This window comes from Cryptomeria japonica, chromosome 7, assembly GCF_030272615.1.
Source record: "Cryptomeria japonica chromosome 7, Sugi_1.0, whole genome shotgun sequence".
In the NCBI taxonomy this organism is placed as follows: domain Eukaryota; kingdom Viridiplantae; phylum Streptophyta; class Pinopsida; order Cupressales; family Cupressaceae; genus Cryptomeria; species Cryptomeria japonica.
Genome location: NC_081411.1, coordinates 62,492,032 through 62,780,389, shown reverse-complemented (window position 1 = coordinate 62,780,389; position 288,358 = coordinate 62,492,032). Strand labels below are relative to the sequence as shown.

The following is a 288,358-nucleotide window of genomic DNA, read 5'->3' as shown; positions in this document are numbered from 1 at the left end:
ATACCAGTGAATCTACTTGGAAACTTGGCTTAGTGAGAGGTGACTTTGTTTTACTTGTTGTCTATGGATTGATGGATTAGAACCTTCAGCAAAGTGGTAAATGGGTAGCATAGAAAACAATAAATGCAATTAAATTGCAATGTCTTCCCTCCAATGGCAACATAGAAGTTGAAAGAGGGCATCATGAAATTTCTGGCAAATGAATATTGTCATTCCTTCCTCTCACGTACAATAGCAGTATATTAAAATTTTAGGCAAATGCCATTCTAAACTTTCAAGAAAATATATGGCAAAGAATGAGAAACTATTAATCTTGGTGCAACGATAAGGCTCTCCTCCATATACTACCAAAGTATAAATTCCAATGCCAACCAGCCTATGAATGATAATAGAGATGAAGTTACACCTCATATTATTAATATAGCATCCTGTGCAATAGAAAATTTATATGAATTAGGAATATTGGCACCACAACCATTTTCCCCTTCTGCATGGTTTTTGAGCAACATTCAAAAATTTTATTCAAATGCAAAGTGTAGTAGGCAAGACTTCAAACTCTAAGCATCCTCCTCCCTACATGATGGTTGATGGGACAGCAAATCTTAAAAAAGAAATAGTTTAATGCCAGCAATCTTTCCCCAACGTGGCAGTTTGGGGAGGCTATAGAAACTTAAAATCAAAATCCATGGCAAGTTTAATGCTAATTTTCTCCTCCACATGATTTTGCCAGCATCCCCTGCAATGTGGTGTTGAAGAGGGTTAAGAAACTTTCAAGCCAATGCTATTCATAAGTGCAAGACCAGAGTCCTCCCTCTATGGTGTGGAAGTTATGGGGCAAAGATAGTGTGATTTTGGGGAGCATATAAAACCTCAAGCTAATGCAATCAATAGTTTGACTCCTGCGTGGGGTTTTTCAGATTGCAACAAGTGCACATTGGCATAAATCTTTGCGTGGGCATGTATGAAATCTGCAGAATCTCCAAGAAAATGTAAAACTTGCCAATACCTCCCCTCTTACGTGGCACATGAGGTGATAGCATCCCATAGAAATAGAGCAATGTAATTGACTGGGCCTATGCATTGGCTAGTAAAACCATGAAAACCTCCAGGCAAGTTTAAGGAGCTACGTGGAGGGCAGTGTTTTTGAAAAGAATAAAGAATTTTTCAACCAAATTCATGGTGTGAAGTGTGGCGTGCTGGTTGGAGGAGAGGCAAATAGAAATTTTAAAGCAAATGTAAAAGGCCGCCATTAAAGCTCAAGGAAAAATCTTCAGAAATGCATTCTCAAGCAAAACACTATATCCCACATTGGCTCGGCGGGAGTATTTTATGCTATTTATAAGTAAATCTCCACCAATGTATAATGTCAAATCCATAAAAGGCTTTTGACAGATGGTGCCTGATGGGAACCCAAGGTGGACCCCATGTGCATGGGTGTGGATCCCAAGGCAACCGAGGAGGCTGACTAAGCAACGACCACATGGACCCCATGCAGGCACAAATCCCGAGGCAAGCAGGCAAAATTTTTTAGAGAAGGAGTGACTTAATGAGCAAGTAGGTTCCAAGCAGATCAACGGTCGACATGACTTCATGAAGGAGAGATACACACCAATTAAGGGCTGTAAAATGGTGAAAGACCAGGTGCACAGAAACCAAGGTAAAGATCAAGCAGGTTCAAAAAATCCAATGGCTCGCGTGATTTTGAAGCCTGAAGATGCATGAAACTTACCCATCACGAAATGGCAAAAGCCAGGTGGCAGGTCCAGTTAGCAGTCCAGCAAGCGGGTCCCATCCCAGTGGTGCATAGGTGGCAGACACAATGGCGATGACGTGGTGACGAGCAAGCAGCTTGGTGGCAGACACATGGCAGAGTGATAAGGTGTCATCCCAATGGTGCCTAGTGGATCCCATCAACCAATCAGGGGCTACCACGTGGAAAGGCGTCAGGGCAAAAAAGGAGCCAAAAATCAAAGTTAGATCAAAGTTAAATATATAGTGCAGACTATAGAGTAAATTCAAAAAATTTAAATGATGGATCCATATTCAAGATTAATTTGCCTAGGGGTTTTTTTTTGGCCAAAATACCAAGTATTATATGTTGCTGGAAAGTTCTCGAGATGAGGAATCCAGTTATGGAGTTAGTTGCAACAGATATGGGATATTTCAAGACCAGTCTCCATGGGAATGAAGAAGATATTTTTGCAGTTAGGGACAAAGGAGACACTTGGCATGTTCTAATGGATTCTGATCTTTTTCCCTCTTCCTTCTTATTCCCAATTCTTCTCAATTGTAGGGGTTCCAATTTTTGAGAGATTTTCTCCAAGGGAGAAATCCGAAATTGCAGGTTCCAGTGATGACATCTTTTTATTTTTGCAAATGAAAGTGTGTTCTTCAAAGTTTTTAGTGTTGTCTTTGTTGTAGGTCTTGTTTCAGTTTGCAGGTTCACACATATGCAAGGCATGTGTGATTTTCCATGAAATTGTCTCCAAAATGTATTCAGATTCATACAATTTCATATTGTCAAGGATAATTTGGATTTGTCTCTTTTAGCCTTCTCTAAGAGTGTAATGTTTGTCTTTTGGGTATTCTTCAAGGAAGAATTTAAATCCTGAAACCCAACATTAATGATATTGAATATGTATATTAGATGTGTAAGCATGATTTTATGACAAAGCAGAAAATTGTATTAATGTAAGACATTGGTACATGAAAATTTAATGTTGAAAGGAACTTGCATCTGAGATTTCTCTTCCAGTTTTATGCATGACTTTGTGGCCTGGATAAGGCACTGGTCTTTTGTAACATTGAAGGATTGTCAAAACATCATTTAAAAATCCAAAATCAAAATATGTTTCTTTGTTTTATGTTCTGTGGGAATGTTTCATCCATCTCATGCTTCAACTTAGTTGAGATGTCAATGTGGATCTAGCCCATCTATAGTAACCTCCTAGTTGTTAAGCCCTTGTGAGATCTATCTACTTTATTGATGCTATCATAGGTGTGTAATAGGTTTAATTTTAAGCATCAAAGGTATACTCACCTAGGTTTTATAGAGCCTAAAGAGTAGAAGGATTCATATCCTTGTCATGTTGTCCAAGCCCTAAGGTTCTTCATAGATTGAATTGGTTATTTCATAGATCAATTGTAGGTGTACTTGGGTTAATCAGTTTTGATGAACAACAAAAATGGCAACTCTGCTAGGGAAGTAACAGTGTTTTGTAATTGCATTATTCCGTAAGGTTGAGAAAAGTTCTAGTCACCTTGTTGATTGCAGTCAAACCCATGAGTCTAGCCAAAATTCATTTGGGGAAGAGTCTTAGAAGTTTAGAAATCTGAAGGTCATTTTCAGATTTGAAAGTGTGTCCTAGAAAATTTGTTGCTAAGAAATTTGAAAATATTATATGACTCTGTTGTGTGTGGTGAGACCCAAAATTTGAAAGTGTTTTAGAGTGAAGATCAGTGGTTAAGTTTTATTCCTCTTCAGGGAGGTGGCAACTCTGTAAGAATGAACCTAAGATTTGGAGGATTTCTTCAAATTTTCAGTCAGAGGTGAATTGAATAGTAGCAGCAATTTTTCTCTAGGTATTCATGAAATAATTTTGTTCCTTATGAGGTGAAATATTCACCATAGAAAGGAAAAGAAATTTGCAGTATGTATGCTTCATGTTTTGAAAAAAATTTCAGTTAAGTTATGGGAGAAGTGTGTATGTTTCTAAAAATTTATGAGTGCACATGTTTTGAAAAGAGTTTATTCAAACAATAAGATGCATGGTTATAGTAATGGTTCAATAAATGTTGTAAAATTGATGGATCTAGATGTGGTTCCTAGATCTCCAAATCCTTTGTCAAATCTGAAAGAGATTGATAAAGAGATTGTAGTATGTCTTCAAAAGATCCGAGAGAAATTCATCTGGTTTTTAAGAAAGAAAGTAGGGAAAAGAAAAGAGGAAGAGTCATCATATATTTTTTATGAAAGATTCATAGCTACATTAAATGAGTTTCCAGCTGATGCTAGACTCCATAAGTCTGTTTTGATTGAGTTATTTTTAGAGCTTGATGAGCCTGACTCAATTAATTTGTCTACTACCTTGAGAGAAGAAAGTGTTGTATGTATTAAAGAATGGATATATGAGATTGAAAGAATGAAATCTTAAAATATACACAAGATTGAGGATAGTGAGGGAGATGAATCCGTGAGTGGATATGCCTCCTATGATGTTGAAGGTGATTATTATTCTCAGCATGACAATTTAGATGTGTATTCAGAGCAAGAAGAAATTTGTGAGAACATAAGTAATTGTTTGGGTAATCATGAGCCCATTGAGGTTTTAGATTTTAATGATATGGATCACCTTGTTGTTAAGTTCAATCCACAAAATGTTTGCAACCCCAGTTATGAAACTATGTTGCAACATATAGCAACACTTTATGAGCAGTATGATAAAGGTTATGATGTGGATGAAAGTTGTTGTAATGATGAAATGAATGTGCATAAAGACATGAGCACTGCTAATTTAATACCTTTATTAGATTGGGACAATGTTTACAGCTCAGAGGATGAAGCCAACGAAAATGGAAATGAAGAAGGTTCACTAAGTAGTGAACAAATTTCAGAGCTCCTAGCTGCTGATTTTCAAAGGTATGCTATTGGCATTTTCAGTAGAAAGAGAGATTGTTGATATTCATTAAGGATATTGAGAAGGTTGTTGGAGATTATTGATATAACTGAAAAAGGATGATAACTATCTTTATAACATCATTTTGTCATTGATGTCAACAAATTGATTTTCTGATTCAGTATGATGTTGCCATATCTTAAGAAGCATGTTTTGATGAGCATTAAGTGGTCGGTAAGTGACACAGAAAGAATGTGGTGAATAAGGGGAGAAATAAGTTATTCAATGGGCAACTATTACCGAGTTAGACAAATATGAGATCATGATGTTTAGATTGTTTTGATATCCTACAAATGTTGTTGATTGTAAGGTTAATACTATACTATGTCACCAAGAAAAGAACCTAGTCAGTAAACCCCAAGGAACCTAGTCAGTAAACCCTAAGGTAATCGATATCGGTTAATGAAGGTAGAATGTCTACTGAGTAAAGTTTAGTATTTACCAAGTTGCAACTGAGTTATGACAGAATGCATTGGATGAATAAAAGCATTATTTAATGAAGGACAATGATTAACTAGAGTTGATTAAATGATTGGTATGATGCACATGAAGTTTGTTAAGGATCTATGACAATGAAAAATCAGCAGGAAGATCTACAGCGCAGATTGAACTGCAATAACCTTGCACAAGTTCCAAGAAAGGACTGCAAGTCCCTAGGCAAGGTAAAACATTTTCAGATCAAAGGATGCATTGAACCTAGTCAAGTTTAAATATCTGATGGATATGATTGATCATGGGAAATGTGATCAAGGAGATTAAGCAGTTAGAATTGTTTATAAATAAGAAATCATTGATGAACAATGTATGAGGGCAAGTGTAAGCACAACGATGCTACATAGTGATTACCGAGCACATAAGATTGGATACCTATTTGAATAATAGAGTAAGGAGCCCAGTAGAAGACTAGATAAGTCTTATTACTAGATTGTTTTGAGCAAATAAGAATCTGCTTTAGCATTTTAGATGTGAAGTTGCAGATATATTTTATTATTGTTATTTTGTAAGTGACAGAAAATCTCTTAACCGAGTGGACTTAATAGTCTTATTTGTAAACCCTCTAGCAAGGTAACATTCTAAATGAGTGTTTGAAATCCTTTAACAAGGTCACTTCTAACAAAGTGAAGATCCTAACAGATCTAAGGGAAATATCTTAACCGGGTCACATCTAGAAATGTGTTTGTAATCTTTAACAGGATTTGCTTTTAACCGAGCATACTCTAGAAGAGTATATTTCTTAGTGGGTCCAGAATACCACAGTGGTTTTTCCCTATTTGGGTTTCTACGTTAAATCTTGTGTTATATGTGTTATGATGATTATGTGTTTATGAGTTTGCATGTTTAGTAGTTTTTGGTTATATTGTTGAAGTATATGTTACTAAGGTTGAATCTATTGATTTTATGGAAGATTAAGTTTGTATGATTCACCCCCCCCCCTCTCATCTTGTTAGCTATTGGCATCAGTACTTTACATTTAGTATCATAACTTAACAATTGGTATCAGAAATTTGGACTTTGGAAGAAAAGTTTAAAGGTACTTGAGGAAAAGATCCGAAGATGTATAAAAGGGATGCACCAAAGCTGAACAAGTCAAGTTTCTCCACATGGCAAAAAGGATGAAGCTGCATTTATCAGGAATTGGAGAATATGCAACATATTATTTGGAGAATGATTATATTGCACCGAGAACCAATCCGATGACCTTAGAAGAGATAAAGGCAAAGCAAGAACATATTCAAGCTATGATTGAAATAACATCAGCATTAACTGACTCAGAGTTTAATGATCTAGAAGGTTGTAATGATGCAAAGGAAATGTGGACTAAGCTGATATCTGTATATGGCAGCAATGAAAATGTTCAAAGAGCAAAAGTAGATAGTCTAAGAGGACAAGTTGAATCCATGAGAATGAATAAAGGTGGGAACATAACCCAATACAGTACAAGATTAAAGGAGATTGTCAATGAAATTAAAGGAGCAGGAGGAACTATTGAAGAAAAGGATGTAACAAGTAAGTTGTTGAGAACCCTTCTACTAGCTTATGCTATTAGAGTCTCTACAATCAATGAATTAACGTCTGTACCTAACATGTCAGTTTCTTTGGATGCTACTATTGGTAAGCTACATGCATTTGAGTTAAGTAATTTTGATAATAGTGGGTCTTCGATAAATAAAGTAGAATCTGCATTCAGTTCTTTTCATCTTGGTGAATCTAATGATTACAATGATAGAATGAGTAAGTACTCTGAAGGGGATCACAGTGGAGCAAGTGAAAGATTTCACAAGAACATGGAAAAAGTGCACAAACTATATGAGAAAATCAAGAAGAAAGAAGAGTTTGAAGCATTATTAGCCAGAAGGTTACCGAGAGGCAAAGGTAAGTATAAAGGAAAGCTACCTTTAAAATGTTTCAATTGTGATAAAATAGGGCATATGGCTTCCAACTATCCTGATAGAGAATCTAGTGAAAATAGAGAATACCGAGAAGACAGATAGAAAGACAACCAATACAGAGGACACAGAGACTTTAGAAGGAGAGAAAGAAAGACATGCTTAATAGCTGATGAGGAATCCAATGATGACAAATCTGATGAAACTTATACTGAGGAAGTTGTTTATGTGGCTATTAAAGATGGATCTGCTGAAGAAAGGTATGAAGAGAAAGCCCTAGTATCTCACATAAATAATAATGATTCTTGGATCATAGACAGTGGATGCTCACATCACATGACAGGTGATAAACACAAGTTTGTTAAATTAGAAGACTATGATGGAGGCTATGTAAGATTTGGTAATGATGCACCATGTCCGGCGAAAGGTAAAGGATCTATAACACTTCTTGACAATGCTAAATGTGATGATGTATACTGGGTTGAAGGTTTGAAATACAATTTTTTGAGTGTAGCACAGCTAAACAATATAGGATACCAAATAGAATTTCAGAAAGGAATTGTCAAAGTTAATGACAAGCATGGAAAGTTAGCTACTACAGGGACACAAACAAAAGGTAATACATTTCATTTTGACTCAACTCGGAACAAGTGTCTTTATGAAAAGATAGATGATACCTGGTTATGGCATAAAAGGTTTTGTCATGTAAATTTTGATAATCTGATCAAAATAAGTAAGAAGCACCGAGTAAGAGGTCTATCGAGTCTAGAAAAACCTAAGAATGCTATGTGCCGAGGATTCCAGATGGGTAAGATATCAAGATCAAGCTTTACAAGTAAGTCCTAAACTTTTAAAGGAATTTAATATCTAGTACAAACTGATATGTGTGGCCCTATGAAAGTTCAAAGTTATTATGGTGATAAATATTTCATATTATTTGTGGATGATTACTCAAGGATGATGTCAGTTATGTTTGTAAAACAAAAATCAGAAGCTTTTCAAATGTTCAAATGGTACAAGGCAAAAGTTGAAAATGAAACAGGGAGACAACTAAAATGTCTTAGATCTGATAGAGGAGGAGAGTTCACTTCTAATGAATTTAACTTGTTCTGCAATGAGCATGGTATAAAAAGGCAAGTGTTTGCACTGAGAACATCTCAGCAAAATGGGATAGCCGAGAGAAGAAACAGATCAATTGTAGATTGTACCAGAACCCTGATGATAGAAAAGAGGGTACCTTAAACATTTTGGAGAGAAGCAATCAGCACTGCAGTTTACACCCTGAACCGAGTTCAACTGAAGAAAGGAACTATGAAGACACCATATGAGATCTGGTATGACAAGAAACCTAATGTAAGTTATTTTAAAATCTTTGGAAGTAGATGCTATGTTCACAAAGATGACAGAAATGGAAAGTTTGATCAGAAAAGTGAGGAAGGAACATTTCTAGGTTATTCTTCTAGAAGTAAAGAATTTAAATGTCTGATCAAATCATCTAACAAAATAGTAGAAAGTGCAAATGTGAAAATTGATGAATTTGTAGAAAGAAGTGATGAAGGAAATTCCAAAGATTCAGAAGATTATGAAGAATTTGTTTATGTTCAACCAAGAAGTCCTACTGAGAAAGCTGCTGAAGAAAATAAAGAGAATGTCTAGTTACCGAGTGATGAAGAAGATCATACAAAACCTACCGAGCCTATATTAGCCAAATATGTTAGAAGACATCATGCATCAAGTTAGATTATAGGAGATAAGGATGATCCAATGATGACAAGGAACAAACTAAGACAGAACACATGTCTGATATTTGAATTCGAACCGAGAATAGTAAAAGAGGCATTTAACAGTGAAGATTGGGTAAATGCTCTGACAGAAGAGTTTAATCAAATCAAGAAGAATGACACATAGACACTGATTCCAAGACCGAAGGACAAAAATGTAATCGGTACAAAGTGGATTTTCAGAAACAAGCTAAATGAAAAAGGTGAGGTCATTTGCAACAAAGAAAGACTAGTTTGCAAAGGTTATGCTCAAGAAGAAGGAATAGATTATGGTGAAACCTTTGCACCTGTGGCTAGACTTGAGGGAGTAAGAACATTGTTGGCATATGCTGCTTTAAAAAATTTCAAGGTATATCAAATGGATGTTAAATCTGCATTTTTGAATGGTATACTAGAAGAAGTTTGCATTGAACAACCTGGAGGATTTGTTGAAGACAAGAATAAAGATCAGGTATGTAAACTAAACAAAGCTTTATATGGTATGAAACAAGCACCTAGAGCATGGTATCAGAGACTGCACTCTTATTTGATCAAGATTGGTTTTATAAGGACTAGTGAAAACAACAACATGTACATGAAGAGTGATGAGGATAATGGAATACTGATCTCAGCCATATTTTTTGATGACATTATATTTTGTGGAAATGACTCTCTATGCAAGAACTTTGGAAATGAAATGTGCAAAGAATTTGAGATGGCACTAATCGGTGAGATAAAATATTTTATAGGTTTATAGATACTAAAAATGAAAGATGAGATTTTCATTACTCAATCCAAGAACATAAAGGAAATCTTGAAGAAATTTGGAATGGAGGATTCTAAATCAATAAGTACTCCTATGACTACTAACTGTAAACTATCAAAGAATGATGAATTTGCATCTGTTGATGAGACACTTTACCAATCTATGATTGGAAAGTTGCAATAAATTGTGCATAGTAGACTGGATATAGCACATGCAGTAGGTATTGTTGCAAGATTTTATGTAGATCCCAAGGAAACCCATATGACAGCAATCAAGAGAATTTTCAGATACCTGAGAGGCACTGAAGATTATGGCTTAGTATATGAAAAGAGAAATGATTTTGATTTAAAAGTTTATACTGATGCTGATTAGGAAGGCAACATAGATGACAGGAAAAGCACAAGTGGTGGAGCTTTCTTTTGAGGAGTGTTAGTGAACAGATTTTACGTTTCTTACAAATGATCAATTTCAGACTCTGTCGCCTTCTTTAAAAGACAAGTGTTCAACTAAACAGTTGGGCAAGTGTTATATAAACCACTTCTCTCTGAATTTTCTATAGATACAGCTCCCTATCTTAGTTATTCAGGGAATAATATAATTAATTTTATTTAAGTAGTATGCTTTTAAACTAAAAGTATGTAAGGCTGCCTACCTCATTCTTGGATGAGAGGCCAATATTTCGCACATATTGCAGAGAAAAATTAACATACAAACTGCTTCAACACAAGAGATGGAAGTAACTAAAGCAAAATTCAAAACACCATTCCAACAATTCAGATAAGAAAAGAATAGATAAGAGAAACCAAATCTATTCTCAAACACAAAACTTTTCCTAAAAACAAAACACTCATAGGAAGGAGTCCCAGAAAAATAATAATTTTCTGGAGTAGAAAGGTAATTACTGTTGTTTGATCAGATAAACATATGCAAAGATATGTGTCTACACAAATTCAAAACCCACAGATTTTCCTTCTCCCAAAAACAGTATGATCTTTAGTATATATATATATATATATATATATATATTATGCGACAAAGGCACGACAATACATCTATAAATCCTTTCCAATTCCAGATTTGAAAATCTAATCTTTCCTTCCACTCATAGGACCTTTACAAAACAGAGGAATATCAAACCAAAAACAAAACAAAAAACTAAAATTCTTTACATAATCTAACCCCTATTCCATCTATCTTCCTTTAATTTATAGTTTTTAGAACAAGGGAGGTCTCCCTGAAAACTCGACCTCCCCCAAAAGAGTTATGAAACTAACAAGATATAATTGGGACAGATGTCTCGAAGTCTTTGCATAAACATGAAAATCACATAAACAAAAAATAGGGCCTGGATCAATGCATTATGTCACTTTCCCATCATCATCTTCTTCTCCACTTTCCTGGGCGTCATGGCGGTTGTGTGTTCCTGGATTATAGATTGTTTCACAACTTTCATTGCATTGAGCTTTGCCTTTTCCGCTTCCTTGTTCCACTGGTGCTTCACCATCTTTTTGGCATGTTTTGGTAACTGATCATTACCAATAAAGGTCATGGACTCGATCTAAGCAACCCGTGTTATATCCTCTAGAGTGAAATTGCCCTTGGCTTTGATTTTCTCCATGTATATTCTGAAAACTTTAATTGCATCCTACATGTTCAGCCTGAAAATCCCCAACTGCCAATCATGGTCAGGGTTAACCACCTTGTTGTCATTAACTATACTACATTGGAGGTCTTGGAGTTCATACACAAAAGTCTTAGCATCAGAGATCACAGACTTGAAGGTAAGCACCCGCCACATTATAGTCATTTTCAACATGAAGAGCTGACATTCATCTATCACCAATTTGATTGGATGCTCTATCAGAAATCGGGTAACTCCATACTCTTCTATTTTCGTGAACATTGACAAGACGTTCTCCCATTTGTGTTCCTCTTTCACCCATGACAAAATCTGATTTTGAACTTCTACGATAAGACTTTGTATTTCATCACATAACTTCCGGGAGTCAATGATATACTTCTCTCTGTCCTTGACTATTCCTTCAATCCATCTCTCCATGGCCTCTGCAATACTTTTGGCCCATTGAACCTGGCTCATTAAGTTTTTATTTTTTGGTGAAGTCGGGTCAAAGTTCTCCGTAGCATGAGATATAGGGAGTGCCCCAAAACAACCAATGTTATCAATGAACTGGGCAAGAATATTTATGTGTCACTTTAGCTCTCTCTTTTCCCACCCATATTTCTCCGATCTGGTGAGCATTTTCTTGGTTGATACCTGGAATAAATGATTGTATGAGTCCCTACTCATATTTCCCAGCTCTACCTTGGTGATCTCAAAATCATTTGCACTGGCCTCCTTGTTTTCATCCTTGGGCTTGTATGAGGCAATTTCAGCAACCCATTTTCTGGTTCTTTCATCATTATCTAGATGAGCAGCTATTTAAAATTTTTTGGCTTGGGTCCCTTCTCAGTATACTTCACAACCATCTCCTGAATTGGAATAGTCACAGGACGGAAATTTTGCTTTTTGTTTACCGAAGTGGTTAACCACTTGGGGGTTGCACTGGAACTGGTTGTTCCTTCCATCGCTTTGGAAGGTGGTGTCATAGAAATAGTTACCGCATGGAACTCCAGGGCATTAGCAACATCACTATCCAGGTCTTCAACTTCAAATATTTGGGCATGAAGAATCAAATCCTTCACCTCTGCATTCTTAGCTTGATCCATCCTTCTCTAAGCAGCACTTCATGATAGGGTATGTCGAGGAGTATAGAAATCCAAAGCTGAATTAGGCTTGTGTCTAACCTAAGGCAACTTTTTATCTTTACGTTCACAATTGAGCAACCAGATGACTACCGGTGATTAAAACTTCTATCCAGGAAAAATAACACCGTAGTAGCGAGGAACAAATTTTCGGAGAGTTAATCCTTCATACTTCAAAAAGCCAACAATTGACATCACTTAAGACATGGTTCACCCTCCTCATATTTGGCAATCAATGCACCATCAAATCATTTAACCTGTAGGACCCACCAACTTTAAACACATAGGAACATCCTGAACAAACTTCATTGGGGTTCAAGTAGTTCAAGGCGTACACTGTGCTCAGGAGAAATCCTATCTGAGAGTATGAATTATGTCAAGCTACTGACCATTTGTGTTGTGTTGAACATGTTGAACACGTTTAAATATTTTGAACTCGGTTCAATGAGTTCAATGCCTAGAGAGAGATGACATAACATGTTACCGAACAAGAAACCTTAAAGAACCGCTGCAAAATACCTAAAGAAAATGTTAGTATGAAAAATCTCCTGAACACCTAGGAACCTATGGAACCTAAATGAACCTATTGAACCCGGTTCAAGATGGTTCAAAGTGTTCACAGAGTTCAACCAATTACTAAAACTTGGCATTTTTTATTGAAAGATGATTTACAAATGGACTAAAGGCTTGAAGCAAGGTATTACAAGAAAGACTAGGACTCTGAAAGGAATTTCTTTTAAAAAGGAATTTGTTCTTATTATGAAGGAAGAATGATGCGGTAACATTGGCTCTCACTGGGGATTGCAATTTGTGAAGAAGAATGCAAAGAACTTTAAATCTCTGGTTTTGCATGACAAAAAGTAAATAGGGAAATAAAGGGGACTCGCACCTAAACAGACACTTAAAACAAAACACCTAAGCTACTATATACATAAATTCTTGACCATAGGACTCATAGTTTGTAAAGCTTGAGATCTTGCCTATTATAGGTGTAGGGCATAAGCATTCCATCAGAATAGCTTAGTCTAAAAGCATTTTGTCCCACCACTTCACAGATCCTGAATGGGCCTTTCCACAATGAGTCAAATTTACCATGCACACCCTTTGGTTCCTTCCATTTATTCCATAATAGTACCTTATCTCCTTCAAGGAAACCTCTTAGATGATCTCTCATGTCAAAAATCTTCTTCACCCTACTCTGATGCTATGTAATTCTGTCCACCAACACCTCTCTTTCTTCTTCCAGCTTCATTAGGTACATAACCCTCTTCTCTAGAGCACTCTGAAAGAAAGAATCCTCCACTACTCTCTATAGCTTGGCTACTGACAATTCCAAGGGTACATAAAGTTTTGTGTTGATCTCATACACAAGCTCAAAAGGTGCCATTCCAATGGCTCTTTTAGGCATGATTCTATCTGCCAACAAAGCTTCATATACCTTCTTATGCCAGTTTCGAGCATTTTCATCCACCAGCTTTTTCATAATCCCAACCAGGTTCTTGTTGCTTGATTCTGCCAATCCATTACCCTATGGAAAGTAATCAGAAGAATGTGAGAGAGTAATCTGATGTTCATAGAAAAACATGGTTAGTTCTTCAGAGGAGAAATATGATGTGTTATCTGCAACAATCTTTTGAGGGACCCCGAAATGGACCAGGATGCAATCTTTGAGAAAGTTACACATGACCTCTGAGTTTGCCTTTTTAATGGGAATGGCCTCCACCCACTTGGTAAAATAGTCAGTTGCTGTCAAAATGTACATATGACCAGCACTAGAATGAGGGTTTATCAGCCCAATGAAATCAATTCCCCACTGTCTGAAAGGTTCATCAATTACCACAGGCCTTAAAGGCAGAGCCGCTAAATGTGGCTTCCCGGAAAATAGTTGGCATTTCTCACATTCTTTTACATAAATATACACATCTCGAAACATGCCAGGCCAATAAAAGCAATTCCTTAAAATTTTGAAAGTAGCGACAAAAGATGAGAAGTGTATGCCACAGGCTTCATTATGATAGACTTCCAGAAGTTTTTGCTATTGAGGCTTATCCAAACACCTCAAGTATGTTCCATCCAAACCTTTTTTGTACAAGACATCCTACCAAATAACATACTTAGTGGCATTTAACTTAACATTCCATTGTTCCTTTGCTAAAAAATGACTCGGGCAACTACCATAAGTCAAATAATAGGCCACATAAGAAAACCAGACATCTTGCAATCCAATGAATAGAGTCAATGGTAATTATGTTTCTCTTTCTATCTCATTTTCTACTATCAACCTGCATAAGCCTTGTCCTTTGACTGTCTTTGTAGGGCGAATGTCTAGATCATATTCCTGGATTTTTTTTACCCAAGTTGCTCTTTTATTGAGTCCTACCTCTTGTTGAGTTAAAATGCTTTTCACTGCAGAGTTAGGAACAAAAACCAAAGAGTGAGAGTGCAGAATGTAATATCAAAATTGTTACATAGCCTTGACCATAGCAAAGGCATGTTTCTCCAAAAGTGAATAATTAAGCTCATGCTTCTTGAGTGGAACACTCATGAATGCTATAGGTGCTTCAGCCCCAGATTCATCCATTTGCAACAATATTCTAGACATCGTATGTTCGGAGGCATAGCAATATGTAATGAAATTATTTTTGAAATCTGGGTTGATGAGAGTTGGTGCATTAGCAACTGAACCCTTGATTCTTTCGAAAGCTTCTTTGGCCTCCTCAGTCCATTTGAAAGGATTCTTTTCGCTCAACAAGGTGATAATGTGTTTGGTAGTTTCTGCAAACTCCAGAATGAACCTCCTTAAGAAATTCACTTGACCAAAGAAAGACCTTACTCTAGTCTTATTTGAAGGTAAACTAAGATGTTGAATTGCATTAACTCTCTTGGGATCAATCTTGACTCCTTTTGAAATAATGTGTCCCAGTAATTTGCCCTTTGTTACATAGAAAAATGACTTCTTCAGGTTCAAGGAGATTCCATGCTCTCGACAATGATGCAGAACTACCCTTGGATCCTTAAGATGATTCCTCCTCTCTTTAGAAAATACTGTCAGGTCTTCCAAGTAAACAACAATAATTTTGTCTCAAAAATCCTTAAAAGAGGAATCCATAGCCCTTTGAAAGGTGGCTTCGACATTTATTAAACTGAAAGGCATACGGTTATATGCGAATGTTCCCCATGGAGTGATGAATGTCATCTTGTGTTGTTCATGTTTTGTAACACTAATCTGATTGTAACCAGAAAAACCATCCAACATCGACATCATTTCTGACCCAAATACCAACTGCAGAATATGATCCATATTAGGTAAGGCGTAGTTGTCCTTAAGAATTGCCTAATTCAAATTGCGGAAATCCACACAAATATGAATCTCCCCATTCTTCTTCCTCACAGGCATAATGTTGGCTACCCAGGTAGAATGATGAATTGGATATATGATTCTTGCTTTAAGCATTTTATCAACCTCTTTAAAGATGGCGTATGCCATTATAGGGTTGAAATTTCTCAATTTTTGTTTGAAGGGAGAGACGCCTAGCTTCAACGGATTCTGATGCTGAAAATGCCCACCCCTAAACTCCTTCAGATCATCATAGGACCAAGCAAATACATCTGTAGCTTGGAAATGTGGAAATCATCACAAGCAAGTTAATACTAATAGTAGTCTAGCTCAATCACAAAAACTAAAATGCAATGATCAATCCTAAACACACTCAATAAAGACATGAAAAGAAAGACATTCAAAATTAAAAACTAAGCAAACCAAATGTAGATCTGAATGCTTCCTTCATGCGGCTCCATTTTCCTTCTTTCTTCTTCAAATAGCCTTTGTTTGTGGATCTCACCTTCAAGTGCATACACATGAGATGAAAGCAAGTAGACAAGATAGTGGCACAAGAGTACTCGAAGCGTGATTGATTTGACAAAGTGATTTGAAAAAAAGTGATTATTAGCTGGGATTGGAGAAATTCATCCAATTTATAGACAAATTGGAGAAATGATCAAATTAGCATGATTCAATTCAAATGGAAATTGTAAATCAAAAATGTCAATTATGACAAATTATGACAAATTTTGCACTTACTATGCAATTTTGATTGATTGATAATTCATGACAAAATTATGACACATTTCTATGTCAAAATTGATTGATTGTCAATTATGACAAATTATGACAAATTGAAATGTCATTCCCATGAAATTAGGAGAAAAATAGGAGGGAATTGAAATTAGGAATTAGAAAATTAGAAAATTAGAAAAAAGAGGAAAATTAGGAATTAGAAATTGATGGAAAATTAGGTAAATTAATCAACAATTTGTCATTTATTAATTAATTCACAAAAAGAGGAATAATTAGCCAATTAAATGAATATTTAATTGCAATGAGAAGACTTAGGATAAATAAATAATTTATTAATCCTAGAGGAAGAAATGACAAACAAGGTTAAATGATTAAATCACGAAACCCTAAAAGATGAATTAGCAATGCGAGAATGACAGTTAGGTCTTGATTGAAGATAATTAATGTCGATTCGATTTGATCATGATTCTGACTTGATAAATGAACAATGCTAATGAATGATTTGATTGATAAATGCGCCAATTGACAAGGAACGATGACTAATTGATCCAAATTGACATAATTGAGAAGGCGACGACAATCGATGACAAATCGATCACAAAATGACAAAATTGACAAGAGGACAAGGATCGATGACAAAATAGATTGCAAAATGACAAGATCAAAAATGACCACAATCGATGACAAATCGATCGCAAAATGACAAGATCAAACATGACAATGATTGATGACAAATCGATCACAAAATGACAAGATTGAAAATGATAAGGGTTGATGACAAATCGATCACCAGATGATAAGATTGATAAGATGACAAAACCCTAATTAGGATTGATGATGTTCAAAATGATGACAAATGAGCACACACATTGATGCGACAAGATAAGATTGATCAAAGTCATGACTAAAGAATGTTGTTGATAAGACCAAATTCGAAAGCAAGACAAATGAAGAATATAGAAGAATGACTCAATGCTCGCAAATGATAAAAACCAAGTGTGAATCATCGGAGAAATGTTAATGCGATGCAAAAACCTAAAATGAGGCAATGTGCAAATGTTAAAGTATGACTTCACAAGCATTGACCATTTTTAAATGTCTACAACATCAATGTATTGTTTCAGTAGTGTGTCGAGTATTCATTTTTCCTCTGGAGAACAACACTTGCCAATTGTTACCACTTTAGGGTTGGATTCATCTCCCAGGTTAATCTTTTCACAACTTCCTTTCTCATCATCCTTGGGGGCTTTCTTGCCTATGAACGCATCATCTTGGGTGAAAAACCTCTCCAGAGTCACTAGCCCTTTCAGAATTTCGTTGCCTTTAAGCTGAATAAAACTATTTGTAGGATCAACATCTGGGTCTAGACTAAACTCCTTACAGTTATTTTCAGAACCTTCAAAATATGACTGGGAAAATGACTGAACACATTCCAAAAATTTTTTGATCTGAGCATCTATATCAAATACTTGCCAATGGTTAACATTATCAGGGACACTAGGCCTATAAATCATTTCAATCCTATATGAATCATCCTTAAAATCTGGATGTAGTAACAAAAGGGAAGCTGAAACGGCCAATGAATCTGCCCTACTATTTTGATCCCTTGGTATGGCTTCAATCGAGAAGGCATCAAAGAATTCTATCTCATCCCAAACTCTATTTCTATAGTGTCTCAATCTGTCATTCTTATCTGTATAGACATTTCTCACCTATCTGACAATCAACTCTGCATCACCTTTAAGTTTGAGAAATTTAATACCTTTACATTTGGCCTCATTTAATCGTAATAATAAAGCCTCATACTCCGCAATATTATTAGTATTCTTAAAATCCAACTTGAAAGAGAAAGGAAAAATGTTACCATTAGGCGATAGTAAAACTACCCCTGCTCCAGAGCCAGAGTTGGCGCAACTTCTATCAAATTCCATCTACCACAACCTGCCACATTTGTCAACTGCTTCTTCAGGTTCTTTTTTGCCAGGTGCAAGGATGAGATAGTTTCCAAACTCGCATTCTTGAAACAGAATCTGGGCTTTAGGGTTATCAGAAGGAAATATAGTGTACTTATTTTTCGGCTCGGATTCAATCTTAATTTTCTATCTTCTAAGGGGGATAATAGCTTTTGACCAGTCCATCCTGATTTCACCTCCAAGGTCCTTACAAAAAGTTCTACTCAAGAGCATCCTGTAACTTGTGGGAATGTCAGCAACCAAGATAGTCAATTTTACTCTTTTATTAGAGCATGCTGCTAGCACTGCCTAAACATCCTTTACCTGCCCAATAAGAGGAACCTGTTTCCCATCCATTGAATAGCATTTCCCAAATGTTTTTGTGAGGGTTAAACCTAAAGACCTAGCAACGGATGAAGGCATTATGTTGTTTGATGCCCCTGAATCTATTATGCAATTGCTAAGCTTTTAACCATTTAGGAGGAGGGATATATAGAAAGGCTTAGGTTTTAGAAACTCAACATCAATCCTATCTTCAACATTATGGAAAGCACAAGGATTAACCAAATCATTTGATGGATATAGAACAAATGAAGGTTTTTTAGCAGCAAATAAATCACTACTCCCCACACATTCATGTAGTGAGGACTCCAAAGAAGAGTCTCCTTTTACATACTTGACCAACTTATCTAGTTCTTTTGGGTTTAGTTTCAAATATTTAGTAGTGGAAAGTTGAACAGTAGAAGCTTTACAAAATTCAATGATGTCAAAGGAGGAGGAAGAAGAAGAGCTATTTTTATCTTCATGATTCCTTGGCAAAATCCTAACTTCAGGATTCTTTGAATGAGAGGAAAAGCTATTATTTGGGAGATCTTTACCTTTGAAATTACCTCTAGGAGGGTTCAAAAAAGGAGAAGACTGGAAAGTTTGTTGATTCCTTGTAAGAATCGCACATGCAGGATCTTCAAGGGTTGCCAAAATATTACTACCTCTTTCTGAATCTGACTCATATTCAAGGTAGAATGATCTAGAGTCGCTAGGTACCTCTTTAATTTTCTCTACTTCACTGAACTCATCTAATTCATCCTTTGTGTTTTGCATTTGAACATGTCTTATCATATCAAGACAAGAACCCCCATCATGGTCTGTGGTAAGATGAAATGAACACATAGCACCCTTTTCAGGAGGAGCCTCTATTTGCAATCTTTGTGGAGCAGCAGGCAATTACAATGATCGTCCATAGTTATATTGATTTTGAGTTTTTCTGCTTATACCTTGATATGGTTGTGGATAGGAACTTCTGGGCTTTGGTATCTGCCTCTTCAAAGCAATCATATCATTGACAAGCCATTGAACAACTAGGTCAGTAGAAGAGGTGGATGCCTAGGGTTGACCTTGAGGGGTTTGTACATCCTTTCTCGATTTCCCGACTATTATTAGGTCATCTTCAAGTTGTATAGCTTCATTTTGTGCAGACTCAAGATCAGCCGACCTATTTCTTCTAAGGTGGAATCCTACATCAGGAGGCATGGAAATTATAAAAAAACATTGTTGACTATCAATGGTTGGTCTTTTAGCCAGAGGAATTTTATGGATAATCTTATTGTACCTAGCTACATAGTCCCTCATTGGCTCATGAATTTCTTTTCTCATTTGTGTGAGTTGAGCTAGTAAAGAGTGTTCATCATCAGTGCTCTTGAACCTTTTCTCAAAATTAGTTTTCATTGTTTGCCAGTCGGTTATGGATCCCACTCGCAGATGACTGAACCAATCTCCTGCCCCCTCAGTAAGAGTTTGAGAAAAATGCCTAACAGCCACATCTTCATATTGTACTGCCAGTATCCCAGTGGCTACATTGAAAGAATTCAAGTGCTCTTCAACTGAGACTTTTTCGTCTCCATTATACTTAGGTAGGACATCCCTCGCCCCTTTTGGAAGTGGGTTATGAGCTCCAAGGGCAAGAGGTCTGACGAAAACACCCCATGGTTTGGCCATAATGAACATAGGATAAATAGTTACTAGAGGAGGGGCTTGAACTCTAGTAAGCATTAGTGCTTGCCAAGGGTTTGAAGAGGAAGGTATAGAAGTAGTTCTGATAAGAGAGGAAGGTCTACTTTTAGCATTTCTTTTGGGAGTGAAATTTGTGGCAAATGATAACCCTTGCAATTCTTCAAAACAATTATCAGTTATTCCCTCTCTCCTCTGTGATCTGGTATAAGGATGAGAATCTAGTGTTGTTACTCTTAGTGTTCTCAGATCTTTAATCAATCCTTTGAAGCCCAGCAATATTCCTATACTTTGGGAATCTATCTCAAAGAAAGAAAACCTGTGGTTATTGTTGATTTCAAGTTCAACTCTTACATGCTCATTGCATGCTGGTCTATTGAATGCTCTACTTGTTTTGTTGTATTCCCCAGCAGAGTCGCCAAAAATCTGTTAGTGAATGGATTTTGCCTTTCTTACAAATGATCGATTTCAGACTCTATCACCTTCTTTAAAAGACAAGTGTTCAACTAAACAGTTGGGCAAGTGTTATATAAACCACTTCCCTCTGAATTTTCCATAGGTACAACTCCCTATCTTAGTTATTCGGGGAATAATCTAATTAATTTTATTTAAGTAGTATTCTTTTAACCTGAAAGAATGTAAGGTTGCCTACCTCATTCTTGGATGAGAGGCCAATATTTCGCACATATTGCAGAGAAAAATTAACTTACAAACCACTTCAACACAAGAGATGGAAGTAATTGAAGCAAAATTTAGAACACTATTCCAACAATTCAGATAAGAAAAGAATAGATAAGAGAAACCAAATCTACTCTCAAACAAATTTTTTTCCTAAAAACAAAACACTCATAGGAAGGAGTCCCAGAAAAATAATAATTTTTTGGAGTAGAAAGGTAATTACTATTGTTTGATTAGATAAACATATGCAAAGATATGTGTCTACACAGATTCAAAACCCACAGATTTTCCTTCTCCCAAAAATAGTATGATCTTTAATATATATATATTATGCGACAAAGGCATGACAATACATCTATAAAACCTTTCCAATTCCAGATTTGAAAATCTGATCCTTCCTTCAACTCATAGGACCTTTACAAAATAGAGGAATATCAAACCAAAAACAACCAAAAAAAACTAAAATTCTTTACATAATCTAACCCCTATTCCATCTATCTTCCTTTAATTTATAGTTTTTAGAACAAGGGAGGTCTCCTTAAAAACTTGACCTCCCCCAAAATAGTTATGAAACTAACAAGATATAATTGGGATAGATGTCCCAAAGTCTTTGCATAAACATGAAAATCACATAAACAAAAAATAGGGCCTGGATCAACGCATTATGTCACTTTCCCATCATCATCTTCTTCTCCGCTTTCCTGGGCGTCATGGGCAGTTGTGAGTTCCTGGATTATAGATTGGTTTGGAACCTTCATTGTATTGAGCTTTTCTTTCACCACTTCCGTGTTCCGCTGGTGCTTCACCATCTTTTCAGCATGTTTTGGTAACTGATCGTTACCAATAAAGGTCATGGACTCGATCCGAGCAACCCGTGTTATATCCTCTGGAGTGAAATTGCCCTTGGCTTTGATTTTCTCCATGTATATTCAGAAAACTTTAATCGCATCCTGCATGTTCAGCCCACAAATCCCCAACTGCCAATCATGGTCAGGGTTAACCACCTTGTTGTCATTAACTATACTGCATTGGAGGTCTTGGAGCTCATACACAGAAGTCTTAGCATCGGAGATCACAAACTTGAAGGTAAGCGCCCGCCACATTATAGTCCTTTTCAACATGATGAGCTAACATTCATCTGTCACCAATTTGATTGAATGCTTTGTCAAAAATCGGGTAACTCCATACTCTTCTATTTTTGTGAACATCGACAAGACGTTTTCCCATTTGTGTTCCTCTTTCACCCATGACAAAATCTGATTTTGAACTTCTGCAATGAGACTCTGTATTTCCTTACATAACTTCCAGGAGTCAGTGATATACTTCTCTTTGTCCTTGACTATTCCTTCAACCCATCTCTCCACGGCCTCTGCAATACTTTTGGCCCATTGAACCTGGATCATTAAGTTTTTATTTTCTGGTGAAGTCAGGTGAAAGTTCTCCGTAGCATGAGATATAAGGAGTGCCCCAAAACAACCAATGTTGTCAATGAACTAGGCAAGAATATTTATGTGTCGCTTTAGCTCTCTCTTTTCCTACCCATTTTTCTCTGATCTGGTGAGCATTTTCTTTGCCGATACCTAGAAGAAATGTTTGTCTAAGTCCCTACTCATATTTCCCAGCTCTACCTTGGTGATCTCAAAACCATCTGCACTAGCCTCTTTGTTTTCATCCTTGGGCTTGTATGAGGCAATTTCAGTGACCCATTTTCTAGTTCTTTCATCATTATCTAGACAAGCAGTTGTTTTGAACTTTTTCGGCTTGGTTCCCTTCTCAGTATACTTCACGACCATCTCCTGAATTGGAATAGTCACAGGAAGGATATTCCTCTTTTTTTTAACCGAAGTGGTTAACCACTTGGGGGTTGCACTGGAACTGGTTGGTCCTTCGATCACTTTGGAAGGTGGTTTCATAGCAATGATTACCACATGGGACTCCAGGGCATTAGCAACATCGCTATCCAGGTCTTCAACTTCAAATATTTGGGCATCAAGAATCGAATCCTTCACCTCTGCATCCTTAGCTTGATCCATCCTTCTCTGAGTAGCTCTTCGTGACCGGGTATGTTGAGGAGTATAGAAATCCAAAGCTGAATAAGGCTTGTGTCTAACCTGAGGTGACTTGTTATCTTTACCTTCACAATTGAGCAACCAGATGACTACTGATGATTAAAACTTCTATCCAAGAAAAATAACACCGCAGCAGCGAGGAACAAATTTTCAGAGAGTTAATCCTTCATACTTCAAAAAGCCAACAATTGACATCACTCAAGACATGGTTCACCCTCCTCATATTTGGAAATCAATGCACCATCAAATCATTTAACCTGTAGGACCCACCAACTTTGAACACATAGGAACATCCTAAACAAACTTCATTGGGGTTCAAGTAGTTCAAGGTGTACACTGTGCTTAGGAGAAATCCTTTCTGAGAGTATGAATTATGTCAAGTTGTTGACCATTTGTGTTGTGTTGAACATGTTGAACATGTTTGAACCTTTTGAACTTGGTTCAATGAGTTCAACACCTAGAGAGAGATGACGTAACACGTTACCGAACAAGAAACCTTAAAGAACCGCTGCAAAATACCTAAAGAAAATGTTAGTATGAAAAATCCCTTGAACACCTAGGAACCTCTAGAACCTAAATGAACTTGTTGAACTCGGTTCAAGATGGTTCAAAGTGTTCACAGAGTTCAACCAATTACTAAAACTCAACATTTTTTATTGAAAGACGATTTACAAATGGACTAAAGGCTTGAACCAATGTATTACAAGAAAGACTAGGACTCAGAAAGGAATTTCTTTTAAAAAGGAATTTGTTCTTATTACGAAGGAAGAATGATGTGGTAACAAGGAGAAAGACTAGTAAGTTGGCTTAGCAAGAAACAAGGATGTATTTCACAGTCAATAGCAAAAGCTGAATATGTTGCTGTAGCATTGAATTGCACAAATATAGCATGGATAAAACAACTGTTGGAAGGTATAAATGAAAAAGTTACCAAGCTAGTAACTATATTCTGTGATAATACTAGTGCCATTAACATTTCAAAGAACCCGGTAATGCACTCTAAGACAAAGCATATATCTATAAAGTATCATTATCTCAGAGAAGAAGTTAAAAAGAAGAAAGTTGTACTAGAATATATCAATTCAAAGAAGCAATTAGCAGACATCTTCACAAAGCCACTACCAAGGGACACTTTTGAGTATCTTAGAAGCAAGTTAGGGGTCCTACCCCTATCTTCTACTCACTGATTTTGTTTGGTGAAAGAATCAATTCGATGAATCTACAAAATATTATGTGTGGATTGATGCTGATTTACGCACTTTAGAAGGTTTTCTAAAGTTATGTAGGAAATAGGAATTAGAGACAAGTTACTCTGACCGAGACTAAGATGATACACATCAAGGCAAATCACTTCACAAAGGAATAAATCATGATTTAGTTCTTTTACTTTTTGGCATTGTTGTCAAAGGGGGAGAAGACTAAATGGTTGACTGAATGATAAAGCCCTAAATGAAGAAGAACAGAAGACTAATGACAGTGGGAGAAGATTACAAAAGGGAGAAGATTTCAGAAGAAGTCTATAGCTCAAGGATAATAGGAGAAGTCTTACAACAATCTAAATTTGAATCAATTTGAATATCTAGTTGGTATTACTATTTAAAAAGTTGGTTTTTCCATCAATGCCAAAGGGGGAGATTGTTGGTATTTTCAGTGGAAAGAGAGATTGTTGATATTCATTAAGGATATTGAGAAGGTTGTTGGAGATTATTGATATAATTGAAAAAGGATGATAACTATCTTTATAACATCATTTTGTCATTGATGTCAAGAAATTGATTTTCTAATTCAGTATGATGTTGCCATATCTTAAGAAGCATGTTTTGATGAGTATTAAGTGGTCAATAAGTGACATAGAAAGAATGTGATGAATAAGGGGAGAAATAAGTTATTCAGTGGGCAACTATTACCAAGTTAGACAATGATGAGATCATGATGTTTAGATTGTTTTGATATCCTACAAATGTTGTTGATTGTAAGGTTAATACTATACTATGTCACCAAGCAAAGAACTTAGTCAGTAAACCCCAAGGAACCTAGTCGGTAAACCCTAAGGTTATCGATAATGGTTAATGAAGGTGGAATGTCTATCGAGTAAAGTTTAGTATTTACCGAGTTCCAACTGAGTTATGATAGAACGCATTGGATGAATAAAAGAATTATTTAATGAAGGACAATGATTAGCTGGAGTTGATTAAATGATTGGTATGCCACGCATGAAGTTTGTTAAGGATTTATGGCAATGAAAAGTTGGTAGGAAGATCTACAGCACAGATTGAACCGCAATAACCTTGCACAAGTTCCAAGAAAGGACTGCAAGTCCCTAGGCAAGGTAAAACATTTTCAGATCAAAGGATGCATTGAACCTAGTCAAGTTTAAATATCTAATGGATATGATTGATCATGGGAAATGTGATCAAGGAGATTAAGCAGTTAGAATTGTTTATAAATAAGAAATCATTGATGAACAATGTATGCGGGCAAGTGTAAGCACAACGATGCTACATAGTGATTACCGAGCACATAAGATTGGATACCTATTTGAATAATAGAGTAAGGAGCCCAGCAGAAGACTAGATAAGTCTTATGACTAGATTGTTTTGAGCAAATAAGAATCTGCTTTAGCATTTTAGATGTGAAGTTGCAGATATATTTTATTATTGTTATTTTGTAAGTGACAGAAAATCTCTTAACCGAGTGGACTTAATAGTCCTATTTGTAAACCCTCTAGCAAGGTAACATTCTAAATGAGTGTTTGAAATCCTTTAACAAGGTCACTTCTAACAAAGTGAAGATCCTAATAGATCTGAGGGAAATCCCTTAACCGGGTCACATCTAGCAATGTGTTTGTAATCTTTAACAGGATTTTCTTTTAACCGAGCATACTCTAGAAGAGTATATTTCTTAGTGGGTCCGAAATCCCACAGTGATTTTTCCCTATTTGGGTTTCCATGTTAAATCTAGTGTTATATGTGTTACGATGATTATGTGTTTATGAGTTTGCATGTTTAGCAGTTTCTGGTTATATTGCTGAAGTATATGTTGCCGAGGTTGAATCTGTTGATTTTATGGAAGATTAAGTTTGTATGATTCAACCCCCCCCTCACATTGTTAGCTATTGGCATCAGTACTTTACATTTAGTATTAGAACTTAACATATGCATCCAAAAATGTGCCCAATCTCTCACACCCAACCAGTACCTGTTTAGATATTGATGATGTTTTTGAGGGTGTGAAGTATGATACTTGTGGTGTTGATTCTTTCCCTATTTTTGATTTGAGTAATGGACAAGATGAAGATGCATATATTCTTGATAGGTGTGATAATGTAGATTCATATGTTGATATGAACTCAGATTTTGGTATGCATTGTATGGATCTTGTTGTTAAAAAGAATGACAGATTTGGAGAAGTTTTCTCAAATTTGCTAGTAAGAAATGAACCATTGACAAGTGACAATCATGTATTTTCATCTGTGCAAAGTGCTGATAGAAATTGTGATCAACAAGATGAGGTGTAGTCATGTTATGAAGAAGTTTTCCTCTCTAGTTTGCAAGCCATCATTTTGGAAGAGTGTTCATCATTTGAGAAAAATAGCAGTAGAGATGTGCCTGATGTTCTCAACTTTTAGAATAAGTTAGACTACTTTTCATTTTAGCTAGGAAAGAATGGTAAAGAGTATGGCACTCTTATGTCACCTAGTGATCAGCCCTTTTAGCATTTGTTTGGTTTTCAAAGATTTTATGATTACGAACATGTTGCTGATTATGTTTTATGTGATCAGCTGATTAGAAATGGAAGTGTGATTGATGAGGTAGATGTGAATGAAATTTCCAGTTTACCTCCAGTTTGTGGAAATGAAAGTCATGTGTTTGACAGAGGTAAGAATTGATTTCAGTTTTGATGGTCTGGGGCCATTTATAAGTTGTATATTTTGTACATTTGCTTTGCTTCAGTTGTGTGGTTTTCAATAAAGTGCCCTACTGTTTGGGTACAATAAGGAAGCCCTATTTTTTAGAAGAGAAGAGAATGATCCATTTTTTGGATGGTTTGCTTAACCATAGATATCTGGATTCTTGTGTTGATCTTGCAATCAACCATCCCCAATTAGAGCCACTATTGGGACTCATTAAATTTGAGTCAAGTTTTGAGGCCCAATTCAAATTTTTGCTTTGCATTTCCAAATGAGTAAGTCTTAATGGCCTAGTTAGAGAGAGGGCAAAATGGAGCTAGTTGATTTTCAATGGGTAAGGCTCCGAAAATGTGTCCTAAACCTTTCATTTGGCCTATTCAGTGATGTGCAACTTTCAGAATTCAATTTGGATAAGTTTATCAGGTACCCATTTCGAGGGGTGAGCTGAAAGTGCATTTTAGGCACAAATGCAGATTTTACCAAGTAGCCTACTTTGAGAATTTATATCTTTTGCCCTGTTGATCGTCATGAAGAATTTAAAAATGGATTGGATTCTATGCATAAATGTGAGTTAGCTTGCAAAATTTCAAGTTCTTGTGAATCCATTTGCTCAGTTTTCAAAGCCAAATCAGTTTGCAGTTTTTGTGGTTTAACTAGTCCCTGTTTTAGCTGCTAGTTAGAGCCCTGTTTCGCATAAGTGTAAAAGTTGCCTCAGTAAGTGTTATGACATTATGTTTGTTTTGAGATATTTTTGGTATGAATAACAAGCTATGTTTCAAGTTTCAAGCCTCTGCCAATCCGTTTGATCAGTTTTCAAAAGGGTTCATTGAGTCATCGTTTTCAGTGATCCGTACTTTCAGTGCTATATTAGTTAAAGTAGCCATTTTCATGAGCATGCCATTCGCACCCAGTCAGTCTTTTGATCGAACAAATAATTCAAAGATTTAATATGTAGTTCAAGGTACCTATGTTTCAAATTTGAGGGTCTATGGAGGTCGTTTGATATTTTTGAGAAAGGTATCATGTGTTGCCAAACCATTGACTTCATCAGGTCCGCAGTGTCGACAAAGCCAGTTGGGCATTTTTGAAAATTAATATCTCTTCACTTGGGAATCATCTTGAAAAACTATTTGGTAGAGTTCATCCTTGTATATCAGAGTACACGCTTGTCAGATGGCAAGGTCTAGAAAGGTGTTTTGACCACTTTGAAAATTATGTCTTCGTGATTAAATGCGAAAATGTGGCGCAATTGCCTGAAGGTTGCAAAATTCAGTTTGATGATCTGAAAATGATGTCGATCAATTCCAAAGGTGTGTTTGAGGTCCATGAGTCATTTCAGAGGTCAGTTTCATGAAAACAAAAAAAAATTTAGTCGGACCCACTTTGGGGCCCAACCTGGCTCATGCCTGTGCATTAATTTTATGGTAAAATGGTCTTAATTCATGGTGATGCATGTCAATACTAGTGAATGTACTTGGAAACTTGGCTTAGTGAGAGGCGACTTCGTTTTACTTGTTGTCTATGGATTGATGGATTAGAACCTTCAGCAAAGTGGTAAATGGGTAGCATAGCAAATAGTAAATGCAATTAAATTGCAATGGCTTCCCTCCAATGACAACATAGAAGTTGAAAGAGGGCATCATGAACTTTCTAGAAAATGAAAATTGTCATTCCTTCCTATCATGTACAACAACACTATATTAAAATTCCAGGCAAATGCCATTCCAAACTTTCAAGCAAATACATGGCAAAGAATGAGAAATTGGTAATCTTGGTGCAATGATAAGGCTCTCCTCCATATACTACCAAAGTATAAATTCCAATGCCAACCAACCTATGAATGATAATAGAGATGAAGTTACACCTCATATTATTAATATAGCATCCTGTGCAATAGAAAATTTATATAAATTAGGAATATTGGCAGCCAAAACCATTTTCCCCTTCTGCATGGTTTTTGAGCAGCATTCAAAATTTTTATTCAAATGCAAAGTGCAACAGGAAAGACTTCAAACTCCAAGCATCCTCCTCCCTACATGATGGTTGAGGGGATAGTAAATTTTTTTAAAAAAAGAGTTTAATGCTAGCAATCTTTTCCCAGCATGGCAGTTTGGAGAGGCTACAGAAACTTAAAATCAAAATCCATGGCAAGTTTAATGCTAATTTCCTCCTCCACATGATTTTGCCAGCATCCCCTGCGATGTGGTGTTGAAGAGGGCTAAGAAACTTTCAAGCCAATGGTATTCACAGGTGCAAGACCAGAGTTCTCCCTTTGTGGTGTGGAAGTTATGGGGCAAAGATAGCGTGGTTTTGGGGAGCATATAAAACCTCAAGCTAATGCAAACAATAGTTTGATTCCTGCGTGGGGTTTTTCAGATTGCAACAAGTGCACATTGGCATAAATCTCTGCTTGGGCATGTATGAAATCTACAGAAATCTCCAACAAAATATAAAACTTGCCAATACCTCCCCTCTTACGTGGCACATGAGGTGATAGCATCCCATAGAAATAGAGCAATGTAATTGACTGGGCCTATGCATTGGCTGGTAAAACCATGGAAACCTCCAGGCAAGTGCAAGGGGCTACGTGGAGGGCAGTGTTTTTGAAAAGAATAAAGAATTTTTCAACCAAATTCATGGTGTGAAGTGTGGTGTGCTAGTTGGAGGAGAGGCAAATAGAAATTTTAAAGCAAATGTAAAAGGCTGCCATTAAAGCTCAAGGAAAAACCTTCAAAAATGCATTCTCAGGCAAAACACTATATCCCACAGTGGCTGGGTGGGAGTATTTTATGTTATTTATAAGTAAATCTCCACCAATGTATAATGTTAAAGCCATAAAAGGCTTTTGACAGACAGTGCCTGATGGGCACCCTATTAGGCCCAATATGGAAAGATAATGTACTGAGAGGGGAGGGGTGAATCAGTACTTCAAAACTTTTCTTCAATAATAACTTTACTGTTATGCATAAACTGAATAGGGAAGTAACATAATATAAAGATAAAACAAATAGATAACAATCATACATGATTCACTCCATAACACATATATTTTGGTTAAGCAAAAACTCTTGGTTAGAGAGAAAAATTACGGTGGGGATGGCACCCACAACTTCACTACTGCAATAATAAAGGTTGCTCGGTTAGAGCTACATGTTTAGCTATTTCTAATAGCTTACCTCATTAGGAGTATCAAGATCTGTTAGATCTACCTTGCTAAAAGATTTTACAACACTTAAACTAAATGCTGCACCTGGTTAAATGCTTTACAATTTATAGACTTGATTAGAGTCTTTTACCCTGTTAAAGGTTTCTCTTACAACTTCACAATATTACAATAAAATCATTACAAATATCTGCAACTTTACATCTAGAATGTTATAGCAGATTCTATGTGCTCAGAATAAGATTACCTTGCTTATAGCATACCTCGGTAACCCATATAGTAACTAGGTAAACCCTTCTATTTACTTTGTTCTTTGACTATCCTCTGAAATCCTTCTCGGTGACCTCTGTGTCTCTGTAAGAGTCATAACACTTAGTGTTTCACATGTCTTGCTTTATATATCTCTATATCTTCCTTTCTGTCATGCTACATGTATGTTTATGATCTTAATCCATGTTGTATAAATAGATCTCTTATGAAAGTGATCCTTTCATTACTTCGATCTTACAAACATGTTTTATCGAATGAATAACTATGCAAAATACTTTATTGGTTAGATGACCTCAAAATCATACACAATCTTTAAGTGAAATTTCCAATGTGATAACGGTTAGATGTTCCTCGATCTTGTAACACATTTTCATATGTATGTCCAGGTTCAATGAATCTGGTAACACATTTCACTCAGTGTATAACAACTCGGTGTGTCATCTTTGCTGCTCGGTAGACATGGAATGATACTCGGTAGATAGCTCGGTGAATACTACGCTCTGAGACAACTTTCTTCTATAACCAACTAGACTGTGCATACCAACTGAATATTTTGATAGAGATAACCAACTAGAGTATATAGAATAATTTTGAACAAAAAACTAATGGCAACTTGCTAAGTAGTAACAATCTCCCCTTTTAACATTAGTTGAGATGTTTGACAAAAACTACTTTCAAAGTTATAACTCAATAATCTATATACTTGCAAAATTTGACTATATTGATAGTATATACAATAGTCAATGAAATAATATATCTAGATATACTCCCCTTATCGATATACTATACAAAACTCTGATTTTTCATGCTCAGTGATCAATGTTCTGTGTGTTGCACTTTTTCTTTGCTTACTATTTTGTTCACTGCTTGGTTCACTACTCTTGGATACTCTGCTTGCTCTTCTCGATATACTCCCCCTATATACTAGACTCCTGTTGTTTTATACTTTGAAGACTATATCATTCCTATAATAATGACTCCCCCTTTTTGACAAACATAAAAACTTAGTTACCATTTGGAGGTGGCAATTGGTCAAAAATGGATTTATACTTTGTCCGGGCATCGGTGAGAGTGACAAAGAGGGCATCCTTTTCGCTATCCATTAAAGAATTTTGTGCTTCAATATTAGCCAATAATGATACTAAGCCATCTAGAGTGCTTCCCTCTTGTGTAGTAGATAAGTATGTGGCTCGGTTGATCTGTTCTTGGACAGATGAAAGATGAGGAAGGAATAATGTCTGAAGTGTCATTATATCCATCTGGATCATGTGCTCTTCATTTCTTAAGTCCAATTGTTGAGCCATGAACTGTTGTAGCTTTGTATAGAAATTTTGAACTGAATTTGGCTCTGTGGTCAACTTATTTGAGAGATCAGTGATCTCTTTCTCAATTGCTTCTGTTTTATTCTTAATGTCTTTAATGAATAAAGAAAATGTGCAAAGTTTCTGAAATAAATAAAGAATGTGCTTGAGTTGAGGAGTCAACTCAGCAATAAATTTGACAAGTTTAACTTTGCCAATAGCCATAGCTTTCTATACCTCTTCTATCATTTTTGCAGTGAGCTCCTTGTCTTTTAGCTTGTTCAAATATTTTGATGCATCTACTCCAGATGTCTCTATCTTTGTTAGGAGTTCATCCAGTTGAATGTGGATGGCTACATCTGTTGACACTGTAGCTTCAGGTAGCATGTCTATTAAAAGTGCTTTCACCTTCTGAAGTACCTTATTTTTCTTTTGAATCGCCATTTGATTCTCTTGTTTGGCCTTTGCTTTGCATAGTTCACCGAAATCAATGAGTGCTTTCCCCTTTAATTTTGATATATCTACATTGGGCAACACTATTGATTTTGACAAATCAACTTTAAAACTATGCTTTTTCATCTTCTTTTCTTTACCTTTCACCGATGGAACTAATACAATGGCTTGTGAAGCTTGATGACCCTCGATAGGTTGCTCAGTAGAGGCAACACTTTGGTTGGTTTCTTTAGCCTCTATAGAGTCCTTTGGTGTCTTAGTACTCGGTGTCTCAGTTGCAACATTCTCAGTGCTAGAAGGTGCTTGAGATGTCTATTCTTGAGTAGTACCTTCTCTTGTTGTAGACTTGTGACCTTCGGTGCCCTGATCCGTATCCTGAGGGGTTTCGATTGAGACAGGTTGCTTGACCGGTGGATAAGGATGAACTTGTTTGAAGACTGATTCATTGGATACACATTTTTCATATGCATTGCCTTCTATCATTTCCTATTCTGGTGCCTCTGTATCCATGACATCTTTATCTATTTGAATGGTGTCAGCAGGGTCTTGTTCGGTGACATCAAGATCTTGCTCGGTGACATCAACAATTTCAACTTTAGCTTGCTCACCGACATCCTTGACTTTAAAGATTTCCTGCCACTTTGCTTTTGTCTCATTTTCTACTTCAATATACAGACCATTCATCAGTTTTAAGGCTCTTTGTTTGACAAGAAACTTTGAGTTGTAGGTTGTCAGATGTTCTTTTATTTCAGCTACTAACATGTCAGGAAAGAGATGTACCAGACTTCTTTCTCTGATTTGTTTCTCTGAGTCCATTGCATACTTCCACCTATTATCAATATGCAAATAAAGTTAATTTGGAAGTGACTTAGATAGTTCCAATGGAGCCAACTAGAATTTTAGAAGTGTGTAGATGACAGCTTCTTCAATTTGTCTCTTTTCATCATTATTTCTGGTTTCATACTTGACATATCTGAATGATCCAAATCCACTGTATTCTTTCAGATTAGCATAGAAGTTTTCAACACTATGTACATTTACCTTCTTGCTCTTGACAATCTGAAATTTGCTTGCATCCTTAGATTCGGTATCACTAGACTCTTTTGCCAAAATGAGTCTCTGAGTAGATTTCTTGTAGGTTTTTGTTACCTTGGAAATAGTAACACTCTTTATTTTCTTACTCAGTGAAGCTACAAATGCTCTTGTGTTAGGTCTCTTTACTAGAGGAATCGGTGAGGCCTTTGATGAATCCAGTTTCTTTCTTTTCAACACTTTACCCTTAGGCAATTTAGTGCTCAGTGTTATAGCTGGCTCTTGGGCTTCAGATTCTTCTTCGGTGATGGTTATAGTTCCTTTGATAGGTGTGGAGGAAGAATCTTCTCTGAATTTCTTCGATAATGCCTTTATCATCTTTGTTGCCTTTCTTGTAGCTTTGGGTACTACAACACTCATCTTTATCTTTTCCTTCACTTCCTCATAAGTTTCATACCTCAGCTCAGTAGCATGCCTTGGTAATGAGAGAAATGCATCAATTTTCTGTTGTGTGATATCAAGATAAATTTCGTATCCCATAGGTGACAAAGATTGAGCTCTTGGTTCCACAGCATTCACATAACAATAATCAGTGTCAACTTCAAAACATATGTCATTTTTTTATTTCTCCACTAGCAGGGGTGGAATTTTTCTCTTGAAATTTACTGAAGTAATCATACATAATATCATTAAAATTATCACCTAACTTCTTGATGAAGTCATTAATCTGATGGGTGATTGGTCGGTGTAATTCCCAAATGACTTTGCTGACTGATGGAAAGAATTTTTCAAAATAGAAAAACATGCATACAAGTAATGATCCAAACTTTAGTGTATTAGCTGAGTTGTTCTTCTTTGACTTCCTGATGGTGTTCAGATTCTCAAACAAGTTCTTCACCAACACCTCACATAGATCAATTTTCATTCCCTTTTTCACAATTTTGTATGCTAGGTCTACTGCTGCACAGGGTACATTGTTTTCCCTTGCTGATTGGAAGAAACAGTAACCTATTACTCTAATGGAAAATTTTAGTTATTCATTAGTGACATTATTTAGTTTCAATCCTCTGCAATCTGATTCCACTCCAGTTAAACTGATCGATTCCTTCTGTGATATCATCTTTTGGACACGGGCATGATCATAAATGGGGTCATCGGTAATCAGATGAATGATTTCCTTGGTAATCTTAAATGGTTTCTCTTCTAGCCACATGAAATCATCATGAACTTTGCTCAAAACAAACTTAACCCATTGGGGTTTGAACACACGGGGATAGGTTAGGGCTTCAGTTAATCCCTTGATCTTAATGTGCTCATACTTGCTATTTAATTTACCATCTGTTCACAGCTCATCATAGGTGTCTTTGATTTCAACATGACCGAGTTATTCAACATAAAATTTGGTGAAGAATCTCACATCCTCGACTAACAACACTCTATCCGGGATGAGTGAAAATGCGATTTTGTCATCTAGTTCAAATGCAACTTTGGGAGTCAAAGAGTATTTTAGTGAGGGCTTCTCAACATTCTTAACAATGATGGGATCTTGGATTTTAGATGCCATTGTAGATTTCAGATAAAAGCTAACAAAAGATCCTTAGCATTTCAGGATTTTCAAACAACTGACGCTTCACACTTAGCAGATAATGGCAACTAGATAAGATGGGTAAACCAGCTTAACAATGTGTTGAGATTGATGTAAATACCTTGAATTTTCTTTGTAAGAGGTTTGATCACCTTAGATTCGCTTTTCTCTGCTCTCTTGAAAACTTGGTAAGTAAAAATGACCGCGAAAATGCTTTTAAGTACACAATATACCTAATCGGGCTTCGTACAGGTTAGGTAAAAAACATTAAATGCACTCGGTTCCACTAAACTTTCTTTCCTCTTTCCACTTTAACCAAGTAACCAAACTTCCTTCATTTACCGGCTAGACAGGTTTCCTGTATTCACCGACTTGATAGGTTTCCTATATAGTGCTTCAAAGGACTTGATAGAATTTCAAACTTACTATTACATCTTAATTATGCAGATTTTGAATTAAGTACATAATAAAATAGGAATTGTTAAGATTTAACCTTGAGAGAATGCAGTCCCTTGATACTTTTATCGATTAATTTGGAATAGGTGTGTAGACGTATAAAAATGACCATATCCCTAAATGAATATTTTATGTTCATTTCTCTATTTAATTAAGTAAATTACTCAATTAAATTCATTATACCATTTAATGAATAAATCATTTTATTCAATTAAATCCCTTCTATCCACTTTTAATTAAATTCAAATTTAATTAAATAGTTATCCTAAATTGAATAAATCTAATTTATTTAATTTCCCCAAATTGCAACCAAATTGAATGAAATTCATTTAATTCAATTAAATCCTATTATCCCTCCATCCACTTGCAAAATCCTACATCTCCCACTTGCCTTCCTAACCCCTTCTTAAATCCCTTCTAGACTCTTCTAATTGCTTCTAATTATCCTAACCCATCTTCTAAACTTTGTCACATCCCTAAGCAAAGGGAGGTCACTTCTCAAAACCTCAAAGTCTTTGATAACCATTAAAGGCTTCAAGTCTTCAACCACTTAATTCCCCAAAGTCTTCATAACCATTAATGGTTAACTCAAACCCTCTTATATGGTTAAAGAATTTATTTAAACTCAACCTTCATCCAACCCAAGGGTCTCATCAAGCCTTTAATGCTTTGACCATGATTATCTTTTAATCATTTGCACAAAGGTTTATCCTTGGATTAACTTTTAATCCAATGGGTAAGCCTAACTTAAGCTTAACCCTTATGTCTAGATAACCATAAGGTCTTCTCAAGCATTTAATGCCTCCAACCCCTTCTCTCAACCCAACCCTATGTTGACACTTGTCGCCATTTCATTGGTGCAAATTGCAAACATGGATCCCCAACTTTCAAACTCAACCCTTGATCAACTCTTTCAACCTTGACCATCCATTGCCCTATTTTTGCTATAAATAGAGCTCTCATTCCTCCATTTTGGGAGATCAATCCAAGTTTGTAGTATCATACTTATGCTCAAATACATTCAAGCTTTCATATCATTTTTATGCTCATCATTTTAGCATTTTTTATTTAGAAATTAGTCTAAATATGCATGTTTAGAATACTTTCTTTATCATTTAGCTCAATCACAGACTAAATATATCATGTTAGGATAGCATTTATACTAACCTTGTCATCTTATAATCTAGTTTATTGCATTTCTAGAATCATGCATAGCTTAGGATGCATTTCATTCTAAAATTTATCAAAGCATCCCTCGTTCTTACATTTTCCATCCCTAAACCATTTTGCTTAGTGATCTGAGAGAAAAAATATTGGTTTGAGGGACATTGTAGGATAGAGAACCATGGGACCCACCTTGGGAAGCTAAGTTATACTTCATAACTCCATAGCTTACACCAAGAAGTCCTGTGTGTGTGTGTGGATAGGTCTTTTGGCAATATTTTCACATATTGAGTTCTATCAACCTGCTTTTCCTGCATACATTTCTAGCGCCCACCATGGGGCCCGACCCCATATATCTAATCGGTTTTTAAATTTAACCACTTTCGCAGGCACGCGGGAAAAATGAATTAGCGCGTTAAGTTCACTGTTTAGCGCATCCGGTAAACAGAATAGTGCATCCGGTCCACTATTCAGCGTGTGGAGTCCATCATCTACCGTGTGAAGTCTATACATTAGCACATCAAATCACCAATTTCCTGTAGGTCTCGGCGCGAGAGAAAACCAGAGCAGTGATTTCAGCCCATAGAGTAGCACATCTAGAAAACAGTGTAGCGCGTTGAGACTTTCTTTTAGTGCATCGAGGGTATATTGTAGTGCGTACAGTCTATTTTGTAGCACGTCACAGACATAATATAATTTGTAACCGAAAGATACAAAAATTAGGCTTGTAAAGCCCACCATGATGATTTGATTTTTTTCTGCTAACTGACTTTGTGCAAGTTCTGACATTTTATGTAGGAACAAAGGGGACTAGTCTAGTTTTCTTTGCTTTCTTTCAGAGTTAGTAAAAGAATTCATCTTTCTTTATTGCATGTTAAAAATAACAACAAAGCAAACCTTTCATTCCTGCAAGTTAGGAAAAACACTTCATTTGGAAGCTCTAAAAAGAACAAACAAATTTACTTTTTGCAAAAGCTTAAAACGAACCTCACTTTCCTTTGGTTTCTAAAAGGATTCACTTCATTTTTGCAAAGTAAAAGAACCTCATTTTCATTTTGTGCAAAGCAAAGAGGGAAAGTTTTCCCCCATCGATTTTCATTTTGCTGACCAAACATCACGATTTACTTTGTTGACCAGGCTTAGTTTTCAAAGGTTTTTGGAAATACACACTTTGCTATGAAGGGTTAAAAAGAACACCATGCTTGTTGGAGCAACATCTCCAAATAGAATTTAGAAAATCATTGTCTTGAAGGCTAAAAAGAACAACTTGATTGCTTTGTCTCGAAAGTGAAAGGAATATGCTCTCCCCTTAACTGGGTGATCAAAAATCCAAACCACTCTTACAGCTTTCTGTATTTCAAGCATTTACATCCTTTAGCAACCCTGCCTTCCCAAGGAGTTGGAATCAAATCTTAAATCCGTTTATGGCCGGTGTGAAGGGAATGACCTAAGTGGGGAATGACTTTGACACCAAGAATTCCAACCCACTATAATCAAACATGGAAAGTGATGAAAGTCCTTTTCAATGGTTGCGCGCAGTGATTAGCCTTCCCCCAGTATCCTCAAGATATGTAAAGCCTTTGTTCTAAAGGTTGGGAAGCCTCCTAAGGGAGTTTATCACTGATGGCCAAATGGGAAGCCTGATTATGAACCATAGAAATAGAAGCTTTGAACTGAGTCAGTAACTAGACCTTTATAACATCATAGTGCAAGGGTGGGGAAGAATCCACCCCCAAGATAACTACTCAACTGTGAAGCGATTCACTTTGAGTTAATTTCTGGCAAAAGGAAAAAAAAGGGCACCCTCTAGGGGGTGACAAGGTTGTTTGAGCTGACGGAGTATCGAGACTAGTGGGCTATGATGTTATTTATGACCCTTGACTAAAGAGTCTTTCTAAAATGTATTATTCATATCCAAACCTGTTAAAACATTGGGGATTTGAACACATCCTCGTAGAACATACACTTTTTGTTAGATTAGGCAAAATGGTTGTGCTTTCTGTGTCGTGCTTGCATTTACTACTTCAGAAAATCATCCATCAAACTTGAAAAGTTCACAACAAAAATTCAAAATTCACAAACAAAACAACCGAAGGAAAAATCAGGGCAGTTTAGCGCATAAGAGAAACTTCTTAGCGCGCAGAGGTATTTTTGTTAGTGCATCCAACCATCAAGCAAGCGTGTTGGTTCTAAACAGTAGCATTTTATCTTAAAATCAAAATAGTGTCAAAACATTTAGTGCATCAGAAAAATAGTCTAGCGTGTGGAAACAATAGCTTAGCGCGTGGAAACCAAACATTAGCACATAAAGTTCAACAGTTAGTGCATGATAGGCCCAGGGTAGCGCATGACCTTTAAACAGCTAGAGAACAATTTTTTTGAATAGTCAAAAATTTAGCACATGTTTGGGGGTAGCCTAGCACGTGTGGTCATCATTTTAGCACGTGGAGTCATTTCCGTAGTGCATGTGGTCTCTGTTCTAGCGCGCGATAAAAAACATAAAAACAGAGGGCAAAACCGCGAGGAATTAAAAATTTGTTGAAAACATTTTCAACAGCCTCTCATTACCAACATCATTTTTCATCAAAGCAGAGTGACAAAAACAAACCGTTAAAGCTATTTCTTGAGCTAAATTTGTGTCAAAACAAATGTTGTCAAAATCCTAAACGAATTGCGTGATAAAACATGTCTCTCTTATCATAATCTAGAAACCTTATCATCCGTATCAACTGAATCCTTTACCATCTTACAGATTTTATCTCAAAAACACTTGTTTAAAATTTTCAAGTTGTCAAATCAAGTTTCCATATCGGGAGGCTTTTAGCCATATCATTTGACATGCTTTGTCGTGAAGGGGCATCTAAACCTTCATTTTGATAAAAGTAAGATTTGAAATTTTCCAAACAAGATCAACTAAATCCAAACAAATCAAAGGAAACCATTGATCACTCATGCATGACTAATCCCCATATTCTGAGAAGGAAGAACCTTTATCGTAACATCACGTTGAAGAAACAACAACCTAGTTTTTCCAAGTTCATCAAGAGAAATAAGTTTTTATACATCAATCATCAACTCTTCAAATCTCATCGGGTATTCCTTCATCACGTCAAACGTTATATCCAAAACAAATCCAACGAATTTGACAAAGAACCCTTAAAGACAAGAGCCTACTGTCAAAAGTCCGCTTTTAATCAAATCATAAACTGCGGAGGAAAAATCAATCCAGCATTCTTGCCTGATGAGTGCATCACTTATAACACATCTCGACTAGAACCACCCACCCCCGAGAAACACATCAAAGAGAATTTTGTCCCCTTCATCACTGAAAGTTTCTACTAAAATGCCTGTTACTTGCTCTCAAAGAAACCAACAAAGCGAGACACATGCAGAGTCTAGTATGAATCGAAGATTGTCAAATCCTTTTGAAGTTCCACACTTGGAAGAGACTGAAATTTATGAAGCACTTCTTCAGGAATGTTAGGAAAACCCTTCATTCCAAAAACTTGTAGAAAGGCTTATGGAAAAAGACAAAGAAAAGTATTTGCTCATGCTCACAAGTAAAGGCGTTAAACTTCCTGAAGATTTAGACATAAACATCTTTGGAACTGGATCTCAACAATATGCATATCAAGAACAACAAAGAGAAGAAGAAACTCATAACTTTGAACAACACATACCTGAGCAACATATTCCAGAACAACGTATACCAGAAATGCGTATACCTGAGCTAGAAACTCCAGAGCAAAATATACCATTTACCACACCTTTTCAGCTGAGAACTAATACAAGGGAAGAACTTTTCCCTCGACAAGATAATGCGCCTTTGGTTGCTCTTACTCAACAAATGCAAATGTTACAAAGGCAAATACAAGATATGCAACAAGGGACAACAGTGCGGTACTCTTTAAATGAAATCTGTCCTTATCCATTTGACAGGAGATTGAACATGGTGCCTTTTCCTCCAAACTCAGATGTTCCCAAATTTGATAAATATGATGGAAAAAGTGATCCCCGAGATCATGTTCAAGAATTTTGCACAATGAGTCTTGAATTTGCTCATGATGACACCTATCTGATGAGGTTATTTCCAAGAAGCCTGGGAGGGCAAACAATGGAATGGTTATCTAAAATTACACCACCTATCAGATCATTTGATGAATTGGTTAACTAATTCATAACCCAATATTCCTATAACATCCAACACGCCATAACCATGCTAGATGTCTGTAATACCAAACAAAAGAACAATGAAACATTCATGATGTTCCTTCAATGTTGGCGACATATGGTATCACGATATCCTCGAGATATTCCCAAAATGGAGAAAATGGAAATCTTCATCGATAACTTGAATGGTGAAATGAGTTATAGACTAAAACTTCAATGCATACCATCTTTCGCTAAATTGATTGAAAATGACATTCAAGTAGAGGAAGCATGTGTCAAAAAGGGAACACTCAAATTCTACAAGGAAGGAATGAACTCATCAAACTACAATAACCAAAACAACACCAACCTTGACAAATCTCGATTTTGCACTCGAAACAAAAATGAAGGCAACAATGAATTAGATGATCCCAAATCTAAGCAACCAGTGCTTGCATTATCCAGAAATCCTCAAAATATGAAAAATCCTAAAAATGCTAATCCAAATGCTAACACATATGCACCAAACAACGATCAAGGACAACTCAACACAAACAACACCAACGATACTCAGAGAAAAAACATGAATCCAGGACCGAACAACAATTCACGCAACAACATGAACAATTTCCAAAAGCATATCTTCACACCACTCGAGCAATCATTAGAATCAACATTCAGAGAACTTTTAGCAAACAAGATTCTTTCTTTGCCTCCAATCAGCAACTATGAACCCCAAATCCAACCACCTTGGTGGAATGATTCACATTATTGTGATTTCCATCATAACAAGGGTCATCGGATGAACGATTGCATGAGATTAAAACACATGGTATAGGACATGATTGATCAAGGTGACTTAATGGTAGATGGTCTCAAAACAAAAGGTGATCACGGAGCCTTTAAAAATCCTCTCCCAAATTACAACAAAGATGGCGCCTCAACCTCAGATGATACACGCAGAGCTCGTATCAACCATATCTACAACAACACCATAAATCACATATCAGCCGAAGATCATCAAGTAAATGTCATCACCATTCGAGATCGATGTGATCATGAATCTGTCAATGTAACAACCCAAACTCATAAATATGTCTTGAAAGGACATACTGCACCTACAACTACTATGCCAAAAATCCAATATGACTCGGTTAGCCAACTATGCAAAACTCTAGCTCAGATATCTATACTAGAATTGTTGAAACTATCACCAAATCACAAAGACATATTGGAAAAAGCGCTATTGGAAACCAATGTACCTCAAAATCTGGATACAAATAGATTTCAAGCCATGGTCGCCCATATGACAGGACCTCATAACCTCACCTTCCTAGAGCATGACAATACTTCCTTAAGTCATCCACATAATACTCCTCTCCATATTGAAGTCATTGTTTGCAAACACCAAGTAAAAGGAGTCTTAATAGATGGAGGAGCCGGACTTAATATATGTACTTTAAAGCTTATCCGTGCATTAGGCTTCTCAAAAGAGTCTATTAATCCTTGCAAGAAGATTACCATAAAAGCATATGATGATGAGGAAAGGTCCTCTAAAGGAACTGTGATATTACCTATTCAAGTGGGACCAGTGCAAAAAGATACTATATGTCAAGTCTTAGACATAGATTTCACCTACAATATTTTGTTAGGGCGACCCTGGATACATGAAATACAAGCAATACCTTCTACGTATCACTAGTGTGTCAAATTTCTTTATGATGGACAAGAAATCTCCATATCTGCTGATCACAATCTATTTCAACATTGCAATGCAATGGGGGTAGCCCAAGACAGTTTGGTTCCTCATAATAGAGAAAAGCAGCAATCTTTAACATCAGGTCTACAAACAACAATGCCCAACTCCTTATCTCGAGATTTCAAATAGAAAATGCAAGTCAAAGACCAAGGTATGGGAGAATACTCTTTGGAGCCTTTATGTTTGGCCAAATTACCAACATCACCTAGATCTCATGGATTGCCTACTACATCAACACATCTGGCCACTCAGCCCATCACCAAATTTGATGGTACCTTCATCCAATTGGGTACTCTAGCACATGAATCAGAAGACAAGGATGTTCTTAGCTGGTTATACAAAGATGAGGAAAAAGATAATAGAGCAGCCACTCTGGATATTGTTCTACCAACACACCTGTATGGAAAAGGATACTTAATCATGCAACAAATGGGATATGACGGTAAAGGACCTATTGGGAAACATAAAGAAGGAGTCACTGAACCTATAGGTCTTCCTTCACAACCTACTAGAAACAAAGCAGGATTGGGTTGTAAGCTCACTTTCCTATTGAAAAAGCCGCCCAGCATAACTATAAAACCTCAATGGAAAGTAAATAAGAAGTACAAAGAAGAATCCTAGCAGGAAGCACTCTTTGAATCAGCACAAACAATCCACAAGGCATGGGAACATCAAGATCAGAAGTTACATCAGTGAAAGCTTCTAAGTCATAAGAAGGCCATATCTATAGTAGTAGCTCATATTCCAACACCAATATCTCAAGAACAAATCATATCATCTCCATATACCATTATTCCTCCCCGAGGAAGCACAGTCTATGAACAAATACAGAAAGTAGAAGACGGATCTGACACAGAATCAACAAAAACTATCAAAATGGTATCCATCATCAAAGATTTGTTTTCACCATACAACATACCTGTTTACAGCACTGATAGAATCTGGGATGAGGCCTCTAAGATAGATTCCAATGAATATGAATGGGGTACCTGCTCCAATACTATTACAGATATCCTTGATGATACTGATTCCATATCCCTTTCTCAAGAAGAACATAACGCAGAAGATAGACCTCTTGAATTTGGACCACAAAATATCTATGACGCCAAGGAAAGAAAATAGATACATTATGAACAAGTCTATACAGAAGATAATACCATCGAAGACCTCGATGAAATCCTGCACTTCTTTAAAACCAAGAACAATCATGCTGAAAACTCTGTCCTAACACTTACAGTTGTAGAGCTTGATCCACCCAACGATTCCTTACCACTTGTCTTTCCTGATCTCATCGACTAGGATGAACTTGAAATCCATGATATACCAATTTTCCCAGATGATGAATCTATTATCCATTACATATGTACTATAAATCCAGAAACAGGCTCTACCAGTGAACAAAGTAACAATGTCTACCAATCAGGGAGTGCCAAGTCTCTCAGTCGCAAAAAAAAACCAAATAAAGGATCTGATGCTGAAAACCAGTCAATGGCAGCTCTAGATCACAAAAAAGTAAAAATAAAGGATGCATCTAAGGGTAAAAACCTTTTCAAGGAACCTAACGATGGGAGACTTGACACTCTTCCTAAACACTTTCATGAGCAATCACCCATATTGATTGAGCCCACTCAATCAATCAACATTGGTACCACGGAACCAGCCAGAAACATACACCTTACAGAATCTCTGACAGAGGAAGAAAGATCAGCATTCATCATTTTCTTTAAAGAACAACAAATTAACTTTGCTTGGTCATATGCTGATATGCCCAGAGTAGATCCACACTTAATTGTGCATCACTTGTCCATTTCTACAGGAGTTAAACCAGTCAAGCAAAAGCTATGAAAGATGAATCCGCAAGTGGCACTCATGGTCAAAACTGAACTAAAGAAACTATTAGATGTCAGATTCATCTGACCCATTGACTATGCAGAATGGATTTCCAACATCATTCCAGTCTCAAAACTAGATGGTAGTATTAGAATATGCACTAACTTCAGAGACATCAACAAAGCTTGTCCAAAGGATGACTTTCCTCTGCCCAGTATCAACATAATTATAGATCTCATAGCAGGCCATGCAATGCTCTCACTAATGGATGATTTCTCAAGATATAATCAAATCAAAATAGCTCTAGAAAATCAAGATAAAACCGCGTTCACTTGTCCTTGGGGAGCGTACTATTGGAATGTTATGACTTTTGGCTTAAAGAATGTAGGGGCCACTTATCAGAGAGCAATGACAACAATATTCCGTGACATGATGCACACATTTATGGAAGACTATGTGGATGATTTACTAGCTAAATCCTTCACCAGAGCCGAACATCTCGGCATCCTGACAAAGATCTTTGATCGATTGGAGAAATTCCTAGTCAGGCTCAACCCTAAGAAATGTGTCTTCAGGGTTACATCAAGCAAGTTACTAGGCTATATAGTCTCAGCTAAAGGTATTGAAGTAGATCCAGCAAAGGTACAAGCCATTATGGACATGCCACCACCAAAGAATATCAGTCAACTCAAATCTCTACAAGGATGACTTCAATCAATCAAGCGATTCATCACTCAACTAGCCGATAAAAGTCTACCATTTAACCATTTACTACACAAAAATGTACCATTCAGATGGGAGACCAAGTGTGCAGAATCTTTTTACCAAATCAAACAGAACCTGATGAATCCACCAATTCTAGTACCACCAGTCGTAGGAAAGCCTCTTATCCTATATATCTCAACAACCAATATATCGCTAGGGGCACTATTGGCACAAGATGATCAACAAGGAAAGGAACGAGCCATATATTACATTAGTAGGACATTGAATGGCTATGAACTCAACTATACATTCATTGAAAAGGCTTGCCTAACAGTGGTCTTTGCATCTCAGAAGTTCTGACATTATATGCTAGCACACACCATTAAGCTAGTGGCAAAAATTGATCCTCTCAAATATCTACTCAACAAGGCAGCTCTTACAGGCCGATTGGCTAAATGGGTAATGATTCTCAGTGAATTTGACATTCAATACATAGAAAGATGAGCCATTAAAGGACAAGCAATTGCAGATCAACTGGCTAAAGCACCGCTACCAGGAAAACAAACCATGGAGATTGAATTTCCAGACAGGGATGTTCTTTCTCTTTCTAGCAAACAATGGACCCTATACTTTGACGGATCCTACACACAACATGGTTCAGGTGCTGGCATTCTATTCATCACTCCTGAAGGACACACTATACCAGGATCATATAGGCTTATGTTTCCATGCACAAATAATGTGGCTGAATATGAGGCATTGGTTATAGGCATCAAAATGGTCGTAAAATGGAAAATAACAGAGTTAAAAGTCTACGGAGACTCACAACTCGTCGTCCATCAAATCAACAACGACTATCAGACAAAGGATGACAAGCTACTACCCTACAAGTGAATGGTGGATGACTTCAAACAGTATTTTGTGCACATCACCTTCAAGCAAATACCAAGATTGAACAACAAAGTAGCCAATGCAATGACTACTATCTCTTCATTACTTTAAATTCCAGAGCAACAGAGTCGTTATGAGTTCCTGGTAGAGCAACTATTCTCCCTAGGCTATGACCACTCTGAATTACATGTTATCTATGCCTTGACTGGTTCTAATTCTCTGTTATATGGACCAATATATGACTACCTCAAGAACAATATCTTACCAATTGACCAATCCTGTAACCAAAAACGTAAGTTTATCTGACAAGCTGCCTGTTACACCCTTACCGCTGATACTTTGTATCATCGAGGTCTAGATGGTACTCTTCTTCGTTGCCTTGATCGTAATGATTCTGATTCTGCTTTACATGAGCTTCACAAAGGTATTTGTGGAACACATTCAAGTGGTACTACTCTTGCTAAAAAGCTTCTACGGATGGGATACTACTGGCCTACAATGGAAAACGACTCATATCACTTCGCTAAGAAATGTCCTAAATGCTAGATCCATGGCAATTTGATACATAAACCAGCACAGGAATTGCAGTCATTTACAACATCCTGGCCCTTTTGTCAGTGGGGACTGGACTTGGTTGGAAAAATTCATCCTTCATCTTCAAATGGACACAAGTTTATTATAACAGCAACAGAATACTTTACCAAATGGATAGAAGCAGTTCCCATGACCACAGTGACTGGGAAACAAATTCTCTTTTATCCTAAATTATCTGATTTGCAGATATGGTATTCCAAGTTCAATCATCACAGATAATAAAAGACCTTTCAAAAATGAAGATGTACAAGAACTATGTGAAAAATTCAAAATCCAACATCGGTTCTTTACACCATACTACCCACAAGGAAATGGTCAAGCAGAAGCATCTAACAAGACAATACTGAAAATCCTAAAGAAAATAGTAAATGATGCAGGCAAAGATTGGCACGTCCAACTCAATCCAGCACTTTGGGTATACAGAACTAGCATCCGCACACCTACCGGAGCAACACCATACTCAATGGTATATGGATCTGAAGCCATTTTACCACTGGAAGTAGAAATCCCATCTCTGAGAGTCTCTTTGAAAGGTTTAATCCCAGATGAAGAGTATCGAGTTAACTGACTGCAAGAACTTGAACTATTAGATGAAAGATGTCAGCATGCTTACACTCATCTCAAAGTATATTAGCAACGCATGTGCAGGAGCTACAATCACAAGGTCATCCCTCGCAACTTCAAAGTTGGTGACCTAGTCCTCAAAGAAAATCCAAGAAATCAGTAGGATCAAGAAAAGAAAGGGAAATTTGAACCTAATTGGTTGGGTCCCTATGTCATCATATCAGTCTATGGATCAGGTGCCTATCAGCTAACAACTTTAGAAGGAGATGTGCTTGATGAACCAACTAACAACATCCATCTGAAGAAGTACTACACTTAAGTAGCCTAGTGCATGGAAAAAGCCAAAAAAGCAAAAAAATCAAAAAATCCAGAAAAAGCAAAAACACAAAGTACAATAAAAACAAATGGTGAAAACCTGGTAAACATGCATTCTTGTGAAAGCACGGCTCCTCTATCTATCTCCATACCATTTTATCCATAAAAAACACTATCGGCCATCGCCCGACACTTAGCACATATCCATTCAAGACACACTTAGCGTAGTCACTATCTTGGGTTATCCATATCTATCCTCTTACCACATTCCACCATGGCTTGGACATCACTGTACATGATCATATCAAGAGGCACACTCAGTTAGGGGCATTAAATCATTCACAACTTGCAAACATTCAAGACGTCAAAGCTATATCAGAATTCAGAAACATGGCATCCAACAACCAACACTACACTTCATCGAAAAACAAAACAAAACAATCTTCAGACATACCAAGGATGGATGATTTTCTGAAGTACTAAATGTTACATTATTGCATTAAAATCTTGACTATTTTTGCATTTTTGAACTTTTTAAATTATTGGATTCTCTTCCTTTTCTCACTAAATGCTTCAAAGCTAGAGATCATGGGGAACTTCCAATATTTTCTTAGTCTTCCATCTAGGAAGCGATCACTTATAATGTGTGAATACTTGCCTTGAGACATGATACATCGAATATCACTGAAGGCCTGATTCCACTTCACGCATACAAATGATTTAATCTTATCTGTTTACGCAATACGCACTCAGGTTGTCCTAGTTCAATTATACCTTGACACTTGTGCTATCTTGCAAAATCAAACATCATGTAAATTTTTCTCAGGACATCATGGTTCAATTATACCATTATGCTTGTATAAATTTTTAACATATCCTAAACAAATCAATGCTCAATGATGATACCTACAAAGAAAGCAAACAACATATGGCTATATCGGATGGCAAATACAGAATAAAGATGCTACCAAAAACATAATTGCATATCATTTTAAAAATAGCTGCATATCATTTTACGATTAATTGCATATCATTTTCAAAAATACATCTTATCAAATCATACATCTCATTTTCAAGATACATCTCACAGCATATCAAATCATCCATCTCATTTTCAAGATACATCTCATAGCATAGAAAAGCATACATCCTGCATCATACATTATATCATATATATCATCATATATTAAAGAAATAACCCACATCCATATAAAAACACCACATGATCAATGAAAATGGTACCATATATATATATATATCTCAAAAATGATCAAAATGTACAAAATGTATCAACACTGTGTCCAGTACAAAGAATCCAAATGATCAAAAATACAAGAGAGACCATGTCTCTCAAGTATGACTATCCCCTGATGGAGATGGTCTAGCTCCAGATGTCCCCACCCCTAGATCTCTAGGAGGGTCCTATCTCAGTGGCCCTGTGACACCTCGGCTCTCAGACCATGACCCAGTATCCCGAAATCGACTAGATCTCAACTATGCAAAGCTCTATACTTGACGATCCCTGGGTACCACCGCCTCATAGTGCTGCTGGTAGTACTCCACCTCCTGAGCTCTCAATGCCAGCTCTCTTAGGGTGTCTCTCATCGGACCACCCGCTGCTGCTCTTTGCATACTGGATACTAGCTCCTCCACTCACCCCCTCCACTCTATCTCTGTATCCCGCTCAGTAGTCAACTGCGCAATCTGTCGTTGATATGTCAACACCTGTGCCTACAGCTACTGCACAGTCACCTATAGGGTTCGAATCTGGGCATCCTCAATATGACTAGGGACCCAAACCCGTAGCGGCACCTGTGCTGGGGCAACCCCTCCCACTCTACCTATCCTCGGTGCTGGAGGTGGGAGCACATCCATCCTCCTCCTCTGTGTTGGTCGCCTAGCCTCATCCGTGCCACCCACTGTAGTTAAAACCTCCCCCGCTCTCCCCTCTCCACCGGCTCCAATAGCCAATCCACCTCTCCCCTTGTCTATCGTCGTCTGTCTCACCGCTCTCTCCACACCTCTATCCCCTCTCCTCCCTCTATCTCCTGACCTCCCTCTGGCTCCTCTCCCTTGTCCTCCATCTCCTCCATCATCTCCATCATCATCATCAAAAGCTAGCTGCATCTCCTCAGGATCCGATATCTTGGCCACCACCCATGCAGCAAACAACCTGGAAAACTCATCAGTCATGCCCATGTCCAGAATCTCCAGGGCATAATCCCATATCTGCCCTGCCAACCCGACAAACTACTCCACTGCCACTGCACTATCAATGGTCAGGCCCCAATCAGCTATATCCTGCCTCCGTCGTGCATATAGGCAAGCTCCCTGAGGAATACCCTGCTGGCACCCAAACTGCCTCAAAACTTGGGTCACCACAAACCTCTCTATAACAAACGGGGTCCTCCCGATCAGGTTTCTCATCATAAAAACAAAGGGCATCTCCAGCCCATCCTCCACCCACACCTCACAACCTGTATATAGTTGCCATGTGACCATATCAATATCATCTAGTACTCTCCTCCAATGCTCTAGTTTGCCTAGCTTGCGCTGGACAAATAGACCCCTATATCCATAAGCATATGCCGCTCCAACGAGCCTATCTCTATCTGCTAATGGCCTCACAGCTGGAATGTGCTCCCAGCACCATACCTATAACAATGTCACGCCAGCTGACAAACTGCTGTAACCAAGGTATACCACCTCATGTAGGCCCCTATATAGATGGGCCAGCATAGCTGATCCCCATGAAAACCTCTAGCCCTATGTGACCATCTCCTCTAATACCAGCCCCCATCCCTTTAGAGAATCCCTTTGACCTATGATCAGGACAAAGGAATCCACCAATAAACCCTGCTAGTACGAATGGCAACAGTGCATTATCCAAGTCTAAAAACTTCTATCATGAGATCTCATAACCACAGACTGTCTCATCATGGAAGATGTGGTGCAGTGCCTCTATACCACCCTCCTCTGACTGCTCATATGGTAGTAGTGCATCTACTATGGGAATGCGCAGGATCCTGTAACAGTCCTCTGGTGTGACTGTCATCTCTCTAGTAGCAAAATGAAAGGTGTTCGTGTCACTATGCCACCTCTCTGCAAGTGCTGTCAATAGCCCCCATTTCACAGTGAACCAAGGCATATCCAAAAGGGAATTCAAACCGCATCTCTCAATGATATCAAGGTCAGCCTGTGACAACTGCGGTATCAATGTCCACAGCCTCAAAAATCTCTCCCACGACTGTACCACACCCAATCGCTCCTGTCAACAAGCAAAATGAATCCAATATCAGTTTCCACATCAAAACAAAGATATCAAAATTAAACTCACATCAACAACATGAAATAATTTGCTCATCTACATCAAGTTCAAAATCCTATCATTTCATATCAACTTGTAAAACAACTCAAGTTCTCAAAAACTATATCAAAACTTGTAACACAACTCAAATCTCCACAATCACATAAACTTGTAACACAAATCAAGTTTCCCACCCATATTAGCTTGTAAAACAACTCAAGTTTCCAACCCATATGAGCTTGTAACACAAATCAGGCTTCACACATTAAACTTGAAACAATGTGCACAAATAAATCATATTTTGATCAACACAACACCTTGATATCTATACATAACTTGAAATATCGCAAATCAACACAAGTTATACTGACACTCATATTAGACAAATCCATAAATTCAAGACAACATGACACAACAGATTCACAAATCCCTTCATCTTGCAAAATTTTTCCCAATGCACTAAAATAGACTCTCGTTGCGCTAAAATCCCCCATGCGCTAGGCTGTTTATCCTACATGCTAATCTATTTCCCTTATGCGCTAGACTGACTCTATGCACTAATCTTTTCCCCCCATGCGCCACCTAACCTGCCCTATGCGCTAAAAACTATCCATGCACTAACCTACACCTTGCTGGGGCTACTTTTGAGACCCTATGCGCTAGGTCTACCCTATGCGCTAAAACCCCTTACCCATGCGAACCCCTGCGGCCCTTGTGCGCTAGGTCTACCCTACGCGCTATCCTGCTGACCTGACGTGCTCCCCTATGCTCGGCATGCGCTATTTTAACTCGATGCACTAACCTAAATTTCCTATGTGCTACCCTATTTTTTTTGGATGCAGCCCCAAAAAAATTAGCTTGATGCTCTACTTAAAACTTCGTATGCGCTAATCTATGACTTGGATGCACTAAAACGCTAAAACCAAATTTTAAAAATCAAAAAATGACCAAAAATGACCAAATCAAAAATCAAAAGAGGGTCAAAAGTGATGACTTACTGGTGGTCCATATGCTGCAGGTCTTCGGTACCTCCGAACGCACTCAAAATGGTGTCTATGATACGGAATAGGCATTTTGACTTCAGACCAAATTCTCTTTCTCCAAAGCCAACAATGCACAAATGAATCAAATCAAAGACCTTTTCCCCTTTTATATGAGAAAAATGAAATTAGGGTTAGCCAAACAAACCTGTAATGTGGTCGTGGTCTCCCCTATACCCTAACAATGTACATTATCGGGAGATGAATCAATTTACACATATTTCACATAGACAAAATCATACACATCACACACAACTCATCAAATTAAATCAAAATTTTTAAAATATTGATTCATCTCCCAAGGGGGCATCATCCATCAAATATCGAATCTGGGGCATCACACATCAAATCAAATTAGGGGCACGACTTGTAAATCAGAAAAGCGACACAAAAAAATATTGCATTTGATCATAAATCATGATAAAACATCATTTTCTTTGAAATAACATGTGCACACACGTCACTTCAAAGAGGGGCAAAATGTAAACGTATAAAAATGACCATATCCCTAAATGAATATTTTATGTTCATTTCTCTATTTAATTAAGTAAATTACTCAATTAAATTCATTATACCATTTAATGAATAAATCATTTTATTCAATTAAATCCCTTCTATCCACTTTTAATTAAATTCAAATTTAATTAAATAGTTATCCTAAATTGAATAAATCTAATTTATTTAATTTCCCCAAATTGCAACCAAATTGAATGAAATTCATTTAATTCAATTAAATCCTATTATCCCTCCATCCACTTGCAAAATCCTACATCTCCCACTTGCCTTCCAAACCCCTTCCTAAATCCCTTCTAGACTCTTCTAATCGCTTCTAATTAGCCTAACCCATCTTCTAAACTTTGTCACATCCCTAAGCAAAGGGAGGTCACTTCTCAAAACCTCAAAGTCTTTGATAACCATTAAAGGCTTCAAGTCTTCAACCACTTAATTCCCCAAAGTCTTCATAACCATTAATGGTTAACTCAAACCCTCTTATATGGTTAAAGAATTTATTTAAACTCAACCTTCATCCAACCCAAGGGTCTCATCAAGCCTTTAATGCTTTGACCATGATTATCTCTTAATCATTTGCACAAAGGTTTATACTTGGATTAACTCTTAATCCAATGGGTAAGCCTAACTTAAGCTTAACCCTTATCTCTAGATAACCATAAGGTCTTCTTAGGCATTTAATGCCTCCAACCCCTTCTCTCAACCCAACCCTATGTTGATACTTGTCACCATTTCATTGGTGCAAATTGCAAACATGGATCCCCAACTTTCAAACTCAACCCTTGATCAACTCTTTCAATCCTGACCATCCATTGCCCTGTTTTTGCTATAAATAGAGCTCTCATTCCTCCATTTTGGGAGATCAATCCAAGTTTGTAGTATCATACTTATGCTCAAATACATTCAAGCTTTCATATCATTTTTATGCTCATCATTTTAGCCTCTTTTAATTAGAAATTAGTCTAAATATGCATGTTTAGAATACTTTCTTTATCATTTAGCTCAATCATAGACTAAATATATCATGTTAGGATAGTATTTATACTAACCTTGTCATCTTATAATCTAGTTTATTGCATTTCTAGAATCATGCATAGCTTAGGATGCATTTCATTCTAAAATCTATCAAAGAATCCCTCATTCTTACATTTGCCATCCCTAAACCATTTTGCTTAGTGATCTGAGAGCAAAAATATTGGTTTGAGGGACATTGTAGGATAAAGAACCATGGGACCCACCTTGGGAAGCTGAGTTATACTTCATAACTCCATAGCTTGCACCAAGAAGTCTTGTGTGTGTGTGTGGACAAATCTTTTGGCAATATTTTCACATATTGAGTTCTATCGACCCGCTTTTCCCACATACAAGGTGCACCTAACTCGGTAGGTAAGGTGCTTTCTTCATTTGACACAATTTCCTTCTTTTTCCAAATCATCTGTAATTTTTCTTTTATTTCTTCAATGTCTTTTCTAGGTTGATCTCTGCAATGTCCAACGAAGTGTCCAACTTTGTGACAATGAAAACATGCCATACCAGGATTTCTCCATGATCTTCGGTTGTTCTTTCCAAACCTTATAAAATAGTTAGCACTTATATCTCCATATCTTCCACAACATTCACACCATATCCTTGTATTGTAATCCCATGGTACTATAGAATACTATCGGTAAGGATTTGTATGAGTTCGATAACCTCTAGCATTTGCTCGGTGTGCATACCACATATAGTTCTTTTGCTTAAGCTAGCACTTTTCGATACTATGTCCATATCTATTGCAGTTTTTACAAAACCCTTTGAATTTTGCCTTCTGATAATTGTTAACAGACTTTGTCCTACATTGTTTATATGTGTGACCATATTTATTACAATTGTAACAATAACCTTTGGACTTAGTGACATTCTGTTGTTTACCTTTTTTGAATTGGCACATGTTGGTAGTGTGACCTTGATTTCCACAGTAGTTGCAAAAAGGCTTCTTTCTTTTGATGTTATTCTTGTGTCCAGCTTGCTTTTATGATTCTCCTCTCTCGATAGTATGAATTCCCCTTTCGGTAGAGTCTTTTCCTTTGTAACCGAGTCTTGCATCTTTGTTGGGTCTTCTTGTATTCAGTTGCTCATCCAACATCTTTGATGTTGTTGGCATTATGTGAACTGGTATGTGGACATAATGACATTGTATGTTGTCATTGATGTCAATATGTTGAAGAGGTATGAACCGGTATATGTGAGAACCAATATAACACTATGAACCGACATTTGCGCCAAAGTGAAGTGGTGTGCTTGTTCAAGATGAACCAAAATATGGTTATGGGAACTGGCACATGGAAACATTGTATGACTACTGGTTGGTAGTCTCAACTTTAGGGTTTCCGATTGAAGTGCTTCAAGCCTGTATGGCTCAACCAGTGATCTTTGTGTAATGACTAAGTAGTATAACAAAGAACAGATCATGTTGCCATGTCAGCCTTGCATGTGTGAAGGATCTTGCATGAAGAAGACTATCCCTATCTACCTCAGGAATGTGCAAAGTTTGTAAACGGTGAAAACGTATGATGGATTATCAACCGCCATGAAATCGGTGGATAATGAATGATGGAGAATGTCTTGAGATTTATTCAAGATCTGCTACATTTAATACAGTATGATCAATGATCAGGATTGAACTATTTAAATTCCTTAACCTAATAGGTCTAGGGTTTAGGGTTTATGCTACCGACCTGTCTGTTGTCCTATAAGGTCGATGTTGTGATTCTTTTAGAGTTTGTTGGCAAAAGCTGTGTGTGAGTATCCAAGAGAAGGGATACGAGATCCTTGCCAGACCAGAAGAGAGAAGTGATACCTGCAGAGTGTAAGTGCACAAGGTGAAGAGGAGCTTAAGTAGATCTGCATTGGCATTGAGTGTTGTTACTAGATCATTGTAATACCTATTGATCTCTAACCACCTCAATAGTTGGAAAATCCCCTAACAGGGTAGCCTTAATCGACTTGTTGTAAATACCTTAACAGGGTAACTCAAAGTTATTGAGATCTGGAAAGCTAGTGAGCTCTGGAAATCATTTAGCTATTGAGTTCTTGAAATCCTCTAACAAGGTACCCTTAATAGGGTTTAACCCTTAACCGAGTATTGTAGCCATCCCTTAACCGGGTGATCTCTAACAGGATCGGTTCCTAGCAAAACTTTTTGTAATGTCTTTAACCGGACAAGGCTTCTAACAGAGCGGACTTCCAAAGAGTTCAATAACAAGCTTGTGGGTATTCATCCCCACCATGGTTTTTCCCAGTTGGGTTTCCATGTGAAAAATATGTGTGTCATGTGTGATGCTTTGTTATTACTTGTTAAACATATGATGGTTCTGTGTTTTATGCCTATCAATAAAACATGTTGAACTTGCTGTGAAGATATGATGATAGATTATCTATTCATACATGAGGGTGAAATGGTAGTGGAGTTTTGAGTTGAGTGGAAAGCTTAGTGAGTAACCGGTTTATGATTGTTTTAGTTGTTTTGAGTTTTACTGGTTGCACTCTGTTTCAAACCGGTGTCACTGTTTGCCAGTCATTTGGAGTGATTGCTGCTGAACCGGTTTAGGTCTATATTTTATCTGTACTAATTAACCCCCCCTCTCAGTATTGGTTTGGTACTATTCATTCATCATTGAGTTATCAATTGGTATCAGAGCTCTCTAAGTCTTCTGTGTTGTAAACTTAACCGCTTGAGGTAAAGATACCAGTCAAATGATGAAGAGAGAAGGTCCAAAGTTTAACAAGGAAAAGTTTGGTATATGGAAAGATAGGATGAAGATATTCATCAGAAGCATGGGTGCTCAACACTGGAGTTATGTTGAGAATGTCTATGTTGTCCCTATCAGTACTCTCACCGATGACCAAAAGAGAGAGATACAAGAAAATGGGCAAGTCATGGAAGCCCTTATTAGTAGTCTATCTAACATTGAGTTTATTGATGTTCAGGACAAGGTAAATCCCAAAGAGGTATGGGATGCTCTTGAAAATATCTATGGTGGTGATGAACATGTAAAATAGGCAAAGGAAGAAAGCCTAAGAGGGAAGTTTGAATATATGCGGATGGTTGAAGGTGAGACCATTCAGCAGTATGGAATAAGAATCAAAACAGTTGTTGGAGAAATCAAGATTGCAGGTGGTAAAATAGAAGATTCCACTATTGTAAGCAAAGTCCTGAGATCCCTATTGCCGGTCTATGCAATAAGGGTTGCTGCTATTCAAGAGTTGAGATCAATAAACAACACTAAGGTATCCTTAGACTCCATCATAGCCAAGTTGACAACCTATGAGCTAAATAGTTTTGATGGCAGTATTCAAAAGACTAAATTAGCTTTTAAAGCCTTCGCTATACCATTCAAAAAAGGAAAAGAAGCTAGCACTAGTGGTGAACCTAGATAGAGCAGAGAAATGGATGATGAGGAGATTCTAAAGGCATTTGAAGCTCTCCTTGCCAAAAAGCTTCCTAAAGGAACCGGTAAATACAAAGGTAAGCTACCTTTGAAATTCTTTTCTTGTAACCGGATAGGACATATTGCTATACACTGTCCTAATGGTGATAACAAGGACAAAACAGAAAGGTTCAGGAAATTCAAAGGAGGAAACTAGCGAAACTATTTTGTGGTAGTCAATGAAGGTGTCACAGATGAAGAATCAGAGGATGAAGAAAATGAAGATATTGTGTTTGTTGCTATCAAAGAAGATGTGTCAGACAAGAAGGCTCTTGTCTCCTAGTTTGATAATTCCAATGAGTGGTGGCCGGAGCAAGTTTCTATCCTTGGAGGAGTATGATGGACGTGTGGTTCACTTCCAAAATGATTCACCATGCATGGTCAAAGGTAGAGGGTCCATCTCTCTGAATGGAAAGAGCAATACTGACAGAGTGTACTGGGTTGATGGTCTTAGACACAACCTTCTGAGTGTTGCCCAGCTGAATGACAGTGACCTCACTCTGGAATTCAAGAATGGAGTTTGCAAAATCAAAGGAAAAGATGGTGAATTGGTGGCCACCGACATGTAGACCAAAGGTAACCTATTTCATCTGAATGCAAATATAAGTACATGTCTTATGGCTAAGTTTGATGATAGCTGGATATAGCATAGGAGACTCTGCCATGTAAACTTTGATAACATTATGAAGGCTAGTAAGATCAAGGTAGTTAGAGGGTTGTCAGTGCTAAGAAAACTGGATAATACCTTGTGTAGAGAGTGTCAATTGAGAAAAATGTCTTCCTCAACCTTTAAAGGTAAATCTTTCACTGCTGACAACTTGCTTGATCTTGTGCATACTGATTTGTGTGGTCCTATGAAAACTAGAAGTGTGCAGGGTGATAGGTACTTCATGATTCTCACTGATGACTACTCAAGAATGATGTCGGTCACATTCTTGAAAGACAAGTCTGAAGCCTTTGTGAAGTTCAAAGCTTTCAGAGCATTAGTAGAGAAGGAAAGTGGTAAAAGGATCAAGTGTCTCAGAACTGATCAAGAAGGGGAATTCACTTCTGGTGAATTCAACAAGTATTGTGAAGAATTTGGCATCAAGAGGCAACTGTCTGCCCCTTGGACTCTACAACAGAATGGCCAACCAAAGAGGAATAACTGGACTATGGTTTAAGTAGCTAGAACCATGTTGATTCAAGGAAAGGTATCTCACACCTTTTGTAGAGAAGCGGTGAGCACTGTAATCTACACAATGAACCAGGTACTCATCAAGAAAGGTCAGGACAAAACTCCTTATGAGTATTGGACTGGTAAGACACCTGTGGTTAGCTACTTTAGGATATTTGGTAGCAAATGTTACATCAAGAGGAGTGAACATCAGAGCAAATTTGAAGCTAAATGGGATGAGGGAATATTCCTAGGATATTCCACCAAGAGTAAAGCTCTCAAGTGTTATAACAATAGGACTCTGAGAATTATGGAAAGTATCAATGTAAGAGTTGATGAATCCCCCAAGAAAACTGAGGAAACTAGCAATGAGCAAGCTATAAATGAACCGGTTGCAACCTTTTGGGAACCAGTTGTCAGTCAACCAAGTACCAGTAATAGTGTTCCTAAACCGGTGAATGCTGATATTGATGAAGATGAGGATGAAGAGGAAAAGCCAGAAGAACCAGTCAAGACCATTCCTTAGTATGTCAAGTTGAATCATGGTCCTAAGTAGATCATAGGAGATAACAATACAAGAATCCTTACAAGAAGAAAGATCAGAGAAAACTCATGTATGATCTCTAAATTTGAGCTTAAATCATTCAAAGAGGCTCATAAAGATGAAGACTAGATCAAGGCAATGGAAGAGGAACTTGACCAGATAGAGAAAAATGGTACATAGTCCTTGGTACCTAGACCAGAGCATAAAAATGTCATTGGCACCAAATGGGTGTTCAGAAACAAGCTGAATGAGGATGGCACAATGATTAGGAATAAACCCAGATTGGTGTGCAAAGGATATGCTCAAGAAGAAGGAGAAGACTATGGAGAAACCTTTTCTCCTGTAGCCAGATTGGAAGGAGTTCGTATGCTTCTTGCATATGCAGCTTTTAAAGGCTTCAAAGTATATCAAATGGATGTAAAATCTACATTCCTAAATGGTGTACTTGAAGAGGAGGTGTATATTGAGCAACCAGATGGGTTTGCCCTATCTGAAGATAGTGACATGGTATGTAGGCTACATAAAGCCTTATATGGTCTAAAGCAAGCACCTAGGGCATGGTATGAGTGCCTACATTCCCATCTTGTGAAGATTGGATTTGAGAGAACAAGTGAAGATAGCAATATCTACTTGAAGCCTGAAGGAGATCAGATCCTGATTTGTGAGGTATTTATTGATGACATTAGCTTTGTTGGTGATGACAAGATGAGTCATGAGTTTGCTAATGAGATGATGGAAGAGTTTGAGATGTCACTCACAGGGGAGATTAAGTTCTTGATTGGACTACAGATTCAATAGATGAAGGATGGAATCTTTATCACTTAGTTCAAATATATCAAAGCGGTGTTGAAGACCTTTGGCATGGAAGATAGCAAACCGGTTGGTACATCGATGGTGACCGGTTGTAAACTATCCAAAGAGGATGACTCTACATTGGTTGATGAGAAGGAATACTAATCAATGATTGGTAAGTTGCATTATGTAATACATAACAGACTAGATATTGTACATGCAGTTGGCATTACTGCAAGGTTCCAGAAAAGTCCAAGAGAATCCCACTTGGTTGCAGTAAAGCAGATTCTTAGGTATATGAAGGGAACTGTTGACTATGGATTGTGGTAACCATATAGCAAGGACTTCAACTTGAAAGTATTCACAGATGCTAATTGAGCTGGTAATGTAGATGATCAGAAGAGCACAACTGGTGGTGCATTCTTCCTTGGTGGTAGACTGGTCTCATGGATGAGTAAAAAGCAAAGTTGTATCTCTCAGTATACAGTGAAAGCGGATTATGTTGCAACTTTCATGAACTGCACTTAGACAATTTGGATGAAGCATGTATTGAAAGGATTCAAAACCCCTATACTTGAACTGGTAAGTATATTCTATGATAACACAAGTGCTATCAATATTTCAATAAATCCGGTTTTACATTCTAGAACCAAGCACTTTCAGCTTAAGTATCATTTCTTAAGGGAAAAGGTTCAGAACAAAGAGATTGAACTCGAGCATGTGTCTAGTAAGGAGCAATTAGCAGACATATTCACCAAGCCTCTTCCAAAGACTACATTTACACACTTAAGAGGTGAATTAGGGGTATTGCCCCTTCAAGAGGTGAACTAAAGGTATATTCTCCACATCAGTCATGTAGTGCATAGTCAAATCTTTCTTCAGGATTGATGTGTTGAAGGATGCTACTCCTTAGGGGGAGCAGCATAATGGAATTGAGAAGCTTGTGCCTCCACTTTGGCATTGTTGTCAAAGGGGGAGAAGATGTCAAGCAAAGAAGATATCTACTGAAATTAGGGGAGAAAATGTGAAATGGAGAGATATCTTTGTATATTGCCATCAATGCCAATGGGGGAGATTGTTGACATTATGTGAACTGGTATGTGGACATAATGACATTGTATGTTGTCATTGATGTCAATATGTTGAAGAGGTATGAACCGGCATATGTGAGAACCGGTATAACACTGTGAACTAGCATTTGTGCCAAAGTGAAGTGGTGTGCTTGTTCAAGATGAACCGGCATATGGTTATGGGAACCAGCACATGGAAGCGTTGTATGACTACCGGTTGGTAGTCTCAACTTCAGGGTTTCCAGTTGAAGTGCTTCAAGCTTGTATGGCTCAACTGGTGATCTTTGTGTAATGAGTAAGCAGTATAACAAAGAATAGATTGTGTTGCCACATCAGCCTTGCGTGCGTGAAGGATCTTGCATGAAGAAGACTATCCCTATCTACCTCGGGAATGTGCAAAGTTTGTAAATAGTGAAAACACGTGATGGATTATCAGCCGCCATGAAATTGGTGGATAATGAACGATGGAGAATGTCTTGAAATTTATTCAAGATCCACTACATTTAATATAGTATGATCAACAATCAGGATTGAACTGTTTGAATTCCTTAACCTAATAGGTCTAGGGTTTAGGGTTTATGCTACTAACCTATCTATTGTTCTATAAGGTTGATGTTGTGATTCTTTCAGAGTTTGTTGGCAAAAGCTATGTGTGAGTATCCAAGAGAAGGGATACGAGAACCTTGCCAGACCAGAGGAGAGAAGTGATACGTGTAGAGTGTAAGTGTAGAAGGTAAAGAGGAGCTTAAGTGGATCTGCATTGGCATTGAGTGATGTTATCAGATCATTATAATACCTATTGATCTCTAACCACCTCAATAGTTGGAAAATCCTCTAACAGGGTAGCCTTAACCGGCTTGCTATAAATCCCTTAACAGGGTAACTCAAAGTTATTGAGATCTGGAAAGCTAGTGAGCTCTGGAAATCCTTTAGCTATTGAGTTCTTTAAATCCTCTAACAAGGTACCCTTAACAGGGTTTAACCCTTAACTGGGTATTGTAGCCATCCCTTAACTAGGTGATCTCTAATAGGATCAATTCCTAGCAGAACCTTTTGTAATGTCTTTAACCGGACAAGGCTTCTAATAGAGCGGACTTCCAAAGAGTTCAACAACAAGCTTGTGGGTATTCATCCCCACCGTGGTTTTACCCAGTTGGGTTTCCATGTGAAAAATATGTGTGTCATGTGTGATGCTTTTATCTTATGATGCTTTGTTATTACCTGTTAAGCATATGATGGTTCTGTGTTTTATGCCTGTCAGTAAAACATGTTGAACTAGTTGTTGTGAAGATATGATGATAGATTATCTATTCATACATGAGGATGAAATGGTAGTGTAGTTCTGAGTTGAGTGGAAAGCTCAGTAAGTAATTGGTTTATGATTGTTTTAGTTGTTCTGAGTTTTACTGGTTGCACTCTGTTTCAAACTGGTGTTACTATTTGCCAATCATTTGGAGTGATTGCTACTGAACCGATTTAGGTCTATATTTTGTCTGTACTGATTCACCCCCCACTCTTAGTACTTGATTAGAGTCTTTTACCCTATTAAAGGTTTCTCTTACAACTTCACAATATTACAATAAAATCATTACAAATATCTGCAACTTTACATCTGGAATGTTATAACAGGTTCTATGTGCTCAGAATAAGATTACCTTGCTTATAGCATATCTCGGTAACCCATATAGTAACTCGGTAAACCCTTCTATTTACTTTGTTCTTTGACTGTCCTCTAAAATCCTTCTCGGTGACCTTTGTGTCTCTGTAAAATTCATAACACTTAGTGCTTTCACATGTCTTGCTTCGTATATCTCTATATCTTCCTTTCTGTCATGCTACATGTATGTTTCTGAACTTAATCCATGTTGTATAAATAGACCTCTTATGATAGTGATCCTTTCATTGCTTCAATCTTACAAACATGTTTTATTGAATGAATAACCATGCAAAATATTTCATTGGTTAGATGACCTCAAAATCATACACAATCTTTAAGTGCAATTTCCAATGTGATAACGGTTAGATGTTCCTCGATCTTGTAACACATTTTTAGATGTATGTCCAGGTTCAATGAATCTGGTAACACATTTCACTCAGTGTATAACAAATTAGTGTGTCATCTTTGCTGCTCGGTAGACATGGAATCATACTTGGTAGACAGCTCGGTGAATACTACGCTTTGAGACAACTTTCCTCTATAACCGACTAGACAGTGCATACCGACTGAATATTTTGGTAGAGATAACCGACTAGAGTATATAGAATAATTTTGAACAAAAAACTAATGGCAACTTGCTAAGTAGTAACATGTCCAAGGTGGACCCCACACGTGTGGGTGCAGATCCCAAGGCGATCGAGGAGGTTGACTGAGCGAGGACCAGGTGGACCCCACGTAGGCACGGATCCTGAGGCAGGCAGGCAAAATTTTGCAGACAAGGAGTGACTTAATGAGTGAGAAGGTTTCGAGTAGATCGATGGTTGGTGTGACTTCATGAAGGAGAGATGCACACCAGTTAAGGGATGGGAAATGGTGAAAGACCACGTGCACAGAAACTGAGGTAAAGATCGAGCAGGTTTAGAAGATCCAACGACTCACGTGATTTCGGAGCCTGAAGATGCATGTAACTTACCCATCACGAAATGGTGAAAGCCAGGTGGCAGGTCCAATTGGCAAGTCCCGTTTCAGTGGTGCATAGGTGGCACACACAATGGTGATGACATGGCGACAAGCAAGCAGCTTGCTGGCAGACATGTGGTGGAGTGATGAGGTGTCATCCCAGGTGGTGCCTAGTGGATCCCATCAAGCAATTAGGGGTTGCCACATGGCAAGGCGTCAGGGCAAAAAAGGAGCCAAAAATCAAAGTTAAATTAAAGTTAAATATATAGTGCAGACTATAGAGTAAATTCAAAAAATTTAAATGATGGATCCATATTCAAGATTAATTTGCCCAGGGGCTTATTTTTGGCCATTATACCAAGTATTATATGTTGTCGAAAAGCTCTCGAGATGAGAAATGTAGTTATGGAATTAGTTGTAACAGATATGAGATATTTCGAGAGCAGTCTCCATGAGAATGAAGAAGATATTTTTGCAGTTAGGGATGAAGGAGACACTTGCAATGTTCTGATGGATTCTGATCTTTTTCCCTCTTCCTTCTTATTCCTAATTCTTCTCAATTGTAGGGGTTCCAGTTTTTGAGAGATTTTATCCAAGGGAGAAATCCAAAATTGCAGGTTCCAGTGATGACATCTTTTTATTTTTGCAAATGACAGTGTGTTCTTCAAGGTTTTTAGTGTTGTCTTTATTGTAGTTCTTGTTTCAGTTTGCAGGTTCACACATATGCAAGGCATGTGTGATTTTCCATGAAATTGTCTCCAAAATGTATTCAGATTCATACAATTTCATATTGTCAAGGATAATTTGGATTTGTCTCTTTTAGCCTTCTCTAAGAGTGTAATGTTTGTCTTTTGGGTATTCTTCAAGGAATAATTTAAATCTTGAAACCCAACATTAATGATGTTAAATATGTATATTAGATGTGTAAGCATGATTTTATGACAAAGCAAAAAATTGTATTAATGTAAGGAATTGGTACATGAAAATTTAATGTTGAAAGGAACTTGCATCTGAGATTTCTCTTCCAGTTTTATGCATAACTCTTTGGCCTGGATAAGGCACTGGTCTTTTGTAACATTGAAGGGTTGTTAGAATATCATTTAAAAATCCAAAATCAGAATATCTTTCTTTGTTTTATGTTCTGTGGGAATGTTTCATCCATCTCATGATTCAACTTAGTTGAGATGTCAATGTGGATCTAGCCCATCTACAGTAACCTCCTAGTTGTTAAGCGCTTGTGAGATCTATCTACTTTATTGTGCTGTCATAGATGTGTAATAGGTTTAATTTTAAGCATCAAAGGTATACCCATCTAGGTTTTGTAGAGCCTGAAGAGTAGAAGGATTCATATCCTTGTCATGTTGTCCAAGCCCTGAGGTTCTTCATAGATTGAATTGGCTATTTCATAGATCAATTGCAGGTGTACTTGGGTTAATCAATTTTGATGAACAACAAAAATGGCAACTCTGCTGAGGAAGTAATAGTGTTTTGTAATTGCATTATTCAGTAAGGTTGAGAAAAGTTCTAGTCACGTTGTTGATTGCAGTCAAACCCATGAGTCTAGCCAAAATTCATTTGGGGAAGAGTCTTAGAAATTTAGAAATCTGATAGTCATTTTCAGATTTGAAAGTGTGTCCTGGAAAATTTGTTGCTAAAAAATTTGTAAATATTATGTGACTCTGCTGTGTGTGGTGAGACCCTAAAATCTGAAAGTGTTTTAGAGTGAAGATCAGTGGTTAAGTTTTATTCCTCTTCAGGGAGGTGGCAACTCTGTAAGAACAAACCTGAGATTTGGAGGATTTCTTCAAATTTTCAATTAGAGGTGAAGTGAACAGTAGCAGTAATTTTTGTCCAAGTATTCCTCAAGGTATTCATGAAATAATTTTGTTCCTTATGAGGTGAAACAGTCACCATAGAAAGGAAAAGAAATTTGCAGTATGCATGCTTCATGTTTTGAAATAAATTTCAGTTAAGTGATGGGAGAAGTGTGTATGATTCTGAAAATTTATGACTACATATGTTTTGAAAAGAGTTTATTGATACTGTAGTCACACAAATCTGTCCATTTTAATTAAATGAATGTTTTCTATTTATTTGATTAAAAATCCACTAGCCATCAGTTAATTAAATTAATGTTTAGTTAATTCATCTCCAAACATTCTCCTATTAATTAAATAAATTATTGAATTTATTTTAATTAATTCATTAAAATCAAATTCCATTCAATTAAATAAATAAAATCAATTTATTTAATTAAATCCCCTTTTCCTCTTTTAAATAAATTAACATTTATTTAAATCATTTAAAAAACCCCCCCCACTTGCATTTTCCTACAAATGCAAGTTGCACAACTATTTTAAATAAATTATTTATTTAAAATCCTATTTATCCTCACCCACTTGAAACCTTTAATGGTTTCCCTTAAAGTCTTCAAACTTGATGGCTTTAAAGTCTTCAAACTTGATGGCTTCCTTCTATAGTCTTCTTAAGCCTTTAATGGTTTCCCTTAAAGTTTTCAAACTTGATGGCTTCCTTCTATAGTCTTCTTAAGCCTTTAATGGTTTCCCTTAAAGTCTTCAAACTTAATGGCTTCCCTTAAAGTCTTCTGAAGACTTTAATGGTTTTCCTTAAAGTCTTCAGGCCTTTAATGGTTTCCCTCAAAGTCTTCAAGCATTTTAATGCTTTATCTTCCTTTTTCTCATTTAAATAAATTAATATTTATTTGAATATTTATCCAAATGCAACTTACACCGTTTAATTGAAATAAATGATTTTATTTTAATTGAAAATACCAAAATTCCTCCCACTTGCATTTTCCTACAAAATCCACTTGCATGCCTAAACCCCTTCTAGATTCTTCTAAACCCTTCCTAATTAAACTAATCCATCCCCTAAATATTGTCACATTCCTAAGCAAATTGGAGTCACTTCTCAAAGACTCCAAAGTCTTTGAAAAGCATTTAATGCTTTGTGTGTTCAACAAATTAACCCCAGAGTCTTCCAAGACCACTAATGGCTCTTACATGACCATTTATGGCTCTTACATAACCATTTATGGTTATTTCAAACTTGTCTCCCCAAACATTTATTGTTTTGACCATATTCATCCATTTCACATTTGCACAAGAGTTTATCCATTGGATAAAAGCTTTATTCTTAATAAAGAGTTTATTCATTCAACCAACCTTGACTTTAAATTCCCAAGGTCATTTCAAGCATTAAATGCTTATTCCCTCCCCTCTCAACCTATCTCACATTGACACTTGTCATCCTAGGATTGGCTTGAAAGCCCTCACATGAATTTGAAATCATTCAATCCTGACCCTTATTGAGATTGTTCAATCTCAACCATCCATTGCTCCATTTTCCCTATAAATAGAGCCCATTTCTTCATAATCCAAATCTTGAAAAATTGTATGCATTTAAGCTATAGGCATTTTAAGAGAGCATTTTAGCATAATCAACTAATATCTTGTCATTTTGGATAAAATAAATCATTTTTAGTATCAATAGTTTAGTATTAGCTTTTCATTTCTCATTTGGAGCACAATACTACAATCTCAATCCTCCATAAGCATCCATAGTGCAAAAAGCTGCTGAGAGCTACACTATTTTGGAGCTTGGAGAGGAGAGGAACAAGGGAGAAAGGAGCCAAGACCATGCTAAGAGGCATTTGGAGATGTCTCATTATCTTTGTTTCTTTAGTTAGATATATTAGCATGTTTTTAGTGTCTCTCTTGGTATGCCTTTTTAGATTAGTTTTTGATTGACTAACACTAATGAGTTTTGGTTTTTTTTGTGTGTTATTCATCTTAGACTAACCTTGTCCATTTAGGAGGGCATCATTTGGTGAACCCGATGTGAATCAAATACCAAAAACATCATTTTTTTTTAGCAAACTAACATGTCTGACTATTGAAAGTGTCACACAGGTTGCACTTTGGCGCTATTGAACACATTCTAGCGCTACCAACACCCATGTTTTCAGCGCTATTGTTTTTACAATAGCGCTATTGTCCAAATTTCAATGCTTTTGAAGCTGTTTTAGCACGTTTCTCGTTATTTTGGCGCTATTGATAAACTTTTAGCGCTTTTGCCTTTTTTTTCGTCCCGTTCTTTCAGCGCTTTTGTGTTAAATAGCGCTTTTGTCCAAACACAGACTAGCGCTATTGTAATAGAGAGTTGTAAGAAAATTCCTTGTAACCAAAAAAAAAAATTTAGGCTTGTAGAAGCCCACCAAATAGGCAGATTTTACTAACTATTTTTTGTCTTTTGTGCAGATTTAAATTAGATTAAAAAGTAGATTTATATTTTTTACTAACTTGTTTTTTAAGTTTGTTTTAAAAATGAATTCACTTTTTATTTTGGTTTAAAATTAACTTCACATTTCAAATTTGGGCTTTTAAAAAAAGAATCACACATTTGTTTGTGGCTCTTAAAAAGAATTTCAGTGTTCCAAGGTAAAAAGAACCACAAACTTATACAAAACAACTTTATTTCTTGCAAGTTAGGAACAAATTTTTTTGGTGCTTAAAATCAACAAGGCAAATTTTATTTCTTGCATTAGGATAAAACTCACAATCCACACTTCCATTTTTGGTGCAAATAAAATTTACAATCAACTTGTCTCATTTTTTAAAGCAATTTTACTTCATGCAAACGTGTTTTTCATTAAGTTGACCAGGATTTTCAAATTCTAGTTTACTCAAACAATTGCCTTTGAAAATTAAAAAGAACACCATGATTGTTGGAGCAACATCTCCAAATAGATAGAAAATCATTGCGATGACAAGTTAAAAAGAACAAGTGAATTTTGTGTTTGGCACACTTGTGCAAAAGAGTTGGTCGAGTGGTCCTACCTCTAACACACACTATCCTCTCCCTTGGCTTTCATGGTCCTAGGTACAAGAGAAAAGTGTTAGTAACACTCAAATTTTATCTTTTTAAAAAGAGGCTTGCCAAGGGATCGATACTCTTGGGAACGACCTCACGCGGTAAATCCTTCAAGCCGTTATAGAAATCAGGTGAGAGCAAAACCTGTAGCCTTGGGTATACCTGTTCCTATAGTGTAACTAGCCAAAAGGACAAATGGGCCCCACCACCAGTTACAAGGCTCTTAAGTGAGTCACTGTAGAATGAACTTATGTCCGAAAACATCAAACATGACTAAACACCTTTACATAGTAGCCCACCTGTTCTATTGATTGAGGATATTTGTGATATAATTTAGTGCAAGAGCATAGATGGTTTTGCTCCCAAGATACTCACCATACATATTTCCTTGAGTAGAAACATAGATTTTTGAAAAGTCACTTGTGGCTTGATAAAAGTGGTGACTCCCCCATCATAGGGATCATCTATTTGTTATGCTCGTGCAAGACTTAGTATATCACATCCTTACCTGCCAAGGCGGGATTCATAAGGTATGTAGTACCAAAGTCAAAGAAATATCAAGATGTGGGCTAAATTTATCACAACTGGCCATTTGACCTTAGGGATAAAAAGTGTTTGAAGTGTGTTCATTTTAAAGACCTCGTGCAAATTGAGCCGACTTCAGGCTTTGGAAATACACCTTAAAATACATCTAAAGGAAGGGTCATATACAAGTCCAAGGATTGGGTTGATTTAGACCCATACTCATTTGTGCCTTTGGGGGCAACATTCTTGTGTTTGTGTGCTTGCTTTGTTTTCTTGTCAAAGAAGAATCAAAAATCAATCCCAAAAACAAGGTATTCATCCAACATCTTTCAAAAGCAACCAAAAGATCAAAAACAAAGTGCAAACAACAAAGAGTCAAATTTTATGACCATTCTTCACATCTTGCGAAAGAAGAAGCGTCATCAAAATATCAACTTGAAAAGAAGACCATTAAGCTCAAAGGCTTTGATCAAAAGGAGGAAATTCTTCTATATAAATAGACAAATCTTTGTCTCACATAGAGTCTTTTTGTGTCACACGCATCTCTACCTTCAAGGCAAAACAAATGAATTTGATTTAGAATCATTGAACCACAAAGCTTTTATGCAATATAGAGCTCTAAGTTATCACAAAAACCAAGGAGGAAAGATTAATCCCAACTTTTTCCCAACCGTCTATATCACATACAACATAGCTCAAGAAATACCACCAACACTTGAAAGGGAAGAGGTAGAGTTTGTCCCATTTGTAACACAAAGTTTTTATTGAAAACATTTTTTTCATCCATCATCTTATTCATCCATCATCACTTCATCATCAATCCGTTCCAACTCTCAAAACATTCAAAGGTTCTTGTCCCAAGTTCTCTTTTAGATATTGCTTGAATCAAAAACATCACATCACTTTTTAGATTGTTTCTACATCTAGGATAAGTTCATCCTAAGAGACACATCTACGCAGGTTAAAACTAGTTCATGAGTGAATCCTCTCATTACTAGGTAGTTAAATCTGTAACACATCTCAGATTTCTCTACACCTTATCACATCCCAACTTATCAAACAAGCAAGCAATTCAAAGAAGAAATTTCGGTTACATCTACCTTAAAAGTGCTAGAGATCCACATACAACACAAATCACCAACCATCAATCTTTCATTTCATCAACAAACTCATCATCATCTTCAATCAACTTCAAACAAAAACTTGCAAGCAAAATGGCTCAAACCCGATCACAGTCACGGCAACTAGAAATAGAAATTGAGGAAGAAGAAGAGGAAAATCTCAATGAATTTCAAGAAGCACTTGGAGGAAATGCGAATGACGAAAACCCAAGTACTCCTACTCCTGCAACAATAGAAAGGGCCCAGCATAACCCTCTCTTTAACTAACTTTTTGATGAAATACTTAGAAGCAATGTAGATGCTCACTTCTTAAGACTCGCTCAAGAAGGAGCAAAACTCCCCTCTAACTTTGATCTTGCCCAATTAAGACAAGCATCAAAAATACAAAGTCACCATGAAGAGGAAAGAGGAAGAGATCCCATCAAATATAACATTCCTCGAGGTAACCCACCACCTCGTCCTCCAAATGAAATGGAGATGTTACGGCAACAAGTCAAGAATCTTACCCAATAGCTTCATAGTAGTGTCAAAACTAATCAATTCTCACTCAATGACATTTGTCCCTATCCTTTTGATAGGAATCTTTATATGCCACCCTTTCCACGAGGATTCGAAACACCCAAATTCAAAAAATATAGAGGAAAGGGAGATCCCCACAATCATGTCAGAGAATTTCATTCCGCTTGCCTCGAAGTAGCATATGAAGACACATACCTCATGCGCCTTTTCCCCAAAAGCTTGGGAGGAACAACCACATCATGGTTTTCTCGACTATCAGGTGGCATTAGAACATTTGAGGAACTTATCCAAAAATTCCTCGCTCATTACTCTCATAACATTGAACGCGACATCACCATGGTTGATCTGTGCAACACCAAACAAAAACCAGGTGAACTATTCTTAGTATTCCTGCAACGATGGTGCCAAATGTCTAGCAAACGTTCTCTTCAGTTACCTAAATGAGAAGTAGTGGAAATATTCATTTCCAACTTAAACGAAGAAATGGAATTTCACCTGGATGTCAAAGACACAGACTCTTTTAATGATATGATCACCAAGGGTTTAAAATGTGAACGGGCACTCATCAAGAAAGGACTCATCAAAATCTTTAATGAACCAAAAGATAGTCCTCGCCCGCGCTTCAATAGTGATAAACCAAGCTTTTGGAATAAAAACAAGAATATTGTCAATGATGGGGTTGTGGATGCCCGGACTATCCAAAACGCACAACCTATGGTTCGGTTTGCAGGACAAAATCCTCCACCTCAAAATAACACAAATGTTCCTTCCAATCAAGGTCGCATCATATCTCACGATGAACCAAGACCTCGTTAGAAAAAATAGAAATGCACATACACTCCCTTAGGGGAACCCATTGAAATAGTATTACGACAACTCATTTCTCAAAATTTGGTCACTCTACCTAAACTATCAAACTATGAGCCTCAGGTCAAACTGGCATGGTGGAGAGATACTGAACACTATGAATTCCATCAAGGAAAAGGACACAAGACAGTAATTGTCACCGATTGAAAGATCTCATTCAAGATCTTATTGACCGAGGAGAAATTGAAATTGAAGGACATGACCCAAAAACAACAAATAATGATCATCTGATGTTCAAAAATCCACTTCCATCACAAGATCAAAGGGGTCCTTCCACTTCCAGGCAAGGCACTAATACCACTAATTATACACAAGTTGTGTATAATTACACTGTAAATCATCTGTATGATGCCAATGAACAAGTTGCAACTATAACCTTCAAAAATACCAACTCAAATTGCAATGTTGTTACGCGTCACGACAAAGTTACCATAAAGGCACTTCCACAAGGCACCACTTCCATCCCAAAGCAGTACAATCTTGTGGAACAATTAGATAAAACACCTGTGCTTATATCCATTTTAGAGCTTTTGTGTCTATCGCCATCTCATAAAACAATCTTGGATCAAGCACTCCAAGAGGTGTCAATCCCTGCAAATCTGAATACAGACCAATTTCAAGCCATGGTTGGAAGTCTAAAGTCATCACATTATCTCACTTTTTCCGAAAGTGACAACTCTTCCTTCCAGCAACCTCATAACGCTTCGCTACACATTGAAGGCTTTATTAACCAACATAGAATCAAGCGAGTCTTGATCGATAATGGAGCAGGCCTGAATATTTGTACACTATAGTTGGTCACTGCATTGGGATATGCGGTAGAATCAGTGGATCCTTGTAAGAAGATCACAATCAAAGCCTATGACGATGCAAAGCGTTCATCCAAAGGAGCTGTGGTACTACCAATCTGAGTGAGCCCTGTGGTAAAGCACATCATCTGTCAGGTTCTGGACCTTCCTCTGCCATATAATCTATTGTTAGGAAGACCTTGGATACATGCCATGCAAGCCTTTCCATCTACCTACCATCAATGTATCAAGTTCCCACATAATGGTGTAGAGATCACAATCTTGGGCGATGCAAATCCCTTTGCATTTTGCCATAATATCAGCCATCAACTAGAGATTACTGTTCCTAATAATAGAGAAGCCATTTCCTCCACATCATATATAAGTCTAGCCTCTCTTGCCAGTTCAAACACCACTATACCCAAGCAAGAAAAGCTTAAGATGAAGATAGCAGAGGAAGGTCTTGGGGAATACAACTTGAGTCAACTCTTTTGTGTGGGACAGATGCCCACTTCTCCTAGAACACATGGTAAACCACAACAGGTACTCCAGCAACCACTAATCACACCAGCATGTGCTTTGATGCCTTTCATCCTTGGAAAGAGTCAAGAGGAAGAAACACAAGATGAGGACCTAGTGGAATGGATCTACAAAGATCCCATCACCACTGATATGCCGCTAGTTAAACTTCCTACGGATCAATATGGCAAAGGTCTCCTCATTATGCAAAGAATGGGGTATGATGGTCAGAGTTCTTTGGGATATTGCAAACAAGGACGACATGAACCTTTACTACCAGAATTCAAGCCCAAAGGTAATACAGGCCTAGGCTTTGAAAAAAAGATCTTTCCTAAACTCAAATTCAAAGGAAAACCCAGCAAACCATTATGTCAGCCTACTACAAAAAGGACACCTTTCATTATCAAAGCAGCATCAAGCACCATCCCAACTGCCCCACCGAAGCTCAAAATCCCAACACCACCATCTACAATACAAATCATCCCACCAATCAAACCAGTAATCCCATTCGCAACAGCCATTACATCCATAGTACCATTAGCAGCAACAACTGTATTAGAACCCGCAGTAGCATCTATAGCACCAACAGTTCCAGCAGAAGCCACTGAGTCAACACTGCCGGTACTCTCTGTATTGGATTCCTTGATCCCCATCATCCTTCCTGCAGTGCCGATCACTACAAAGGTACATCAACCAATCACACCTGCAGTATTTAACTCAAAAGACATCCTAGTATGGTATAGTAATCGGATGCTAGAAAGTGACTCAGAGACCGACTCACATGAGTGGGAATTTGATTCTGTACAGCTTAACACTTCAGATGAGGAAGATGCATCACTACCTCCACCACACAAAGACATCCCTATTTATGGAGAAGCACAGATAAAGACCACATGGGTTCCTAAACTGAAAACATCTTCCACAGACCCTACATCTCATCCTACACCTGATTCTGACAGGGAGAGTACCATCAATGACCTTCACCATAACATCTAACGCACTTAACCTAATCGATGAAGTAATGCCCATTATCCACCCTGAACTCATCGAATGGAACCAACCAAATCCCCCATGTCTTAACTTCTTCCAAAATGATGAGGTCATCATTGACTTTTTGGAATTAAGGGATAACCTACCAAGCGGGGATCACAAAGCTGGATTCGCCATTGAACTTAATAGCGCAACATACTTTGGGGCGGATGCCAAACCTTTCAGCTGCAAAAATATAATAATAAAACATGGATCTTCCAGTGAAAACCACACTGTGGCACTGTTTGATCTGACAAAAGTAAAAAGAAAGAGCGTATCCAATGGTGAAAACCTCTCTGAGGCACCTGAGGATGAAGGGTTTGACATTGTCCTTGCTAATGCACAACAAGAACGATCAACGATTCTCATTGAGGAAACCAAAGAATACAATGTGGGGACTCCTGAAAATCCTCATATCATACATCTGGCATCTCTTCTCACTCCAGAGGAATAGCCTAAGTTTTTAGGGTTCTTCCAGAAGCGTCAGATCAATTTTGCATGGTCATATGCAGACATGCTTGGGCTTGATCCCGATTTAGTCATGCATCACCTCACCATAGCAAAAGGAGCCAAACCTATCAAGCAGAAGCTTCATAAGATGCATCCTCAAATTGCAGTACTAGTCAAAATAGAACTCAAGAAACTCCTAGATGTTGGTTTCATTAGGCCAATTGATTATGCAGAATGGATCTCCAACATTGTGCCTATCGGTAAACCAAAAGGGGGCATCTGCATTTGTACTGACTTCAGAGATCTAAATAAGGCCTGTCCTAAGGATGACTTCCCCCTACCAAATATCAACATCATAGTGGATCTGACAATGGGACATGCCATGCTTTCACTCATGGATGGCTTTTCAGGATACAATCAAATAAAGATCGCACCAGAGGACCAACATAAGACAGCCTTCACCTATCCATGGGGCACATATTGCTGGAATGTAATGCCTTTTGGTCTAAAGAATGTAGGAGTGACCTATCAACGAGAAATGACCACCATCTTCCATGACATGATGCATACTATGATGGAAGATTATGTTGATGACTTACTAGCAAAATCAATCACCAGAGAAGGGCATCTCCACATCTTAGATAAAATCTTTGATAGATTGGAACAATACCATGTTCGACTCAACCCAAAGAAATGTGTCCTTGGAGTGACCTCCGGGAAGCTTCTAGGATACATTGTCTCAAGCAAAGGTATTGAGGTCGACCCAGCAAAGGTAAAAGAAATCATGGACATGCCGCCTCCAAAGAATATCAGTTAGTGAAGGACCCTACAAGGATGACTTCAATCCATCCAAAGATTCATTGCACAATTGGCTGATAAGTGTCACCCATTCACACACCTACTACACAAGAATATCTACTTTCAGTGGGATGCCTGATGCTAACAAGCATTTCAGACACTTAAAGACTATCTCATGAATCCACCATTGTTGATGCCACCAGATCCAAGTAGACCGTTGTTACTCTATATATCAGCAACAAGTACAGCATTGGGTGTACTACTGGCACAACATAATGCAGAAGGAAAAGAGTGTGCTGTTTACTATATCTCTCGCACACTGGTGGGCTATGAACTCAATTACACACCTATTGAGCGAGCTTGCCTAGTAGTAATCTTAGCAGCTACTAAACTGAGGCACTATTTGTTAACACACATGGTACAACTCATTGCAAAGATTGATCCACTCAAGTACTTACTCAACAAAGTAGCATTGACAGGCCGCTTGGCCAAATGGGTGATGATTCTAAGTGAATTTGACATCGAGTATGTGGACCGTAAAGCTATCAAAGGGCAAGTTATTGCAGATCAGTTGGCCGATGCACCACTCATAGGCAATCATCCCCTCATTTCCAATTTTCCAGATGAAGAGATATTCATGATCACGACAGCACAACCATGGAAACTATATTTTGATGGTTCATACACTAGGCACGGCTCGGGGGCAAGCATTCTGTTTATCACACCTCAAGGTGATAGCATCCTGAAGTCTTACAGGCTCACATTTCCATGCACAAACAACATAGCGGAGTATGAGGCCTTGATCACAAGACTCAGGCTAGCCATACAATGGAAATTACAAGAACTACAAGTACATGGTGACTCACAACTGGTCATTCGATAAGCAATAGATGAGTATCAGACCAAGGATGATAAACTCATGCCATATAAGCAAATGGTGGACACTCTAAAGACATCATTTACTAATATCACTTTTGAGCAGATACCCAGAGATCAGAATCGAGCTGCTGACGCTATGGCTACCATCGCATCTCTCCTAGATCTTCCACAGAATTCAACACGCTACGAGTTCTTGGTAGAACAACTTTGGATTCCTGCTTATGATATCCCTGAATCCAAAATGATATGTCACCTTGTTGGTTATGAATCCCCATGGTACGGTGAGTTCTACACCTATCTCCGCGATCACACCCTTCCTCCCAACCAATCAAATAACCAACGTAAAACTTTCATTCACCAAACTACTCGATATACCATTATTGTTGAAACCCTATACCGATGTGGTCTTGATGGTACTCTCCTTCAATGTCTGGAACAAGGTGAGATAACAAAGGCTTTGGAAGAGGTACATAAAGGAATTTGTGGAACCCATGCAAGTGGTCTGTCATTAGCCAAGAAACTCCTGCGCAATGGATACTACTGGCCATCTATGGAAAAGGATTCCTACTACTTTGTCAGAAAATGCAAGAAATGTCAAGTTCATGGTGACCTGATACATGCACCAGCCCAGGAACTGCAACCAATCACAACACCATGGCCTTTCTATCAATGGGGTCTTGACCTTGTGGGTAAAATCCATCCATCTTCATCCAATGGCCATAAATTCATTATTACCGCCACTGAATATTTCACAAAGTGGATCGAGGCTGTTCCACTTACCCAAGTCACCAGCAAGCAGATTGCCTCATTCATCCTCAACTACATCATTTGCTAGTATGGTGTGCCCATGTCCATCGTCATAGATAACGGTCTTCCTTTCAAAAATCAGGATGTCCGTGAACTTTGTGAGAAATTTCATATCAAACACTGCTTTTCCACTCCCTATTACCCACAAGGCAATGGTCAGGCTGAAGCATCCAATAAAAACATATTAAGAATCCTCAAGAAGACAATCAATGATGTCAGCCGTGATTGGCATGTTCAACTAAATCCAGCACTATGGGCATATCGAACTAGCATTTGAACCCCTACAGGTGCAACTCTTTATTCATTGGTCTATGGTACAGAAGCTATCTTACCTATTAAGGTCGAGATACCATCCTTACGGGTTTCCTTGCACAATCTCATCAATGATGAAGCATATAGAGTATCCCATCTTCAGGACTTGGAGTTACTTGATGAAAAACGACAAGCTGCATACAATCACCTCAAAGCCTATTAGCAGTGCATGCGTAGAAGCTACAATCACCGAGTTAGATCTCATACATTTGAGGTAGGTGATCTTGTTCTATGAGAGAATCCTTGCAACCAACCAAACAAAAAACATCAGGGCAAGTTTGAATCAAACTGGTTGGGCCCATATGTTGTCATTGCTGTATTCGGGTCTGGGGCATATCAGTTGGCTACATTAGAAGGAGAACCGCTCGCAGATCCAATCAACAGCATGCACCTCAAATGGTTTTATACCTAAGCTGAATAGAGCATCAGGCTCCCCTGCATACCAGAAAATACCAAAAACATTCGGAAAAATGTCCTAAAGAAATACAAAAACATTCAAAAAAGTAAAGAAAAATCATGCATCCAAATGGTGAACAACCACTCCGGTGGCACCTTGGGTAAGTGCGATGGTGAAAAACCTGGCAAACAGGCACCACTCGTAAAGACAATGGCTCCAATATATTTTAGGCTCATTGCGATCACATTCATACATACACATGTCCATCCCAGACCATGGCTTGTTATTTGATCTGTAATCAGAGATAGTACTTCATGCATCTTGCATCCCACTTTTTCATAGTCATGTCTACACTTGGGGGCAATATCCTCTCAAATCTAGTTGATGGAAGTGGATTCTACATTACTGGTGATTCATTGGCAAAAACATTAAAAAATGTCTCACAAAAATACAAAAACATTCAAAAATGTCTCACAAAAATCCAAAAACATTCAAAAATGTCTCACAAAATCCAAAAACATCGAAAAACCATCAAAAAGCAAACAAAAACATGGCAACACCTTGTACATACTCATCCATGAAGATACAAAACAAATATTTGTGATATACTCCACAAAATGACTACTTATCAATCGACCAAAACAATCAACATCAACAATCAAACTGTCTTCAACAAATATGCATCCTTCCTTATCAAAACAAAGACAAAAGTGACATTTTCTTTGACAAGAAAATTATGTTAAGCTATCAAATACTTGGTTGATTTGTGAGTACAATCATTCATTTATCTGTATCAGGATCTTTCAGCATTGTTTTGTATCATTTGAGCATTATTTCTGATGAAGTTTTGGGGCATGTACTAATGGTGTCTACGTGGGAAGTTCACTAAGCTATGTGATCATAGGCAAAAATACAATCATAGATCACTATGGCTTGTTAACTATAGCATATACCTCGACCATATGAGCATGAACCATTACCAAGGATCTATATTCTTTATTCTTTATGTGTATACTGTTTGTTTGCAGGAACAATGCTCTTTCTTTGGTTCCTCCTACCTCATCCAAACTGGATAAAGGTTTTATCTCTTATTACTGTATGCACTTGTCTCAGGATATGATCAGCCTAAGTTCAAGGAGGACAATCCAAGTCATGCATGAAAGGAGATAATCCTTGTCTATTCTGCAAGAAATACTCAGGTCAACTTGATCCATTATATCAAGTTGCTTGTATTAACTTGCTATATCAAATCCATGTAAGAAATACTCAGGTCATCTTGAATCTTTATGTCAAGTTGCTTGTATTTTCTTACAACATTTTAAAGCTCAATGATGAAAAATAAAGCACCATGGATCTTCATCTCATCTCATATGTATATATTGCATTTCATTGCATTCCACCCATCCATACATTCATAATAGCTGCATATCATGCATACATAGTCATAATAATGCATACTCTATTTTACTCATCTTCTTCCATAGGACTCGGTCCTAGTCCTCCATATCTTCTATCTAACATCGAATCCCCCCTCACCCTCCCTATCTTGATCATCAACATCATCCTAATCCCTTCATCTCTTCCCATCCTCACTCATCCACAAAATTAAGCCATTTACTCTATCTACACAGATACATCGACTCCCACACACCTAGACTATCAACAGATACTCTGATCAAGTATCTTCGAGTCTCAATAGGTAATCAATCATGGTAATCCTAGACTACATTAGGCATTTATCATAATGACCTAGTCTCAACGGGGTTGCCATGATTCCCCACAACCATCCATCACATGCACACACTATCAATTGATCAACCAATCAAACACAATCCAACGGATAATTACATCAATTGTCTACGTCTCAACAAGTATTTTGCTTCATATACCTTGACTTCATCGGGCAATTATATCAATTGTCTAAGTCACATCAGGTCACTTTGATTCACTTACTCAGACTTTATCATGTCCAAGTGACCAACTGACATCAACTGTCATGCTTTTACTTGATTGGGGCAATTAAACCGATTGCACCAGATTGTCCAACCAATTTTGATCAATTGTATAGCATCAATCCAAACCCCACACTACATCTGCTATGTATCTCTTGCATGACCTCAGGGTACTCCCTGGCTTGTTGTTTCTTCATATTCACTCCATTTTCTCCCATTCTTTCATCATTAGTTCTAATTTCTTCTATTCTACCTCCCCTCCACTTTTCATTCTTTTTCGAGAGATCGCCCGATTTTTCAAAAAAAAATTTGGCCCATCTCTCGAGGGGGCATACCACCCATTAAATTTACATTTTATGGGGCATTTCTTCACACTTATTTTTCTTTCTTTGAAATGACGCGATAAACTGCACCGTCTCAAAGAGGGGCAAATGTAGTCACATAAATCTGTCCATTTTAATTAAATGAATGTTTTCTATTTATTTGATTAAAAATCTACTAGCCAACAGTTAATTAAATTAATGTTTAGTTAATTCATCTCCAAACATTCTCCTATTAATTAAATAAATTATTCAATTTATTTTAATTAATTCATTAAAATCAAATTTCATTCAATTAAATAAATAAAATCAATTTATTTAATTAAATCCCCTTTTCCTCTTTTAAATAAATTAACATTTATTTAAATCATTTAAAAAACCCCCTCCACTTGCATTTTCCTACAAATGCAAGCTGCACAACTATTTTAAATAAATTATTTATTTAAAATCCTATTTATCCTCACCCACTTGAAACCTTTAATGGTTTCGCTTAAAGTCTTCAAACTTGATGGCTTCCTTCTATAGTCTTCTTAAGCCTTTAATGGTTTCCCTTAAAGTCTTCAAACTTGATGGCTTCCTTCTATAGTCTTCTTAAGCCTTTAATGGTTTCCCTTAAAGTCTTCAAACTTAATGGCTTCCCTTAAAGTCTTCTTAAGACTTTCATGGTTTTCCTTAAAGTCTTCAAGCCTTTAATGGTTTCCCTCAAAGTCTTCAAGCATTTTAATGCTTTATCTTCCTTTTTCTCATTTAAATACATTAATATTTATTTGAATATTTATCCAAATGCAACTTACACCATTTAATTGAAATAAATGATTTTATTTTAATTGAAAATACCAAAATTCCTCCCACTTGCATTTTCCTACAAAATCCACTTGCATGCCTAAACCCCTTCTAGATTCTTCTAAACCCTTCCTAATTAACCTAATCCATCCCCTAAATATTGTCACATTCCTAAGCAAATTGGAGTCACTTCTCAAAGACTCCAAAGTCTTTGAAAAGCATTTAATTCTTTGTGTGTTCAACAAATTAACCCCAAAGTCTTCCAAGACCACTAATGGCTCTTACATGACCATTTATGGCTCTTACATAACCATTTATGGTTATTTCAAACTTGTCTCCCCAAACATTTATTGTTTTGACCATATTCATCCATTTCACATTTGCACAAGAGTTTATCCATTGGATAAAAGCTTTATTTTTTGAATAAAGAGTTTATTCATTCAACCAACCTTGACTTTAAATTCCCAAGGTCATTTCAAGCATTAAATGCTTATTCCCTCCCCTCTCAACCTATCTCACATTGACACTTGTCATCCTGGGATTGGGTTGAAAGCCCTCACATGGATTTGAAATCATTCAATCCTGACCCTTGTTGAGATTGTTCAATCTCAACCATCCATTGCTCCATTTTCCCTATAAATAGAGCCCATTTCTTCATAATCCAGATCCTGAAAACTTGTATGCATTTAAGCTATAGGCATTTTAAGAGAGCATTTTAGCATAATCAACTAATATCTTGTCATTTTGGATAAAATAAATCATTTTTAGTATCAATAGTTTAGTAGTAGCTTTTCATTTCTCATTTGGAGCACAATACTACAATCTCAATCCTCCATAAGCATCCATAGTGCAAAAAGCTGCTGAGAGCTACACTATTTTGGAACTTGAAGAGGAGAGGAACAAGAGAGAAAGGAGCCAAGACCATGCTAAGAGACATTTGGAGATGTCTCATTATCTTTGTTTCTTTAGTTAGATATATTAGCATGTTTTTAGTGTCTCTCTTAGTATGCCTTTTTAGATTAGTTTTTGATTGACTAAGACTAATGAGTTTTGGTTTTTCTTGTGTGTTATTCATCTTAGACTAACCTTGTCTATTTAGGAGGGCATCAGAAATAATAAGATGCATGGTTATAGTAATGGTTCAATAAATGTTGTAAAATTGATGGATCTACATGTGGTTCCTAGATCTCCAAATCCTTTGTCAAATTTGAAAGAGATTGATAAAGAGATTGTAGTATGTCTTCAAAAGATCTGAGAGAAATTCATCTGGTTTTTAAGAAAGAAAGTAGGGAAAAGAAAAGAGGAAGAGTCATCATATATTTTTTATGAAAGATTCATAGTTGCATTAAATGAGTTTATAGCTGATGCTAGACCCCGTGAGTCTATTTTGATTGTGTTATTTTTAGAGCTTGATGAGCCTGACTCAATTAATTGGTCTACTACCTTGAGAGAAGAAAGTGTTGTGTGTATTAAGGAATGGATATATGAGATTGAAAGAATGAAACCTGAAAATGTACACAAGATTGAAGATAGTAAGGGAGATGAATCCGTGAGTGGATATGCCTCCTATGATGCTGAAGGTGATTATTATTCTCAGTATGACAGTTTAGATGTGTATTCAAAGCAAGAAGAAATTTGTGAGAGCATAAGTAATTGTTCGGGTAATCATGAACCCAATGAGGTTTCATATTTTAATGATATGGATCACCTTGTTGTTAAGTTCAATCCACAAAATGTTTGCAACCCCAGTTATGAAATCTGACAGGATCATACCCACAGATGGGTCAGGAAATCAGAAGATCAATCTGTAGATGGTAATGCATTGGTTACTTATCTAACAGAGGAGGTTGCTCTTCCATCGACAGGTAGCTCAACCAATAACCAAGGCAGATGCCGTAGGGGTAGGCAAAATTCATGATAATGTTGTATATGCCCCGAGAAGAGGTTCTAGAAGATGTTCAAGACATCTGAGATGCTTATCCGACATGGAGATGTTTGTTCGAGATCTTGTATCTTTCATCGGAAGTCATTGATGTCAATGAAATATTAGGGTTTTTCTTGGTGGATAAAAGATTGAATCTACTTCATTCTTGATTACCTTGCATTCATAGTGATTCAGAGCAATTAAGGGTGATTCAATGCGATCAGATATCTTCTTGAGCAATTTCACCAGTGATTGGAAGAGGTCTTTAAGGTTTTTCCACTGGCAATGATTCATAGGTATTTATCTTCAATCATGGAAGCAGATCATCATCTATACCTATCTTTATTACAAATGCATCTGTAGTTAAGGTCAAGGACCATCCCAGGCCAATTTTCTAGTGATATCTGCATGTGGCTACCCTAGATGATTCAATTGGCGCTTTTTCCTGTGTTCTAGAAGGAGTCGTTTATGTCAAAGATGTAACAACTTACATCCACTATCATATTAAGGACTTGGGAATGACTGATATCAAGAGAATGTACATGAATGAGCTAATAGGATATTATGGAAAGATTAAACCTGAATACCAACATATTGTTGATCTAGGGTTTATCGACATTCTGGATATTCAAGAATTCAAAGATGAAATTGTTAGGTATGTTTTGAGCAGAGTGCATGGAGAATTTATCTAGTTGGATATGTTTGCATTGTTTGATGATAATGTTGTGATTGTCCTTGATGGACACACACTTTATTTGAGATCACTTTTTGTATGTATGAGTTAAGCTCAACCGGTATTTGTTCCAACCGGTATGATGCATTATAGTCTTTAGAGTATCAATGTTTTGTAGAAAGTGCTCACCGGTCTCAAGCGGTATGGAGACCCAAAGTGGTATGAAGACCCCAAGTGGTTCAAGGATGTCAAGTGGTATGAAGGATCCAAGTGGCAGAACACATATTTCCTAGTCTTAATGTTGTCAAACTGTCAACCGGTATTTTGCGTAAACTGGTATTTTGTATGAACCAGTAATACTCTGTGATGAGTTACCAACCAGCATTTTGTGATGAGTTATCATCCACCGATTTTTTGGCGGTGATTTTGTGCCATGTTACCAAATGTGTCTAGATGCACTGAACCTAGGAAATTGTATTGTAATCCTATTGGACCGAAATGAAATCAGATTCCTTTATAAGGACATCATGTCTAGGGTTTTAAGTTGTTGGAAAGGTTTAAGGTTGTTAGGGTTTTGTAAGTGGTTGTTGAGTTTTTGTAAGTGCGATCAGAGAAGAGAAGTTTTGGTTTACGAGAGAAGGAAGAGTGTGAATGTGTTGAAGACTGAAGTAATGCTAGAATGCATTAAGAATGAGCTATCAAGGATCTAACCAAGCAATCTGTGCTATTTTCTAGATCACTCACTTGTTGATTACTGACATCCTCGATAAGTCTGAAGCCCTTAACTGGGTAGGCCCATAAAGCCTTTTGTAAATCCTCTAACAAGGTGGTTCACATCTGTGGATCTAAAATACTCTAGCAAGGTAGTCTTTAATCGAACTTATCTCCTAACAGAGATTGAGATTACTAACAGGATTTGTTCTGGTAAAGAACATTGTATGACCTTAACCGGTCTGACCTTAATTGGTCTGGTTTCTATTCTGTAGATAGTTACTTGTGAGTTTCATCTCACCGTAGTTTTTTCCCATTTGGGTTTCCATGTCAAATATCTTTTGTTATGGTGGTATTTCTCCTATGGTTAAATGTCTTATTTGCTATTTGGTTTGCATGTGTGTTAACCGGTTTGTTAGCTGAACAGTTTTACCAATTTACTACTAGATTGTTTAAGTGTTTAAGTATAATGATTTTTGTCATATTAATTCACCCCCCCTCTTAGGATTCATCAGGATAGACCATATAAGATTAATAAGGAGGCCATCAAGGCAATCACTGGTTTACCACTGATTGGGCAGCATCTAGAGAAGAAAATTTCGAATGATTAGGTTAACAATCTCATCAACGCAATTTCAAATAGACGATCGATGAGGGTTAGCACTATCACAAATAGAGACATCAAATTCAGTAGCTTGGTCATTGGTTACAAGGTAACATAATCAAACCGATTGAATTCTGTTTCTAGCTCCTACATTTATGTAGCTTATAAAATGATGAGGGATAATGAGAAGATAGATATATGTGGTTGGATGTTAGATGAACTATTGATTAAGATAGAAAATATTACATGAATAAAGAAAGGAACATTCCGCTATGGTAACCTAATTGTCTGTTTAATGCTATTTTTCATCAATGAGACTCCCAGTTTGGGAAGAGACAATGGGCATCCAATATCCCAGTAGGGAGACAGTTAAAATAGTCTATTGCTACATTAGGTAGTCAAAGAGATGACAAAGTATGGGGATATTTTAAAGCATTTCAAAAGACTGTGAATTCTAGGATGAGGGTTCCTAAGCACATTGTGGAGAAATATTCAACTAACATATACTTCATGGTTAAGAGAGATGAAACACTCATGGAAGTTGTTAGGCCTCAGAAGATCTAGATTGAGGAGATGGGTTATGAACATGATGCTCAAATTCTTGATGCTTATGCACAAATGTTAATTGATGCACCGGTAGATAAAACTGTAAAAACCTTTAGCACTGCTAAGAAGAAGACTGAAGAGGTTGAAACTAAGTTCAACCAGAAGAAGAGAGATAAGTGATGAATACTAAGAGGGGGGGTGAATTAGTATAGAAAAAAATATTGCACTTAAACTTTTAAACAGTCTAAAAGACAACCGGTGAAATAGTTTCACTAACAAACTGGTTAAGATGCATGCGAACCAAACATCAAATAAAGAATTCACCCACAAGATTATAAACACCATAACACAAGATATTTGACGTGGAAACCCAAATGGGAAAAACCACAGTGAGCAAAAAATCATAGGTAACTATCTGCAGAATAGTACCAGACCGGTTAAGGTCTTACTATGTTCTTCACTAGAATAGATCCTGTTAGGTATCTAGATCTTTTTTAGGAGACGAGTCCTGTTAAAGACTACCTTGCTAAAGGATTTCGAATCCATAGTTTGTGAATCACCTTGTTAGAGGATTTACAGAGGCTGGTTGGGCCTACCCGGTTAAGGGTTACAAACTTGTCAAAGAGATTAGTAATCAACAAGTAGAATGATCTAGTTGATAGCACAAAATGCTTGATTAGATCCTTGGTTGCTCCATGTTAATGCATCACAAAATTACTTCAGTCTTTAGTATCTCCACACTCTGTTTCTTCACACAAAACCTAATCTTCAATAATTGCACATAGACATTGCTATTCTTTCTCTCACCTACAAAACACTCGCATCACATATGCTTACATGAAAAAGAAAACCCTAACCCTAGACATGATGTCCTCATAAAGGAATCTGGTTTCATGTTGGTCCAAGAGGATTAGACTACAAGTTCCTAGGTTCAATGCATCTGGACACATTTGGTAACATGGCACAAACAAACCGCCAAAGTGTTAGTGGATGATAACTCATCACACATTACAATATTACCGATTGGTAACTCATCATAGAGTATTACTGGTTAGCACTCTATATCAATTACCAGTTTACAAAATGAAGACTGGTAAATTAAAGTGTTCCAATCAAAATATTACTACCACTTGGTTCCTTCAAACCACTTGGTGTCTCCATACCGCTTGAACTCCTTGAACCGCTTGAGGTCTCCATACCTATTGTGATTGGTAAACCATTTTTTGGAAAACACCGATAGTCTAAAAGACTATACATACAATAATACATGATACTAGTTGGAACAATTTTTGGCTGAGCATAACTTGTACATAAAGAAAGTGTGTGTCCATCAATGACAATCACAACATTAACAAAAATACGAACAATCTCCCCCTTTGATATTGATGGCAACACTTGGGAAAATTTTGAAATCTAAGTGTTTTACAATAATAAAAAAGATGTATACTATCAAAACTTCTCGCTCTGAGAATATACATTCCTATATTTGTAGAAAATACAAGTGCATGAAATGGAAACATTCCTCAAAATTTTCATACACACTACTCCCCTTTGCCAACAATGACAAAGTGGTGCAAAATACCCTGTTTCCTTATATAACAAAAAGAGTTAATGTTCATTACAATAAGGAATGAAACTTCTCAAAAACCGATTTAAAATATTGCATGAAGGTTTTCATGGCCAAAGTCCATGACTCTAGTAAGTGAGTAGCAACCTCACTCTCGATTTTCATCTGGAACGCCAGTTCTTCCCTTGCATCTATGGTACTCAGCTCCTGAGTTACTGTTATGGCTTCCAAATTGAGATAACACTTCTGAAGAACCTATAGCTTGGGTAAAAGGAGTAGGTGAAGCTACTATAGATCATGCATCCAGTTCTTTATCTCCAAGTCAATCTTCACACATTGATGCTGGTATAGGTGAATTGTTTGCCCATATGTAGCAAATGAGTCATATGGCAACTTGAAGTTGTTGATGAATGTCTGTAACTCCGATTGGAGTTCGTCTTTCTGCTTAAGAACATAATCAAAAAATAAATATGTTTGGGAGATTTTACTGAGAAGCAATTTACTTTCACCCATAGAAATATTGATATCATCCTGTTGCTTCAGGAGTTGCACCTTTAGTTTATTCATCTGCTATACTAAGGCAACATTGAGTACCTTCTCATGATTTTTCTTTGCATTTGCTTCAGCCACATCTTCCAGGCATTGTACCTAGTCCTCCACTATGGTGCAAAGAAGCTTGAGCTTGGATAGTGATGAATCGGTACTAGGGAGTTTTGTACCGGGAATCAGACTGGTAAGGGTATCAACTGCTATAAGTATGACATCCTATTCCTTCTTTCTCCTTAATTCTTATAATCTCTCCTGTGCTGGATGTATGCTCTAGATTAGCTCAGACTCATCAGATGATTGATTCAAACATGTGAGAGTAAGATCAATTGGACCAGTGACATCAATCACTTTGGTTTGATCACTTGTGACCATAGGAGTCTGCCCTCCTTCATTTGGTGTGATCTCAACTTGTTTATTCCTCTTTTCATCCCTCTCCTCTTTTGCTCTCTTCTTGTCTGCTTCTATCTTCTTTAGCTCCTCTTCCTGTTTCCTCTTCTCTTCCTTCTTCCTTTCTTCTTCCTTCCTTTTATCCTCTTCTTTCTTCATCTCTTCTTCTTTTCTCCTTTTCTCTTCCTCTTTCTTCTTCTTCTCTTCCTCTTTCCTCTTCTTCTCTTCCTCTTTCCTTTTCTTCTCTTCCTCTTTTTTTTTCTAAAATTCTTTTCTCTTTATTTCTTCTTGTCTTGCCTTTTCTGCTTGCTCTTTCTCCTTTTCCGCTTTTTCCTGTTTCTCTTTCTCTACCAGTTCTATGCTAGGAGTATCCACCTCAACATCTAGGGCATCAACATCTATTGTAACAATAGGTTCTATCACTCTTATCCCTTTACTATCGAAAATCTCATCCGGTTTGCTTGATGAGAGGTCAGGGTCTTTCTCCTTCTTCCTATTGGCTTCAAATACCTGTTGCATTCTGACAACAACCTTACCATGTAGATGTGTTTCCTCTTCCACTTTAGAATTTTTACCTTCTAGTACCCTGAGTCTTCTTCGTCTCATGAAGAAGGTGCCTTTGTTTTTGTCTATAATCTCATACAGTTCTAAATTAGAGGCATCAGGAAAGTACTGGGCAAAAATCCTTTCTCTGATCTCCTATTCTCTCTCTACAAAAATGCACCATTTATTATCTAAAGAATTGTATAAAGAATCTAGGGTTACAGATATGATTTCAGATGGTGATCGGTCATTAAGACATAGGTAATTAATGACTTCCTATTCAACTTCTTCCTTTTCACCATCCGTGAAATCATCAAAATATTCCTTTAAGTCACTGAGAATCTTCCTCTTAATATTCTTTACATTCTTTGACAATGTGTCATAGGCTTGTAAGAGGAAATGTCAATATTTATTGGTGCAGATGTAGTAGGAACATTGCTGGTAGACTTTGTCTTCTTTGCCACTTGCCTTGTCTTCTTAGTCTGAATCTCCGGTTTAGTGTCCTTTGAGTCCAGTGATTGGTTCCTTGTTTTCCTCTTATGTTCAAAGACCTTAGCAGGAATACTCTCTGGTTTCTTCTTTGTAGGTGATTGCTTGGTCACTTTGGGACTGGCTGAGGTAACCAGTGTCGATGCCAATGGCACTGCTTTGCCTTTTTTCTTTTTGGGATCCTCAATAGGTGTGATCCTCTCTAGGTAAGTGTCGGTCCTCTTCTTCTTAGCGTCCAGTGGTGAGGCGAGTAGGGTAGAGGCATACCCAGCCAACATATTATTCACCACTTCCTTTCAAGGTTCTACCACTTCCATTAGGCATTCATCTACCTTTATCATGAAGCATAAGTCTTCTTCATATTTCTTCACCATATCTTCTAAGATCCTCATCCTCTAGTTCATCTTCTGCTTGAACTCATCAAAGCATTTATCAAGCACCTTAGGATAACTGCTTCCAACTGCTTGTAGGCTCTCTTTGATTTGCTTTGTAACTGGTAGGTCAGTAGACCATTCAACACCACCTACTCTAGGAAAATAGCCTTGGAAATAGAAAAACAACCCGACTAGCAGTTGTCCAAATCTGAACCTTAAGGAATTATCCTATTTAATAGACTTCAGGTTCAATGGTAGTTGCTTCTGCAAATAGGTATAGAGGTCAAATGAAGTACTCTCCATTATCATCTGGTAGGTGGCATTCACCACAACAGCAGGGATAGAGTTCATTCTGTTGGCATAGAAGATTCAGTAACCGATTACGATACATGCATACTTTACCAGATCATCACTGATTATATTGACGGTCATCACCCGTTGGTCGCTTACAGAACCAGTGAGTTTGTTCATTTCAATTTTTGTAGCCTTTCTTAGAGTTGGCACCTCTTCGATGTTGCATGGACCGGTGATCGCATAGATAGCTTCCAATGTTATGTCATGTGTTCACTCCAGATACATTTTATCTCCATGTACTCTACTCAGAATAATGTGAATGTGATTATCTATAAAATTTTCAAGGAAGTACACCACATTATGCAGTTTCATTTGCAGTTTAATCTTCTTGTCCTCCCCAAAAAATAGACTTAGCTAGGAATGGATGACAAGAGATCCTAGGTCTTCCAGTTTGCAATCTATGTAACCCAAAATATCACCTTCAACTATCACTCCGATGGGTATCTGTGATATGAATTATATTTCGTCTTTCTCTATAGAAGCTTGGCCTTATCAACAAGTGCACTAGAGCTAGAGTGCAATGAAGAAGCCATGATCGAAAGATGAGCATGAAATCCAAAAAATACCTTCACGAGCTGGAATTTAGGACTTTCAAACTTCACGCACAAGACACCACTTCAGTTGCAAGATCACTGCTTAGTGTTCTTTACTGAATGCTTGATGATGTTCACAAGATTTAGCACAAGATTCATCAAATGCATGACAAATCACTCTGGTCGCTCTGCACTTTGAAAAATTCACTCTCAAAAATTGATAAGTGAGAAATGACTTCAAAAATCCTTTATTAACGATTCTCACCAACTGTCATTAATGCACCATCGCTAGGGTTAGCAAACCCTAATTTTACCTTTCACCACTTCAGACATTCTACCACCTAACAAGTAACACATATCAGTAAGAGTCTTTACCGATATCAACTAAGGCTTAAAAACATTCACCAATGTGCTCCCCCTAAGCTTCTCTGAAGCTCAATTTGCCAGTTCACAGACTTCCACACTAGGTGCAAAAATTGGTTCACCTTGTGACTCTTCAATAGGTTTCCTCTTCCACATTTTGTTCATTTTGCCCTAAACAGTTTCAACAATGATCTTTCCTTCTAGAGTGATCGGTATATCATCTGATATGTTCTTTCTCAATCTGTAAGTCCTGGCAGTGTGACCCTGTTTGTTGCAATGATAGCAAACCATTCCAGGTGCTCTCCATGGTCTGTAATTCATGTTGCCATTCTTTCTTCTACATGTTGTAGTAGTATGACCGCTTCCACGACAGATCACACAAGTGGCTCTCCAACTAGTTGCCGCTTGATAGCCAGCTAACCAGTGGTCATAGGAATTGTACCAGTTGGGATTTCGGTTCACAGGACGTTCTGAGATAACTCCTTGATTCCTAGGAGGATATCTCCCAGTGTGATGCATCATTGACCTACATTCAAATGCTCTATGCCCAAACTTGTTGCATGCATAACAATGTCCATTGAATCTATTTGATCTAGGCATACTATTTTGAAAATAGGGAAAATTATTATAAGCCCCTTGCTTCTGCACACATTAGTAGTATGTCCTTCATTAAGATAGTTAAAGCAAACAGGTTTGAATTTTTGCTTACCTTTACCTTTGGATGAAGGTTGCTTCTTCTCAGCTTTTGTTCCAAAAGTATCACCTTCCTCATATCCAAAGAAACCAAGATCGGTGGTATCCTTTGCAGGGTTCACCGATTCAATCTTCTGCTCAAGTTTAGCAGTACTCTTACCAAATTTGGCAAGAATATTCTTTGACTCATTGAGTTCTAGGGAAATAGAAGCATTAGTTTCCATCAAGGAAGTACTCTCAGAGATAGCCATGTTAAGCTCACCTTGCATTCCTTCTTTTTCCATTTTACTCTGCTGAAGCTGAGCGATAAGGGCACTAATTTCCTATTTAAGCTTAGAGATCTCATGATCTTTGTCATTTACCCAATCTTCATCTTTCCTTCTATTCTCAAGTTCCTAACTCATCCTAATAGTCAGTCCTTCCAACTCTCTCCTTAGGTTGGCATTGGATTCATTCAATTTTTCAACCTCTACAACTAGGGCATCCATTTCTGCTTCATCAGAAGAACTATTTTTAGTGAGTTCCATCAGTTTCTCAGCATGCTCTCTTCTTTTGGCCAAGGAGTCTTTGCACTTGACTTTAAGTTCATCATATGCTTTCTCAGTCTGAGTGAGATGTTGAGTAAGTTCCCTCATAGTGTATTCCCCCATATCTCCTTTCAAGTGGTTAGACTTACATAAAGGTTGGCTCTGATACCAATTGATGAATACTAAGAGGGGGGGTGAATTAGTATAGAAAAAATACTGCACTTAAACTTTTAAACAATCTAACAGACAACCATTGAAACAGTCTCATTAACAAACCGGTTAAGATGCATACAAACCAAATAGAAAATAAAGCATTCACCCACAAGAGCATAAACACCATAACACAAGATATTTGACATGGAAACCCAAATGGGAAAAACCATGGTGAGCAAAAACTCACAGGTAACTATCTGTAGAATAGTACTAGACCAGTTAAGGTCAGACTGATTAAGGTCTTACAATGTTCTTCCCCAAAATAGATCCTATTAGGAATCTAGATCTCTGTTAAGAGATGAGTCTTGTTAAAGACTACCCTATTAAAGGATTTTGAATCCACAGTTTGTGAATCACCTTGTTAGAGGATTTACAGAGGCTGGTTGGGCCTACCCGGTTAAGGGTTACAAACTTGTCGAAGAGATTAGTAATCAACAAGTGGAATGATCTAGTTGATAGCACAAAATGCTTGATTAGATCCTTGGCTTCTCCATGTTAATGCATCACAACATTACTTCAGTCTTCAGTATCTCCACACTCTATTTCTTCACACAAAACCTAATCTTCAATAATCACACATAGACTTTGTTATTCTTTCTCTCACATACAAAACACTTGCATCACATATGCTTACATGCAAAAGCATACACTAACCCTAGACATGATGTCCTCATAAAGGAATTTGGTTTCATGTTGGTCCAATAGGATTAGACCACAAGTTCCTAGGCTCAATGCATCTGGACACATATGGTAACATGGCACAAACAAACCGCCAAAGTGTCGGTGGATGATAACAAATCACACATTACAATATTACCAATTGGTAACTCATCACAGAGTATTACCAGTTAGTACTCTATACCGATTACCAATTTACAAAATGAAGACTGGTAAATTAAAGTGCTCTAATCAAAAGCTTACTATTGCATGGTTCCTTCAAATCGCTTGAGCTCCTTGAACCGCTTGGGGTCTCCATACCGCTTGAGCTCCTCGAACCGCTTGAGGTCTCCATACCTATTGTGATCAGTAAACCATTTTCGGCAAAAAATTGATAGTCTAAAAGACTATACATACAATAATACATGATACCAGTTGGAACAATTTTTGGTTGAGCATAACTCATACATAAAGAAAGTGTGTGTCCATCAATGACAATCACAACATCAACAAAAATACCAACAAGAAGCAGGAATGAAATGTAGGCATATGTAAAGAATGTGATGACATGATGATAATGTATGTTATCATTGATGTCAATAACTGGCAAGTGAACTGGTATATAGAAGTTAGTTAACTGGTAAGAGAACCGACATGCACATGTAAGTTAACCAGCATGTGCAAGAATAGGTGAACCGGTTATGTGAACTAGTATTGGGGTTTCTAGTTGAAACATTACTAGATTGTGCGAATCAACAAATGACACCCTATGATGAGCTAGCATTGGAATGGTGATTGGATAGAGCTATCATGTCAGCCTTGTGTGCATGAAGGATTTCCTTGCAGATCTTGCATGAGATATTTGATTCTATCTACCTTGGGAATGTGTGAAATATTAGTAAACAGTGGAGAGTGCATGATGGGTTTCCTGCCTCCTAGAAGCGGTGAGGAACGAATGATGCAGATTGAAGTGGTGGAGAGTGAACGATGGAGATTATCTTGAGATTGGTTCAAATATTTCTTTGTCCTATGTGATGTGATTTAACGGTCAGGATTGGACTGACTATATTGTTGAACTAAAAAGTTTAGGGTTGTAGGGTTTTGGCTACTGACCTAACTGGCTATAAGGTCGATGATGTTTTCCATTGTTAGAGTTAGCAAATATTTGTGTATGTATCTGAGAGAGGAGATACTTGATTCTTGCCATACCAGTAAGTGAGAAACTATAGAGTGTGTTGCAGATGTGAAGGAACTGAAGTGGATCTTCTCTAGCATTGAGTGTTGTTATTAGGTCATTGTATTACCTGTTGATTTCTAATCATCTCAACAATTGGAAAATCTCTTCTTAGGGTAGCTTTAATAGGCTTGTTGTAAATCCTTTAATAGGGTGACTCAAAATCATTGAGTTCTGAAAATCCTCTAATAGGGAAACCTTTAACCAGGTTCTAACCTTTAAACAGGTATTTAGCCATCCCTTAACCAGTGATCCCTAGTAGGATCGGTTCCTAGGAGAACCTATTATAATAGTCTCTAACCAAACTAGGCTCCTAACATCGCAAACTTTAGAAGAGTTCAAAGAACAACTTGTGGGTATTCATCCCCAATGTGGTTTTTCCCATTTGGGTTTCCACGTGAAAAAATCCATTTGTTATGTGTGATGCATTTTTCATGTGATGGTTTTAGTGATTTTTGTTAAGTGGTAATGCATGTTGTTCTAATGGTTATTATATTTCTGATGTATTAATTTCATAAGAATATGGCTGAAGATGAGAAGAGGTATTAGGGTTTGAGAAGTTGTAAGTGTTACTGGTTTATACCTTTTACTGTCTCAGTAAGATTAACCGGTATTGTGGTGGTTAAGACCGATGAAGCAGTTAACCGGTTTATATTGCCTTAACTAGTTAAGTTGTTGAGGGGAATTTTTTTGTCTGTACTGATTCACCCCCTCCCCTCTCAGTACTTGTTTGGGTAGTTTACCTATCATCATTAGTTATCAATTGGTATCAGAGCATCTCTTGGCCCTCGATGCTAAAATCTTAATCACTTGAGGAAAAGATCCTACTCTAATGATGAAGAAAGAAGGTCCTAAGTTCAAGAGAGATAACTTTAAGATATGGAAGGATGGAATGAAGATCTACATTAAAAGCATGGGTTCTCAACACTGGAACTATTTTGAGAATCCTTATGTTCTTCCTACTAGTACTCTCACTGATGATCAAAAAAGAGAAATTCAGGAGAATGGACAAGTAATGTAAGCTCTAATCAGTACTCTATCTAATATTGAGTTTATATATGTTTAGGATAAAGACAATCCCAAAGAGGTATGGGATACTCTGGAGACTATCTATGGCGGTGATGAGCATGTGAAGCAAGCTAAGGAAGAGAGCCTTAGAGGGAAGTTTGAGGAAATGCGGATGGTTGAAGGAGAAACCATTCAACAATATGGAATAAGGATTAAAACCATTGTTGGAGACATCAAGAGTGTAGGAGGCACAATGAATGATTCCACTATTGTGAGCAAAGTTATGAGATCCTTATTACTGGTCTACGCTATAAGGGTTGCTGCTATTCAGGAGCTGAGATCTATCAACAAGACTAAGATATCGCTGGACTCCATTATTGCTAAGTTGACCGCTTATGAGCTAAACAGTTATGATGGCAGTGTTCCGAAGACTAAATCAGCCTTTAGAGCATCTGCTACACCTTCCAGAAAGGGAAAAGAGGATAAATTGTCTAGTTACAGTTGATGAAGGCATCATTGATGATGAATTAGAGGATGAAGAAAGTGAAGACATAGTGTTTGTGGTTGTTAAAGAAGATGTGTCAAACAAGATGGCTCTTTTCTCCTGCTTTGATAATTCAAATGAGTGGATTATTGACAGTGGTTGTTCTCATCATATGATTACTGACTCGAGAAAGTTTATGTCTCTGGAAGAGTATGATGGTGGTGTAGTCTGATTTGGTAATGATCAATTATGTATGGTAAGAGGTAAAGGATCTATATCTTTGAATGGAAAAAGTAGTGTTGATGATGTGTATTGGGTAGAAGGTCTTAGGCATAACCTTTTGAGTGTAGCACAACTAAATGATAAATGACTCACTTTGGAATTTAAAGGTGGAGTATGCAATATAATAGGAAAGCGTGGTGAACTGATAGCCACCGGTATGCAAAACAAAGGTAACCTATTTCGGCTAAAAGCAAATATTAGTCAATGTCTAATGGCCAAGTTTGATGGTAGTTGGATATGGCATAGGAGACTTTGCCATGTAAATTTTGATAACATTGTGAAGGCTAGTAAGATCAAGGCAGTTAGAGGATTGCCTGTGCTGAGAAAACCGGAGAATCCTTTGTGCAGAGAATGTCAACTGGGGAAAATGTCTTCCTCAACCTTCAAAGGTAAATCTTTTCTAGCAGATAATTTACTTGATCTTCTGCATACTGACTTGTGTGGTCCTATGAGAACTAGGAGTGTTCAAGGAGACATGTATTTTATGAATCTTACTGATGATTTCTCAAGAGTGATATGGGTCACATTCTTGAAGGACAAGTTTGAAGCCTTTGGTAAGTTCAAAGCCTTCAGAGCTCTAGTGGAAAAGGAAAGTGGTAAGAGGATCAAATGCCTTAGAACCGATCAAGGAGGTGAGTTCACCTCAGGTGAATTCAATAAATATTGTGAAGAGAATGGTATCAAGAGGCAACTGTCTGCCTCCCAGACTCCACTGCAGAATGGCATAGCAGAGAGGAACAACTGGACTATAGTTGAAGTAGCTAGAACGATGTTGATACAAGGGAATTTTGCTCACACTTTTTGGAGAGAAGCGGTGAGCACTGTAGTCTACACGATGAACCGGGTACTTATCAAGAAAGGTAAGAATAAGACTTTGTATGAGTATTGGACAGGTAACACTCCAGTTGTTAGCTACTTTAGAGTATTTGGTAGCAAATGTTATATCAAGAGGAGTGAACACCAAAGAAAATTTGATGCAAAATGTGATGAAGGAATATTTCTTGGGTATTCCACCAAGAGCAAAGCTCTCAAGTGTTTTAATAACAAGACTCAGAGAATAGTGGAAAGTATCAATGTTAGAGTTGATGAAACCTTTGAGAAACCTGAGGGAACTGGTAGCAAGCCACTGGAAGAGGAACCAGTTGTTACCTTCTGGGAACTAGTTGCACAACAACCAAGTACAAGTAACAGTGCTCCTACATTGGTAGATACTGCTGAAAATGAAGATGAAGATGATGATGAAGAAGAAATGCAAGAGGAACCTGCTAAGATCATCCCTAGGTATGTAAAGATGAATCATGATCCTAAGCAAATCATAGGGGATAAGGATGTAGGAATTCTTACAAGAAGAAAGGTCAAAGAGAAATCTTGCATGATTTTTGAGTTTGAACCCAAAACATTTAGAGAGGCTCAGAAAGATGAAGACTGGATAAAGGCTATGGAAGAGGAACTTGAGCAGATAGACAAGAATGGTACATGGTCTTTGGTACCCAGACCTGAGCATAAGAATGTTATTGGCACAAAATGGGTTTTTAGAAACAAATTGAATGAAGATGGCACAATGGCAAGAAATAAAGCTAGACTGGTGTGTAAAGGATATGCTCAAGAAGAAGGAGAAGAATATGGAGAAACCTTTACTCCAGTAGCCAGATTGGAAGGAGTTAGAATGCTTCTTGCACATGCTGCCTTCAAGGGATTCAAAGTTTACCAGATGGATGTAAAATCTGCATTCCTAAATGGAATACTTGAAGAGGAAGTGTACATAGAGCAACTACAGGGGTTTGTCCTATCTAAAGACAATGATATGGTATGTAGGCTACATAAAGCCTTGTATGGACTGAAGCAAGCACCTAGAGCATGGTATGAACATCTTCACTCTCATCTTGTGAAGATTGGATTTCAAAGAATAAGTGAAGATAGCAATATCTATCTAAGGTTAGAAAGAGATCAGATTCTGATCTGTGAGGTGTTTGTTGATGACACAATTTTTGGTGGTGATGATAAGATGAGCCATGAGTTTGCAGAAGAAATGAAGAAGGAATTTGAGATGTCATTAATTGGAGAGATTAAGTTCTTCACTGGACTATAGATTCAACAACTGAATGATGGTACCTTCATCACTTAGTCTAGGTATGTCAAAGAGGTGTTGAAGACCTTTGGCATGGAAGACAACAAACCGGTTAGTACATTGATGGTGACCAGTTGTAAATTGTCAAAAGAGGATGATTCACCATTGGTGAATGAGAAGGAATACCGGTCAATGATTGGTAAGTTGCATTATGTAGTGCACTGCAGACTGGACATTGCACATGTAGTAGGCATTGCTACACATTTTCAAAAAATCCCAAGAGAATCCCACTTGGTTGCAGTCAAGCGGATTCTGAGATATCTGAAAGGAACTATAGATTATGGATTGTGGTATTCATACAACAATAATTTCAACCTCAAAGTGTTTACCGATGTCGATTGGGTAGGTAATGTGGATGACAGGAAAAGAACAACAGGTGGTGCATTCTTTCTCCATGGTAGACTTGTCTCATGGATGAGCAAAAAGCAGATTGTATCTCTCAATCCACAACAGAAGTGGAATATGTTGCAGCATTCATGAGCTACACTCAAACTATTTGGATGAAGCATGTATTAAGTGGCTTCAAAGTGCCTATATCTGAACTAGTAAGTATCTTTTGTGATAACACAAGTACAATTAATATTTCAAAGAATCTGGTATTACGTGCTAGAACCAAGCACTTCGAAGTCAAGTATCATTTCTTGAGGGAGAAAGTTTAGAATAATGAGGTGGTATTGGAACATGTTTCCAGTAAGGAGTAGTTAGCAGATATATTCACCAAGCCTTTATCGAAGGCTAAATTTACCTATCTAAAGGGTGAGTTAGGGGTGCTGCCCCTTGAAGAGGTGAACTAAAGGTATGTGCTCCACATCAATCAGGTACTACATTGTCAAAACTTTTTAGGATTGGTGTGTTGAAGGATGCTACTCCTCAGGGGGAGCAACATAGTGGAAAAAGGAAGCTTATGCCTCCACTTTGGCATTAGTGTCAAAGGGGGAAAAGATGTTGTCATAGAAGATGCAAAGATTTCTGTGTGTATTTCCATCAATGCCAAAGGGGGAGATTGTTTGCATATGTGCAGAATGTGATGACATGATAATAATGTATGTTGTCATTGATGTCGATAACCAGCAAGTGAACCAATATGCATAAGTTAGTTAACCAGTAAGAGAACCAGCATGCAGATGTAATTTAACCGGCATGTGAAAGAATAGGTGAACCGATATGAAGGAGTTTGTGAGTCGGTTGTGTGAACTAGTATTGGGGTTTCACCAACTAAATCGGTTGGGGTTTCCGGTTGATACATTCCCAAATTGTGTGAATCAATCGATTGCTCCTTGTGATGAGCTAGCATTGCAATGGTGATTGGATCGAGCTGCCATGTCAGCCTTGTGTGCATGAAGGATTTCCTTAAGGATCTTGCATGAGATATTTGATTCTATCTACCTTGGGAATGTGCAAAATCTCAGTAAATGATGGAGAGAGCATGATGTATTTCCTACCTCCTAGAAGCGGTGGAGAGTGGACGATGGAGATTATCTTGAGATTTGTTCAAAGATTGCTTTGTCCTATGTGATGTGATCTAATGGTTAGGATTGGAAAGACTATATTGTTGACCTAAAATGTTTAGGGTTTTAGGGTTTTGGCTACTGACCTAACTAGCTATAAGGTCGATGATGTTTTCCATTGTTAGAGTTGGCAAATGTTTGTGTATGTATCCGAGAGAGGAGATACTTGATTCTTGCCAGACCAGTAAGTGAGAAATTGCAAAGTGTATTGTAGATGTGAAGGAACTGAAGCGGATCTACTCTAGCATTGAGTATTGTTATCAAGTCATTGTATTACCTGTTGATTTCTAATCATCTCAATAGTTGGAAAATCCCTTCTCAGGGTAGCTTTAATAGGCTTGTTGTAAATCCTTTAACAGGGTGACTCAAACTCATTGAGTTATGAAAATCCTCTAATAGGGTAACCTTTAACTGGGTTCTAACCTTTAACCGGGTGATCCCTAGCAGGATCGATTCCCAGTAGAACCTATTGTAATAGTCTCTAACCAGACTAGGCTCCTAACAGGGTGAACTTCAGAAGAGTTCAAAGAAAAACTTGTGGGTATTCATCCCCACCGTGGTTTTTCCCATTTGGGTTTCCATGTGAAAAATCCATGTGTTATGTGTCATGCATTTTTCATGCGATGGTTTTAGTGATTTCTATTAAGTGGTAATGCATGCTACTGTAATGATCATTATATTTATGTTGTATTACTTTCATAAGCATATGTGTGAAGATGAGAAGAGGTATTAGGGTTTGAGAAGTTGTAAGTGTTACCAGTTTATAACTTTTACTATCTCACTAAGATTAACCGGTATTGCGGTGGTTAAGACTGGTGAAGCAGTTAACTGGTTTATATTGTCTTAACTGGTTAAGTTGTTGAGAGGAAAGTTTTTGTCTATACTGGTTCACATCCCCCCCCCCTCTTAGTACCTATTTGGGTAGTTTACCTATCATCATTAGTTATCAGAAAAGGCAAGTAAGTTTGTTGAAAAGGTTTCATAGGATATCAATTAATTGATTCATGTTGTCCCAAAGAAAGGTAGGAAGAGAAAAGAACCATAAATTTTCATTGAACCTATTACATAGAGTCTACATCTGAAGATGACACACCCCTGGCATTCAAAAGGGTAATAAGGAAGAAAAATCAAGAGACCAAGGTAGAGGCTAAGAAGCAACTGGTTAAGAAAGTTACTATCAAGGTACCGACACAGAAGAAAGCACCAAAAGTAACTATGTGAAAGAAAAGTGAGGCAATGAAATGATAATTATGAAATCATGGCTAGTCCACACACCAATGGAACTCTTGATGCAAGCTATGGAGTTAAAGGAGATGACTCATCTTCCCAATGAGTGTTCCATTGTTCTCTATCTCACAAGACCCCTCAAGCCAATGCCTTTTCTCTCAGATCACTAAGAAAAGTGACTCAAAGATGACAATCATGAGAATGAGGGATGTTTTGATTAATGTAACATGAATGCAATCCTAATGTGCATGATATTAATAAAAGATGAACTAAACTAGCATGCTTATGATGTTAAGATGAAAGGATTAGTAAAACAACTATCCTAGCATAACATACTAGTCTACCATGACTATACAAATAAAGATGTTATGATTATTTGTATCAGAGAAAGGCTAAATGCTAAATAAAGATGATTTTAGATGCTTAGTAAAATGTCTATAAGTTGGATGCTAAAGAGTTGGATCCTAAAATGAGAGAAGAAGAGCTCTATTTATAGGCTAAACAAGGCAATGGATGGTCAAGATTGGATAATCTTACCAAGGGATAGGATTGAAAGTTATCAATCCATGTTTACAATTCTCACCAATGAAATGGTGACAATTGTCAACAAGAGGTTGCTTAAGAGGAGATATAGGAAGCATTAAATGCTTGAGAAGACCTCATGGTTACCTTAGGAGGTAAGGGTTAAGGTTAGGTTAGGGTTATCTATTGGATAAAGCTTTTACCCAAAGGATAAACACTTGTGCAAAGGTTAAAGGGATAACCATGGTCAAAGAAATGAATGCTTGATGAGACCCTTGGGTTAGATGGAGGTTGAGCTAGGCAAAAAGTCTTTAATCATGTAAGAGGGTTGAGTTAACCATTAATGGTTTGGAAGACTTTCAAGGTTAACTTGTTGAAGGCATAAAGCCTTTAATGGTTTGAGAAGTGACTTCCCTTTGTTTAGGGATGTGACAATATTTAGGAGATGGATTACGCTAAAATAGAAGGATTAGAAGAATCTAGAAGGAGGGTTAGAAAGGAAAGTGGGATATGTAGGAGAGTACAAGTGGATGGGTTGATAATTTTAATTAAAATAAATCGCTTTATTTCAACAAAATAGATGCAAGTGGAGGATATAAATAAATTTGATTTATTTATTTGCCATGGTCAATTTAATTAAATGTAAATTTAATTAAAAGGGGAAGAAGGGGAATTTAATTAAATAAATTGAATAATTTATTTAATCAAAGGATATGAAATGCTTAAGTGAAATTAATTAAATAAATTGAATAATTTATTTAATCAAATAGATGAATGTGAATGATTTAATTAAATTTAAATTTAATTAAACTAGTGAATAAGGTTAAAAATGAATATTAAATATTCACTTAGGAAAGTGGTTATTTTTATACGTCTACATTTTGTCCCTCTTTGAAGTGATGTGTGTGCACATGTTAATTCAAAGAAAAATCGTCAGATATGTCATCAAAATTTTGGTGTGTCAAGATGTTGATGTCATGCCCCAGATTTGATAAGTAATGTTGATGATGCCCCCTCGGGAGATGAATCAAAAAAAATTGAAAATTTTGTTGAGTTGATAATTGGATTTAATTTAATCGCATTTTTAAATTTTGTCCACGTTTAATGCGTGTGAAATGATTCATCTCCTGAAAAAGAAATGATGCTTGTTAGGGTTTAAAGCGAACACATGAGCGAAGAGACATGCTCCACCCATAAACTCTAATTTCCTTTTACCCCATAAAAAGGTAAAAAGTGATTGTTATTTTATCATTTGCACTTTTTGACTTTTGTGAGAGTGACATTTGGAGAGTGAAAAAGTGTTAGTTCCCCATGCTTCACACCGATTCGAGCGTGTTCGTCAATACCAAAGGCCCGTCGCGTATGGTCCACCTGCAAGTCACCTAAATTTTGCCTTTTTTGCTTTTTGTTTTGTTGATTTTAGTCATGTTTTTATTTTTTTGTCACAATTTTCTCAGTTTTGCTCATAGGGTCAGTTGCCTGGTGCATGCAATAAAATAGTTAGCACATAGGGTTTTTTAACTAGGGTAGCCTCTAGGAGGTTTTGGTTAGCACGTTGGCAGTTTCGGGTAGCGCATAAGGTAGATTAGTGCTTAGGAATAACAGGGTAGCACATACGGGGATTAGGTTAGCACGTGGGGCTATCCTAGCACATAGGGTTGATAGAGGAGTGTCTGCAGGGGATAGGTTAGCATATAGGGATAACCTAGCGCGTAGGGTGTATAGGATAGCGCATGCGGGGGATATAATAGTGCATAGGGTAGAGTAGCACTTAGGGTAAAGGTGATAGCACATAGCCAAGGTTAGTTAGCGCATGGGTAGTAGCTTAGTGCATAGGAATGTTTTCTTAGTGCATGAGCAGGGTTTTTTGCATGAGTGTGAAAAAAATAGATAAAAAAGATGGTTTTAGGGATGAATAAGTTTCTGCCTAGTGTTGTGAGATTGATGTTTAGCCAATTGTTCCCACTGTGATGATGTCCGAGTCTATGATGGATTTTTTTTTTGAAGTACCAAGATGACTGATTTGAATGATGAGCCTAATTTGCATTTGATTTTTGCCATTTTAATTAAATGTGATGTTTGATATGAGTTTTGTTGTTTTGGTGGTATCCGATATGGTTCCTGATATGAGTTGCGATATGGTTTTTTGAGTTTGATTGCTCGATATGATTCTTGATATGGATTTTGATTTTTTGATATGAAACTTGATTTGATATTTCATTGTTTTAAGTTGAATTGATTTTGATATGGGATTTGAAAACATGATTGGATATTTCATTGTTTCAAGTTGAATTGATTTCGATATGGTGCTCACGTTATGGATTTCGATATGGAACTTGATTTGATATTCTGTTGTTTTCAAGTTGATTTGATGTCGATATGGTGCTCACATTATGGATTTGGATATGGAACTTGATTTGATATTATGTTGTTTTCAAGTTGATTTGATGTTGATATGGTGTTCACATTATGGATATCGATATGGAACTTGATTTGATATTCTGTTGTTTTCAAGCTGATTCAATGTTGATATGGATATATCGGATATATATTGGAACTAATATTTGGATATTCTAGTTGTTTTTTTGTAGGATTAGCTTGGCATATTATAGTCACGAGAGCAGCTTCCTAGGCCATGGTCACTAATTCCTCATTTGACACAGGAAGATAGGGATATTATTGAGAGGTGTAGATTGTCCTCTTTACTAGACATGCCTTAGTATAGCATTAACCAGGGTTTGCTCATAGTATTGGCTGAGAGGTGGCACAACGATATGAACACCTTTCACTTGGATATGGGAGAGATGACAGTCACTCCTAAGGATTGCTATAGGATTCTATGGATTCTAGTGGTTGGGGCACTCTTTCCCTATGAGCAGATAGAGGAGGATGGGATAGAGACTTTGTGTCGGATCTTTCAGGATGATCAAATTAGTGGATATGAGATCCCCTAGTAGGAGTCCATTGATTTTGAATGTGCCCCACTTCCTTCAGTTTTGGCAAGTTTTGTAGGTGGATTCTTGTGTCCCGACCATAGGTCAAAGAGACTGGTAGTGGGATGGGGAGTGGTGCGAGAGGATATGGTTTTACAGGGATGCAGGTTTGTATGGGTGTCCTGCATGTTAGCACACTTGTATAGGGAGCTACACCAGGTTGTGTATCTGGGATACAATAGTTTATCGGTAGGGGTTACACTTTTATAGGTGTGGGCTTGGGAGCATATTCCTACATCGAGACCACTTGCAGATCGAGATAGGTTGATCAGTCGAGCTTATGCTTATGGTTACATAGGTGTAGTTATCCAATGTAAGATGGGAAAGCTAGAGTATTGGAGGAGAGTACTGAATGATATTGATATAGTTATCTGGAGACCGTATATGGATTGTGAGGTATAGGCAAAGGATGGGTTGGAGATGCCTTATGTTTATATGTCATGATACCTAATAGGGCGGATGCCCTTTATCATTGAGAGGTTCCTGCATAGCCGAGTCCAGCGATAGTATGGTCGATAGCAGGGGAGGCCACATGGAGCATGTTTATATGCTCATCAGAGACATGATGTGCCTGAGTGAGGGTTGATGATTGATAGTGCATCAGTGGTAGAGGAGTATATGCATTTGGCTGATCTGATATGGGATTATGGCTATGGAGTGATAGATGCGAGGATCATGGATGAGTACTCTCCATATTGTGTGGCACATCTAGTAGCATGGATATCCTATCTACCAGAGATGATCCCCACTTTTGATGATGAGGAGGATGAGCCAGGAGAGATGAGGGGAGTTGAGATGGAGAGAGGAGATGGATGAGGAGATAGAGAGGGGAGATGATGGTGGAGAGGGGAGGGGTGGTGGTGGTCGATGGGAAGATAGAGGAAGTGGAGGGAGAGATGGGAGAGGTGACTGATGGGTTGGAGCAGTGAGGCGGATAGTTGCTGAGAGAGGGAGAGGAGGATTGGTGATAGGAGCTGGTGGATGGGAGAGGGTGGGAGAGGTTATAGCAGTAGTGGATGGTTTTGAGGAGATGAGATGACCAACCTAGTGAAGGAGATCAGATGTGTTACCTTTGTCAGTGCCTAGGACATGGATAGGATAGACTAGGTTACCGCTCCCAACCACCAGTCAGGTACTAGTGCAGGTGAGAGGACCCTCACATTTACAGGATTCATAGATCCGAACCCTATAGGTTACAGTGCAAAATTTGCAAGCATAGGTGCTAGACCAGCAGCATTAGATTATGCAGGTTACCGCAGAGCGAGATTCATTGATGGAGCGATTGGGTCAAGTGGAGGAGGTCATAGAGAGACTACAGAGGGTGATAGTTGGTGCCCCGATGCAGGTTACATTGAGGGAGATCTAGTACAAGGCAAAGGAGGCCAAGTACTATAGGCTTCTATATGAGGATCTAGTTCCCAAAGAGCATAGAGTGCCTAGTTATACCACAAGCCGATCAGTTCAGAGTCAGTCGAGGATAGAGAGTAGAGGCATGGTAGGGCCCTCCCAACGTGATCCACCTAGAGATCCAGGATTTGGGACATCTATTGCGATACCATCACCCTCAAGAGATAGTCATACCTGAGAGACTTGTCTTTGTTGTATTATGATAGACATGACATCCCTTATATATTGTAATCATTTTCTGAGATATATATATATATATATATATATATATATATATATATATGACTCTGTTTTTCTGATCCACTTGTGATGTGTTTATTATTGATGATTAATTCATTGATATGATGTTTCTATGATGATAATGTGATGCATTGATAAATACATGCGATATGATATTTGATTGATAATGATGTGAGATGTATCTTTGAAATGAGATGTATGATAATGATATGCTGTGAGATGTATCTTCAAAATGAGATGTATGATAATGATATGTTGTGAGATGTATCTTGAAAATGAGATGTATGATAATGATATGTTGTGAGATGTATCTTGAAAATGAGATGTATGATAATGGTATGTTGTGAGATGTATCTTCAAAATGAGATGTATGATAATAATATGTTGTGTGATGTATCTTGAAAATGAGATTTATGATAATGATATGCAACTATTTTAATCATCCTCATTCTGTCATTTTGTCATCCTTGTGTAGTCACATTGTTTTGCTCCATTTTTGTTTTTCATCATTGAGCTTCGGATATGTTGAAAGTTTATACAAGTATAATGGTATAATTGAACCATAATGACCTGAGTAAAACATACATGGAATTTGATATTACAAGATGACACAAGCATCGAGGTATAATTAAACCAAGATGACCCGATTGTTGCTTGCATAAAATAAACAAGAGTTAATCATTTGGTATGCACAAAGTGGAAAAATGTCTTCAATGATATGTTTTTAATCACGTCTTAAAAAAAATTTGCACAGTACAAGTGATTGCCTCACAGATAGAAAACAAAAAGAAATATCAGAGTCCATCATTGCTTTTCTAGCTCAGTGCTTTTTTTTTTTTTAGAAGCTCCGTAAATCCAATGATTCAAAATTTTAATATGAAAAAATAGTTAAAAAAAAATTTCATGCACGGTGCAAACAAATTATAATTCAGAAAATCATCCATCATGTATGTGTTTAATTGGTCTAGCATGTTGTTTGTTGTGATGCTTGGCTGTGGATAGGATTTCCTTGGTATGTTGTGTTTCTTGTTCATTTGTTGTTGTAGTGCATGAAGGTAGAGGAATTTTTCCCCTAGCTATAGATACTGATCGATGTGGATATTTATAGTGATTACCAAGGCATGGTGGGATCAGATGAACTAATTTTTCAAATAAGCAAAGATAGTGACTACACTAAGCATGTTTGGGATAACGCTGCTTATAAAGTGTTGTGCGATGGCCAATATTGGTTGTATACAAAAAAGGATATGAGTAATGATAGATAGAGGAGTTGTTCCCTCACAAATAGCACCTATTGCCAGGTTTTCGCCACCTGTTTGTATTGCATATTTGATTTTTTTGTATTTTTCTAATTTTTTGGTTGTTTTTTTTTTTACTTGGTCCACTCATTAGACTACTCAGGTGTAGAATTTCTTTAGATGGATACTCTTGGTTGGTTTGTCAAGCACAACTCCTTCTAAAGTTTTTAGCTGATAGGCACTAGATCCATAAGCAGATATGATAACATAAGGACCCAACCAGTTAGGTTCAAATTTTCCCTTCTTCTGCCTATCCTATTGATTTTTGGGATTTTCTTTAAGTACAAGGTCACCAACTTTGAATGCTCTTGGGATGACTTTGTGATTGTAGCTTCTGCACATGCATTGTTGGTAGGCTTTGAGGTGATCATAGGCATGTTGTCATTTTTCATCCAACAGTTCTAGTTCATGCAATTGGTTGAATCGATACTCCTCATCTGGTATTAGGCCCTTCAAAGATACTCTGAGTGATGGAATTTCTACCTCTAAAGGTAAAATTGCTTCTAATCCATACACCAATGAATATGGTGTAGCCCTTGTAGGCGTCCTGATGCTATTTTTGTATGCCCATAGTGTCGGATTGAGTTGCACATGCCAATCGTTTCCTACATCATTTACTGTTTTCTCTAGGATTTTCAAGATCATTTTATTTGATGCTTCTACTTGACCATTCCTTTTCAGATAGTAAGGTGTAGAGAAATGATGTTGCATTTTGAATTGTTCACATAGTTCTCTCATATCTTGGTTTTTGAAAGGATGCCCATTATCTATGATGATTGAGCCCAGGATGCCATATCTACAAATTAAATAGTTGAGAATAAAGGAGGCAATCTATTTTCCAGTTACTATTGTCAATGGGACTGCTTCAATCCATTTTGTAAAATATTTTGTGGTAGTGATAATGAACTTGTGTCTATTTGAAGATGAAGGATGAAATTTCCTAGCTAAATGAAGTCCCAATTGATAGAAAGGCCAAGATGTTGTGAATGGTTGTAACTCATGTGCTAGTGCATGAATAAGATTGCCATGAATCTAGCATTTAGGACATTTCTTTGCAAACTGATAAGAGTCCTTTTCCATTATTGGCCATTAATATCCCATTCTCAAAAGTTTCTTGGCGAGAGTAGGACCACTTGAATGTGTGCCACATGTACCTTCATGAAGCTCATGTAAAGTGGAATCGGATTCATTACGATTAAGGCAACGAAGAAGAGTACCATCTAGACCTCAATGGTAAAGTGTATCAGCGGTTAAGGTATAACGGGCGGCTTGCTGGATAAAGTTACATTTTTGGTTTCAGGATAGGTCAATAGGTAGGGTATTGGTTTTAAGTTATTCATAGGTTGTCTCATATAATGGAGAGTCTGAATCGGCGAGAGCATATATAACATGGGATGCAATTTTATCATAGGCGGGGGAAAACAATTGTTCTACTAGGAATTCATAACAATTCTGCTTCTCTGGAATTTGTAGTAGTGAAGTGATAGTAGCCATTGCATCTACAACTCTATTGTCTAATCTTCATATTTGTGTAAAGGTGATGTGTACAAAATACTATCTGAAACCATCCATCATTCTTTTGTATGGCAGCAGCTTGTCATCCTTTGTCTGATATTCATCATTGATTTGATTAATAACTAGTTCATAGTCCCCATAGACTTTAGATCTATGATTCTTCATTCTACAACCATTTTGATTCCTGTGACTAGTGCTTCATATTCAACAATGTTATTAGTGCAGGGAAACGTGAGTCTATATGATCTAGGAATGGTGTGTCCTTTAGGAGTAATGAATAGTATACCCACACCTGAGCCATGTTGAGTGTAGGAACCATCAAAGTACAGGGTCCATTGCTTGGGTGTGATAGTAAGGACATACCTATCAGGAAATTCTATTTTCATTGGTTGCTTATCTGATAGTGGTTCTTTTGCTAGTTGATCAACAATTACTTGTCCTTTGATAGCTCGGTGCTCTGTGTAGTGGACATCAAATTCACTGAGAATCATGACCCATTTAGCTAATCTTCCTGTAAGAGCTACTTTGCTAAGTAAATACTTGAGAGGATCAATCTTTGCAACTAGCTTGATTGTGTGAGCTAGCATGTAATGAAGGAACTTTTGAGATGCAAATACTACAACTAAACAAGCCTTCTCAATGAAATTGTAGTTTAGCTCATATCCATTTAATGTTATACTAATGTAGTAGATAGATCTTTCTTATCCCATTTGATCTTCTTGTGCCAATAGTGCTCCCAAAGATATATCTATTGTGGATATGTAGAGAATGAGTGGCTTTCCAGCTATTGGAGGTACCAAAACTGGTGGATTCATTAGATATTTCTTGATTTGATAGAATGACTTTGCACATTTTTCTTCCCATCTGAATGGTACATTCTTATATAACAAATGATTGAATGGTAAGCTTTTATTGGCCAGTTGAGCTATGAATCGCCTGATAGACTGCAACCATCCTTGTAAAGATCTGAGTTGACTGATGTTTTTGGGAGGTGGCATCTCCATGATGGCTTGTACCTTTACTGGATCTACTTCAATACCTTTTGCTGACACAATATAGCCTAGTAATTTATCTGATGTTACCCCAAAGGCACACTTCTTAGGGTTGAGCGTGACCTGGAATTTCTCTAGTCTTTGAAATATTTATTCTAATATGCCCAGATGTTCTGCTCAGGGGAATGATCTGGTGAGTAAATCATCCATATAGTCTTCTATGAAAGTATGCATCATATCATGGAATATGATTGTCATTTCCCTTTGATAAGTTGCACCTGCATTCTTCAAGCGAAAAGGAATGACATTCCAACCATATGTTCCCCAAGGATAGGTGAATGTTGTTTTATCTTGATCTTCTTGAGCTATCTTGATTTGATTGTATCTAGAGAAACCATCCATTAATGATAGCATTGCATGTCCTACTATGAGGTCTATAATTATGTCGATGCTAGGCAAAGGAAAGTTATCCTTAGGACAGGCATTGTTAACATCTCTGAAATCTATGCATATCCTGATGCTTCCATCTAGTTTTGAAACTGGTACAATATTTGAAATCCATTCAGCATAGTCTATGGGTCTAATAAATCTGACATCCAATAACTTATTTAGTTCTATTTTGACCATTAATGCTACATGGGAATTCATCTTCCTTAACTTTTGTTTGACTGGCTTAGGTCCAGGAGCCATAGATAAATGATGCATGATTAAGTTAGGATCTACTCCGGGCATATCTGCATCGGACCAAGCAAAGATAATTTGTTTTTCTTGAAAGAATCTGATGAACTCTGGTTTTTCCTCTTCTGTGAGTGATTTTGCTAGGTGTATGTTCTTAGTTGCTTCTTTTGTACCAATATCTATTGATTGAGTGGGCTCAATCAATATGGGTGATCGCTCTTGATAGTGTTCTGGAAGAGTGTCAAGTCTCTCATCTTTAGGTGCCTTAAAAAGGTTTTCACCCTCAGATGTGTCCTTTATTTTGACTTTTTCTTGATCTAGTGCTGCCATTGACTAGTTTCAGCATTAGATCCTTTGTTTATTTTATTTTTGTGACTAAGAGAATTGGCACTCTCCTGATTACAGATATCATTATGTTGTTTGGTAGAGCCTATTTCCGAGTTAACTATACATAAATAATGGATAATGGAATAATCATCTGGAAAGATAGGTATGTCATGGTGTTCAGGTTCATCCTAGTCTATTAGATCAAGAAATACCAGTGGTAGAGAGTCATTTGGTGGGTTAAGATCGACTGGGGTAAGTGTCCTGATGGAGGTATCGTTAAAATTGTCAGATATTTTGGCTAAGTAAAGATATTGTCTAGGTCTTCGATGGTATGATCCTCGATGTAGACTTTCTCATAATATCGCTGCTCATTTTTCGTAGATTCGTAGATATGCTAGGGACCAAACTCAAGTAATCGAGACTCTGTGCCTTGTTCCTCTTGAGAAAGGGATGTATAACTCATCCCTTAATAAATATCTTTGGTAACATTTGAACATGTACCCCATTCATAATCATTAGAATGTGTCTTAGAGGTATTGTCCCAAAGTCATTCAGTACTATGGACTGGTGTAATATAGGGTGAAAAGAGATCTTTGATAATGGATACCAACTTTGTAGTTTTCTCCGATTCCGAATCAGAACCTTCTTGTACTTTTTGCATTTTTTCATACACTGTCTCTTTTTGAGGGGTAATGATTTCTTCAGGTGGTGACTCTGCCCTTTTTGGAATGTTTTCTTGAACAGGGTGCACATTCTTACATGATGCTTCTTCTCTTTGAATGGCCAACTCCTCTTGTTGTGCTTCCTTTTCTTGGTGTTCTCTCTCTTTCTGAATTGTGTCTATTGCTTGATGTAATTCTTCTTGCCATGAGTCTTCTTTGTATTTCTTTTTCAATTTCCATTGAGGTTTTTGATACTAATTGCGTGTTTTCTTTAGGGGTATGCTGTGTCCATATCCCAATCATGTTTTGTTGCAAGAAAATTGTGAAGGAAGGTCTAGTGGTTCTATGATGCCTTCTTGATGTTTGTTGATAGGTCCTTTGCCATTGTATCCCATCTATTGCATGATAAGGAACCATTTTCCATACTATTGTTTTGGCATGATGATTTCCAGAGTAGCAGCTCTAATTTTTGTCTCATCCTTGTATATCCAACTAAGGATGTTTTTCTCTTCTGATTCATGTGCTAATATGCCTAATTGGATAAATTTGCCATCAAACTTGGTGGCAGGTTGTGTTGCTTGATGTGCTGATGGAGAAGGTTGCCCATAATTTTTTGGTGATGTTGGCAATTTGGATAGGCACATGGGTTCAAATGAGTATTCCCCCATGCTTTGTTCTTTGATGTTTATCCTTTTCTTGAAATCTATTGATAAAGATTCAAGTTTTTCTTGATGAGGATCTAGTGCTAAGGAAGTTTGAGCTTCCCTATTGTGTGGGACCAAGCTATCTTGGGCTGCCCCCATAGCATTGCAATGTCAAAAGGGGTTATTGTCAGCTGATATGGAAACTTCCTACCCATTGTATGGAAATTTGACACACTGATGGTAGGTTGATGGTACTGCTTGCATTTCATGACTCTAAGGATGACCCAATAAAATATTATAGGTCAAGTCTATGTCTAAGAATTGACACATACTGTCTCTCTATATTGGTCCTACTTGAATAGGTAGTATTATTGTTCCCTTGGATGATCTTTCCTCATAATCATATGCCTTGATGGTGATCTTTTTGTTTGGATCAACAGACTGCTCAGAGAAGCCTAATGCACAAACTAGTTTTAATGTACAGATATTGAGACCAACAACTCCATCCATTAATACTCTTTTAACTTGATTTTTATAGACTATTACTTCAATATGTAGCGGAGTATTGTGGGGATGACTCAAAGACATTTTATCATGCTCAGAAAAGGTGAGATTATGAGGCCCTGTTAGATGAGCCACCATGGCTTGAAATTTGTCTATATCCAGATCAGGAGGTACATTTGTTTCCATAAGCGCTTGTTCTAAGATGTCCTTATGTTTTGGTGAAAGTTTGAGTAGCTCAAGTATGGATATCTGAGCAAGAGTTCTATGTAGTTGGCTTACTAAATCATATCTAGTCTTGGGGATGATAGGCAATGTTGATGTATCCCCTTTCAAGACATATTTTTGAGCTTTGGTTGTCACATTAATTGATGTATGGTCTTGCTGATCTTTGATCTTTATGACATTTATTTGGTTATCATTAGTTGATATATGATTGATTGTGTTGTTGTAAACATGATTAATGTGAGCCCCCTTTGTATCATTTGATGTTGAAGCTCCATTTTTTTTGTAATTTGGAAGAGGATTTTTAAAAGCATCATGATCACTATTTGTTTTGAGACCATGCATAGTCAAATCACCTCTATCAATCATATCTTGAACAATGTTCTTAAGTCTCATACAATCATTAGTATGATGCCCTTTGTTGTGATGAAAATCACAGAAATGTGAGTCATTCCACCAAGGTGGTTAAACTTGAGGTTCAAAATTGCTTATGGATAGCAATGTGATAATTTTGTGTGCCAATAGTTCTTGGAACGCTGATTCTAAAGTTTTCCCCAATGGTGTATAGATGCGTTTATTTGGGAAATTGTTGGTGTTACTCCTTGAATTAGGCCCTCGATCGGTGTTATTTTGGGTATTACTGTTTGTGCTGGAGGGTAAAAGTCCTTGATTGACATTAGTGCCTTGGATAACATTCCTTTGGTTTTGTCTATCTTGCAGATTACCAGATAAAGCCAAGATAGGTTGTTTGGATTTTAGATCATTAGAATTAGTTCCTCCTTCATTGACAATGTTTTCATTTTGGGTCCAAAATCTGGATTTATCTAGATTGTTGTTGTTGTTTTGATTATTGAAGAGGTTTGTGTTAGATGAATTAATTCCTTCTTTAAAGAAATTTAATGTCCCCTTTTTGATGCAAGCTTCTTCTACTTGGATTTCATTTTCTATTAACTTAGTGAAAGATGGTATACATTGAAGTTTTAGTTGATAACTCATTTCATTGTTTAAGTTGTTAATAAATATTTCTAGCTTTTCCTTTTCTGGCACATCTCTAGGATATCTAGAAACCATGCATCTCCAATGCTAAAGAAATACCATGAAGGTTTCATTGTTCTTTTGCTTGGTATTACAAATATCTAACATGGTGATTGCATGTTGAATGTTATAAGAGTATTATGTGATGAACTTGTTGACTAACTCATCAAATATTTAGATGGGAGGTGTAAGTTTAGACAACCATTCCATAGTTTGTCCTCCCAAACTTCTTGGAAACAACCTCATTAAATAGGTGTCATTATGAACAAACTCGAGGCTCATAGTGCAAAATTCCCTAACATGATCCCAGGGATCACTTTTGCCATTGTATTTGTCATACTTTGGGATATCTGAATTAGGAGGAAATGACACCATGTTGAATCTTCTATCGAATGGATATGGACAAATTTCATCTAAGGAATACCGTACTATGGTACCCTATTGCATATCCTACATTTTTCTTTGTAGCATTTGAAGTTTTTGTGTAATAGCTACCATGGGTGCATTTGGTTGTCGAGGGAAAGTCTCGTCTCTCCTATTATCCCTAGTTTGGGCATGATTGTGTTCAAGAATGTTATTTTTATCTGGTTGGTTATGTGGCTCAGGTATGTTATGTTGCTTAGGTATGTTTTATGGGTCACGTGTTTCTTCTTCTCGCTGTTGTTCTTGATAAGTATAAAGTCGAGACCTTGTTCTAAAGACTTCAGTATCAAAGTCCTTAGGAAGCCTAACTCCCTTACTTGTTAACATAAGAAGGTACTTTTCTTTGTCTGATTCTATGAGTTTTTCCTTGAGTTTTTGAAATGAGGCACTTTCTTGACATTCTTGGAGGAGTTCATCAGTAATCTCTTTGTCTTCTAGATTTGGGGATTCAAAGGGATTTGATAATCTTCGACCCATATTGGACTCTATTGATGGTTTGTTTTGTTTGTTTTGCTAAGAGTGAGTGACCTCTGGCATCTAATAAAACCTTTCTGTGACAAACGGGACAAACTTTTTTTCTTCACATTATTTGGGGGTTGGTGGTTCAAATCAAGCTGTGTTATAAGTGATGCTCAAATCAAGCTGTGTTATAAGTGATGCAAACTTCTAGAAAGAAAGCTAGATTGATCTTTCCACTATGATTTAAGCATTGATTGAAGGCTGATTTTTGGCGAAAGGCTCTACTTCTCAAAGGTTCTTCATCAAATTCGTTTGAATTGCCTTGGAGATATAATCGCATATGATGTAAAAATATACGATGTGATTTGAAGAGTTGGCGATTGATGTAGAGAAATCTATTCCTTTTAGAAAGTTTTTGAGAACTGAGTTATCATTTCTTCAACTTAGTGTTGTGATGAAGACTTTTTCTTCTCAAAATATAAGGAGTGGTCATACATGAATGATCAATGGTTTTGCCAACTTTATCTGAATGAAGGTTTAGATGCCCCCTCATGACAAAGTGTGTCAAATGATATGGATAAGAGTTTCTCGATATGGAGACTCAATCTAACAACTTAGGTTTACAACTAGGTATGTTTTGTTTAACTTAATCCATTTAATTGGTGGATCTTTTGATCAATGTGATGATGTTTACCTGATTTTGATAGGAGAAAGTGTTATCTTTAACTAGTTTTGGATTTTGACAACTTTTGTTCAAAGTTTTGACTTTTTTGATTTGTTTGGAAGATATTCTAGTGTTTTGATTGAAGTTTTACCTGACGAGGTCAACCAAAGATCCAAAAAGGGTATCCAAAACTGATGATGAATTTTTTTGAAAAGTCTTAATTTTGCTTTCTATTTTTCTAATTTTTACCTATGCGCTAAGACAGAGATCGGATGTCTAACATGGGATCTATATGTGCTATAAAATTAACTGGATGCACTAAGATGCGTATTTCACGTGCTAACAGAATGTTTGAGTTTTTGTTTTAACTGGAATGATCATGTGCTAATATGTCCCACACATGCACTTCTATTTTGATCCTACACGCCCAGTTTTGTCCCCAATGCGCTAAGCTGATGCTTCAATATGCCAATATGGTGTCAAAAAGTGCTACTGAGAAGTTGCCAAATGTTTGAGAGTGTTATGCACTAAGACAGAGATTCAATGCGCTATGTTTTAGCTTGTATGTGATAATATTTGACTTCTATGCACTAAGATATTGCTCTTATGCACTAACTGCCCTGTTTGTTTTGATTTCTGAGTTTTTTGCAATTTTTCTTTTTCAAGTTTTGATCAACTTTGATGGACGATTTTCTGAAAAATAAAATGAAAACACAACATGAAAAATACAACCATTTTTGCCTAGTCTAAACAATGAGTGTATGTTTTGCGAGGATGTGTTCAAATCCCCAATGTTTTAACAGGTTTGGATACAAAGAATACAATTCAAAGAGACTCTTTACTCAAAGGTCATAAGTAATACCATTGCCCACTAGTCTCGATACTCTGTCAGCTCAAACAACCTTGTCACCCCCCGGGGGCGCTCGTTTTTTTGCCTTTTTCTAGAAATTAACCCAAAGTGAATTGCTTCACAATTGAGTAGCTATCTTGGGAGAAATATGGTGAGTAATCTTAGGGGTAGATTCTTCCCCACCCTTGCATTATGATATTACAAATTTTAGGATACTGACTTGGCTCAAGGTTTCTAATGCTAAGGCTTTTATTCATGCATCTTGTTCAGTCTTCAATGATAAATCCCCTTGGGAGGCTTCCCAACCTTTAGAACAAAGGCTTTACATATGTCAAGGATACTGGGGGAAGACTAATCGTTGAGCAAAACTATTGAAGGAGACTTTCGTCAGCCTCCACTTTTGATTATAGTGGGTTGGAACAGTTGGTGATAAAGCCATTTCCCACTTAGGTCGTTCCCCTCTCACTGACCTTAATGGCTAACAATATTACTCCTCAGGAGGGAAGGTCTACTAAAGGTTTTATTGCTTGAAGTAAAGAAAGCATAAGAGTAGTTTGGCTTTTTGATCACCCAGTTAAGGGGAGAGCATATACCATCTACTTTTGAGACAAGGCACACAATGGTTCTTTTTTAATTTTTCAAAGGCAATGATTTTCTAACTTCTATTTGGAGATTTTGCTCCAAAAATGCATGGTGTTCTTTTCAAATCCTTCAAATTAGTGATTTTGTATCTAAGAATGGAAATCCTGGTCAACATAGAAAATCATGATTTGGTCAACAAAATTAATTCAATAAAGGGGAAAGACTTCCCTCTTTTTCTTTGTTTAAAATATTTTGGAAAAAATGAGGTTCTTTAACTTGCAAACTAAAGTGGATCCTTTTAAACACCAAAGGATGGTGAGGTTCTTTTCAAAAATTTTGCAAAAATAAAGTTTGCCTTTGTTCTTTTTATAGCCCCAAAAGAATGAGGTGTTTTCTGTTAGGATTCCCAAAGATACTAAGAGGGGGCGGGTGAATTAGTATCTAACCGGTTAGTTGATTTTCTTGACGTATGAAACAAATTGCATTCCAAAATAGTGTACCGGTAAACCAAAATTAAAGTAGTAAATAAGAGCAATAAACGCAACATAGAAAATACACCATGACACAATATTTTTGGCAAGGAAACCCGGTGTGGGAAAAACCTCAGTGGGATTTGTGACCCACAGTATTCACTCACTGGCTAATAAATGAATATTACTACAATGTCTGGGGCATGCACATGCAGGAAGACTTACTGCCTAGAGCTCACTTCTCAATTACAAAAGAAGTCTCACTGACTTACAAAAGTGCATTATGAAAATCCAAAGTAATGTATTGCTATAAAAAGCATCTGATATGCTAGATTAAGTACCGGTTTAAGCTCATGCAATATCCATAAACCTTACTCCAAAATTTGCCTTACAATTCGCTCATAATTTCCATCTATGCCTCTTCCTATTCCAAATGTTCTACAAGATCTCATACTTATATATGAGTCTTATTACAATAGCCATGTCGGCTTACAAAAGATATTACAATAAAATACATTATGCAATAAACAAAATCCTATCGGCCTGAGTGTCGGTAATCATCTTTTCACTGCCGGTGAACTGTATGTTGGTTTAGTGTCTGCCGGTGCTGGTACTTGCCGGTGATATAGGATTTTTAAGGTTTCCATAAATGACAATACCTTAAATCACCTACAATTTCTCATTGGAGTGTCCATATGCCAACAATCTCCCCTTTAGGCATTGATGGAAATACTCATGAGAAAAAGCCAAAATTGTATCCAAAATGTGTTGTCCAAAAACTTTACCAAAACTGTCAAAACTGTGTTACCAAAAATGTGTGCTCCCCTTGAGTAGATGATCTCTTTTGTCATTCCATTTTCTCATCCTCTACTACTCCCCCTTTGGCATCAATGACAAAGGCTATCATTCAATGTCAATTGAGTGTAGTCCTTAACTTGATCCCTATAACCGGTTAGTTACAATCTGATAAAGATCTGCTAGGGCAATATTTAGACTATTGTAGAATCTTTCACTGTCCTTTAATGCTACTTCAGTCTACTAAATTGTACCAGTGAGTAAGTGTATTTTCTCTTCTGGTGTCTGAAGTCCTAGAATAAGAGCCTCAGAAATCTCTTTTCTTAAAGAGATGAGGATATCTAGTTTAGGACCTAGTCTGCACTTCAGTTCTTTTTCCAGTTTTTCTATTTTCTCTTCAAATACTACAATTTTCTATTCTACTACTGATATAGAATTTGTTGAACCTATTAAATTGTCAGCAATGTCATTTATTTCCTTCTGTTCTTTGCTGATTTTATTATCTATATCTTCTATCAAAATGTTTGTTTTACATGTATCTCTGTACAATTTCTTGAAATCCAAAATTGTCTTGCCAAGTACCGGTAATAATGTATTCATGTGTTCCTTATTCTTCTTGACTGTCTCCTCAAAGAATTTTTCCTTTTCTTTATTCATTTTCTCTCTAAATGTCTCCTCATTTATTTGATCAACTATAAGTAGATTGCTGGTTATATACTTAAACAATGTGTCTAATTGACTCAAAGAATCTTTATTGTCTAAAATACACTTGGGTGCTATCAATTTCAAAATTGGTAAGGTATCATCAATAGCCTTGTATGCCAATGCATTACAATCTGTTATTTTCTTGATTGAATCTAATAGTACCTCAGTCACATTGGTTGGTCTAAATTCTATTAATGAGCTTCCAGAAGGCTGTCCAACTGCCTTCACAATTTGCATGCTACCGGTTGTAATAATAGTTTTGCTTTCCTCTTTCTCTGGAGGGTTAGTTTGTGTCTACATTTCAGCTACCAGAGGTTTAGGTTTTTTAGTTGTAGTCAGTGACACTATCTCTATATGAACCTATTGATCTGTCTGTTTCTCAGTATGTGTCTCTGTCGGTTTCTCTATTCTCTCTGTTGATGATTTCATAGTGGTATCCATTGCTGGTTTTTCTATTTGCATCTTAGTATTGTCCACTACTAGTGACTCAATAGGCTTTCTTATAGCCGGTATCCCATCTATTGGTTTAGCAGTGTTATCAGTCACCATTCTAGTAACCAAGGGATCAATTGGTTTTTTAGTTTGTTGCTCTGCCCCAATTTTAGTATTTCTATCTGTTATGTCTTCTATCAGTGGCCCAGTTGCCACATCTCTCTTCTTAGTTGTTTCCTTATCCATTACAATGTTGACTTCCTGAGTGTCGATGTTTATTGTGTATAACACCTTTTAATCAGGATTTGTGTCTTCATGTGGTGTGTCAATAGTTTGTGCCAGTGGAGTATTAGAAGGATGTGGAGTCAATTTATCTATTATCTTTATGCTCTGAGGCCCACCTACTTTTCCTTTCTCCTTATCCTTATCTTTTTGATATACTCTGAAAGTCTTTGGTCGATTTAGCTCTTCTTGTTTTTCTTTTTCAACAAAGAATATATCCCACTTGTTTGTAGTTTCTTCCGATATTTCATTAACTCTTCTTGCCATTAGTGCTACATGTCAATGATAGGTTGAAAATACTGTCCGGTTAGCCTCATTTATTAATTCATCTATCTCTTGTGTAGATTTCACTGGGTGAACTGCAAGTAGTTTTTCTATCTTGATCTTTTTGTCAAATTCAACAATTGCTACCCTTCTTGCTTCTAACCTTATATACAAGTCATTTGGTATATCATCTACAATTTCCATCAAAAATTTCTAATAGATATCAAGATGTAAAATAACACTATTTTCTATACTTTCTTTATCATCATCTAAAAGTGTATTATACAACTTGCTAATATTTGATAATTTTCCATCTTCAGTTATCTCATCCAAAAGTTTCTCCAAAGGTGGAACAACTTGTTTTTCTCTCCTTTTCTTAGGTGTCAACTTCTTTTCCAGAGGCCTAACTACCTATTGTTTTTGTCTTGTTCTCTTAGGTGCAGGAGAGGGTGCTGGTGAAGTTTTTTTTTGTACTTACTACCCTTTTGAATTATGTCAGTATCTCACTGTCAGAAGACGTAGCAACCGGTGAAAGATGAGCTTCCAGTTGTATCCCTTCCAAGTCACTTTCCTTTATACCAGTCATTTTCAATACATCATCTTTGATTTCTTTAGCCTACCTTGTACCTTTCTTAACTATTTTCTCTATTTTCTTAATTCTTTTCAGTGACTGTATTTTTCCTTCAATAGATTCAACACTCCTAAATATTTGTTTTTTAGGATCATTTGGAGCTTTGAGTAGTGCTTTTGCATATGTCCCAATTATGTTTTCATCTATTTCATATCCCATCTTTGTAATCCATATTGTTCTCAGAATCACTGCCTCCATCCAAATTTCATATTTCTTTATGACAAAACATATTTGTTTCTGATATTTATCAACTATCCTCTGAGATATTCTTTCCCTAGTTTTCATTCTATCTTTTAGTGTCTAAAAATGTTCTGTTATTTTCTTTTCTCTGTCATCTCCCATGTTGTTTAGAGAGTCCATAATTTAGTTTTCCTATCGGTATGTTAAAACCAAATTCTTTTCTACCTATACCAGGAACTTCTTTGGTGAAGTATAATAGTAGACACACAAGTAAGTTTCCCAATCTGAATGTACCTTCTTGTGTTGAATAAAAGATGAACACCTAGTACCAAACCAATACTAAGAGGGGGGGGTGAATCAGTATAGACAAAAACACTTTCTTAAATCGGTTAGACAACAAACACTGCACATGATTGACAATCAGTAACACCGGTCTAAAATAGAGTACAACCGGTAAAGCTAAGAATGATTGAGACAAGTATTAATCAGTTAATCACTTAGCTTTCCACTCAACCTAACACCATACTTCCATTTAACCCTTATGCATGAACAAGTAATCTATCATTAGAAATATAATAACAACTAGTTCACCATGAATTACTTTCACACACAAATCACTAAACAATCACATGAAAAACACCACACATGACACACATATTTTTCATGTGGAAACCCAACAGGGAAAAACCACGGTGGGGATGAATACCCACAAGTTGTTCGTTGAACTCCTTAGAAGTCCACTGTGTTAGGAGCCTATTCCGGTTAAAGACTTTACAATAGGTTCTACTAGGAACCAATCCTGCTAGGGATCACCTTGTTAAGGGATGGCTAAATACTCGGTTAAGGGTTAAACCCTATTAAAGGTTACCTTGTTAGAGGATTTCAAGAACTCAATGACTTTGAGTCACCCTGTTAAAGGATTTACAGCAAGCTGGTTAAATCTACCCTGTTAAGGGATTTTCCAACTATTGAAGTGATTAAAGATCAACAGGTATTACAATGATCTGGTAACAACACTCAATGCCAATGCAAATCCGCTTTAGTTCCTCTTCTCCTTCTACACTCACACTCTTTAGGTATTACCTCACTCCTTTGGTCTGGCAAGAATCACGTATCTCTTTACTTGGATACACACATACAACATTTGCCAATAACCTCAAAAAGAAACACAACATCAACCTTATAGTAAACAAATAGGTTGGTAGCATAAACCCTAAACCAAAAACATTTTAGGTTAACCAATTCAAATAGTTGAATCCTAACTGTTGAGCACATTGCATTAAATGCAACAGTCTTGAACCGATCTCAAGATGTTCTCCATCATTCATTCTCCACCGCTTTCATGGTGGCTGATAATCCATCACACGTTTTCACCATTTACAAACTTCGCACATTCTCGAGGTAGATAGGAGCAATCTCCTTCATGCAAGATTCTTCATGCGCACAAGGGACGTGGCAACTCAATTTGTTCTTTGTTACAATGCTAACTCATCACACAATGTCATCGGTTGAGTCACATAGGCTTGGAACACTTCAACTAGAAAGCCTAAGGCTGAGACTACCAACCGGTAGTCATACCATATGAACCCTTGATACAAAACATTCCATATACCGGTTCTCACTCTGACATGCCGGTTCACTTTTTCACATATACTAGTTCACAACATCATACTGGTTCTCTTGCCAGTTGCTAACTTCAATATACCAGTTCACTCTTTAGCATATTGACATCAATGACAACATACAATATCATCATGTCATCATACTAGTTCACATATGCCAACAATCTCCCCCTTTGGCATTGATGGTAATATTCAAAGATATCTCTCCACTTCACATCTTCTCCCCAATACTGTAGATATCTTCTCCACTTCAAATCTTCTCCCCCTTTGAAAACAATGCCAAAGTGGAGGCACACGCTTCCCTATTCCACTATGTTGCTCCCCCTAAGGAGTAGCATCCATCAACACATCAGTCCTAAAAAGATATATCAATGTAAGATTTGACTGATGTGCAACACACACCTTTAGTTGACCTCTTGAAGGGGAAGCACCCCTAATTCACCTCTCAAATAGGTAAATGTAGCCTTTGGGAGAGGCTTTGTGAATTTGTTTGCTAATTGCTCCTTACTGGAAACATGTTCCAATGCAATCTCTTTGTTAAGAACCTTTTCCCTCAAGAAATGATACTTAAGCTCAAAGTGCTTGGTTCTAGAGTGGAAAACCAGATTCTTGGAGATGTTAATTGCACTTGTATTATCACCAAATATACTTACCGGTTCATATATAGGAACTTTGAAACCATTTAATACATGCTTCATCCAAATAGTCTGGGTGCAGTTCATGAAAGCTGCAACATACTCCACTTTTGTTGTGGACTGAGAGATGCAACTCTATTTCTTGCTCATCCATGAGACTAATCTTCCACCGAGAAAGAATGCAACACTGGTTGTGCTCTTCCGATCATCCACATTACCTGCCTAATCAACATTTGTAAACACTTTCAAATTGAAATCATTACTGTATGGACACCACAATCCATAATCAATAGTTCCCTTCAGATATCTGAGAATCCGCTTGACTACAACCAAGTGAGATTCTCTTGGGCTTTTTGAACCTTGTAGTAATGCCCACTGCATGTCCAATGTCTGGTCTTCTATGCACTACATAATGCAACTTAGCAATCATTGATTGGTATTCCTTCTCATCAACCAAGGCTGAGTCATCCTCTTTTGATAATTTGCAACTGATCACCATCGGTGTACCAACCGGTTTTCTATCTTCCATGCCAAAGGTCTTCAACACCTTTTTGACATACTTGGACTAAGTGATAAAGATTCCATCTTTCAATTGTTGAATCTGTAGTTCAATGAAGAACTAAATCTCCCCTATGAGTGACATCTCAAATTCTTTCTTCATCTCATCTACAAACTCATGACTCATCTTGTCATCTCCACCAAAGATTATGTCATCAACAAATACTTCACAGATTAGAATCTGATCTCCTTCTGATTTCAAGTAGATATTTCTATCTTCACTTGTTCTCTCAAATCCAATATTCACAAGATGGGAGTGCAGGTGTTCATACCATGCTCTAGGTGCCTGCTTTAGACCATACAAGGCTTTATGTAGCCTACACACCATGTCACTATCTTCTGATAGGGAAAACCCATATGGTTGGTCTATATACACCTCCTCTTCAAGTACACCATTTAGGAATGCAGATTTTACATCCATTTCATATAATTTGAATCCCTTAAAAGCTGCATATGCAAGAAGCATATAAAATCCTTCCAATCTAGCTATAGGAGTAAAGGTTTCTCCATAGTCTTCTCCTTCTTCTTGGGTTTATCCTTTACACACCATTCTGGCTTTGTTTCTAATCATTGTGCCATCCTCATTCAGCTTATTTTTGAAAACCCATTTGGTACCAATGACATTTTTATGCTCTGGTCTGGGTACCAAAGACCATGTACCATTCTTTTCTATTTGGTCAAGTTCCTCTTCCATTGCCTTGATCTAGTCTTCATCATTATGTGCCTCTTTAAATGATTTAGGCCCACATTTAGAGATCATACATGAGTTTTCTCTGACCTTTCTTCTCATAAGGATTCTTGCATCCTTATCTCCTATGATCTGCTTAGGATCATGATTTAGCTTTACATACCGAGGAATAATATTAGGTAATTCCTCTTGCTTTTCCTCTTCATTCTCATCTTCATCAGTATCAGCATTAGCATCTACTAGTTCATGAACACTGTTACTGGTACTTGGTTGATTAGCAACCAATTCCTAGAAGGTTACTACCGGTTCCTCTCCTACTTGCTCATTGTCGGTTTCCTCAAGTCTCTCAAAGGTCCCATCAACTCTTACATTGATGCTTTCAATAGTTCTCTAAGTCCTATTGTTGAAACATTTGAGAGCTTTACTCTTGGTGGAATATCCTAGGAATATTCCCTCATCACATTTAGCTTCAAACTTGCTCTAATGTTCACTTCTCTTGATGTAACATTTTTTGCAAAACACTCTAAAGTAGCTTACCACAGGTATCTTACCAGTCCAATACTCATAAGGAGTTTTATCCTTTCCTTTCTTGATGAGTACCTGATTCATTGTGTAGACTGCAGTGCTCGCCACTTCTCTTCAGAAGGTATGAGTGACCTTCCCTTGAATCAACATTATTTTGGCTGCTTCAACCACAGTCCAGTTGTTCCTCTCTACTAGGCCATTCTGCTGTGGAGTCTGAGGGGCAGATAGTTGCCTCTTGATGCCATGTTCTTCATAGTACTTGTTGAATTCACTGGAAGTGAATTCTCCTCCTTGATTAGTTCTAAGGCACTTGATCCTTTTACCGCTTTCCTTCTCCACTAATGCTCTAAAAGCTTTGAACTTTCCAAAAGCTTCAGACTTATCTTTTAGGAATGTGACCCACATCATTGTTGAGCAATCATTAGTGAGGATCATGAAGTACCTATCTCCCTACACACTCCTAGTTTTCATAGGACCACATAAATTAGTATGCGCAAGATCAGGTAAATTGTCTACAGTGAAAGATTTACCTTTAAAGGTTGAGTAAGACATTTTCCCCAGTTGACACTCTCTACACAAGGTATTTCCCAATTTGCACAGCACCAACAATCCTCTAACTACCTTGATCTTACTGGCCTTCACAATGTTATCAAAGTTTACATGGAAGAGTCTCCTATGCCATATCCAGCTGTCATCAAACTTGTCCATAAGACATGTACTAATATTTGCATTCAGCTGAAATAGGTTACCTTTGGTCTGCATGCTGGTGGCCATTAGTTCACCATTCTTTCCTTTGATTCTGCACACTCCATTTTTGAATTCCAAAGTGAGTCCATTATCATTCAGTTGGGCAACACTCAAAAGGTTGTGTCTAAGACCTTCTACCCAATACACATTGTCAGCATTGTTTTTTCCATTCAGAGAGATGGACCCTCTACCTCTTACCATACATGGTGCATCATTACCAAAACAGACCACACCACCATCATACTCTTCCAGAGTTAGAAAATTACTCTGATCACTAATCATATGGTGAGAGCAACCACTGTCAATAATCCAATCATTGGAATTATCAAAGTGGGAGACAAGAGCCTTCTTGTCAGACACATCTTCCTTGACAGCTACAAACACAATATCTTCATTTTCTTCATCTTATGACTCCTCATCAGTGACACCTTCATCAACTGCTACAAAATGGTTTCTCTAGTTTCCTCCTTTGAACTTCTTGAACCTTTCTAATTTTTCCTTATTATCTCCATTAGGATAGTTTACAACAATGTGTCCTATCTAGTTACAAGAAAAGCATTTCAAAGGCAGCTTACCTCTGTATTTACTAGTTCCCTTAGGAAGTCTCTTGGCAAGAAGAGATTCAAATTCCATCAGGATCTCCACATCATCCATTTCTCTGCCTTGTCTGGGTTCATAACTGGTACTTGCTTCTTTTCCCTTTTTGGATGGTGTAGCAGATTCTCTAAAGGCTAATTCAGTCTTTTGAACACTACCATCAAAACTATTAATCTCATATATAGTCAACTTAGCAATGATGGAGTCTAGGGATACCTTTGATTTGTCAATAGATCTCAACTCCTAAATAGCAAGAACCCTTATTGCGTAGACCGGTAATAAGGATCTCAAGACTTTGCTCACAACAGTGGAGTCCTCTATTTTGCCTTCTGCACTTTTGATGTCTCCAACAATAGGTTTGATTCTTATCCCATATTGTTGAACGTTCTCACCTTCAACCATAAGCATGTCTTCAAACTTACTCCTAAGGCTCTCTTCCTTAGCTTGTTTTACATGCTCATCACCACCATAAATATTTTCCAGGGTTTCCCATACTTCTTTGGGGTTATCTTTATCCTGAACATCGATGAACTCAATGTCAGATAGACTACTGATTAGGGCTTCCTGACTTGCCCATTCTCCTGAATCTCTCTTCTTTGATCATCGGTGAGAGTACTGATAGGGATAATATAAGCATTCTCAACATAGTTCCAGTGTTGAGCACCCATGCCTTTGATGTATATCTTCATTATGTATTTCCATATTTTAAAGTTATCTTTGTTAAACTTTGGACCTTCCCTCTTCATCATTAGAATAGGATCTTTTCCTCATGTGGTTAAGCTTATAACAAAGAGGATCTGGAGGATGCTCTGATTCTAAATTGTTGAATAAAAGATGAACACCTAGTACCAAACTAGTACTGAGAGGGGGAGGTGAATCAGTACAGAGAAAAACACTTTCTTAAACTAGTTAGACAGCAAACACTGCACATGACTTACCAACAATAACATCGCTCTGAAACAGAGTACAATCGGTAAAGCTAAGAATGATTGAGACAAGTATTAACTGGTTAATCACTTAGCTTTCCACTCAACCTAACACCATACTTCCATTTCACCCTTATGCATTAACAAGTAATCTATCATAAAAAATATAATAATAGCTAGTTCAGCATGAATTACTTTCAGACATAAATCACTAAACCATCACATGAAAAACACCACAAATGATAGACAGATTTTTCACGTGGAAACCCAACAGGGAAAAACCATAGTGGGGATGAATACCTACAAGTTGTTCTTTGAACACTTTAGATGTCTGCTCTTTTAGGAGCCTAGTCTAGTTAAAGACATTACAATAGGTTCTGCTAAGAACCGATCGTACTAGGGATCACCCGGTTAAGGGATGGCTAAATACCCGGTTAAGGGTTAAACCCTGTTAACGGTTACCTTGTTAGAGTATTTCAAGAACTCAATGACTTTGAGTCACCCTGTTAAAGGATTTATAGCAAGCTGGTTAAAGTTACCCTGTTAAGGGATTTTCCAACTATTGAATTGGTTAAAGATCAATAGGTATTACAATGATCTGGTAATAGCACTCAATGCCAATGCACATCCACTTTAGTTCCTCCTCTCCTTTTGCACTCAGACTCTGTAGGTATTACCTCACTCCTTTGATCTGGCAAGAATTATGTATCTCTTTACTTGGATACACACATACAACATTTTGCAACAACCTCAGAAAGAAACACATTGACCTTATAGGAAATAGATAGGTCAGTAGCATAAACCCTAAAACCAAAACATTTTAGGTTAACCAATTCAAATGGTTCAATCCTGACTGTTGAGCACATTGCATTAAATGCAATAGTCTTGAACTGATCTCAAGACGTTCTCCATTATTTGTTCTTCACCACTTTCATGGCGGCTGATAACCCATCACGCGTTTTCACCATTTACAAAATTCACACATTCCCGAGGTAGATAGGAGAAATCTCCTTCATGCAAGATTCTTCACGTGCACAAGGCTGATGTGGTAACTTGATCTGTTCTTCATTACAATGCTAACTCATCACACAATATCATTAGTCAAGTCACACAGGCTTGGAACACTTCAACCGGAAACCTTGAGGCTGAGACTACCAACCGTTAGTCATACCATATGAACCCTTGATACAAAACATTCCATATACCGGTTCTCTCTCTGACATACTGGTTCACTTTTTCACATATACCAGTTCACAACATCATACCAGTTCTCTTGCCAGTTGCTTACTTCAATATAATGGTTAACTCTTCAGCATATTGACATCAATGACAATGTACAATATCATCATGTCATCATACCAATTCACATATGCCAACATCTTGTCACCCTTGATTTTCTTCAAATTTTCAATTAGTTCATCCTTTAGCCATTTGCATATATCAATTTTTGCATTACTGTTTACCATGTCATAAGCACTCTTGATACATAAACTAGAAACAAAGTTTAATCTGTTGGCATGAGTAGTTTTATAACCAAGACTCATACTGATGAACCTTACAATGATATCCTTTACATCATTTACTCTCAAGGATATTTTGTCAAAGGTTGCATCGGTTAGGGTCATCACAGTGTCATTTGAAATCTTTTTAGTCTTATCAGGTCTGCTACCAATGGAAGGTAAGCTTGTCACTACCCTAACTGCTTCTTTTGTGACCATATGAATGGAATCTAGCCAAAAGAAATCACCATGTACTCTGCTCAATACAATCCTTATAACCTCTTTAGGAAAATTAGGAATGTTAAGCATCTCTGCAAAACCTAGGGTTTCAATTATCTTGTGTTCCAGTTTAACATTTCCATCGACATCATAGATTGCAGTCCTATACATGTTCATAATTTCTTCAGCACCAAGTTCTTCAATATGGCAATGTATGTAAATTTTAGGATCCTCTGCATATGCTACTCCTTTAGGTATCTTAGAGAATTCTCCTAGGGTATCATCCTATTTTGCAATTTTGGGAATGATCTTGAACATGGGCCTAGGGCGTTTAATCACTTCAACTACTGTAGGATTTGCAATGAATTCAGGTGCAGAGGAGGAAGCCATTGTATAAATACCTTACTCTGCCTTTAGGTTTGAATACTTGATTGATTTTATTCACTTCTCATTGTGGATGCCTTCGCTTAGATTTTTCGCACTCAAAGGAAATTTGAATGCTCAGTGAATGAAAAAGACCGTCAAATACTTGCTTTATAATGTCTTTTCCTTCAACTACCATATTAAATGCCTGTTGGTTAAGTGAATACTTAACACATTTTCTGGTAAAAAAGTATGTCAACTTCTTACCATCAATCGAGGGTAAATTAGCATGTTTTTCAATTTGTTGCCATACCCCCAAAGGATTTCTCTTTAGTTATGTAAAGCGGAAAATCGCGGTCCAACCCTTGTTGGTCTCCCCTCTTCTAACTCCAAAGAGAGAGAAGGGAGGTTCGCTAGGATTCGATGGGTTTTCACTTAGGGGGAAGACTTTACATTCAAAAGAGGGGTTGAAACTCATAAGATTCAATCCCACACAATGTAAGATTGGATGCTACATGAATTTCAAGGGTTTGGAAAGCAAAGCTACCCTCTTTTGTAAAGAAATGTTGATTCAGGAAATTAAGCTAAGGATGCATAGAAAGTCATAAAGATTCACTTATAAACTGAGTTCGGGTTATAGGATGAAGCTGCGGACCTGGAATTAGCAGTAAAATGTCGATACGGCGCTGTCCTGCAAATTTGAGCAAAAGTTGTCAGGACGATGGCGCTCGGCGCCACGGTCCTCCGAAAAATCCGCGAAACGAAGGGGGATCTGCTCGTCTCAGCACAAGGATTCCAGATCTTCAATCTCAGCCGCATACCTGCAACCTACACACAGAAAAGTGAAGACGATTGGGGGGTTAGGGATTAGGGGTTTGCCTTTAGGTCAAACCCCGGTTTTGGAATTAACCAAGAAATGAGCAAGAGCTGTAAATGTAAATGACTGTAAAACAAGTACTAATACCTTGTTCTAAGGATGTTTGTATCCTTATGTGCGAAGGTTTAGATGTTGTATGTTGTATGTTGTAGTAGCATGTAGTAAGTGATCTCCTCTTCAATGGTTGAATCCTTGTCTTGAATGCAACACTTAGCCTTGAATGGAGACTTAGAAGGAATGCTTGAGTATAATTTCCACGCCTTTTCCATCGAATGAAAGAGGAAAATGTCATTTATATACTTGTCAATTAGGGCTAATAGACTGATTTTCCTGACCTTAGGCCGACCAGGGAATGTAATTTTCCAAATTGCAATCAAAAAGACCCGAGCCCCTTAGGAGACCGGGCCCAAAATAGGACCCAGGGACCAGGGCGCTGGGCGCCATGGTCCTGGAGGACCAGGGCACTGGGCGCCTTGGTCCTGGAGGACCAGGGCGCTGGGCGCTCTGGTCCCACCTCCCGGGGCAGCAAGGTGCAAGGAGGTTCAGGCCAGGGTGCATGAAAAATGCAGTTTTAAGTGTCGTGAGCAAGTTTTGGGGTCTCCATTCAGGTTGCGTGTTGCGTCGCCATCGTGAAGACCGAAATGCAATCAAAATTGCAAGTGTCGCAATTTTAGGACGCTACATTTAGCCCCCACTTTAGCGGGAGTATGTATGCTCATACTTCCGGTAAAGTACAAGGAAACAACGTTGAAAGACTTTCACCACGTCAAGGAGGCAAGATACACCAAGCCCCTAGTGGACTAAGGATCTTACAACTTCGATTGACAAAGTAAAAGGGAAGATCACGAGGGAGAACCATGACTGTCAGTAGTAAGGTTCCCTCACTATGAGTCATGCAAAAGAAATACCAAAAATCTTCAAGACAAAGCTAAGTTTGCCAAGAAATTTTCAAGTATCTTTGAAAGGATAGACAGGGTGTATGCCCCCCTACGTTAAAGCGATCGCACACGCCTCAACGGGGGTGATTGTTTTAACGTAGTGATACACATAAGAAATGAGAAAGGAAAAGGAGCACGTTATCACAAAGATTTAGCCCCCAAGTGTGAGATAAACCCAAGGATAATAGACACAAAACACAAAGCACGAGGTGACTTCGCTTTCCTTGGGGTCAGTATGCTGTATGATAATTCATGTATATATATCATATGTATGTATGCATAATTGTTCTTCATTCCCCAATCAAGGAAGGTCACCTAGAAGAAGGGAACACATGTGTCTTTTGAGTCAACATGAGAGAGATCGAGAGATCTCAATGCTTTGCATCGTCCTCAAGTAGACAACACTAAGGACGACAAATAGAAGAATGAGAATAACATATAGAAGAAGTAACAAAAGGGAGGGGGAGAGAATCTGCCATGCTAATGTAACTTAGTCTAGCATGTCATCTACCCCCCGATCTTGCTGATCAATGTTTCGGGAAGGCAGGGAACACGCTAGAGGAGGAACATCCAACACAGCAGATGGAGCTATCACAAGATCCAAACAAGGGCTATGTTCATGTTCCAAGCCACATTGTTCTTGTCTAGGAGCTAGGATAAGTGCTTTAGAAAATTCATTAGATAAATGGTTATCGACATCAACAAGTTCATATTCACTATCAGAAGCAAGAGGAGTAACATTTATATCATCATCAAGATTTATAAAAATAGGATCTTTAACTCGCACAGGATCAAGACCATCATGCATCTTATGTTTAGGAGATTTAGGCTCAATATCCGGCTGAGGAGAAAATGGAATAATGCTTGTTGAAGGTGTTTTTGGAGATTGCAAAGTTTGAGAAGCAGCTGCTTGAGCCCTAAGACGACGCTTTCGTTGACGTTCCCGTGCAGAACGATTACGTCTAGTCTTAGTAGGAAGTGTAGAAGATAGAGGAGGAGGAATGTTCTCATCCTTATCACTTGGGTGTTTAGGTTGTGGTCTCTTAGGCTGGATAATAGGAGAAGAAGAAGGTCTCTTCTCTCTATAGAAGGCAGGAGGAGGAACTGCTCCATATAAAGGAGGAGTTTTTGGTTTAGGAAGAAGACCAAGTCCATCATGACGAGCAGGTATAGGTCTATTTTTAGAAGATTTATTAGGCATAGACATAGTCGCATCCATAGGGATGGGTTGGGAATCTTCTTGGGGAAAGACATTAGTTTTGTCTTTCAAAGGAAGAATTTCCTTCTCAAGAATGATAGGAATGTCAAGATTAGGTGCTCTAGGTTCACTTAGAGATAGGATCATATCTGTTTTCCACTTTTGATAAGATTTGAAAAGATGATCACTTCGCGGAGGAAGAGATTGGAATTGTTTGGGCCAAAAGTAATCAATAGGAACACTAGAGGTTCTTTCAGCTGGTTTAAAGAGACTATGATTGACAGTAACAACTTCACCATTATGGGGAAATTTCAAACACTTATGAATAGGAGAAGCAATAGCTTTCATGGAAGATATCCAAGGATAGCCAAGCTTCACACGAAATTGTTCGGAAGAAGGAATAATAGAAAAGTTCACATCAAGGGATTTGTTATGGATCTCAATAGGCAATGTAATAGAACCAATTGCAGGAGAAGAAAATGCATCAAATAGTTTCACAATCACATCTGTTTTGTCATAGATCACTTGATTCAATTGCAAAGTAAAAAGAAATTCTTCAGTAATAACATTAACCATGCACGAAGGATCAATAAGCACTCCACGGCAAGGCATATTCTTGACTTTTGCAACTATGTATAAAGGACCATCAGGTGCCCTAATGGTTTCGCTAGAATCAAATGTGATGGAAGATTCTTTAGGGTTTTCTTGCTGCTCTACAAAGTTAATCACATTCGGAGTCATAGACACAAGACCATCAGATGAGAGAGAGGAATCATTAGCCTCAATTGCATTAGAGGTATGAGAAGTATGAGAAGGTAATGGATCAGTGAAAATCTGAAGATTTTGGTTAGGAGGAGCTACAGATGTGTTGCCTTTATCATTCACTCCAGAAACAGAGATAGTATTATTATCAATCAAATCCTGAATTTTACCCTTTAGAGAAAAACATTTTTCAGTATCATGCCCAGGCTGACGATGAAAGTGACAAAAAGCTTTGTGATCAAAATAAGGTGAAGTAACCTTTGCAGGATCAATTTGTCTTATAGGAGGAAGGGTAAGCACATTTTGTCCCAATAAATTATTCATAATATCATGCAATGATTCATTCAAAGGAGTATACTTTCTTTCTTTCTTGAAAAATTTAGAAATAGGAGGCACACCTGATGCTGCATTCACGTTGTTGTTGATGATGTTTTCATTGAATTTGATGGAATCTCTGTTCGGTTTAAACTTCCCAAATGGTTGTTGACTGCTATCACCCTTATCACTCGGAGCCATAGGATGTGATTGTTCCATTTGACTCACAGTCAGTTGATAATTGTGAAGAGTGGCGCACAACTGTTGAAAAGAAGTAAACTCAGAAAATAGAAGTTTGTCTCGAATATCTTTTTGCAAATTAGAAATAAAGATTCTTTGAATATCATTATCAGGCATTGGAAAAGAAATTTGAGCATACAAATGCTTATATCTACCAATGAAATCAGTCACTTTTTCTTTAACACCTTGTTTACAATGCATTAAATCAATCAAAGTAACTTTAGGACTTATGTTGTTTTGAAATTGTTGAATGAAAGCATTTGCAAGTTGTTCGAAAGAAGTAATAGAATAAGAAGGCAACGAGCAATACCATTGTAGGGCTTTGTCTCTTAATGTTCTGGTGAATAGTTTTGCAAGCAACCTTTGGTCATAAGCAAAATCAGTACATATTGTTTGAAAAGTCTTAACATGTGTTAGAGGATCTCCTTTACCATTATAAAGTTCCAAATGCGGGATTTCAACATGCTTAGGAGGAATAGCTCAAACAATGTCAAGAGAAAGTGGGCTCGCAACATCAAATGTGGGCACACTAAACTTAGATTGATTCATAGAGGCAATTTGTTGCTATAAAGAAGAGACAGTTTGTGCAAGATTATTAATGGTAGCTTCAGTCGAAGAGTTCATATTAGGTGTGTTAGATTGAGATGGAGGTGTGATGTTATTGAAAGATGGTAAAGAGTAAGGTGGTGGGACCCTATGATAGTCAACCATAGGGGATGATTGGATAGGAGGAACACTACAAGGAGGAATGGAATGGTTAAATGAATTGCCCCCTTGCGTCATGTTCATTTGTGAAGATGTAATAGGAACACTTATTGAAGGAATGAGTGAAGAAGTCAGATTAAATGAAGGAATAGGGTTAATTGAAGAAGGAGGATTGCCCCCATGACTAGTGATCACAGGAGGAATGTCTTGTATAGAAGTAGTCATGATGTTTGATGTAAAGGTAGGTAAACTAGCAATAGAAGTGGTCAAAGGAATAGAATGATTGACTTGTGTAGGAGGTTGTGTATAACCTAAAGATTCAGCACAACTCTTCATAGGCATCACATTCGAATCCACAATGTGTGCGATACCACGTAAAACATCAATTCCATTCTTATCACTTTGAAGCATACGTTTTAGACCCTCAATTAAAGGAAGAGCTTGACTATCGGGATACTCATGAGACATCCATTGGTGAAAATCGTCAAATTGGTTATCCAATTTGGAAAGTTGTTCAACAGAAACTTCATGGGGAGCTTCTTCATCATTAGGAGGATTAGAGGAATTACCCATGTCCTCGTTAAAAAGACTACTCAAATTAGGTTCCATCTCCTCAGTAGTTAAACCTCGGAAAGACTTAATTCTACGGCTTCGTCTAACGGGAATAGTGTAAGTAGGGCTTATTGTTGTAAAACTCATGCACTAGAGAGAGAGAGAAGATTTTGATTTTAGAGGTAGCAATTTTCAGTAAAACCAACCAATCTTCCAGATTTAAGCTATTAAATGCAATCACAACAGTCTCCCGAAATTTCAGAAAAAATGTTCAGGACCGTGGCGCTCGGAGTGCAACACGGTCCTTGCAACTTTTTTCGAAATTTGCAGGGATGAAAGGTATGATGATTTTAGAGCTAATCTGAAAAAATTGAGGGATTTTACGATCTGTAGATAGGCCAAATTAAAGTTGCAAATTCAAAATTGAACCCTATCAAGATTGTCGAAAAATGCAAAATTTGAATTTTGAAAAAGAGAGGGAGACTGAAATTTTGAATTTTATGATTTTAGAGGGAATGTCAAGAGCAATGCAAATTTTGAAATTTGAAAATTGACTCAATTTCACGCAAAATTCAATTTTGAAAGCGGAAATCAAAGTTGTTGTAATTAGGCAGCTAATTTCAAAAGTCACAAAATGCAAATATTTGAATAAAGCACTGAAATTTCGAATGACTGCAAATACAATTTTCAGATCTAAGACAGTAAGAACACAATTTTGACACAAAATTTCAGTTTCGATAATTTTTGAATGATTAGGAGCCTTAGACCAAGCAATCACAAGACCAACTTTGACTGTAATTTTGAAAGTGTTATAATTGACAAAATCAGCCAAAATTCTGGATTTTAGCAGGAAAATACAGCAAGATCTCGCTCCCGAAATTTTGGAAAAAATGTCGGGGACGATGGCGCTCGGAGTGCAACACGGTCCTCGCAACTTTTTTTCAAATTTTCAGGGATGAAAGATATTGTGATTTTATTGCGGAATCCAAAGTTACAGCTAATTTGGAGATGTTTTGATCGGTCAAATTGTCGGACAAAGGTTGAATCAAGAGGGTTTCAAAAATTAGGGTTTTGACTTTTAACCACTTAATCTTCAGAATTAAAACACAAATATGAATTGATAATTTGTAATAGAAGGACAGATCTGAAACAAGCATTAACATTTAGACATTTCGCAAGTTTAATTACTAAAAAGAAATTTTAAGGTTTTAATGCAATCACCTCTAAAACTTTGCAAAAGATCAAACATGGAAATGTAATCAATTTTTTCAGATCTAAGCATGAAAAATCAGAAAGGATGTTCACGTCGGGTTCACCAAAATGTAAAGCGGAAAATCGCGGTCGAACCCTAGTTGGTCTCCCCTCTTCTAACTCCAAAGAGAGAGAAGGGAGGTTCGCTAGGATTCGATGGGTTTTCACCTAGGGGGAAGACTTTACATTCAAAAGAGGGGTTGAAACTCATAAGATTCAATCCCACACAATGTAAGATTGGATGCTAAATGAATTTCAAGGGTTTGGAAAGAAAAGCTACCCTCTTTTGTAAAGAAATGTTGCTTAAGGAAATTAAGCTAAGGATGCATAGAAAGTCATAAAGATTCGCTTATAAACTGAGTTCGGGTTATAGGATGAAGATGCGGACCTGGAATTAGCAGTAAAATGTCGATACGGCGCTGTCCTGCAAATTTGAGCAAAAGTTGTCAGGACGATGGCGCCCGGTGCCACGGTCCTCCAAAAAATCCGCGAAACGAAGGGGGATCTGCTCGTCTCGGCACAAGGATTCCAGATCTTCAATCTTAGCCGCGTACCTGCAACCTACACACAGAAAAGCGAAGATGATTAGGGGGTTAGGGATTAGGGGTTTGCCTTTAGGTCAAACCCCGGTTTTGGAATTAACCAAGAAATGAGCAAGAGCTGTAAATGTAAATGACTGTAAAACAAGTACTAATACCTTGTTCTAAGGATGTTTGTATCCTTATGTGCGAAGGTTTAGATGTTGTATGTTGTATGTTGTAGTAGCATGTAGTAAGTGATCTCCTCTTCAATGGTTGAATCCTTGTCTTGAATGCAACACTTAGCCTTGAATGGAGACTTAGAAGGAATGCTTGAATGCTTGAATGCTTGAGTATAATTTCCACGCCTTTTCCATCATATCGAATGAAAGAGGAAAATGTCATTTATATACTTGTCAATTGGGGCTGATAGACTGATTTTCCTGACCTTAGGCCGACCAGGGAATGTAATTTTCCAAATTGCAATCAAAAAGACCCGAGCCCCTTAGGAGACCGGGCCCAAAATAGGACCCAGGGACCAGGGCGCTGGGCGCCATGGTCCTGGAGGACCAGGGCACTGGGCACTCTGGTCCCACCTCCCGGGGCAGCAAGGTGCAAGGAGGTTCAGGCCAGGGTGCATGAAAAATGCAGTTTTCAGTGTCGTGAGCAAGTTTTGGGGTCTCCATTCAGGTTGCGTGTTGCGTCGCCATCGTGAAGACCGAAATGCAGTTGAAATTGCAAGTGTCACAATTTTAGGATGCTACAAGTTAGATGAAGAATCTCCTACCAGTGGAATGATACTCTATTCTATTGGTGAAGGATTAGCTTCACTAACACTCTGATTTGACTTTCTAATCCATTGTTTTGAGAATTATTGCTTTACCTCTTCAACCTTTTCTTTACCTTTCAAGCTAGGTCATTTGTTATTTGTTGGTGATGCCTTACTTTTACAAAATTTTGCAATATGTCCAATTTTGTTACAAGCATAACAAGTCACATTGTTTTTCTAAATAGCTTTTCCATATCCTATGTCGGTATGTGTTCTGCATTGATTAGATAAGTGTCCAAATCTTCCACAGATATAACATGTTACATTCATTCTGCAATTTTTTGAGTTATGACCAATTTTGTTGCATTTAGAACATTGACCGATGGGTGCATTAGTGTTCTGATAATTTCTAGATCTACTTTGATTTTCTCTATGACCATGTTTATTACAGTTAAAGCATTTCCCATTGAATTTGTAAGCATTAGGTTATCTTACCAGTTTACTATGATCATGATTGTTTGCAGTACCAAAACTTTCACCAACTTCAAAGCCAATACCATTAGTATCTCGAATAGGTTTCTGATCTTTCAATATGTTGTCAAGTTCCTCTGAACTTTTCTTGAAATTCTCCTTGTGTTGATTTGCAGCAGCTAATTCATTTTCCAAGATTTCCTTTTGCCTCAAGAGTTCAGTTCGGTCATTTAGAGTATGCATCAAATATGTCTTCAACATATCATTTTCATGATTGAATCTTGTATTTTCATTTCTAGCATCATTTAGTCTTCTAACCAAGTCATTCATTCTTCTTTCTATCTTCAACGTCTTTACAAAGTTTCATTTTCATATCTTGCATCTCATTCCTCACAATACTGTTTTCTTGTCTCAACCTTTTCACAAGGTCATTAAGAGTTTCTTTTTCTCCATCATCACTCTGCATCTTCTAAGAAAGTTCTCTTCTTTTATTCCTAGCAATAGTGAGATTTTCTTGAAGTCCCTAAATGATTTCCTGTGTAGCCTTCAGATCATTCTCAAGTTTCATATTCTTCAACTTTTCTACATCATAATCTGAGAGAGTTGTTTCCAATTGCTTCATCAAGTTTTCCATCTCTAGCGGTGTCAGAATCTTCCTCAAGCTATTAGGCTTTTGAAAATAGAGGACCAGGCTTTGATACCAATTGTTAGGATTCCCAAAGATACTGAGAGGGGGGGGTGAATCAGTATCTAACTGGTTAGTTGATTTTCTTGACTTATTAAACAAATTTCATTCCAAAACAGTGTACTGGTAAACTTGAATTAAAGTAGTAAGTAAGAGAAATAAACACAACATAGAAAACACACCATGATATAATATTTTTGGCAAGGAAACCCGGTGTGGTAAAAACCTTAGTGGGATTTGTGACCCACAACATTCACTCACTAGCCAATAAATGAATATTACTACAATGTTTGGGGCCTAAACATGCAGGAAGGCTTACTGCCTAGAGCTCACTACTCAATTACTAAAGAAATCTCACTGACTTACAAAAGTGGATTATGAAAATCCAAAGTAGTGTACTGCTATAAAAAGCATCTGATATGCCAAATTTAGTACCGGTTTAAGCTCATGCAATCTCCATAAACCTTACTCTAAAATCTGCATTACAATTTGCTCATAATTTTGATCTATGCCTATTCCTATTCCAAATGTTCTACAAGATCTCATACTTATATATGAGTCTTATTACAATAGCCATGTTGGCTTACCAAAAGACATTACAATAAAATACATTATGCAATAAACAAAATCCTGTCGGCCTGAGTGTCGGTAATCATCTTTTCATTGCCGGTGAACTGTATGCCAGTGTAGTGTCTTTCAGTGTTGATACCTGCCGGCGATATAGGATTGCAAGGTTGCCATCAATGACAATACCTTCAATCACCTACAATTTCTCATTGGAGTGTGCATATGCCAACATTTTCTTCCTATGAAAGGAAGAAAATGGTTTTTGTTTGTTGTTATTTTTAAGTAACTCCAGAGGAAAAGTGAGTAAAAGACGATTTTCCCAACTTGCAAACAAACAAACAAAGACGATTTTCCCAGCTTGCAAACAAATGTTAGTTACCTATAATAAAAACCAGTTAGTGATAAAATTTTCACAGTGGACTTCTACAAGTCTAATTCTCTGTCTTGGTTACAATTGTGTTTTTCATTTTGTATCCTCTATGCGCTAATCTGCATACTCAATGCGATAACTAATCACCCAAATGCACTAAAGGAAGACCCTGATGCGCTACTCTATTTCACAGATGCACTAAACTGATGTTTCAAAGCACTGAAGTTTTTCAAATACTAACAGGAGTGTTATGCACTAAATTTATTACTGTATGTGCTAAGTTTTGGGTCCCACACACTAAACAGTGAGCAATATGTACCAGAGAACAAACCAGATGCGCTAAAGGATGGTCTGAATGCACCAACTCAGCTTTTCCATGTACCTAAAAAGTTAGTCTTGCATTAAAAATGATTTCATAAATGGGGTTATGCCCCATGGTGGGCACCAAAAATGTGTGCAAGAAAAGCGGGGCAATGAAATGAAAATTATGAAATCATGGCTAGTCCACACACCAATGGAACTCTTGATGCAATCTATGGAGTTAAAGGAGATAACTCATCTTCCCAAGGAGTGTTCCATTGTTCTCTATCTCACAAGACCCCTCAAGCTAATGCCTTTTCTCTCAGATCACTGAGCAAAGTGACTTAGGGATGACAATCATGAGAATGAGGGATATTTTGCTCAATCTAACATGAATGCAATCCTAATGTGCATGATATTAATAAAAGATGAACTAAACTAGCATGCATATGATGATAAGATGAAAGGATTAGTAGAAAAACTATCCTAGCATATCATACTAGTCTACCATGATTACACAAATAAATATGTTATGATTATTTCTATCAAAGAGAGCCTAAATGCTAAATAAAGATGATTTTAGATGCTTAGTAAAATTTCTATAAGTTGGATGCTAAAGACTTGGATCCTAAAATGAGAGAAGAAGAGCTCTATTTATAGGCTAAATAGGGCAATGGATGGTCAAGATTGGATAATCTTATCAAGGGCCAGGATTGAAAGTTATCAATCCATGTTTACAATTCTCACCAATGAAATGGTGACAATTGTCAACAAGAGGTTGCTTGAGAGGAAATATAGGAAGCATTAAATGCTTGAGAAGACCTCATGGTTACCTTAGGAGGTAAGGGTTAAGGTTAGGTTAGGGTTATCTATTGGATAAATCTTTTCCCCAAAGGTTAAACACTTGTGCAAAGGTTAAAGGGATAACCATGGTCAAAGAAATGAATGCTTGATGAGACCCTTGGGTTAGATGGAGGTTGAGTTAGGCTAAAAGTATGTAATCCTGTAAGAGGGTTGAGTTAACCATTAATGGTTTGAAAGACTTTCAAGGTTAACTTTTTGAAGGCATAAAGCCTTTAATGGTTTGAGAAGTGACTTCCCTTTGTTTAGGAGATGGATTAGGCTAAAATAGAAGGATTAGAATAATCTAGGAGCATTAGAAAGGCAAGTGGGATATGTAGGAGAATGCAAGTGGATGGGTTGATAATTTTAATTAAAATAAATTGCTTTATTGCAACAAAATAGATGCAAGTGGAGGATATAAATAAATTTGATTTATTTATTTGCCATGGTCAATTTAATTAAATGTAAATTTAATTAAAAGGGGAAGAAGGGGAATTTAAGTAAATAAATTAAATAATTTATTTAATCAAATAGATGAATGTGAATGATTTAATTAAATGTAAATTTAATTAAACTAGTGAATAAGGTTAAAAATGAATATTAAATATTCACTTAGGAAAGTGGTCATTTTTATACATCTATAGTAACACCTTCAGCCCCATCCGGTACTGGAAGATGGAAGAAGAAGGATGACACTGATCTTGCACTTGAATCTGGTAATGTAACTATTATTCCACCAAAGACTTGTGCAGAGTTAGTTGATGAGATTACTAAAGATGGTATGTTAAAGAATGTATAGTTTTATTATTAACATTTAGAGAATGATGAACAGAGAGAAGAAGAGGAAGCAATTCTGCTATATTTGGACATTTATAAGAAAGCCTTGATAGAAATAGAAAACCAAATACCGACAGAATTGTATGATATGCTAGATGCTAGAAGACTATCAGCAATGCAAGAGGACAAGCATATAAAAATTCAAGAGTTGTTATCTATTTGTGTTTCTATTGCTCTAGAGGAAATGGATAGGACACTTGAGATTGCAAATAGGAAAATCTTTAACAATAAACATAGAATAATCAGTCTTATGTTAGGAAGAGTAAATGCGATAATCAAGGAGACCCACAAGGCATGGGTTAAGTTCTTTGAAGAGAACCATGGTTTTTATACTTCACTAGAAACTAAGACAGACACTGCAGACTATTGGCATTGTTTGGTGATTGTGTTGTGATTGTCATTTATGGACACACACTTGCCTTGAGATCACTTTTTGTATGTATGAGATAAGCTCAACCGGTATTTGTTCCAAACCGGTATGATATGTTATAGTCTTTAGACTATCGGTGTTTTGCAGAAAGTGCTTACCGATCTCAAGCGGTACAAAGGAACGAAGCGGAAGAACACATATTTCCCAGTCTTCATTTTGTCAAACCAGCAACTTGTATTTTGTGTTAACCAATATTTTGTATGAACCAGTAATACTCTGTGATGAGTTACCAACCAGAATTTATTAATGAGTTACCAACCACCGATTGTTTGGCGGTGCCGACACTTTGGCGGTGATTTTGTGCTATGTTACCAAATGTGTCTAGATGCACTGAACCAAGGAAATTTTATTGTAATACTATTGGTCCGACATGAGATCAAATTCCTTTATAAGGACATCATGTCTAGGGTTTTAGGTTGTTGGAAAGTTTTAGGTTGTTGCTAGGGTTTTGAAAGTGGTTAATGAGCTTTTGTAAGTGCGACCAGAGAAGAGGAGTTAAGGTCTACGAGAGAAGGTAGAGTGTGAATGTGTTGAAGACTGAAGTAATGTTGGAATGCATTAAGTATGAGCTATCAAGGATCTAACCAAGCAATCTATGCTATTTGCTAGATCACTCACTTGTTGATTACCACATCTTTGACAAGTTTGAAACCCTTAACCAGGTAGGCCCAAAAAGCCTTTTGTAAATCCTCTAACAAGGTGGTTCACATCTGTGGATCTAAATTCCTCTAGCAAGGTAGTCTTTAATCAGACTTATCTCCTAACAGAGATTGAGATTCCTAACAGGATCTATTCTGGTAAAGAACATTGTATGACCTTAACTGGTCTGGTTTCTATTCTGCAGCTAGTTACTTGTGAGTTTCATCTCACCGTGGTTTTTCCCATTTGGGTTTCCACGTCAAAATATCCTATGTTGTGGTGTTATTGCTTCTGTGGGTGAATGCCTTATTTGCTATTTGGTTTGCATGTGTATTAACTAGTTTGTTTGTCAAACTGTTTTACCGATTTACTGCTAGACTATTAAAGTTTTTGAGTAAAGTAATTTTTGGTATACTAATTCACCCCCCTCTTAGTATTCATTAATTGGTATCAAAGCCAACCTTTCTATAAGTTTAACCACTTGGAAAGAGATATGGGGGAATACACTATGAGGGAACTTACTCAATGGCTCACTCAAAGTGAGAAAGCCTATGATGATCTTATGGTCAAGTCAAAGGCCTCTCAGGCAAAAAGAAGAGAGCATGCTGAAAAATTGATGGAGCTAACTAAAAATAGTTCCTCGAATGAAGTGGATATGGAAGCCCTAATTCAAGAAGTTGAAAAACTAAATGATTCTAATGCCAACCTAAGAAGGGAGTTGGAAGGATTGACTATAAGAATGAGTCAGGAGCTTGAGAAGAGAAGAAAAGCTGAGGATCTTGTAAAGGACAGAGATCATGAGATCTCAAAAATGAAGCAAGAAATTAGTGCCCCAACCACTCAACTCCATGTGAGTAAAGTTGAAAAGGAGGACATGCAAGGTGAGCTGAACATAGCTATTTCTGAGAATGCAACCTTGATGGAATCCAATGTTGCTATTTCCAAGGAACTCAATGAGTCAAAAGAAATACTTGCTAAGTTCAACAAGAGTACTGTTAAGCTCGAGCAAAAGCTTGAATTGGCCAAACCGATCAAGAATATTGATGGACTTGGTTTCTATGGACATGAGGAAGGTGAGACCTCTGATACAAATGCTAAAGCATCTAAGAAACAACTAGCACCAAAGGATAAAGGTAAGCAAAAGTTCAAACCTATTTGCTTTAATTGTCTCAAGGAAGGTCGCACTTCTAATATATGTAGAAGTAAGGCTTACAATAATTTTCCTTATTTTCTGAATGATAAGCCTAGATCCAATAGATTCAATGGTAATTGTTATGCATGTAACAAGTTTGGGCATAGATCTTTTGAATGTAGGTCTATCATGCACAATACTGGAAGATATCCTCAAAGGACCCAAGGAGGTGTCCCGACACGTCTTGTGAACCAGAATCCCAACTAGTATAATACCTATGGCCAACGGTCTAGTGGCTATCAAGCGGCAACTGGTTGGAGAACAACATGTTTGATCTATTATGGTACCGGTCACACTGCTACAACATGCAGAAGGACGAATGGAAACATGAACAATGGACCATGGAGAGCACCTGGAATGGTTTGCTATCATTGCAACAAATTGGGTCACATTGCTAGATCCTGCAAGTCAAGAAAAAACATATCGGATGACATACTAGTCACTCCAAAAGGAAAAATTGATGTTGAAATTGTTGAAGAAGATATTAACAAAACTTAGAAAAAGAAACCAGGAGTGTTGCAAGAAGAACCGTTTTCTGCACCTAGTGTGGAAATTTCAGAACCAGCAAACTAAGCATCAAAAATGCTTAGGGGGAGAAAATGGTGAAATGTTTCGAACCGCCAGTTCACACCGGTAAAAGACCTTAACTGATATGTGATACCTATTAGTAGGCAGAAGACCAGAAATGGTAAAAGGCAAATTAGGGTTTACACCCTAATTGTGGAGCATTTATTACAGTAGGTGAGGGTTCTGTTTAAAAGGAATTTTCAAATCATTTCTCACTATCATTTTTTCTTCAAGCGAAATTTTTTTCCAAGTGAAGAGAAAAGAAAAGTGATTTTCATTGTGATTCAAAGAGTTTGTCAAAATCTTGAAGGAGAATCAAAATCAATCATTTGTTGGAGAAGTGTAGAACACAAAGCAGCAAGTCAGCAACCGACAAAGTGTGAGGTGAAGTGGAATTTGGAAGCCCTAAATTCTCGATTTTTGAAAGGTATTTCTCAAGTTTTCTATTTTATCATGGCTTCTACATCGCATGCTAGCTCTAGTGTACCTATCGATTCTATGAACTTCATTCAACGCAAGTTCAAATGTAATGCCTTGTCTCAAGTACTAGCTGGTGTAATAGTGGAAGAAGGGATTTCTGATTTGATAGACTATAAAATTTAAGACCTAGGGTCTCTTGCAATCCATTCTCAGCTAGGTCTATTATGTGGGAAGGACAAAAAGATGAAACTGGAGTATAGCATCTTGGAGAAGAAGAAGCTTCACAATGTTGTTTATTTCCTTGAAGATTTCACAGATGATCACATTAGAATCATTCTCAAAAGAGTTCATGGTGATAAAATGTACTTAGAGTGGATGCATGATATCACACTAGAAGCGATTCATGTCGTCACTAGTTTTTGCAACGTCAGCGAAGTGCCAGCCCCGAGGAAGATTAGTAAGATAGAAATGACCAAGCTCACCAGTTCTATGAGCGATTCAAGAGGAATGACTATCAATTCTATAAAAGATGATCTGGTCAAATATGTGTGCATGGTGATAGGATACTGGATGTTCCATGCCAGTAGAATCAACTCTGTCTCTGCTGCAGTGGTAAATGCCGCTTACCGGATGATCAAGGAAGATGCATCATTTGATTTGTGCACCTGTATGCACCAGTAACTTCTGGTAAACTTGAATTCAATCAAACAAGACAATGCTTTAAGATTCAAGTTCGGACAACTATTGCTCGGGTTGTTCTTCTACTTTCAAGGTCATTTCCCAAGAGTTGGAGATATTTAGTGGTCTGCTGACCAACCGGTTACCAAGCAAATCAAATAAAGCTTGCAAGCAGTTGGAACCGGTTACCCTAAAGTCCTGAACAAGTACTTTGATGAGTTCAGAGGCAAGATGAGCCTAAGGATGAGGATATCTAGTGATATAGTTAAGAAATATGAGGAGGACATCTGCTTCACCATGAAAGTGGATGAATGCATAATGGAGGCGGTTGAGCCTAGACAGGAAGAAGTGGAACCAATGGGCTATGAGGTTATTAATGATATGTTGGAAGGGTATGCCTCTACCCTTATTGCCTCACCACTTGATCCTAAGGCAAAAAGAACCGGCACCTATCTGGAAAAGATTACATCAGTTGAAGATCCCTCAGAAAAGAAGGGAAAGGTAGTCCATTCAACATTGGCACCAATTACTCCATCAAGTCCCAAAGTGACCAAGTGGTCACTTGCAAAGAAGAAACCAGATGTGGCACCTACCAAAGCCTTCAAGAGGAAGAGGAAGACAAGGAACAATTCACTAGACTCAGAAGCAACTATGTCTGAAGAAAAGCCCAAGAGGACAAGACAAACAAAGAAAAAGACAAAGAATGAACCGGCAACTTCGACACTGGTAAATATTGACATTTCTTCTTACCAACCTTCGACACATTGTCAAAGAACAATTAAGAATATTAGATGAAAATTGTTAAATGATTCAATAGATTATTTTGATGACTTCAATAATGAAGAAAAGGAAGAAGTAGAATAGGAAATTATTAAGTATCTGTGTGTTAATGACCGGTCACCATCAGATATCACATCTGTGACACTGGATTCTTTGTACAACTCCTTAGACCTCAAATGGCACATTGCCATTGAGAAAGAGCAAGAAATTAGAGAGGAAATATTTGCACAATATTTCCCTGATGCATCCAACTTAGAACTTTATGAAATCATGGAGAAATATAAAGGGCTCTTTTTCTTGAGAAGAAGGAGACTCATGTTGCTTGAAGGAAAAGCCTCTGAAGTGGAGAAGGATATCCACTCTCATGCCAAATCCACTTTGAGATATCAGCAAGTATCTGAGGCAAACCTTAAAGCAGAAAAAGAATCGGAGATTAAAAAATTGGATGAGGTCTTTGATGATGAAGAAAACTCGGTTACTGAACCGATTGACACTATTGATGTTGATGCTCTAGATGTAGAGGATGTCACTTAGGGTACATCAACAGAAGTGACAACACAAGAAAAATAGATAGAGGAAGAGAAGAAGAAACAAAATGAAGAAATTAGAAAATAGGCTGAAGAGGCAAAGAAGCAAAAGGAAGAAGGGAAGGGAATAGCGGAAGAAAATAAGAGACAAGAGAAAGAGAAGAAGAAGGAGGAGGAAAAGAGAAAAGAGGATGAGAAGAAAAAGAAAGTGGAGGAAAAGAAAAGAGAGGAAGAAGAGAAAAAGAAATAAGAAGATGAGAAGAAGAAGAAAGAAGAAGAGGATAAGGAAGAGGAAAAGAGAAAGGAAGAGGAGAAGAAGAAGCTGGAAAGGAGAAGAAGAAGCTGGAAGAGGAGAAAAATAAAAAGGAGGAAGATGAAGTGAAATGGAAAGAAGAGGAGAAAAGGAAGGTAGAGGAGGATAAGAAATGAGATAAAGAGAAAGAGGTAGCGGTAAAGAATGCTCAGGTAGAGACTCCAAAGGCCACTAGTAGTCAAGCCAAACCGGCTGACATTACCAATCCTATTGACCTCCAGTCAACCAATGAATTGGAGCTACTACAGAGAATTAAAGCTGCTTAGGAACACCTAGAGATGATAAGGAGGAAGGAGGAGGAAGACATGATCCAAGCTGCGGTGGACACTCTTATCAGTTTGCTACCTGGTACAAACCTTCCTAGTGCAGATTCCTCACTTGCTCAATTGAAGCTCCTATGCACAGTAGTGGATGATTAGGTGTAGAGCCTAGAAGAGGCAGCAGAGGCAAACATCAAGAAAGAGCATCAAAAGGCTCTAAACATTGCCCTAGTGAGGAATTTAACTGAGCTTCGGTCCGATCTCCAAAAAGCTCAAAAAGATATAAGGGATGTTCTGGATGAGGGGAATCTACTACTTAGAAAGATTTTCCAACCACATCTCTTCTATGATGATGTGCTTGTACAAAAGTAAAAGCTACAATCTGACTTGCAGTTATACATAAGCACCTTCAAGCTGCCATATGACTCTTTTATAGCTTATGGGCAAACCATTCACCAGTTTTATATCCAGTTTGCAAGGTTAGAGGCACAGGTAAGCAACTAGACACACAATTTGTAGGAACTTCAACTGGTTCTATTCCCATGCCTGCAAATACTTCAAATATGCTATCTCAATCTAGATGCCTTAACAATGACTCAAGAGATGAGCACAATTGATGCAATGGAAGAACAGGTCTCCCAGATGCAGACAGAGAAAGAGGTGGATGCCTCCCTACTTGAGTCATGGTCGTTATCCATGAAGCAATTTTTGCAGGACTTTAAATTTGTTTTTGACAAGTTTCACTCTTTATTGTCATAAATACTTATTTTAATGGAACAAGGGTTGCAATTTTGTTTTGTCATTGTTGGAAAAGGGGGAGAAGGATATAAATTTTGATATTTTGATGTATACTTTCATTGTTATTTCTGCAAAAGGGTAGTGTATATTCTTAGGGGGAGTAATTTTGATTATGGCATATTTTTGTTGTAAAACACTTAGATGTCAAAATTTTCCTAAGTGTTGCCATCAATGTCAAAGGGGGAGATTGTTGGCATTGTTTGATGATTATGTTGTGATCATCATTGATGGACACACACTTGCCTTGAGATCACTTTTTGGATGTATGAGTTAAGCTCAACTGCTATTTGTTCCAAACCGGTATGATGTGTTATAGTCTTTAGACTATTGGTGTTTTGTAGAAAGTGCTTACTAATCTCAAGTGGTATGAAGACCCCAAGCGGTTCGAGGATCTCAAGTGGTAGAAAGGAATGAAGCAGCATAACACATATTTCCCAACCTTCATTTTGTCAAACCGGCAACCGGTATTTTGCATTAACTGGTATTTTGTACGAACCAGTAAAACTCTGTGATGAGTTACCAAATGGCATTTATTAATGAGTTACCAACCACCAATTGTTTGGTGGTGCCAAACTTTGGTGGTGATTTAGTGCTATGTTACCAAATGTGTCTAGATGCACTAAACTAGGGAAATTGTATTGCAATCCTATTGGTCTGACATGAGATCAGATTCCTTTTTAAGGACATCATGTCTAGGGTTTTAGGCTGTTGGAAAGTTTTAGGTTGTTGCTAGGGTTTTGAAAGTGGTTAATGAGCTTTTGTAAGTGCGACTAGAGAAGAGGAGTTAGGGTCTGTGAGAGAAGGTAGAGTGTGAATGTGTTGAACACTGAAGTAATGCTGGAATGCATTAAGTATGAGCTATCAAGGATCTAACCAAGCAATCTATTCTATTTGCTAGATCACTCACTTGTTGATTACTGACATCTTCGACAAGTCTGAAACCCTTAACCGGGTAGGCCCAAAAAGCCTTTTGTAAATCCTCTAACAAGGTGGTTCACATCTGTGGATCTAAAATCCTCTAGCAAGTAGTCTTTAATTGGACTTATCTCCTAACAGAGATTGAGATTCCTAACAGGATTTGTTCTGGTAAAGAACATTGTATGACGTTAACCGGTCTGGTTTCTATTATGCAGATAGTTACTTGTGAGTTTCATCTCACCATGGTTTTTCCCATTTGGGTTTCCAAGTCAAAATATCCTATGTTATGGTGTTATTGCTTCTATGGGTGAACGTCGTATTTGCTATTTGGTTTGCATGTGTATTAACTGGTTTGTTTGTCAAACTGTTTTACTGGTTTACTACTAGACTATTTAAGTGTTTGAGTAAAGTAATTTTTGGTATACTAATTCATCCCCCCTCCTTAGTATTCACCATAGACATCTCGGTTGAAGGGAAAGGAAAGGGTATTATGGGTAGTTCACCCTCAATTTTGAAAAACATTAAGATAGTGGAAATTGAGCTTCTGGTAGATATAAATGTATAGAAAAATGTTGAGATACCGATAGATAAAAAGAGTGTAAAGGTTGTTAATGTACAAGATACTAATGTTGAGGACAACAATCCTCGAGATATAGATGTACATGATAAGGTTACACTTCCTAGGGAGGAACTGACAGTTACTGTGACTGCACCAAGTGGTGAAGCCACCGGTGCAAGTGAGTAAATTATAAAGGTTAAATCATCATAGGAGAAGAAAGAGGAATCTGACAGGGAACCAATAGTGAGTCCATCATTATTGTCAATTGACACCTAGTAGGTTGAAAATTAAATCATAACTAAGATGCATTCTACTAAACTCATGATGATGGTTGTAGAGAAAATAATGAAGGAGGGATCTATGGATAAAGGGATTATTGATCAATCTATCACTATTTTGCATAGACTAGTCCCGGAGTGCAAGTTGGCAATGAAGCTAGCCCATCTGGCAAGCTGAAGATAATCATTGAACATATTTCAAAGGATTTTCAGTCCTTGTAGTAGATTTCAAACTGATAAGCACTGGAGAGGTTCACACAGGAAAATAGAGCTACGTTTGATCAAGTGATTGAGTCTAAGAGGAAGAAGATCAATGATAAGTTGAAATTGATACATAATTATTTAAAGAAGTGTACAAATATTTACAGAGTATGTTGTAACACAAATTTACTTATAGTTAATTTGGATAAGAGGATTAAGGAATCTCAAGAGAAAATTGTAGGTGTAGCTAGTTCTTTTGATGGATTGAATTCATTGACTACATCCATTGATGGTCAGATTTTGGATTTAGAAGACCGAGTTTCTTCTCTTGAGAAATAAAAAGATAAAATCATAAGGAGAGCTAGAAGTCTTATAGGTTTGGTGATTCCTCAGTTGGATTCACTTGGTGTACATAAGGATTGTATAGATCTGGTTGGTAAGCCCACACTGACAAAGTTAAATGATAAAGAGTCATTTGCCGATATGCTAAATGGACTTGTATCTATTTCTGACACTTTCAAATCTGGTAAATCTCTATGCTAAATGATAGAGATTTTGGAGAAGGCCTATCTGAAAATTTTCAAATATAATAAGCTCCGGTAAGGTATTGTTGGGATATTCATTGTACAGTATCTTTCATTTTTCGTCCCGGTTTTGGATTTTTGGTATCCTTTTTGGAAATTTTGATGGCATTGATGTCAAAGGGGGAGTGATATAGATGTGAAAAAGAAAAAAGGGAGTTGTATACATTAGGGGGAGATATGGAGTATTTTTTATTTTGATCATAGATGAATATTTAGCTCAGGGGGAGCAGGTTCAGGATAAAACCGGTAGTTGAAAACCATGACCACTTTTCACATGAGTGTTGCCATCAATGACAAAGGGGGAGATTGTTAAAAATCGACACTCAATTGGTTGGTTTCACTATGTAGTCATTGATGGCAACATGGCAATTTATTCTGACTTCATATTTTGGTTCAATTGTGTACTGATAGGCACTTCACAGAAATTGACACCGACACTGACATGTTGAAAGGAATTCTTTGGTTACTAGAAATATAGGTCGACATGGTTTCGAATTAGGTCATCGGTATTGGAGGCCGACATCGACAATTGTTTTTTATATTCATGCATTTATGTTATCTAGCCGACATGTATATTGATATTGTATTTATCTCTATAAGCCAACATAAGGCATGATAAATTGTAAAGGGTATATAGGTCAGTTAGTTAGATCATTTTGATATGTAATGTAATGATAGGATATGATATGGATGCAAATATGTATTAGGAAGGAAATAATGAAGGAGATGAAAAATATATGAGAGAGATCATGTATGTGAGGATATTTATGTAAGGGGTATTCTGGTAAAGGGTTTAGGGTTTCAGACCGGAATAGATAGAGCTTAACCAGGACTGTATTCAAGCATAGAAGATGCTAACCTAGTAGTTCAATCATTTCTCTGGATTGTAACCTCGATTTGTATGTAGTTAGTGAGGCTCCTTTTGTGATTGAGTAGTGTGCTCTAGGCTGTAAGCCTTCCTACAAGTGCAAGCCCCTATATTTTGTAATATCTCTTCATATGGCCAATGGATTGATATTGTGGGTCACAAATCACACCGTACATTTTCCTCTTTGAGGTTTTCCACGTATAATTCTCTGTGTTATGGTGTTCATTTATGTGATTGTCTTATTGGCTGCTTTACTTCTTTTAATTCTATATGTACTGGTATACCAGTTGGTCTATGCATGGTTTAATAAGGCTAAAACTAATCATTTTGGTAGAACATTGATTCACCTCCCTCTCATTGTTCTTGGATTCCAACATTTAAGTCTATGCCAAGTCGACCTTACCAGAATCGACTTCCCTCATAAAATGTAATAAAATGTAACATACTTTGTCAACTATGACTTGAAAATTAAAACCCGCCACCATATCAGATATGTGGCTTTCAAATAAGTCACTTTTTGAGTTTATATATATATATATATACATATATATATGTATATGTATACATATACACATATATATACATATATATATGTATATAGATGTATATACATGTATATATATGTATATATATATGTATATACATATATATACATGTATATATATGTATATATATATGTATATATATATATATATGTATAAATAATGAATTTTCATAAAACAAAATAATCTAAGTTCAAAAATATATTTACATATATAATAATTACGTACGTATCTATATATGTGTATGATCGAATTTTTATTCGAAATCATATATATAATACATATAATTATATATACATATAAATATAAATATAGTAATAAATCAATTCAAATTTAATTATCTTTTCTTCTTTCCAAGACATTATATAATTCATATATATATGTGTGTGTGTGTGTGTGTGTGTGTGTGTGTGTGTGTGTGTTTATAAACATCATTATCATAATCAAGAAGTGGAAATAGAATTCACAAGATACACATACAAATATCAAAATACATGTACAAATATTTAAATCAATCTATCAATTAAAACTACTCATTCCAAATTCATCATTCCAATTTAATCAAACACTTAAATGAAGTCATTTAAATCATCTATATTTGCAAGATGCAAATTATAATGTGGTGTGTGAGATTCCCATATATTCTAGTGAAGTCCAAGGGCTAAAAAAACTCTATCTGAACCCTGTTCCTGCCTTCATCTGTGTTCACATGTTCCCACATTCACTTGCACTCAATTGCTCATTAGCAATGACGATCCCTAGTTTCATAAAAATAATATTGATCATTCAATTAAATTTACATAAATAATGCAATGTAAATCTTTTCATTGCATTTTAATTCCTATTTCATTATCATCTATTTCACTAAAACATTCCATTTCCGTTTCATTTTGATTTCATAAATAAATAAAATAAGAATCATTTTCAAAATAACTAATTATAGATAAATATGGTTCATGACATTATGCCTATACATGCACATACATATATTCATATACATGTATATACATATATGCATATACATCTACATACATATTTTGACATCTTGATTTATATGCATGAGTGGTTAATGTAAAAGGGTTCACATTGTTAGTTTTACTATCAAATAGTTTTGAATTGGGGCAGCCAACTTAGCGGTCAATGTGGGTGGGTTGAAAATTTGGTCTCTAGGTCCACTTTACGTGCCACGTGGACCCCCAAAGTCTGGTTACTCATGTCTTGGATCCTCTCCCTTGGTCACCTCCGAAAACATCTACATATGTGCATGCACATATTTACATATTTTCATGCAGATCCATGCACATGTAGTTGCCTTGGATTTACATATGTGAGTGCACATCCATGCACATATGTGCAAGAACATATTTAGATATGTGTATGAACATCCATGTACGTACATATTTGCATGTACAAGTGCATACATATATGTATATACATGTACATACATATATGCACATCCATGTACATATATATATATATGTACATATATATACATATGTACATATGTATACATATATACATATATTCATATATACATATATACACATACATATGTATATATGTATACATATATACATATGTATATGTATTGTTGGTAAACAGATTTGTTGGTTTAAGAAACTTTCTTGAAAAACTCTATTTTGCCCTGTAATTAGCAACAAAACGTTCACAACAGTTGAAGAATCACAAAAACAAAAGAATGGTAATTCTTCTCTACGTTTGAGAGGGGCAGCTCCCTCGTATAATGGGGGTATTTGGATTTTTCAAAAATTTAAAGAACGAACAATAAAGAAAGATTGAATGCCATATAAGGTATGAATCTAGATTAAAATAAATTCCATATAATCAAGTTTGAGATACCACAACTTGAAATAAACTTTTTCACATTCAATGTTAAAGGGAAAGCATTAGGTAATCATCAATCAAACATAAGAACATTGATAATAACCCATGAGAATAAGTTGAACACACATCCAAATTGATCTCTATTGCTTAATTGCTTGAATAATACTATCCAAGTCTCTTATACAAAGCTTGTGAAAAAGTGGAATCCCCTACATTGAATAATAATGAGGTATATATAGGTGAAGTCGTAACCACCTGAGGTAACTACCCTAACCACCTTTATAACTACTTTATAACCTCCTCAACTACTTGAAATAACTTCCTCAACTTTGGAAGAAATAACTACTTAGAAAAACTACCCAAAATGAGAATTTAGGATAACTACCTCATCCAATGCTTAAAAAACTACCCCTTACAAATAAGTTAGGATTGACCTAACTTTCACAAAAGAAAAGCCCAAATTCTAACTTTAATTACAATAAGTGACTTAGGTCACTTTTACAAAGATCAACTTGAAACATTAAAACATTAAAGTTAGGACCAATGTAAGGCACTTATCCATCTTCATCTTCTTTATTGATCTTTGTGACCGTCTCATCATCTATTCATCTTTATTGACATCAAGAAGTAGTTTTTGCCAACACATCTTCTTCAAGTAAATATGTGCTTCAACTATCCCATTAAGCATCTTTTGCTTCCATGAATACACCTTCCAAAAACCAAGGAGTCTTGCATCAATGTGACTAACTTATTTCAAAATATTGCATATTTTGTTCACATTTCCCCATAACCATCTTAACATGACATTAAAGTGAGAAGAGTTGAATGTATTCGCTAAATGATAAATTTATATACATCTATACATTCTTTGTCACATTCTGTCAATACTTCCTGCACTTCTCTTTATCTCCACATCAGCAAGATTCCGGAAATTGACTTTGGGATTTTTTTTTTACATATCTTCTCATAAGCTTTTAAATTCATTCTAATATGTCTTTTGTGTGAAACCTGTTATTATTTCATTTTCCTCCATGAGATGACATGTTTTGGAGGCATTTGTCAAATGGATCTTTTTCTATGCAAATTCTTTCATGGCTTGTTCGGTGTACTTCAGTGGGTGTCCATACCATGAGCATGAAATAATGTTTCTCTCAAGCATCCTTTTGAATAATTCATGATGCCATGTCTATGTTTGTCATTCTACACACATTCTACACACATGTCAACCAATTCCTCTCCTTTACTTTGTATTCTTGGGTGATAATGTTGATTGCTAGGACATAGTTAAAACTAACATCTTTCATAGGCAATTTAGGGAGTATTGGCAATGTTTAACTCTTTGTTCTCCCTCTTCATCGACGTTATGGTATGTGTGAGAATCTTTACTTTGGCAACCTAGGAAGAGTTACCAACTTGTTGACAAAACCAATATGCCACCTTGAAACCTTTTCTTCACCCTGTCTATACTTACATTCTTACCTTGTGCTATTACAAAACTCCAGTTTTAACAAAGGCAAAAGGATGCTAGCAGAGATTACAGAATTTGTCTTTACACCCGCCAATTGCATCGACTTGAAAATTTATAAAGACTTTCTTTTAACAGACTGATTTGTGCATATCTTGCAATCTTTGGTTGTCATGAGACCACATTTCTTTGATTTTTTTCCTTTGAAGATGCTTTAGTGCATGACCATACATTGCTATGAAGACATGAAGAGCCCTATGAAATGGTTGGGAAATGTGACATTACCTCTGGAAATTGCATTTGTTTGAAAGTTTTGAAATCTTTTTCAACATCTCCATTTTGCGCAGTCTACAACTCAAACAGCTCATTCATTTTTTTTCTATGTTCTTCCACACTCTGCATTCATATCGGCCAAGGTAATAGCGACTAAGTCATTCGATGATGGACGTTCACAGCCTACTCCAAACCTTAGCACTGGCATAGAGGAACGCTGGCAGAAGTTGTTGAATTTGGGCTTTACACCTGAAAATTGCATATGCTTGAATATCTCCAAAGCTTTATCAACAAACCCATTCTGTGCATATCCAGCGACAATTGCAGTCCATGAAACCACATCTTGTTGAGGTATACCGTCAAACAATTCATGTGCCTTCTGTAGATTTCCACATTTTGCATACATGTCTATCAAGGCTGTCACAACTATAACATTTGAAGAAAATCTGTCTTCAAATACTTTTCGATGGATTTCCATACCCTCATCCAAGGCTCCCATTTTGGCACACGCAGGGAGGATGCTGGAAAAGGTTGCTAAGTTGAGCTCTACATCTGCCAACTGCATTTTCTTAAAAATCTCTAAAGAGTTTTCCACAAGGCTATTTTGTTCATATGCAACAATCATAGCAGTCTATGAGACAACACTTCATTGAGTCATTTTGTCAAACAACTCATATGCCTTGTGTATGCTTCCACATTTTACATTCACGTTCAACACGAAATTTGCAGTTGCTTGAAAGTTTCTAAAGAATTTTTGCCAAGTTTATTTTGTGCATGTCTTGTAGTCATCGCATTTCATGAGATCACATCGATTTGAGGCATTTTGATGGGTGAACGTAACCTATTCGAAAGCTTCCATTTTGCACAGGCAGAGAGGATGGAGACAAAGATTGTAGAGCTCGGCTTCGCAACTGTCACTTTAAATTTTCTTGATGGTTACCAAGTTGGTTTTACTGAGTGCATGTAGTTTCAAAGAAATATAAGAATCAGTTATGATAACTAACTCTTCCTTGAAAAATGCATATGTGCTTTTAGAAGCTTGCACAACTTTTCTCAATCATGGATGAAATAATAACGACCTTTTCGCTTAAGAATGCATCAGCTCTTTGGCAACTTGATAAAATTGTCAATAAATGAGTTAGAATAACTAACTTTGAGAGTGCATCGGTGTTTTTCTATACTTTGCAAAGTTGGCAATCTTACAAATATTACTTCATTCATCGTCCACATCTTCAGTCAATTAGTGACTTTTGAAAGTGCTACAACTTGCCAATGATATTAATGAGTTGCTATGTTGGTAACTTTGGAATATTGAGAATTTTTTTAAGTGAAACTTTGAAAATATGTCTCATATAAGTATATTGGCTTCTTTAGAAAATAAACCAACTTGCCGATGAAGACTTTATCATTGAAAGTGTTTGAACAAACTTGGCCAACTTGTTAAATCCTCGATGAATGAGCTTTAACAACTAAGTTTTCACGGATGGAATGCATGGGTATTTTAACTTGTATTGACAACACTCATCAAGAAGGATAATAAATCATAATTTTTTTTAATTTTAAAACCCCTCATTTATAACTTCTTCGGCCATGAGATTATTAGTTCAAGGATTTTAGCACTTTAAAGTCTGACCTAAAATTTTTAAATTTTACTGTTAAAAATGGAACTAACATGTATATATATATATATGTACATATGTATATATATGTATATATATATACATATATATATATATACACACATATATATATGTGTGTATATATATATGTATATATACACACACACACACACACACACACACACACATATATATATATATATATATATATGTATATATATATATATATATATGTATATATATATATATATATATGTATATATATATACATGTACATACATATATGCATGTACATGTATACACATATATATATATATATATGTATATATATATATATATATGTATATATATATACATGTACATACATATATGCATGTACATGTACATACTTATAGGTAGATGCTTGATTTATAGCGATACATGCTTAAGGGATTCAATTTTACTATTAATGTTTAAGGGTTCAAGGATTCCTAATAATTAATTATGTACATGGGCATACATAATGTATTCAATAAACTTCACAACTATAAATGAAATTTGGCAAGTATTTGTAAAAGTATGATACATGTAAAGTGATTGCAACAAATTAGAATGTAAACCCTTAGGAAATGGACATAATGTAGAAGTGCTATGCAAATTACTTTAATATTGAACTATAAGCCCTAAACCCTTTAATAGTAAAAGTGAAATTTCAACCCTAACTGAAGTGAATACCAAAATCAAGTCAACTTTGAAACCCATAAAATACATTGTAAATTAAAAGTGAAAATTTTGAAGCCATATATACATTAGTAGTGAAGAATTGTAATTGAAAACCAAGGAGTATGTAAAAGTGTTCACATTGCTTTAAACCCTCAGACAACGAACACAATGAAATATTGATTTATACCTTGTGACAATATTCCACTTAGAAAAGTGAAGATGTAAACCACATGAGAATGAACACAATGCAGATGTGCAATCTGAAATACTTTAAAATAAACCCTAAAACAATGAAGTGAATCTGATAATGAATGAAGTGAATCCATTAATCAAGTCAACTTGGAAACTATCAAACACATTGGACAATAAAAGTGAAAATGTGAACCCTATACATTAATGATTCAATATTGAAATTGAAACCAAAAGAGCCGATTTAAAGTGGTCACATTGATTTAAATCCTTGGACAATGAACACAATGGATCATGGAATTAACGCCTCTGAAAATGGAAGGTTTAAAAGTGAATTTCAAATCCAACATTGAAACATTGATTTATACACTGAGATAATATTCTTTTTTAAAAAGTGAAGATGTAAACCGTATGAGAATGAACACAATGCAAATGTGCAATCCAAATTACTTTTATAGTGAACCCTAAAACAATGAAGTGAATCCCATAATGAATGAGGTGAATCCCATAATGAATGAAGTGAATCCAATAATCAAGTCAAGTTGGAAACCATCAAACACAATTGATAATAAAATTGAAAATGTGAACCCTATACATTAATAGTTCGACATTGAAATTGAAACTGAAGGAGTTGATTCAAAGTGGTCACATTGATTTAAATCCTCAAACAAGGAACACAATGGAGCATTGAGTTAACCCCTTGGAAAATGGAAGATTTAGAAGTGAATTTTAAAGCCAACATTGAAACCCACAAACCCAATTTACAATAAAATAAAAAATGTGAACTCTTTTAGATTAATAGTGAAACATTGAAAAGCTCTCAAACCCTTTTGACAATAAATGTGAAATTGAAACCCTAATTCCAATGAATCTGTAAAAGAAATGAACATTTAAACCCACAAACCCATTATACATTAACAATGAACCATTCAAATTGAAACCCCCTTTGTTAGTAAATGTGAAATTGAAACCCTAAATCCAAAAGAAAAATCCATAAATGAAATGAACATTTAATCCTAGAAACCCATTATACATTAATAGTGAACCATCAAAACTGATACCCCCTTTGATAGTAAATGTGAAATTAATAGCCTAAATCTAGTCAATCCATAAATGAAATGAACATTTAAACCCATAAACCCATTATACATTAATAGTGAAGCAAAAGGATTGAAACCCTTGAAACATTAATGGTGAAATTAAATCCCTAAATATTAATGGTAAAATTTAAAACCATTAAACCTTTACACCATAGTGATGCTGCTAGTCGATGCCAAATCTCCCAATATATTCATTGTTCCATGAAATGAGCTAAACTTTTACTCAGACGTCACCATTAAAATTACAGTAATACTAGAAGAGAGGAGTACAATTCCCTTTTCTATGTATTTGTGTTTATGAACACAAAATGTTGTGTTCAAAAAACACAAAAATACAACTAGAAAATTTTTGTGAAGAATGCCAAACATTTAGAAACAATTTTTTTTTGAAGAATGCCAAATAGTTAAAACAATCTTTTTAAAGGATCAAGTAAGAGGACAAATGTTGAAAGAAAATAATATAAAACATTGCAAATTTGTGAGCCTTAGTGAGAAAAATTCCTCACCAAGGTCGAAGGGGAAATGAGCTAATTCAACATTTGCAAGTAGATCCCCATCGTCCTCATCATTCGGCTTTGTACCTACGAAATGGAGGTGGCAAGGGAATAACAAAAAAAATGGAGCCGCACATGGAAATGTAACCCAAAAAAGTTACATAAAAAGAAGACAAAATTCTATGAAATAGGGTATGCACTGAGGTGTTACCTGCTTTTGGGTGTGCACGTTTTGGTCCAAATCTAGGTTGAAGGCATTCCATGGCAAGCAGGTTTGCCAGCTGACAAAACCACTAACAGAGCTTCAATGGGAAGGAAATTAATAGGCTTTGAGATAATGTATGAGGGGTTGGGTGCAATGAAGGCCAAACACTTCAAAAAATGTGACCGAGCAGAGATAGTAAAGGCAAGGTGATGTGTAGTTAATGCAAGTGTAGTTGGAATTTGAATGCAATGATGGGAGAATTGGGTGGAGTAGATGGTTGTTAAGGTGTGAAATTGATTGATCACAACATGGCCAACCCATTCAATGCAAATGGAAAGTGTGGCATGTCTCGGGGGTGGGCTCACTCACGTTCTAATCGACAATCTAAAGTGGCATTTTTTGGACCACTTGGAGGACAACTCAATGTTGACCTAGCAAAAATCCTCGATGGCATGTCAATTTTTGATTTTGGGTTGCCAACTCAGTTGTCTACATGGGCGGTCTGAAAAGTTGGTCTCTGGGTCCATGTGGCGTGCATGTGGACCCCCGAAGTTAGGGTGCACACGTTCTGGATCCTCTCCCCTATATTTGGATTTATAATGAGAAAGATTTGAAAGAGTTATTTATATGTTATTCTAAAGAAAAATATATCAATTCCACACACTAATTCAAGATTTCAATCAAAATATTTTTAACCCAACCAAATATCAAAATTCTACACTACATTTTGTACCATCCAAAATATTAATAATAAAATATTCCTCACATTTTTGTCAAAGTTAAATTGTATAACTGCAAATGGAAATCAATTCAAATTTTAGGATTTGATAAAAGTAACATGGTCAATCTTTTAAATTTTTTCTTAAAAAAGTGTTGCAAGTTAAGGAAAATGTGGTGAATTTAGAATCTAACCACTTGAGATTGGAAGAAGGCATTGTTAATACCAACTAATGTGTGTCACATGGATATTTTATATGATGTTCAACATAAGAAATACAACTATTTGACTTTACATTTGTCTATTGATCTTAGCATTTACTGGAGTACCCACATAAGTACAATTTATTAAAGTTATTTAATGCACAAATAAATGTATTATTTTACATAAAGAAAAATTGAATTTTTTACTTACTATCACAAATAGAAATAAAGAAAATTGATATTTTTTATTTTATGTAAAATATAAAATAAATATAGACTATAGATTTTGTGTTCAAAAATTTTAATTCTGATTGCCAATTGGTTAAACTAATAGGAAAAAAAGTCAATGAATGCATTAGTATCTTGCCTTGGTAGGAACTAATAAATAATATTTATACTTATTATTTATTAATTCTTGTTAAGATAGTAATAACTAATGTAAATTTAAAAAGTTTTGATTAATTTATAATAATGTTAACTCTCAACTAATTAAAAATGCTTGTCTTTTAAAAAATTAATGTCGATATATATTTTTTCAATGTTAAGATACATATTTTTCTAAAGTACAACGAAGGTTAGGTTCCTACCAGTGGATTTAGTCCACAATTATGAACTAGATCCATACTAGTAAACATATCTTAGAGCATTGTGGAGAAGAATATTTTGGCCCTAATCTATTTAGCTGGAAATAAAAATCATAAATAAATAAAGATCAGTCCAAAGGGGACTACATAGGAAATTAAAGAAATCCAACTATCACCACTAACATTTATACAAAATGTACTTTACAAATAGTTGGATCATACCAACACATGACAAAATAGCTCATTAAACAATAGTAAAAGTTGTTGAACCAACCAACTCATGAAACAAAGCATATTAACCTTGAAATTTTAAAAGATTTTGCAATTGTCTAGAAACTTTGATGTCACCTCCATGTAGATGCAAACTATTATTTGATCTCATCTAGGCACCTAATTAATTATCCTTCTCTAACTGCGAACATAAAAGGATGAATTGAAACATAATGTCACAATAAAAAATTAGAATAACTAGTTGTTGATGAAAAATATGATTAGAGAACATTGCTTGACATTTAATTTTCCGTGCGTGCAACAAAATACATTGCCTCATAGAATCTGTTGGCATTGTGTTGTCATTGATGTCAACCAGTATGGGATGACCACCAGTTGTCATGATATAAGTGCAGCACTGCTAAGGAGAGTACACGATGTGATATCTTGGATATCATCTTGTGTTGCACAACATCGGTTGTAGTAAGGAAGTTGACCTCAGAGGTCACCAGTGGTACAAGTTAGTGCACAACTTGTGTGATGAGAAAGAAAGGTGTTTGAGCAGTTGTCTGTGATGAATAGGCAGAATGTTATCTGAATCACATCAACACTAGAGGGAGAAGATGCAGTCATCATGAGAAAGCAATGATTAACTAAGAATGTGCTTACATCAGATCTCATGTGCCTATCTCAGGAGATGCTACACAAACAAGGAAGTCTTATGAAGAACATTGTAGGATGCAAAAGACAAGGTGTCACTCCACCAAGTAAGTGGAGCTCATCTCTTATTATTCTTTGAAGGCATTGTAGTTTCATGAGATAAGAATGGAGAGGTAAAGGCAAACACTTGAAGGATCACACCAAATCTATCGGTGAATTGGGGGAATGCCTTAAATGCATAAGATCAAGGTTGTGCACTAAACTGAAAGAAGAGGTGTGTTAAGATGTTATTATAGAGGAAGTGTGGAGTGTTTCTTGCCTTGACAAACTGGGAGAAGAAGAAACAACATTGATCAAGGAAAAAGGCTGAGTAGATACAAATAGAGGAATCTGACCTGACTAAAAGAAGAAGTTCAGTAAAGGGTGATGACATAATGTCATCAAGAGTGGTAACCAGTATGTAAGTCCACCGGTTATTTAAGCAAGGTGCAGATGTATAAGACCTCCCACTTAAGGGAATGAGCATACTTTGGATTTACTAATCCAGAGACCGGTTTGAGTGTTCCATCAATAGTTCAAGATGAGAGCATATATGACAAGGTAACTAGTAGAATGTTTGAGATCAAAAGGGTTAGCAAACCAACAGAAGCAAGGAACTAGTAAGGTGGTTGGTCGATGATCCTACTTAGACTAGCTTGAAGTGCCAAGCTGGCAGATAGATGATATAGATGCCATAAGGAGTCATTGTGGCAAATCTGCATACGAATAAAGATGGAATGTACAGTGACTGAGTTGTTGTAGGGTTGGTCAGCCTTAATGAAAGGTCACATAAATCACTATACTTGCAGCAGAGTGATTGAAGGGGTTTGAGGCTCAAGGTCTTGAAGACAACTATGAGTCAGCCCTGAATGATTTAGTAGTTCGAGGCAATGAACGGAACAACATGAAAGATCTATCATGACTGATTGAGGGATTAAGCCATGAGGGTAAGAATCGTATTGGCAGGAAGGGAAGGCGTGATCTAGGAGATACGATGATGGCATATTTATGTCAGAAAGATCAGATCATGCAAGATTTGATTGGATCTAGTCATGCCTCGAGGATAGTGAGGAAACCCTAACTGCCTAGTTTTTTGAATTAGTTTTTGACGAGATATCTGGGCTATATGTATGGAGGAAAAAGAGATTAAGTTTGTTGTTGCATAGAGGAGTATTGTGCCATTTCAAAGTGGACAACTTTGGCAGGTAGAGACTAGATTAGCTGAGTGCTCAATGAGCAAGAGAGTGAGAGTGAACCTGGTTGAAGCTTTCAATCGGTTGGAGAGAAGAACCAATAGTGACTACACCAGTAGGGTGTGAAACTGGTAATGTGCTGAGAGTGAGGTGTAGATCCAGTAGAGAAGTAGCAGGCACAGAATAAGAAGAAGAGTGAGTTGGTAAAGGAGAAAAGGCACTCCACCAACAAGGTAAGGGATTCGATAAGGTTGCAAGACTTACTTGTAACATGATAACAACTTATGTAATTAAATTTTACTTTGTGAACACTGAGTTGTAGCTCGGTGCAGGGGTTGGTGCTCCTTTGGGTTGTAGCTCCTTGGGTTGGTGCCCTAAACTTTATAACAATATTTTTATTGTGAGGCTAGATTGGAGCAGTAGTCCCCAGCAGCATTTCCCACCAAGGTTTTTCCCATCTTGGGTTTTCCTTGTATATACTGGTGTTATGTGATGTTCCCTTATGTGTGGGTGTATTTAAGTTACTCTTCATTCTAGCCAATAAGTCTACATTATGTTAAATCCATCAACTAGTTTCCTCACTAAGGACTGCAGTAACAAAAAGGTTTTGTGAACCACTAATTCACCCCCTTCCCCTCTCAGTGGTGCATTGTGTCTAATAATTGGTATCAGAGCCTAAGTTCCCAGCTAGAAGAGTTTTCTCTAGCTTGGGTAGATTCAAGTGTTGGCATATGGACACTCCAATGAGACATTATGTGTGATTGAAGGTTTTGTCATTGATAGCAACCTTGCAATCCTATGGCACCGGCAAGACATTCTACTAGAAAAGCATTATTCAAGCAAGACAGTGCACCGGCATCAGCAAAGCCACTTTACATCGGCACCGGCACCGACATAGAAGAAAAGATGTATACCAACATAGACGCCGACATGATTTTTGATATGCAATATTTTGTTTATTATTGTAAGCCGACTTGGCAAATTGTAAAATGACTCTTATATATAAAAGAGATCATTGTAGACATTTGTAGGTGTAAGGTAAGCGAGCATAAAGAAAATTATTAGGCAAACCTAATGTGCAAATTATAGGTCAAAGGTATATGTAAAGAAATGAGCAAGAACCGATACTCAATCTGGCATTGGAGATGCTAATGTAAAGTAGTACAGATCATTGGATTAGTATAATCCTTATTGTAAGTCAGTGTGACTTCTCACTGAGCAGTGTGCTCTAGGCAATTGGCCTTCCTGCATGTGCAGGCCCCTGTTGTAAGTAATATTCTCTTATTGGCCATTAAGTGAATATTGTGGGTCACAAATCCCACCGAGGTTTTTCCCACACCAGGTTTCCTCGATAAACATCTTGTGTTATGGTGTTCTTTTCATGTGGATGTTTTTGATTCTATTTTTTTCATTAATTCTTGCATACTGGTACACTGTTAGTTTATGTTTTGCATGTTTTATCTTAAGAAAATTTGAATACTAGTCAGATACTGATTCACCCCCCCCTCTCAGTATCTGTGGGAACCCTAACAATTGGTATCAGAGCGTGGTCCTCTATTTTCAGAAGCCTAATAGCTTGAGGAAGATGTTGACACCGGTAAAGATGGAAAATCTGATGAAGCAACTTGAAGGAGCTCTTACTGATTATGATGCAAAGAAGTTGAAAAATATCAAATTATAAGATGATTTAAGAGCAACTCAGGATATCATTCAAGCACTTCAAGAAAATCTTACTATTACAAGAAATAAGAGAAGAGAACATTGTGAAAAATTGCAAAATGAGAATGATGAAAAGAAATCACTTAATGATATGATAAGCAAGTTGAAACAAGAGATCATGACAACAAAAAATGAACTGCAGGATATGAATGAGATTTTGCAAAGAGATTGAGGACAAAAAGAAGAATGAAGAAGAATTGACCAAAAGACTAAGTGATGCAGCAAATGAGAACACAAGACTTAGCTATGAAAATGACATGTTGAAGACAGATCTGATGCATACTTAGAATGACTCAAATGAACTAATGAGACAAAAAGAAATCTTGGAAAGGGAATTGGAAACTGCAAATCAACATAAAGAAAAATTCAAGAAAAGCTCAGAAGAACTTGGTACCTTATTCAAGAATCAAAAACCCAAAGGTGACACTTCTGGAATTGGATTTGAAGTTGGAGAAAGCTCCAGTACCGCAAATACTCAGGATCACAGTAAACCGGTAATACCTCCTAACACATATAAATTCAATGGAAAATGCTTTAACTATAATAAATATTGTCAGAGGGCAAATGAATGTAGATCTAGGAATTATCAGAATATCAATCCTCCCACTGGTCAATGCTCCAAATGCAACAAAGTTGGTCATAACTCTGAAAACTACAGAATGAATGTAAGATGTTATGTTTGTGGAAGATTTGGACATCTATCAAATCAATGTAGAACACAAACTGGCATAGGTTATGGGAAAGCTATTCAGAAAAATAATGTAACTTGTTATGCATGTAACAAGATTGGGCATATTACTAAATTTTGTAGAAGTAAAGGTACACCGACAGACAACAAAAGTACTAGCTTGAAAGGTAAAGAAAAGGTTGAAGAGGTTAAGCAAGAATTCTCAAAGCAATGGATTAGAAAAGCTGATCTAAATATTGGGAATACTCCTCCATTGGTAGAACCAACAAATGCTCCACCGGTAGGACAATGTGATGCTCCGCTAGCAAGACAAAGCAGTGCTCCACCGGCAGGAAGTTCTTCATCTAATTGAAGAAAATTGTCTTGAGGGTTTGGAAATCTAATGACACATGTGCTATTATTCCCTCAGTTAGAGAAAAAAAGTTGAAAATCACTTATTACCGGCAAATAAAGTTAAGTGAATACATTACCGGCAAGCAATTAATGTGGTAGGTAGCAAAAAAAGACATTATAAAATAAGGTTTTGGCTCCATTTCATTTCACCATGATTTCAAACTTTCAGAGATCGCGAAGATTTCCGAGCTAAGGCATTTCAAGCAAGAAGCAAGCACACTCCAAGCAATCATTCATCCAAGATAGAAAAAGGTATTTCATCATGGTATCCACCTCTGTAATTGAATACATAGTGAACCCTACTGTTGTGGAAGTAATTAAAAGACCTAGGCCCGTATTTCAGTTGGTCCCTGAAATAGCAAAGAAGGATGATACCTTAGGTGCATTCTCTCAAATCCCTAAAGGTGTTATATATGCTGAAGACCCTAGAATGTATATTCACTACAATATTGAAGAGCTAGGAGATGAGGAAATCAAAACCATGTACAAAACTGAGATATGTGATGATACCGGCAATAACAAAGCTGAACACAAAATCATTAAAATCCTACGATTCACAAAAATCCTTAGTATTCCTAAATTTCCTAAGGATGTGATTAGGATAGTGTTAAGTAGAGTTCATGGAGAATTTTTCTGGTTAGATGCAATTCATAAGATCACCAAGCAAGTGGTAAAGGCTGTCACAGGGTTATCAGCCACCAGTAAAAGACCAGATAAAAACAAGAAAGTTTCAAATGATTTAGTCATTGACCTAATAGGTGCAACATCTGATAAAAGATCTTTAAGGGTTAATGACGTAAAGGATACAAATGTGAGATTCATAAGCATGATATTAGGTTACAAAGCCACTCATGCCAATAGACTCAACTCAGTTTCAAGTTTATGCATTAAGAGTGCTTATGACATAATAACCAACAATGCAAAAATTGACATTTGTGGATGGCTAAAGGATGAACGAATAGACAAGCTTGGAAAGATAAAGAAGGATAAGAAAGGAACCTTCAAATTTGGAAATATGTTAGTGTGTCTAATGCTTCATATAACAAAACAAGTTCCCGATATAGGATATAAAGAATTTGGATATGACATACTGGTAGGAAAGCAACTGACAGAACTGTTCAATACCATGGGTGAGAATATGGAAAACAACATTCATGACTTTTTCCAAGCACTAAAGATGAAAATGAAGAAAAGGTCAAGGTTATCTCAAGAAATTATAGACAAATACAAAGATGATATATGCTTTACTATCAAAAAGGATGAAATATGGATGGAAGCAGTCATCCCTAGGACAATCTGGGTAATAGAAATGGACTATGAAATAGAAGACCACATAGTTGAAACTTATGCCAAAGCACTTCTGGAAGCCCCCAATGAACCTAAAGAAGAAATATTTGGAAGTGTTGAAACCATAGAAAGCCAAATTCAATCAAAGAAAAGAGTGAAAAAGGTTGAGGCAGTTGTGAGGAAAGGATCCAGACAAGCAAAAGTCATTAAGGAAGATGTATTAAAGAAAACCTGCATAACTAAAGATGAGTTGGCAGCCCCACAACCTGAAGCTCATCTATCACCAGTAGCTCATCTATCACCAGTAGGTACTTCCTCAAAAGGAGATATGCCAACAACTTTTTAAAAGAGTTGTTAGGAAAAGAGATCCCTCACCGGCAACCACTCCTTCACCTAGAAGGACAAGGAAAAAGGAACAAGTTGTGAGATCTCTAGTCAGGAAGGTCACACCTAAAAGAAAGTTGACCTCTAAGGAAAAGAAAAGGGCAAAAATTGACTTAGCACCTCTAGACATTTTGTTAAATGAGATCATAGAGGAAGGAAAACTGAAGAACATAGGGAAAATTTATGACACCCTATCGGCTGATGAGAAAGGGCAAGTTGAGGAAAGTGTAATACTACACATGGACATGTTTAAAAAGTTTTTGATGGAAGTCATAAATGAAATTCTTGATGACTTATACAAAAGACTTGAGGCCAGAAGGCAAGGAGTAATTGAACTGGACAAGAAAATAAAAATAGAAAAAGTACTTGTTGTATATCCGGTAAATTCCCCAAAAGAAATTGATGATCTGATAGCTCAGGCCAACCAGATAGTTTTTTCCACTGCACACCAGCATATTTCACTGATGGTAGGTAGAGTTACAGAGGTTTTAGAGGAAATAGAAGATGGATGGGACATATTTTTGGTTGAAAAAGAAAAACAAGAAGAATATAGGAATCCCAAGCCTATTAAGGTATATCAGAAGGATAAGGACAAAGGGAAAGGGAAAGTTGGTGGACCTCCAAGCATAAAGGTTAAAGATAACCTACCTCCACCTGTAAAAATTGCAATCCCTGAAAACCAACCGACAGCTGAAAGCATGGATGCAGAGCATAGCAATACAAATCCTGAAGTCCTATTCACTGTAAATGTTGATACCCAAAAGATCAACATAATAGTTGATAAAGACCTAAGTAAAAAATTAGATATGGCCAAAGAACCTCTGGTAAGAGGAAATACAGAGCAACCGGTAGTAGATACAGGGAAAAAGATGGAATCTGAAGCACAAACAGAGAAACCGACAGAGCTAAAGGCTCCAGAATAGATGCCACCAGTAAGAAATGAAGCAGGAAAACCAGTGCTAAAGGAAATGCAGACACAAACTGACCTGCCAGAGGTCAATACAAGCATGGTCACTTCCACCGGTACTCAGTTTGTTGGGTCACCATCAAGGTCAACAAATGTGACTGAGGTATTACTTGAATCCATCAAGAAAATAACTGACTATAGTTCACAAGCTTACAAAGCAATAGATGATTCAATACCAATTTTGAAAACAACCACTCCTAATTGTAATATAGATAATAAAGATTCTTTAGGATAGTTGGATACACTATGTAAATACATTTCTGGAAATATTGAGCAAATAAAGGTAGAATCTATAAAGGACATTGTAGAAAAGGAGAAATAGAAATTCTTTGAGGAAGAAATTAAGAAGTGTAATAGAGATTTTGACACACTTCTACCAGAACTGTGTAGTTTGTTAAAAGAGTACAAAAACTTGTACAAAGACACGTGCAAAACAAACTTCCTAACTGTAGATATAGACAAGAAAATAAGCAAGACACAGGAAGAGATAAACAAGCTTGTAGACAATTTTGTCAACTCACTAGATTCATTATCTATTTTTGAAGATAAGTTAGCAAATTTTGAGACAGAATTACTTAAATAGGAGAAAGAGAAAGAGACAATAATAAATAAGGAAAAACACTTGAGAACTAAACTGAGTCCAAGATTGGATTATCTAGCATCTCTACGGAAGGAAATCTTAGAGGCATTAACACCTGGAAGTAAAACACTGGCAGAGGAATTGTAGCATCTCACCGACACTGTGAAGAGAACTGAAACAACAATAAAAGATAGAAAAAAGTTTATGGATAGTATAAACTTAATTTTGGGTGATCTTTTTCAGATAATAACTACCCAACTACAAGGTTGAGGTTATGGATCGGTATAACTACAAACTCTACTAGCATCTTGACAACCTTTGTCATTGATGCCAAAGGGGGAGTAGTAGCATGAGAAAATTCAAAACACAGGGATCATATGCTTAGGGGGAGTCCCTCAATTTTTTGGTAAATTTTTGGTCTACACATTTTTGGACATCTTTTTGGAATTTCTCATGAGTGTTGCCATCAATGCCAAAGGGGGATATTGTTAGCATATGGACACTCCAATGAGACATTGTGTGTGATTTAAGGTTTTTTCATTGATGGCAACCTTGCAATCCTATGGCATTGGCAAGACATTCTACTGGCAAAGCATTATTCAAGCAAGACAGTGCACCAGCATTAGCAAAACCACTTTACACCAGCATTGGCACCGGCACAAAAGAAAAGATGTATACCGGCACAGAGGCCAATAGGATTTTGATATGCAATATTTTGTTTATTATTGTAAGCCGACTTGGTAAATTGTAAAATGACTCTTGTATATAAAAGAGATCATTGTAGACATTTGTAGGTGTAAGGTAAGTGAGCATAAAGAAAATTATTAGGCAGACCTAATGTGCGAATTATAGGTCAAAGGTATATGTAAAGAACTGAGAAAGAACCGATACTGAATCTGGCATTGGAGATGCTAATGTAAAGCAGTACAGATCATTGGATTAGTATAATCCTTATTGTAAGTCAGTATGACTTCTCACTGAGCAGTGTGCTCTAGGCAATTGGCCTTCTTGCATGTGCAGGCCCCTATTGTAAGTAATATTCTCTTATTGGCCAGTAAGTGAATGTTGTGGGTCACAAATCCCACCAAGGTTTTTCCCACATCGGGTTTCCTCGATAAACATCTTGTGTTATGGTGTTCTTTTCATGTGGATGTTTTTTATTCTGTTTATTTCATTAATTCTTGCATACCAGTACACTGTTACTTTATGTTTTGCATGTTTTATCCTAAGAAATTTTGAATACCAGTCAGATACTGATTCACCCCCCCCCTCTTAGTATCTGTTGCAACCCTATCATCAGGCTTAAGGACACAATGGTATGTTTAGTGTCAATCCCTGCTCCAATGGTTGATGGTTCAAAAATTTCCATTTGGAGTTGTAGAATGGAAGTTTTCCTATCCTCATTAAGGTTTGAGGTATGGATGTCAGTAGTTGTTGGTCTCCCTAGAAAGGTCAGTTTTCCTACCATATTTGTTGAAGAAAGAAGAAAAAAGTGTAATGAAGAAGCCATGAAGGCTATATTCAGTGGACTCACTGATGATATCTCCTCATAGGTGGACAGGTGTAAAACAATAAAGAGCTTATGGGAGAGATTGAAGAAGCTCTATGGAAATGAAACCTCAACTATAGAACCAAAAATCGAAGCAAATATGAGAAATACCTCTCATATTTATTTGGATGATGAAGATAGATCTTTTAGGAGCTGCATTAGTGAAGAAAAAGGATTTCAACTCCTTGTGGCCCAAGAATCTGAAAGTGGCTGGGCAATCACCTCTCCTTAACAAGATGAGTTGAGCAGTGATGATGATGAAGAGGTTGACAAGGCAAACAGATCCCACCAACAAGATGTTCTTGTGAGTGATGATGAAGATGAAGCCGATGTAGATATTGAATGTGAACTGGTAAGTGCACTTGAAGAACTCAATAGAGTTGGAAGAGAATACAAGCTATTCAATAATGTTGCTATTGTCAAGCAGAACCAGTTAGTCAAATGCTTTGAAGAATCTGAAAAATGCATATTAGAGTTGACGTCTTAGACAGAAGACACCAATAAATGCCGGTGTAAAGATCTAGCCTATCAGCTAGAAATAAGAGACAAAAATATTCAATGGTTGTTTGAAGAAAACAAAGAACAGACCTCTCTGACTAGGAGTGATCCTCTAAAAGAGATTGACCTAACCAAAATTGGTGTGGACTTGTAGAAAAAGGCAAAGATAAATGCTACAAGAAGGCATCCTCATACAGATCCCACATGTAAGGGGAAAATGGGAAAATAAACTCTCACTACAAGTAGAAAGACGAGGAAGTAGCAAAGGAGACCCTCCACTGGCAGAAGAGAAAGAAATGCTACCACCCATATGGAGAAGCAAGTGTGGGAGAAGAAGAAGAGATCAGACAAAGGAGCTGCTCAGAATGGACAACCTTGGGCCTCTTCTCGAAAAGGAAAAGATGCGGATGCAAAACTAGCAAGATCTCCTCATGCATTGGACTATAAACATGTAAGTCATATGTAATCATTTACCGGTTACTACTTTACATGTAATGTGTATGGCCATAGGGAAAGGGAGTGTAGAATAAGATCTAGAAAGGACAAGGTAAGATCTCATAGAAAACATGCTGATAGGAAGAATGTATCTAGAAGTAGATACATGCATGTTCCTTCTCCCAGTTATGCAAAGATTGGTTGTCATAACTACAATGGATCTGGCCATAGAGAGATTGAGTGTAGGAAGAGGAACTTGCAACTACATGGAGGCCTATAAAATGGCCATGCTCTACAGAAATGTGAAAAGAAAGCATATGGAAGGTAGAAATCTGCATGGAACCAGAGGAGATATATCTCTGCAGGAGTAAGACATCCATCGGTTCATGTTGCTAGCCTATGTAGCATAAATAGGAGGAGATGGTTAAGCCGATATGTTAGAAGATTCCCCAAACATGAAGTTGGGATGGATGTTGTGTGTTACTACAACACTATTTTCAGTTGTAATACAAAGACCAGAAAGGAAAAGACCCTTCAGCAGAAGAAGGAAAGATCTGCTTCCCATTCTAAAAAGGGGAAGAAAAGTGAGATCAAGCCAGTATGGAGGAAGAAGATCATGGATCGATACTGTGCATTCAAGGCACATGTTATATCTCCTAAGGCCTAAAGGAGATCCAGGATCTTAGGGGGAGTAACTCACCAAATTTATCTTTCACCCCCTCACTAATGAAGGCAACATAAAGATTATGTTGTTGTCGACATAAAGGAAGAAGATGACAAGAGTGTGTAGGTGTCTCCTTGACTACACACCTATAGATTAGTGTTAGATCACAACTGAATGTTTCAAAGAGTGAAGGTTAACAATAGGCATCAGATGTTAACCAGTTTGTACTAAATGTTACCGACATGTATGGTAATAGGTATTTATAGGTTATGTAAGACAATGAGGTTGGCGAACATTGCATTAGCCTCAGTAGCTTGGAATGTTGAGTTTATGTCTCAGGTGGTATTGGAAAAGACCTAAATGACATATATTGTGTTGGAATTTTTTATGTTTATGTTGTGATTGTCATTGATGGACACACACTTGCATTGAGATCCTCTTTATACTCTCTGAGTTTTAGCACAACCGGTATTTGTTCCAACCGATATGTTGTATTATAGTCTTTAGACTATTGATGTTTTGCAAAATGTGTTTCCTGGTCTAAAGTAGCATGTTGACCCCAAGCAGTTCATGGATCCCAAGTGATATAAGGGACTAAAGTGGCATAACACATTTTTACTAGTCTTCACTTTTGTCAAACCAACAACCGGCATTTTGTATGAACCGGTAATACTCTATGATGAGTTACCATCCACCAATTGTTTAATAGTGTCAACACATTAATGGTGCTTTTTGTGTCATGTTACCAAGTATGTCCAAGTTCATTGAACCTAGGAAATTGTAATGTAATCCTATTGGACTGACATGAAATCAAATTCCTTTATAACGATATCATGTCTAGGGTTTTATGTTGTTGATGTGGTCGTAGAAAAAGTTTATGTTGTTGCTAGGGTTTAAGGTGGTTGAGGAGATGGAGAGAATATGAATGTGTAGAAGACTGAAGTAATGCTGGAGTGCATTAAGAATGAGCTATCAAGGATCTAACTAAGCAGTCTGTGCTACTAGCTAGATCAAACACTTGTTGATTACTCACATTTTTGACAAGTTTGTAGCCCTTAACCGGGTAGGCCCAAAAGCCTTTTGTAAATCCTCTAACAAGGTGGTTCACATCTATGGATCTAAAATCCTCTAGCAAGGTAGTCTTTAATCGGACTTATCTCCTAACAGAGATTGAGATTCCTAATAGGATTTGTTCTGGTAAAGAACATTGTAAGACCTTAACTGGTCTGACCTTCACTAGTCTAGTTCTTATTTTGTAGATAGTTACTTGTGAGTTCCATCTCACCATGGTTTTTCCCATTTGGGTTTCCACATCAAAATCTCTTGTGTTATGGTGTTTGTGCTTCTATGGGTGAATGCATTATTAGCTATTTGGTTTGCATGTTTGTTAACCGGTTTGTCTGCTAAACTGTTTTACCAGTTTATTGTCAGGTTTGCAAAGTGTTTAAGTGCAAATATTTTTGGCATACTAATTCAACCCCTCTCTTAGTATTCATCAATTGGTATCAGAGCCAACCTTTCTATAAGTTTAACTACTTGGAAGGAGATATGGGGGAATACACTTTGAGGGAACTTACCCACTAGCTCACTCTATCTAAGCAAGCCTATGATGAACTTATGGTCAAATACAAGGCATCTCAAGCAAAAAGAAGAGAACATGTAGAAAAGCTAATGGAGCTATCTAAAAATAGTTCTTCAGATGAAGCAGACATGGAAGCCCTAATTGCAGAAGTTAATAAGTTGAATGAATCAAACTCCAACTTGAGAAAGGAGTTGGAAGGACTGACTATCTGGATGTGTCAAGAGCTTGAGAACCGGAGGAAAGTTGAAGATCTAATGAGAGAAAGAGATCATGAGATCTCCAAGTTGAAACAAGAGGTCAGTACCCTAAATGCTCAACTCCATGAAAGAAAAGTGGAAAAGGAGGACATGCAAGGAGAACTGAACATTGCCATCTCTGAGAATGAAAACCTGTTGTAAACAAATGCTACTATTTCCAAAGAACCCTCTGATTCAAAGGAAATACTTGCTAAGTTCAACAAGAGTATTGTCAAGCTAGAGCAAAAGCATGAATCTGCCAAACCGGTCAAGAATACCAACGGACTTGGTTATTTCAGTCATGAGGAAGGTGAGACCTCTAGTACAAATGTTGGAACATCAAAGAAACAACCAGCATCAAAGGATAAAGGTAAGAAAAAGTTTAAACCTATTTGTTTTAACTGTCTTAAAGAAGGACATACTGCAAATGTGTGTAGGAGTAAGGCTTACAACAATTTTCCTTATTTCCTAAAAGATAAGCCTAGACCCTATAGATTTGATGGTAACTATTATTCAAGAAATAAGTATGGGCATAGAGCAACTGAATGCAGGTTTGTTATGAATAACACTGGAAGATATCTTCAGAGGACCCAAGGAGTTGGTCCTGAACCTTTTGTGAACCGGAATCACAACCGGTTTAATGCCTTCAATCATCAGCAAAGAAGCGGTGGCTATCAAGCGGCAATTGGATGGAGAGAAAACTGTATGGTCTATCATGGTCATGGTCACATTACTGCAGCATGCAGAAGAAAGAATGGAAACATGAACAATGGACCTTGGAGAGCACCTGGATTGGTCTGCTATCACTGTAACAAACCGGGTCACATTGCCAGATTCTGTAGATCAAGAAAGAACATATCTGATGATATACCAGTAACTCCAGAAGGAAACATTGTGTTGACACTATTCAAGAAGACATGAACAAAATCTGGAAGGAGAAACCAACAGTGTTACAAGAGGAACCGGTTTCTGCACCTAGTGTTGAAATCACGGAACCGGCAAACTAAGCTTCAAAAAGCTTAGGGGAAGCAAACGGCGAAATGTTTCGAACCCCCAGTTTACACTAATAAAATACCTTAATTAGTATGTGATACCTATCATTTCGTAGAAGATCAAAAATGGTAAAAAGGCAAATTAGGGTTTACACCCTAATGGAGGAGCATTAATGACAGTAGGTGAGGAATATGCTTAAAAGAATTTTTCAAATCATTTCTCACTATCAGTTTTTGAGTGAAGAGAAGTTTTTCAAAGAGCAGAGTGATGAAAAGACAATTTGAGCTGAGATCTTGAGAAATTGAGAGACCGTGAAGGAGATTCAAATTCAAACTACAAACAGTCTAGTGGAGAACACAAAGCGGTGATTCAGCAACCATCAGAGTGTGAAGTGAAGGAGAATCGGCAAGCCCTAAATTCACATGTTTCAGGAGGTATTTCTTGAGTTCTTAAAATTTCTATCATGGCTTCCGCATCTCATACTAGTTCTAGTGCTTCTGTCAAGTCTGCAAGTTTTATTCAACGAAAGTCTAAGTACAATGCTCTATCACAAGTTCTGGCTGGTGTGATAGTAGAAGAGGGAATTTGTGACTACATAGATTGCAAGATTGAAGACCTAGGGTCTCTAGCTATCCACTCCCAGTTAGGTTTATTTTGTGGCAAGGATAAGATGATCAAACTGGAGTTTAATATTTTGGAGAAGAAGAAGCTCAACAATGTTGTTTACTTCCTGGAGGATTTCACAGAGGATCATATAAGGATCATTCTGAGCAGAGTCCATGGTGATAAGATGTACCTGGAGAGAACACATGACATCATGCCACATGCAATTCATGTAGTCACCGGATTCTACAACACAGGGGAAGTGCCAACCTTGAGGACAGTAAGCAAAACTAAATTGTCCAAGCTCACTGGTTTAGTGAGTGACTCACGAGGCATGACAGTCAATTCTATCAAGGATGATCTGGTAAAGTATGCATGTATGATAATTGGATATCGGACATTCTCAGCTAGTAGAATTAACTCTGTGTCCGCTGCAGCGGTAAATGCCATGTACCGGATGATAAAGGAGGATGCATCATTTGATCTATGCACTGGTATGCAAAGACAACTCCTATTGAATCTGAAGTCAATCAAACATGATAATGCACTAAGGTTCAAGTTTGGACAACTACCGGTTGGGTTGTTCTTCTATTTCCAAGGCTACTTTCTAGGAGTAGGAGATGTCCAGTGGTCTATTGACCAACTGGTGACCAAGCAAATAAAGGAAAGCATTGAAGCAATTAGAACCGGTTACCTTGATATTTTGAACAAGTATTTTGATGAGTTCAGAATGAAAATGAGCCAAAGAATTAGGATATCAGGTGACATCATCAAGAAATATGAAGATGGTATCTGCTTCACCATCCAAGTAGATAAATGCATAATGGAGGTTGTTGAGCCTAGATAGGAAGAAGTGGAGCCAATGGGCTATGAGGTCATGTATAATATGCTTGAAGGGTATGCCTCTACCCTTATTGCCTCGCCTCTTGATCCTAAGGCAAAGAGGACCGGAACCTATTTGGAAAGGGTTACACCAATTGAGGAACCCTTTGCAAAGAAAGAAAAAGGACAGGTAGTAAAGAAGGAAAAGGTAGTGCCTACAGAATCAGCACCGGTTACTACTGCAACTCCAAAAGTGACCAAGCGGTCACCAACCAAGAAGAAATCGGAAGCAACACTGGCTAAAGTGTTCGAGAGAAAGAGGAAGACAAGGAATACCTCTCTAGACTTAGAAGAAACTATGTTTGAGGAAAAGCCAAAGAAAACACGTCAAGCAAAGAGGAAGACAAAGAATGAATCGACATCATCTACACTGGTAAATATAGATATCTCTTCCTATAAACCTTTGACATATTGTCAAAGAACAATAAAGAATATTAGGAGAAAAGTGCTACATGACTTAATTGAGTGTTTTGATGACTTTAATGATGATGAAAAGGAAGCGGTTGAAAAGGAAATAATTTAGTATTTATGTGTTAATGATCGGTCGCCCTCTGAGATTAAACCTCAGACACCAAATTCTTTATATATATCATTAGATAATAGATGGCACATTGCCATAGAAAAGGAACAGGAAATTAGGGAGAAATTTTTTGCACAGTACTTTCTTGACCTGTCAAATTCTGAATTATTTGATGTTATTGACCAAAATAAAGGACTCTTCTTCACTAGAAGAAGAAGACTCTGGTTGTTAGAAGGTAGAGTTGATGATGTTGAAAAAGACACTCATTTGTATATGAGAACCGCTGTCCAGTCTCACAAAGCACGTCTAGCCAACTAGCAAGCTGAAGAAGAACCGGTTATATCCAAACCGGACAAAGTATTTGATGATGAAGGAAATCTAGTTATTGAACTGATCGACACCATTGATGTTGATGCTCCAGACGTAGAGGATGTTACTTAGGAAACACCATCTAAGGCAACAAGATAGGAGCAATAGGCTAAACATGTTGATAAGCAAGCCGAGGATAGACAGGAAGCGACAAAGGAAGAGGCCAAGCAAAGGAAAAAGGATGATGAAGAGAAGAAGAAAAAGGATGAAGAGGAGAAGAAGAAGAAAGATGAAGAGGAGAAGAAGAAGAAAGATGGAGAGGAGAAGAAGAAGAAAGATGAAGAGGAGAAAAAGAAGAAGGATGAAGAAGAGAAAAAGAAGCAAAAAGATGAAAAGAAAAAGAAAGAAGAGGAAGATAAGGAACAGGAGAAACATAAGGAAGCAGGGAGGAAGAAGTAGGAAGAGGAAGATAAGGAATAGGAGAAGAAGAAGGAAGCAGAAAAGAAAAAGGCTAAGGAGGACAAGGAAGCAGAGAAGAGGAGAGAAGTGGAGAAGAAGAAAGCGGAAGAGGACAAGGCAAGAGAAGCAGAGAAGAGCACCTAGATGGAGACTCCGAAGGCAACCAGGAGTCAAGCCAAACCAGCTGATCTCACTAGTCCTATCAATCTCCAGTCTGCAAGTGAAATGGAGCTAATGCAGAGCATCAAGGTTGCTCAAGAGTGCCTTGAAATTATTCGAAGGAAGAAGGAGCAGGATGTAATTCAAGCGGCTATGGAAACTCTTACTGGTTTGATACCCGGTACAAATCTTTGCAACATTGATTCATCACTAGCCAAACTAAAGCTTCTATGCATAGTAGTGGATGATTAGGTGTAGAGCCTAGAAGAGGTAGTAGAGGCTAATGTCAAGAAGGAGCATCAAAAGGCTCTTAATATAGCTCTAGTGAAGAAGTTGTATGAGCTCCGGTCTTAACTAAAGAAAGAACAAAAGGATATAAGGGATGCTCTGGATGAGGGGAATTTGCTACTTAGCAAGATCTACCAACCCCATCTGTTCTATGATGATGTGCTAGCTCAAAAGAAAAAGCTTCAAATGAACTTGCAGTCCTACATGAGCACATTCAAGCTTCCTTATGATTCCTTTACAACTTATGGGCAAACCATTCACCAATTTCACGTCTAGTCAGTGAAAATGGAGCAAGAGATCAGCACCTAGTCTAGAGATTTGCAGGAGCTACAACTAGTTCTACTCTCATGATTGCAAATTCTTTAGAAGTGCTATCTGACCCTAGATGCCTTAACAGTTACATAGGAGATGAGCACAATTGATGCCATGGAAGAAAAGGTCTCCCAGATGTAGATAGAGCAAGAAGTAGCCACCTCCCTACTTGAGTCTTGGTCTTTGTCGATGAAACAATTCTTCCAGGACTTTAAATCTATTTTTGACAAGTATCATTCATTATTGTCATAAACTTTTATTATTTTAATATCAAATGAAAATAGGGTTGTTCAACTGTACTTTGTCATTATTGGCAAAGGGGGAGAAGAATTCTATTTGGGAGAGTATCTGGTAATCAAAATTTTGATTATATGCTCTGAATATCTCAATGTTTGTGCTCTATATGCAAAAGTGCTATACATTGTATTGTTAAAGGGATAGTGTATATGCTTAGGGGGAGCAATTTTGCTAATGGCATGATTTTGTTGTAAAACACTTAGATGTCAAAATTTTATTTTCCTAAGTGTTGCCATCAATGCCAAAGGGGGAGATTGTTGGCATTTTTTATTTTTATATTGTGATTGTCATTGATGGACACACACTTGCATTGAGATCCTCTTTATGTGTATGAGTTTTAGCACAACCGGTATGTTGTATTATAGTCTTTAGACTATTGATGTTTTGCAGAATGTGTTTCCTAGTCTGAAGCGACATGTTGACCCCAAGCGGTTCATGGATCCCAAGCAATATGAGGGACTAAAGTGGCATAACACATTTTTACCAGTCTTCACTTTTGTCAAACTGGCAACCAACATTTTGTATGAACCATTAATACTCTATGATGAGTTACCAACTAGAATTTTGTGATGAGTTACCATCCACCAATTGTTTGATGGTGCCGACACATTAATGGTGCTTTTTGTGTCATGTTACAAAGTATGTCTAGGTTCATTGAACCCAGGAAATTTTAATGTAATCCTATTGGACCAACATGAAATTAGATTCCTTTATAAGGACATCATGTCTAGGGTTTTATGTTGTTGATGTGGTCGTAGCAAAAGTCTATGTTGTTGCTAGGGTTTAAGGTGGTTGAGGAGTTGGAGAGAATATGAATGTGTAGAAGACTGAAGTAATGTTGGAGTGCATTAAGAACGAGCTATCAAGGATCTAACCCAACAGTCTATGCTACTAGCTAGATCAAACACTTGTTGATTACTTACATCTTTGACAAGTCTATAGCCCTTAACCGGGTAGGCCCAAAAGCCTTTTGTAAATCCTCTAACAAGGTGGTTCACATCTATGGATCTAAAATCCTCTAGCAAGGTAGTCTTTAATCAGACTTATCTCCTAATAGAGATTGAGATTCCTAACAGGATCTGTTCTGGTAAAGAACATTGTAAGACCTTAACCGGTCTAGTTCCTATTCTGTAGATAGTTACTTGTGAGTTCCATCTCATGTGGTTTTTCCCATTTGAGTTTCCACGTCAAAATCTCGTGTTATAGTGTTTGTGCTTCTATGGTGAATGCATTATTAGCTATTTGGTTTGCATGTTTGTTAACCAGTTTGTCTAGTAAACTATTTTACCGGTTTATTGTCAGTCTTGTAAAGTGTTTAAGTGCAAAGATTTTTGGCATACTAATCCACCCCACCTCTTAGTATTCATCATGTTGGCCCCGTCGTTGATCATGCAAGCTTGCATGTTTTTTGGGCTAACTGGTTTTTTTTCTTGGCATGATGATAACTTTGAATGGCATTGTAGGTTCAGGATCATGTCATAAGTTGTGGTGAAAGAGTGGAGCTGAAAGATCATCAAATGATCTCATATGCATAGCTAAACTGGTATATAGTGGAGATTGAAGTCCCAGTATTGTACCTGACTGGAGGCTAGGACTTGAGGTGTATGACTTAGGGGGAGTTCAAGTGCTTGTGTATGTAGATGCTGGATTACTTGAACTGGTAAGGATGTTGACTGCCCAAACTACAGGAGATGAATTGTAGGATAACTAACAGGAGAGTAGTATTCACTAACACATTAACAATTGGTATCAGTCCTTCTAAAAATTGTGAGCTCTATCAAATAGCTTTGGACTTACATGCCCAATTTGTGTCAGTTGATGGTTAAGCTCCCCATCTCAAGAGTTGTGACTTGAGAAGATGTAACAACCAGTGACAAGATAACAAGTGGTATGAAAGGAAGTGTTACATCCAATAAAGACAAAGGGGGAGAAAGTATTCTATTAGAAATCGGTACATACAAAGAGAAATAATATCCTGGCAGTGCCCTTTGCCATTATTGTCAAAGGGGGAGAAGGATTTTGTAGTATACCGCATACTACATGTGTGTGAATCCATGAATCATAGTAAGGGTGAGAAAGACTATTTAGTATGCTGGATACTACATGAGTTGACATCAATGCTAGAGGGGGAGATTGTTGGCATTGTGTTGTCTTTGATGTCAACCAGTATGGGATGACCACTAGTTGTCATGATATAAGTGCAACACCGCTAAGGAGAGTCTAGGATGTGATATCTTGGATATCATCTTGTGTTGCAAAACACTAGTTATAGTAAGGAAGTTGACCTCAAAGGTCACCAGTGGTAAAAGTTAGTGCACAACTTGTGTGATGAGATAGAAAGATGTTTGAGCAATTGTCTATGATGAAGAGGAAGAATGTTATCTGAGTCACATCAACACTAGAGGGTGAAGATGCAGTCATCATGAGAAAGTAGTGATTAACTAAGAATGCGCTTACCTCAGATGTCATGTGCCTCTCTAAGGAGATGCTGCACAAAACAAGGAAGTCTTATGAAGAGCATTGCAGGATGCAAAAGACAAGGTATCACTCCACCAAGTAAGTGGAGCTCATCTCTCATTATGCTTTGAGTGCATTGTAGTTTGATGAGATAAGAATGGAGAGGTAAAGGAAAACACTTGAAGGATCACAACAGATCTACCAATGAATTGGGGGTGTTAGGCCCAATATAGAAAGCTAATGTACAGAGAGGGGAGAGGTGAATCAGTACTGCAAAACTTTTCTTTTGTAATAACCTTACTATTATGCATAAACATAATAGTGCAATAAAATAAAATAAAAATATAATCAACAGATAACATTCATACATGATTCACTCCATAACACATATATTTTGGTCATGTAAAAACTCTTGGTTAGAGAGAAAAACTGCGGTGGGAATGGCACCCACAACTTCACTACTGCAATAATAAAGAATGCTTAGTTAGAGCTACATTTAGCTATTTCTGACAGCTTACCCTGTTAGGAGTATTAAGATCAGTTAGATCTACCTTACTAAAGGATTTATACAACACTATATAAGTGTAGCACCTGGTTAAAGGATTTACAATTTATAGACTTGGTTAGAGTCTTTTACCCTGTTAAAGGTTTCTCTTACAACTTCAAAATATTACAATATAATCATTACAAATATCTGCCAACTTTACATCTGAAATGCTAAAGCAGATTCTATGTACTTTGAATAAGATTACCTAGCTTGTAGCATACCTTGGTAACCCATAATGAAACTCAGTAAACCCTTCTGTTTACTTTGTTCTTCGACTGTTCACTAATAACCTTCTCGGCGACCTCTCTGTGTTTCTGTAACAGTCTTCCTTCATGCATACACACTGCTATCTCATTGTATCTCTTATCACATCATATCATGTCATGTCATATCATATGTCTAACCCTAGAATCATGATGTATATATAGATCTCTTATAGCGGCGATCTGATACATTGCTTTGATCTTACAAAAAAATTCTTCGATTAAACAAAATATCTCATATGTTAGATTGATCTTGTAATCATGCACAATCTCCTATTGCAATTTCCAATGCAAAAAAAAATGGTTAGATGTGCCTCGATCTTGTAACACATTTTCATGTGCATGTCCAGGTTCAATGTATCTAGTAAAACATTTCACTCGGTGAATATGAACTCGGTGAGTTAATTATACCACTCGGTAGCCACAAACCTTTACTTGGAAAATAGCTCGGTGAATACTATGTTCTGTGACTGCTTTCCTCAGTAACTGACTAGACTGTTCATACCGACTTCTCTCTATGTATCGACTGCATGATTCAGTAATACTAAACGACTAGAATATAGTATGACTTTGGATATGAAACTAATGGCAATTTGATAAGTAGTAACAATCTCTCCTTTTGACATTAGTTGAGATGTTTGACAAAAACTACTTACAAAGTCATAACTAAAAAATATATACTTGACAAAATGACTATACTTGACAATATGTACAATAGTCAATAGTATATGTAGATATACTCCCCTTATCATTATCCTATACATAACTCTAAATTTTGCATGTTTGGTTCAGTTCTGTACTGTACTTGTGTACTCTGAATGCTCTATATATTCTGCTCGGTAAACTCCCCTTGTATACAATACTCAAAATTGTGTTAACAAAACTGTACTATGCTCCAAGTGTAGAATTACTCCCCCTTTGCTAGGCTTTCCTCTCTTGTGTAGTAACATAATATTACTCCCCCTTTTTGACAAACATTAAAATTTTAATTTGCATCTGGAGGTGGTAACTGATCAAAAATAGTCTTATACTTGGTCCGGGCATCAGTGAGGGTGACTGAGAGTGAGTCCTTGAGACTTTCCATTGATGAGTTCTATGCTTGAATATCAGATAAGAGTGATATCAAGCCATCAAGAGTGCTTCCCTCTTGGGTAGTTGATAAGCTTGTAGGTTGGTTAAGATGCTCTTGGACTAATGAGAGATGAGGAAGGAATAATGTTTGAAGGGTCATTATATCCATCCTAATTTTATGCTCTTCATTCCTCAGTTCTAACTGTTGATCCATGAGCTGTTGTAGCTTTTTGTAAAAAGTCTAAACTAAATTAGGCTCAGTGGTCAACTTGGAGGAGAGATCAGTGATCTCTTTCTCTATTGCATCAATTTTATTTTTGATGTCTCTAATAAATAAAGAAAATGTACACAATTTCTAGAATAAATAAAGAATGTGTTTGAGTTGAGGGGTCAACTCAGCAATGAATTTGACAAGTTTTACCTTGCCAACAACAATTGATTTTTGGACTTCCTCTATCATTTTTACTGTGAGCTCTTTATCCTTGAGCTTGCTTAGGTATTCGGATGCATCAACTCCAGATGTTTCAATCTGATTAAGGAGTTCATCCAACTGATGGCTGCATCGGTTGACACTGTTGTTGATGGTAGCATTTCTATGAGCTGTGTCCTAACCTTTTGAAGTACCTTGTTCTTTTTCTGTATTGCTAGTTGTTTCTCCTGTTCAGCCTTTGCTTTACATAGTTCACCGAATTCAATGAGTGCTTGCCCTTTTAATTTGGAGATGGAAACATTGGGCAACACGATTAGTTTAGATAAGTCAAATTTAAAACCATGCTTTCTCACCTTTTTCCCTTTGCCTTTTGTCTGGGGCACTAAGACAAGTGCTTGTCAGGCTTGTTGTCCCTCAGTAGGTTTCTCAATAGATGCAACACTTTGCATTGTTCCTGTAGCAGTTGTAGTGTCTTTGGATGGCTCGGTGCTAGGGATCTCTGCTGTAATATTTGTTGTGCTTGTCTGTGCTTGAGACAATTGATCTTTTGTTGTGTCTGCTGTAGCTTCAGACTTGTTACTTGTATCTTCTACAGCTTCAGATTTGTTACCTTTGGTAACTTGTTCGATGTCCTTGGGGGCTTCAATTGGTACTGTTGGCTTCATCAGTGGATAAGGCTGAACTTGTTCTAAGACTGATTCACTAGACACAAGTTTTGTATAAGTGGTGCCTTCAATCATTTCTTGCTCCGGTGTGGCTTCATCCATTACATCTTCATCAATTTGTATTGTGTCAACTAGGTCTGGACCTTGCTCGGTGACATCAACAATTTCAATTTGAGATTGTTGACTAACATCCTTTTGTTTGAAGATCTCCTACCACTTGGCCTTAGTCTCATTCTCCACGTCAATATATAGCCCATTCATCAATTTTAAGGCTCTCTGTTTCACAAGAAATTTTGAATTGTATGTGGACAAATGCTCCTTGATTTCAGCTACGAACATGTCAGGAAATAAGTGGACAAAACTTCTTTCTCTTATTTGTCTCTCTGAATCCATTGCATATTTCCATCTGCTATCAATATGTGTGTAAAGTTCACTTGGAAGTGACTTTGCTAGTTCCAATGGTGCTAACCGAAACTTCAGAAGTGTACATATGATAGCTTCTTCAATCTGTCATTTCTCATCATTGTTCCTAGACTCATACTTAACATATCTGAATCCTGCAAATCCACCGTATTCCTTAAGATTGGCACAAAAGTTTTCAACACTGTGAATGTTTTCCTTTTCGCTCTTCACAATCTGAAATTTGTTAGCATCATCAGACTCTGTATCACTCGACTCTTTTGCCAAAATGAGTCTTCGAGTAGATTTCTTGTAAGTCTTTGTTACCTTAGGAGTGGTAACAATCTTTTGATTCTTGCTTGGTGATGTAGCTGATGCTATGGTGTTGGGTCTCTTTGTTGGTGGAGTCGGTAGGGCCTTTGTACTGTCATGTTTCTTTCTTTTTAGAACTTTTCCTTTTGGCAACTCTATGCTCAATGTTATTGCAGCCTCTTGTGCTTTTGATTCTTCCTTGGTAATGGCAAGATTGCCTTTGACAGGTGTAGATGAGGACTCTTCTCCAAATTTCTCAGACAAAGCTTTTATCATCTTTGTTTCTTTCCTTGTAGCCTTAGGAACTACAATGCTCATTTTTACTTTCTCCTTTACCTCTTCATAGGTTCCATACCTTAGTTCAGTTGCATGCCTTGGCAATGATAGGTAGGCATCAATTTGTTGCTATGTAATGTCATAATCAATTTCATAACCCATTGGTTGCAACAACTGAATCCTTGGTTCAATAGCATTTACATAGTAGTAATCAGTGTCGACTTCAAAACAAATATTGTCCTTGTATTTTTTAACCAGTTGTGGTGGGATCCTGTACCTGTTGTGCATTTTCTCTTGGAATTTGCTAAAGTAATCATCCATGACATCATTAAAGTTATCTCCTAACTTCTTGATGTAATCATTGATCTAATGGGTGATAGGTCGGTGTAGCTCCCATACTACTTTACCGACTGAGGGAAAGAACTTTTCAAAATAGAAAAACATACAGACAAGTAGTGAACCAAACTTGAGTGTGTTTGCTGAGTTGTTCTCCTTTGGCTTCCTTATTGTGTTCAGGTTCTCAAATAAGTTCTTTAGTAGTACTTCACACAAGTCTACTTTCATTCCCTTCTTTACTATTTTGTAGGCCAGGGCCACTGTAGCACATGGTACATTGTTTTCCCTTGCAGATTGGAAGAAATAGTAACCAATGACTCTAATTGCAAATTTCAGTTCAGTATCAGTGACATTATTCAATTTCAGTCCTCGATAATCAGATTCTACTCTGGTTAGACTGATTAGCTCATTTTGTGATATCATTTTCTGTGCACGAGCATGATCATAGATGGGATATCCGATGATCAGGTGAATGACTTCCTTTGTGATCTTGAATGGTTGCTCTTGTAGCCACATGAAATTGTCATGTACTCTGCTCAATACAAACTTAACCCATTGGGGTTTGAACACATGAGGATAGACTAGGGCTTCAGTTAATCCCTTCTGATATGTTCAAATTTACTATCCAATTTGCCATTAGTGCATAGTTCATCATATGTGTTACTAATCTCTACATGACCGAGTTCCTCAACATGGCACTTGGTAAAGAATCTGACATCTTCTACCAATAAGACTCGATCCGGGATGAGTGAAAATGCAGTTTTATCATCCGGTTCTGAGGTGACTTTAGAAGTTAGGGAATACTTTAGAGATGGCTTCTCCACATTTTGGACAACTACAAGGTCTTGGATCTTGGGTGCCATGGTAGATCTCTTGTAAAAATTTGACAGGTTATCCTTAGGGTTTACAGGTAGCTTACTCTTCACACTCAGTAGACATTAGCAATTTGACTAGATCAGAAACCAGCTAAACAGTGTGAATAGATTGATGTAAATACCTTGAAAATTCACTCTGAATAAAATTTGGTCTCTTTGATTCGCTCTGCTATGCTTCTCAAAAACTTGGGTGAATGAAAATGACCGCGAAAATAATTTTAAGTACTCAAAAATACCTTATCGAGCTCTGTGCAAGTTAGGTCATGGTATTAAATGCACTTGGTTCACCTTTTACCAATTTACTTCATTTTTTGTTTTCACCGAATATTCAACTTTGCTTTGTTAACCGACTTGACAGGTTTCCTGTATAGTATACTAACTGACTAATTGCATTTTAACTATGCAGATTTTGAATTCTTGTTCATAATAAAATAGAAACTGTTATGATTTAACTTTTTAAAGAATGTAGTCCCTTCATATCTTTTCTTGATTAATTTGAAATAGGTGCACCTAACTTGATAGGTAAGGTGCTTTCTTCATCAGACATAATTTCTTTCTTTTTCCAAATCATCTTGAATTTTTCTTTTATCTCCTCAGTGTCTCTTCTCAGTTGATCTCTGCAATCTCCTACTAAATGTCTAGCTTTGTGACAATGAAAACATGCCATACTAGGATTTCTCCATGATCTCTGGTTGTTCATTCCAAACCTTATAAAATAGTTGGCACTTATATGTCCATATCTTCCACAACATTCGCACCATATCCTCATATTGTAATCCCATGGTACTGCTACATATTGTCGATGAGAATCTGTGTGAGTTTGGTAACCTCCAGTGTTTGCTCAGTGTGGATACTTCATGTAGTTCTTTTACTTAAACCAGCATCTCTTGGTACTATGTCCATATCTATTGCAGTTTTTACAAAACCCTTTGAATTTTGCCTTCTGATGATTGTTAACAGACTTTGTTCTACATTGATTAGGTATGTGACTATATTTTTTGCAATTATAGCAATATCCATTGGACTTAGAGATATTTGGTTGCTTACCTTTTCTGATATGACATATGTTGGTAGTATGACCTTGATTTCCATAGTAGTAGCAAATAGGCTTCTTCCTTTTGATGTTATTCCTTTTTTCAGCTTGTTTTGATGATTCTCCTCTCTCGGTAGTATGATTTCCTTTCTCGGTAGAGTCTTTTCCTTTGTAACCGAGTCCTCCATCTTTGTAAAGTCTTCTTGTATTTAGTTGCTCATGCAACATCTTTGATGCTTGATAACTCTTCTCCAATGATTCTTTGGATTTCTTTTTTGTTTCAAGTTCACCAGTCAACCTTGATACTTCAAGTTTTAATGATTGATTTTCATCATTCTTCAGAATTGCTTCATGATGTGCATAACCTAGTTGATCTGTCATATTTTGTTGAATACTAGTTAACCTCATGATTTCATCATCCTTATCAGATACTAGAGCTTCAAGTTGTTGTTTCTATCTTTGTAGATCTCTTGCTTTATCCTCAACTCTCCTTAATGCATCTACATTTTTAGTCATTTGTGTACTGAAGTGTTCATGTTCTCTTTTCATTGCTTTTAGTTGATCAGCCAATGCTTTGTTCTTTTCTTTCAACATTCCAATCATTTCTTCAATTTCTTCAGATATACTGTTCTTAGATGATGTCTCGATTTGTTCCACTAGCTCTTGAGAATCCTACAAGTCATCAGATAATCTTCTCCTTACTTTCAGAGATTTTTGCATTTGCCTCTGCATGTCTGTAATCACTTGATTTGCATTATCTATCTCTTCTTGAAGATGCATAATCCTATGAGATTGTTTGTAGCCTTCCATTGCTAAGATCTTTCTCTTTAGGTGGTTAAACCCTTTTCCAAGATTCAAGCTCTGATACCAATTGTTAGGCCCAATATAGAAAGCTAATGTACTGAGAGGGGAGGGGTGAATCAGTACTCCAAAACTTTTCTTTTGTAATAACCTTACTGTTATGCATAAATAGAATAGTGCAATAACATAAAATAAAACTATAATCAATAGATAACATTCATACATGATTCACTCCATAACACATATATTTAGGTCATGTAGAAACTCTTGGTTAGAGAGAAAAATTGCGGTGGGGATGGCACCCACAACTTCACTACTGCAATAATAAAGAATGCTCGGTTAGAGCTACATTTAGCCATTTCTGATAGCTTACCCTATTAGGAGTATTAAGATCAGTTAGATCTACCTTACTAAAGGATTTATACAACACTATATAAGTGTAGCACCTGGTTAAAGGATTTACAATTTATATACTTGGTTAGAGTCTTTTACCCTGTTAAAGGTTTCTCTTACAACTTCAAAATATTACAATATAATCATTACAAATATCTACAACTTTACATCTAAAATGCTAAAGAAGATTCTATGTGCTTTGAATAAGATTACCTAGCTTGTAGCATACCTCGGTAACCCATAATGAAACTCTGTAAACCCTTCTGTTTACTCTGTTCTTCAAATGTTCACTGATAACCTTCTTAGTGACCTCTTTGTGTCTCTATAATAGTCTTCCTTCATGCATACACACTGCTATCTCATTGTATCTCTTATCACATCATATCATGTCATGTCATATCATATGTCTAACCCTAGAATCATGTTGTATATATAGATCTCTTACAGCGGTGATCTGATTCATTGCTTCGATCTTACAAAAAGATTCTTTGATTAAACAAAACATCTCATAGGTTAGATTGATCTTGTAATCATGCACAATCTCCTAGTGCAATTTCCAATGCAAAAAAAAAATGGTTAGATGTGCCTTGATCTTGTAACATGTTTTCATGTGCACGTCTAGGTTCAATGTATCTGGTAAAACATTTCACTCAGTGAATATCAACTTAGTGAGTTAATTATACCACTTGGTAGCCATGAACCTTTACTTGGTAAACAGCTCAGTGAATATTGTGTTCTGTGACTGCTTTCCTCAGTAATAGACTAGACTGTTCATACCGACTTCTCTGTGTGCACCAACTGCATGATTCAGTAATACTAATTGACTAGAATATAGTATGACTTTGGATATGAAACTAATGGCAATTTGATAAGTAGTAATAGGGGGAATGCCTTAAATGCATAAGATCAGGGTTATGCACTAAATTGAAAGAAGAGGTGTGCTAAGATGTCAATATAGAGGAAGTGTGAAGTGTTTGTCGCCTTGACAAACCAGGAGAAGAAGAAACAACATTGATCAAGGAAAAAGGTTGAGTAGATACAAACAAAGGAATCTGACCTGATTGAAAGAAAAAGTTCAGTAAAGGGTGATGACATAATGTCATCAAGAGTGGTAACTAGTATGTAAGTCCATTAGTTATTAAAGCAAGGTGCAAATGTATAAGACCTCCCACTTAAGGGAATGAGCATACTTTGGATTTACTAATCTAGAGACTAGTTTGAGTGTTCCATTGACAGTTCAAGATGAGAGCAGATATGACAAGGTAACCGGTAGAATGTTTGAGATTGAAAGGGTCAACAAACCGGTAGAAGAAAGGAACTAGTAAGGTGGTTGGTCGATGATCCTACTTGGACCAACTTAAAGTGCCAAGCTGACAGATAGCTGATATGGATTCCACAAGGAATCATCATGGCAAATCTATATATGGATAAAGATGGAATGTACATCAACTAAGTTGTTGCAGGGTTGGTCAGTCTTAATGAAAGGTCACATAAATCATGGGACTTGCAGCAGAGCGATTGCAGGGGTTTGAGGCTCGCAGTCTAGAAGACAACTATGAGTCAGCCCTAAATGATTGAGTAGTTCGAGGCAATGAAGGGAACAACATGACAAATCTATCATGATTAACCAAGGGATTAAGCCAGGAGGGTAAGAAGAAAGTCAGCAGAAATGGAAGGCGTGATCTAGGAGATGCAACGATAGTGAATTTATGTCAGAAAGATCAGATCGTGCAAGATCTGACTGGATTTAGTCGTGCCTCGAGGATAGTGAGGAAACCCTAATCATCCAGTTTTTTGAATTGGTTTTTGGCGGGATATCTAGGCTATATGTATGGAGGAAAAAGAGATTAAGTTTGTTGTTGCATACATAAGTATTGTGCCATTGTAAAGTGGAAGACTTTGGCAAGTATAGACTAGATTAGCCGAGTGCTCAATGAGCAAGAGAGTGAGAGTGAACCTGGTTGAAGCTTTCAACCGGTTGGAGAGAAGAACTAGTAGTGACTACACTAGCAGGGTGTGAAATTGGTGATGTACAGAGAGTGAGGTGCAGATCCAAGAGAGAAGCAGTAGGCATAGAATAAGAAGAAGAGTGAGTTGGTAAAGGAGAAAAGGCACTCCACCAACAGGGTAAGGGATTTGATAAGGTTTCAAGACTTACTTGTAACATGATAACAACTTATGTAATTAAAGTTTTCTTTGTGAACACTGATTTGTAGCTTGATTTAGGGGTTGGTGCTCCTGTGGATTGTAGCCCATAAATTTGATAGGGGTTGTAGCTCCTTGGGTTGGTGCCCTAAAAGTTAGGGGTTGGTGCTCCTTGGGTTGGTGCCCTAAACTTTATAGCAATGTTTTTATTGTGAGGCTGGATTGGAGTAGTAGTCTCCAGCAACATTGCTCACTGAGGTTTTTCCTATCTTGGGTTTTCCTCATATATATTGGTTTTATGTGATGTTCCCTTACATGTGGGTGTATTTAAGTTAGTTTTCCTTCTAGCCGGTAAGTCTACATTATGTTAAATCCATCAACCGGTTTTCTCACTAAGGACTGCAGTAACAAAAAGGTTTTGTGAACCACTGATTCACTCCCTCCCCCTCTCAATGGTGCATTGTGTCTAACAGAATCAACATTTATATTCTTATGAAGTCTGAAAATAATAATCATTTGTTTCCATTATAAAGAACCATAAAAAATAGAATGAAAATACCTAAATATAATATTCCATTTCTTTTTAGGTCTTAAAAAGTCTCAGAAAATATGTTTTAAGCTTTCATTATGTTGGAATCCAAGAACACTGAGAGGGGGGTTGAATCAATGTTCTACTTGAATATAAGATTTTAGCCTTATCAAAACATGTATTCATCAACCGATAAACATAGAAACATATAACTGAAACAAATAATGCAACCACATAAATGAACACCATAACACAGATAATTTATACATGGAAAATCTCAATGAGGAAAAACCATAGTGGGATTTGTGACCCACAATATCAATTCACTGGCCATATGAAAAGATATTACACATAATAGGGGCCTGCACATGCAAGATGGCACACTACCTAGAGAACACTAAACATCACTAAGAGTCTTACTGACTACAATCACTTTCTGATATAGAAATACAAAACTAAACTCATATAATGCATGTGCTATGCCTGATTGAGTTCTGGTTAAAGCTCTCATTGTTCCAGTTCTTAAACTCTAAACCCTTGCCAAAATAACATATACTTAATGAGCATCTCAAAAATCATCTACAGATCATTACAGAATATTGCTCTCACATAGAAATGATCTTGCATACATAATCTTCACATCTCTAATCTTATCTAATATGTTACTTCTCAAAATGGCCTAATAGATTGACTTATATACCCTTACACACCTTCATGACTTGAGTCGACTTACATTGATAATACAAAATGATAACACATGTTGGCTCATTTCAAATATATATGAATTATAAAATGATTTTTTGGTTACTACCCTTTGTTGGATCTCCAAATGATGTCGGCTTCCAATACCCTTTGTCGGATCTCCAAATGATGTCAGCTTCCAATACCGGTACCTAGTTTGTCAGTTACCTTTGAAATCCTCGATGCTTGTGAAGTGTCTACCAGATATGAATTCAAACTGAAATATGTTGCAATCAATGACAACATAAGAATTCAAATGAGTGTCAATTGCCAACAATCTCCCCCTTTAGCATTGATGGCAACACTCATGTGAAAAATGGTTTCAATCTAGCCTGTTGAACTTGAAATATGATTTTTCTCCCCCTGAGCTATATATGCCATCTGAAATCCAATCCATACATTTATCCTTTCTATTTTTCACATACATCTCCCCCCCTTTGGCATCAATGCCAAAAAATGGTAAAAGGAATGAATAAATCAATGAAATTTTGTACAAGAGAATGTCTCACAAAATTCTTACCATAGTTGAATGAGATTGAAAATTTATAGGTAAGCATTCTGATGATATGATGAATCAATAATGTGTTAGGAACCAGAAGAAAAATTGAGATGGGGGGGGTGAATTAGTTATGAACCAGTTATATAAAATTTCTAGACCAATTATCAGATATAATAATTTAAACCTTAATGTCGGTAAACCAATCTTAAGTGTCAGTAAAACAGAGAAACATATATAACAGTACCGGTAAAACTTAATGTGAGAAACAGAAAGAGAAACAACATCCACAACACATAACACAAAGATTTTGACGTGGAAACCCGATGAGGGAAAAACCATGGTGGGAAACCTTACCCACAATCAAATGATACTACTATAGATAGTATGTGTATACAAATGGGGTCTGCACATGTAGAAAGGCCAACCGCCTAGAGCACACTGCTCAATCACAAAATGGGAAGTCTCACTAACTTACAAATGGATGGTTAAATCCAAGATAGTGTATTGCACAAAGTAGCATCAACAATGCTTGGTTTAGTACCGGTTTAAGCTTTGAACATCTTCATAACCTTTCCTTCAACCTTCGAATGATGTCTACTTGATTTGCACAGGGATCTGCTCTTCAATATTTGCTCATATCAATTCTATATCCGACTACCTATTTGATCATCAAATGATATTACATTTATACAAAACCAGGGACCAAATGAGTAGGTCGACTCACCAAAGATATTTCAATGAGAAACAATTACAAATAAGATACAACATGTCAGCTCAATACAATAACCAATCAATAAACAATTTTCATGATTTGCAATGTTGATCTGGACATGAAATGTGTGTCGGTCCATAACCTAGACCTATCTACCGGTAAAGGAAAATGTGTCAACCCAATTAGACCAATAACCAAAACACCAAATCCAAACTTCCAATCAATGTCTTCGACATAGACAAATGATCTTTAGATGATAACAAGTCATCATCGCTACCGGTGAATTAAATAACCTATCGGTGAGTGCATAACATGTATGCTAGTAAGTGTATAACCAGAATACCAGAATATCAAACCAACAATGTAGATCTCCCTCCAGAATGACAAGTGTGACAATTATTGACATCAATGAAAAAACCAATGCAACACATGAGAAAGTCATCCATAATACCAACATAAGGATCCATAAAACTACTGAGAGGGGGGCTAAATCAATAGATAGAAAATAGACTAATCTTTCACCAAACTAAAAATCCAACTCATAAATCAACTACTGAACTTAACCGGTTCAAACACTGAACAATAAATTGTAATTGCACTGTCAAGTTTACCGCTTTACTGATATACCAAAATAATAGTATAACAGATTTGAAACTATCAAACCATTTAACCAAAACATGAAAACACTTTACCAACATATGGAATAGAACATTTCATATCACTTTCGATCATCTTAACATATCTAAATGGCTTTACCATTTAAACAAATTAACCATATCAAAACATAACCACAAAAACCATTCACCACTTGACACAATGATTTTTAACGTGGAAACCCAAATGGGAAAAACCACGGTGGGGATGAATACCCACAAGTATTCTGAACTCTAAGTTCTCCCTATTAGGAGCCAAGCCTGTTAAAGCTTTACAAAATATCTTGTTAGGAACTGTAGACACCTAAAAATGTCTTGAATTAATTCTACACTAATTATTTGTCTATTTAATTAATTAATTCTTTAATTATTTGATTAAATTAACTATTTCTTCTAATCATCACCCTTCAACAATTATAATTATTCTATTTCTATTCTCAAATCATTTTAATTGACTAACCATGTCTCAATTATTAATTAAATATCAATTTAATTAATTATGCTTTATTCCTTAGTTACATTATCTTTATTATTTAATTAATTCTATTTCCTAAGTTCAAATAATTTCATTTAAATTATTTAAATTAATTAATTAAATTCCTCCAATTCCCCAAATTATAATTCCAATTAATTCCATCTAATTTCATCCCATTTCTCCTAAATTCAAATTTCATATCATTTCCTCTAATTTCATATTTTCAAATTCACATTTCACCAAATCTGAATTTCATTTAATTTCATGTGCATTTCAGCATTCGAAGGACCAAATTCAAATTCAAATTCCTCCAATGCATGCTAAATCATAATTGATTGATCAAATCAATTGTCTAATCAGTTAACTCAGTTAACTCATCAATCATCCTTTTTAACTCAAAATCAACTTTTTATGACTAATTCATCAATTGAGTCTTCTAATCCATCAATTCAGTCATCTCCCCAATCTATTCAGTCTACTAATCAATCAAATGAGTTTACTAATCCATCTATTCAGTTCACTCTCCAATCAATCTAGTTGACTACTCAATCAAATGAGTTATCAAGCCAATCAATCTTAGTTAAGAAATCAATCTACTTTGTTAATTGATCAATCAATTTTAGTTGTCTCCCAATCAACACTTGAGTTCTATTTCTCACCCCTTTTGGTTGAAAATCTTTAAATTCAACATCATTTTATCATTTCAATCTAGTTTTTTAAGAATCACAATCTTGAAAACATTTGTATGTAGGAAATTGGTGCAATAACTGAGAGCCATTAACCACACAAATTGGAGAAGAACAATGGAAGCAAAGATGTAGAATGAGGGAGTTTTTATTTGAATTCATTTCTCATTTCTTGTATTGATTTTCATTGATTATGTTTGATGTTTGTTAATTAGTTGAGAATTGGTGATTCATTCTTATTTGTTGATTAGCTTAATAACACATGACATTCAAGCATTAAACAAGAACATATCTGGTTAAGGACCACCTTGTTAAGGGATTGACTATAATACCATGTTAAAGGCAATACCTTGTTAGGAGTAACCTCGATAGAGGATTTGAAAATCCAAGCTAATAGATCACCTGGTTAGAGGATTTAGAAAACACCGAACCTATGAAAGCTTACTCGGTTAAGGGATTTAACTGTTGTAATTGTTTGAGAACAACAAGGTTTATGCTGATCTGGTAATAGCACTACTCTACATGATCATATCCTTTTCATGCTCCTATCTTCCTTCAAAACATTATGCGGATACTCCTTCTGGTTTGACAATCAATCACACTGATACTTAACCAAAATTTCCAACACTACAACAAAACAACTCATCGACCTTATAAGAAAATCAATAGGTCGGATATACATTATAAAACCTAAGATCTCATAAAGATTACAAACAAAAATCGGTTCAGACATGACCGTTGGATTACATAGCAATCATTGCACATTTCCTAGACAACCTGGACCACTCCTTGATCACCGCTCATCGAAACCTGTAACTCATCACACCCATCGGTTAGGGTTTGGCACATCAATAGGTAGGGTTACCAGTTGAACTCGCTGCTACAATAGTAATATTGGTTTCCTTCATTGTTGCATTACTACATCACTACCGGTTGTAATATAACTCCATTACCAGTTACTATTGACATCAATGAAAACACTAAAACCTCATTAATGCAATCTTCATGAAACATGCCAACAATCTTTGCCTTTGGCATTGATGGCAATACAAATATGAATACCCTTTGATTGTGATGATTGGGAGTAATGCACATACACAAATATAGGAATCCTAGTTTACATTTTCCATGTACTCTCCTTCAATTGAATCTCCATGTCTTCAACTGGTAACTAGTTACAGTTCTTCTACCTATCAATCATACAGTTCTTCTCCCCCTGTTAACACATATTTTTGTAAAATATTATGTGCTATTACTTTGGTGTTTTATATATGCATTTTCATCATAAGACAATTTATTGCTGGATTGTATGTGCAAGAGGTATGCTGCAATACTAGAAAAATATTGTTGTAACCTATTTTTCATAATTGGACAAGCACTGTCAGGGCATGCTAAGGGTTGGCACTGAGTAGGGACTACATGAGGAAATTTCAGCATGATAGCATTGGGATCCTAATAAGCCATTCTATGAGCCTATGTGATAGTCTTTGTCATTTATTATCACATGCAGAGCTTCCATAAAAAGTCACAAGTGCAAGTGATATATGAAGAGAAGCTTAATTTATGTAATTATCAAATTTTAAATATCGATGTAAGTTACCCTGATAAGACTGACTAGCACAGATAATGAGAGAACCTATCGGCATGACATATACCGATCACTCTGAACGAGGTTTAGAAGGAGGATCTCATCGGTGTATCATTCATTATCGGAGGTGAGAAAAGTATTATGTCAATAGTCGATGAGGTAATCGGTATAGTCTATACCGATGAAAGAGGATGTGAATAAGACAACAGATATCATTGAGTTGTTGAAGAATGATATTTTGTGCTACCTCGATACCCAATGGGCTAGAAAGAAAAGGTGGTGTCATCGACATGACTTATTCCAAAGAGGTGATACCAAAAGGTAAAAATGCCAAGTCATTAGGATAGCTCAAACCATTGGTGACCAAAATATTAGGTTTCGTCAATACTCGATAAGAAAGACAAGTTGAGCCATACAAAAGGAGAATTAATCAGGGTAAGTTACACCAATCAAAGATCGAGTCATTGGAATGTCATCGCCTCAGCAGAAGGGGACATTTTTTCTATACGGACACCCAATGAGGAAGGAAAAGTCAAGAACAGAGGAGGAGGTTATCAATTTGACTTACATCGACTAAGGAAAATGCAAAGCAAATGTTTCAAAGCCATCAGGATATCGAACAACGTAGGAAAAAGCTATCCCAATACTCGATAGGGTAAATTTCATGACGGATGGAAAAGAGGTCTCATCAAGATAGCATACACCAAAGGAAGTGATAAAAAGAGACACAAGATTAAGTTGTCAGAGGGGAATTGACTCTTCGGGGGAAGATATTTTCTGCTATGCCAATACCCGATAATAAATTTCAAGCAGTGAATAGGAAGGAGACCTCATCGGGTAAGCTTATGTTGATAGACTTGAAAACAAAAGGGCTGGAGCCCGATGTCATCGGGTCATCGAAGAAACATAAGAAGGGTTGTTCTGACACCCGATAAGATTTACAACATGATGACCAAGAGGGAGGTTTCATCAGTAAATCATATACCCATAGACTGGAGAAATAAAAAGGAAGCACAAGCATGAAGTAAATATCATTGGGTCGTCGGGGAAACATATAATAAGTTGTCTCGATACCCGATAAAGAAACCCAATGGGTAGAATGCCATGGAGGAATAAAGGAGGGTACATCGAAATGATCTACACCGATGTGATATAAAGGTGAAAGTAGAACCTAGCTAGGAGGCAAAGTGATTGGTGAGACCTACGCTGACTCAAGGATGGGTGGTGATAAATAATTGAATTATCAAAAAAGGTTATGCCAATTAGCTATTGTAGAATATGATTACAAACGGATTGACCTGCCATTATTAAATGAAGAGAACGGGTAAGTTGGTGTTCACACGATGCAAATCATAGCAGGATTTTAATTGAGTAAATGCTTTTAATCTATCAAATCCATATATGAAGAGTCAGTACAAGGATTTCCCATAACAGTTTGAAGCAAGGTTAAACTACAAAGAATTGAATTGCAGAAAGATTGAAGGATTGAAATATGGAGGGTAAAAGTTCCAAGGGAAAGAGGAAGGTCGTAGAAGTCTCTGAAAGCTCTTCTAAAAAGTCTAAAGGGGGAGAAGGTGTGCCAAAATGAAAGTTAAACCAGGACATGATTGATCAAATGAGCTCACCAGGAGCCAAATCTCAGAAATCAAAGGTGAACCTACCTATCTGTGACTAGTTAGAGGACAATTTCAAAGAAATTGGCAATGTATGGACTAGGATCAGAGGTCATGAATTATTCTTATATCATTATACAAGGAGAAATAAGTTGGCCCCAATTTCAAACCCATGGATGACTAGATTGGGTAAGCTTGTAGTCCCTAACTTCTTTGTAGATATCCAATTGATGAAAACATTGGCAAGGGCTTACAATGCTGTAAAAAGATGTATCTAGTTACCAAATGGGGACGCTTTCATCCATGTCTCGGTAGCCACCATCCAGGAGGTTTTTGGTTTAGGTTTTGAATCAAATGTTCCTTTGTCTTTTGAGAAACTAGAGGAAGAGTATACAAAGATGGACACCATGTACAATGGATGGAATTTGGCCATTCATAAGGTCAAAAAGTGAAAATTGATAGAAGAGGACGAGCTTAGGCAGTATATGTAGTATACCTATATGGTAGGTGGTTAGGTGGGAGGAGTTGAAGTCCAAGACATAGCTCAGGTAGGAGCTTTGGTCCTTGCTGCTGACACACAAATGCATGAGCCGAGGCAATTAGACTATGTTGCTTATGTTGTTGAGAAAATACATGAGGGTTTCTTGAGCCTTCAAAACAACCTTGATAAATCTTTTAAATTTTACTCTTTGTTGATGCGTGTGGTCTTGTTTTACAAATGGCTCAGGGGAATGTGGCAAGAGGAGCTAAAGTTGAATAGTCATGGTAAGGATTGAGAGGAGAAGCATGTATAGTTATGGTCGTCATTGTGGGATTCACATTTCATAAGATCCCATTATATTAAGTTTGAAGAGTTTTTTGTGTAGCCCTTATTCAGAGCTTTTGGAGTGTCTTTTGATGGGTCTTTTCTGAAGGAAATCAAAAGATTCCTTAGGCCCCATTAACATGGGGATACCAGAATAAACCATAATTGGGGTGACTGGTATGTATGCCAGGACTTCACCTATGTTAGGGTTTTCAGATTTGAAGGAGCTCCTTACATGCTGTCGAAGTCTGCACCTGACAGGATCACTTGTCTAGAAATTGTAAGGCAGATGAGTGTCTCAAATGCAATGCATTTTGGGGGTGCTCACAAGCAAGTTTTCTTGCCTCAGACCTTACATTTCAGTGATTTCACTATTGTTTCCACAAAGGCATATGAGATCATTGACAAGAGGTTGATAGAAGACTAAAACCTCTATGAGCACACAGGTCAGAAGAACTATGACCCCGAGGGCTATATCCACAAGGGAAAGAAAAAGAAAAATATGGGTGATTACTTTCATGAGTATGTAGAAGCCTGGGATATCTTCATAAATAAAGAGTCTAAGGAGGCTCTATAGATACTCCAAATTTTAGAATGAAAATTGGATGAAAAGAAGCAACAAATGCAGGAGATAGGAGAGGAAGAAGAGGCAGAAAGGAAGTCAGGAGAAAATGAATTTCAAGGTTTAGGAGATCTGAAAGGGAGGAAGAACCTGAAGCACATGGCATAACTGTTGCAAGGATAAATGTGGATGTGGATGTTAGGCTAGAGGAGCATACCTCTTTTGTGTCTGATGATGAGTTCATCAAGTCAAAAGAATTCAAGTCATTCTTGTATCACTTCAAGGAGAAAAGGCTAGAGAAGCAATGCCTAACATAACACCAAAGAATGAGGCAGAGATGCTTAGGAAACTGAAGGAAGATATTGATGCAGAAATGGAAAGCATGACACCACAAAGGGGAAGGCAACTACTTGTAGAGGTAGGGATTATCTTATTTCCACACTAGGATCTTAGTGCGTCCTTTATTTTTGATAGCCTGCTACATTCAAAGAAGAAGGATTTCAAATTGGACATCCAGGGCATGAATGACATCTTTATTGGATCAAGATATGATCTAGATGATGAGGCTATGCAGTTATGGACCCTTTTTCCCCCAAATAAAAGGCCAAAGATCATAGATGTGGACAAGGCTTTTGGACACATGATGAAGTTGAAGGTTGGAGAGGTTGATCCCACGGTCATGACAGATATGGGAGTTGATATCTCAAAATTAAACAAAGTATAGATGAAGATGTTGATGAAAGAAGCAAGAAAGTATAAATCATTGTATGAAGAAATTTTGAGAAGTAGGGGCCAGCCTGTACCCCGGATAGTAGATGAACCCAAAATGAAAAAGAAGTGTGAAGAATTGTACAAAGAAAACAAAATATTGAAGGAAAGAATACAGAACATAAGGATAGACACATCATGTATCTTATTGTCAAAATGATTTGAAAATTTGTAGAAGGTATTGGAGGAATTCTGGACTATTTACCAAAAAACCATGGATAACACATTATTGCACCAGAGGATCCTTGATAGCTTAAACATGCTCCTGCAGGATCAGACTTTGAGAAATAAAAGAATCAACAAGGTCAACAAACTAATTGACACTCATCAAGAATTCACAGCAAAATTAAATATCGAATATGACGAGTGTAAATGGATTGTCAGTCATGGATTTCCAAGTGTAGTGGATGATGTAGGGTTCATGAAGGGTAAACATCAGTGGATTACCGAATGCAAGCCTCTACTCAGCTCAGCCCTTAGCGTTGCTCATGTGGATGCATTGGACATGAATGAAATAGGGGAACAATGTTAGGACCCAGAGGCAACTAAGAGGGGGGTGAATCAGTTGCCTATTAATTTCAACCTGAATATAACTTAATCAAACTTGATGCATAATACAAGAAAACCAAACTTAATGTCTCTTGACATTTTAACAGTTAGTTATAATACTAGTAAAGTTTAATGCATGAAACAGAAAGACAAATAACATCCACAACACATAACACAAATATTTGTATGTGGAAACCTTGTAAGGGGAAAAACCATGGTGGGAAACCTTACCCACAATCAGATGATACTACTATAGATAGTATGTGTGTACAAAAGGGGTGTGCACATGCATAAAGGAAAACTCCCTAGAGCTCACTTCTCAATCACAAAATGGGAGTCACATGGACTACAAATGGATGGTTAAATCCAATGATAATGTACTGCTCAAGGTAGCATCTGTTGGCATTATGTGAACTAGTATAAGGACATAATAATATTGTATATTGTCATTGATGTCAATATGTGATATGTGTGAAGAGAGAACCCGTATATGTGTGAACCAATATATATGCCAAAGTGAAGCGGTATATTTGTTCAAGATGAACGGGCACATGGAAGCACTATGTGACTATCGGTTGGTAGGTAGTTTCCACTTTAGGATTACCGGTTGGAGTACCTCAAGCCTGTGTGACTCAATCGGTGATCTTTGTGTGATGAGTTAGCAATATAATGGAGAACAGGTCATGTTGCCACGTAAGTTCTATGCAAAGTTTGTCAAATGGAGAACAGGTCATGTTGCATGAAGAAGACTATTCCTATCTACCTCAGGAATGTGCGAATTTTGTCAAATGGTGATAACGCATGATGGGTTATCAGTCGCCATGAAATTGGTGGATAATGGATGATGGATAATGTCTTGAGATCAATTCAAGATTGTTGCATTTAATGTAGTATGATTCAATGGTTAGGAGTGAACTGCCTGAATTGCTTAACCTAACAGGTTTAGGGTTTAAGGTTTTTGCTACCGACCTGTATGTTTCCTATAAGGTCGATGTTGTGTTTCTTTCTAAGGTTGTTGGAAAAAGTTGCGAGTGTGTATCCAAGGGAAGTGATACATGATTCTTGCCAGACCAAAGGAGAGAAGAGATACCTGCAAAGTGAATGTGCAGAAGGTGAAAAGGAGCCAAAATGAATATGCATTAGCATTGAGTGTTGTTACAAGATCATTGTAATTCTTCTTGATCTTTAACCACTTCAATAGATGTGAAATCCCTTAATAGGGTAGCCTTAACTGGCTTGATACAAATCCCTTAACAGGGTAGCTTTAACTAGCTTGATTCATATCCCTTAACTGGGTAACTCAAAGTTATTGAGTTTTGGGAAGCTATAGAGCTCTAGAGATCTGTTAGCTATTGAGTTCTTAAAATCCTCTAACAAGGTAACCCCAACTGGGTTTAACCCTTAACTAGGTATTGTAGCCATCCCTTAACCGGGTGATCCCTAACAAGATCAATTCCTAGTAGAACTTATTGTAATGTCTCTAACCAAACAAGGCTCTTAACAGAGTGGACTTATAAAGAGTTCAAAAAGTAGCTTGTGGGTATTCATCCCCACCGTCATTTTTCCTAGTTGGGTTTCCACGTGAAAAATATGTGTGTCATGTGTGATGCTTTTATCTTGTGATGCTTTGTTATTACCTGTTGAGCATATGATGGTTCTATGTTTTATGCCAGTCTATAAAACATATTGAACTAACTATTGTGAAGATCTGATGATAGTTTACTTGTTCATGGATGAGGGTGTAATGGTACTATAGTATTGAGTTAAGAGGAAAGCTTAGTGAGTGACTAGTTTATGATTGTTTTAGTTGTTTTGGGTCTTACCGGTTGCACTCTATTTCAACCAGTATCACTGGTTGCTAGTAATTTGGAGTATTTGCTGTCAAACCAATTTTAGACTATATTTTTGTTTGTATTGATTCAACCCCCCCCTCTTAGTACCGGTTTGGTACTATTTTTTCATCATTGATTTATCAATTGGTATCAGAGCCCTCTAGGTCCTCTATGTTGTAAGCTTAAGTGCTTGAGGTAAAGATCCTAGTCAAATGATGAAGAGGGAAGGTCCAAAGTTTAATAGGAAAAATTTCAGTATATGGAAAGATAGGATGAAGATATTCATCAGAAGCATGGGTGCTCAACACTAGAGCTATGTTGATAATGTCTATGTTGTCCCCACCGGCACTCTCATTGATGACCAAAAGAGAGAGATATAAGAAAATGGGCAAGTCATGGAAGCCCTTATTAGTAGTCTATCTGACATTGATTTTATTGATGTTCAGGACAAGGTAAATCCCAAAGAGGTATGGGATGCTCTTGAAAATATCTATGGTGGTGATGAACATGTAAAATAGGCTAAGGAAGAAAGCCTGAGAGGGAAGTTTGAAGATATGCGAATGGTTGAAGGTGAGACCATTCAGTAGTGTGTAATAAGAATCAAAACAATGGTTGGAGAAATCAAGAGTGCAGGTGGTAAAATAAAAGATTCCACTATGGTAAGAAAAGTCCTGAGATCCCTGTTACCAATCTATGCAATAAGGGTTGCTGCTATTCAGGAGCTGAGATCAATAGACAAGACTAAGGTATCCTTGGACTCCATCATAGCCAAGCTGACAGCCTATGAGCTAAATAGTTTTGATGGCAGTGCTCAAAAGACTGAATCAACATTTAAAGCCTTTGCTTTACCATCCAGAAAAGGAAAAGAAGCTAGCACTAGTGGTGAACCTAGTCAGAGTAGAGAAATGAATGATGAGGAGATTTTGATGGCATTTGAAGCTCTCCTTGATAGGAAGCTTCCTAAAGGAACTAGTAAATACAAAGATTAGCTACCTTTGAAATGCTTTTCTTGCAACCAGATAGGACATATTGCTATAAATTGTCCTAATGGTGATAACAAGGACAAACTAGAAAGGTTCAAGAAATTCAAAGGAGGAAACCGGAGAAACTATTTTGTGGTAGTTGATCAAGGTGTCACAAATGAGGAATCGGAAGATGAAGAGAATGAAGACATTGTTTTTGTTGCTGTAAAGGAAGATGTGGCAGACAAGAAGGCTCTTATCTCCTAGTTTGATAATTCCAATGAGTGGATCATTGACAGTGGCTGTTCTCACCATATGACAGGTGACCGGAGCAAGTTTCTATCTTTGGAGGAGTATGATGGTGGTGTGGTTTGCTTTGGCAATGATGCACCATGCATGGTCAAAGGCAAAGGTTCCATCTCTCTAAATGGAAAGAGAAGTGTTCACAATGTGTACTGGGTTGATGGTCTTAGACACAACCTTCTAAGTGTTGCCCAGCTAAATGACAGTGGCCTCACTCTGGAAATCAAGAATGGAGTTTGCAAAATCAAAGGAAAAGATGGTGAATTGGTGGCCACCGGCATGCAGACCAAAGGTAACTTATTTCATCTGAATGCAAATATAAGTACATGTCTTATGGCTAAGCTTGATGATAGCTGGATATGGCATAGGAGACTCTGTCATGTAAACTTTGATAACATTGTGAAGTCTAGTAAGATCAAGGTAGTTAGAGGGTTGCCAGTGCTAAGCAAACCAGATAATACCTTATGCAGAGAGTGTCAATTTGGGAAAATGTCTTCCTCAACCTTTAAAGGTAAATCTTTCACTGCTGACAACTTTCTTGATCTTATGCATACTAATTTATGTGGTGCTATGAAAACTAGAAGTGTGCAGGGTGATAAATGATGCTCTGCAAAAAGGATTAGAAAATCTGTTTGATGGCAACACACACAAGAGCACAAGAAACAAACGTTAGTGTTAGCAACAAAAGATTATCCTAAACAGGCATATCAAGAGAGATATTAAGCATGAAATAGAAAGCATATAAACATAAAATGAAATAGCTAATCAAGATGCTCATAGTTGCTCCTCCCTTGTTCCTCTCCTCTCCAAGTCCCAAATGAGTGTAGCTCTCAGCAGCTTTTTGCACTATGGATGCTTATGGAGGATTGAGATTTAATACTAAGCTTCAAATATGAAATGAAAAGCTAAATACTATGCTAGAGTAGATAGTGATGCTATGAAAAAGCTCTATGCTAATGCCAGTATAACAACAATACTCTAAAATGCTTCTCCTTTTGCTTGAGGAGAAGGGCTCTATTTATAGAAGAAATAGGGAAATGAAGGGTTAAGATTGAGCAATCTTAACAAGGGTTAGGATTGAAAGTTGGGGATCCATGTGCACAATTGGCACCAATAAAATGGTGACAAGTTTCAACATAGGATTGGGTTGAGAGAAGAGGTTGGAGGCATTAAAGACCTGAGAAGACCTCATGGTTATCTAGAAGGTAAGGGTCAAGTCTAAATTAAGATTACCCATTGGATTAAGAGTTAATCCAAGGATAAACCTTTGTGCAAATGTTTAAGAGATAATCATGGTCAAAGCATTAATGGCCTGATGAGACCTTTGGGTTGGGTAGAGGTTGAGTCAAAACAAATGTTTTAACCATGTGGGAGGGTTGAATTAACCATTAATGGTTATTGGAGACTTTGGGGATTAAGTGGTTGAAGGTTGAAAGCTTTCAAAGGTTATCCAAGACTTTGAGCCATTTAGTGGTTGAAGGTTGGAAGCTTTCAAAGGTTATCCAAGACTTTGAGGGTTAATTTGTTGAACACACAAAGCATTAATTGCTTTTCAAAGACTTTGGAGTCTTTGAGAAGTGACTCCAATTTGCTTAGGAATGTGACAATATTTAGGGGATGGATTAGGCTAATTAGGAAGGGTTTAGAAGAATTTAGAAGGGGTTTAGGCATGCAAGTGGATTTTGTAGGAAAATGCAAGTGGGAGAAATTTTGGTATTTTCAATTAAAATAAAATCATTTATTTCAATTAAATGGTGTAAGTTGAATTTGGATAAATATTTAAATAAATATTAATTTATTTAAATGAGAAAAAGAAGATAAAGCATTTAAAATGCTTGAAGACTTTGAGGGAAACCATTAAAGGCTTGAAGACTTTAAGGAAAACCATTAAAGTCTTAAGAAGACTATAGAAGGAAGCCATCAAGTTTGAAGACTTTAAAGCCATCAAGTTTGACTACTTTAAGGGAAACCATTAAAGGTTTCAAGTGGGTGAGGATAAATAGGATTTTAAATAAATAATTTATTTAAAATAGTTGTGCAACTTGCTTTTGTAGGAAAATACAAGTGGGTGGAGGATAAAGGTGATTTAAATAAATTATTTATTTAAAATAATTGTGCAATTTGCATTTGTAGGAAAATGCAAGTGGGTGGAGGATAAAGGTGATTTAAATAAATTATTTATTTAAAATAATTGTGCAACTTGTATTTGTAGGAAAATGCAAGTGGGTGGAGGATAAAGGTGATTTAAATAAATGTTAATTTATTTAAATGTGAGAGGTGGGATTTTGGGGGATTTAAATAAATATTAATTTATTTAAATGTGAGAGAAGATTTAATTAAATAAATATGATTTATTTATTTAATTAATAGTCTGAATTTGGTTAAGTGAATTAAATCAAATAAATTGAATAATTTATTTAATTAATAGGAGAAGAGGGTTAAGATGAATTAATTAAATATTAATTTAATTAATTATTAATTGATGGTTAAATAATCAAATAAATACTAAGTATTCATTTAATTAAGTGGACAGATTTATGTGACTACATTTGCCCCTCTTTGAGACGGTGCAGTTTATCGCATCGTTTCAAAGAAAGAAAAATAGGTGTGAAGAAATGCCCCATAAAATGTAAATTTAATGGGTGGTATGCCCCCTCGAGGGATGGGCCGATTTTTTTTGAAAAATCGGGCGATCTCTCGAAAAAGAATGAAAAGCGAAGGGGAGGTAGAATAGAAGAAATTAGAACTAATGATGAAAGAATGAGAGAAAATGGAGTGAATATGAAGAAACAACAAGCCAGCGAGTACCCTGAGGTCATGCAAGAGATACATAGCAGATGTAGTGTGGGGTTTGGATTGATGCTATACAATTGATCAAAATTGTTTGGACAATCTGGTGCAATCGGTTTAATTGCCCCGGTCAAGTCAAAGCGTGACAGTTGATGTCAGTTGGTCGCTTGGACATGATAAAGTCTGAGTAAGTGAATCAAAGTGACCTGATGTGACTTAGACAATTGATGTAATTGCCCGATGAAGTCAAGGTATATGAAGCAAAATACTCGTTGAGACGTAGACAATTGATGTAATTGTCCGTTGGATTGTGTTTGATTGGCTAATCAATTGATAGTATGTGCGTGTGATGGATGGTTGTGGGGAATCATGGTAGCCCCGTTGAGACTAGGTCATTGTGATAAATGCCTGATGTAGTCTAGGATGACCATGATCGATTACCTGTTGAGACCCGAAGATACTTGATCAGAGTATCTGTTGATAGTCTAGGTGTGTGGGAGTCGATGTATCTGTGCAAATAGAGTAACTTTCTTGACTTATTGGATGACTTAGGATAGGAAACACAATCCCTCCTATTTAGAGATGGATGGTGATGAACGTGGCTTGATTAGGCTGATTGGGACACGATGTAGGGTATGTGATGCTGATTATTGAGATGGGGAGGGTGGGGGGGGGTGCAATGTTAGATAGAAGAAATGGAGGACCTATTACATTCCTATGGAAGAAGAGGAAAATAGAGTATCCATTGTCATTACTATGTATGAATGATATGCAGCTATTTATGAATGTATGGATGGATGGAATGCAACGGAATGCAATATATACAAATGAGATGGAATGATGATCCATGGTGCATTATTTTTCATCATTGAGCTTTAAAATGTTGTAAGAAAATACAAGCAACTTGACATAAAGATTCAAGATGACCAGAGTCTTTCTTACATGGATTTTGATATAGCAAGTTAATACAAGCAACGTGATATAATGAATCAAGTTGACCAGAGTATTGCTTACATGGATTTGATATAGCAAGTTAATACAAGCAACTTGATATAATGGATCAAGTTGACCTGAGTATTGCTTGCGGAACAGACAAGGATTATCTCCGTTCATGCATGACTTGGATCGTCCTCCTTGATCTTAGGCTGATCATATCCTGAGACAAGTGCATACCGTACAAAGAAATAAAACCTTTATCCAAATTGGATGAGGAGGAACCAAAGAATGAGCATTGTACCTGCAAACAAACAGTATATACATAAAGAATAAAAGAATATGGATCCTTGGTAATGGTTCATGCTCATATGGTCGAGGTATACGCTGTAGTCAGCAAGCCGTAATGATCTATGACTGTATTTTGCATAAGATCACGTAGCTTGGTGAACTTCCCACGTAGATACCATTAGTACATGTCCCAGAACTTCATCGGAAATAATGCACAAACGATACAAAACAATGTTGAAAAGATCCCGATACAGATAAACAAATGAATTACTCACAAATCAACCAAGTATTTGACAGCCTAACAGAATTTTCTTGTCAAAGAAAACATCATCTTGTCTTTGTTTTGGTAAGGAAGGATGCATCCTTGTTTTAAAGACAGTTTTGGATTGTTGATGTGGATTGTGTGGTTGTTTGGTAAATGGTCATTGTGTGAGTAGTTTGTCGCAATGTTTGTTTTGGTATCTGCATGGATGAGTATGTACAAGGTGTTGCCATGTTTTTGTGTGATTTTTCAATGGTTTTGTCGATGTTTTTGGATTTTGAATTGTTTTGAATGTTTTTGGTATTTTTGCGAGATATTTTTGAATGTTTTTGGATTTTTGATGATTGTTTGAATGAAGAACTTAATGAATCATAAGACAATGTAGAATCCACTTCCATCAATAGGTTAAAGGCATTGCCCCCAGTTTTAGACATGACTATGAAAAAGCGGGATGCAAGATGTATGGAGTACTATCATAATTGCAGAGGAATAACAAGCCATGGTTGATGGATGGATGGATGTATGTATGAAGTAGATGTGATCGCCACAAGTCTGAAAGATAATGGAGCCATAGCCTTTACGAGTGGCGCCTGTTTGCCAGGTTTTCACCATCGTTCTTACCCAAGGTGCCACCGGAGTGGTTGTTCACCGTTTGGATGCATGATTTTTCTTTACTTTTTTGAATGTTTTTATATTTTCTTCAGGACATTTTTCTGAATGTTTTTTGGTATTTTCTGATAGGCAGGGGAGCCTGATGCTCTGTACAGCTTATGTATAAAACCGTTTGAGGTGCATGCTATTGATTGGATCTGCAAGCGGTTTGCCGTCTGATGTAGCCAACTGATATGCCCCGGACCCGAATACAGCAGTGACAACATATGGGCCCAACCAGTTTGATTCAAACTTGCCTTGATGTTCTCTGTTTGGTTGGTTGCGAGGATTTTCTCGAAGAACAAGATCACCTACCTCAAATGTACGAGATCTAACTCGGTGATTGTAGCTTCTACTCATGTGCTGCTGATAGGCTTTGAGGTGATTGTATGCAGCTTGTCGCTTCTCATCAAGTAACTCTAAATCCTGAAGACGTGAGACTCTGTATGCTTCATCATCGATGAGATTATGCAAGGAAACTCGTAATGATGGTATCTCAACCTCAATAGGTAAGATAGCTTCTGCACCATAGACCAATGAATAAGGAGTTGCACCTGTAGGGGTTCGAATGCTAGTGCGATATGCCCATAATGCTGGATTCAATTGAACATGCCAATCACGGCCGGCATCATTGACTGTCTTCTTTAGGATCCTCAATATGTTTTTATTGGATGCTTCGGCCTGACCATTGCCTTGTGGGTAATAGGGAGTGGAAAAGCGGTGTTGGATATGAAATTTCTCACAAAGCTCACAGACATCCTGATTTTTGAAAGGAAGACCGTTATCTGTGACAATGGACATGGGCACACCATACCGGCAGATGATGTAATTGAGGATGAATGAGGCGATCTGCTTGCCGGTGACTTGGGTAAGTGGAACAGCTTCGATCCACTTGGTGAAATATTCGGTGGCGGTAATAATGAATTTATGGCCATTGGATGAAGATGGATGGATTTTACCCACAAGATCAAGACCCCATTGACAAAAAGGCCATGGTGTTGTGATTGGTTGTAGTTCCTGGGCTGGTGCATGTATCAGGTCGCCATGAACTTGACATTTCTTGCATTTCCTGACAAAGTAGTAGGAATCCTTTTCCATAGATGGCCAATAGTATCCAGCTCGCATGATCTTCTTGGCTAGTGACGGACCACTTGAGTGAGTCCCGCAAATTCCTTCATGTACCTCTTCCAAAGCCTTTGTTATCTCATCTTGTTCCAGACATCGAAGGAGAGTACCATCAAGACTACGTCGGTATAAGATTTCGGCAATAATGGTATATCGAGCAGTTTGGCGAATGAAGGTTTTACGTTGGTTATTTGATTGGTTGGGAGGAAGGGTGTGATCGCGGAGATAGGTGTAGAACTCACCGTACCATTGGGATTCAGAACCAACAAGGCAACATATCATTTCAGATTCGGGGATATCATAAGCGGGAATCCAAAGCTGTTCTACCAAGAACTCGTAGCGTGTTGAATTCTGTGGAAGATCTAAGAGAGATGCGATGGTAGCCATGGCGTCAGCAGCTCGATTCTGATCTCTTGGTATCTGCTCAAAAGTGATAGTAGTAAATGATGTCTTTAGATTGTCCACCATTTGCTTGTATGGCATGAGTTTATCATCTTTGGTCTGATACTCATCTGTTGCTTGTCGAATGACTAGTTGGGAATCGCCATATACTTGCAGTTCTTTTAATTTCCATTGTATGGCTAATTTGAGTCCTGTGATCAAGGCCTCATACTCTGCTATGTTGTTTGTGCATGGAAATGTGAGCCTGTAAGACTTCGGGATGCTATCACCTTGAGGTGTGATAAACAGAATGCCTGCCCCCGAGCCGTGCCTAGTGTATGAACCATCAAAATATAGTTTCCATGGTTGTGCTTCTGTGATCATGAATATCTCTTCATCTGGAAAATTGGAAATGAGAGGATGATCGCCTATGAGAGGTGCATCAGCCAACTGATCTGCAATAAATTGACCTTTGATAGCTTTACGGTCCACATACTCAATGTCAAATTCACTTAGAATCATTACCCATTTGGCCAAGCGGCCTGTCAATGCTGCTTTGCTGAGTAAATACTTGAGTGGATCAATCTTTGCAATGAGTTGCACCTTGTGTGTTAATAGATAGTGCCTCAGTTTAGTGGCTGCCAAGATTACTGCTAGGCAAGCTCGCTCAATAGGTGTGTAATTGAGTTCATAGCCCACCAGTGTGCGAGAGATGTAGTAAATAGCACACTCTTTACCTTCTGCATTATGTTGTGCTAGTAGTACACCCAATGCTGTACTTGTTGCTGAGATATAGAGTAACAACGGTCTACTTGGATCTGGTGGCATCAGCAAGGGTGGATTCATGAGATAGTCTTTAAGTGCCTGAAATGCTTGCTGGCATCTGTCATCCCATTGAAAGTGGATGTTCTTGTGTAGCAGGTGTGTGAATGGGTGACACTTATCAGCCAATTGTGCAATGAATCTTCGGATGGATTGAAGTCGCCCTTGTAATGTCCTTAGCTGGCTGATATTCTTTGGAGGTGGCATGTCCATGATTGCTTTAACCTTTGCTGGATCGACCTCAATACCTTTGCTTGAGACAATGTATCCTAGAAGCTTCCCGGAGGTCACTCCGAAGACACATTTCTTTGGGTTGAGTCGAACATGGTATTGTTCCAGTCTATCAAATATTTTATCTAAGATGTGGAGATGTCCTTTTCTGGTGAGTGATTTTGCTAGTAAGTCATCCACATAATCTTCCATTATAGTATGCATCATGTCATGGAAGATGGTGGTCATTGCTCTTTGATAGGTCGCTCCTGCATTCTTTAGACCAAAAGGCATTACATTCCAGCAGTATGTGCCCCATGGACATGTGAAGGCTGTCTTATGTTGGTCCTCTGGTGCGATCTTTATTTGATTGTATCCTGAAAAGCCATCCATGAGTGAAAGCATGGCATGTCCTGCTGTCAAATCTACTATGATGTCGATATTTGGTAGAGGGAAGTCATCCTTAGGACATGCCTTATTCAGATCTCTGAAGTCTGTACAAATGCGGATGCCCCCTTTTGGTTTGCCAACTGGTACAATGTTGGAGATCCATTCTGCATAATCAATTGGTCTAATGAAACCAACATCCAGGAGTTTCTTGAGTTCTGTTTTGACTAGCACGGCAATCTGAGGATGCATCTTACGAAGCTTCTGCTTGACAGGTTTGGCTCCTTTTGCTACTGTGAGATGATGCATGACTAAATCAGGATCAAGCCCAGGCATGTCTGCATATGACCATGCGAAGTTGATCTGACGCTTCTGGAAGAACTCTATAAACTTAGGCTGTTCATCGGGAGTGAGAAGAGATGCCAGATGTATAATATGAGGATTTTTAGGAGTCCCCACATTGTATTCTTTGGTCTCCTCAATGAGGATCGTTGATCGTTCCTGTTGTGCATTAGCAGGGAGAATGTCAAACCCTTCATCCTCAAGTGCCTCAGAGAGGTTTTCACCGTTGGATACGCTCTTTCTTTTTGCTTTTGTTGGATCAAACAGTGCCACAGTGTGGTTTTCACTGGAAGATCCATGTTTTAATGTTATCTTTTTGCAGCTGAAGGGTTTGGCATCCGCCCCGAAGTATGCTGCGCTATTAAGTTCAATGGCGAATCCAGCTTTGTGATCCCCGCTTGGTAGATTATCCCTTAATTCCAAAAAGTCAATGATAGCCTCATCATTTTGGAAGAGGTCAAGACATGGGGGATTTGGTTGGTTCCATTCGATGAGTTCAGGGTGGATAATGGGCATTACTTCATCGATTAAGTTAAGTGCGGGAGATGTATCAGTGAGGGTTAAGACAGTGTGGTGAAGGTCGTTGATGGTACTCTCCCTGTCAGAATCAGGCGTAGGATGAGACGTAGGGTCTGTGGAAGATGTTTCCAGCTCAGGTACCCAAGTGGTCTTTATCTGTGCTTCTCCGTAAACAGGGATGTCTTTGCAGGGTGGAGGTGGTGATGTGTCTTCCTCATCTGAAGTATTAAGTTGCACTGAATCGAATTCCCACTCATGTGAGTCGGTCTCTGAATCACTTTCCAGCATCCGATTGCTATACCATACTGGGATGTCTTTGGAGTTAAATACTGCAGGCGTGATTGGTTTATGTACTTTTGTGGTGATCAATGCTGCAGGAACCGTGATGGGGTTTAAAGGATTTGTTACTGGAAGTATTGGTAATGGTGACTCAGTGGTTTTTGCTGGAACTACTGGTGCCATAGATGTTGCTGCGGGTTCTGATACAGTTGCTGCTGCTATTGGTGTTATTGATGGGATTACTGGTTCGTTTGATGGGATGAGTGACATTGGTGATGGTGGAGTTGTGAGCCTTGAGGGGGCAGTGGAGATAGTGCTTGATGGTGCTTTGATTATGAAAGGTATCCTCTTTGCAGTAGGTGGGCAAAATGGTTTGCTGGGTTTTCCTTTGAATCTGAGTTTAGGAAGGATCTCTTTTTCAAAGCCAAGGCCTGTATTACCTTTGGGCTTGAATTCTGGTAGTAGAGGTTCGTGTCGTCCTTGTTTGCAGTATCCCAAAGCACTCTGACCATCATATCCCATTCTTTGCATAATGAGGAGGTCTTTGCCATATTGTTCCGTAGGAAGTGTAACTTGCGGTTTGTCAGTGGTGATGGGATCTTTATAGATCCAGTCCGCCAGGTCCTCATCTTGTGTCTCTTCCTCTTGACTCTTTCCAAGGATGAAAGGCGTTAAGGCACATGCTGGCGTGATTAGTCATTGCTGGAGTAACTGCTGTGGTTTACCATGTGTTCTAGGAGAAGTGGGCATTTGTCCCACACAAAAGAGTTGACTTAAGTTATATTCCCCGGGACCTTCCTCTACGACTTTCATCTTAAGCTTTTCTTGCTTGGGTATAGGGGTGTTCGAACTGGCAAGAGAGGTGGGATTTACATATGATGTGGAGGAAATGGCTTCCCTATTATTAGGAACAGTAATCTCTGGTTGATGGCTGATATTATGGCAAAATGCAAAGGGATTTGCATCACCCAGGATTGTGATCTCTGCACCATTATGTGGGAACTTGATACATTGATGGTAGGTAGATGGAACGGCTTGCATGGCATGTATCCAAGGTCTTCCTAATAATAGATTATATGGTAGAGGAAGGTCCAGAACCTGACAAATGATATGCTTTACCACAGGGCCCACTCGGATTGGTAGTACCACAGCTCCTTTGGATGAACGCTCTGCATCATCATAGGCTTTGATGGTGATCTTCTTACGAGGATCCACTGATTCTATTGCATATCCCAATGCTGTGACCAACTGAAGTGTGCAAATGTTTAGGCCTGCTCCATTATCGATCAAGACTCGCTTGATCCTGTGTTGGTTGACAAAGCCTTCAATGTGGAGTGAGGCGTTATGAGGTTGTTGGAAAGAAGAGTTGTCGCTTTCAGAAAAAGTGAGACAAGGTGATGACTTTAGATTTCCAACCATGGCTTGAAATTGGTCTGTATTCAAGTTTGCAGGGACTGACGCCTCTTGGAGTGCTTGATCCAAGATAGTTTTATGAGATGGTGACAGGCGTAATAGCTCTAAAATGGATATAAGCGTAGGTGTTTTGTCTAATCGTTCCACAAGATTGTACTGCTTTGGGATGGAGGTGGTGCCTTGTGGAGCTGCCTTTATGGTAACTTTGCCGCGACGTGTAACAACATTGCAATTTGAGGTGGGATTTTTGAAGGTGATAGTTGCAATTTGTTCACTGGCATCATATAGGTGATTGACAGTGTAATTATACGCAGCTTGCGTATAATCAGTGGTATCAGGACCTCGTCTGGACGTGGAAGGACCCCTTTGATCTTGTGATGGAAGTGGATTCTTGAACATCTGATGATCATTATTGGTTGTTTTTGGGTCATGCCCTTCAATTTCAATTTCTCGTTGCCTTGACCGTGATCGAGTTTGAGCCATTTTGTTTGCAAGTTTGTGTTGAAGTTGATTGAAGATGATGATGAGTTGGTGATGAAATGAAAGATCGATGGTTGGTGATTTGTGTTGTATGTAGATCTCTAGCACTTTAAGGTAGATGCAACCGAAATTCCTTCTTTGAATTGCTTGTTTGTTTTGATAAGATTTGATGTGATAAGGTGTAGAGAAATCTGAGATGTGTTACAGATTTTGACTACCTAGCAATGAGAGGATTCACTCATGAACTAGTTTTAACCTGCGTAGATGTGTCTCTTAGGATGAGCTTATCCTAGATGTAGAAACAATCTAAAAAGTGATGTGATGTGTTTGATTTCAAGCAATATCTAAAAAGGAATCGTGGGACAAGAACCTCTTAATGTTTTGAGAGTTTTGGGATGGATTGATGATGAAGTGATGATGTATGAGTGAGATGATGGATGTTTTTGTTTTCAACTTCAATCTTTCAATAAAAACTTTGTGTCACAAATGGGACAAACTCTATCTCTTCCCTTTCAGGCGTTGGTGGCACTTCTCGAGCTGTGTTGTAGGTGATACAGATGTTTGGGAAGAAATTGGGATTAATCTTTCCTCCTTGATTTTTGTGATAACTCAGAGCTCTATATTGCATAAAAGCTCTACTGTTCAATGATTCTGAATCAAACTCGTTTGTTTTACCTTAAAGGTATAGACGCATGCGATGTAGAAAGACTCTATGGGAGACAAAGATTTGTCGATTGATATAGAAGAATTTCCTTCTTTTGATTAAAGCCTTTGAGCTCAATGGTCTTCTTTTTAAGGTAATATTCTGATGACACTTCTTCTTTCGCAAGATGTGAAGAATGGTCATAAATTTTTGATTCTTTGTTTGTTTGTACCTTGTTTTTGATGTTTTTGGTTGTGTTGACAGATGTTGGATGAATACTTTGTTTTTGGGATTGATTTTCTGATTTTTCTTTGACAAGAAAACAAAGCAAGCACACAAACACAAGATTGTAGCCTCAAAGGCACAAATGAGTATGGGTCTAGATCAACCCAATTCTTGGACTTGTTTTTGACCCTTCCTTTAGATTTATTTTAAGGTGTAATTCCAAAGCCTGAAGTCGGCTCAATTTGCACTAGGTCTGTAAAACGAACACACTTCAAACACTTTTTATCCCTAAGGTCAAATGGCCAGTTGTGATAAATTTAGCCCACATCTTGATATTTCTTCGACTTTGGTACTACATACCTTATGAATCCCGCCGTGGCAGGTAAGGATGTGATATACTAAGTCTTGCACGAGCATAACAAATAGATGATCCCTATGATGGGGGAGTCACCACTTTTATCAAGCCACAAGTGACCTTTCAAAAAGCTATGTTTCTACTCAAGGAAATATGTATGGTGAGTATCTTGGGAGCAAAACCATCTATGCTCTTGCACTAAATTATACCTCAAATATCCTCAATCAATAGAACAGGTGGGCTACTACTTAAAGGTGTTTAGTCATGTTCGATGTTTTTGGACATAAGTTCATTCTGCAGTGACTCACTTAAGAGCCTTGTAACTGGTGGTGGGGCCCATTTGTCCTTTCGGCCAGTTACACTGTAGGAACAGCTATACCCAAGGCTACAGCTTTCGCTCACACCTGATTTCTATAGCGGCTCGAAGGATTTACCGCTCAAGGTCGTTCCCAAGAGTGATGTGTCTCTTGGCAGGCCTCTCTTAAAAAGATAAAATTTTGAGTGTTACTAACACTTTTCTCTTGCACCTAGGACCACGAAAGCCAAGGGAGAGGATAGTGTGTGTTAGAAGTAGGACCACTCGACCAACTCTTTGCACAAGTGTGCCAAGCACGAAAAACACTTGTTCTTTTTAATCTGTCATTGCAATGTGATCTAACTATTTGGAGATGTTGCTCCAACAATCATGGTGTTCTTTTTAATTTTCAAAGGCAATTGTTTGAGTAAACTAGAATTTGAAATCCTGGTCAACTTAATGAAAAACACGTTTGCATGAAGTAAAATTGCTTTAAAAATGAGACAAGTTGATTGTGAATTTTATTTGCACCAAAAATGGAAGTGTGGATTGTGAGTTTTATCTTGATGCAAGAAATAAATTTTGCCTTGTTTATTTTAAGCACCAAAACGAAGTTTTTTTTTTTTTTTTTTTTTTGCAAGTTGTTTTTGTGTAAGTTTGTGGTTCTTTTTACCTTGGAACAATGAAATTCTTTTTAAGAGCCCCAAACAAATGTGTGATTCTTTTTTTAAAAGCCCAAATTTGAAATGTGAAGTTAATTTTAAACCAAAATAAAAAGTGAATTCATTTTTAAAACCAACTTCAAAAAACAAGTTAGTAAAAAATATAAATCTACTTTTTAATCTAATTTAAATCTGCACAAAAGAGAAAAATAGTTAGTAAAATCCGCCTATTCGGTGGGCTTCTACAAGCCTAATTTTTTTTTTTTTTGGTTACAAGGTGATTTGTACAACGTTTTGTTACAATAGCGCTAGTCTGCGTTTGAACAGAGGCACTATTTAACACAAACGTATTAAAAGAAAGGGAAAGACAGAGAAGGGAAAAGCACTGAAACAGGGGGAATAGCGCCAAAATAATGCCAAACGCACCAAAACAGTGTCAAAATCGCAACCTGTGTGACATTTTCAACATTCAAACATGTTATTGGTTAAAAAAAAAAAAAAATGATCCTTTTGGTATTTGGATTCACGTCAGGTTCACCAAATGATGCTCTGCAAAAAGGATTAGAAAATCTGTTTGATGGCAACACACACAAGAGCACAAGAAACAAACGTTAGTGTTAGCAACAAAAGATTATCCTAAACAGGCATATCAAGAGAGATATTAAGCATGAAATAGAAAGCATATAAACATAAAATGAAATAGCTAATCAAGATGCTCATAGTTGCTCCTCCCTTGTTCCTCTCCTCTCCAAGTCCCAAATGAGTGTAGCTCTCAGCAGCTTTTTGCACTATGGATGCTTATGGAGGATTGAGATTTAATACTAAGCTTCAAATATGAAATGAAAAGCTAAATACTATGCTAGAGTAGATAGTGATGCTATGAAAAAGCTCTATGCTAATGCCAGTATAACAACAATACTCTAAAATGCTTCTCCTTTTGCTTGAGGAGAAGGGCTCTATTTATAGAAGAAATAGGGAAATGAAGGGTTAAGATTGAGCAATCTTAACAAGGGTTAGGATTGAAAGTTGGGGATCCATGTGCACAATTGGCACCAATAAAATGGTGACAAGTTTCAACATAGGATTGGGTTGAGAGAAGAGGTTGGAGGCATTAAAGACCTGAGAAGACCTCATGGTTATCTAGAAGGTAAGGGTCAAGTCTAAATTAAGATTACCCATTGGATTAAGAGTTAATCCAAGGATAAACCTTTGTGCAAATGTTTAAGAGATAATCATGGTCAAAGCATTAATGGCCTGATGAGACCTTTGGGTTGGGTAGAGGTTGAGTCAAAACAAATGTTTTAACCATGTGGGAGGGTTGAATTAACCATTAATGGTTATTGGAGACTTTGGGGATTAAGTGGTTGAAGGTTGAAAGCTTTCAAAGGTTATCCAAGACTTTGAGCCATTTAGTGGTTGAAGGTTGGAAGCTTTCAAAGGTTATCCAAGACTTTGAGGGTTAATTTGTTGAACACACAAAGCATTAATTGCTTTTCAAAGACTTTGGAGTCTTTGAGAAGTGACTCCAATTTGCTTAGGAATGTGACAATATTTAGGGGATGGATTAGGCTAATTAGGAAGGGTTTAGAAGAATTTAGAAGGGGTTTAGGCATGCAAGTGGATTTTGTAGGAAAATGCAAGTGGGAGAAATTTTGGTATTTTCAATTAAAATAAAATCATTTATTTCAATTAAATGGTGTAAGTTGAATTTGGATAAATATTTAAATAAATATTAATTTATTTAAATGAGAAAAAGAAGATAAAGCATTTAAAATGCTTGAAGACTTTGAGGGAAACCATTAAAGGCTTGAAGACTTTAAGGAAAACCATTAAAGTCTTAAGAAGACTATAGAAGGAAGCCATCAAGTTTGAAGACTTTAAAGCCATCAAGTTTGACTACTTTAAGGGAAACCATTAAAGGTTTCAAGTGGGTGAGGATAAATAGGATTTTAAATAAATAATTTATTTAAAATAGTTGTGCAACTTGCTTTTGTAGGAAAATACAAGTGGGTGGAGGATAAAGGTGATTTAAATAAATTATTTATTTAAAATAATTGTGCAATTTGCATTTGTAGGAAAATGCAAGTGGGTGGAGGATAAAGGTGATTTAAATAAATTATTTATTTAAAATAATTGTGCAACTTGTATTTGTAGGAAAATGCAAGTGGGTGGAGGATAAAGGTGATTTAAATAAATGTTAATTTATTTAAATGTGAGAGGTGGGATTTTGGGGGATTTAAATAAATATTAATTTATTTAAATGTGAGAGAAGATTTAATTAAATAAATATGATTTATTTATTTAATTAATAGTCTGAATTTGGTTAAGTGAATTAAATCAAATAAATTGAATAATTTATTTAATTAATAGGAGAAGAGGGTTAAGATGAATTAATTAAATATTAATTTAATTAATTATTAATTGATGGTTAAATAATCAAATAAATACTAAGTATTCATTTAATTAAGTGGACAGATTTATGTGACTACAATAGGTACTTCATGATTCTCACTGATGACTACTCAAGAATGATGTGGGTCACATTCTTGAACTACAAGTCTAAAGCCTTTGTGAAACTCAAAGCTTTCAGAGCATTAGTGGAGAAGGAAAGTGGCAAAAGGATCAAGTGTCTCAGAACTGATCAAGGAGGGGAATTCACTTCCAGTGAATTCAACAATTATTGTGAAGAATTTGGCATCCAGAGGCAACTGTCTGTCCCCCAGACTCCATAGCAGAATGGCCTAGTAGAGAGGAATAACCAAACTATGGTTGAAGCAGCTAGAACCATGTTGATTCAAGGAAAGGTAGCTCACACCTTTTGGAGAGAAGTGGTGAGCACTACAGTCTACACAATGAATCGTGTACTCATCAAGAAAGGTAAGGATAAAACTCCTTATGAGTATTGGACCGGTAAGACACCTGTAGTCAGCTACTTTAGGGTATTTGGTAGCAAATGTTACATCAAGAGGAGTGAACATCAGAGCAAATTTGAAGCTAAATGTGATGATGGAATATTCCTAGGATATTCCACCGAGAGTAAAGCTTTCAAGTGTTACAACAATAGGACTTAGAGAACTATGGAAAGTATCAATGTAAGAATTGATGAATCCTCTGAGAAAACTAAGGAAACCGGCAGTGAGCAAGTTGTGAATGAACTGGTTGCAACCTTCTGGGATCCGGTTGTCAGTCAACCAAGTATCAATAATAGTGTTCCTGAACTGGTGAATGCTGATATTGATGAAGATGATGATGAAGAGGAAAAGAAAGAAAAACTAGTCAAGACCATTCCTTGGTATGTCAAGTTGAATCATGATCCTAAGAAGATCATAGGAGATAAAGATGCATGAATCCTTACAAGAAGAAAGATCAGAGAAAACTCATGTATGATCTCTAAATTTGAGCCTAAATCATTCAAAGAGGCTCATAAAGATGAAGATTGGATCATGGCAATGGAAGAGGAACTTGACCAGATAGAGAAAAATGGTACATGGTCCTTGGTACCTAGACTAGAGCATAAAAATGTCATTGGCACCAAATGGGTGTTCAGAAACAAGCTGAATGAGGATGGCACAGTGATTAGGAATAAAGCCAGATTGGTGTGCAAAGGATATGCTCAAGAAGAAGGAGAAGACTATGGAGAAACCTTTCCTCCTGTAGCCAGATTGGAAGGAGTTTGTATGCTTCTTGCATATGCAGCTTTTAAAAGGTTCAAAGTATATCAAATGGATGTAAAATCTGCATTCCTAAATGGAGTACTTGAAGAGGAGGTATATATACAGCAACCAAATGGGTTTTCCCTATCTAAAGATAGTGATATGGTGTGCAGACTACATAAAGCCTTATATGGTCTAAAGCAAGCATCTAGGGCATGGTATGAGCACCTACATTCCCATCTTATGAAGATTGGATTTGAGAGAACAAGTGAAGATAGCAATATCTATTTGAAGTCTGAAGGAGATCAGATCCTGATCTGTGAGGTTTTTGTTGATGACATTATCTTTGGTGGAGATGACAAGATGAGTCATGAGTCTGCTGATGAGATGAAGAAAGAGTTTGAGATGTCACTCATAGGGGAGATTAAGTTCTTCATTGGACTGCAGATCCAGCAGATGAAATATGGAATCTTCATCACTCAGTCCAAATATGTCAAAGAGGTGTTGAAGACCTTTGGCATGGAAGATAGAAAACTCGTTGGTACACTGATGGTGACCAGTTGCAAATTGACAAAAGAGGATGATTTCATACTAGTTGATGAGAAGGAATACCGATCAATGATTGGTAAGTTGCATTATGTAGTGCATAGTAGACCGGATATTGCACATGCAGTTGGCATTACTACAAGGTTCTAGAAAAGTCCAAGAGAATCCCACTTGGTTGCAGTCAAGCAGATTCTTAGGTATCTGAAGGGAACAGTTAACTATGGATTGTGGTACCCATACAGCAATGATTTCATTCTGAAAGTATTCACAGATGCTGATTGGGCAGGTAATGTGGATGACTGGAAAAGCACAACTGGTGGTGCATTCTTTCTTGGTGGTAGACTGGTCTCATGGATGAGTAAAAAGTAGAGTTGTATCTCTCAGTCTATAGTAGAAGCAGAGTATGTTGTAGCTTTCATGAACTACACTTAGACAATCTGGATGAAGCATGTTTTAAATGGCTTCAAAATCCCTATATCTGAATTGGCAAGGATATTCTATGATAACATAAGTACTATCAACATTTCAAAGAATTCGGTTTTACATTCTAGAACCAAGAATTTTGAACTTAAGTATCATTTCTTGAGGGAAAAGGTTTAGAATAAAGAGATTGCACTAGAACATGTTTCCAGTAAGGAGCAGTTAGTAGACATATTCACCAAGCCTCTCCCAAAGACTACATTTGTGCATTTAAGAGGTGAATTGGGGGTACTGCCCCTTCAGGAGATGAACTAAAAGTATTTGTTCCACATCAGTCAGGTATTGCATAGTCAAATTTTTGTTGATTGATATGTTGAATGATGCTACTCCTCAGGGGGAGCAGCATAATGGAATAGGGATGCTTGTGCCTCCACTTTGGCATTATTGTCAAAGGGGGAGAAGGAGTGAACCAGAAAAGATATCTATAGAAAATGGGAGAGAAGATGTGAAGCAGAGAGATATCTTTGTATATTGCCATCAATGCCAAAGGGGGAGATTGTTGGAATTATGTGAACTAGTATAAAGACATAATGATATTGTATGTTGTCATTGATGTCAATATGTGATATGTGTGAAGAGAGAACTGACATATGTGTGAACCGATATATATGCCAAAGTGAAATGGTATATTTGTTCAAGATGAACTGACACATGGAAGCACTATGTGACTACCGTTTGGTAGGTAGTTTCCACTTTAGAATTTCCAGTTGGAGTACCTCAAGCCTGTGTGACTCAATTGGTGATCTTTGTGTGATGAGTTAGCAATATAATGGAGAACATGTCATGTTGCCATGTAAGCTCTGTGCGTATGAAGGATCTTGCATGAAGAAGACTATTCCTATCTGCCTCGGGAATGTGTGAAGTTTGTCAAACGGTGATAAGGCGTGATGGGTTATCAGCAGCCATGAAATCAGTGGATAATGGATGATGGATAATGTCTTGAGATCGATTCAAGATTATTGTATTTAATGCAGTATGATTCAACGGTCAAGATTAAACACCTGAATTGCTTAACCTAACAGGTTTAAGGTTTAGGGTTTTTGCTACTGACCTATATGTTTCCAATAAGGTCGATGTTGTGTTTCTTTCTAAGGTTGTTGGAAAAATTTGTGAGTGTGTATCCAAGGGAAGTGATATGTGATTCTTGCCAAACCAAAGGAGAGAAGAGATACCTACAAAGTGAATGTGCAGAAGGTGAAAAGGAGCCAAAATGGATCTACATTAGCATTGAGTGCTATTACCAGATCATTGTAATTCCTGTTGATCTTTAACCACTTCAACAGTTGTGAAATCCCTTAACAGGGTAGCCTTAACTAGCTTGATACAAATCCCTTAATAGGGTAGCTTTAATCGGCTTGATTCAAATCCCTTAACCGGGTAACTCAAAGTTAATGAGTTTTGGGAAGCTATAGAGCTCTGGAGATCGTTTAGCTATTGAGTTCTTGAAATCCTCTAACAAGGTAACCCCAACTGGGTTTAACCCTTAACCAGGTGATCCCTAACAGGATCGGTTCCTAGTAGAACTTATTGTAATGTCTCTAACTGGACAAGGCTCTTAATAAAAGTAGACTTCTAAAGAGTTGAAAAAGTAGCTTGTTGGTATTCATCCCCACCGTGGTTTTTCCCAGTTGGGTTTCCACGTGAAAAATATGTGTGTCATGTGTGATGCTTTTATCTTGTGATGCTTTGTTATTACCTGTTGAGCATATGATGGTTCTATGTTTTATGTCAGTCTATAAAACATATTGAACTAACTATTGTGAAGCTCTGATGATAGTTTACCTATTCATGCATGAGGGTGTAATGGTACTATAGTATTGAGTTAAGAAGAAAGCTTAGTGAGTGACCGGTCTATGATTGTTTTAGTTGCTTTGGGTCTTACCTATTGCACTCTGTTTCAACCAGTATCACTGGTTGCCACTCATTTGGAGTATTTTTTGTCAAACTGGTTTTAGACTGTATTTTTGTTTGTACTGATTCACCCCCCCCCCTTTCAGTACTGGTTTGGTACTATTCGTTCATCATTGAGTTATTAGCATCTTCATATGCTGGATTCAGTACCGATTAAGCTCTAATTGTCTTCTTCAAAACCTTTCTTTAATGTTCAAATTATGTCTGCATGTATAGCTCTACTTATATTTGCATATACCTTATTACAATCCCTTTTTCTCAACCATGATATTAATCTCACAAATGAGATCTTACATATATACCAAAAGCTAAGACCAAATGTGTAGGTCGGCTCACTAAAGATATTACAATTAAATCAATTACAAATGAATCAATATGTGATGCATCATGTCAATTAAATGTATTTACAATAATAACCAATCAATAAGTCATCTCTATAACATGTAGTGCTGATCTGAAATAGATAATGCATGTTAATCCATAACCTAGACCATTTTGCCAGAAATAACAAATATGCAAACTTGATTAGACCAATAACCAAATCACCAAAACTAGTATCCAAATAATGGCTTCGACATAACCAAGTGAACTCCAGATGATAACAAGTCATCCTCTATGTCGGTGAACCAAATACTGGTGACTGTGCATAAGTCACTAAACATGCCGGTGAACATAACCAAAGATCTTTAGTGCTGATAAGTGTTGACAAGTGTTGACATCAACGAAACAACTAGTGCAACACATCTGTAATACCAACAATCCCCCCTTTTGGCATTGATGGCAACACAAGATGGAAAAACCATCTAAGTGCCAAAGCAGAAATGCCAAAAACCAAAAACCAATAATCTCCAATGAGATCAATTTCCAAAAATCAAAATACATAATATTCTCCCCAAATGAATAATCTCTCCTCAAAAGATAATGTGTTTTTTCATAGATATCTCTCCCCCTTTGACATCAAATGCCAAAGCAATACAAAAACCATATATAACCAGTTCATAGAACTAATTACAAATACCAATTTTTATAACCAACTACTCAACTACTCCCCTTAAGAAGTAGCTCCCTCCATCAAAGCTAGAAAAAGATTTCTCTATTAATTCCCGCTAGTCTGATGCAATGCTTCAACTCTCTAAGTCTCTACTGGTGAGGGTGTAACCCCAAGCTGCTCTCTGAGATATTATAAAGTTTCCTTAGGTAAAGGCTTGGTAAAAATATCTGCAATTTGCTCTTTAGTATTCACATAAACCAATTTCACTTCTTTTGCTTCAACATTCTCTTTTAGAAAATTGAATTTGATAGAAACATGTTTAGTTTTGGAGTGAAATATCGGATTCTTGGATATATCTATTGTTCATAGAAAATGATTAACCCAAGTTTACCTGCAATTGATTCTATGAAATAGCCAATTTCACTCTATAGAACACATCAGGACTTGGACAACATAACATAGGACCCTAATTGATCCTCCTACACTTCAGGTTCTGCTAGACCTAGGGGGGGACACCCTTTTGATGCATGAAATTAACTTATTTACTCACCATGATAGCATCAATGAAGCAGATAAAGCATTCCACAAGTTCAACAAATTAGATAACACATACAGATTGGCAAGATTTTGTACAAATAATGGGTGAAACGGAGCTTTGGAAGGATAGAACATAAAGCCCTAAACATAAAGGGAAATAGATTTGTCTTTAATTTGTAAATCTAAAACTATCCCCAAATCTGCAAGACCAATGCCTTGTTCATTGGGCAATAGAGTCACACACAGAACTACAAATGTCCATCCATAATTGCAAGTTTGTTTTCCTTACAAGATATCCCTGCATTAATACCCTATACTAATGCATTACTTCAATTTATTCACAAAATTATCAGATCTGGGACACATTCCATTGTTTATGACTGATTATAGAATTTAAACTCTTCACTGAAGAATGCCTACAAACAATCATACAATCTCCTTGAGATGACAAATTATAACCTCCTTGAGGATTCAATTCATAAAAATGAAATACATGCGCAGAGACAATGTTATGGGGAATTTACTCATGCTTGACACAAGTAAGACCTGCAACTAAAAAAAAACACATCTACAACACTGCACTGTAACCTCTATACCCTAAAAAGATACATAGAATTGCACAAATTTGGGTCAAGAAATTCAGAATTGGAAGCCATGAAATCTGGAGCACTTCCTCCAAAATTTTTGGAACCCTTACAATTGAGAAGAAATTGGAATAAGAAGGAGAGGGAAAAACATTAGGTCTCATCAGAACAAGCCAAGTGTCTTTTCTTCTAACTGAATTTCATTTTCCTCTCTCTTTCCCATGGAAACTTCTCTAAAAATATCCCAAATTTGTTAAAATTAACTACATTATTTGATTCCTTATCCCTAGAGCTTTCTGGTGATATATAATACTTGGTATTTTGGGCAAAAAAGGACCTCTGTGCAAATTAAATACTTCATATGTGCACATCATTTAAATTTTTGGATTTTCTATATAGTTTGCACTATACATTTAAATTTGATTTTTCAATCCATTTTTGCCTTGACGTCCTACCATGTGGCAGCCTCTGATTGGCTGATAGGGTCCATTGGGCACCACCTTGGATGACACCTCATCAATCTACCACCTCACTACCTCATCACTGCCACATGTACGCCACCCATCTACTTGCTTGATGGCCACCTCATCAACACCTCAGCGACACCTTAGCAGGACCCACAAGCTAGACCTCTACCTAGACCGGCCACCTATCTTTCGCCATTTTGCAATGGCTAATGGTCGTGCACCTTCAGGCTTCGAAATCATGCACACCATTGGATCTCACTGAACATGCTCGATCTTTAGCCTTCATTTTTAGCACATACTTTTCGCTATTTCGCGAAGGGTATTCTTTGAGCATCTTCCCTTTGTGAATCCACACGCACCGTAGATCTCCATAAACTTTCTTGATCTTTAACTCACCTTTTCTTTGTAAAAATCACCTGCCTCGAGATCCATACCTATGTGGGATCCACCTGGTCACCACTTGTCAGCCTCCTTACTCACCTCGGGAAGCACACCCACACACATGGGGTTCACTTGAGCGCCCAACTAGCACCATCTGTCAAAAGCCTTTGAGGCTTTCACATTATGGTAGTGTGGAGATTTGGTTATAAATATCAAAAAGTTACATTCCCCAGCCAATGTGGGATATTGCCTTTTGCCTCGCACTACATGTTCTCAGCTTTTCCCCTTGAGTTTTCATGGAGACCAATACAATTGATTGAAATCTTGAAACTCCCTTCTCAACTACGCTGAAGTGGATGCTGGAAAAGGTCATGGCATTGGCAACACACCTGCCAAATGCATTGCTTGGAAAACCTTTTAAAACTTTACCCATACCCACCACACACAGTAGGGAGGGCGATCTCCACCTCGTTTGAAAGTTGCAGCCCTTCAACTCCAGCCATCACGTGGTAGGAAGGAGCTTGCTGCCAAAGTCATTTGCCATTGGAGTTATTGCCTTGTCCTCTACCACATAGGGAGACTGCTGCCAGGGAGACTTCAGAAAACCCCATGCAAAGCTTTATGCCTGCCAATGTGCATTCATTTGAGAGTTTCCTTGCTCTAGTCAACCACATAGCCTACACTTTTCTATTATTTCAATGGCTGAAGTTTAAAAACCAAACCACGTAGAGGGGAGGAATCTGGTTTTTAATGTCAATTGCATTTGCTTTGGAGTTTCTTGTCTCAGTGTTTTAACAGCCATCATGATGAATAAAAGATGAACACCTAGTACCAAATCGGTACTAAGAGAGGGGGGTGAATCAGTATAGACAAAAACACTTTCTTAAACTGGTTAGACAACAAACACTACACATGATTGACAAACAATAACACCAGTCCAAAATAGAGTACAACTAGTAAAGCTAAGAATGACTAAGACAAGTATTAACCGGTTAATCACTTAGCTTTCCACTCAACCTAACACCATACTTCCATTTCACCCTTATGCATGAACAAGTAATCTATCATCAGAAATATAATAACAGCTAGTTTAGCATGAATTACTTTTAGACACAAATCACTAAACCATCACATGAAAAACACCACACATGACACATAGATTTTTCACGTGGAAACCCAACTGGGAAAAACCACGGTGGGGATGAATACCCACAAGATGTTCTTTGAACTCTTTAGAAGGCCACTCTGTTAGGATCCTAGTCTGGTTAGAGATTGATACAATAGGTTAAAGGTTATCTTGTTAGAGGATTTCAAGAACTCAATGGTTTTGAGTCACCCTGTTAAAGGATTTACAACAAGCTGGTTAAGGCTACCCTATTAAGGGATTTTCCAACTATTGAAGTGGTTAAAGATCAACAAGTATTACAATGATCTGGTAACAACACTCAATGCCAATGTAGATCCACTTTAGTTCCTTTTCTCCTTTTGAACTCACACTCTGCAGGTATCACTTCACTCCTTTGGTCTGGCAAGAATCACGTATCACTTTACTTGGATACACACACACAACATTTGCCAACAACCTCAAAATGAAACACAACATCGACCTTATAGGAAACAGACAGGTCAGTAGCATAAACCCTAAACCCCAAACATTTAGGTTAAGCAATTCAATCGGTTCAATCCTGACCATTGAACATACTGTATTGAATACAATGTTACTACTTATCAAGTTGCCATTAGTTTTATGTTCAAAGTTATTCTATATACTCTAGTCGGTTACTACTACCGAGCTATTCAGTCGGTATGCACAGTCTAGTTGGTTATAGAAGAAAGTAGTCTCAGAGCGTAGTATACACCAAGTTGTCTACTGAGTATCATTCCATGTCTACTGAGTAGCAAAGATAACACACCGAGTTGATATACACCGAGTGAAACGTGTTACCAGATTCATTGAACCTGTACATACATATGAAAACATGTTACAAGATCGAGGCACATAGAACCGTTATCACATTGGAAATTGCACTTAAAGATTGTGTATGATTTTGAGGTCATCTAACCAATGAAATATCTTGCATGGTTATTCATTTGATAAAACATGTTTGTAAGATCAAAGAAATGAAATGATCACCATCATAAGAGATCTATTTATACAACATGGATTAAGATCAGAAATATACACATGTAGCATGACAGAAAAGAAGATATAGAAATATATGAAGCAAGACATGTGAAAATGCTAAGTGTTATGACTGTTACAGAGACACAAAGGTCACTGAGAAGGATTTCAGGGAACAGTCAAAGAACAGAGTAAACAGAAGGGTTTACCGAGTTACTATATGCATTACCGAGGTATGCTATAAGCAAGGTAATCTAATCTAAGCACATAGAATCTGCTATAACATTCCAGATGTAAAGTTGTAGATATTTGTAATGATTTTATTGTAATATTTTGAAGTTGTAAGAGAAACCTTTAACAAGGTAAAAGACTCTAATCAAGTCTATAAATTGTAAAGCCTCTAACTAGGTGTAGCATTTAGTTTAAGTGTTGTAAAATCCTTTAGCAAGGTAGATCTAATAGATCTTGTTACTCCTAATAGGGTAAGCTATCAGAAATAGCTAAACATGTAGCTCTAACTGAGCACTCTTTATTATTGTAGTAGTGAAGTTGTGGGTGCCATCCCCACCATAGTTTTTCTCTCTAACCAAGTGTTTTTGCGTAACCAAAATATATGTGTTATGGAGTGAATCATGTATGTTTGTTATCTATTTGTTTTATCTTTATATTGTGTTACTAAACTATTCAGTTTATGCATAATAGTAAAGTTATTATTGAAGAAAAGTTTTGAAGTACTGATTCACCCCTCCCCTCTCAGTACATTAGCTTTCCATATTGGGCCTAACATATAATCATCTTCGAACATATCTCGAGACATTCTCCATCATTCATCGTTCACTTCTTTGATGGCGGTTAATAACCCATCACGCATTCTCCACCATTTACAGAGACTTTGCACATTCCCGAGGTAGATGGGATCAATCTCTTTCATGCAAGATCCTTCACACGCACAAGGCTAATGTGGCAACATGATCTGATCCTCATTACAATGCTAACTCATCACACAATGTCATCAGTTGAATCACACAGGCTTGGAATTCTTCAACAGGAAACCTCGAGGCTGAGACTACCAACCAGTAGTCATACCATATGAACCCTTGATACAAAACATTCCATATACAGGTTCTCACTCCGACATACCGGTTCTAGTTCTCACTCCAAGATACTGCTTCACTTTTTCACATATACTAGTTTACAACATCATACCAGTTCTCTTTGCCAGTTTCTTAATTCATAATACTGGTTCACTCTTTAACATATTGACATCAATGACAACATACAATATCATCATGTCATCATGTCGGTTCACACATGCCAACAAATCTCCCGCTTTGGCATTGATGGCAATATTCAAAGATATCTCTCCACTTCACATCTTCTCCCCAATACTATAGATATCTTCTCTGCTTCACATCTTCTCCCCCTTTCACAACAATGCCAAAGTGGAGGCACACACTTCCCTATTCCACTATGTTGCTCCCCCTGAGGAGTAGCATATGTGAACACATCAGTCCTAAAAAGATATATCAATGTAAGATCTGACTGATGTGGAGCACACACCTTTAGTTGATGTCTTGAAGGGGCAACACCCCTAATTCACCTCTCAAATAGGTAAATGTAGACTTTGGGAGAGGCTTTGTGAATATGTTTGCTAACTGCTCCTTATTGGAAACATGTTCCAATGCAATCTCTTTGTTCTGAACCTTTTCCCTCAAGAAATGATACTTAAGCTCGAAGTGCTTGGTTCTAGAATGTAAAACCAAATTCTTGGAGATGTGAATTGCACTTGTATTGTCACAAAATATACTTACTGGTTCAGATACAAGAACTTTGAAGCCATTTAATACATGCTTCATCCAAATAGTCTGAGTGCAGTTCATGAAAGTTGCAACATAGTTTGCTTCTGTTGTGGACTGAGAGATGCAACTCTATTTCTTGCTCATCCATGAGACTAATCTTCCATCGAGAAAGAACGCACCACCGGTTGTGCTCTTCCAGTTGTCCACATTACCTGCCCAATCAGCATCTGTAAATACTTTCAAGGTGAAATCATTACTGTATGGATACCATAATCCATAATTAGTAGTTCCCTTCAGATATCTGAGAATCCACTTGACTACAACCAAGTGAGATTCTCTTGGGCTTTTTTGGAACTTTGCAGTAATGCCCATTGCATGTGCAATGTCTGGTCTACTATGTACTACATAATACAACTTACCAATCATTGATCGGTATTCCTTCTCATCAACCAAGGCTGAGTCATCCTCTTTTGATAATTTGCAACCGATCACCATCAGTGTACCAACTGGTTTGCTATCTTCCATGCCAAAGGTTTTTAGCACCTCTTTGACATACTTGGACTAAGTGATAAAGATTCCATCTTTCAATTGTTGAATCTGTAGTCCAATGAAAAACTTAATCTCCCCTATGAGTGACATCTCAAATTCTTTCTTCATCTCATCAGCAAACTCATGACTCATCTTGTCATCTCCACCAAAGATTATGTCATCAACAAATACTTCACAAATTAGAATCTGATCTCCTTCTGATTTTAAGTAGATATTGTTATCTTCACTTGTTCTCTTAAATCCAATCTTCAAAAGATGGGAGTGCAGGTTTTCATACCAAGCTCTAGGTGCCTTCTTTAGACCATACAAGGCTTTATGTAGCCTACACACCATGTTACTATCTTCTGATAGGGAAAACCCATCTAGTTGCTTTATATACACTTCCTCTTCAAGTACTCCATTTAGGAATGCAAATTTTACATCCATTTGATATACTTTGAATCCCTTAAAAGTTGCATATGCAAGAAGCATATGAACTCCTTCCAATCTGGCTACATGAGCAAAGGTTTTGCCATAGTCTTCTCCTTCTTCTTGCACATATCCTTTACACATCAGTCTAGCTTTGTTTCTAACCACTATGCCATCCTCATTCAGCTTATTTTTGAAAACCCATTTCATCCCAATGACATTTTTATGCTCTAGTCTGGGTATCAAAGACCATGTACCATTCTTTTCTATCTGGTCAAGTTCCTCTTCCATTGCCTTGATCCAGTCTTCATGATTGTGTGCTTCTTTAAATGATTTAGGCTCCAATTTAGAGATCATACATGAGTTGTCTCTGACCTTTCTTCTCATAAGGATTCCTGCATCCTTATCTCCTATGATGTGCTTAGGATCATGATTCATCTTTACATGCCGAGGAATAATCTTGGTTGATTCCTCATGTTTTTCCTCTTCATTCTCATCTTCATCAGTATCACCATTAGCATCTACCGGTGTAGGAACACTGTTACTAGTATTTGGTTGATTAGCAATCGACTCCTAGAAGGTTACTACCTATTCATCTCTTGCTTGCTCACTGTTAGTTTCCTCAAGTCTCTCAGAGGTTTCATCAACTCTTACATTGATGCTTTCAATAATTCTCTGAGTCCTATTGTTGAAACATTTGAGAGCTTTACTCTTGGTGGAATATCCTAGGAAAATTCCCTCATCACATTTAGCTTCAAACTTGCTCTGATGTTCACTCCTCTTGATGTAACATTTGCTACCAAATACTCTAAACTAGCTTACCACAAGTGTCTTACCAGTCCAATACTCATAAGGAGTTTTATCCTTTCATTTCTTGATGAGTACCTAGTTCATTGTGTAGACTGCAGTGCTCACCACTTCTCTCTAGAAGGTGTGAGCAACCTTCCCTTGAATCAGCATTGTTTTGGCTGCTTCAACTACAGTCTGGTTGTTCCACTCTGCTAATCCATTTTGTTGTGGATTATAGGGGACAGATAGTTGCCTCTTGATGTCATTCTCTTCACAGTACTTGTTGAACTCACTGGAAGTGAATTCCCCTCCTTGATCAATTCTAAGGCTTGATCCTTTTACCTCTCTCCTTCTCCACTAATGCTCTGAAAGATTTGAACTTTCCAAAAGCTTCAGACTTATCTTTCAGGAATGTGACCCACATCATTCTTGCGCAGTCATTAGTGAGGATCATGAAGTACCTATCTCCCTGGACACTCCTAGTTTTCATAGGACCACAGAAATCAGTATGCACAAGATCAAGTAAATTGTCTGTAGTGAAAGATTTACCTTAAAAGGTTAAGGAAGACATTTTCCCTAGCTGACATTCTCTACACAAGGTATTTTCTGGTTTGCACAGCACCATCAATCCTCTAACTGCCTTGATCTTATTGGCCTTCACAATGTTATCAAAGTTTACATGGTAGAGTCTCCTATGCCATATCTAGCTATCATCAAACTTAGCCATAAGACATGTACTGATATTTGCATTCAGCTGAAATAGGTTACCTTTGGTCTGCATGTCAGTGGCCATCAGTTCACCATTCTTTCCTTTGATTCTGCACACTCCATTTTTGAATTCCAGAGTGAGTCCATTATCATTCAGTTGGGCAACACATAAGAGGTTGTGTTTGAGACCTTCTACCCAATACACATTGTCAGCACTGCTCTTTGCATTAAGAGAGATGGACCCTCTCCTTTTACCATACATGGTGCATCATTACCAAAATGGACCACACCACCATCATACTCTTCCAAAGTTAGAAACTTACTCTGGTCACCAGTCATATGGTGAGACCAACCATTGCCAATAATCCAATCATTGGAACTATCAAAGTGGGAGACAAGAGCCTTCTTGTTAGACACATCTTCTTGATAGCCACAAACACAATATCTTCACTTTCTTCATCTTTAGACTCCTCATCAGTGACACCTTCATCAACTGCTACAAAATAGTTTCTCCTGTTTCCTCCTTTGAACTTCTTGAACCTTTCCAGTTTGTCCTTATTATCTCCATTAGGACAGTTTATAAAAATGTGTCCTATCCGGTTACAAGAAAAACATTTCAAAGGGATCTTACCTCTATATTTACTAGTTCCCTTAGGAAGTCTCTTGGCAAGAAGAGCTTCAAACTCCATCAGGATCCCCTCAGCATCCATTTCTCTGCCTTGTCTAGGTTCATAACCGGTACTTGCTTCTTTTCTTTTTCTGGATGGTGCAGCAGATGCTCTAAAGGTTGTTTCAGTCTTTTGAACACTACCATCAAAACTATTCAGCTCATATGCAGTCAACTTAGCAATTATGTAGTCTAGGGATACCTTTGATTTATCAAAAGATCTCAACTCCTAAATAGCAGCAACCCTCATTGCGTAGACCGATAATAAGGATCTCAAGACTTTTATCACAATAGTGGAATCCTCTATTTTGCCTCTGCACTTTTGATGTCTCCAACAACAATTTTGATTCTTATCCTATATTGTTGAATGTTCTCACCTTCAACCATCCGCATGTCTTCAAACTTACCCCTAAGGCTCTCTTCCTTAGCTTGTTTTACATGCTCATCAGTGCCATAGATATTCTCTAGGGTTTCCCATACTTCTTTGGGATTATTTTTATCCTGAACATCAATGAACTCAATGTCAGATAGACTGCTGATTAGGGCTTCCATGACTTGCCCATTTTTCTGAATCTCCCTTCTCTGATCATCGGTGAGAGTACCAGTAGGGATAACATAAGCATTCTCAACATAGTTCCAGTGTTAAGCACCCATGCTTCTGATGTATATCTTCATTCTGTCTTTCCATATTTTAAAGTTATCTTTGTTAAACTTTGGACCTTCCCTCTTCATCATTAGACTAGGATCTTTTCCTCATGCGGTTAAGCTTATAACACAAAGGACCTAGAGGATTCTCTGATACCAATTGATGATTAAAAGATGAACACCTAGTACCAAACTAGTACTGAGAGGGGGGGGGTGAATCAGTACAGACAAAAACACTTTCTTAAACCGGTTAGACAACAAACACTACACATGACTGACAAACAGTAACACCGGTTCAAAATAGAGTACAACCGGTAAAGCTAAGAATGATTGAGACAAGTATTAACTAACACCATACTTCCATTTCACTCTTATGCATGAACAAGTAATCTATCATCAGAAATATAATAATAGCTAGTTCAACATGAATTACTTTTAGATACAAATTACTAAACCATCACATGAAAAACACCACACATGACACACAGATTTTTCACATGGAAACCCAACTGGGAAAAACCACGGTGGGGATGAATACCCACAAGCTATTCTTTGAACTCTTTAGAAGTCCGCTCTGTTAGGAGCCTAGTCCAGTTAGAGACTGATACAATAGTTTATGTTAGGAACCGATCCTACTAGGGATCACCTGGTTAAGGGATGGCTAGAATACCCAATTAAGGGTTAAACCCTGTTAAAGGTTATCTTGTTAGAGGATTTCAAGAACTCAATGTTTTTGAGTCACCCTGTTTTAAGGATTTACAACAAGCCAGTTAAGGCTACCCTATTAAGGGATTTTCCAACTATTGAAGTGGTTAAAGATCAATAGTTATTACAATGATCTGGTAACAACACTCAATGCCAATGCAGATCCGCTTTAGTTCCTTTTCTCCTTCTGAACTCACACTGTGCAGGTATCACTTCACTCCTCTGGTCTGGAAAGAATCACGTATCACTTTACTTGGATACACACACACAACATCGACCTTATAGGAAACAAACAAGTCAGTAGCATAAACCCTAAACCCCAAACATTTAGGTTAAGCAATTCAATCGGTTCAATCCTAACCATTAAACATATTATATTGAATACAATCATCTTTGAACATATCTTGAGACATTCTCCATTGTTCATCCTTCACCGCTTCCATGGTGGTTGATAACCCATCACGTGTTCTCCACTATTTACAGAGACTTCTCACATTCCCAAGGTAGATGGGATCAATCTCCTTCATGCAAGATCTTTCACACGCACAAGGTTGACATGGCAACACGATCTGATCCTCATTACAATGCCAACTCATCACACAATGTCATCGGTTAAATCACACATGCTTGGAACGCTTCAATTGGAAACCCCAAGGCTGAGACTACCAACTAGTAGTCATACCATATGAACCCTTGATATAAAACATTCCATATACTGGTTCTCGCTCTAACATACTAGTTTCGATTCTCACTCTGACATATTGATTCACTTTTTCATATATACCGGTTTACAACATCATACCGGTTCTATTTGCCAGTTGCTTACTTCAATATACCGGTTCACTCTTCAGCATATTGACATCAATGACAACATACAATATCATCATGTCATCATGCCGGTTCACATATGCCAACACACTACACCACAGGCAAGGAAGTCACTATTGTTGCATTTTTTGTTTGTTAAATGCTGCCCTCCAAACTCCGCGTAGGGCTTGAAACTCTGTTAATTGCATTAGCTTGAGGTTTCTATGTTTTACATGCCACGTGACATTCTGCAAGGAGGAGCTACTAAAGAATTGGCTTGAGTTTTATTTCTTTTTCAACATGCTCTGCACCACCAGATTTCATGCACAGGGGTGGAGGCTGGGCTCTGCACATACCACATTGCATAAATTTGAGAGTTTCATTGACATAAAGCCATGCCACACTGCCTTCACTGGTATCAATGTGAACCTTATGCTACCAATGCACTTGCTGAAAGCTTTCTGCAACCTTTTCAATGTGACGTCCATGTGAGGATTTGGCACTTACTTGGAATTTTACTTGCTGAAGGTTCTAACAATCTTCTTCATGCTTTGCTATGTTGGATTTGGTGGGGACACCCAACAGTTTGCATTTGCCATTGAGCATGTAGTTATGTCTAATCTTAACCGATTTACCACTTCTTGTTAAATATTCTAACTTTGAGGACAACAACCTTCTGAAATTTGGAGGTGTAGTATGGGTCTCCTCAATGTACATTGCAATTACAGATTTTGTTGATCCATTCGGGTCCTTTAAGCAAGAGACAACATCCAAAATGAGGTTATCTAGCCACGAAGCCGATTTCTCTGTATGTGAGCTTTGATATCTCACCACAGAGTCACTTATAGAGTTTGAGCTCAACTTTATACTATCCAAGACTACATATTTCTTTTCCACCTCCATCTTTTACATTCTTAATGACAATACAGTATGTTGTTTTCAAGTCTAAGGTTCATTTGCCAATTGTCTTGTTGACCATGTCAATCTCTTCCTCTTCCATACCAGGCCTAGAACACTCAACAAGAATTTATAATAACATTTCTATGCAATCCCATATCTTTATGCATCATGAAGTCATGTACTAAGAACATTTTCACCATAAAAAATAATGCACATGCACGAGCCAGGTCGGGCCCCAAAGTGGGTCTGACTAAAAAAAAAAATCATTTTCATTCAAATGACCTTATAAATGCTTCAAGAACCTTAAACATACCTTTGGAATCGATCGACACCATTTTCGGATCATCAAACTGAGTTTTGCAACTTTCAAGCAGTTGCGCCACATTTTTGCATTTAATCCCAAAGACATAATTTTCAAACCAATCAAACCAGCTTTCTAAACCTCGCCATCTGACAGACATGTACTCTGATATACAAGAATGAACTCTACCTAACGGTTTCTTAATATGAATATTGAGTGAAGAGATATTAATGGTCAAAAATGACCAACTGGCTTTGTCGGCACTGCAGACCTGATGAAGTCAATCTGCAGGCAACACATGATGCCTTTCTTAAAAATATCAAACGATCTTCATAGACCCTCAAATCTGAGGCATAGGTACCTTGAAGTACATATAAAACCTTAGAAAACTCAATTTGATCAGGAAGCTAACTGGGTGCAAATGGTGCGCTCATGAAAATGGCCACTTTAACTGATATGGCAATGAAAGTACGGATCACTGAAACATATGGCTCAATAAACCCTTTTGAAAACCGATCAAACGGATTGGCAGGAGCTTGAGATTTGAAACATAGCTTGACATTAATACAAAAAATATCTCAAAACAAACATTCTGACATGAAATTCACTGAGGCAACTTTTACACTTATGCAAAAACAGGGCTCCAACTAGCTGCTGAAACAGGGAATTGTCAAAAACACAAACTGCAAACAGATTGAGCTTGGTAAACTAAGCAAATGGATTGATAAAGACTTGAAATTTTACACGAAGGCTCAAATTTATGCATAGAATTAAATCCACTTTGAAATTATTCATGATGATCAATAGGGCAAAAAATATAAACACTCAAAGTAAGCTACTTGGTAAAATCTGCATATGTGCCTAAATTGCACTTTCAGCTCAGCCCTTGAAGTGGGTACCTGATAAACTGATCCAAACTAAAAATTGAATGTTGCAACACACTACATAAGCCAAATGAAAGGTGTACAACACATTTCCCAAGCCTTACCCTTTGAAAATCAACTGGCTCCATTTTGCCCTCTCTCTAACTAGGCCACTTGAATGAGATTAGGTGCCTTTCTGAAAATGCAATATCAAAATTTTGAAATGGGCCTCTCAAATTATTCAAATTTAATGAGTCCCAAAAGTGGCTCTGACTGGGGATGGTTGATTGCAAGATCAACACAAGAATCCAGATATCTATGGTTAAGCAGACCAGCCAAAAATGAATCACTCCTCTTCTCTTCTCAAAAACAGGGCATCCTTATTCTACCCAAGCAGAAGGGCACTTTGTTGAAAACCACACAACTGAAGCAAAGAAAATGTACAAAAAATACAACTTATTTATAAAATGGCTCCTAGCCACTAAAGTTGAAACCAACTCTTTCCCTTATCAAAAATTTGATTCTCATCACTTAATAATGTAAACAATCTGAAGCAAACATTGATCATCAAAAAAATGTTTCTATTATGACACACATCTTTCAACATGCTTTTCCAATTAGCATTATATGCATACCCATCACGAAAATAATTTTGAACCTTACTTTGATGATCAACTACTAAAACATATCCATTCTTTTCATCATCTACTAAGTGAAATAAATCAGCATCTTTAACCTCCCACTCTTGAAAAAATGAACATACCTCTAGCTCAAGCATATAATCTGAAATAAGATTTGAACATTCACTCATCTTCGCATGAAAAACTTCAAGATGGGGTTCAAACACACTAGCAAGCAACCAATTACAAAAATCTCCATCCTGACACATGTCACTACTGCATGGAATGATATCAGCATTATGGACTAGTTCATCATTTACAACATCTAGCTAATCAATTATTTCTTCATACAAAGGGTTAGAAACCAAATGGAGAATCCCCTTATGAACATTATGATAATGAAGTGGTTGGTTCATATCTATATCAACATTGAATAGAACATTAGAAAAATTGCTAAAGATACCATCCGCCCTATCATCATAATCATCTTCATCAGACAAAGAAAAAATTGAAACTAGGCTGGAGCTATCCTCTATGTTCCATGTTTCACAACCACAAAATTTCATCCTATGACCATCATTCTAAAAATCAAGATAGTCATACTTATCTTGCCATAATTGATCTTTTTTACCAATAGAACACTCATCATCAGCCAAAGAATGAAAATGATTATCACTGCCATTTACTTCATCTGATGAATATCCAACATGTTCACTTAAATTTTCTATCATAAAACCATCTGTTAGATCAACATGTTGTTCATCAAATGTATAAGAATTCAGTTCACAGTCTTTTTCTGAAGAATCCTCTTCACCATATTGTAGAAGGTCTTCATTAACTACTCTAAGGCTCTCCAACATTTGAACTTTCTTGTCCACAACTTCAAGAGCTTTCCTAATTTCTGCAATCTTTTGGAATTGCATTGCACTTTGTTGTTCTATGTGAGATTCTGTAAAAAATTGTTCATCAATGTGTGCTATATTTTCATTGCAATCATGTGTACCATTGAGATTTTCTGAATTAACTTTGTGCATAACTTTCATATTAGAAAGATCATCAACATGATTATAAGAAGTGAAATCTGAAAATACTTTTACTTCACCTTCAACACGATTGACATTATCAATATCTAAGTGAGGATCAACCATTGTTTGGACCAAACAACTTTGATTTTCATAGGGAATTAAATTATCATGGTTGCCAGCACAGGTATGAACACCAAAACTTTGAACATTACTTCTCACTTCACACTTATTTGCAACATTACAAAGACTATGATAGCACACATTGGCAGATACAAGTCTTTTAGGAATGCCATATTTTAAATTTTTCTCTATGTCCATGGCTGTCACAAATGCCTGATGCAATGTCTTTGGCTCTTTATCCCTCAACCTGTAAATCATCTTACTTCCAAAGGAATCCAAATAAATCACTAAAGACACTTCATCATTTAGTTTATACCCTTGTGGGATCTGTTATCACTGTTTTTAAAATTGGGTTCTTCTTTTCCCATAATTGACTATGGTACCTTGAAAAATTTCGAACAGGGTGTAGTCCCAAGTGCTTCAGCTTTGTTCTAAACTTAGAGGGTTTAAGGGTTTTTTAAGTGTTAGACCTTATCTTTTGTGTTAAACCCTCTGGTTTCTATTCTGTCGTTACTTTATTTCACTTAAGTTATGGGTCGTGGGGTCGTAGGAAGTGTTTCCCCTTGTTATTTACCTAGGCGGTTATGTTGATTATTTGAAAATTTTTGCCTTATATTATTTCATTCTAAAGTGTCGGGCCCAGTAAACGCCGATCAACTTGAGAAAGGATCCGACGGTCGGCGCTATTTCATGAGGGTAAAATGCTTCCCCTTTAAGGCCGTGAAATAGCGAAAATGAATGTCAGCCGTCCATGTGTCATGACAAAGGAAGTAGAAAGGTATAGCTATCAAAGATAGTTGGAGCCCCGTTGTTTTATTCCGGCGTATTAAAAGGTAGAACGTGGCACAAGTCACCACAGTCAGTAGGTCAGGATTAAAGGTTCAAAAGTGGGCCCCAAAGATGAGTCGGGTCGCAGGTGGACATGACCTGGCAGGGACATCTCTTAACAATTTGTTGAGACCCCGTGGCTCCTTCCAGCAAATGAGAAATTGACAAGTCAGCTCCGAAAGTGACTGGGTGCCATATGTCTGTGACGTGTCTGCGGGCCCACCTCTTCTAAGAGCCTTTTCAGAGGGTTTAAAAGCTAAGCAAGTTGAAATATGATCTAACGGCTCGCACTATTTCGCAAGGGTAAGATGCTCACTTCTTAAGGCCGCGAAATAGCGAGAGTTAACAAGGACCGTCCACGTGTCATGATGACATGCGGTCTACAAGGAAAACTGTGGGTCCCTATGGTTCATGCTTGACAAATGAGAAATTGACAAGTCAACTCTGAAAGTGACAAGGCGCCATATGTCCGTGATGTGTCCGTGGGCCCACCATTTCTGAGAACCTTTTCGAAGGATTAAAAAGTGATCAACTTGAAGGATGATCCAACGACCCGCGCTATTTCGCAAGGGTAATATGCTCACCCTTTAAGCCTGCGAAATAGCGAGAATTAACGAGGACCGTCCATGTGTCATGATGATGACATGGCCAAAAAGGAAAAATATGGGCCCGCCACAGTATAAAGGGAGACATTCGGCCAGTATCAAAATAGAATACGAAGGGATTTTCTAAGCCAATGGTCGGATGCCGCATGGTATTATGTAGCCAATAGAAAATGGGACCCAGACTAAAGACAAAGCCGTCAAAAATGAAATTAACAGTGAGACACTTGCAGGAAGGTTGCGACCCGTTGGAGCTAAAATATGAATTCTCGTATGAATTTGATTTTGAAGGGACGGCTGAAGCATGTAGAATCAATGTTATAGTTAAGGCCCAGAGTACAAGCATTTGATTTCCTAACAACCAAGTAAGGATATCTTTTAAAAGATTTTTGCAGAAGAGCAGATGTAGAGTTATCCTTTTCCGAAAATAGAGCAAGTAGTTCAGTTGCAGAGCAATTTCCTTCAAGCAAGCATCAGGTTCTTTCATGTTTTGAAACAATTTTTGTGTGGCTTTTAGATAAAATCATTCTCGTATTGCAGGATTGTTTAAGAGTGTATTCATTTTCTTGCATCTTCCAAATGGCTCCTAAAAGGGAATTTTCTTGCAAGGTTGATTATTTAAAAAGAAGTGTATGTGATGACTTTTTAGAACAGTTGACGTTGTCAACTAACCAGGCATCGAAGGCCAAAGAGTTAGTGCCCAGGGCTCCTCGTCTGAAGATAGGAGAAGGATTATATGACAAAGGTAATTGGTTGAGAGACCCATAGGTTGGACTGTCCGGGTTGGGGCTGTTTACAGTCGGATTTGGGATGAGGAATTCTCCTGCTCCTCAAAATAGCATTTGGGAACTAGATGTCGGGAAATTGGTAGTCCCAGGGGTGTTCATGGATACAGACTTGTTAACCCAAATGGCATTGAACTATGACTCAGTCACAAGATGAATCCGGGATGTTAATGGGAAAACCCTTGTGGAAATCAATGCAGAGGAATTAAGAACAGCATTTGGGCTCAATGAGTTCACAAACTTCCTGGAACCCATAAATTTCACACAATTAGCCCAAGTGTACACTGCGCAGAGGAGTCATCTTAGGAATGGGCCTCTTAAAGAACTTTTCCTAAAAATAGGAGGGTTAGCAGTTGTAGGGCCCAACACACAAGAGCCCTTTTCATTGAGTATGTTTACCTTAAGGGCTAAAGGAATGTATTGGGCACTTTGCCAAGTTCTAGGAGAGGATGCTAAATCAAATATGCCAAACCATTACTTGTTAATGATTGTTCAAATTTTGAATCCTTCTCTTGCTATTACATTTGATTATGCTTCTTATATTGCTGATGCTATCCATGGAGGGTTGATAGGAATAAAAAATGGGAAGGTGGATAGGCCATTCGGATGGTACTCACTCTTGATGCACCTTTTTCTCTTCAAAGGTGGTGATTATTTCACCAGTGGAATGGACCTGGTAAAAGAGAAGGAAGGAGAGAAGATGTCAGTACAACTATGGAGCATTGTGTTGTCATGGGACAGAGAGGATGCTAGTTTCCTAAAGTTCGATAAATATTTTGCATCCAAAATAAGGACTCTCCTTTGCTCTGATAACCCAAGAGTCCCCAAGGTTCTTCTGGAATTCCTAAGGCCAAAAGAATTCATAGAGAACATCAAAATTGTTCATAACTAGGGTGATATGTACTTATATCCAGTCTCCACAGTTTTCAGAGTTTTTGGTTTCAGAGGCACCCCATTTTTGTTACCATACCAGGTCCCTCTCAAAGTGGGAATGGCTGAGATCCTTAGACAAATTGGTGGCCTACAAGAGGTAGAGCTAATAGGCAGTGGTAAAGGGACTATTTTCCCTGCAGCTACAATAGCCCACCAATTTGTAATTACAAAGGGAGGCTGGAATTGTTTTGAGGATTTCCTCAAACCTTACCATTTATCCACTGCAGTGTCCAGATGTGTTGATCCAGAGGACTTCTACAATGGTGTGTTCAGGAAGAAGGTAGCATGCAGAGGTAGGCCTCATCAATTCCACTTTCCTGAAGACCTCATCAGGAATGAATTTGATTTAGATGAGCAAGAGTTGAGGAAAGAAAAATGGGTGGCTTACAAGAAAGCCTTGGATTTTGTGCATCAGTTTGATGCTAGCTATGACCCATTGTCTAGCTTCTTCCCATTGGAAGAAAAAATAAATTTTTTGATTGTTTGCTTTGAAGATGTGATGTAAACGTTAAAGGAGAAGAGGGAAGCTGTAATTAAGAATAACCCTGAAAAGGCAAGAATGATTTTAGGCAAGTCAGCTTCCACTAAAGCAATCCCTCCTGGTGATTACACCCTGCGTAAGAAATGAGGTTATAGTGTGCTGGTGCCTACAACAGGGGAGCCCTCTTCATCCAAAGAAAAGAGGAAGGTACAAGATGTCATTGACATCCAGGACACCCCAAAGAGGCAAAGGGTGGGGAAGGAAGTGCAATCAGATACACCCTTGTATTCCCCATCCCAATCCCCTATCCACATAGGAGATGAATAAGCAGCAACTGAATACCTCTCGCAATTGGGCAGCTTGGGAGAGATTGCATACACTTATGATGAAGTGGAAGAAGGGATGCCAGAAGAGCCCACTGAAGCACAAATGGACATCACTTCAATTGAACTTAAAGGCTAGGAGTGGGATCCTGAGATAAAGAAGGCCAGTAGTGCCTTTTTAGCTGATGATAACTTTATCACATCTAAAGAATTCATACAATTTGTCTGGAAGCAGCATATAGATAAATATAATGCTAGATGTGAAACAAGAAAGGCAGAGCAGCCCAACAAAGATCCAGCCTCAGTGGAGGAAGAAATAAAATAGGAGATGATGGAAGAATTCAAAACCATCACTCCTGAACAGGGAAGGGATCTAGTAACACAAGCTGGAGTGCTCATTTTACCAGAATGGAATATTGTTGATGCTCTTGTGCTAGATGCAGTAAGAAAAGAGACTAAACCCATGGAAGGGGTTACATTCAGTAAGGACAATGTTGCACTAGTCATGTGGTTCCTCAAAAGAAATGAGGACAAGAAAGGTAAAGACACCTCAGGGACAAGTCACCTTGGTGGATTGATGGTTAAAAGAATAGAGAGTACAGGGGTAGTAGAGGCTGCTAGCATTGTGTTAGAGACCGCCAAATTTAGTGTTACAGTGGCTGAAAAGGAAGCCAAAGAAAAGGAGGCCCTCCAGATTAAATTGGAAATAGTTTTAAAGGCCTATGATAGTGCCAAGGAGGAGATAAGAGGCACAGATAGCATCATCGCCAAATTGCAGAGCCAGCTGATGGGACAACACCAACAAGGTGAGTCTTCAACATTGATGATCGCCTCTTCTCCTGCAAGACCTCCACCTACTAGCCCCATTATTGAGCTCCCACCATCTCCTGCGCCTTCCAGCTCCCAAATGATTGAGATAACTCCCCAAGAATTGGAGAACCTAAAGCAAGCTCAGGCCTTTTATGCAAGGAAGTATGAGGAGAAAATAAAAGCCACAATCTCTAGTTTTGCAGACACTATAAATGCCTCACTGCTTCACAATAGTGTAGGAAAGGTCATGGAGATATGGAATGAATTAAGGAGAGATAAGGCCATTTTGACACCCATTTTTGACAGATGGAGGCCTAGGGAGCAAGATTTGGAGTTCATGTGTGTTTCCTGTGATGAAGCAAGGGCCAATCCCATTATAAAATCTACCTCTGATGTTGCTAAAGTTTTAATGCAATTGGCTGCAGATGTAGACAATGTGGATAGGAAGGTCAATCTATGCAAAAAGGAATACACTGATCAGGTTTTTGAGTTGCTCCCAGGAATTTTTGCCAATCCGGATCAGCTGAAAGATAAGCAAATATGGCTCAATGAGATAAAAGCCAAGTTGTCAGCAAGGGTCAAGGGAATCATTGATCTTGATGATACCTCTTTCTTTGTTATAACCATACAGGAAATAGAAAGAATTAAATCACATTATAGTTTTCTTAACTCAGAAGTCAACAAACTGAGGAATTCTTGGAAAAGGTTGACTAAAGTTAAAAATGATGTGATTAGTTTTTCATGGCCAACAGAGGAGACATATAATGAGTGGGGAGTTAAGTATTCCACCCATGATCCAGAGCAGTTGGAGAGCGCCCCTGAAAAGCCAGAAGAGGTTGCAATCGAACAACCTGTTGAACAGACTACAGAGGCTGAAAAGAGCGCATAACTGCTTTGCATAAAAATTGTAACTACATCAATTTTGGAAATACTTGTAACAAACCCTCCTCGAGAAGTCCGAAGCTTTGTGCATCCATGTTGTTATAAATGGATACCAGGACTAGGGGGAAAGGGATCACAAAATTTTGTAAGAAAACTCTGCAGAAATATTATCTGAGCTTTTCCAAAGTTTAATGGAGAATCAGAATTTTTGTAAAATCTCTTCAAATGAATATCAATATACAGGCCATCAGTTTTGAGTAAAACTCTATGTCGTCTTTAATTTTGTCCACAAGTTTATTTACTGTTTTCATTCTGAACAATCCAGGATTTTTTTGTTTGATTGAAATTGCAAGGCAATCTCAGTATGGGTGTTTTTTAGCTTTTCTCTTTAGGAGGGAAATTAAATATGCATGATCACTCTTACCAGTAAATTCTTTTGGAGGAACTTTGAATTTTGAGGACCATAGTTTAGTTTGAAGTGATTGAATTCTTGTAGGTGTTAGGCATTTGCAAGGATTAGTGGAAACCAAGCTGATGGGAAACATAAAGATATTTTGTTTCAAGAGTTTTATTTGAGTTTAGGTGACTCTGTAACCTTGGATAAAGCACTGGTATTAATCGAAGCTATTTATTGCATGCTTTGTTGATCAAATATGCTGAAGTTAAGTATTGTTTCATTCTTTGTTTTCAGTTAATTTCAAGGTGAATAAATTCACTGGTTTTCTGGACCGGTTTGCTGTGGATTTATTGTTTAAATGGTGAAATTACTTCACAAAGGTATACTCGCCTGGGCTCCAAGAAAGCCTGAAGTGTAGAAGGTTCAATCAAACCTTGTCATATGTTGTCTCTGAGATTTCCTTGTCTTTTAATGTCTCTTCTTCACCCAGTATAACTCATGTTACTCTAAGGACATTGAAGGGAATCAGATTTTGAGGACAACAGGATCTCAGCCAATGCTTTGGAGAATCTGACATTAAAGGCCGACACTAACTCACCTTCCTCAATTCTGATCTCCATCAACTTCTGTAGTGCATCATTAAAATTTATTCTCTCAGCGAATTTCTCAAGAAAAGAGGCAACTAATTCTTCCCATGAGGGAATAGAAGCTTCTTGCAAAAATGAGAACCAAATCCTGGCATCCCCTTTCAAGCTCTACACAAACAACTTCATGCAAACATCCTCATGACAGATTTCATAGTCATTCATCAAATCAACAAAGTTTTGCACATGCATTCCTGCTGATTGTAACTGGTCCCCATTAAACAATGGTAAATGCTTCCTAATGTCACTTGGAATCTGATTTCAGTAACCAGGTATGCCATCAAAACATAATGGCACATAACCTTTAATAGAGAAATTTCTACAACAATCCATTACTAGCTACAATCTTTATTACTAAAAATAATTCACCCATGCTTTAACTGAAATTTTTCAAAATAGTAAATATGTGAAGTATGAATTTCTTTTCCTTTTTATGGTGAATTTTTCACCCAATAAGGGACAAATAACTACCTCAACAATGAGGAATACCTGGAGTCAATTTGTTGTTGCTGCTGCTCTAATATTTGGTAAGATTTTTTTGAGATCTTCTAACATTATACATTGATCTTCATACAGAGTCGCCACCTCCTTCACAAAGGAAATATCTTCAATAAATTCTTTGGGATCTACAATCATAAAACCCCAAGCAGCTACTAAATCTTTGATGCAAGTTCGCCAAATCTTTTAAATTTTTACAATAATGCACACTGGTGCAGAGTCACCACTCACTGTTATGAGAATTTATAAAATCATTTGTAGAACATGAACAAATCTGGACTCGCACAAAGATAAAAGGATAACAAATTTTCAACACTTGGCACACAACACTACCAAGCAAATAACTGCAGATCTAAAAATGGTTCCAGATTTATAACACTTTTATGACTCTTTCCTGAAATGGACATGGCTGAACTAACTGGCTTTAATTGTTGATAGACAAAGAGTGCTCTCAATTTCAATCCAATCAACACAAGTTGTAGCATATTCCCCAGCAGAGTCGCCATTTTTGTTGTTCATAAAAAATGATTAACTCAAGTTTACCTGCAATTGATTCTATGAAATAGCCAATTTCATTCTATAAAACACATCAGGACTTGGACAACATAACATAAGACCCTAATTGATCCTCCTGCACTTTAGGTTCCCCTAGACCTAGGGGGGATACCCTTTTGATGCATGAAATTAACTCATTTATTCACCATGACAGCATCAATAAGCAGATAAAGCATTCCACAAGCTCAACAAATTAGATAACCCATACAGATTGGCTGGATCTTGTACAAATAATGGGTGAAACAGAGCTTTGAAAGGATAGAACATGAAGCCCTAAACATAAAGGGAAATATATTTGTCTTTAATTTGTAAATCTGAAACTATCACCAAATCTACAAGACCAGTGCCTTGTTCATTGGGCAATAGAGTCACACACAGAACTACAAATGTGCATCCATAATTGCAAGTTTGTTTTACTTACAATATATCCCTGCATTAATACCTTATACTAATGCATTACTTAAATTTATTCACAAAATTATCAGATCTGGGACACATTCCATTGTCTATGACTGATTATAGAATTTAAACTCTTCATTGAAGAATGCCTACAAGCAGTCATACAATCTCCTTGAGATGACAAACTATAGCCTCCTTGAGGATTCAATTCATAACAATGAAATACATGCACAGAGATAATGTTATGGGAAATTTACTCATGCTTGACACAAGACCTACAACTAAAAAAAAACACATCTACAACACTACACTGTAACCTCTATACCCTACAAAGATCTATAGAATTGCACAAATTTGGGTCAAGAAATTTAGAATTGGAAGCCATGAAATCTAGAACACTTCCTCCAAAAATTCTGGAACCCTTACAATGGAGAAGAAATTGGAATAAGAAGATGAGGGAAAAAAATTAGGTCTCATCAAAACAAGCCAAGTGTCTTTTCTTCTAACTGAATTTCATTTTCCTCTCTCTTTCTCATGGAAACTTCTCTCAAAATATCCCAACTTTGTTAAAACTAACTACATTATTTGATTCCTTATCCCGAGAGCTTTTTGGTGATATATAATTCTTGGTATTTTGGGCAAAAATGGAGCTCTGGGCGAATTAAATCCTTCATATGTGCACATCATTTAAATTTTTGGATTTTCTATATAGTTTGCACTATACATTTAAATTTGATTTTTCAATCCATTTTTGCCCTGACGTCCTGCCACATGGCAACCTCTGATTGGCTGATAGTGTCCACTAGGCACCACCTTGAATGACACCTCATCAATTTGCCACCTCACTGCCTCGTCACTGCCACATGTACACCACCCGTCTGCTTGCTTGTTGGCCACCTCATTGCTACCTCAACGACACCTCAGCGGGACTAGCAAGTTGGACCTCCACCTGGACCTGCCACCTGTCTTTCGCCATTTTTCAATGGCTAACAGTCGTGCACCTTCAGGTTCCGAAATCATGCATGCCATTGGATCTCGCCAAACATGCTCGATCTTTAGCCTTCATTTTTCGCACATGCTTTTCGCTATTTCATGAGGGGTATTCTTCGAGCATCTTCCCTTCGCAAATCCATGTGCACTGTAGATCTCTAGCAACTTGCTTGATCTTTAACTCACCTTTTCTCTGCAAAACTTTGCTGCCTTAGGATCTGTGCCTACGTGGGGTCCAGTTGGTCGCCACTTGTCAGCCTCCTTAGTTGCCTCAAGAAGCGCACCCACATGCGTGGTGTCCACTTGGGCACCCAACTGGCACCATCCATCAAAAGATTTTGAGGCTTTCACATTATGGTAGTGTGGAGCTTTGGTTATAAATATCAAAAAGTTACATTCCCCAGCCAATGTGGGATATTGCCTTTTTCCTAGCACTGCATGTTCTAAGCTTTTTCCCTTGAGTTTTAATGGAGGCCAATACATTTGATTGAAAATTTGAAACTCCCTTCTCAACTGCGCTGAAGAGGATTCTAGAAAAGGTCATGGCATTGGCAACACACCTGCCAAATGCATTGCTTGGAAAACCTTTTAAAACTTTACCCATACCCACCACGCACAGCAGGGAGGGAGATCTCCACCTTGTTTGAAAGTTGCAGCCCTTCAACTCCTGCCATCACATGGCAGGAAGGAGCTTGCTACCAAAGTCATTTGCCATTGGAGTTATTGCCTTGTCCTCTACCACATAGGGAGACTGCTGCCAGGGAGACTTCAGAAAACCCCACGCAGAGCTTTATGCCTGCCAATGTGCATTCATTTGAGAGTTTCCTTGCTCTAATCAACCACATAGCCTACATTTTCTATTATTTCAATGGCTGAAGTTTAAAAACCAAACCATGTAGAGGGGAGGAATCTGGTTTTTAATGTCAATTGCATTTGCTTTGGAGTTTCTTGTCTCAGTGTTTTAACAGCCACCACACCATAGGCAAGGAAGTCAGTATTGTTGCATTTGTTGTTTGTTAAATGCTGCCCTCCAAACTCCATACAGGGCTTGAAACTCTGTTAATTGCATTGGCTTGAGGTTTCTATGTTTTACATGCCACTTGACATTCCGCAAGGAGGAGCTGCCAAAGCATTGGCTTGAGTTTTATTGCCTTTGCAACATGCTTTGCACCACCAGATTTCACACATAGGAGTGGAGGCTGGGCTTTGTACATGCCACATTGCATAAATTTGAGAATTTCATTGACATAAAGCCATGCCACACTACCTTCATTGGTATCCACGTGAACCTTATGCTACCAATGCACTTGTTGAAACCTTTCTACAAGCTTTTCAATGTGACTTCCACGTGAAGATTTGGCACTTGCTTGGAATTTTACTTGCTGAAGGTTCTAACAATCTTCTTCATGCTTTGTTGTGTTGGATTTGGGGGGGACACCCAACAGTTTACATTTGTCATTGAGCATGTAGTTATATCTAATCTTAACCAATTTACCACTTGCTGTTAATAATTCTAACTTTGACGACAACAACCTTCTCATGTTTGGAGGTGTAGTATGGGTCTCCTCAATGTACATTGCAATTACAGATTTTGTTGATCCATTCGGATCCTTTAAGCAAGAGACAATATACAAAATGACGTTATCTAGCTGCAAATCTGATTTCTTTGTATGTGAGCTTTTATATCTCACCATAGAGTCACTTCTGAGTTTGAGCTTAGTTTTATACTATCCAAGACTACATATTTATTTTCCACCTCCATCTTTTACATTCTTAATGACAATACGGTAAGTTGTTTTCAAGCCTAAGGTTCATTTGCCAATTGTCTTGTTGACCATGTCAATCTCTTCCTCTTCCATACCAGGCCTAGAACACTCAATAAGAATTTATATTAACATTTATATGAAATCCCATATCTTTATGCATCATGAAGTCATGTACTAAGAACATTTTCACCATAAAAAATAATGCACAGGCACGAGCTAGGTCGGGCCCCAAAGTGGGTCCGACTAAAAAAAAATTCATTTTCATTCAATTGACCTTAGAAATGCTTCAGGAACCTTAAACATACCTCCGGAATTGATCAGTGCCGTTTTCGAATCATCAAACTGAGTTTTGCAACTTTTAGGCACTTGTGCCACATTTTCGCATTTAATCATGAAGATGTAATTATCAAACTGGTCAAACCAGCTTTTTGGACCTTGCCATCTGACAAGCGTGTACTTTTATATACAAGAATGAACTCTACCAAATGGTTTCTTAAGATGAATCCCGAGTGAAGAGATGTTAATGGTCAAAAATGACCAACTGGCTTTGTCGGCACTGCGGACCTGATGAAGTCAATCTGCAGGCAACACATGATGCCTTTCTTAAAAATATCAAACGATCTTCGTAGACCCTCAAATCTGAGGCATAGGTACCTTGAAATACATATAAAACCTTAGAATACTCAATTTGACCAGGAAGATAACTGGGTGCAAATGGTGTGCTCATGAAAATAGCCACTTTAACTGATATGGCAATGAAAGTACAAATCACTGAAATAGATGGCTCAATAAACCCTTTTGAAAACTGATCAAATGGATTGGCAGGAGCTTGATATTTGAAACATAGCTTGACATTAATACCAACAATAGCCCGAAATAAACATTCTGACATGAAATTTGCTGAGGCAACTTTTACACTTATGCAAAAACAGGGCTCCAACTTGCTGTTGAAATAGGGACTTGTCAAAAACACAAACTGCAAACGGATTGAGCTTGGCAAACTGAGCAAATGGATTGCTAGAGACTTGAAATTTTACATGGAGGATCACATTTATGCATAGAATTCAATCCACTTTGAAATTATTCATGATGATCAACAAGACAAAAGATATAAACACTCAAAGTAGGCTACTTGGTAAAATCTGCATATGTGCATAAAATGCACTTTTAGCTCACCCCTTGGAATGGGTACCTGATAAACTAATCCAAACTGAAAACTAAAAGTTGCAACACACTATATAAAGCAAATGAAAGTTGTACAACACATTTCTCGAGCCTTACCCTTTGAAAATCAATTGATTCCATTTTGCCCTCTCTCTAACTAGGCCACCTGAATGAGATTAGGTGCCTTTCTGAAAATGCAATATCAAAATTTTGAAATGGGCCTCTCAAATTATTCAATTTTAATGAGTCACAAAAAAGTCAATTGCTGCCATATTATCACAATAAATGATTATAGGTTCTTTGCATTTTACCCTTATGTCCTTCAACATTTGCTTAATCCATAATACCTGAGTACAATTAGTTGTTGCTGCAACATATTCTGATTCTATTGTTGATAGTGATGTACAACTCTATTTCTTGCTTAACCATGAAATCAATCTGCTACCAAGAAAGAATGCTCCACCGGTGGTTCTCTTTCTATCATCTACATCTCCTACTCAATTAGCATTTGTGTATGCACATAAATCAAAATTTTCATCTTTAGGATACCATAAACCAAGATTTATTGTGCCTTGTAGATATCGGAAAATCCTTTTCACTATTGATTCATGTTTTTCTTTAGGATTACTTTGAAATTTTGAAACAATACATACTGCATTCATAATATCAGGTCTTCTTTGTGTCAAATACAGTAAACCTCCAATCATAGATTTATATCTTGTCATATTAACAGGTGTTGATTCATCCTTCAATGATAGTTTATCAGTTGATTATAATACCGGTAAAGTTTAATTCATGAAACAAAAAGATAAATAACATGCACAACACATAACACAAATATTTGTACGTGGAAACCCTGTAAGGGGAAAAACCATAGTGCGAAACCTTACCCACAATCAAATGATACTACTGCAGATAGTATGTGTGTACAAAAGGGGTCTGCACATGCAGAAAGGCCAATTGCCTAGAGCTCACCACTCAATCACAAAATGGGAGTCACATCGACTACAATTAGATGGTTAAATCCAATGATAATGAACTGCTCAAGGTAGCATCTTCATATGCTGGATTCAGTACCAGTTAAGCTCTAATTTTCTTCTTCAAAACCATTATTTAATCTTCAAATGATGTCTGCATGTATAGATCTGCTTATATTCACACATACCTTATTACAACCCCTTTTTCTCAACCATGATATTAATCTCGCTAATGAGATCTTACATATATACCAAAACCTAAGACCAAATGTGTAGGTCGTCTCAATAAAGATATTACAATTAAATCAATTACAAATGAATCAATATGTGATGCATCATGTCATCTAAATGCATTTACAATAATAACCAATCAATAAGTCATCTCCATAACGTGTCGTGCTGATCTGGAATAGATAACACATGCTGGTCCATAATCTAGACCATTTTGCCGGAAACAACAAATATGCAAAATCGATTAGACCAATAACCAAATCACCAAAACCAATTGTCCAAAGAATGTCTTCGACATAACCAAGTGAGCTCTAGATGATAACAAGTCATCCTCTGTGTCGGTGAATAATATAACCTACTAGTGAACCAAATATCAGTGAATGTTCATAAGTCAATGAACATGCCGGTGAACATAACCAAAGATCTCCAGTGCTGACAAGTGTTGAAAAGTGTTGACATCAATGACAAAAATATTGCAACACATCCATAACACCAACAAATAGGTTGAAAGTTTTGTTACATTAGAGATAGCAGTGAGAGATATTATCTTTAATGCAACTACATATAAAGAGAAAAAATATCTTTGGCATATCTAGAAATGTGGTTAGTGGTTGGATGGAAGGAATTATTCTTATATACACCTAAAAATGGTTTGAAGATAATTAATTAAATAAGAAATTATTTAATTAATCTCTCCTCCCCAATTTAATTGAATTCACTAAGCAATTTGATTAAATTTCCCTTTTCATCTACTTATTAATAAATCTAAGGATTTATTTAATAGGTTCATTTCAATAATCCATTTTAATTAATTAATTCCCTACATCCAAAATTCATTTCTTCTAAATCCTCTAATTAATTAAAACAAATCAATTATGAGTTGTTGAGATTAATTAGCCTTTTCCCATTATTTAAATTTTTAAATTCAAATTCTCCTAACTTCTACCACTCCTAAACCTAACCATTCCTAAACCTAACCCATTTTACCTACCCACCATGTCCCCTTTCATCCAACATCTTCTAGAACCTTTGTGACACTTGTCACTAAGTGTTCCCTTTCATCCAACCCTTCTAGAAGCCTCTTGACGCTTGTCACCATAAGATGATAGATGTTCCCTTTAATCCAACCCCTTTGCCATCATCCTCCAATTTAACCATTGATATCTTCAGATCAATCTTGATCGTTGATTCCTGCCACATCATCCCTAGTCTTGGGAAATGCTATAAATAGACCCCATTTTGGAGCACAAAGGATCTCAATTTCATATTATTTGATGCATCCCATCTCATTTTCATCTTATGCATTGTTACTATAGGCATCTAGCTTATAGCTTATCATTTTCAGCAATGTTATCATGCTCAATTTTAGCTTAATTGCATCTTAATCTTAGTTCATTTGGTAGATCAATCATGAAATCATATAGCTTAATAATGCTATTCTTGTTAGATCATGCATCTTCATCATTCAAATCCTCCATACAAGTGTAGTCAAGTCACTAGAATTTGCATAATAAGATCTGAGAGCAAAATTTCATACTCGCATTTACTAGGAGGCAATAAGTCAATTAGCTATGGTTTTGTCTTTCATTGTTTCAATTTACTAACCATGTTTGTAATGATTTATTGAGTGCATTGTGGTTGCAGTTACAGGTACACTTCATAGAGCACGACAATTATATGTTATTGTTGTGTGTTTTAGTTATATCAGTTATGAGGGATAGTTAGGAATTTGGTTAATCTTTGTTTGTAAGTTAATGAAAGGGTTTGTCCTTTCATTCATGTCTATTGAGTCATATATGTATAAAGAGTCTTTGTGTGCCTAAAAAAATGAGGGATTATTATTACGGTTTAGATTATCTATTGGAACCAATAATGTTATGTAAGGCAGGTCTGTAGAAATGAAAAATTCATTTTGTGCAAGCAAATGTATCACGAAGTATCTACGAGTCTATAGTTTTTGTACACCCATTGTTACAAGAAATCAATATACAAGATTCATTTTTTTCATCTTCAAATCATTTCATGTTATGTGATGTTGATGATTTAGAATCTTTTGGATAAATCTGGATAAGATTTGTTGCAATGTTTTTTCAACCTATTTTATTAAGATAATAGGATTGTTTTTGTTGTTTTTATAGCATACATTGAGTCATTGCAACGATAGTCTGGTTTCTTTACACTGTCTCCAAAGATCATAAATATTCATCCATTAAATGATATGTAAATTATCAGAGAAGGCACTGGTCTATTATTTGTTTCTCGTGGATGGATTAAGTATATACAAAGTCATCATCCAAGAAAAACATTACTAGTTTTTACTCTCCTTGTTCCTTCATAATTGTTCTAAGTTCCAACAATATTTTGTTACTGCTTTTATTCATATTCAAAATTACTCAAGTTTTCAGAGTAAAACAAGTTAAAAGATTATCAATAAAGGATAGTTGTAAAAAATTGTTTGCTAGCCCTATAAATAGCTACATTAAATAATTTAAATTCACTATAATTAAGTCTCTTTGTGCTTTGGAGATTAAGGTCTACCCTCCTAGGTCTACTGGAGCCTGAAGTGCAGAGGAATTTGGTCTTTGACCATTCTTGTTTATTGGCCAAGGCTGATTGGATCTATAGTCACATAAATCTGTCCACTTAATTAAATGAATATTTAGTATTTATTTGATTATTTAACCATTAATCAATAATTAATTAAATTAATATTTAATTAATTCATCGTACCCCTCTTCTCCTATTAATTAAATAAATTATTCAATTTATTTGATTTAATTCACCTAACCAATTTTAGAGCATTAATTAAATAAATAGATCATATTTATTTAATTAAATCTTCTCTCACATTTAAATAAATTAATATTTATTTCAATCCCCCAAAATCCCATCTCTAACATTTAAAAATAATCATTTATTTATATCACCTTTATCCTCCACCCACTTGCATTTTCCTACAAATGCAAGTTGTGCAACTATTTAAATAAATAAATTATTTATTTAAAATCCTATTTATCCTCACCCACTTGAAACCTTTAATGGCTTCCCTTAAAGCCTTCAAACTTAATGGCTTCCTTCTAGAGTCTTCTTAAGCCTTTAATGGTTTCCCTTAAAGTCTTCAAACTTAATGGCTTCTTTCTAGAGTCTTCTTAAGCCTTTAATGGTTTCCCTCAAAGTCTTCAAGCATTTAATGCTTTATCTTCCTTTTTCTCATGTAAATAAATTAAGATTTATTTAAATAAAATCGAAAATTCACATTCACATTTAAATAAATTAATATTTATTTTAATATCTATCCAAATGCAAATTATACCACTTAATTGAAATAAATGATTTTAATTTAATTGAAAATCCCAAAATTCCTCCCATTTGCATTCTCCTACAAAATCCACTTGCATGTCTAAATCCCTTCTAGATTCTTCTAACTCCTAATTAGCCTAATCCTATCCTAATCAATGCCACATTCCTAAATAAAAGGAAGTCACTTCTCAAAAACCTCCAAAGTCTTCAATAACCATTAAAGCCTTTATGTCTTCAAATGGTTAACCTCTAAAGTCTTCAATAACCATTAAAGGCTCTTACATAACCATTTATGGTTAACTCACCTTTTACCTTTGGTTAGAGACTTTCCTCTAACTTAACCATCCTTTTGATTCATGGGTCTCTTCAAAGCATTTATTTCTTTGACTAAGGTAACCATTTAACCCTTGCAGATTCATTTATCCCTTGGATAAAGGGAATATTCATTAACCTAACCCTAATGTAACCCCTTAGGGTAACCATGATGTCCCCTCAAGAATTTAATGCTCCTTATCTCTCCTCTTAAGCCTCCTCATGGTGACACTTGTCAACATGGGATTGGGTTGAAAGTCTCACATGGATTGAATATATTTCAATCCTAACCCTTGTCAAGATTGCTCAATCTTAACCCTTCATTTCCCCATTTCTTCTATAAATAGAACCCTTAACCTGAAACAAAGAAGGAAGCATTAGAGTATTGTTACTATACTAGTATTAGCATAGAGCTTTTTCATAGCATCACTATCTACACTTGCATAGCATTTATTTATCATATCCAACCATCTTGAATCTCCATATGGCATCCATGGCTAGTGCTAAAAGCTGAGAGCTACACTCATTTTGGACTTGGAGAGGGGAGAAACAAGGGAGAACCATCAAAAGGCATCATGGAAGCATCTTAGGGAGGCTCTTCTCCTTTCTTTTGTTTTGTTAAACTTCGTTCATGCTTTTTGAAATCTCTTTTGATATGTTTGGAATGGTTTTTAGTTCTTTGTTTTAGTTTTATGGTTGAAACTAACTTATTAACATTGAACATTGTTGTTGCCTTGTCCCCATTTCCATGATATCATTTGGTGAACTCAATGTGAATCAAACACTTTTGTAACTTCAAGGACATTTTTTTTAGGCTTGTGAGCCCACCATGTGTACTAACTTTTTTTGAATGTTTTAGTTGCAGGTTTTCTAATTTTTTTGTATAGGTTTTGGAGGGAGATAGTTTAAAACATTTTAATTTATTTGGTTTAAACTTCATCTTTCTTGTTTTTCACAAAGGGATAAAAAGAACTTCACATTTTCTGTTTGGTGCAACTAAAACCAACTCAACTTTTTCATTTGGTGCATAACAAGGAACTTCATCTTTCTTGTTTTTCACAAATGGATTAAAAAAACTTCACTTTTTCTATTTGGTGCAACTAAAACTAACTCAAATTTTTCATTTGGTGCATAACAAAGAACTTCATCTTTCTTGTTTTTCACAAAGGGATAAACATAACTTCACATTTTCTATTTGGTGCAACTAAAACAAACTCAACTTTTCATTGGGTGCATAAAAAGAACCTCACATTTACCTTTTTTGCTACAAAGGCTACACGACTTTATTTTTGGTGACCAGGTTAACTTCACAAAAGTTTGTCAAGTATTAAACATTTTGATATCTTGGTTAAAAAGAACACCATATCTATTGGAGAAACATCTCCAAATAGCAAATAGATCACATTGCAATAAATTAGTTAAAAAGAACCAGTGTTTTCAGTGATTGGCATGCTTGTGCAAATTTATTTATTTTTGTCGGGCGGTCCTACTTCTAAGACACACTATCCTCTCCCTTGGCTTTCGTGGTCCTAGGTACAAGAGAAAAGTGTTATTAATGCTCAAAATTTTATCTTTTAAGAGAGGCTTACCAAAGGACACATCACTCTTGGGAATGAGCTTGCATGGTAAATCCTTCGAGCCACTATAGAAATCAAATGAGAGAAAAAGTTGTAGCATTGGGTATAGTTGTTCCTACAGTGTAACTTGTCAAAAGGACATATGGGCTCCACCACAAGTTACAAGGCTCTTAAGTGAGTCACTGCAGAATGAACTTACATCTGAAAAACATCAAACATTACTAGACACCTTTTTATATTGAAGCCTACCCATTCTATTGATTGAGAATATTTGTGAGAAGTTTAGTGCAAGAGCATAGATGGTTTTTCTCCCAAGATACTCACCATACATATTTCATTGAGTAGAAATAGGGGTTTTTGAAAAGCTACTTGTAGCTTGATAAAAGTTGTGACTCCCCCATCATAGGGATCATCTATCTATTGTGCTCATGCAAGACTTAGTATATCACATCCTTACCTCCTACGGCGAGATTCATAAGGTATGTAGTACCAAAGTTGAATAAATATCAAGATGTGGGATGAAATTATCGCAACTAGCCATTTGACCTTAGGGATAAAGTGTGTTGGAAGTGTCTTCTTTTTGTGTCAGACCAGTGATAAACTGAGCCAACTTTAGGCTTTTGGAAAAACATAGAAAAACATTTGAAAAGGGGTCAAGAAATTCAAAGATTGGGTTGATTTAGACCCACACTTATTTGTGTCTTTGGAGGCAACATTATTGTGTTCATGTTCTTGCTCTGTTTTCTTGTCAAATAAATTCCAAAAAGCTCAAAAAACCAAAGTATTCATCCAAACACAATTACACATGAGAAATTGATTCAAAATCAAAGAAAACATAAACTATCCAAACAAAGTCAAAAAAAAGTATCAATTTGTATGACCATCACTCACATTTTGAGCAAAAGGAGTCTTCATCAAAAGACCACATTAAGAGAGAGACCATTGAGTTCAAAGACTCTCACCAAAAGAAGGAAATTTTTCTACCTCAATAGATAGATTTTTCTCTCACATAGCCTTCTTGCATCATATGCACTTGTATCTTCAAGGTAAAACCAACGAGATTGACAAAGAGCCTTCGAAAAATAGAGATTTTACTCAATACAGAGCTTTAAGTTATCACAAAAACAAAGGGGGTAAGATGAACCCTGGTTTCTTTCCTCAAAACTGCATCACATATAACACAGCTCAGGAAGAACCACCAACCCCCGAGTTAGAAGAGGAAGAATTCATCCCATTTGTAGCACAAAGTTTTTATTGAAGTTCACATTCTATCTACTCTCACATTTAATACATCAACCCATTTCATCTCTCAAAACATAAAAGGTCTTGTCCTAAATTCTTTTTAGATATTGCTTAATGAAAACAACACATCACTTTTTAGAGTGTTTTTCTACATCTAGGATCAATAATCCTAAGAAACACCTCTAGGTAGGTTAAAACTAGTATATGAGTGAATCCTCTCATTTATAGGTAGCTTGATTTGTAACACATCTCAAACCTTGCTACACCTTATCATATCAACATTGTTGACAACATAAAAAGCAATTCATAAAAGGGTTTTGGTAAAATCACTTCTTTAGTGTTAGAGATTCATCTTCTTCACACTACACAAAAACATTTATCTTTGATTTCATCACCAACTCATAATCATTCTAATCAAACTTCAAAAACAACTTTCCAATCAAATGGATAACACCAGGTCAAAAACCAGACAACTAGAAATCGAAGAAGAGGAGGATGAAAATCTCAATGAATTTCAAGAGGCCATTCGAGGTGGTACAAATGAGGAAAATTCTAGTACTCCCACTCTTGAGGCAATCAAAAAAGCACAATACAACCCTCTCTTTAATTGACTTTTCGATAAAATCCTCAAAAACAATGCAGATGCTCATTTTTTCAGACTTGCTCAAGAGGGAGCTAAACTACCCTCTGATTTTGATACTGCACAATTACGACAAGCATCTAACAACCATAGCCATAACAAGGGTGGAAGAGGTTGAGATCCCATTAGATATGACCTTAATCAAGGAAATCCCCCACCTCCTCCTCCTAACAAAATGGACATATTGAGACAACAAGTTGAAACTCTCGCTCAACAACTCAATAGTGGTGTGAAAACTACCCGATTTTCACTTAATGATATTTGTCCCTATCCCTTTGATAGGAATCTATATATGCCACCTTTTCCGCAAGGTTTTGAAACACCTAAGTTTGAAAAGCATCGAGGAAAAGGAGACCCTAGAGATCATGTCTAGGAATTTCACTCTGCTTGCCTAGAAGTAGCATATGAAGATACATATCTAATGCGACTCTTTCCTCAGAGTTTGGCAAGGACAACTACACAATGGTTTTCCTGATTACCAGGCCGCATTAGGATATCTGAAGAATTGGTTCAAAATTTCATTGTACATTATTCATGCAATATCGAAAGTGATGTAAGCACGGCAGATCTGTGTAACACTAAGAAAAAGCCTGGGGAACTCTTTTCAGCTTTCCTACAAAGATGGAGGCAGTTGTCTTGCCGATGCTCTCTTCATCTACTAGAACGACAACTAGTGGAAATATTTATTTCTAACTTAAATGAGGAAATGGAATTCCACCTAGATACGAAGGGCACAAAATCCTTTGAAGACATGATCATATAAGAATTAAAATGTAAATGAGCTCTTATCAAAAAGGGGCTTATTAAGATATACAATGAACCCAAAAATGGCCCTCGCCCGTGATCTAACAGCGATAAACCAAACTTCTGGAACAAAAACAAAAACATTGTCAATGATGGATTTGTTGATGCAAGGACTATAAAGAGTGCAAAACCAGTGGTCTGATTTGTGGGGTGAAATCCCCCTCCTAAAAACAACTCTTTCTCCTCCACAGTTTCAAAATCACAATGCACCACAAGAGGAACCAAGAAAACGACAACAAAACTTTAAACTAAAATGTATGTACACACCCTTAGGGGAACCCCTCGAAATAGTATTACCTCAATCAGTTTCTTCAAACTTGGTAACCTTACCTAAAACACCAAACTATGAACCTTAAGTCAAACCTCCATGGTGGAGAGACAATGAACATTGTGAATACCATCAAGGGAAAGGGCATAAGACAAGTAATTGCCACAACTTGAAAGATCTTGTTCAAGATCTTATTGATTGAGGTGAAATCAAAATTGAAGGACACAATCCAAAAATCTCCAACAATAATCATCTTATGTTTCAGAATCCACTTCCACTTCGGGATGAAACACAAATACCACTGATTATACGCGAGCTGCATATAATTATACTGTAAATCATCTTTATGATGCTGATGAACAAATTGCAACCATCACTATCAAAAATACACATCCTAAGTGCAATGTTGTTATGCATTGTAGAAAGCTAACCATTAAAGCTACTCCACAAAGGTCAACACCTATCCCTAAGTAGTACAATTTAGTAGAGTAGCTAGATAAAACACCCACGCTCATATCCCTATTAGAGATTCTTTGCCTATCTCCATCTCACAAGAACATCTTGGACCAAGCTCTCCAAGAAGCATCAGTCCCTGCTAATCTAGATACCGATCAATTTCAAGTCATGATTGGTAGTTTAAGATCATCACCATGTCTCACTTTCTCTAAAAGTGACAACACAACATTCCAACAACCTCATAATGCCTCACTCCATATTGAAGGGTTTGTGAACCAACATAGGATCAAGCAAGTCTTGATTGACAATGGAGCCAGTCTCAATATATGTACATTACAGTTGGTCACAACATTGGGATATGCAGTGGAATCTATGGATGCCAGTAAAAGAATGACCATTAAGGCATATGATGACATAGAACGTTCTTCCAGAGGAGCTGTGATATTACCTGTCAGGGTAGGGCCTGTGGTCAAGCATATTGATTGCCAGGTTCTAGACCTTCCTCTACCATACAATCTCTTGTTAGGGAGACCATGGATACATGTCATGCAAGCAGTTCCCTCTACCTATCATCAATGCATTAAATTCTTGCACAATGGAATAGAGATTACCATTCCTGGTGATGCAAATCCATTTGCATATTATAACAATATTAACCATCAACTAGATATTATTGTTCCTAATAACAGAGAAGTTATCCCATCCACATCATATGTTAGTCCAGCCTCTCTGTCCAACTCAAACACCCTTATACCAAAGCAAGAGAAGCTAAAAATGAAAATGGCAGAGGAAGGACCGGGAGAATATAATCTAAGCCAACTCTTTTGTATTGGGCAATTGTCCACTTCTCTTAGAACTTATGGCAAACCACAAAAGTTACTTCAAAAACCACTGGTCAAGCCAACATGCACTATGACACCTTTTATCGTTGGAAAAAGTCAAGAAGAAGAGACTCGGGATGAGGACATCATAACATGGCTCTACAAGGATCCTGATACTATAGAAATCCCATAGGTTACATTGCCCATAGATAAATATGGTAAAGGCCTTTTTATTATGCAAATAATGGGATATGATGGTGAGAGTGCTTTGGGACCTTGTAAGCAAAGACGACATGAACCCTTGCAACCAAAATTAAAACCCAAGGACAAAACCAGACTTGGTTTTCAGAAGGAAGTTCTTCCTAAACCTAGATTCAAAGGAAAGCCTAACACCCCATCATATCAGTCTATTAAGAAGCTACCTTTGATTATATCTACAACATCAAGGATAACACCCATTGCACCACCACGACTGAGAATTCCATCCACTATATCAGCAGTTCCCACAACACCACTTGCACCCCTAAAAATACTTGCAAAACCCACATCACCAATCATATTACCAGCAACACCGATCATCTTACCAGTGACACCAGTTATTCCACCAATCAAGCTAGAAACCCCATCAACATGAGCAACAACTGCATCCCAAACACCAGTGGTCACATTAGTATCTCACGAGGCACCTACAGATCTGGCAAAACCATTGGCAACATTAACAACAATAAAGAGCCCATCAGACACAGCAGATTCAATAACACCTATACTCCCAGTATCAGATTCACTAGTACCAATAATCCTCCCCATAGTACTAGCGAGTACATCATTTGATGTACATCATCCAATAGCACCAGCAGTGTTCAACTCAAAGGATATCTCGGTTTGGTATAGAAATCGGACACTCGAGAGTGATTCAAAGACTAACTCAAATGAGTGGGACTTTGATTCAATACATCTCAATACTTTAGATGAGGAAGATGAATCACCACCTTCGCCTCACATGAAAATTCCTATATATGGAGAAGGATAGATTAAGACCTCTTGGGTGCCTAAACTAGAAATACCTTCCATAGACACTACATCGCATCCTACGCCTCATTCTGACAGGGAGAGTACCATCAACGGTCTTCACCATAATATTCTAACCCTCACTGACGTATCCCATGACCTTAACCTAATCGATGAGGCAATGCCTCTTATTCATCCTAAACTCATCGAATGGAACCAACCTAACCCTCCATGCCTTGACCAATTTAAAAATCATGAGATGATCATTGACTTTTTGGATCGAAAGGATAACATACCAAGCATGGATCACAAAGCTGGATTCACAATAGAACTTAATAGCGCAACATACTTTAGGGAAGATGCCAAACCTTTCAGCTGCAAAAACATAACAATAAAATATAGATCTTCTAGTGAAAACCACATAGTGGCACTTGTTGATCCCAAAAAAGTAAAAATAAAGAGCGTATCTGATGGTGAAAACCTCTTTGAGGTGCCAGAAGATGAAAGGTTTGACATCCTCCCCTCTAGTACAAATCAAGAATGATCAATGATACTCATTGAAGAGACAAAGGAATTCAATGTGGGGACCCCTGAGATTCCTCACCAAATATACATGGCATCTCTTTTAACTCCAAAGGAACAACCCAAATTTGTAGAGTTCTTCCAAAGGCGTTAGATCAACTTCGAATGGTCTTATGCAAACATGCCTAGCCTAGATCCAGATTTAGTCATGCATCATCTCACTATAGCAAAAGGAGCTAATCTTGTTAAACAGAAGCTTCACAAGATGCATCCACAGATTGATGTACTAGTCAAAGAAGAACTAAAAAAACTGCTGGATGTTATTTTTATCAGACCCATTGATTATGCAGACTAGATCTCCAACATAGTACCTGTTGGTAAACCAAAAGGGGGCATCCTTATCTATACGGATTTCAGATATCTCAACAAGGCATGTCCTAAAGATGACTTCCCCCTACCAAACATCGATATGATTGTGGACCTGACAGCAGGACATGCCATGCTTTCTCTTATGGATGGCTTTTCACGGTACAACTAGATCAAGATTGCTCCCAAAGATCAGCATAAAATAGCCTTCACATGCCCATGGGGAACATATTGTTGGAATGTGATGCCTTTTAGTCTCAAGAATGCAGGAGTGACCTATCAAAGGGATATGACTACAATATTTTATGATATGATGCACACCATCATGGAGGACTATGTTGATGACTTACTAGAAAAATCATTAACAAGAGAAGGTCATCTTTCTATATTAGATAAAATCTTTGATAGACTAGAACAGTATCATGTTTGACTCAACCCAAAGAAATGTGTTTTTGGAGTGACCTCCGGGAAGCTTCTAGGATACATTGTCTCAAGCAAAGGTATTGAGGTTGATCCAAAAAAAGTCAAAGCAATTATGGAGATGCCACCTCCTAGGAACATCAGTCAATTAAGGACATTACAAGGGCGGCTACAATCCATTAGCAGATTCATTGCACAACTGGAAGATAAGTGGAATCCTTTTACATATCTATTACACAAGAATATCCACTTTCAATGGGATACAAGATGCCAACAAGAATTTTAGATGCTCAAAGACTACTTGATGAACACACCATTCTTGATCCCACCAGATCTAGATAGGCCTCTCTTACTATACATCTTAGCTACAAACACAACATTGCAAGTATTATTAGCACAACATAATGCACAAGGGAAGGAGTGTGTAGTATATTACATCTCTCACACAATGGTTGGATATGAACTCAATTACACACCTATTGAGCGAGCTTGCCTAGCAGTAATCCTGGCAGCTACCAAATTAAGGCACTACCTGTTGACACATAAGGTGCAACTCATTGCAAAGATTGATCCACTGAAGTATCTACTCAGCAAATCCACATTGATAGGCTGCTTGGCCAAATGGGTGATGATTCTGAGTGAATTTGACATTGAGTATGTGGATCGTAAGGCTATTAAGGGCCAAGTTATTGTAGATCAATTAGTCGATGCACCGCTCAAGGGTGGCCATCCTATTATTTCTAACTTCCTGGATGAAGAGATCTTCATGATCACCACTATACAACCCTAGAAGTTATATTTTGATGGATCATATACTAGACATGGCTCGGGGGCAGGCATTTTGTTTATCACACCTTAAGGTGATAGCATCTTGAAGTCTTATAGGTTGACTTTTCCATACACAAACAACATAGATGAATATGAGGCCTTGATCATAGGAATCAGACTCGTCGTACAATGGAAGTTAAAAGAGCTACAGGTATATGGAGACTCTCAACTAGTCATCCAATAGGTCACAAATAAATATCAAACCAAGGATGATAAGCTTATGCCATATAAGAAAATGGTGGACAGTTTCAAGGCATCCTTTACCGCTATCACTTTTGAGCAGATACCTAGAGATCAGAATCGAGCTGCTGATGTTATGGCCATAATTGCATCTCTTAGATTTTCCATAGAATTCCACATGCTACGAGTTCTTGGTCGAATAGATTAGGATTCTTGCTTATGTTATCCCCAAATCTGAGATGATATGCCGCCTTACCAGTTTTGATTCCCCATGGTATGGTGAGTTCTTTACCTACCTAGGTGATCACACACTTCCTCCTAACCAATCGAATAACCAACGTAAGACCTTTATTCACCAAACTATCCGATATACCATCATCGATGAAACCCTATACCGACGTAGTCTCGATGGTACTCTCCTTTGATGTTTAGAGCAGGATGGGATAACAAAGGCCTTGGAAGAGGTACATGAAGGAATTTGTGGGACTCACTCAAGCGGTCCTTTGCTAGCCAAGAAGATCATGCGAGCAGTATACTACTAGCCATACATGGAAAAAGACTCCTATTACTTCATCAGAAAATGTAAGAAATGTCAAGTTCACGGGGACTTGATACATGCACTAGCACAGGAATTGTAACCAATCACAACACCATGGCCTTTTTGTCAATGGGGCCTTGACCATGTGGGTAAAATCCATCCATCTTTATCCAACCATCATAAGTTTATCATCACCACTACTGAATATTTCACAAAGTAGATCAAAGATGTTCCACTTACCCAAGTTATTGGCAAGCAGATCACCTCATTCATCCTTAATTACATCATGTGCCAGTATGGTGTACCTATGTCCATCATTACAGATAATGGACTCCCATTCAAAAACTAAGATGTCCATGAACTCTATGAGAAATTTCACATCTAACACCGCTTCTCCACCCCATATTACCCACAAGGCAATGGTCAAGTCGAAGCATTCAACAAGAACATATTAATGATCCTTGAGAAGATAGTCAATGATACTGGTCATGATTGGCACATACAGTTGAATCTAGCACTTTGGGCATATCGAACTAGAATTGGAACCCCTACAGGCGCAACTCCATATTCACTGGTATATGGTTCAAAAGCTATCTTGCCTATTAAGGTTGGGATACCATCTCTACGGGTTTCCTTGCATAATACCATAGATGATGGAGCATATAGAGTATCACATCTTCAAGACTTGTAACTACTTAATGCAAAGTAACAAGCTGCATACGACCACCTCAAAGCATATCAGTGGCGCATGAGCTGAAGCTACAATCATCGAGTCAAGCCTTGCACATTCGAGGTAGGTCATCTTGTTCTAAGGGAAAATCCTCGCAACCAACCAAACTAGGAACGTCAAGGAAATTTTGAATCCAATTGGTTGGGTCCATATGTTATCACTATTGTATTTGGGTCCGAGGCATATCAGTTGGCAACTCCAGAGGTGAACCACTAGCAGATCCGATCAATAGCATGCACCTCAAATGGTTTCATACATAAACTATGTAGAGCAACAGGCTCCTTCAAATATCAAAAAATATCAAAAACATTCAGAAAAAGTTCTGAATAAAATGCAAAAAAATCAAGAAAATAGAAACAAAATCATTCATCCAAACGGTGAGCACCCACTCCAGTGGCACTTTGGGTAAGTATGATGGTGAAAACCTAGCAAACATGCGCTGCTTGTAAAGGTTGTGTTTCCATGGTCTTTCAAACTTGTTGCGATCAAAATCATTGCATCCGTTTGCATCCATCCAAACATCATATATATCATGGCTTGTTCTTGATCCACAATTCAGGGTTATTCCTTCATATGTCTTGCTTCATGCTTGCATAAACCACCACCTAACTAGGGGAAATTTGTTCATTAACTTACTAATGGAAGTGGATTCTACATTCCTTATGATTCATTAAGTTGTTCATTCAAAAATTTCTTGCAAAACACCAAAAACATTCATAAAACATGTGAAAAACTCCAAAATAACATTCATAACATTCCACAACAAAATCCAAAAACGTAGTAAAAAAACTCAGAACCTAATAAAAAACATTATAATGTATACTAGTCCATGTACATACACATCACAAGTAGATACAAACACAACATTTTTGCACTACTCAACCGATGATCACCTACCTAATCAACCAAACCAATCAAAACATCTACTCACAAACGTCTTCACAAGAATGCATCCTTGGTGCAGGAGCACCTAGGTTCTAGTTTACTTGCTTTTTCAAATTTTGGCTTGTACTAACCCTAGCCAAGTCAGTAGTAAATAAGGACTCCAGGAGGGTCCAAGAGTGAGTAATTTGTCAATGTAAGCCTAGGTTGAGTTCATTTTAACTAGGTTTGCATTTTTGTGTAAATAGTGTGTTTGAGTAGATTTTTGGCCTTTTTGGTTGGTCAAAAGTGTCAAATGTTGGAAAAATCCTTAGAGAGGGTCAAATAGGTCTTAGGAATGTTTTAAATGTCATATGTGATGACTAGGAATAGGTCTCTTAGGTTGGAGAGATCAAAAGTGCAAAAATCACAAAGTTGCAAAAAGTTGTCATGACAACTTTTGTCCTGAATTTGGTTAGCGTTGAAGCTAGGGATTTCCCAACACCATGGAAGGAATCCACATGTGGGAAGGCTATATAAACCCTCTCTTTCACATTTACCAAGGTTGTTGTACTTGGATTTTCGAAGCAATAATCAAAATACAAGATTTTGGATTCCACTTTTCATTATTTTTGTCAAATTTTGCATTGTTTGAAGGTTTAATGGATTGAATCCATGAATCCAATGATGGATTGAGGTTTAGTAGTGTGTTACAGGATAGGCCTTTCAAAGTCAATATTTTTACTTAGCATTTACTACTATTTTGGTGTATTAATTCACAATTAGCCAGTTTTGGCTTGTAATTAGCAGTTTTTGCTAAAATGGGTGCCCCATAAAATCCCACCATGCGTTCATCACAGCCTATTGGAAAATGGTAGGAAACCCATTGTAAATTGTACATATGGAAGGAGGAGGTCTGAAAGTTTCATTTGGTATTTTTAGCATCTTTCCCTAGGCGTGTCTAGGTGCAACTCGGCTAGAGAAGGCAACATGAAATGATAGCACAGCTTGTAGGGGTGAATGACAATGTAAGTCCCAAGCTTTTGGGAAGTTTTAATAGGTATATGCAGGTCTTTTTGTGTAGGAGGAAGCCTCATAAGTTTCATTTGAAGGTCCAAAAACAAGTTTTACTTGTTGTTGTCAGTCAAGTGCCTAGAAGCCCTTGAAATTCTCATTTTGGTGTTTGGGTATGCAAAGAAGGGTTGGAAGCTTAAAACCACTGAAATCCTTTGGGGTTGAGTGATTCATTGAAGAAAATCCACTTTTGTTTGGGGTTCCTTTGAATTGTTTTAGCACAAACCATCAAAAATTAGTTCTAGGAGACCTAATTGGGGCTCTTTCCTTGTAGCCCTTTTCTAGACCAAATTTTGAAATTGGTAGGAAACCTTTGGATTGAAAACTGCAAATGGACCATAAAACCATCTAAATAAATTTGAGTAGATCCCTCTATAGCTCTGCAACATCTCAAGACCATTGGAGGGAAATTTGATGATTTTAAGCCAAGAAGCCATCATTGAGCATATGGGAAACATAGTGAGTGGGTACGGTTCCTAGTAAGGACACTTGGAGAAAATGCCTTGGAGTGAGTAAGATCCAAGCCCTAGAAGAGATTGACAAGGAATTGAAGGTCTAGAAAGAAAATAGGCCTGGTGAGTTGGTAGAATTGAGCAACATCAACTTAGTGAAGTGTTGAGCAGGCTAGGTGAACCCTATCAAATTGGTATTAGAGCCTACAAGATTTGGGCTAGTAAAGTTGATGTCCTTGGTATCAAGAGAGTTAGTTGGAGACAAAATGGTGACCAATGTAGAACTATCAAGGAAAGTGGAAGATCACGAGGAAGAGAACAGACTCTTAAAGGAAAAATTGGAAAGACTAGAGAGCAAACTTGGTGATATTGAGACCAAGGCAAAAGAAGTATATGTAAAAGTGGAAGGAGTAGAATGGAAGGGCAAGGAGGTGGCTAAGGTTGATAAGGTACCCACACCTAATCCTATTTTGGAGAAAGAACCCTTCATCAAAGAATTGAAGGCCCTGAGTGGGAAGTCACTAGAAGGAGTACCATTGTTCACTGGCAAGATGGAAGTGGAAGTGGTCCTAGAATGGATAGAAGGCATGGAGAACCATTTTGAATGTGAAGGTATAACTAAGGCACAAAAGGTCAAGGTGACCAAATCTAGGATGAGAGGAGTTGCTCTCACATGGTGGAAGTTTGTGCAAGATGAGAGGAAGAAAATAGGGAAGGAACCAATCTCCTCTTAGAAGGGAATGTTGGTTAAAATTAAAGAAGCCTATCTCCCTGAGGACTATGAAGTACAAATCCATAGGAAGAGACAAAACCTAAGACAAAAAGACCTTGATGTTAGCAACTATATGGAGGAATTCCAAAAACTTAGCCTTAGATCTCAAGTGGTTGAAGAAAAAGGTCTCAAGGTTACTAGGTATCTCAATGGACTATGGTGGAACATCCAAGAAGAAATAAATTTGATGAGCCCAAAAATAGTCCACCAAACCTTTCAACTTGCCCTTAAGGTGGAGGAGAAACTTAATAGAAGATATGATTCAGGCACCAATAGGGATAGGGGTAGAGGAAAATATAATAGAGGCCATAGAGGAGGTTTTGGAGGAAGGAATTCTGAACAAAGAACACATGGAGAGTCTAAATTCACAAAGAAACAAGAGAGTGGCACTAGTAGAGGGGGATACAATAGAGGAAGGGGATCAAACAGTGGTTCTATAGGAAGATCCAGTGGCCAAGGTAGAGGATCCTCATACTTTTCAACAATGAACTATTACCATTGTAACCAACTTGGTCATCCAGGTTATAGGTGTCCAGAGAAGTCACAAGGTGGTGAGAGAAAAGTGAGTTATCTTCAGGAAGAGTCTTCAAGAAGCAAGACATTAGAGGTTGCCTTAGAGTCAAAGGTAGGTGACAACTTGATGATAAGAAGAACTTTGATCAAGGAACCAGTCAGTGAAGAACCAAGCCAAAGAAGGTCCTTATTTAGGATCAAATGCAAAATAATGGACAAGGTATGCAAAGTAATCATTGATTCAGGATCCACAGATAACATGGTGTTAGAAGAGGTAGTGAGTAAGCTCAGATTGCTAAGGATTCCTCACAAAAATCCTTATAGAGTCACTTGGTTGAAAAAAGGCCAACATGTTCTAGTTAATGAGTAAGCATTGGTGGATTTTACCATTGGAAGGTATAAGGACAAGGTACTATGTGATGTCCTACCCATGGATGCATGCCATCTTCTATTAGGAAGACCATGGAAATTTGATAGATAAGCTATCCATGATGGAGCTAAGAATACATACTCATTCAAGAAAGATGGAGTCACATTCAAGATTCGGTCTATCCTTGAGGAAGTGAAAAAAGGGCTGTAGGTCCTAATGTTCTTTTGGTGAGTGAAAAGCAGTTCTTGAAGACACTTGAGGAAGGTGAAGGTGTAGGGTTTGCACTAGTGATGAAGCCTAAAGAGGAAGGCAATAAAGAGCAGCAAGCTCTGCCAAAAGAGGTGCAAGATTTGTTGGAGAAGTTCAAAGGCATTGTAAGTGATGGGCAGTCATCCGCATTACCTCCCAAAAGAGCCATTAGCCACCAAATAGATTTCATTCCTGGAGCATCCTTACCTAACAAAGCAGCCTACAAAATGACTCCCCAACAAAATATTGAGATTTCCAAACAAATCCAAGAGCTTTTAGATCAAGGCCTAATTAGGAAAAGCATTAGCTCTTGTGCTGTCCCTATTGTATTAGCACCAAAGAAAGGTGGTACTTAGAGGTTGTGTACTGATTCTAGAGCCATAAATAGGACCACCATTAGATATAGGTTCCCTATTCCTAGAATAGAAGACCTAATTGATTTTTTAGGGGAAGCCAAGTTCTTTACCAAGCTAGATCTCAAGGAGGGTGATCAATGGAAGACATCATTCAAAATAACAGAAGGTCTTTATGAATGGCTTGTAATTCCATTTGGCTTATCCAATGCTACAATAACCTTCATGAGGCTCATGAATGAGGTGATGAAGGACTTCATAGGTAGATTTGTGGTGGTTTACCTAGATGATATACTCATTTTTAGTAAAGATAGAGAAGCACATCTTAGCCATTTGGAAAGTGTATTGAAAAGATTATATGATGAAAATCTAACCATGAATTTGGAGAAATGTGAGTTTGTTAAGTAGGAATTGGTTTACCTTGGTTTTATGTTATCTCAAGGAAACCTCAAGATGGATTCCAGTAAGGTTGAAGCCATTGTAAATTGGCCCACTCCTAGATCAGCAACAGAGGTGAGAAGCTTCCATGGACTAGCTCAGTACTATAGGAAGTTCATTAGGAAATTCAGTGCTATATGTGCCCCAATGCTAGATACCATTAGAGGTGGTATGAAGGCCAAGTTTCAATGGGATGAAGCAGAAAATAAAGGTTTTGAAACCTTGAAGGAGAAAATAGCTACTCAACCGGTGCTAGTGTTGCCTAGTTTTGAGAAACTTTCCCTTGTGGAGTGTGATGCAAGCAATGTTATAGTAGGTGTTGTACTAAGCCAAGAAGGAAGACCAATAACCTTCCATAGTGAGAAGCTAAGTGATTCCAAGAGGAAATACTCTTCTTATGACCATGAGTTGTATGCTTTGGTACAAACATTGAGAAAATGGAGACACTATCTCTTACCGAAAGAATTTGTGGTATACACGGATAACCAAGCATTGAGTTTTTTGAATTCCCAAGACAAACTCAGTCACAAGCACATGAAATGGGTGGAGTATATGCAGGCCTATACATTCACCATTAAACATAAGAAAGGGAAGCAAAATCGGGTAGCTGATGCACTCAGTAGGAGGCTCTTGATAGTCCAAGAAATACAGTTGAGAAGCATAGGTATGGACAGCTTTAAAGACTTGTATGCAGAGGATGAAGACTTCTTAGGTTCCTACCAAGTGTGCAAGGAGTATCAAAATCATTTCCATAGTGAGTACTCAGATTTCACTTTGCCAAATGGGCTATTGTTCAAAGGTGGACAACTTTGTATGCCTAAAGGTTCATTGAGGGAAAACCTTATACAAGAGAAACACAATGGTAGCCTTAGTGGTCATTTTGGAGTCAATAAGACTCAAGAGATGGCTCAAAGATTCTATTATTGGCCAAGGATGAATCAAGATGTGAAAATCTATGTGGAGACTTGCATAGTTTGCCAAAAAGCCAGGGATACTTCAACAAATACCGGTTTGTATATACCTCTTACCATTCCAAGTAGACCTTGGGAATGCATTAGCATGGACTTTATGGTAGGTTTGCCAAAGACAAAGCACTGATATGACAACATTTATGTCATTGTGAACAGATTTAACATAATGGCTCACTTTGTGCCTTGTAAGACCACTCATGATGCATGCCACATAGCTGAGTTGTTTTTCAAGGAAATAGTAAGGATACATGGTTTACCATTGAGCATAGTTTCAGATAGGGACTCTAAATTTATGAGTCATTTTTGGAAGACATTATGGAAAAAACTTGGCACAAACCTCTCTTTTGGATCAGCCTACCATCCTCAAATAGATGGGTAGACTAAGGTGGTGAATAAGAGTTTGGGAAACTTATTGAGGTGCCTTACCAAGGAGTATGGGTAGACATGGGATCAAGTACTTGCACAATCTAAGTATGCATACAATGACACTATAAATAGGACTACCGATAAAAGCCCTTTTGAGGTGGCCTATGGTGTGCACCCAAGAGGCATTTTAGAGTTGAGGGATTTAGGAAGTGCAACAATCAGAAGTGGATATGCAAAGAACTTTGGTCAGTCCATGAAGGAGGTCCATGAATCAATTAGGCAAGCTTTGAAGGAGAACACAAGCAAGATCAAACAAAAAGTTGATGAAAAGAGGAGAAATCTATAATTTCAAGTGGGAGATCTTGTTATGGTGCACTTGAACAAAGAAAGGCTACAACAAGGAGTGCCAAATAAGTTGCAGATGAGGAGGATAGGTACATGTGCCATTCTAGCTAAGTATGGTGAAAATGCATACAAGGTGGATCTACCTAGTGACATTGGCTTGTCACTAGTTTTTAACATAGTAGACTTGGTTGCATACAAGGGGCCAGTCCAAGGAGTAGAATGAAGTCACTCAAAGGTTTTAGATGATGTACATAATCTTCAGTTACTAGCTAAGCCTAATCTTAAGGCCGAGAAGGTGTTATGTTCAAGAATTGCCAAGAGGACTAGGCATCAAGCCTATTGGGAAAACCTCATTAAATGGAAAGGTATGGATGATGTTTAGGCTACATGTGTGTTGGATTCAGAGTTTTAGAAGCTTGAAATTGATCCAAAACTGATTCCTCAAGAGGTGACGTGATCTCTTTTTGTTAGGGAGAATGGTGCAGGAGCACCTAGGTTCTAGTTTACTTGATTTTTCAAATTTTGGCTTGTACTGACCCTAGCCAATTCAGTAGTAAATAAGGACTCTAAGAGGGTCCAAGAGTGAGTAATTTTTCAATGTAGGCCTAGGTTGAGTTCATTTTACCTAGGTTTGAATTTTTGTGTAAATAGTGTGTTTGAGTAGATTTTTGGCCTTTTTGGTTGGTCAAAAGTGTCAAATGTTGGAAAAATCCTTAGAGAGGGTCAAATAGGTCTTAGGAATGTTTTAAATGTCATATATGATGATTGGGAATAGGTCTCTTAGGTTGGAGAGATCAAAAGTGCAAAAAACTCAAAGTTGCAAAAAGTTGTCATAACAACTTTTGTTGTCATGACAACTTTTGTTTTGAATTTGGTTAGCGTTGAAGCTAGGGATTTACCAATTCCATGCAAGGACTCCACATGTGGGAAGGATATATAAACCCACTCTTTCACATTTACCAAGGTTGGTGTACTTGGATTTTCGAAGCAATAATCAAAATACAAGATTTTGGACTGCACTTTTCATTGTTTTTGTCAAATTTTGTATTCTTTGAAGGTTTAATGGATTGAATCCATGAATCCAATGATGGATTGAGGTTTAGTAGTGTGTTTTAGGGTAGGCCTTTCAACTTAAATCTTTGTACTTAGCATTTAATACTATTTTGGTGTATTGATTCACAAGTAGCTAGTTTTGGCTTGTAATTAGCAGTTTTTGCTAAAATGGGTGCCCCATAAAATCCCACCGTGTGTTCATCATGGACTATTGGGAAATGGTAGGAAACCCATTCTATAGTGTGTTGGTATTTTGGTATGGTTTTTTCATTGATTTCAACACCTACTAAACACTTATCAACACTGGCATTTTGGAGAATCAACAACATTCACCGGCAAGCAAATAATTATGCACAGTCACCAGCATCTGGTACACCGGCAGGATATAATGATCACTGGCACTTGGAATGATATGGAAAACACATGGTTATGTTGAAGACATAATTTGGACACTTTGTCTTGAAGGTTTGTTAATTGGCATATTCATATTTGCATATTTGTTGTCACCGGCAAATAGGTCCAGGTTACACCGGCAGGTTTATCTTTTCTAGATCACCATGACACGCTATGAAGATGACTTATTATTGTTGTAAATGCATTAATCCAACATGTTAAATCAGTTATTTCATTGGGTATTAATTTATTTGTAAATTGATTTTATTGTATTATCCTTTAGAGCTGATCTACTAAAATTGGTCTTAGGGTATGGTATAAATGTAAGATCTTATTTGGAAGATCAAGTGTGGAATGCAAAAAAGAATTGTGTGAAGGTATATGTGAGAATAAACAGAGCTATACATACAGACATCATTTGAAGGTTGAAGGAAGGTATTTGTGAAGACAATCAGAACTATACCGATACTGAATCCAACATAGAAAGATGCTAATTTGAGTAGTACATTCTTATTGGATTTAACCATCCAATTGTAGTCAATGTGACTCTTGGTTTGTGTTTGAGCAGTGAGCTCTAGGTGCTTGGCCTTTTTGCATGTGCAGACCCCATTTGTATACACATACTATCTATAGTAGTATCATCTGATTGTGGGTAAGGTTTTCCACCGTGGTTTTTCCCCTTACAGGGTTTCCATGTACAAATATTGGTGTTATGTGTTGTGGATGACTTTGTCTCTTTGTTTCATGCATTAATTCCTACCGGTATTGCAATTGATTGTTATAACTGTCTATTGGCATATTAGACTGGCTCAATAGGTATTAAGCATTAAGTTGGTTAAGTTATTTTTGGTTTGAATTTGTTTGACAACTGATTCAGGCCCCCCCCCTCTTAGTTGTCTTCAAGACCTAACAATTGGTATCAGAGCTAAGTCCTCTTTTTGCAGAAGTTTAACAACTTGAGGAGATCCAATGTCCACTAACTATTTCAGGAAGGACAGTCCGAAACTTGATGGAACCAACTATGGCATATGGAAGATCAGGATGGAGACACATCTAAATTGCATTGGAAAGGACATTTTGGATGTTACAAAGAATGGTTATACTACTTTTGTTCAATGTCAGCCTGCTCCAGCTAACTTGGCTAAAGATGAAGAAAATGATTGCAAGGCAAGAGAAGCACTTTTGAGCGCATTATCAGATTAGCAAATAATGGGATTGTCAGATAGGTCTACTGCTAAAGCTATTTGGGATCATTTGGAAACACTGAATGAAGGAGATTCCATAGTCAAAATAGTAAAACTTGAAAGCTTCTGAGTCAGGTATGAAAATCTGAAAATGGAAGAAGATGAAAGGATTTTTGCTTTTATGGAAAGAGTCAATGAAATTGTTTTGGGTATTAAATGTTGTGGAGGAACCCTAAGTGAAAGTGAAATTGTTTCAAAAGTTTTAAGAGGATTACCATCGGCATACAAAATGAAGGTTACTACTATAAATGAACTAAGAACAATGAATAATGCATCAGTAACCAGGGATACATTGATTGGAAAACTTTCAGCTTTTGAAATTGAGGAATTTGGTCATGTTGCTACTATAAAGATAGATTTAGCTTTTAAGGCATCAACATCATCTGCACCATCATTTGACAAAACTGATTGGAAAGCCTTCTATGCAAGAGAACTTGAAGAAAGAAGGAGACAAAATGAAGAACTTGAAGAACTTGAAGCACTATTTAGAAGGAAAATGCCTAAAGGTCCAATTGGAAGTAAGTATGAAAGTAATGAACCCTTTAAATGTTTCAACTATAATAAGATTGGTCATATGGCTTCAAGATGCCCTGATAGACATGCTAAACTAAGAGAAGAAGCTAGAAGAACATACAAGCCTAACCATGAATATCAGAGATATAGATTTAAGAAGAATAAAGATAAATCTTGTTATCTTGCTGATAAAGGAGTCACTGATGATTTTGATGAGGATCTAGCGGACAATGGATGGGTATTTTTTGATATTGTAGAAGATAAATCGACACCTACTATTCAATCGGTAGAACAGGCCCTGGCAGCTAAAGTTGAAGTTAAGGAAGAATGGATTATTGATTCAGGATGTTCACATCACATGACTGGAGATAAGGGTAAATTCCTCACCTTTTAGGAATACAATGGAGGTCTAGTAAAATTCAGAGATGATAAAGCTTGTTCAATCAAAGGTAAAGGTATTGGTTTGTGTATGCTTGATTGCACCCGGTAATCATACTAGAGGTAATATCTTTCATTTGAATAACAGTGAAAAGACATGCTTGATTGCACATATTGATGAGAGTTGGCTATGGCATAAGAGACTTTGTCATGTAAATTTTGATTGTATGGTGAAAATCAATACTACTAAGGTAGTTAGAGATTTACCTAAAATTATTAAACCTCACAATCCAGTATGTAAGGAATGTCAATTTGGAAAACAAGTTAGAGCATCTTTTAAAAGTATTCCAAAAAAATCCAATAATGCTCTTGACTTAATTCACGCTGATTTTTGTGGTCCAGCTAGAACTAAAAGTTTACAAGGTGATAGATATTTCATGCTTATCATTGATGACTATTCTAGAATGTGTTGGGTTACTTTTCTCAGAGAAAAATCAGAAGCACTTGGAAAGTTTTAAACTATTCAAAGCTATGGTAGAAAATGAAACTGGTAAGAAAATGAAATGTCTAAGATCACATCAAGGAGGTGAATTCACATCTAAGGAATTTAATACATTCTGTGAAGTGAATGGAATCAGAAGACAACTATCAGCACCCCGGACACCACAGCAGAATGGAGTTGTAAAAAGGAAAAATAGAACTATCTTGGATGCAGCCAGAAGTATGTTATTAGAAGAAAATCTACCACATGTATATTGGAGATAGGCAGTAAGCACAATGGTCTATACATTCAACAAAGTTCACATCAAAGGAGAAAATGGTAAGACCCCTCATGAACTATGGTTTGGTAATACTCCTACTCTTAAATATTTTAGAATATGTGGAAGCAAATGCTATATTAGAAGAGATGAGTATATTGGCAAATTTGATCCTAGAAGTGATGAAGGAATATTTCTTGGTTATTCATCTAAGAGCAAGGCATATAGATGTTTTAACAAAAGATTGCAAAAAATTGTTGAGAGTACAAATGTGAAGATTGATGAACAGTTTAGAGGAACTTCAAGGTATATAGACTCTGAACCAGTTCTATTCAAAGACAATAATTTATACTATAAAGTGACTAATGATGACATCTTGGTTATAGAAGTTTTTGTTGATGATATAATCTTTGGAGGAGAAGATGGATTATGTAAAGACTTTTCTAATGAGATGCAACAAGAATTTGAAATGTCTATGATTGGAGAGATAAAATTCTTTTTAGGATTGTAGATTACACAGACTGATAAAGGTATATTCTTGAGTCAATCTAAGTACTTGAAAGAGTTACTAAAGAAATTTGGGATGGAGAATTCTAAACTGGTAAGCACACCTATGACTACAACTGATAAATTATCTTTGAAAGATGAATTAGAACCTGTTAATCCGACAAGATGCAAATCTATGATAGGAGGACTACTGTATTTAACACAAAAAAGACTGATATTATGAATGCAGTATGTATTGTATCTAGATTTCAGAGTAATCCTAAAGAAAATCATGAATCAACAGTTAAAAGGATTTTTCGGTACTTACAAGGTACTAAAACTCTTGGCTTATGGTATCCTAGAGATGAAAACTTTGAATTATGTGCATATACAGATGTAAATTGGGTAGGAGATTTGGATGATAGAAAAAGCACCACCAGCGGAGCATTTTTTCTTGGAAACAGATTGATTTCTTGGTTGAGTAAGAAACAGAGTTGTACATCTTTATCAACAGCTGAGTCAGAATATGTTGTAGCAACAACTAACTATACACAGGTATTATGGCTTAAACAAATGTTGAAGGACATAAAGGTAAAATGCAAGGAACCTATTACTATCTATTGTGATAACACTGCAGCAATTGATATATCTAAAAACTCGGTATTACATTCTAAAACCAAACATGTTTCTATCAAACTAAATTTTCTAAGAGAACATGTTGAAGCAAAAGAAGTAAAACTGGTTTATGTGAATACTAAAGAACAGATTGCAGATATTTTCACTAAACCTCTGCCTAAGGAGACTTTTGAATATCTTAGAGATCAGCTTGGGGTAATACCCCCACCGATAGAGACTTAGGAAGTTGATGATTGTCATCAACTAGCAAAATTAACAGAGAAATCTTCTATTCTGGCTTTGATGAGGAAGCTACTTCTTAGGGGGAGTAGTTGGTATATTGTATCTTTTTTACTTTGGCATTTGATGTCAAAGGGGGAGAGATTGGTATGGAAAAACACAATGAAGACACATGTTTCTCTCAAGGGGAGAGATTGTTATTTTGGGAGAGATTATTACTCTTTGTATCTATATTTTGATTTCTGGTTATGATCTATTTTTGGGAGAATGTTGGTTTTTGGTATTTGGTATTTCTGTTTTGGCACTTTGATGGTTTTTCCATCTTGTGTTGCCATCAATGTCAAAGGGGGAGATTGTTGGTATTTTGGTATGGTTTTGTCATTGATGTCAACACCTACTAAACACTTATCAACACTACCATTTTGGAGAATCAACAACATTCACCCACAAGCAAATAATTATGCACAGTCACTAGTATCTAGTACACTGGTAGGATATAATGATCACTGGCACTTGGAATGATATGGAAAACACATGGTTATGTCAAAGACATCGTTTGGATACTTTGTCTTGATGGTTTGTTAATTGGCATATTTGTATTTGCATATTTGTTGTCACCAGCAAATAGGTCCAGGTTACACCGGCAAGTTTACCTTTTCTAGATCAGCACGACACACTATGAAGATGACTTATTATTGTTGAAAATGCATTAAGCTGACATGTTAAATCAGTTATTGCATTGGGTATTAATTTATTTGTAAATTGATTTTATTGTATTATCCTTTAGAGCCGACCTACTAAAATTGGTCTTAGGGTATGGTATAAATGTAAGATCTTATTTGGAAGATCAAGTGTGGAATGCGAAAAAGAATTGTGTGAAGGTATATGCGAGAATAAGTAAAGCTATACATGCAGACATCATTTGAAGTTTGAAGGAAGGTATTTGTGAAGACAATCAGAACTACACCGGTACTGAATCAAGCATAAAAAGATGCTAATTTGAGTAGTACATTCTTATTGGATTTAACCATCCAATTGTAATCAGTGTGACTCCTATTTTGTGTTTGAGCAGTGAGCTCTAGGTGCTTGGCCTTTTTGCATGTGCAGACCCCATTTGTATATACATACTATCTGCAGCAATATCATCTGATTGTGGGTAAGGTTTCCCACCGTGGTTTTTCCCCTTATAGGGTTTCCACGTACAAATATTGGTGTTATGTGTTGTGGATGACTTTGTCTTTTTGTTTCATGCATTAATTCCTACCGATATTGCAATGAACTATTATAATTGTCTACCAGCATATTTGACTAGTTCACAGGTATTAAGCATTAAGTTGGTTAAGTTATTTTTGGTTTGAATTTGTTTGACAACTTATTCACTCCCCCCCCCACCTCTCTATTGTCTCTGGGACCTAACACAATGTACATATGGAAGGAGGAGGTCTAAAAGTTTCATTTGGTATTTTTAGCATCTTTCCCTAGGTGTATTCAGGTTCAACTCGACTAGAGAAGGCAAGATGAAATGATAACACAACTTGCAGGGGTGAATGCCAATGTAAGTCCCAAGATTTTGGGAAGTTGTAATAGGTCTATGTAGGTCTGTTTGTGTAGGAGGAAGTCTCAAAAATTCCATTTGAAGGTCTAAAAACAATTTTTACTTGCTACTGCTAGTCAAGTGCCTAGAAGCCCTTGAAATTCTCATTTTGGGGTTTGGGTATGAAAAGAAGGGTTGGAAGCTTAAAACCACTAAAATAATTTTTATTTGAGTGGTTCATTGAATAAAATACACTTTTTTTTTGGGGTCCTTTGGATCATTTTAGCACAAGCCATCAAAAACTAGTTCTAGGAGGCCTAATTAGGGCTTTTTCCTTGTAGCCCTTTTCTAGACCAAATTTTGAAATCGGTAAGAAACCTTTGGATTGAAAACCACAAATGGACCATAAACCATCTAAAAACATGAGACTAGATCCCTCTACACCTCTGAAACATCTCAAGACCATTAGAGGGCAGTTTGATGATTTTAAGCCAAGAAGCCATCATTGAGCATATGGGAAACAAAGTGAGTGGGTAGGGTTCCTAGTAAGGACACCTGGAGCAAAAACCTTGGAGTGAGTAAGAGCCAAGACCTAGAAGATATTGAGAAGGAATTGAAGGTCTAGAAAGAAACTAGGCCTGGTAAGTTGGTGGAATTGAGCAACATCAACTTAGTGAAGTGTTGAGCAGGCTAGGCAAACCCTATCAATCCTTCCTTTCAAACAAGACATGGTACAATTTCTTTGACAAGAAAATTTGGCTGGTCAATAGGCACTTGGTTATTTGTTATTTCTTTCATTTATTATATCTATCAGGTTCTTATGCTACTCCAGGATATCCACAAGTTATTAGAGTAGCTGGGATGGCTCCTGATATCTTTTTCTTTGTTTTCTATTTGTAGATTGTTCCAATGAAGTTTTGGGGCATGTACTAATGGTGTCTATGTGGAAAGTTCACTAAGCTACATGATAATATGTAAAATAAATTCATGGATCACTATGGCTTGCCGACTACAGTGTATACCTCGACCATTTGAACATGAACCAGAATGGAGGGTCCATATTCTTTGTATATATTGCTTTCTTATAGGTACGATACTACAAACTTGGTTCCTACTACCTCATCCAAGATTGATACTACCCTTCTCAATGATGTAAAACAAAGCACTATGGATTGTCATTTCATCTCTTCTATATATATTGCATTTCGTTGCATTCCATCCATCCATACATCCATTTAGCTGCATATCATTCATACATAGTAATGACAGTGCATACTCTATTTCGCCCCTCTTCCCTAGGAATGAGTCATAGGTCCTCCATATCCTCTATCTAACATTGAATCCCCCCCTCACCCTCCCTATCTAGGTCATCATCATAATCTCTTCATCATTTCCCCTCAACCGAATCAAGCTAGTTACTCTATCAACACAGTTACATCGACTCATGCACACCTAGACTATCAATAGTTACTTTGATCAAGTATCTTTGGTTCTCAACAAGTAATCAATCATGAAAAAACTAGACTATAACGGGCATTTATCATAATGACCTAGTCTCAATGGGGCTGCTATGATTCACAACAAACAATCTACAATACAAACACTATCAATTGATAAAACCAATCAAACACAATCAAAATGGGCAGTTACATCAATTGTCTAAGTCTCACTGAGTATTTTGCTTCAAATACCTTGACTTCATCAGGCAATTACATCAATTGCCTAAGTCTCATCAGGTAACTTTGATTCACTTACTCAGACTTTATCTTGTCCAAGCGAACAACTAACATTAAATGTCACGCTTTGACTCAACTGGGGCAATTTAATTGATTGCACCAGATTGTCTAACAAATTTTGATCAATTGTACAGTATCAATCAAAATCACACACTACCTTTGCACTATATCTTTTGCATGACCTAAGGATACTCATTGGCTTGCCCTTTCTTCGTATTCACTCTAATTTCTCTTGTTCTTTCACCATTCTTGCTAAATTCTTCTATTCTATCTCCCCTCCACTTCTTCATATTTTTCAAGAGATTGCCTGATTTTTTGCAATTTTCAGCCCATCTCTCAAGGGGGCATACCACCCATTAAATTAACATTTATGGGGCATATTTCTTCGCACCTATTTTTCTTTCTTTGAAACGACGCGATAAACCGCACTATCTCAAAGAGGGGCAAATCTAGTCACATAAATCTATCCACTTAATTAAATGAATATTTAGTATTTATTTGATTATTTAACCATTAATCAATAATTAATTAAATTAATATTTAATTAATTCATCTTAACCCTCTTCTCCTATTAATTAAATAAATTATTCAATTTATTTGATTTAATTCACTTAACCAAGTTCAGAGCATTAATTAAATAAATAAATCATATTTGTTTAATTAAATCTTCTCTCACATTTAAATATTTATTTAAATCCCCCAAAATCCCATCTCTCACATTTAAAAATTAGCATTTATTTAAATCACCTTTATCCTCCACCCACTTGTATTTTCCTACAAATGCAAGTTGCACAACTATTTTAAATAAATAAATTATTTATTTAAAATTCTATTTATCCTCACCCACTTGAAACCTTTAATGGCTTCCCTTAAAGTCTTCAAACTTAATGGCTTCCTTCTAGAGTCTTCTTAAGCCTTTAATGGTTTCCCTTAAAGTCTTCAAACTCAATGGCTTGCTTCTAGAGTCTTCTTAAGCCTTTATTGATTTCCCTTAAAGTTTGCAAACTTAATGGCTTCTTTCTAGAATCTTCTTAAGCCTTTAATGGTTTCCCTCAAAGTCTTCAAGCATTTAATGTTTTATCTTCCTTTTTCTCATGTAAATAAATTAAGATTTATTTAAATAAAATCCAAAATTCACATTCACATTTAAATAAATTAATATTTATTTAAATATCTATCCAAATGCAAATTACACCATTTAATTGAAATAAATGATTTTATTTTAATTTAAAATCCCAAAATTCCTCCCACTTGCATTCTACTACAAAATCTACTTACATGCCTAAATCCCTTCTAGATTCTTCTAACTCCTTCTAATTATCCTAATCCTATCCTAATCATTGTCACATTCCTAAATAAAAGGAAGTCACTTCTCTAAAACCTCCAAAGTCTTCAATAACCATTAAAGGCTCTTACATAACCATTTATGGTTAACTCACCTTTTACCTTTGGTTAGAGACTTTCCTATAACTTAACCATCCTTTTGATTCATGGGTCTCTTCAAAGCATTTATTTCTTTGACTAAGGTAACCATTTAACCCTTACTCATTCATTTATCCCTTGGATAAAAGAAATATCCATTAACCTAACCCTAACCTAACCCCCTAGGGTAACCATCATGTCCCCTCAAGAATTTAATGCTCCTTATCTCTCCTCTCAAGCCTCCTCATGGTGACACTTGTCAACATGGGATTGGGTTGAAAGTCTCACATGGATTGAATATATTTCAATCCTAACTCTTGTTAAGATTTCTCAATCTTAACCCTTCATTTCCCCATTTCTTCTATAAATAGAACCATTATCCTGAAACAAAGAAGGAAGCATTAGAATATTGTTACTATATTGGTATTATCATAGAGTTTTTTCATAGCATCACTATCTACACTTGCATAAAATTTGTTTATCATATCCAACCATCTTGAATCTCTATATGGTATCCATGGCTAGTGCTAAAAGCTGAGAGCTACATTCATTTGGGACTTGGAGGGGGGAGAAACAAGGGAGAAGCATCAAAAGGCATCATGTAAGCATGTTAGGGAGGCTCTTCTCCTTTCTTTTGTTTTGCTAAACTTCTTTCATGCTTTTTGAAATCTCTTTTGATATGTTTGGAATGGTTTTTAGTTCTTTGTTTTGGTTTTATGGTTGAAACTAACTTATTAACATTGAACTTTGTTGTTGCCTTGTCTCCATTTCCATGACATCAAGATCAATTAGGGATTTGGCAAGTCCCTTTTATTTTCAATATGTGGTTTTGGACACCAACAAATTGGTGACTCTGCTGGGGAGTTATCACAAAGAAGTGTTTAGAATTTTTGGTGGTCTTGTTTCAGATTCTGCTGGAGGAAGAAGCCCAGAAGGTTAATAAAAGTCTTATTCCTCTTAGGAGGTGGCAACTCAACATTTAATCTATGAGTAATAATTGGTATTTTGAGAAGACAAGAGAAACTCCCAGGAATTTGTCATTGAGATTAATGCAGGGGAGAAAGTTTTTGCATAGGGGACAAGAAAATTTTGTTCAGTTGAGTCCAAAGATAAGAAATCAAACATGGAATTTGAGGGTTATAAGAGATTTCCTAATAGAGAGGAAGGTTCATCATATGGTGATAGATTTGAAAATAGGGAGGAAAATCCTTTTTATAGCTTAAATACAAAAGATAATAAAGATGGCCATGATGAAACCCTAACTGTTGATGAAAAGGAAGCAAGATAGTGGGATGCAATTATCCTTAGAATGGCTGGCTTAAATGGAGATGAGGCCAAGATGGCGAAGGCACTTAAGAGACAACCAAATTGGGTATTGCAAAAACTTATATTAGAGAGAAATAATATTCTAAGCCCTAAGTCAAACGGGGTGGAAGAAGAGAAGGGAAGAGGTGAGACAAGTAGACCAACAATTCCCAGGTATAGTCTCCCTCACTTAAGAAACATGGAGTGCCCATTCAGGGTCTACAATAATCCATTATCTAACATGGTGGATAATAATTATGAAAAAGGGGACATGTGGAAAAGTATAACATACAATGAAAATAAAGACTTGTATAATGATGGACAATGCAATAATCATAATGATGAAAGAAGAGCTAATAGTGGTGAAAATAATGGTAGTTGGAATGATAGAGATGGGATCAACAATGCAAGAAATAATAGGGGGAATTATGGTAACAATGGAAATTATGGTTGATGCTCTGCAAAAAGGATGGTTAGGATGACAAACAGAAACAAGCAACAAATAAGTGTTAGTGTTAGAAAATCAAAGATCAAACACTATCCTAAACAAGCATATCAAAAGAGACACTAAAAGAAAAATAGAACATTTAATAAAGAAAATAAATGCAACAAGGAATCTCCAAATGCCTTCCACCATGCTTGTAGCTTCTCCTCCCTTGTTCCTCTCCTCTCCAAGTTCCCAAATGAGTGTAGCTCTCAATAGCTTTTTGCACTATTTTGGATGTCTTATGGAGGTTCAAGATTGTGATATGATTATGAAAAATATGCAGATGTGAATAAGCTAAAATGATATATTATCTAATTATCTAATATTAATTTTAGCCCAAATTGACAAATGTAGATGATTATGCTAAATTCTCTCTAAATTTCACTATAAGTTAGATGCATACAAGATTTCAGGATGTAGATTATGAAGAAATGAGCTCTATTTATAGGTAAAATGGAGCAATGGATGGTTGAGATTGAGTAATCTCAACAAGGGTCAAGATTCATGGGTTTATGATCCATGTGAGGGCTTTGAATCCAATCCCAGAATGACAAATGTCAACATGAGATGGGTTGAGGGGAGAGGGAAGAAGCATTAAATTCTTGACATGACTTGAAGGTTAACTTGGGAGGTAAGGTTAATTTTGAGTTGAATGAATAAATCCATTATCGAGTAAATAATTCTTTTATCCAATGGATAAATTCTTGTGCAAGACTTAGTGAGGATAACCATGGTCAAAGCTATTAGGACCCAGAGGCAACTGAGAGAGGGGGTGAATCAGTTGACTATTAATTTCAACCCAAATATAACTTAATCAAACTTGATGCATAATAACGGTAAACCAAACTTAATGTTGGTAGACAGTTTTACAATTAATTATAATACTGGTAAAGTTTAATGCATGAAACAGAAAGACAAATCACATTCACAACACATAACACAAATATTTGTACGTGGAAACCTTGTAAGGGGAAAAACCATGGTGGGAAACCTTACCCACAATCAGATGATACTACTATAGATAGTATGTGTATACAAATGAGGTCTACACATGTAGAAAGGCCAATTGCCTAGAGCTCACTACTCAATCACAAAATGGGAAGTCTCACTGACTTACAATTGGATGGTTAGATCCAATGATATTGTACTGCTTAGAATAGCATCTTCATATACTGGATTTAGTACCAGTTAAGCTTCGATGTCTTCTTCAAAAACCTTCTTCAAATGACGTCTACGTGTATAGCTCTTACATTCACATATACCTTATCAGAACACCTTTCTCTTCCTTACCATGCCTATCCTAATCTCACAAATGAGATCTTACATATATACCAAAACCTAGAACCAAATGAGTAGGTTGGCTTACAAGAGATATGACAATTAAATCATTTATAAAACAATACATTATGTTAGCTCAATACATTAACCAATCGATAATCAATCAAACAATTCTCTATAACATGTCATGCTGATCTGGAATAGATAATGCATGCTAGTTCAAAACCTAGACCAATTTGCTGGGAACAAGAAATATGCAAACTTGAGTAGCCCAATGACCAAATCGCCAAAACCAAGTGTTCAAACAATGTCTTTGACATAACCAAGTGATCTCCAGATGATAACAAGTCATCCTGTGTGTTGGTGAACAATATAACCTATCGGTGAACCACATACTGGTGACTGTGCATAAGTCACTGACTGTGCTGGTGAACATAACCAATGATAAGTGTATGAAAAGTGTTGACATCAATGAAAAAACCAATGCAACATATCAACACATGACAAAGTCATCCATAATACTAGCAATCTCCCCCTTTGGCATTGATGGCAACACAAGATGGAAAAACCAGAAATAGATCAATACCAAAAATCAAGAATACATAATATTCTCCCCCAATGAAGAATCTTTCCTAAAAAGATAATGTTTTTACATATATCTCTCTCCCCCTTTGACATCAAATGCCAAAGAAATATAGAAACTAGATATAACCAGTTCAAAGAACTAATTACAAATACCAATTGTTATACCAACTACTCCTCCTGTGAAGTAGCTCTCTCCATCAAAGCTGGAAAAATATTTCTCTATTAATTCCTGTCGGTCTGATGCCATCCTCCAACTGTCTACATTTCTACTGCTGAGGGTATAACCCCAAGCTGATCTCTGAGATATTTAAAAGTTTCCTTAGGTAAAGGCTTAGTAAAAATATCTGCAATCTGCTCTTTAGTATTTACATAAACCAATTTCACTTCTTTTGCTTCAATATTTTCTTTCAGAAAATTGAATTTGATAGAAACATTTTTAGTCTTGGAATGAAATACTGAATTCTTAGATATATCAATTGCTACCATATTATCACAGTAAATGGTTATAGGTTCATTGCATTTTACCCTTGTGCCCTTCAACATTTGCTTAATCCATAATACCTGAGTACAGTTAGTTGCCGTTGCAACATATTCTAATTTTGCTATTGATAAAGATGTACAACTCTGTTTCTTTCTCAACCATGAAATTAATTTGATGCCAAGAAAGAGTGTTCCACCAGTGGTTCTCTTTCTATCATCTACATCTCCTACCCAATTTTCATCTATGTATGCACATAAGTCAAAGTTTTCATCTTTAAGATACCATAGACCAAGATTTGTAGTACCTTGTAAATATCGAAAAATCCTTTTTTACTACCGATTAATGATTTTCTTTAGGATTAGACTAAAATCTTGAAATAATACATACTGCATTAATTATATTAGGTCTTGTTTGTGTCAAATATAGTAATCCTCCAATCATAAATTTTTATCTTGTTGAATTAACCGGTGCAAATTCATCCTTCAGTGATAGTTTATCAGTTGTAGTCATAGGAGTACTTAGCGGTTTAGAATTTTCCATGCCAAACTTCTTTAGTAATTCCTTCAAGTATTTAGATTGACATAAGAATATACCTTTATCATTCTGTGATATCTGCAATCCTAAAAATAATTTTATCTCCCCAATCATAGACATTTCAAATTCTTCCTTCATTTTATTAGAAAAGTCTTTACATAATCCATCTTCTCCTCCAAAGATTATATCATCAAAAAAGACTTCAATAACCAAGATATAATCATTGGTAACCTTGTAATAAAAGTTACTGTCAGTATTACCTTTTGAGCAACCAATCTTCAAAAGATATTTATCCAATCTAGCATACTAGGCTCTAGGAGCTTGCTTCAATCCATATAAGGTTTTCCTTAACCTACAAACCATATCTTTGTCATCTGTCAAAGAAAATCAATCAGGTTGTTTAGTGTAAACTTCTTCTTCAAGATCACCATTCAGAAATTCATACTTGACATCCATTTGATATACTTTATAGTTCTTGTGAGCTGCAAAAGCCAAGAGTAATTTGACTGCCTCAATTCTAGCTACTGATGCAAAGGTTTCATTGTAATCAATTCCTTCTTTCTAAGAATATCCTTTACACACTAATCTTGATTTATTTTTTATTTCCTTACCATATTCATTAGGTTTATTTTTGAATACCCATTTAGTTCCAATTACATTCTTATCTTTAGGCCGAGGAACCAATGTCCATGTCTTATTCTTTTCAATTTGTTCCAATTCATCTTCCATAGCTTTAATCCAATGTTTATTTTCACATGCCTCAATAATTGATGTTGGTTCAATTTGAGAAATTAGACATACCTCTTCATTTGCGAGTCTTCCT

General features: G+C 37.0%; 1 protein-coding gene across 1 annotated transcript; it reads right to left on the bottom strand.

Annotated features, from left to right (window-relative positions):
- Positions 1–153,915: 153,915 nt before the first annotated feature.
- LOC131027197 (putative pentatricopeptide repeat-containing protein At3g23330) lies at positions 153,916–261,944 on the bottom strand. Its single transcript, XM_059208216.1, has 4 exons — positions 261,824–261,944; positions 261,560–261,778; positions 247,766–247,947; positions 153,916–154,440 (listed from the first exon to the last, which is right to left on the bottom strand). Exons 1-4 carry the CDS (start codon positions 261,942–261,944, stop codon positions 153,916–153,918), a joined length of 1,047 nt encoding a protein of 348 aa, XP_059064199.1.
- Between the last annotated feature and the right edge of the window lie 26,414 nt (positions 261,945–288,358).

Bases quoted from the DNA above. Each gene is read 5' to 3' on its own strand.
- LOC131027197 (XM_059208216.1), bottom strand. From the start codon at position 261,944: ATGGGGAGGATTATTGGTACTAGTGAATCTGATACTGGGAGTATAGGT. The intron at 261,779-261,823 runs GTGCCTCGTGAG...TTTGGGATGCAG, and splicing joins TGGTTTTGCCAGATCTGTAG to TTGTTGCTCATGTTGATGGG. The intron at 247,948-261,559 runs GTAGCTTCTTAA...TTATAACCAAAG, and splicing joins TGTTGTAGATATAATCAAAG to CTCCACACTACCATAATGTG.